This window comes from Molothrus aeneus, chromosome Z (genome assembly GCF_037042795.1).
Source record: "Molothrus aeneus isolate 106 chromosome Z, BPBGC_Maene_1.0, whole genome shotgun sequence".
Classification (NCBI taxonomy): domain Eukaryota; kingdom Metazoa; phylum Chordata; class Aves; order Passeriformes; family Icteridae; genus Molothrus; species Molothrus aeneus.
The window spans coordinates 42,325,024-42,572,275 of NC_089680.1; the positions used below are offsets into that span (position 1 = coordinate 42,325,024).

General features: G+C 40.6%; 7 protein-coding genes across 9 annotated transcripts; 3 read left to right on the forward strand and 4 right to left on the reverse strand.

The window, feature by feature from the left end:
* Positions 1–10,671: 10,671 nt before the first annotated feature.
* On the forward strand, positions 10,672–56,860 carry SHOC1 (shortage in chiasmata 1). The gene is made up of 29 exons (XM_066569638.1): positions 10,672–10,740; positions 14,410–14,539; positions 15,129–15,210; positions 16,798–16,979; positions 19,283–19,445; positions 21,325–21,427; positions 22,130–22,286; positions 23,558–23,665; positions 27,030–27,159; positions 27,982–28,076; positions 29,059–29,301; positions 30,425–30,871; positions 33,223–33,348; positions 34,768–34,944; positions 37,398–37,505; positions 39,100–39,287; positions 42,856–42,928; positions 43,606–43,608; positions 44,358–44,427; positions 45,031–45,215; positions 45,711–45,816; positions 47,488–47,599; positions 48,546–48,667; positions 49,648–49,741; positions 50,798–50,929; positions 52,272–52,421; positions 53,437–53,605; positions 53,825–54,382; positions 56,760–56,860. Exons 1-29 carry the CDS (start codon positions 10,672–10,674, stop codon positions 56,858–56,860), a joined length of 4,383 nt encoding a protein of 1,460 aa, XP_066425735.1.
* A 3,303-nt stretch (positions 56,861–60,163) lies between these two features.
* Positions 60,164–66,350, reverse strand: GNG10 (G protein subunit gamma 10). The gene is made up of 3 exons (XM_066569732.1): positions 66,188–66,350; positions 62,795–62,926; positions 60,164–61,035 (listed from the first exon to the last, which is right to left on the reverse strand). Exons 1-2 carry the CDS (start codon positions 66,266–66,268, stop codon positions 62,801–62,803), a joined length of 207 nt encoding a protein of 68 aa, XP_066425829.1. The 5' UTR covers positions 66,269–66,350; the 3' UTR covers positions 60,164–61,035; positions 62,795–62,800.
* An 11,661-nt stretch (positions 66,351–78,011) lies between these two features.
* On the reverse strand, positions 78,012–88,677 carry DNAJC25 (DnaJ heat shock protein family (Hsp40) member C25). The gene is made up of 5 exons (XM_066569770.1): positions 88,354–88,677; positions 85,418–86,128; positions 84,284–84,436; positions 81,864–82,334; positions 78,012–78,929 (listed from the first exon to the last, which is right to left on the reverse strand). Exons 1-5 carry the CDS (start codon positions 88,675–88,677, stop codon positions 78,807–78,809), a joined length of 1,782 nt encoding a protein of 593 aa, XP_066425867.1. The 3' UTR covers positions 78,012–78,806.
* ECPAS (Ecm29 proteasome adaptor and scaffold) lies at positions 88,629–147,451 on the forward strand. Its single transcript, XM_066569731.1, has 49 exons — positions 88,629–88,697; positions 96,203–96,333; positions 99,853–99,969; positions 101,518–101,636; positions 102,734–102,886; positions 104,938–105,106; positions 105,579–105,718; positions 106,908–106,989; positions 107,234–107,353; positions 107,524–107,609; positions 107,873–107,951; positions 109,035–109,084; positions 109,642–109,708; positions 109,817–109,939; positions 111,024–111,127; positions 112,228–112,351; positions 114,323–114,403; positions 115,111–115,345; positions 115,887–115,978; positions 117,708–117,842; positions 119,820–119,985; positions 120,398–120,570; positions 121,041–121,142; positions 122,924–123,047; positions 123,956–124,101; positions 125,039–125,093; positions 125,809–125,923; positions 126,850–126,915; positions 127,160–127,277; positions 128,999–129,166; positions 130,036–130,115; positions 130,873–130,978; positions 131,601–131,648; positions 132,622–132,743; positions 133,813–133,963; positions 134,745–134,810; positions 136,512–136,601; positions 137,078–137,144; positions 137,779–137,870; positions 137,960–138,026; positions 138,261–138,452; positions 139,448–139,656; positions 140,134–140,177; positions 140,703–140,895; positions 141,454–141,598; positions 142,195–142,300; positions 142,454–142,542; positions 143,748–143,819; positions 144,633–147,451. Exons 1-49 carry the CDS (start codon positions 88,676–88,678, stop codon positions 144,770–144,772), a joined length of 5,541 nt encoding a protein of 1,846 aa, XP_066425828.1. The 5' UTR covers positions 88,629–88,675; the 3' UTR covers positions 144,773–147,451.
* Positions 147,452–151,573: 4,122 nt separating this feature from the next.
* SMC2 (structural maintenance of chromosomes 2) lies at positions 151,574–171,766 on the reverse strand. The gene is made up of 24 exons (XM_066569156.1): positions 171,599–171,766; positions 170,549–170,698; positions 169,516–169,638; positions 168,584–168,622; positions 168,295–168,405; positions 168,058–168,102; positions 167,339–167,572; positions 166,545–166,694; positions 165,658–165,891; positions 164,712–164,871; positions 162,730–162,847; positions 161,948–162,086; positions 161,596–161,715; positions 161,078–161,282; positions 160,378–160,513; positions 159,261–159,385; positions 158,266–158,459; positions 157,821–157,964; positions 157,382–157,576; positions 156,619–156,819; positions 155,708–155,824; positions 154,271–154,431; positions 152,926–153,073; positions 151,574–151,881 (listed from the first exon to the last, which is right to left on the reverse strand). The coding sequence occupies exons 1-24, from the start codon at positions 171,764–171,766 to the stop codon at positions 151,723–151,725; spliced, it is 3,576 nt and encodes a 1,191-aa protein (XP_066425253.1). The 3' UTR covers positions 151,574–151,722.
* Positions 171,767–172,650: 884 nt separating this feature from the next.
* Positions 172,651–195,534, forward strand: PTGR1 (prostaglandin reductase 1). Of its 3 annotated transcripts, none has more exons than XM_066569184.1 (10): positions 172,651–172,725; positions 184,972–185,078; positions 186,917–186,962; positions 187,667–187,726; positions 188,945–189,112; positions 190,892–191,009; positions 191,295–191,450; positions 192,723–192,828; positions 193,847–193,965; positions 194,875–195,534. In XM_066569184.1, the coding sequence occupies exons 2-10, from the start codon at positions 184,973–184,975 to the stop codon at positions 194,983–194,985; spliced, it is 990 nt and encodes a 329-aa protein (XP_066425281.1). In that variant the 5' UTR covers positions 172,651–172,725; position 184,972; the 3' UTR covers positions 194,986–195,534. The 3 variants fall into 3 exon arrangements, with proteins under 3 accessions (XP_066425281.1, XP_066425282.1, XP_066425284.1); XM_066569185.1 differs by lacking the exon at positions 172,651–172,725 and adding an exon at positions 184,282–184,302; XM_066569187.1 differs by lacking the exon at positions 172,651–172,725 and having other exon boundaries at positions 185,038–185,078; positions 186,892–186,962.
* A 7,395-nt stretch (positions 195,535–202,929) lies between these two features.
* On the reverse strand, positions 202,930–212,154 carry LOC136568856 (thioredoxin). The gene is made up of 5 exons (XM_066569063.1): positions 211,996–212,154; positions 206,133–206,237; positions 205,489–205,548; positions 204,609–204,674; positions 202,930–203,152 (listed from the first exon to the last, which is right to left on the reverse strand). Exons 1-5 carry the CDS (start codon positions 212,017–212,019, stop codon positions 203,090–203,092), a joined length of 318 nt encoding a protein of 105 aa, XP_066425160.1. The 5' UTR covers positions 212,020–212,154; the 3' UTR covers positions 202,930–203,089.
* Between the last annotated feature and the right edge of the window lie 35,098 nt (positions 212,155–247,252).

Here is a 247,252-nt window from a genome sequence, read left to right on the forward strand (position 1 = left end):
CCACCAATACTCATTGCATCTGCTGACAAAATAAATAGATAATACATATTGGTCTGGCAACACCTAATGACCGGTGAAAGGTGAAGGGGAAAGAAATAAGTCTGTCATTATTGGTCCACTTGAAGTTTTCTGACCATAATGCTGCCTTTCACCTCCATGAGCTGTTTGAAGGACAGTTTAAAAATTGCAGCAGGAATATTATCAGCACAGTCCCAAGGCAGACATCTTGACATCTCCTGAACTCAGATAAATTCTGAGCTTGATCATTATGTCAAAGATTCTGTCTAGTTCGAAAAACTGAGCTCTCCTTCGAACTACCACTGCTGTTACAAAGCCTTGAAATATTTAATTGCAGACCTGTACTTATTCTAGCTCTTAAAAAACATATATTTTAAAGCCTATTTTTTAGAGGCCCTACCCTATACCAGACATCACGGTTTCTGAGTGCATTCCAAATACCCATTAGTGTGTTATCTGATGTATTACATCACAGCCTTGCAAAAAAACTGCATTTGTTTTGGATTTTAATATCCAAGAATCTGTCAACACCTTAACAGTCTGGAAGTGTTCAGTGAACAGTTAAGCTTATATAAAAAGAATTCACAACCAGCTGTTAGTCCTCGTGAGATCATGATGTCATCCCTGCTCACTGCCCACTGTAGTACAGAGTGGGACACTTACCTCATACACAAAGAATTTTTCATTGCAGGTTCTTACTTCCTTAGACTCTCCTGCTACAAGTATTTATTTAAGGCCTCCATTTTAACAATCACTGGGGGCTGCTGATTCCTTTGGCAGAGAGAAAGACCAATTTAATTTTGTTCTTTTTTCTCATTATCGCCTGAAGTGCTTGACAGAAAGAGCAGGCCATCCTTCCAGCAGCAGAGATTCAATGCTCAGACTTGTTCCCCTGCCCTCCCATTTGTAAGTCCCATTTGTAAGCACTGTAAGCGCAGTAGAAGCTCCTGAGATGGTATCTGAACTATAGTCCTGTCATTAATCTGATAGTTAACTGGCTTTCAGAGCTGGAAAATACTATGACCTGTCAAACTTAGTATGCAGAATGTCAACAACTTGGCTTCATTTCAGCTCAGACCAGAAGATGTTGAGTCTGACTGTGATAAGAAAGCATCTGGAGAAACTCTCAAATATCTCTGAAAACCCCATTTATCCAGGAAAACCACTCCATCATAGTTACAATAGCCAAAACATTCAGATAGTTTCTACACCTGTGCTTTTCACTGTAACATCAGAAATATCTTCCTGCAATTCCTACATGAAAAAATTATTATTTTCTCTGTGATTTAGTGCATATCAATGCCATTAAAGCCATTAAGAACAAACTACAACAATGCATTCTCCCTGTTCAGGAGACTTATGAAAACTCATGGGATGTAACGCTTCCTACCACTGTCAGCATCTCTTTGTTTCTGTTACAGTTTTATATCCTGATTAATGTATTTTGCCAGGTTTAACTGAAGTGCTACTGTAAAAAATTGCTAAACATTAGCCAAAGTCAAGACATTTCAAGACATTTGGAGACACAAATCATATTTCTGTGTATTTACTACAGTTACTCATTTTATGTGCAAAAACGTTCAGTAGAAGAGATCTCCATATTTTAACCCATATGTAAGCCTCCTAAGTAAAAAAGCATATGTCACTCAAGCAAATAGATTTTTACTAAACTTTTACATTAGAATGCAACACTTGATAAGCTGAGCCTCATGGATTTGCTTTAGCATTCTATCAGCTACCTCAGTCTACAAATACATCACAATTATTTGACTTAAAAAATTATTATTTCAACTGTGTTATTCAAAATTTGTTAATTTGCTATTTGTCTCGGTCTCTGCGAGCCTCTCAGGAACCCTGGGCCAGTCCCGAGTCGGCAGACACTGGGGGGAGCAGCCCCAACACGGCCGACAGCGGGGAGACACTGTCTGTGCCCCGAGGGTACTGAGGGCACCTGGGCTGGGCGCCTTTGCAGCACAAGAGACACCAGAGACATCGGTAGAAGATAAAGGGCCGACTCTTAGCAGGGGTTAATCCAAGGTTTTATTAGGATCCCAAAGGAGCTCCTGCACCTCAGGGGCCTCCTGCCCAGAGCCCCGGGAGATGTCCGAAGGTCACATTTCAAGGGAGGAGGAAACCAAAAGTAGATAACATTTTACCAACCAATAGGTATCTCTGAGGGATGGGAACTGGGGGATAGACATATAGGGCAGCGTATGGGACTAGGCCTGGGGGGCTGACCCCTGGCCTCTGGCAAATCACTCGACAACTTGGACCGAAACTTCTGGATGGGGGGGATGGGATGCTGAGTGATTGACAGAGAGCCAGGGTGGGGGTTTAGGGATGATCTCATCCCAGGAGAGGGATAACACAGATAAAGGGAGGGGAGTACAGTCTGGGATAAACCATTTGGGAAAAATATTGGAATACAAAACAAAACTACTTCAAAATATTACAAAATATAAAAACGCACTACAACAGCTATTCATTAAAAAACCCAGTGACAACAGCAATAAATACTGTGACTTTAATGAATAAATACTGTAATGCTGAAGCACTTAGCTTCTCCATGTCCAAATCCCAAGACACTTTGTTCAAGATGACTGCCCAAGATGTTAGGGCAGTTTTGGTCAGCCACAGACCTATCCTGGAGAGAACTATTCAAGCTATTTACAAATACTTACTGAAGTCAAGAGAATAAAAAAGCTGCAGCTTATCACCAACCCCATGTCAGTACTATGAATAGCCTAACTGTTGCCCTTTTTATTAAGAATTTCATTAATACCTAAATTTTCACAATTCTGGATACACAGGAGAAAAACAAATGTAAATGCCTCAGCTCCATCATCAAATGAGCTCAGAGAAACTAACAACCACTACAAATATTTAGCAAGTGCAGAAAATATGCATGAAACAATGTCTGAGAGGCTTAGTTGGTGTAATAACCACACTGAGACTTGGAAAACTGTCTTCAGTAAAGAGAACCACCCAATAACACATGCAAATTTTGTGTTCATCTTTGCTCCTTCTCCAGTTTTCTGTTTGGTTTCCTCCACCTAAACACAATATCTGGTTTCAGATAATTCCTGTTTGATTTGTTATATCACTAAGGACATTGCAGAGGTACCTTCCCTGAGTCTGGACCTCTGTATTTCACAGCATTGTACTCTTACTATTGTGAAATACAAAGCTGTGTTTCGTGTCAGGTACAAACAGGCGACGTGTGTATTTGTGAGTGCGAAATGTGTGGACACCGACAATGGGAGAGCTGTGAATTCTAATAATAACTGAGGAAAATAAAGCATGGAAAAAGGCCTTTGAACCTATCTTTTGTTTGCAATAAACCCTGGTTGATTTAGGAGGATTGGAATTAAAGCGTTAAGGATGTTGCTTTTTGCTTGCAGTTAATCCATAAAGAGTTCTGCAATAATAACCTTTTGAAGTATAATTTTAGAATATAAAATTTTAGAATATTACTTATATCCTTGAAACTATACCTTTAGAATATATATAAAGGAAATATGCTTATCTCATGCCCTATTGAAGCAGAGAAAAACAGCTTGAGAAAGGAAGATGAACATCACCTCAAGGATTTATGGTTTCGACCAAAGGGTAGCTGGATATCACTGTTATTAGATTTATAGTCTCTGCAATTAAAAGGTGGACCCACATCGGGGGAGCTGGACTCCACCAGATGGGATTCGTTTTTCTTCTTTCAGAAACTGGACCGCCACCATCTGGGATCCTCCTTTTGAGAAACATCCTGAGAAACTAAGATCACAATAGTGTATAGAATTGTGATGTAATAATTTGGAATAAAAATTGCTGATGAATAAAAAATTGGAAAAAGAAACTGCTGAAAAAGCTGATGAGTACCCCTATAAATACCTGTAACTCTCAATTATTGGTGTGCAGCTGGAGGGAAAACTTCCCCCTCTGTACCCAGTGCTGTATTGCTCATACTTTACCGTATTAAATAATAAATTGATTGCTGCTTGAATATTGGCATAGTCAAGTTTCTTATTCATAACACTATAATTCACAAATGTTGTAAAACCTCAAAATACAATCCCTGCTTTCCTCCTGTTGCCTTGGCTGTATGTAGTAGTGAGACCTTCCTAAAACACGTAATAGAGGGGTGTATCCTCGACCTCTTCAGCCACTCTGCTGTCAGCATGTTGCCTCCTTTCTCTTTTCAACCCCTCACCTTTCCTCTACTGGCAGCTTGGGTGAAAGATGAGCTGTTTCTCAGAAGGTGTGGATGTCCCATCCCTGTAAGTGTTTAAGGCTATTTTGGATAGGGTCTAGAAGTATTTAAGGCCAGGTTGGATAGGGCTTTGAGCAACCCAGTCTAGTAGAAGACAGATGTGCCCATGGCAGGGAGGCTGGACTAGAGGAACTTTTAAGGTCTCTTCCCACCCAAACCATTCTGTGACTGTATGGTGCAGGTATCACAGAGTCCTGCAACATGAATCCTCCACTCACACATCACAGTGGAGCAAGCTACTATTGAGCTTGTAGAGGAAATGTTAAACATATGGAGTTTCCCAGCAATGATCCAGATGCTGTGAAGGCTTGTGTAATTAAGCATTAAGTGCAGGTAGTCTACTGATCTGGTCTGAGAGCTGCAGCATTTAATGGAGGACAGTATTTCAGATTTGTGTCTCTAAGTGAGATGCTGCCCTTAAGCATTATATATTTGCATTATATATTTCCATTATGCAGAATATATTTTGCCATAATCTGGCAAAAGTTTCAGAAGCTGCTTTGAAGACAGCAGAGACAGGAATGGCAGCATGACAACACAATAAGGAAGACAGGGATGTTGAGCTCTTTTTAATGGCAAATGCTCACTGCAGAATGGTGTTTCTAGGCCAGAAATGCAACCCAGGACTGCTGGGAGTAATCCATCCAACTTCACACTTTGCATGTATCTGAGTTTAGAGACAGGCTTGGTAGCTAAGCCCTTCCCCAGCCTGAGCAATGAAATACACAGCACTCCTCCCATGCACTGAAATACAGAGCACCTATATTGAATGTACAGGGACCCTGACAATAAACTCCTTGAATTAAACAATCTATGTCTCTCCCTGGTGATTAAAAACACACATGGCCACTGAAAGGTCCAGAATTTCATAAGCTTCCTACCTGTGCAGAACAGAAAGGACTGTTCAGATTTAGACTCAAGTCACCACAACTAACTGTCCCATGAATTTTTGGAAATATTGCTGCAGTTATCTCAGACAGGTAAGTGACTTCACTAAGAAACACTGAAACAAGTACACCTATTTTGCCTTGTACTTTCTCTGAGGCAGTGCTTTATGCTTTCACCACATTTCTACAGCTACCATACCTGTGGCAAAGTATTATACTATATCATCCCACTACAAAATGTCTTTAACCAATTTTTTAAATGAACAATAACAAAGCTCTCATCTTACAGGTATCACAGAATAAAAACATTTCACTCATGTTAAATTTTTATGTGTCTCCAGGGTTGTTGGTGGCTAGCACATCTTTAAAAGGTCACTTTCAAATGAGTTTCCTCCACCATGCAAATGGGCTGGAGTCACCTTCTAGTGTCACTCACTCGGATGCCTACTCTGGTTAGTATAAGACAAGGTTTGCAAATGTATTTCAAAAAGCATTCTTAATAATACAATGGTATTACTTATTTACTTGAACTTCCTTCAGGGTTTAGTGAGATACATGTGACCATGTATCTCACTACATACCAAAAAAAAGAAAGAAAAAGAGGCAAAAATATTACCTAATACTTCCTCCTCAACAAACAGGATTTGGAAAAACAAAATCTTTAGTGTTATATGCTAATGACCACATACCATACATACATGGTTTTTCTAGGAAGATGGAATGATAATTTGCAGTATTTGGGAACTGTTAAACAAGTTCACAAAACTTCTGTGTCAGCATAATCATTTAGTTGTCATAAAGTTTTTATTTTCTCTCAAAAATAAAGCAAATAAAGCAGGAAAGAAAATACATCAAAATTTCATGAAAGCATTGTACTTTTATTTCAGGGGCTATCACTAAAGCCAATTTCCCTTATGAGATTTTTCCCTTCTGATAGACTTTGGGCTAATACAAAGACTTCTTGAAAGGAGATACCCGGAGATCTGAAGCCCTTCTTTTTCAATCCCTGTGGGATTTTTCTGCCTACACTCTGCTCTTGCAACAGAAAATTGTTCTCCTAGATGTGTGACAATGACAGCCCCTAGTGGAGCTCAATTATGTCCACAGCAGCCTTTCACAAAACCTCTTCCACAACCACTGCTGGATTTGCAATACATGGATGTACATTTTTCTACAAACAATGAATTAATACGGCAACCTTTCTTCATTTTTCATGCACTCTAGTTAGAAATTAGCTATGTGCCCTGTGTCATCAAGTTTTTTATTCTTCTCTCATCACCATTTTTAGACTTACACTTACTAATTATATTTTCCAGCTACCTTTTTTCTGAAATGAAAGTTAGTATAAGGTTTTATTGCTTTTATCATTACGCTAATTCACAAGTTTAAAAAAATCTATTTGTTCTTTGTTTTCACTTGAAGTGTTATGGCATTACTTACTGGCAGAGGCTTACTCAGATGCTCTGAGATGGCTTCTAGATAACTGAAGGGGAATTATAGCCCTCGACAGCAGGTGTAACTCTTTCCTGGTCTTGGAATTGTACATTTCTCATCCGGCTGAGTCTCCTTGCCCTGCTCCAGTGGTAGGACACACATTGTCTCTCAGACACTCATGGTCTCCTTGAGTCTGTCCCCCAAGAATAGAGCTCAGCAAGCTTGGTCTGCAGTAGGGGCTGCTCCTGAGGAAAAGAACCCAAGCCAGAGGTGGAGTTGGGCAGGTAGAGGAGGGGCTGTGGACGGACTGCTCACACACAGGGTGAGAAGCAGGTGGTGGTCTTTCCAGTGCCTCCTCTCCCTGAGAGCATCCCTGTGTCCCTACGGGCTGCCACATGTGGAGCACATCCCCAGGCTGCATCAGCCTTTTAGGCAGGGCTGCTCCATATCTAGACTCATGTAGCATGGCTGGAGGCCATGAGCATAGCTGGGGCTTCACACCCCTCCTCAAGTCATGAATACTAATCCTGACCCTGAAGGAAAATAAGGGGATGCACCAACATGCCCTGGCACAGGGCAGCAAGAGTCCCTGTCCCCTGCCTCAGCAGCCAATGTCTCGCAGTGCTTTTCCCAGCAAGGGGAGTGAGCCCTGCAGGAAGCATGCAGGGAGGATTGTGAACACCAGGAAGGCTGCAGGCCATGCGGTGGCACTGTAGCAGCTTCTGCACCAGGCAAATACCCCCTCACCTTTCCTCTTTAGCCTGGGCCTCTGTGCCAGGGGCCTGAACCTTCGCCAACAGCTTCTCTTTCTCCCAGGGATGGGGTGGGATCATCTTAGCATGGGTAAAACATGCATTTTTCTATATTCCAACTAGAGAGGATCACTTCTGAATGAAATATTTCAATTAGAAGTTGGTGGGTTCTGTATTGTGCCTACTTGGCCTAACAATTCATCTCCTCATTCTCAGAGAACGGAATAAAAATATAGTATAAATATATAAATACCAAGAAAACTATAAATTACCAGCATTTGCATTTTTCATATGAATATCTGTCTAGGAAACACTAGCAAGATGCCAGTGATTGAGTTAAACCCATCCTCAGAGTTAAAAAAAATATTTTAAAACCCCAATTACCCCCAATAGCAGTAAAGAAACCATCTGTCATATGCTTTTTATTTAACTTTTTCACTCACTGGAATCTATAAACACTGATGGAATTCCTGGAACTAGAGTGAAAAGCATAAATTTTGTTTTCCACAGAGAAACCAACCCTCATGTGGAACTGAACCTGCAAGGAGTTCTTGGAGAAGATGCATTTTTCCAGACTCCCCAAACTATTATACCAAATAGCTGAAGGCACCTGCTGCAGCATTGACAAGGGGTTTTGCACTTCGGATGGGCTCTCTGTGGGTGTCCACATCCATGGTAAAAGGAGAAGGCATGGATGGACAACAAAATGGCTTTGTGTCACCAACAACAGCAAGGTGTCATTTTAGCCAGCAGAAGTGTTGGGCCTATTTACAAGCTAGGATGGTGTGAGGTAGGGGAGGGGAGATGGGGCCTTTGCACAGCTACTCCTGAAATCTTTGTCATTCCAGGGACTAGTCAGAGTCTGGACACTGCAGAAATCTGACACTAAACTGCCTTCTGAGAAACACTATTTGTTCAACAGGCAGCAGCTTGTGGTTTGTAAGAGCAACCTAGGCAACCATTAAAAGAAAAAAAAAAAAAAAACAAACCCACTCTTTTTTTCCCCGTAAGCTGTCACTGACATTTCACTGGCTTTCCGAACATAGAAGAGTAAGTATTTCTGCGTATTAAGTCGTGGCCGCGTTCTATTTCTCTTCCCCAGGTAACAGGCAGCACATCAGCCGATATGATCCCTTTAAAAACTAACTCGGTCCCGTCCTTTTAACTTCTTCTCCCATGCAAGCTGCTACCCGCGGAACAGAAGAAGTTACTTAACTGCTTTTAGTTATGCATTTACTGCTTTAAAAATATTTTCAGCTTCGAAAATCACTGTAAGCTTTTCCATCGGACAACTCCTGAAGATTCCCCTGTGTCCATGCAGCGATTAGGGACGCTCCGCTCCAGAGGGAAGGGCGGGAGGCGGGAGCAGCCGCCCCCAGACAGAGGGGACAAGCTCGGCGAGAGAGCCAATCAGAGGGGAACGCTCGGGAAGACAACCAATCAGAGGGGAACGCTCGGGAGGACAGCCAATCAGAGAGGAACGCTAGGGGAGAACGCCAATCAGAGGGCTGGGTTCGCTGTCCCGAGCGGGCGGGGCGAAGGCGCCGCGGTGCTGAGGGAAGGGCGGTCGTGGCGCTGTGAGGGGTTGAGGTGGGTCACTGTGGTTCGTTCCTGTTCGTAGATTTAAAAATATTTGATGCTGGCCGAAGTTCCTCATCCAGCATATTTCGTTTACGGAACGTGGTGTTCCCTCGAGTCCTTGGAGAATGAAGCAGGGTCATACTCGTTGTTTTTGGTTTAAAAAGTTTGAAGACTTCCTTGTAGGCTCACAGACTGGTATTTCTAGGTCCCAGTTTTAAATTGGAAATTTGGAACGTACCCGGATGCAGTGGTTTCTTTGCTTACTGATTGACACACCCTTAAGGAACTAGTGATACCTGGAGTGAGTACTACTGAGCAGATCACTACTTCTAGTGTATTAATTCAAATTTTATCACTGGGAGCAGTAGTTACAATTCTATAGCTAATACTTGAATTATCCCATGTTTATATTGCTATGAAGAAGTTTTAGTCAGTGATACACATCAGTTATGCTAGGGTGCAGTTCTGTCCACTGCCCTCCAGCACTTAAGGTGTGGATCCATCCCTGCTTACAAACCGATCCCTGCTTGCTCCACTCTCCCACACCAAATCTGTTGGATGTAGATCTGATGGAGGGCCCAGCAGGCTGTCCAAAGGATTTTCTCTACGATCTTGTGATTTTGGCCCACTGCTTCAAGCTATCCACACTTCTTCCCTTAGAAGGTTCCCTTCTTTGTTCTCAATATGATTTTGTATATCTTTTTGCCTTTTTTGTTTCTTTGCCTGAGCCTACCTTTTTACTGCTCCTGCACTACTTTTCTCTGTCCAGACTCCATTCAAGTAACCAACTACCCCCTAGTTACCACCACAGAATTGGTTCAAATTCTATTACATTCATATCTGTAATTGGTATTTTCAAATTTGTTAGGTAGGCAGTTTTTTAGCCTCATGTCATTATACTTACTGGTACATAAAGGAAAATTGCCTTCTGTCACAGGTTTTCTTTATGGCCCTACAGTTCATTTTATTAAAATTAAATTACATCATGCACTTTTTGATATAATTATCTGACTTTGAGTCTTCCACCTATTTTCAATTAAGAAAAAGTACTGTATTACCTTGTGTGGATCCCAGCTACAATATATCCTATTTTGCATTCACACTGTGTCTCGAGCCTTGTATAGTTTTTGCCTTTCTCCTGACTCCCCTCAGAAGCATCAACTCACTTAGAGACCTGGTGTTCCATCAGGGCCTCGTGCTCTCAGCTAGCTTATACAGTATCTCCTTTTTTCTTGTATAACTGGAAGCAGGGGGAAAGCCCCCTCACAAATACATGAGGCAGTGAGAAGTTAATAGTCTAGACAGTTGAATTAGTGCCTTTAAAAACGAATTTATAATCCATTAAAAAAAAATCACTGAATCAGTTAATTTAAGAGTTATTACTTAAGGGATATAATTTGTATTGCCTACATTCTGTTAATGGTGCTAGAGGTTTTCTGAGAAATAAACACCAAGAAGCGTAGCTAAAAAAATTTTTAAAACCCAGTTCTTTCAGAAAGAAATCAAATGTTCATAGTCTGTAGTTGGTCTGTTACATCCTTCCAGAGGAAGAATATTGAATGCTTTGTGTAGCCTTCTGCTACAGCAAATTCAGTCCATTGTGCATGTGCTAGAAATTATGAAGCTATTCATGTTGAAATTTCAACCTGAAATTCAACCTCCTCTTTCAACAATTTGAGGTGATATAAAAAGTTTTTAAGTGATCCATATTCTGTATGTCTTCCAGACAACTGAAATGCTGAGAATGTCACAAAACAAGATGTTTGCAGCTTTGAAGTATCACTCAACAGACTATTTATATGAGGTATGGTTTTATTGTTTCTCTTAATTGTCTGAACAAAATATAGCAAATTTAGTGAAATTGAGAAAAGATTATGCTAAAAGATTGAGTGCACATTAAAAAAGATAACAAGAACTACTTTTTTTCAAATTCTCGTTAAGAGAGGTTTTTGTGCTGCACTTTGTGGGATAAGAGTGAAGTGATTACAGGCTTTTTTAATAAAAAAAAAATAGGTACAATTTTGCACAGACTGTAAAACATCAGTTATTTTTAGTGTCTGTTGCATTTACTTATACTGATTTACTTGCACATACAAGTTTCCTGCTTAGAGCTTTCTTTGGAGAATACACTGTGAAATTAAATTAATTACTTTCTGGAGAAATAATCCAACTTTTTAGCTACTTTGGTGTGTATTAGAATAGTGATACACAATGCTGTGTTCCTTAATGATTGTAGGGAAAAGTTTTTGCCATGTTTTAGATTAAATTCATAGAAAGGAGATTTTTTTTTTTCTCACACAAACAATGACTATTTTACAACCTCTTATCCACAAAGTACCCTGTCATAACTGGTTTTCACTTACTTATATTTTCAAAGAAAGGCCACAGACCAAATACAAGACTTCTCTTGCAGAGGAGCAGAGTGGTGCTTTGCCAGAGGGGGGTATTTGTAGTGTGTGGGCAGAACAATGTAGCAAGGCATGAGGCCTTCGGGAGTTCAGGGAGAGTAAAAGGACAGTCAGAAGCGCTCCTAGCAGGTAACTGGAGAATTGCAGCCTGGGAAGTGGTCCGGCTGTAGTACTTGTGGTTGAGCTGTGATCCGTATTATGAAACATTGCCCACATCCCTTTCTTTAGGGTACAGCAGCTGTTCCGTATAATGCCTGTGTTTGTCCCTGCTGTTTTCTTAGATTGTAGCAACCAGAACTTCTTTTTCTGTTGTAATTCCTGCAGTATGCAGTCTGTCATGCAGTGTTTGTGTGGGTATCTTCTCAATGTAGTTCCATTCAGCTTGATCACCAGTTGTTTCCTTGTTATCTACGAATCAAAAATAGGTGTGTTAGCAAAATATGTCATGGGCTTTATGCAGAAGAGAATTACATGGCTTTTCTTGCCTGAGTTTTGAGGAGGATGGTGCTGACATCAGGATAACTGAAAACTTTTACAAGAGAAATGCTGAGGGATCTGCTGAATGGCTGCTCTGGAGCAGTGTAAATCTTGCTCTGTGGTTCTACCACAAGGGGCCAATGGATGTGATCACACATTTAAAGGTATACAGATCTGACTGTGCAAGGGAGATGCTGTGCTCGAACTGCAGTATCTGGTTCCACTCTCGTGCCTTGTTGCTGCCCTCTAGAAAAAGCTACCTTGATTTTTCCTCTATCAATTGCACTTGACTAAAGCTTCCAGGTTTTAGGAAACACTGGAATTCAATGACCTTATATCAAACTGCTTCCTGCACTTAGCTCACTCAAGTGGATGCAGAATCCTGCTCCTAATATACTTGTTATGCACTTATATCAATTCCAGGTATAGTTTTTCCAGCTTCTCTTTATAAGTATCTTTGAAGAAAGATACTTTCAGTCATCCTAGACACAAGAGTTACATACTTCATGCTCCTGAGTGTTGTAGGTGTGATTGCAAAGTCATCTTGGTAGTGCAAGTTTTTCTAGTGTTATAAGCCAACAATACATGCAAACTGAATGGAACTGGGATAATATCTTTCAGTTGGAAGAAAAATGTGCAGAGACCTTTATATTTTCTTGATAAACAGGGCTAAACATGCACTGATTGAATGCTACAGCTATTAATAATGGCCTTGAAAAATACTATTATATATTTGAGAATGTCAAGAAAAGTTGAGTTTTATCAGACTTTATAAAGTGAACTAATCTAGCTTAAACTTTACACTTTGAACTGTTTCATTTAAAGTATTTTGTAAAATGCACCATTTTCTTGGTTTAAAGCTATTACCTGTGATAATAGCTCTAGGATGTATTTCTTCCACTTCACAAATATCAGCGTCAGAAAACAATTTTAGCTATTAAGCTAAAGTTAGCCTCAGTAAAACTACACAGTGGTGTTTCAAATTTCTTTCTGATCTCTGTTTTATTATTGCATATACTTACTTGTTCAGCAGCTTCTGAAGTAGCAGTAGCATTCTTCTTTATCCTATAAGTCCTTTGACAACTTTTATGTGCCAATTCCGACAGCTTCTTTTAATGAAGGGAAGGCTTATCTGTAGCATTTCCTGTTCCTGTTATCTCTATTAGGAAATTTACTGCTGCCCTTTATTTTATGATAAATGCAGTTGATTCAGCAGTAACTTCGATACAGATTACCTAAACTGATACATGGCCAGTAACATGTAGAAGACATAGGTCCAGCTGCCCCTAGTTGTCTGATTCTCTCTTCTTTATTCAGAATTTGTGAAAGAGATCAGTGAGAAAATGCCATGCTTTGACTTAGGCAAGAAGGACTCCATTGGATCAGATCTGTTTTTTCACAAGGAAAAGATGCTATGATGGCAGGAGTTTTTGGATTTTTAGTTAAAATTAATTAGCATTTACAGAATTGTAACTATCCCACAAAGGATTAAATGGAAATGGAAAAAGGATTTGTATTGATGCAGTGGCAGTATTTGTTTTCATTGCTTCCCATGTGTTTGTTTGTTTGTTTGTCAATGTTGGTTTATTTTGGTTTGTGGTTTTGGGATTTTTTTGCCCCTAAGTTTTCTCTTTTCTTACAGGAAGGTTTGAAAAGTACACCAATAGCATGGTTAGTCTGGTTGCAGTCCAAATCAGTTAAATACTTCAAATATTTCTAGTCTGTCACCTGAGATTTCTAGCTGTACAGGCTATATTTGGCTTGACAGCATATGTTGTAATGGACGGGCAGTTCTGGGAGCCGAAGCAACACAGCTGAAGTGAGGCAATGGGTTTACAGCTAGAGAAAGGTTTCTGGTTTCATTCACTATGTTGTTCCACGTGACTATAGCTAGTTCTCTTTTCCAATATGCCTTTAACTCCACAGACTTTTAAAGAACAACTTCTTTCTTCTTCTTTCTATAAACTCATTAAACACAAATGTGTAAGTATAATTTTTCTTTGCTTCCTGAACTCACTGGTTATTCTTTGGTTCTGTGCTCTATTGCATGCTCTAGGCATGGGTTTCTGTAACAAAAGAACTGTAAGGTAGTTTATTGAACTTGGATTCAGTGAAAAAGTATAAAGTATTTCATTCATAAAGTATTTCATTCCAGAATTCAATTGATTACTGTCCCTGGTTTTAGAGAAAAGGAAAGGCTTTAAAAGGGCTTTCATTAGCTCATAATGACACATGAAAGACAAGAGGCCTTAGAATATTAAAAGCACTTGAAACAGCAGTAGTAGGAATGATACTAAATTGTTTCTGGTCAGCTTATCCATGTGTCCATTCAGGAGACCATTCCAAGTGTTAAGATAGGCACTTGTAATTGCACATTCAAAGCTTAGTTAAAGTTTAGCTAAGCGTATGTTCAATTTTGCGTACTCAGACGTGTAGATTAAAAGTTAAATAGCAAATCAGGTAGATGTTAGTATCTTCTCTTAAGAAGAAGAAAACCCTTGAAAGCAGTGGGAATGTTTGAAGAGGCAGTGCACAAAAAGAATGGAGCTCTCTCTCATGATTTTATCACATGCCTTTTTTTTATTCAGAGCACGGCAAGGCAGAAGCTTTCCATCTGGAAATTATCACTTTGCTTTCCTCCCTGTTTACATCAAGATGAAAAGTATCATCTCAATGGACTCTTTGCTGATGATAAGTATAGGAAGCCATGGACTAGAAGTATGTAATATAATCCTTAAGTTTAGTTTAGATTTACTGTAGATTAAAGAAAAAGCTTGTGTTTATCCATAATAAGATAAATCTGATAAAAAAAAAATTCCAGACATAGCACTATGCCCTTTCTTATAGCTCTTGAAGGTTCAAGAACATCTTCATTGTCCAAATTGAAGCAAATGGGTAATGGATATTTATTTGAGTATATTATTTTATATGAGGCATCATAAATGAGATGATATTTGATTAGTTCTCTGGATAGATTTCTTTCCAGAGAAGTGTTTATGGAAGAAAAGCAACGATCGGAGATAAGTAAAATACCGAATCTGTTTAGTTAGGGGAGGTTTGGAAGATGATGCTGAGCTTATGAGATGTGGCAAAAAATGAGGTCTTCAAATGACAAAGGGAAATACATGCATAAAAATGTTTGTATCTTTCTTGTGCATTTGTATTACCTTTGCTAATGGGAACTAAAGGTGTTGTTTCTTCTATGCATTATGTGTAAAGTTTGATTAACCTCTGCAATGATTTAATCAATATATAAAAATTAATTTTAATATTTTCTGCATGACTTTTTTTTTCCTTTTCATCTTAGTTGGTTCAACACAGAACATGATGGCTATTTCAGTATTGGATCAATGGAAGAAAAGTTTACCTGTGGAGGATTTCCTGGAGAAGTCAGTAACTTTAAGTTAAAAACATTTATGATTTCTTTTATATCACTCAGGTATTTTGTGATTTATGTATTAATGATGAAAACAGAATATGAAGATGTTTCCTGATAGTAGCAAGTGTGCTGGAGCTGTACACTCTTTCAGATACCTTAAAGATGGGTTTTTTCACTAAAAGTAGCATTGTGTTTTTATGGAGTTCACTGGTTCTTTATATAATTTTTAATGGTTGTGTAATCTATTTATAACATTGGAGAAAGTCTCTGAAAACTGCATGAACATGAAAATAAGCTGTTTCTCCTCTCCTCTCTAAGGCAATTATCTTATGTAACTGTACAAGCATAGCTATGTGACTTAAAAATATTTTTCCGTACTTAGAATGGTCTGCATTAAAATATTTGCCATTTTCTAGAAAAGCCTTACTAGTACTTTGACTTTGGAAGAAGTAGTCTGTGTAGTCTCAAAATAAGCAACTCAGTTAGGTTTGTTCTATCTATAAAACTGTAGTGAAACCCAGTGATTTCAGTGAAGTTCTAACTTGGGCAATGTTTTAAGGTTCATGGATTTTCAGAGGCTTATGCCATGTGAAACTTTGGATATTAGTTATTATCAGTACCACATGGTTATTACTTGTGAAGTATACTACTTATAGCTTTAAAATAATTTCTGAATTACTGTCAAAATGTTGTAAAATAGTTGATTTTTTTAAGATGGGTAGCAGAGATTCCCCACTATTGCTGTTTACACATGAAGTCCTGTACTGAATTTCAGACATGTACTTCTATACTGATTGTTTTTATGGGCATTATCTTTGACTAGCAAATAGCAAGATGATATAATGCTAAGTATTATTAAAAATATTAATAAATCAATAGGATGCAAAATTGAGAAATCAGTTGTCTGAAATGAGAATAGTATGTACAATAATTGTAGATGAGCTGATTTGGGTGCTTCAGAAATGTCAGCACTTGTCAGTATTACTATATTGTTGCAGTCAATTTATATAGGTAGCAGAGCATTAACACATATTTTAATAAACTATTGTAACTGTTTTGTCCAGATGCATGCTTAGCTCAGGAAAATCATGGGGTTTTTTTTCCTTTCTGTAGTCAAATGATTTTCCTACTTATTTGGCAAACAGTAGGGAGATTTTCTTAATAAATAACAGTAGTACTGAGGTTAGTGTGAAAAGTTACAGCAAATAGAAGTGGTTTTCTTCACTTACCCTGTCCTTTTCCTATTGCTGTTACTTGCTCTCTCTTCATGGCTTTTGAAACAGAAGTGTACATTTCAGCAGCAATTTTTTATCACAAACCTTACAACATCAATAGGTTTGATTTTTTTTTTATTTTTGTGCAATTTTATGCCAGATGTAAACTTAAAGGACTTTTCTTGCAGAAAGATAGAACATGTAGTTTGACCATGGATCCAGTGAATAAAGAGAACTCTAAATTCAATTCTTCTTCAGTAAATATGGTGATTATCAAATTTCTTAGAGCATCTTAGTGCTGTTGATTCACTGAGGAGTCAGGGAAGTTACAACATTGATTTTGCTACAACTTTAGCATCAGGTATATTCTTTGTGTTTTTTAGGAAACCTATCTCCTCTGTAGAGTTTCATTTAACTGATTTAACTGAAGTTATTCCAAGTTCAAATCCTTGCTCTCAGACTGACACAGAAGAATCTTTTTTACTTATGAAGAATGGTTATAAGGAAGACTCCACCCAAGACAAATATTTGAAGATTTATTATACCACTGAAGAACCACAGCAAGGTAAAATGTTCAATTCGCTGTTTTCTGAGTTTTGGTTGAGTAATCTTGTTAACTTTTGAAATTTTTTGCACATGTTCCAGAAATATTGATGAAATCATTTGAGTGTTCAAAAACTTTGCAGTTGCATAAGGTATAACCACTAAAGACAGATTTATTCCCTGGAGAAGCAGGGCTTGTTTTAATAGCTCAAGAGAGATGCAATCCAAAAGAAGTTTAAGATAGATTTCTTTATGGAGATCTGTTTGAGTTAGCATCATAAAACAGTTTGGTGGGAACATAATCAGTGTCCATCATTTCCAGGCACTAGGAGAGAACAGAGAGTTATTACAGACAGGGAATCATCCAAGAAGTGAAAGGGAGATGTGGGAATAAGGAGACTGCCATATTGGTAAAAAATACGGAAGAAGAACAAAAAACTTCCTTTGCCCTTCTATATGTATTATACATGTGTAAAATATGTGTGTAGATACATATGTATTTCATATATACATAGATACATATGTAGATACTGGAAATGTAAGGGATTGTGTCAAATGTGGTTACTGCATCATTTCTGTCTCAGGAGAGCAGTAATTTAAACTCAAAAGAAATAGAATAATGTGATGGCTTGGGTTGGAAAGGACCTTTTACGGGGATCCAACTCCCCTGTAATTAGCTCAGGTTGGTCAGATCCTCATCCAACCTCATCATGAGCACCTCACCTCTGGGGATGGAACCGCCTCACTTCTGGGGATGGGCTGTCAACCATCTCCCTTGTTGTAAGAAACTGCTTCTTTATATCTAATTTAAATTACTCCTCTTTAAGTTTAAAACTTAAGACCTAAAAAGTCTATCCCCACCTTTCTTATAAGCCTTCTTTAAGTACTGAGAAGCCACAATAGGGTTTTCCTGGAGACATCTTCTCTCCAGGCTGAACATATGTCAATTCTCTCAGACTTTTCTCACAGGAGAGGTGTTCCTTTCCTCTGATTGTTTTTGTGATTCCTCCTCTGGACCTGCTCCAAGAGAGCCATGTTTCTTTTTCTACTGAGGATGCCAGAGCTGGATGCAGGGTTCCAGGTGGGCTCTTGACGCTGGCAAGGGGGTCTATTTACAGACGCGAATGAGGCGGGGCTGCTGTGGAAAGTGCCTCGAGCTGTTTTATTTTTCAGCATCAGTCTCATTACATGATTATGACAATGGGAAGATGCTAACAGCTCACAATCTAGGCAGCAGGCCAAAAAACTTAATGTTGCAAAATACTTTATAAGCTTCTTGACCAATCACACAAAGCAAAAGCATATTGACAGTAGTTCTATCCAATCACCATAAGCACATGTACCTTTGGTTAAAACAATGCTTGCTTATTTCGAATACAATACCTACCTGTAAGCCTTAAAACACAATGCACAGAGCTCTATTATTAAGCTTTAACCTTCCTAATATCTTACTAGATAAACTTTCTGCAGCTTAGAGAGCTATTCAGACAAGCATTAATACACAAGCTTATTGTTCTATTTGCCTTTGCCTTTTCTACAGTTTAAATAATTTTTCTGCTGACCTATTTCATGACTGTTGCTTTAGCTCTACTCACAATTCTGCTGTATCTCGGGCCTGCCTTTTGCAGCTTTCCCAAAACCCTCTAATTTTATGGATTCCCACAGGCTCTCACCAGAGCAGAGCAGAGGGACAGAATCCCCTTCCTCCCCTGCTGCCCACACTGCTCTGGATGCAGCCCAGGACAAGTTTGGGTTTCTGGGCTGGGAGTGCCCATGGCTGGGTAATGTCCAGCCTCTCACCCAGCAGCACCCCCCAGTCCTGCTCACAGGGCTGCTCTTGATTTGTTCATTTCCCAGCCTGTGTTGATACAATGTCATCTTTCTTGAAATCACAGTAATTTGCAACCTTTTTTGTAATTTTTTTTTTTTCTTTGTAGTTAGGGAACTGTAATTAGATTTAGAGGAGCGAGTGCATCATTTCTACATTTAAAATTGCAATGAGATAAGTTTCTTGGCCAGAACCTACTTCAGAAGTTCCTTTATCATACTTGAAAGTGCAAACAAGGGAAAAAAATACCTTTTGTTTTTAACAGGTGTTATACAAGACAAAAGAAAAAGCTAAAGAAAACTAGAGGTTATCATGTGGGCCATAGAAGTCTAGACTTTGTTGCACTTTAAATGCTTTAAGATTTAACTTTAAAGTAAAAAGGTTATTGTTTTGCTGACATTTATAGTATTCCGACAGTTGCTCAACAATTCTCTTTATTCTGATAATTCTTAGTATTTTTATCTTGTTTTATAATGTTTTTTCTTCTATTTTGTCAGATTTATGTTTGGAAGAGGAGTTTGTTTTTATTGACAATCTTGAAAGTTTTCGTAAAAAGTTGCCAAATTTATCAATACTTCTGAGCAGACTACAGTTTTTTTTAGTGAAAGATCCCCTTTTGGATTCTGAAGGACAGTTTTTAACAGCAGAGAATATTTTCAGGTACCTACAAATTTCTCTATAATATTAAACATAAAACATCATCTGTGTTTAATGCCATTAACATTTTTATGTTTGTTGTATTTTACCTTTGTAACTAGTTTATGTTTGCAACAGGTAAAGACTTCAGCTTTTCATCTTAGGATAAAATGAGGAGGGTGAAATTTACATGCATTAAGAACACTGGATTAATGAAATTGTCATTCTTACATTCTGTAGGTGTGAAATGCAATCAGGATATTAGTTTTGGAATACTGAAAAAATGGGCATCTTTAAGGGACTTAGTCCTTCCTCAAACTGACTGATTCCCTATCACGAAAGTATCACTAAATTTAGTAGGGCTAGGATTTTACACATGCTTCAATGTTCCTTTTTTCTCTCCTCTCAGATATGCTGCCAGTAAATCCATGCTTTTACCCTGTTGAATTGTATTTCTTCAAGTTGAAATATTATTTATTCTTATGGTTTTGCTCAGTTTTGTATTGCTAGGTTGATTGAATTTAATAGAATGATACCTATGTCATGAATTTGAACAAACCAGCACATTTAAACAGGTATGCTGTATCAAAAATGGGCTTAGTATTTTGTTAATACACTCATTGTGTATATGCATTTATAAAGCCTGAATATTTGTGCTGATTTACTTCATGTCTGGACTATTTGTATTGGTTCCTTTGCACTTGGAAGGGTTGCATGACTGACAGGCAAGGTAAAACTGGTTCTAACTGAACCAACTGTACCCATACAGTAGAACAAGAAGGAATGGGGTTGTTTGCCTGTTTTTTCAAAGATGAGCCCCAGTCTTGCAGTGAATCTTGGATGTAAGACTGTGTGAATACTGTAAATACCCAGTGAAAGAGGTGGGTATTGGATCATGAAGAAACCATGATCCAAAGTCTATAATGACTTTCAGAAATACCGGTAATGGGAGAAAAAAAAATACTAATGTGAAGCTTTACAGAAATAGCTCTGACCTCCTGACCTGTGGTTGACTAGCAAAACCATGGACCTGTCCAAAGTGGGAGTCCAGATCTCCTAGTGCAGCACACAGGGAGATGCATTTGCTGAAAGGGACTCAATTAGACAGACTTCAGCTTGAGTTCAAATTAATGAGCATCCCAAGGCTGGACACAGAACAGTTTGTACTCTGCGGTCTAAAATATTCCTTTGGAAGATAGTGGTGTCAGGGACTGATGAAGAAGTTATTCTCCTAACAAGTCACTACAGATTTCGTGCCTGTAATTGGCACAAACGCCTAATGAAACGTTTTCTTTCTGCCTGACAAATCTTCATCCATGTGCTGCATGTGTCCGTGCTTTACAAATGCAAGTATTAGCTTCATTCCTGAGTTTTACTTCCAAGTGTTTTAAAGTTTTTCAGTTAAATCAGGAACATACTTTTAGTTTTCACTTTAACTAGTAATGTGCACACTCTGCCTTCTTTCATGCTGAATCTTTCCTGAAAATAGGAACAAAAGGTGGCAAAAGATAAATAAGGCAAATAGATTACAGAGATTTTCTGTCTAGTAAAAAAATTGTACATTGGAATAAATCAGATCTGCAGCTTTTGCAGAAAGGGCTTTTACATGTGGGGACTTTTGTGCTGGGAGGCTGAAGAATTATAATATGAAGGTTTTTTGATGTAACTGTCTAAGGCAAACCCCAATATTAAGCAATTCTACTCTGCATATAATGAAATATTTCTTAAAAATTTTCTTTGGTTGATTACACAGATCAGCACTGGAATTGCCTTCTTAGAAAAGGCATGGATTTAGAAATATGTTTGCCATGTATATGGCTATCAAAACTATTGCCAAGAATTTCAGTTTTAGACATTAGGTAATACAGAGAAGTCACTTACTTGATTTTATGATCTTTTAAAGAGAATGTTTGACTTTCCAAAATGGAATGAAGATGGAAGAGAGTCAAAATGATTTGCCAGGGATTAAAGAGAGCTTCTGTACTGTATCTATAAAAGATGAAGAGGTATCATTCTGTTGTTTCATACTATGTATTACATTAGTGGTTATTCTCTGTTATGCATGTGTGTTTGTTCACCTGCAAGTCATCTTACTGAGTTCTTTTCATATTTGCCAAATGTTTCGAGCTTTCATGTTTCCAATATTAGGAAACACTGATACTATTTGTGGTTTTTTAATTCTTGGATGCTGTTTTTAGGAATCTCTGCTCTGACAAGCTGTTTGTCCTGGTACCTGATGTGTTTGCAGTTTTATGTAGATACTTGTTACGCTAAGAATAAAAATTAATTAGAACGGGAAGCCAAGACATGAGCTTGGGAAAGAGAAGGCTACAAGACATGTTCTGGGATTTGGGGGTCCATATTGGCTTTTTTTTTAAAGAAGTCAAATTTACTTTTTGCTCCATTTTTCAAAATTCTAAAAAACAGACTTTCAGTAAAATAAAGGAGGATTGTACTTGGTTGGGAACTGTAAATTAAGGCCCAATTTTTATGCTCCACTGACTCAATCTGAAGTTGTGTAACATTGTATTTTACCCTGTATTGAGCAAAGCTTCATGTGTGCTGTGTAAATGTCAAATGATTTCTCTCCTAAGAGCTCTTAAATTGGTTTAGGATAAAAGTTATTTGAAGATATTAAGAAGCTTTGACTGTACTGTCATATGAAAGGAAATTTACTGGCCATTCTGTTGTGATTAATATTTTTTCAGTATTTCCTGTTGCCTGTTGATTTAGAATTCAGCAAACCTAACAATGGCAGATCTGATTGTGTTAAGATTCCAACATATTTGGAACTAAAGGAGGTGTTAAATTTAGCTCCAGTCACTGTAGATGATGACGACCTTTGCAAAAAAGTGATCAGAGAAGGTGAGGGCTGGTTTTCTTAAGTGCTTGACATGATTTTCCTTTCATTTGAACTCATTTGACATAATCAAACTCTTTTATATTGAGTTCACTTAAAAATTACTTCACAGTTTATCAGATGAGAAGTTATGCTGATGAACTAGGACCTTTGTTACATCCAAATTTCTGATATTAGAAAGGTCTCCTTTAGGGGTAGTAAACAACTTGCCATTTGACTCAGTCCAGAGCTGTGTTGTAATCTTGAACACAAAAGTAATATGAGCTGTGATTCGTGATATGTAATCAATATAGCTATAATAATTTGCTGCTGTGCTCTCTAATATGTTTTTAAGTTTACTTTCAGAGTCATCTCTAAGAAGATTATATGCAGAACAGTCATACTATAAAAAATGCGTTTGTTGCATTGTAATTGCAAACACAAAAGCAGACTTCTGGGGGAAAATGGTTAAATATTTCCATAACAGGATTATTCTCAATGACAGTAATAGTTTCTTGAAAGGAATTTTCGAAAAATTACTGAATGCTTTTAGACTACTGATAAATATAACTTTGATGACAGTTGTTGGCTAATGGATTGATTTGTATGACAGTATTTTGTTTAGTTAAAAGAAAAAGGCATTGCCTGAGGGTTGGGCTTTTTTAAAGTCAAAATAAATAATTTTCCACATTTTTGGTGGACAGGAAGCAGCTCAAAGAAGGAGGCTTAATGCATCTGAAGATGGAGGATGTGTGCTGAATTCTGTGTCTCATAGGACAACAGTTTGAAGTAAACCAGTCTCTAACTGAAGACAGAAACAATACTTTTATCCACTTTTAAAAGTGGATATTTGACTGAAACAGTTTCATGTGCAGTCCCTGATATATTTAGTATGTGTCATGTTTCAAGCTGAGATTGCAGAGATTTGAGGATTCCGTACATAAAAGTCAACCTATTGTGGGTGGTTTTGTTTTTGTCCTTTTTTGGTAGCAAAAGGATCTACAGACACATACTCCTAGTAAATTATATTTAGGTTACTTAGTTGTTCTGGAAATCATTGTAGTCATAAGATCTTGGGATAATTCAGATAGTGACTGTACAATATTGGGGGGGGATTTTTTTGTCACTTAAGGGACAAGACTGAGCACTGCTCTAGTCAGTTAAAGCATCTGGAGCTACCAAGCATGATTAATTTTTCATAACAATATATCATGGAGGTTCTATAAAAAGACTGAAAGTCTGACTGGAAAAATTAATAAATGGTTCATTTATGGCACCTTTTAAAATCTGTTTTCAGATCTCAAAGGAGAAATTACATGCAAAGTAGAAATTTCCAAGTACTGGGCCATTCCACAAGAGGTTTGCTCCAATATTAGCACAAGTATGTTGGAACTTGGGAAGTCAGGTAGGAAGATCTGTATTAATCAAGGGGGGATATTGAAGATAAATTTTTCAAGTAGTTTCTCTAATATTCTATTTTTGGGAAAACATGTACCACATAGGTAAGAAGATTCACTTTGTGTAATCTATTCTTTTGTACCCACACCATAAGGAGGTAGAAGTGAAATGCTCTTTTGTAGAGCTTTACAGTCTAAACACAAGCAACTTTACAATTCCTTCATGTTGCTTTTGGCTGTAAGCAATGTCTATAACTTTTGCACTTTATTAGATTTTTAGATCTTTTTATATCTAGCAACTCATCTACTGAGAGCGGGTAGATGAAAGTTAAGGCAGATTGATTAAAATTGTGGAGGCAAAGAGCACAGTTTAAAGTTTGTTAAAGTCTGATATAAATGCTTTCAAAAGAGGGTGGTGGAGAACAATTCAGGTAGCAGTGCTGTGTTTATAAATTCTAGAGACTGAAAACTCCTGTGCAGATATCCTGTTTTGCAAATGGTTCAGTAATTATGTATGATTGGGAAATAAAGCCAGAACTGTTTTCTACAGAAATTAACTGCACCTGTTAAGTATGTGCTAATGTGCATTGAATCTTTTCTTCTCCTGCACTAGAATCAGGGAATGCACACTAGGTGTCCACCTTTATTATGTTGAAAACCCAAGTCATGGTGTTTACACCATTGACCAGTGCTGAGCAGCTTTGGTGTCTTACTGCTCAACCTAGTCATCCAACCTTATTTAAAGTTTTTTTGGGTTCCAGGTGTAACCTTTCAAAATAATGTACAGTCTTTGCCAGCGCTACTATATTCACAGCTAAATTCTGGCTGACTAAGCAAGGCAGGAAAATGGCTGTGCTGGTGATATTTTTCACCCTTCGTTTAATGTAGAAGAGCCTGCACAAAGAGCAGCATTTACAAATAAATGTGATCTGAGCATGATGATACATGTACATCTCATCCTCATGTATATCCTATCTATGAAAAGATCTATCCATTGTTGCAGTGGACAGTAGCAGTATTATCCATCAGTGCTTGTTTACTTGATAGTTTTCCATACAGGAGTTATTGAAATACTCAAGAAATGTTGAGTTTTCTCCAGACCAAGACCTTTCTTCTCGTCCTAGTTTCAACAAGTTTTAAATTTAGCTGATAGTTGTCCCCTGCAGGCTAATAGTACTAATAGTACCATGCTTTAGATACTATATTGTAGTGGAATTTTGGTTGGAACAATCATATCGTTCAAAGTGTCTGATATAAAAGCTCAATGCAAACACACCAAGTACCATCAAGATAAAGTGAAGCCTGTTTTAGATCTGGGGATTATTGTCTAGCATGATAAACTGTAATCTGTGTGTAGTCAGCTCTCTGACTGCTCTTTACTTCTAAAGCTTACAAGCAGGAGGGGCTTAAGTATGGTAGATCTGGCTCTTGCCCTGTATGTAGTACTAAAAAATTGACTGTGATCTTCTCTTGGGTATTGTCCATTCTTCTGCAGTAGATGAGTGGTCAGGCCATCTTGAATTGTCTTTTAAAAAAAGTGGCTGCGTTAGTCTTTATTACCAGTTGCTCTCTTAGGTCTGGTTTACCTAATTCTGTTTACCTAATTTACCTAATTCTGGTTTACCAGAATTCTATTGTTAGGCCACAATCAGCTTCCATCCCTCTGTCTCTCTCTCTCTCTCTCTCTCTCTCTCTCTCTCTCTCTCTCTCTCTCTCTCTCTTTTTTTTTCTTTTTTTTTTTTTTTAGGATGGACTCAGGTCTGTAGGCTAGAGACCTACAAATGTGTGCAAGCATAGTATCTCAGCTGAAACCTCACACCCAATACAGAAACTTCTGCTATCAAGCAGTCTTCTCCTTCTAATTAATTTTGCTCTTTATGAGTTACCAGAAGTGAAATATGTTTGCTTGAATTCAGAGAAGAAGCAGTTATAAGACTGAGCATTCTTTCTCTAGTCACTGAGTTTGTTTAAAAAAGGCATTGAGAGACAAGATAGTTCTCTGAGTCAGCAATGTTCTGAGAAGGGAATGTTGCTCGGAGTGTAGGCAGAGTTTAACTAATGTAGCTGATAAAGAATTCCAGTCTCAAAGGCATAAATAACTAGACAAGAACAAATATGAATAGTATTGCTCAAAGAGAAAGAATAGTTCTTTTTAGATACAGCAGGTATTTTTGCTGTCCTGAGACCAGCTTCTGTCCTGTTCAAAGTAAAGTCCTAAAATTGTTGCTCCTCAAAAAAACTGGTTTGTGAGCTGAAGTTCACAGTATGAGTTCATTGAACCTTTTTTGTTCTAAGTGGAAAAGAAGTTATACTGACTGGAAGTGTCTTGTTTTATTTTGTACCCACTTTAATTTCTTACATTTTTTCCCCATTTTTCTGATATGTTTGTGTCCTCTGGCTTTCTATCACTGTCCCTTACTCTTCCTGCCTAACAATCAGCTTGTTAGGTCCTTCAAGGAGAAGCTGTGAACAGCTGGACAGGTGACTGATTCATAGGCTTCTTTGTGCCAATTGTCCAGGCAATGTGGGTATGATGATTGCATCTACTTGCTGCCTGGTGGAATGAACATTATAAGTGTTTTTCCTTGTGGAGGCACTGATTTATTCACAATTTTTCTGCCTTAGTTATCACAGAACATGGAACAACTATGGTTTTTGTGGTTTCTACTTTTGGGTTGGTAGAATGCTGGAGAGACTAATACCAGGTCAATCATGTGAACCACCAAAATCATTGAAGTCGCAAATTTGTAATAAGACTTGAATAAAACCCAGTAATCATTAATATGTCCACATTTAATATAATTGGGAGGAAGAAAAAAAGAATGTTCAAAATTACTTGTAGAGGACTTTTAACATGCCAGGTTTTTTGTATACTGCTTTAACTAAAAACAAAAACTGGTGTAGTAATTCATTTTAGTGATCTCCCTAGAAATTTAAATGAGAACTAATTCTGCTTGAAAGAGTATTTTTTTTCATTAAAATCCTGACTGCTTTTGAAGTTCCTGAGGCTTTTCTTACAGCAACCACAATATTGCCTATAGTCTCTCTCCCACTTAATTAACTTCATTTATGGATAAATATCAAAATCTCAGCTGTGATACCTGATGATTTAATTATAAAAATAATCTTATCTGTGAAGCGTATGTACCCAGAACTACATCAAGGAATGTGATCTACAATTGTTTCCCCAAACTCTCTGGAAATTATATGTGTGTGGCATATAGCTTATTGAATTGTCCCATGAAAATATTATCTATTTTAATCCAGAACTTCACTTGTGTAAGATTCATAAGCATGTATATTTCATTCACAAGTAGCTTTGTGATTTTGATTTTTATTTTTGTTTTGGCTGGGGCTTTATGCAATTTCCAGCTGAATATATTCCATATTTGAAAGATGAAATGGAAGTGCCTTTAACTCCTCCATGCAGACAACAAAGATCATGGGTTAATTTTCTGTGCAGAGGACTTCAAGAAGAACCTAGTTCTCTCTCTGGTAACAGGTAATGAAACCTTGGTAGTGACAAATTCTGTCATGAATCCTCAAAATTAATGAAAAAATAGCTTCGCTGTATTAATGAATTGGTACTTACATTCTTTGAGCTGCAAATATATTGTATTTTGTGTGAAAGAGTGATGGAATGCACAGTCCATATGTGTGGTTTTCTAGAGGTGTCTGAAAAAGGAAAGGAAGTTGCTTCTGTAGTCCTCTTTCTCTGGGAGGATTTTATAGCCTGAAAATCCAGTCTTGTTTTTGCAGTAGACAACAGTAAATATTTAAAGTATTTAGCAAGTATATGTATGGGCATGTATATGCATGTATTTATGCTTATGGCAAGCACATATGTTGCACAAGGATCACTTGCAAAATGTCCAGAAGAGATACAGTAAGAAACTATTGTCTGTTTCAGGGATACCCTCCAACAATAAATTTCAGGCCTTTTCATGCCAATATAGGATTAGGATTGCTCCCTCTTTTCTTTCTCATCTTGTTTGAGACTAGCATTTCTTGCCTTGCTATCTTTCTAACATATGCAGGAAGAATTTCAATATCCCTTTGGGATGGGAGCCATGGTCTAGACAGAGTTTTCACTCAGTGCTGCTTTACTTCATTACCCAACCTTGATGGCTCCTTCTCTTACTCTTTCCTATTGTCCTCCATATGGATAGGAAAAAAAAATTCAGGAATGAGTGAATGAATGAATGAACTAAAAATTTAAAGACAAAGTATATCTTTAAAAGTGTATCTATATAAATCAAAATTCAATGCTAAATTTAATGCTCCTAAATTTCATACCTGCACATTTTTTTTATGTTCTTCATAGTATTTTGATTGCAGAGCCCTCTAGGGAATTCTTAGAATCTTTGGTATGGCAATCAGAGAAGTATCGGGATAATATGAGCTCTCTTTTGCTTGTTGGTAAGGATTTCTAATTGATGATCAATTTCTAACTGATGTTTAAAAGTTACATGTACATGCAGAAATATAGCAGAAAATATAATGTTATATTCCAGAGCACATATTTGAGCCATTGAAGTTTATTCAGTTACTGTAACCCTGTGAAGTTTTTATTATGTGAAGAAGTTAGAGTATGGCAACACAGAAGTTGATATGCCATGTATCCTTCTATGGAGAAAATGTGAATTAAGCAAGAGTTTTATTTTTTTATGACAGTGTTCACTACTATTATATGAAATAAGTTGAAATTTGGTAATCTGTTTAATTCATTCCTGTGTGCTATTTTCCTATAAATAATGTTTCAAAATATGTAGCAACCAATACAGTAGTACTGTTAATGGAAAATAATATTGTAACTTCACAAGAGTAGAAGAGAAGCAGAATACACAAAACCAAAACAAGCTGCAGGCTATTCATGAAAGTGCCAGAGTATATATTACTACTATTCTTTCATTTCACTTTATTTGCCTTCATTTTACAAGTCTCAGGATTAAGTTCTGTATATTGACTTGTTTTGTTGTCCAATTCATTTGTACTTTGATTTATAATTGAAAATAACATATGGTATGCTCATTACTGTTTCAGTTAATTTTTTTTCAGCTAAGGATATGATAAGTCTTTGTAACCATGACAATAACCCACAGATAATTAACAAGATAATTTGTAACTTAAGTTATGCAGCTGCACATTATTAGATTTGGAAAAAAAAAATTGAAACCCTCACCCCTTTTACTCACAGAACTCAGAAAAACACACTTCTTCTGATAAAGTTAACCACTTTGCTCTTAAATCTATTGTTGGATGCAGAGTTACAAATGGAAGTATGAATAACAGATACATGTAATAAGCAGCAGTACTTGGGAGCTTTCATTTCGGAAAGGACATTCTGTTTTCATCTTTCTAGTTTATTGATATTATATGTTAATTTCTGGTTCTTTTGTAGAGCATCCAGCTGTTAACCTTGCACATCAGCATCATTCACTGAGAGAGCTGCAGAAAAAACTGCTACTTGAGGTTGAAGCACCAATGCTTGGCTCACTAGAGGAGGGCTGGTGGCTTCATAGGGGTTTAAATCCAGCAGCTGTAGAAATTTTGGAACAATTCTATATGGATGGAAGTAATGCAGACAGTCTGCTTCCAACAGAAGTAGAAACATTCACACAATTTACAACATATCAATTAGAAAGTAAGTATCTTCTTTTTTAAAAAAAGCGATAAAAAGGCAAAGATTGGTACTTAAACAGAGAATCACACAGGGAGTTACAGATCTCCAAGAACAAAGGAAATTAATTTTTTCTTAAGAACAAAATGTTTTACATTAAAATGAAGGAAGGGCACTACTGCAATTAAGGTGTACTTTCACTAACTTAAAAGAAATTGGAGGAAAAAAGTGTTGAACTACACAAAGTCATTTTTTTCTGTTACTGTGCAGATGAAGAATAGCCTCCACCAGTCATTTTTTAATAAAATAGTTTCATTCAGGATAATTTCTTAAGAAGTAGTAGTTTTGCTTTGGAATATTTTAATAAAGCAGATACTCACATAGTCCTACCTGCACAAGGTCAGTGAGGGGAGTATGTTACAGTGAAAACTTGTTTTGTGAGACTGTAGAGGGTTTTTTTTATGCAGACTATTTCAAATTTGAACAGCTCATCACTTCAGAATTATTCATGGACATTTTTGCATTCTTGTAATCAAACTTCAACACAAAAAGCAAAAACTTATTCAGATTTTGTTGTATAACTATGGCTAGACTGCAAGGCACCAGTTGTGGTTGTAGAACTCCAAGGATTTTCAGTAACATGATATATTGTGAAACACATAGATACTGCTCATGGAGGAACATTTCCAATTAACTGCTTTTTACATTCTTTAATTGTTTACCTACTGTGTTTCAGATGGATGTGAAGCCAGAGTGCAAAAAAGTTGTAGTTCTAGTGAAGCATGTCTTCAGATGGAACTCTTTGCGTTCTTCTTTTTTCCCTCTAGGAAACAAAAATTGACAATTTTTCTTCCTAATGAAATGTATTTCATCTCACTTTCTAGAAATCTAACATCAATAAATTCCATGTAGATGGTGAAAACTTCAAACAATAGCCTCGCCTTCTGTATCTTAATACTGTGCATTTTTACTTAGAACTAGTCAGTGCAAGTTTTCTGAAAAGGGATCCTAGTGATCTGAGAAGGCACAAAGAAGAAGTTTGTAAAAATACCTTCTCTGTAAATCACCCAAAGTCCTTAATTCCAATGAGGAGAAAGAAAAGAAAAAAATCTGTGTTGCAGCACATAAATTAAATTGTATTTTTTAGGATGGCTCGAGGAGAAGAATTGTGTGACAAACCAAGGGCTGCTTTCTGCTGAAAGGCATTCATCAGAGAAAGTAGTTAATCCTGACTTGTCACTGCAGATTCAAAGGCAGAACTTTGCCGTGAGTGCTCTGTTACCTGCCAAAATTCACAGTACAAATACATCTGTGGCAGAGCTTACTGGAGGAAGCATAAGCAAGATTAAGACAGAAGAGGCAATTTTCTTCTTAAACCAAGAAAAGAAAACCCCCAAACCATCTGAATCAGACAGCTGTAAAGATGTGTCTTCTAAACTAGACAAATCATCCTGTAGTGGAAAGCCTGCATCACTTGCACTTGCTTCTAAATGGGCCAACGATGATTCTGATCTGAACAACTTTATTATGATGAGATCTAAATATACAGTCACCCAAAGAGAGGAAAAATATTATGTAGATAGACCTGAAAAAGGTATGTGAACCAGTTTAATCTGCCATTTTATCCAGATTAAATTCTTCTCCATTTCACCAGTTACAACAGATGCTAGTTCATCCTAGTCAATTATTTGAAGTAAATTGGCAACATTTTTATGGTCTTAAACTGAATTTTTAGCTACATATCTTACCTTTTGTTGTTTTCCCTTAGATATATTAGAGGATTTTGATTGGTTGGTTTACTTGGGATGCGCTGGGGGCGGGGGTGCTATTTTTTTTTTGTTGGAAGTGATATTTCATAAAATAAATATTTGAGTTTATTCCTATTCTGACCAAGTAACTGTAAATGGTACTTAATTCAGGAGTTCTCTTCCATCCATATGTTCTAAATTGGATCTCCTGGCCACTTTGAAGAAGTAGTAATCCTCAAATTCATTGTAGTTGTCAGATGGCAAATATCAGTACTCACTTCTGTAGCCTAGGAAATGAACAGGAATTGTTCATTTGAGCTATTGACGTTGGTGCAAACCCCATCAATTCATCAAACAATGCACCAGAACAGATATTAGGGAAAACAGAAAATTGTTGGTAGGCATGTTCTTGTTGATGGCAGTACTTGGAAAAGAATATCAGGTTATGTGCTCAGCATTGAAGGAGTGCAAAATAGCAGAGAGGTAAAAAAAGTAGAAGAACTTTCTTATTTGTTTTGAAAAAGAATTATCAATTATCTGTGACATAAAGTGGCAGGTAACAGTGGCATACCTCCAAATTCACTTTTCAGAATGTAATTATATGTAAAAAAATTTTTGATAAACTTTTTGGATTTTCAAGAGAGAATTTTTACAATAACTTTTATCTGTGTTTTAGTTAAATGTCCTAGCATTAAAAACAAAACAAAACAAAACAGTTGTTACATAAAAGCCTCAGCAATAATTCCTGTAGAGTTGGGATGTTTGTTTAATTGAAAACTTATGTAATCTTTTGGGAGTAATTATTTTTTTGTAAAATTCATGTGTTTCTGACTGTGTCGAAGATGCATAAAACTTTTCATGGCGTCAGAAAGCAATAATCCAAATTTTAGAATTAAGAGACCGAGGTACCTGAAGTTTTATGCTGCCGTCTAGTGGACCCTGGCCAGCACTGCATCGCCTAACGAGGAATCCAAGCGTATTGAAAGACAAGCTGTCGCATTCTCGAGTAGGCTTGGGAGGGTTTAAGAAGATTCAATGCAGATTAGGATATGTGCACAGGTAGACCACAGTGTGCGGATCAGTTACGCCTGACATGTGGAGAAGCCATTAAAATAGAGGGGTCTGTGATGAGCCACATCGATGTAGAAATGATATAAAACATAGCATCCTTTTGCAATAAAGAAAAGTTTTTATCAAGGGTCATTCTAACTCTAACTGAAAAGTAGAAAGGCTAGAGGTGCCTGTAAGGCCTCTTTGTTGTTTGACTTATTTTTTTAAAGATATCATTGTGTGTAATGTTTAGAAAATACGCAGGAAGAAAATAGTAGAAACAACTCAGTGATCCAGTTTTGAACCCCAGATATCTTTTCAAAGTAAGGCAAGTTATCTAAGTTAACTAGAATAAAAATTCAGTTTTTCTTTGCCTTCTGTCTCTGTATTATTAGTTTGTTTGCTGAGGGAAGTGGCATTCTTAAGTAGAAAAGTCAATAATATTTATAAGAATATTCTTATTCAATAAGAACCCCTCTCACAGAAAAATAATCAGAAATAAAGAGAAGAAGCTTTGTGGCCAGAAGTTGAAGCTCATGCATCTGTATGTATCAAGAAGAAGGGAAGGCTACTTAGAAATATTAACAAGTTGCAAAAGATAGCTAGATGAGAGGAGAAAAATTATTTTCAATATGCAATTCTTTTTATCTTTTTTTTTTTCCCATTTGCAACTTCTGTGTTCTTTCCACGTGGCTTAAAGTATCTAAACTTTTCTACTCACATTCACTGATGTATTTTTCGTACTTTGAGCTCCTTATGATCAGCAGCATTTTTCTGTCATGCATGTTTTTTCTCCATATAAAGGCATATGAGGTTTCCTATGGAACTATATTATAGACCAGTAGTACCAGCTCCTTAACTTTCCCAGGTCTGTATTTCTACTCTTAGGAAGAGCAATCTGATAATGCTTAACTTCTTGGGCTGTGAGGGCTGAGAGGGCCTAATCTGCTTTTGCATCTTGTGGATTTTTGTACTGTATAAGCCCAGGAAAACAATAAAGAATTCATAAAGAGAAAATGTATATTTCACAAAAACAATTTCATTTGAAAGGGTTTTTTTGCATGTAGAGTAATTTATAGAGCAGTTTTCTTATTTATTGAGCTGGTTTTGTGATTAGCTAAATATTCACTTGTGGTTTCTTATTTAGTGGTAGAGCCTGAAGATCAGCATATGAGTATTCTCAAAGAGGATGATTCTTTTTGTGAGACTGTAAAAACAGAGGAAAATACCCAAGAGAATAAAGACAGTATCACTATCAATATTCAGCCATCAGGTATACACTGTTTTTGGAACTGCTTTACCTTCTCCCAGGTAATAAGTGACAGGACCAGAGGAAATGGCATCAAGCTGCACCAGATGAGATTTAGATTGGAAATTGGGAAAAACTTCTTTATTGGAAAGGTAGTCAGGCATTGGAACTGGCTTCCCAAGGTAGTGGTAGACTCACCATCCCTGGCAGTGTCAAAAAAACCTGAGTATGTGGCACTTGGGGACATGGGTTAGTGGTGAACATGGGTTAGCAGTTGAGCTCAATGATCTTACTTATTCTATGATTCTATATAGTTTTGCAATAGAATTTTATATAAAATAGTAGTGCTCAGAAAAATACAGAAATTATTAGACTTAGTCTCTTTTCTTTGTGGCTGGAAGTATTACAAGTAGACAGATATTTATTTGGCACAGACATGAGAGCAGGCTATGGAGCTCCATCTTAAGACTAAAGCCAATTGCATGGTAAGAAAAGTAACTGGGACTTAGAGTTATGTCTGATCAAAATTAGCAGACATGAAATCTCTTAATGCCATTTAGTACTTTCCATTTATTATTTTGCACATTTTTGTCTGAGTAGATGGGAAATGGGGATGGAAGAGATAAGTAGTCGTTTTGATAGGAAAGGTCTTTAACACAGTAGAAATCAGCAATGGATTTATCTCAGATATGACTGGGCCTTACCCCTTGAACTCTGGCTGTTGTATGAGGCATTGTATCAAAGAACATAACTGACAACACCTTTCTCATGCAGTAGAAATGGTAGAGGAGAACCTAGAAAATATTTATCCAAGCTATATATATATAACCTCAAATTAAAAATATCCAGCCCTAGGAAGTTGTAGGCCTAGCAGAGATTAGTTTGGTTTTCTGAGAAATGCATTCATTTGAGCCATGTGCTTAATAGGATTTTCTTTCACATAACCAGTGAAAGAGTAGAGTAGTCTTTTCATCTGTTCGCATCTGAGATGGGAATCATAGCTTTAAGCTTATTTTTAAATTATTTTTCTAATAAATTTTGAAGCAAAATTCCTTTAATGCAACAGGAGAGAGAAATTAAAGCATTTCTGCAGTCAAAACAAAAATCAGCATTTTGAAAATGACTGTGATGTAGAAACAGGCTGCTGTAGAACAACTGAATAGTAGAACAATCTTAGTGTAGGTCACAGGAGTAAAAAATTCTAGCTTCTCCTCATGGAGTTTGATCATGTTATCAAATGCAATGTGGTTACCTGCTGTGAGGATGAGCTGATTGCCACACTCAGGAGAGCCTGTGGCAGGTTAACTTTTTTCCATTAATGTTGCAGCTTGCATGAACAAGATAAAGTTGTTAATGTTTTGCTAGGTCTTTTTAATATTCGTGTCCAGTAGTGGCATGTAAAGCCAAACTTCATTATTACGTTTTGTTCGTTGTGTTATCCAGAAAGCCAATGCCAGGCATACTGCCTCTTGGAAGAAGCAGCTATTCCTGTACTAAAAGATTTGACACACCTGGGTGTACTTGCTTCTGTTACTTGGAGCTTTGATGGTGTTAAATTTGATCATACAAGGTTTTTCTTGAAACAACAAGAGAAAGTGATATGTGATAATTTTAAACAAGGTATGTCTTTAAAACATCTGTTCTTCTTTGAAACTAATTCAGATTTAATTGGTGAGACAAGGTTCAAGATGTTTTATAAATGAATGGTAAATCTTTTAACAGTTTATCTTATAGAGTTACAACTGATTTCCTCTTTTATTTCAAAAATGTCTCATTGTTCAACATTACATTTATTAACCTGAATATTGCAATACAGAATTATTCTAATTGGATTTCAGTTTAAAAGATTTTACATGTGCTTCAGAAATATATGGCAAAAATATATATATATAAACAATAGCAAACAATGTTCTTTATTTTTACACCTGCATAATGCCAAACACTATGTCTGTGTTAGAAATTAGGAGGAAAAAAAATCCATAATACTTTGGTTTCCTTCTGACTTCATTTCTTTCATATGAGGCATGTGAAAGCCCTATAAAAACAGAAAAATTAGAAGGAAAGACATCAAAGTTAGTGACCCCTTACAAAGATTTTTGACTGTAAAGAGAGTCAGGAAAACTTCATAACAAAATAGAGACTGAATTTGAGGAACATTAGGAAGTTACTCTGTATTTTGTGCTATTTTTTGACTTGTACAGCTCATAGTTGAGAACTAGTTGTAAGGATAACATAGTAGGCTGTCTACTACATGCCAGGTTTCTATACTATGTCACAAATTATGCAATAGACTCTTGATGTCTCAATTTCATTACTTTCTGTGTTGAATGTATTTTTCTCAAAGAAAACATTAACAACCATGAAACCACAAATGAGAAGGAAAGCAAAAAGAAACTGTAGTTGGCCCTACAGAATGACAGACTGTGATTTATAGAATTATCATATTAAAATTATCAGCAGCAGTGTTCTTTTAATGTGAAGGAGTTTACAAAAAAGCAAACACCATCTTCACAAACATGAGGGATAAACAGATATATGGTATCTATATCTGTATCAGTGAATCACAGAAAGGAAAACATTTGTGAGAAAAGTGTACAGAGAATTACTACTGCTTCTCTGAATCAAGGAAAAGAATATGTCTGCATTTCAATTCAAGATTAATTTAAGAAAACTTATATCCTCTCAAATGCAGTTTACATGCTATAGAAATTGCATTTTTCCTCAACTAAAGCAGCAGAAGAAAGTAAGAACTTTCTTGCTGGAAGGTCCACAGAAGCAAGAGAGAAAATACCTAATTCATTCCTAATGAATATTTCTCTGTCTCTGTACGAGATACAAAAATCTCCCTAGTAATGTAGTTCTTTTATTTCCTTCCTGGTTTTAAATAGTTTCACAATATCCAGTCTTATTCCACTTTCCTCCAGACTATGCTGATGTATTTGTCCCTTAATCCCTGGGTGAACATAGAAAACAATCACTTACTGTAATGGTAGTGATCTGTTAGCAGATTACTATTCCCCTGCTGGTCTTTTATGCATCAAATATCACCAAGTGCTCCAGTCTTTCATCATAAAATGGTTTCTTACTGTGTTCCGTTGTTTCTAAATGACCTGTATTCCTCACTGAGTTGTTATGGTGATTGGTGTAAAGAGTTGGATATAGTCCTTCATTAACAGAGCTGGACATTGACTTTCTATCTTTTGATGCACAGCAGTTGCAAGATCTTTCATGCAGTTCCCAGCTAAGTCCTTCTGTATGCTGTGTCCTTAAGTTGATTTTTCCTTCCCAAATGTGTTGCTTGTATTTTTGAATTAAAAGTTACGTTAATCCCAGTACACAGAAGTAGCTACTATTTTTCTCCTAGAATGCACCTTCAGCTGTAGTAATTTATTCATTAATTATCTTCCTCAACCTTTTTAAGCAATTTGAAGTATGTGTTTTGTTATTAAGCACACTTACTCTGTAGTTGTGTTTTCAAAAATTTTCGGTTTATGATGATGAACTGCACAATTAACTGTGTGCAATTTTCAAAAATACCTTCTGTCTTCAGACTAGAAATTCCTTCCTCTTCAATCAAGTCCACTAATATATATTCAAAATGGATACACAATACAGAATAGAAAGCCCATAAATTTGTTTGATGTTTTGGGGGCTAAGAAGGAGCAAATGTCATTCAGATTTACCTTCTTGAGGGTGAAGATTCTAATAATGGGGTGTTAATTAAGTGCAGAGAATTGCCACACTAAAATCAGTAAAGCAATGTAGTTTTAATGATATGCCCAGGGGACCTGCTACTTCCTCCTCCAGCAAGCACTATCTATCTGTACACACCTTTCAAAAACATTGGCCACTTGCCCTGGGTCACATCGCCTGGGAAATGTTATGCTATATCTTAAGCTGTTTGGCAAAACCACCAGATCTGAAGGTTAAGCTTTGAAGATTATCTATGTTCAAGTGTGTTTAATGAAAATGCTTAGATACCAGGATCTTTTAAGCTGACTACATATATATACATATAAAATGTGAGTTCTGACATCTTTTGTAGACCACACCTCTGTCTTCTATTTGTAAAGGTAAAATAGATGAGAAGGAGATCATGCTGTTCAGACATGCTGCTCTGGTACACCTGCTGGTGACAGTTCGAGATCTGCTACTAACATGTGGCTTGGATACTGCTCTAGGTATGTTTTCAGTCCTGAATAATGATACCCAGAAACCCAAAGCTTTGTGTGCATTCTGCGGACAATCCCTCATGTTTTTAGCTCTGACTCTTTACCATCAGGGTATGTGCTCAGTTCATGACTAATAGAATGCTGTTTGTTATTCCATTTGTTAACAGCTTTCACATATATAATATGTCTTGTATCTCAGAATGACAAATTTTCATTGGAATCTCTATGTGGAAACTGAGGAACATGCAAAAGCCAAGTCCTTTTCTATTTACCATCTATCTTTTGTGAATGTGGAACACATTCCACATAAAATATTGTTAGGCTCCATGGACGTGAGCTACTTAAATCTGAGAGCATATTAAGCAAAATCTTAAATATTATCTAATGTGTCAGGAGGAAAGAGGTTTGAACTTCCAATACTGAACTTATGTAGAAGATTTTTTTTGAGCTTTTCTGGTCTTATTCAAATTTGGAATATGGCAATCCATTGTAACCCAGTTTAATGTCTGAAATGATAATGCTGAGCTTGTCAAATTCCTATAGGTGTGCTTTGAATTTTCAAATACCTCTATCAAGATAAGTCTACAAGATGTTGAAGTGAGTGTTTATGAATGCCCTAGGAAAGTCAGACTCCTTCTGTCTTTATAGGAGATAAAGTTGCTTCAGAGCATCTACCTTCAGTCTGAACTATCCCTTGATGGAAGGTGTTTCCTTAATATTGATGTTAAATGTAAAACATCTGCCATAAACTGAACTGCAGGGGAAAATACTTTGTATTTCCTTAAGTATTTCTAGCAATAAAAGAGTAGGAAGAAGAATACAGAATGAATATATAAGTAGAAGCCTAAGTACAATTCTTTTCCATCATTACTATAAACAATATAGAAGGATGGGAGAAGAAAAATGAGCAGTTCTTCCCCTTCTCTTTATGTAGCAGAAGCACTCCTAGATGATATTTCAGAGTTACAAAAGCACCTTTGTTTCCAAACCTGAGGAACAGCTCTCATAGGAAATTGTACAAGTAAAAAAGATCTGAAAAAAAAAATAGAAAATTGAGCAAGATACTAAGTAGGCCTTGTAGTCTTCACTGTTATGTTGTTGTGCTGTGTGATTCATCATGTAGTTATATTGGATGTATTTTTTCTTTATGCATTTTCAGATAAGCCCAGCATTGTTCACCATTTATACATAGAAGGCACCATTCAGAGTTGAGAGTAGTTGTGATAATATGGAGAGTGGGAAACACACAGGACAAACAAGCTATAGACAACAGTGATAGAAATACTGTTGTTGCTCAGTGTAAACAATACAGATTAGTTAAGTATAAGAGTGTTGCTGCTAGCATCTGCAGCTTTAGGATGCAATCTTACATAATTCTATCTGGAGTTACATAGCAGATACTACATAAAGTACAGCAGTTTTATAAACACCATTTATGTACCAGTGATCATATTCTCCTTCCACATCGGGGAGCCATTAACATTTCATCTGGTTTTGTGCAAGATACCTTCACATAGATTTTAAATTGATGTGCAGATTGAACACAATGCTTGACAATTATCTTTTGTCACTCCATTTACTTCTTTTGTTGCTTTATTAACAGGTTATTTGTCCAAGGCAAAGGATATCTACAAAAACATTTTAGAATCCTGTTTGAATAATATCTGGAGGCAGCTGAAGATTGTACAGTACAGCAGCCAGAAAAAGCACGAAACTCATCCCAAAATAACAGCACTTCAGTGTGAAATGTTGAATTGGATGAAAAGTTGTGGAGAGAAATGCAGTGTTAAGGTTAACAAAGTAATCAATTTCTCTTAACAAACAAAATCATTCTAGATTACATGAGTAATTGCAAGATGGTGTTTGAACAAACATTCATTTATGAAAAAAGTCTAAAAATTACCTCATGGTATCTATTAAATAAGGCTAAATAAATTTTTAGAACTCTGTCACAGCAGTACAAGGTTTTGTTTGATCAAATCTCCTTTTGTTGCATGTATGAAATAACATGCAAAAGAGTTTTAGCATTGCCAGGGCTTTATCTTGTTGCAGGTGGTTTTGTTTTCCTGGTAAGTTTATTGTATCAGTTACATCAGTTACTAAAAATTATAATATAGCGTTTTGTTGAAAGCCTCATTCATCTGGCATAGACAGAATTGTAGTGCAAGTCATGATTGTGTGCTTTCATGGCATGACTTGGAGCACACATACGCCAAGGAGAGCGTGGATGGTGTTATCCGCAGATAACCTCTGCTTAACCAGTGTATCTGGCCAACCTCCTGGCATTTGAATGATAAAAGAAGCAAATATCTGTGAGTGATAGCTTTGGCATGGAAGAGAGAGTTTTGGAGGATATTCAAAATACCCAGAGATTGTCTCTTCTGGACGTGTGAATATTTTGGGTGATATGACACAGTACCAAGTACCACCTTCCTTTGCAGAATATTTATTATTTCTTTACAGAAAACTAATCACATTAAGAAACAGGATGAAGTACATAGTGTTTAAAGTGTTCTAAATGTTTGTCATAGAATTTATGATCCTAAACACAGCCAAAAAAGATCTTTAAGTTCATTTTAGCTTATTTCCATACTTCACTTCCTGAGGATTTATTCTTCTTGTGTTTAAGAGTTGCACTGGGAGCTCTGAATATCTTTTGATTAAATTTTGCTGAGAAGAACAATATAATAACTTATAATACACCCTTTTTGAATTTAAAATTAAAACGAAGCAACAAAAATAAAATGGTGCTAATTGTCTTGTTGTCTGTCCTTCAACAGACACACTAAGATGATTTTGCATCCTTTTTGTCGTCTTAAGAGCAGCACATTTTGCTTTGTGATACTAGGATTATGTTGTAGTAGGAGGTGTATGAGAACTTGATGTCATTTTGAAGTCAGCTAAGTGGCAATTTGGCTTTTCTTCTGAACTCCACTAACCATTATTTTTTAAATTTTTTAGCTATAACTCCTGAGTTTTGACTTGTTTGCTTGACTTAGTCATGCAGAGATATGCATGCAATATAATGCATGCATTATTATTTTATTTATATATGCATATATGATTTTATTCACAATTACTAATTGTTTCCTGTTTCCTAGCATTCAGAGACAGGTTTTAATGAGCCAGACTAGGTAGAAGGAGCATTCCAGTTCAATAGGAAATAAAAGTTGTATTCCATGAACTATTTACTGTTCTATCATATCACATCAATATCCGTTAGTATGGTGTGAAATAGGATAGTTTCATTATCCTTTTATTAGCCAAAGTTGTTATTGATGCAGGATTGTAATAGGACATTTCCTTTGTAAGGAAGAAGTTACTGCTGGTTTAGAAAAAAAAAATTTGCTCTTTGTTTCATTATCTTTTGTACTCATTATTAGATAGAAAATTACTAAAAATTTTGTGTGGCTCACATGAACATATAATGAGTCTGCTGTTGAATTGTGTGTGGAAAAGCAGGTCTACATTTTTAAATGCAGTTGTCCAAAACTGCTTATAAAGATGCCAGTGGATTGTTGAATGCCTCTTCTGTGCACCTGCTTATGGAAATTGAAATCTGCCTCTGCCTGTCAGACCAGGAGTCCTTTTCTGACAAGATCTATCCTGCTTTTAATATTTACACGTACCATTATCTTATGACTGTAAATCTTAAGAATCAAACAATGTTATGTGCCTTCTTTAAAATCTGTACCTTGTGTACAACATGAAAACTATTTGTACAACAGCAAAAAAGTTCAGAGACCATCCTGTCAGAAAGTATGGTGATGTATTTAGGTACATATTCTTCTTTATATACTTAGTGTAGCATGTGTTTAGTTTGTATCAGTTAAAATGATGGGCAAGGTAAACACCTTCTCTGATGGGGATTCTTTTTAAGACTGTGTCAGTTTGGTAGATTCTAATTCTTTTTAACATTTTTGTGTTAAGCAATATTCAATGCATCTCAGATCTCTGGCAGAAACACTTTTGTGACTCCATCTACGTATTGGAAGATCTTTCTAACCAGTTCATAAGTACCTTGCAGGCTGAATTCTAGATATCTTCAGATTAAGTTCTGTCTCCATGAGGATAATTTTTCTAATGTGACAGATCTGTCTAGTACAATAGTCATAATGGGGTATAATATCTTTAGATAAGTGTCTTTAACTAGCATTCTTTTTGAGTTCAGGAGCAAGTCAAGTCAAAAGCCAAGCAAGCAAGGCAGAAGCCTGGCCTGCCTGAGCAGGGATCTTCTAGAATTTAGGTGGAAAAGGAATGTGTATGGACTTGGGATGTCACTTATGAGCAGGTGACTTTAAAGGGGACTGTCCACTCCTGTAGGGAGAAAATTTATATGGCCAAAGCTCAGTTGAAGTTCAAGCTGGCCAACACTGTGAAGAATGACAAAAAGGGCTTTTTAAATAAGTCAAGAGCAAAATAAGAACAGAGACAACATCATCAACTCTCAACACAGTTGGTCACCTCAAAATTGGGACATAGACAAAGCAGAGACATTCAGTGTTTCTTTTGCCTCTGTCTTCAATCCCCAGAGCCCAGTGTTAGAAGACTGTGACTAAGGATAATGTTGAACTCCCAGCCACTCCTGAACTTGTTTGAGACTTGCTGCTCCATCTGGATGTGCACAGACGTATAGAGCCCAGTGAGGTTCATCCCAGGGTACTGAAGGAGCTCAAAAATGTCATTATGGGAACTCTTTCCATTATTTTTCAGCTGTCTTGGGAGTCTGGAGAGATCCCAGCTGACTGAAAGATGTTAAATGTTGTTTCAATTTTCAAGAAGGGAAGGAAGGAAGTCTCTGGTAATTACAGACTTGTCTGTCCCACTTCAGTGCCTGTTAAAATTATAGAAAAGTTTATTCTGGGAGTTACTGAAAAATGCTTGAGAAACAATGCAGTCATTGGCCATGGCCAGCACAGGATCACAAGAGAAAAGTGCCACTTAACCAACTAAATTTCCTTTCTTTTCCCACTTACGACAAAGTGACCCATCTAGTTGACCAAGGGAAGCCACTGAGTGTAGTTTTTAACTTCAGCAAATGTCTCTTACAGTATGCTAGATGAACTGTTCATCACAGAGCTAGTCAAGTCCATAAAGCACTAAGCCTATCTAAGTTCAAGAAGCTCTTGGATATGGTTTAGTTTTAGGTAGTCCTGTGAGAAGCAGGGTTTTGGACTCTATCCTTATGGGTCCCTTCCAACTTGAAATATTCTTTGATTGTCAAACTCCAAAGTTTCCGGGTTTGCCATCTGTTTATTCAATCTTGTGTTTTCTGTGCAGAGGAGAAAGAAAGGTCTATGCAGGCTGAAAGAAAAAAAAATTAACCTTACTTGAGTTTCTTTTAATTGTCTTCATACAGATACTAATCATTACAAGGATGGACTCTGAAAGAGAAAAAGATACCTTCATTCACCCATTATCTAGGATAGAAGGTGAATTATTATTTTATGTGTATTTTTGAAATAAAAAGTGGCTGTTATTCTGTAGATTGCTGCATTCCTGTGTAGATGCTTGGTGCAGGTGTTTCTCCCTTCTCATCAGGACCCTTTCTACATATTTTTCACAGTGTTTAATATTTCATAACTCTTCCATCAGCCTTTTATCTTTTAATTTTGTTTTCTCCCATTTAAGAGTTCTGGTCTAATGTCTTCTATTTCAAGAGAGTAATAATTTATCTGCCAAGTCAAAGATTTTTTTTTAACAGAACATGAAGGGGCTGTGGACAGCCCATTGCCTAATTATATTTTTATCTGTTATCTTGATCAGATTGTCTCATTGTTTTTAGCTGATCATTAGTCACAAGCTTTCTTCCTTGCAAGCATATTCAGAGCAGTTAGATTTTAGAAGTCTTAACTAAGTTCCCCAGCATAAAGCCTTGAATGAGTATTCAGGTACAGATCAAATTTTCCTTTAGCTATATGTTGCTGATCTTGTTTGCAAATTTGTTAAATATGTCAGCATAAGCTGTATCAATCTATAAAGCTCAAGACAAAAATATATTGTTTCCAATATCCCACCTCCCTACTGATACAAGCAACATTTTCATCATTTCAACATTTTACCTTGAGTGATTTCACAAGTACAAGCTTGTTCAACACTGCAAATTCAGCTGGTAAAACAAAATGTTTCAGGAAAATTAGAATTTGAGCCTATAGTTATGTTTAGGATAAGTCACTTACTCCTTTTATATTGCTTTTTTAAAATCCATTTTCATAAATCCTATTTGCTTGAACCTTATCAAGTGTTGTGTATTGTGCTGTTCTTTTGCCTTTAAAAATAAAAATAGATTTCCTGTGCTCTTAAAAGAAGAAAGTCTGTCTTTTAGAATGTTTTGAAAGGGAGGAGGCATGTTCACAGCACTTTTACTAATAATAATATTTAATGAAAAGAGCTTTATTTGTTTTAAGATCTTAAGACTTGTTTGCAAACACAGGTCAATCCAACTACGCTTTTGAAAAAAGGCACTTGTGTAGAACCAACATTCCTTCTTCGATACATCTTCCAGTTAAAATTTCAAACGTACAAAAAGTGTAAAGAAATTTAATTTATAAAAGGGCAAATGTGCTTCCTTTTATATTACCCTTTAATTTTTCATTTTAAGGTAATAGGGTTGTGAGTTTCTGAGATATTAAACTTGTTTGCATTACTTTTTCCTTGGTTTCTGAGAAGGAAGTTTCTAAATCATTACATCCAACAATACAATGCAGAAATTGTAGAGGACTTCAGCAAGATAGACTATGTAATACTTAAAATTTTAATAACCTGTGGTTTTCCACATTTGCTACTTACTGTTGTGTGTTGATTCATAGTCACAGAGGCTTATTTATTTCATCAACTGTTTAATTTTATTTTTTTAAACAGGTTTGAAAGCTGTGGATTTGAATTCTGAGAAAAAAGGAAGCCCTTTAAGTTGTAAAGAGATCATATGCAAGTAAGTTAAATTCTTTATTCATGAGAACAAATTCTTTAGTCTAGACTAAGGTCAGTGAAACTTCAGTTACTTTAGTTCCTTTTCATGGGTCTTTCCAGTCTGGAGTAAAGTTTTCATGGTAGTATTAGTTTGATAACTGTAGTTTTCACCTATAGCTTCATTTTTAGAGTTGAGAATTTTTTCCACTCTAGAAAAATGCTTAGTGAGGCCTAGAGGAACTTTAGGAACAAACAATTGCATATTCTTTATATGTTGTTTTGCCTGTTTAGAAAAAGATAAATATGTAGAGAAGCATGATTTTTGCTTGTTATAGAAAAAGATGGTGAAAGGGCATAACAGAAGAAATTACAAATCATAACATTCTGAAATATATGATATTTTAGGCAGATAATTGTAGGAGGAAGAGTACAGCTTTTGATTTTTAAATTAACTTTTAAAGGAGTTGGAACCTTAGCCAGGAATGGTAAATATATTTTTGTAAATAGACTTTAAGCAGTTAGAATTTGTCAAAGTGAAACTGAGTTTATTTTGTTCTTGTTTATTTTGTTGAGGGTATTTCTACCTGCATTTATTTTTATTCATATTTTGTTGGGTTTTTTTAAGTCTTAGTAGATATTCCTGCATTATTGTACATAATCAGCAAATTGGAGCTGACTTCCCTTGGACACACTTCTCACTAGTAATGGAATATGATTATTCTGAAAATTCTGGCTGGAAAAATCTGTGCAAAAATCTGAATGTTACTTACATGACTTTTAAAACCACCTTCCCTGAAAAAATACAAATGGGTAAGTGTTCTCCAGAATTGTAATAAACAGTTAGACTGACATATGAAAAGAAAATATTTTCTGTTCCATAAAATGCTACATTCTTATGCCTGTGGAAGAGAATGAGTAAAACATTATGAGGGCTAAAGCTCAACAAACAGAGCTAGGTTATCTATGAAGCAAGAAGGTGTTTTTATTAGAGTGTAAGCCTAGTTTTGGCCAGGATGTAGGAGTACATGTGGGTTTATAAGAGACTTGTGCCAAGTTCATAAGTTGTCTACAGCTTCTGCAAGCTGTATCCACCCTTCCTCATTCTAAGGGAACGCTGCAGATCTAAAAAAATCTGAATTTAAGCATAATTTCAAAAAGATTCAAGGGAGTTTCACTTTGGGGGGAAAAAAGGATAGAGTGGAAGTATTTTATTGGAGATTAATAAAAGATGCATTTTTGAATGTCCATTTGATGTATCTATAGTTTTTTGCTTATTAAACTATTATCTTATACAAAATGTTTCAGGGAATCGTGGTGGTTCCTTTCTTCTGCAAGTACAGATTCCATATGTATTTCTGACAACTGAAGGTCTTCTTAATATGCCAGATATTCTTCAGCTTTTTGAATCCAAGTAAGTGAAAAGAAGGGCTTCTGTGGGCTATTTATCTTCAGATTTTCAGCACACATATGTTATCCTACTCTATCATGTATTAGTCATCTACTTCGCTATCACATACATTTTTGCAATTACACTTATTAGCTCTTTAAGAGACAAGAATATAGTTTTTTCTGTTGAAGTTGATAACTTAGTACTAGAGATTCACACACATGCCAACCAGAATGGAATTGGACAAATTTTTAAATTGTAGCTGGTATTTTTAAATCAGAACAACTTTTTTAATTGTCTACTTTTCTCTGAAAATCATGATGTTCACAAACTTTTCTTTTCTTTAGTGCTTCTTGGTCCTTGGAAGACTTTATATTTAATTCGTCATAAAAATTGCTTTTTGTTGTTGTTGTTGTTTTTATCCACTTAAGCTATACTAAATACTCAAACTGAGCAATAGTAAAACATCTTATTTTCTGGTGCATCACAGTGTTTAGGAGAGGCTAAGTTTAAAACAAAAGCTAATTTATTCATAAAGTTCAGATCCACTATTTGCTTTTAATAATAATTTTTAATACTCTATAACCTGTATGAATACTGCAAGAGTTGTAAACCATTGTGCTTCTTTATTATTTCTTTGACATAATTTTCATGAATTTTGCTCTCACAGTAATAAGTACTTGGTAAAGCTACCTTGTATCTCATGAGGGGAAAGAAAAAAAAAAGAATGAAAGAAACAAAGAAACACTGAAACAAAGAAATAGGGAGCAGAGCAGCAATATCTCTCAAACATAGTGACAGAGATACAGATAGTTGATTTCACCATATTGTGGGTCAGACATGCCAGTTTTAATCCTGGGTATATCCTTGAGTCACCTGTGGAGCATTTTTGGTCTGTTTCTAATTACAATTCAGTAGGGAAAAAAAATATATGTCTTTGACATTTAAAATTTGAACACGTAATCTGATATGCTTTTACTCTGACTTGTTCAAGTTCTCTGTTTGGCCTGGCCATAGCGAACAATGTTTTATTACTTTTTCACTAGCTTCTTTTAGCACTGGTGAGGGAGTTAAATAGGTGGGCAAAGAGCTGAACAATTTCAGAAAAGGGAAGAGTTTACTTTTTTAAAATACCTGAATACACTGTCCAAACAAGTTTCTAGAGGACATACTGGCAGATTCAGGTTTAGGTTTCTTGTGTTTCCTAGTAAAACACAACAGGAACTTTTACTGCTGGCAGTTTTAAGTCACTCAGAAATTTTAGGATCATACCAATGGCAATCAGCCAGTTTGCTTTGCTTTATGCTGCACAATCATGAAAGGAAGAAAAGAAATGTAGTATGTAAAGTCAGAAAAAGTTTCTAAGTATCTATCTTAGTTTCTATATTACCACCATATTTTTTGTAAACTCAAAGCCTGGATGTCAAGGTCATACTCAATGCAGTTAGCAATATAATTTAATTACTGCTACATTGATATGTTTTATTCAAATGTGAACATATCTTAAAGTGAACTGAGCATTTGAGAAAGATCAAGACTATATAATTTAAAAACTGTATTAAAGGGTGTCTGTTATCCATTTCCTTTAAGAGAATATTATTATTTTGTGTTTATTTTATTATTTATTTATTTATTTTAATATAGTATTTATTTATAACCTGTCTGAGTTTTAATGAAATAATTTTACTTTTTCAGGTACAGCATTACCTTTGTTGAAAGAAGCAGCAGTTACTCCTTAAGGCTCTTTGGAAGTGCAGATCAATATGTTGTGCTGACAGTAGATGAATGCACTGCTATCTTTCTGCAGGTACAAAATGAAACTACTGTGTCCAAATGCTGTTATGTGTTCAGTCGCTTCTAGGCCATATCTTCAGACTTCTGACACATTTTTCTTCCTCATAATCGTATTTAATTCATGCATTGTTTCACATCACAAATCATTAACCCTAAAAGTCTGTGCCAGTTTGACTACTTTAAAATGTTCTCAGTTTCTTCACTGAAGTAACATTTGACCTGTGATTTGATTTTACAAAATGTAGTTAATGCATACTTGAAAAGAGGGTTATATAAAGAAATTTTGTAGCAACCAATTAAATGTATTTGTGGTTCTGTTCTCTTACTAGTGTGCATATTAATTCCTTCCATTTCAGATGGTTATCTGAATTGATCTATAGAATAATTTGTCCTAGTTTTAATAAAAAATAATAGTTTAAGCAATAGCATACTACTTATATTCTGGTATGCAACAAGATAGATTACAGGTAGAAGAACTGCTTCTGAAAGATAGGTACATAATAATCAATTAGTATTGCAAGTACAGCATAGACATTCTTACTAGCTGTTGCAATTAGTGATGTACTTTATATAGTTAGTGTAGGTATGATATGACTTGTATAGGCCAAGTAAGTACTTCAGAAGTTTATAACAATATCTTGCACTATTAAAGTTCACAAAAATATTGAGAATAGCCTAAAAAGGTATTAACACTGTTTCTTTTTAGAGGAAGGAAGGAAGGAAGGAAGGAAGAAAAGGCATAAAGCTTTGAATCAGCCTTTTGAAGTTCAAAGAAAATAAAAGTTGGGAATACAAACTAGTTCTCCCAACTCTCATATGTGTCCTTAATGCTTACATTATTTAGCTGTATTTATGTTTGATCTAGTTTCTGCATATTATATTGATACTCATTAAAAGCTTGGGGCAGCCATGGTAATGTATTTATTTATTTTTTACTCTTTATTTAAATTCCATGGTAGACTGTCGAAGAACTAAATTATGAGGACTCTTGTGACACTGTAATATCAAGGCTGACGGCATTATCACTCCAATATATGTGCTGTTGGATTATTTTTTATTCCAAAGAAAGACTGAGTTTAGAGTAAGTTACTAAATTCTTTTGTTATCCTGGTATTTTTAAAACAAACTTGTCACTTAAGAAAACTGCTTATTAAAACAAGTTGATACTCATTTATCTTTGAACTTCTCTGTAGGAATACATTTCTCTTAGAACAATACAAATATTGTAAGCTCATATTTCTAATGTGCTTTGGATTTTTCACTTAGTTAAAATGTTGTCATGCTCCTATTGAAAGACTCAGTGGAATTGTAAAAGTAATAGTGATCACTGGAGACCACCAAAAGCTCAGAAAAGTTTTGTATTTGTGAGACTATTTTCAATCTTACACCAATGTTAAAGAAATGGTCGTTATAAATAACAGAGTTTGAGGCAGCCAATATTAACATGAGGTATATTTGAAATCAACAGGTCCAGAAGTTTCACAACTCCAAAGATATGAGATACTGGAACTATTCTAACATCTGTTTGAAGTAAATTAACCCATACGAATGCATGGTTATGAATAACTGTGTTAATACCATTGTATATTATTTGCATTGTATATTATTTGCAACTTGAAATATTCTTCAAGTGTTCTTCTAGTGCATCAGTAGTTCTCCTTTTGCTGTGGAAGCACAACTTCTGTTGATATAGTTCATAAACATTAATTTATTACCTCTTTTGAGAGGTATAAATTTATTACCTCTTTTTTTCTATAAGCAAGTGGTAATTTCCTCTCTGTTTTTCCTCCAGTGTCTCCAGTGACTGACCTTGATCCAGACCTTTTGCTTCAGACCAGACTTGCTTTTCTGTAGACTACTGTTTTCTTTCCTTACAGTCCTTCAGCAGTCAGTCCCTAGAATGAATTCTAGTTTTCTTTCCACAGATATTAATGCTCCAACTGTACCAGTATTCTGAATTCCAGAAAATGAAACAGATATTTATGAAGACGTGGAAAAAATAGTTTGAGATTATTACATGTGCATATTAAATATTAATGATCCAGTGAAACTGTTTTACAGGTACAGTCTCAAGGGAAATACTCTGCTTAACCTTGCCTTAATTTATGCCACTCTAATTGAACTTACACAGAAGACAGAAGACTTTGAAGTGAAGGTAACTTTTTTCTGTATTAATCTTCATGATATGATATTTCTAAAAAGCTCAATCAAATGTGCCTTCTACATCAAAAACATAAAATAGCTCAAAATTGCTTAAATAGGAGAAGGTCTTAATTCAGTGCTGTTAAAGTCAGTGAAAAGACTGTGTTGGCTGCAATACAAGTTGAATCAGAATCAAATAGCAGTTTGAAATCTTTTCATAACTAGGAGTCAAAAAATGGAATCATACCTTTAATAAATTATTAGAATATATATTAATCTTGCTTATGTCTTAATTTGAAGTTTCAGATCAATATTTTGTTGCTGATGTGACAGAAGAAAAAAATAAATAATTTGCTGTCAGCTAGTGTGCTTTTTTAATGTGACAAGATAGGTTAACTTCTTTCTTTAAAAATCAGGAAATCTAGAAAATCTGTTCTAGTATCCAGAATAATCAGCATTAAAAAAATGGGGCAAAAGTTTCATTCAGCTTACCAAATTGTGGGTAACTTATATTTTTGAATGAATTGATATCTTTTTAGGCACTTTTTTCATTTATTTGCAGCCAATATTGAGTGCAGATCTTTATGAAGTCATTATTATTTGCATATTAAAGTTTGTATAAAATTTACCTGATTAAATGAAAGTTACGAGGATGAAGAGAGGACAAAGCTTTTTCATTTCATGTACTCACCAGTGTAGCTTTTATGGAAATTATAGGTTCAAAGTGTTACACATCATCTTTAACTGTAGTAGGCATCTCACAATTGCCTGTTTTATTAGGAGCTCATGTTATGCCCAGAAACTTGATCACATATTAAAGACCTTTAGGATAAATAAGTTAATTTCACCTACATAGGATCTTCATAAATAAGGAGTGTGATTTGCAGCCAGGTCGAAGGTTGGAGTTTTTCTTCATGATAAGCATGGATCAGGTTTGATCAGGTTTAATCACTCACCGGTACTGACTCTTGTGTTCAGGGTGACCTTTAGTTTACATGTCAATGTCTGGAGCAAATTAATACACTCCTTAGAGTAAATTTTAACCAAGAGTATTATGTATCACTTTTAGGTAGTTCTTACGCCAGGGATTGAAGAGACAGCACTGGTAATTCGTCAGATTGCTGACAACGTTTTGATAGCATCTAATATCAGTCCTTATGAGTGGCTGGACAAATCCTGGCTTTCTGTCTTGCCATCTGAGGTTTGCTCATCTTCCTATGAATTGACAGTTTTCTTCCCGTTTCTAAGATTCATAAAGATTTAGGGGGTTTTTTTTGTAGTTCTCTTAAAATATATTTCTAAAATAAGCATTATTATATTTGTGTATATATATATATATATATGCAGATATATATACAAGCATATTTCTAGTACACATGCAAAGACATGTATATACATACATACATATATATATATATGTAATATTTCCATCATCTTTGTCAGTACAATTAGATGCAACTTGGACTTTCCCTGTGCCTTCACAATTAACCTGTAGGGAGGTTTATCCACCACATCTACTTGCCAAATTGTACAGTTCTATAGTTCTAGGCAGTAGGTTTAAAAAACTACCCAAATTGTAAAAGAAAAACATACAGTGGCTCATTTGGGCAGGAAGCCAAGTTCAGCAGTGCTGATCCATTACTTAAGTCAATGGTGTTGCTTGCTGACTTGCTTCAGTAACAGATGGGAAAAGCTTGTTTAACTCCTGCAGTTACTTGTTTAACTCATATTCCAGTAAATGCTGGAACAGACCCATCAATCCCGATCAAATATATTATATCCTTTAACTTGTCTAGTAAGTTTCTCAAATTAAATGTATGGATTTGTTCATTTTATGTGACAGCTTTGAACTGTTGTAAAGCTGAGGGTTTTTTTTCGCTTTGCAAAATTCAGAGGCATTAGAAAGCAAGTATTGGCATGGCCTTTCAAGAGGGGGGTGTATTTGATTGTAAGTTTTCCAATTTAGAGATTAAGGATACTGGTAAAGAATGTAGAGGAGTCATTGTATTGTGTCTGTTAAAGATATTTAATCTTGGCAGTGTTTTATGAAAGTCAGGAACAGGAAGCTGACACTGAAAACAAGCTACTCTCAAACTGCTGCCCTGTTTGTGACATTTATCCTCCCCTTGACGACTCCTGCTTTTGCCACCTGTTTCATTGCCATTAGCAAATACAACTTTTGTAAAACAGAACCAGTTTTGTCCATTTATGTTGATCTAGGTAATTCACTTTAAAATGGAGCATTAGTAAATCTGGCCATGCATTTTAAAATGAAGTTTAAGTTATTCACTTGTTTTAAGGTTTAGAAAATAAACATCTTTAGACTTGCTTTTTGTCAAATGGTTATGCAGAACTTATTCTTTTTCAGAAATGATACTAAAAAAACATTAGTTTTTATTGGACTATAAAAGTGCACTGTTTGAAAGCTGTCTTTCTATGATATACTCTAGGACTTATTCAATAAGATGTGACTTTGTAGAACAGGAAAAAAAAGGATAAAAATTTGTCAAATCTCAGTCTAACAAAATAACTTCCATTTCCAGCCAGAGAAATGCCTGCTTACTTTTCCATGTATCAATCCTTTGGTTGCTCAGTTTATGTTAAAGAAGGGATCGACACTGAACAGGTTATTTCTTGCAAGCTTTGATCAACTCCAGGAACTACTGCCACAGGCTCCAAAAAAGGTTTTAAAGGTTGGTGAAAATTATTTTATGTACGATATTATTTTTTTGCTCTGCTGTAATATGTGGTTGTTTTGTTGGTTTTTTTAAATCTTACTCTAAATGTGCATTTGCCGGTGTAATTTAAAAATTAATTACAGGTTTTAGCATATCATTCATGTCCCAAATGTTGAGTCTGCTGATTCTCAGCAGATTTTGTCAAGTCACCATTTTGTTTGTGGGAAGATAATGAGAGCATTTCCTTAACTGGAAAAATACTCATTAGATCAGCTTCCTCCTCGAGTTTCACAATGTTGAATATTGTGTATTTCTAATGAAAATATGTTCTCCAATTAAGTATTTCCAGGGCTTCCGTCCCTCCTTCCTTCCTTCCTGCCTGCCTCCCTCCCTCATAGCACTAAGTGTTTGACACAGCCGTAGAGATGAAGAATTGTGTGCTCGAACTGTTCCTACTTTTGGGTCAAGTCTGGGAAAATTATATACTGAATATAGTAATCTAATTCAATGAAAAATACACATATTTTATCATTCAAGAAAATGGCTGAGGACACCATTCATTTAAGGTGAAGCATTCCATTAAGGTGAAGGAGCAAGTGAACAGGTATTTGAGCACTGGATGTGAAATTTTGCATACTATTGTTTTAACTGTAAATGTGTAAAGCCATCTTTATTGACAGAAAAAGCTCAGTTAAATTCCTCTGTGATGCATGATAGGTGCCAATCCATTGCAGACTGCTTCCTACAGTCTTGGAGTAATGAAGGAGAATAAATTGTATTATTAAGATATTGCTTCTCCTGTGTTTTGAGACAGAGACTATTAATTAATCTGTTTATAGATGTAAGACAGGTACATTGTGTACTGTACATGCCTCTCCTGCTTTGGTAAGTCCTTTTTTTGGTTCCAGTAAACAAAAATTTATACATCTCAGAATCTTAACAACTGATTTAACTTTTCGTACTTGGAAATGTAGACCAAGTAGTGATGTACCAACAACATTACTAACAAATACTTTCTTCATCATTTCAGCATTTCAGTGACATGATATCTTCATACAGCCTAAATACTGCTGCTCAAGAAAAAACAGTGAAAGGTGCATCACGCCCAGAAAACCAGAATAAAGTCAACACATTGTATCTTGATAATAAACAAAATTGTCAGATTTTAGAGCTGCTTGATAAGGCACAAAACAGCACAGGTAATATCTTGAATTACTAGTAAAATGTGTCTCCTTTGAAACCAAGTGAAAAATTTGAATGTATTAGAATCTTTATCTTCTAGTCATGGTAAGGTCAGTTATTCTGATGAGAGAGACTGCAATCACAATTCTCAATGACATCTTGGTTTTCTCTAAAATGTAGAAGATAAGCTAATCTTTCATTCTCCATACAAAATGGTTCAAATTTTTCTCTACCAGGAACATCTCATATGAATGCTGAAGCCCTAATTCCACCACTGAATCATCGTAAGGGTTTTTTAAAGTCTGATCTTCCAAGTTGTATGCAAAAGAAAGCATGCTCGTCAGATGTAATTACAAGGAGAAAGCTGGATTTCTTTGCTGTATCAAAGGACAATGAAGATTTTGCTCATCTAGAAGTTAAAAATTCTCTCCATGTTCAAAGACAGCCTTTCAGAATGCATAATAGCTCTGATCATTCTTCCAAAGACTCTGAAAAAGAGGATTTCTTTGCAGCTTTCAGTGACTGTGCACCTTGGGAGAGTTCTAAGAGTTTTCTAGACGAATTTAGAGACACAACATTTAAAAGCCCAGAAATTAAGATTGACCAGTCCCTGTGGAATGATTCTTCATCCACAGGCCCACGTAATTCATTTGCTCATGATGGTTTTCTCTCTGATTTCTTTGATGATACGGATGAGCTTCAAAATCTGAATTTTAGCCAAATAGGTGAAACATCTAAAGGAAAGAGAAAAAAAAGGCCTCCATTCTTATGGGCAAAAGAAAAAATTAAAACAGGTAGGTCCAAAGTAAGCTGAAGATTTTGCTGAAATTGTTTTTGTTACTCAACTGTAAAGTTGTAAGACTGTATTTTATCTTTTATTTAAATAGTTCCTAAATCAAATTCAGCCCAACAATTGCATGTTCCCTTTGCTAATATTTACTTGCATATATATCTCTTCTGTGATAAAAGGTTCCTTACATGTTTTGTTTTGAGCATAAAGATGTCTTGGGGTATTAAAAAAAAAAAAAAGCCAAACCAAATGAACTAGAATTGTGTTACTGCCATTATTTTTCCCTGGTAAATATTGAAAAGCGTAGCTCTTCAATAGTATAAGATTCAGCTTCTTTTCTCTTGCCTAAAATATAGATAATGAACATGCCAGAATTAATTTTAAAGTTATGGGAAATATTATTTCGTAAACATAGATTTAGATAAAAGATTGTATTTTCTCCATAGGACCAAAAGGAGATTCAGCAAATCCTGAGAGTGAAATTCAGATTTTACTAATGGCTATATTTTGCTGTTGGCATTAATGGAGTAAAAATGGCACTCTGAAAATCTCTTAAGTTTGTTTCATAAACTTCCTTATTCTTGGAATATTTTTAGCTAGTATCTCCAGGGTTAAACTCTCCACTTGAAATCATTCCAAAGCTTATATTTTCAAAAAGATGGTAAGATGTGTACTTCAAAACTTTGTTTACCCTGAAAGTATGTTCAGTCCTTATACAAAATATTAGGCTTCTCTTTTTTTGTACTTTTCTTATCCATGGTTTACTCCATCAAATATAGTAATCTTAAAATATTTTTTAATAAATCATAATATGTATCCATGGAGTCTTGCAACTAAGACAGTCCTTGTCAGACAACATATTGCTGGATCATTTATTGTAGTATTTCTTTTAATTCTTCTATTTCCCTGCTAGTAAGATGCCACATTAAAAAAAAAAAAATCCAAGATTAAGTTTGTTTTAAAAAGTGCCTAACACCTACTACAGATGACTTAATTTATGATTTGTCTGTTCATAGCTGTCATTAAATCTCTTGGTGGTACAAGGTCAGCACAGTATTAAAATGCTTTCACTAATCAGATCAGACTCATTCATGAAAACCTAAGTAACTAATTTAAATCACTCTTTCACTGACTGCTTAGGGTAATTATGGAAGTAAAGAGAGAAAAAGTTAATTGGATATAGTAAACTTCTTTTAATTTTCAGCCTGTGTAAATTTAAATGTTCATACAAAACAGACCTTTTGCTTCTCTGGAATTAAAATTCAGACCTGCAGTATTGCTGAGTAGAAAACAAATGTTCCAGTAACCTGTAACTGGCACTGATAGCATAAAATTCTACAATATATTTCAGTAGAAATCAGGGCAGATTCTCCTGGTACCACATTTTACAGTTTCTGAAAATACTGTTATCTCCAACTGATAAGCTTTCTCTATTATTCTTGCCTAGTAGGACAAAAGTATGCTTGAATGTGAATCAAAACAAAACAAGGAAAAGTGATTTTTTGTTTAGATTTTGGAAGAACAGGCTTGTTCTACTTTATAATTCACTAACCAGAGGAAAAATAAGTACACTAAATAGTCTTGCATGCTAATGCAAACCCACCGCCCCCACCAAAAAAAAATTTAAAAACCAATCAAACCAAAAAAACCCAATCAACCTATCAAAAAAAACCCATAACTTCACCTTAATACAATAAAAGCCTCAGAGAGCAAAAATTTAAGAAATATGTAGAGAGTCAAGTTAGACAGACACACTGGGAACAAACCCCAAGGATTTCTTCTGGTGTCAGATAAAACTCTCATTAAACCACAGATAATCCATGACACCATGCCAAGCCAGTATTTCCACTGGAACAGATCAAATCCTTAGGTCAGTTTTGGCATTTTCTGACTATACTTTTTGTAAAGGCTAAATATCATTTCCTTAGAGTAACTTGTTTTGAATAAGCAATTTCTCAAATACATTATTGTAAAAGCACTTGAGTCTTAAGAATGTAAGTAGCTTTTTAAAACAACTTAGAAACATGACTGTCTGGTTAAAAAGAACTAAATTTCAATAATTATAGAATAATTCTAAGTGTAGTATTAATGAAATAGAAATAAACAAATATTTTTGAATTGTGGTTAAGTATAGGTTGATTTATTTATTTTTGTATGAGGTCCCATATTCCTATTGCAGGATGATATGCATAAAACAGGCCAGTAGAAGTAAGAAGTAGCAAATATTAATATGTACACATTTTATTTTATGACAGCTGATACTTTTCTTAGGGAGCACACTAGTTAAAGCCAAAGTCTGCTCCTGCTTCTGAGAAGCACACAGTTAAGTCTGCATACATGCTGTACTATCATGGTTTTTCTTTTTTCCACTTCTTTTACAGATTCAGGATTTCCAGAAGTGCAGGCGTTCAAAAAAAGGAGATTGACATATGAAAGAGTCCCTGGAAGAAGAGATGGACAAACACGTCTTAAATTCTTTTGAACAGAATGAAGATTTGCATATTACATACATTTTTCTTTTTCCGTTCTTTAAAGGGAAATAAATGAATTATAGTTATTAGTTTTTAGAAAGTAATTAGGATTTGGAAATACTTACTAGCTCAGGAATCTTCTGTATGTTTTTAAAATGTTGCTAAACAAACTAGTTTCTTGAAGCTGGATAATTATGGCTTCTCTGTTGTCATGGGTGATATACAGCTACTTTATCACTCTTTATATTAAAAAAAAAAAAAAAAGGAAAAAGAAACAGAAACAGAAACCCAAGGCTCACTCTGGGTTTTTAAGGCACCTGTGTTTGCTGCCTGAGTCTACTGCTTTTCCAATGTAAAGATGGGCTAGATCTGCCAGAATCTCAAGGCATCTCAAGGCTTCTCAGAGTCTTAGAGATTTCTTGCAATTACAGCTGTGACTTTTTGCAGCTGTCCCTTGGGCTCTGTTCCACTTCTGTTCTTCTGACAGGTCCTTCAGGAACAATAAGTTCCTGAGCTCCTTTTAATCATAATCAGTCTAGGAAAAAGCTCTTTGTTTTATCGACAACTTATGCTAATAAGACTGTGTTGAAATTTAGCATTCTCATAGATTTAATTCAGGGGACTAAGCTGTGACCCTCACCTTTTGCATAACCTGGAGGCCATTTGTTGGCATCCATGTTTTTCAGCCTTCTGCAGGGCATTGGCAAGTGGGGGGATGAAAGGATCTGGGAGGCAGATCCAGATTTAGGGTACAACTACAAGGAGTGAAAGATTGAATTAAAAAAAAAATCTCAGTTGTAATCTAAAGAACATGATAGAATAGTACCCAAAGCCTCACTTTCCATCGAAAGATTTGGCAACAAAACTGGAAATATGTGTGAGAGCAATGGTAGACAGTAACTCCATTCTGCCACAGGAATGCATAAACAGTTTGCACCAGCATGCCAGCCAGCTCCAGAATGTCTTTCTCTGTTCAGTGGTGTTCAGCTGAGATGATTCAGGTTTCAAACTCACCAATCTTCTTAAGTTTGATGCAGTAACAGAAATGGGGGGGGTGAGGGGGTGAGGTAATAAAAGAAAACCCACCAAGTTTAAGGTTTATGTTTGCACTTAAATACTTACTTGACATAAAGCCTTCATTAAGCACATATTCACTATTTGAGTAAATTAAACCAGCACTTAGGGAAGAAAGATTTGGTCTCTCAGAGAAAACAGAGTGCTGCTTTTTGACTGAATTCTTATAAGCTATGTCTGCACTAACTGCAATTTTAGTTCACAGTAATATTCCTGAATTATTTGTACACTGATAGTTTGCAGGATTTGAGAAAATACCTTTCACAGGTGGTAACATAGAAAGATTTCTAGTAAAATTGAAAAAAGCCACTGTTTCCTAGAATAAGAGAAAGACTGAAATATAAGTTGCAATTTGCTTACTATCCATGTTCCATTTTTGTGGTCACCTGACCTAATCATTTTCCTTCTTTTGCATCGTGGTTTATGTTGTGAAGAAGTACCTCCCAAAAAACCAGGAATCTGGTTTTTTTGAAGTATAGCTCTACAAAGCCTCAGTCACAGATGACCACAGTTTGAGAAAATTATATCTGCCAGTGCCAAGCTGTGTATTTATGTTCTCCTCTTCCAAAGGCAAAGGCTGACACCAGAACTTCCACATGAACAGCTGTGAAAGCATAGCATAGATCATCTGTAGATAACTTTGAAAACAAAGATATATTGTGTACATTAAATAAAAAAATTCAAATGCTGTCTGTGTTAAGTTTTCATTAGGTAGAAAAAATGTTAGTGTACAGTTAAATTACTGGTAATGTACTGGAAAATAAGGGAAAGGGCTTGCAATGACTATTGGTTTTTACTGGTTTTGTTAATGACAAATCTCAGTCTCTCAAAAATATGGACACATTGACAATTTTATAAATTATTACATTCTTCCCCCTCCTTTTGTCTGTTTAATGTGGAATAAAATTACTGCTAAACTACAGTCTCCACTCCCTCCTCCCCTCTACCCCACCCCTACCCTGCCAAATTACCTATTACTATGAATTAGGAAGCAACTAATTCTTAGACAGAAAGGCATAGTACAAAAATCCAATCTCCAGTCTTACATAAGGAGGTAGGGACACTCCATTCTTGGAACAAGTTCATAAACATTTTAGTGACCAGGCAGGAGGCAGCTGTAGATGGAGAAGAGCTGATCAGCTGGGAGAGATGACAGTGAGAAAAGTGGGGCTTTTCTGGCTCCCGTGAGGCACTGAGCATACAAATGTGGACATTCACTCAATCTTCTTAACCCTGGGTGTCCAGTAGGACCTGCTGCCATCAGATGGTATCTGCACAGCAGATAGCCTTCTTGCATAGTCTTTGGTGAAGGAAGCTGAGATGCTGCACACAGCTGCCTGCCTGCAGTTGCTCCAGCTGCAAGAGACCAGATGGAGTTGGGCAGGGCAGCCAAGAGACAGCCATGGTTGACTGGCTGTCTAGCAGTGGTGCCTCTCTGCTGCACACTGTGATTTGGCCACTCCTTGTGCCAGCTCAGCAGCCACTTCAAAACCCAAGCGCCAAGTGACATTGCCAAGCCTGAAAGCATATGCAGCAGAGGTTCTGGGGAGAGAAACAGGTGTGGAGGTGTGGAGATGAGGGGAGGGTTTATTGCAAGAGGGAAAAGAAATATGAAGGGCTTGTCTAGGAGAAAGTAGGCAGCAGCCAAATACTGGCTGTCCAAAGGCTTTTGACTCACCAGTATCTTTGATATTTTGGTCTCAAACCAAGCCTCTGATGGCCTCTGTGCAACAGTATTTTGGTTTTCTCTAGACTTCTGTAACTGTGTCCAGTACTAACAGAAAAACTGCCATACTTAAATAGCCTGCAGTGAAAGGAAGTCTGAGTGAAGAGAAGCTCTGAAGGATGTTCTCTGTTTTTAAAGGCACAATACATGCTGGCAGTATTACAGCTCTCATGTTGATGTCTTTCTGCAGGACAGCAACATGAAAATATTTGACAACTGCCTGGAGGACACTGTTACCCCATTTCAGTTAACATTCATGAGCATTAAGTACTCGGATTGCAGAGTTCTTCCTTACAGCTTCAAAATGTGTGAGCCTTATAACATTGTTAGTATTTACAACTATGATCAACAGATATGAATGGGATTTTTCTACTAATAAGATACAGTTTCTAAAAATCCAACAGCAACCATCTCTTCCCAAAAGAGCAAAGAGCTTGAGACCTTCACTCCCACTGCAAAATCCACATATCTTTTTCTTTACAGTAGCTGCTCTTTGTTACAATTACACAATGAGTTCAAAGCCAAGAGGGATAGGAATTTTATTTCCAAACTTCTAAAAGATTAATACAAACAATAGGAAGTACACAAAATTAAAAACCTATTTAAAAAGTTGTTCTTGTAAAAGTGCTCTATCAAAAAAGTGAAGGCAAATGACCAAGTACATTTTAGTAAATTCTGTGGATTGCAAACCGTGACAACAATGCATGCAGTTATCTTTGGGTATTCACAGATTCTTAGTGTCTGTTTGGTAATTTTAAATACGTCAAGAAAATTCCACTGCAGCAGTACTGTTACAAAGTAGAAGAAGGCTTACAGATGAGAAGTATTGCAAGAAACATGATTTAGGAATCAGGCCTCTGTTACATATTGTGTTCAGCAGGTACTAAAATGTGTCATTATGCATTGAGATGCACTTGAAAAAAAGCTAAAGTTGGTTCCAGGTCTTGCTAATGGAAGCAAAATGTCCCCTGAGGACATTACTTCAGCTCTAACAGCATTTAGCTTTATACTTTAATTATTCACTTTGAGGTTGTTTTATTTTGGAAAAAAAAATCCCCATGGGTAGTTTTTGCTAGTATTCTGGTGTTATGGTTTATCAAGATGAGAGTAAGTAATTTGATTAAAAATTCACGTTTTTCATTTCTAAAATGTAAACTTCTCAAGTAATATTTGTATAGTTAGCATAGTGTAGTAAAAGTGGTGATGATTATGAAGTTAAAAAACTTCAAGAACATTACTAAAATATAGTGGAATACAGATTCACAAGAACACAGAAACAGATATCTAGGATGTTGTTTTAGCCACATAAAAGACAGAGACTTTTCTTGTGAAGGAGAGGCAGTTGTTATTCATGTCAGGCTTGGAGGCAATTTTCCATGACCTTCCCTACAAGAAGAAAAAAAAAGGCTTATTAAATGCTATTTTCTTATGCTGATAGATGTAATTGCTCTTAAAAATTGTAATAGAAAAGCTCCTTTGCACTGAGAAAAAACAAATAATGATTTTCCTTTGCTGAATGTTGATATCTTCACAATATCATAAAGTTTTTAACTGGCTTTTTTACTTTGCTCTGGATTTCTTATAATCCTAAGGTAACAGAAGAATAATAAACTAAATATTTGATCTACCAGCAAAAAGTACCAAACGACATCTTGGGCGGAGCAATGCACTTCTAAAAGTATTATACATTAATCATCAAGTTCTTCTGAGAAAATATTTTGTAATGTATCTGTATGATGTGATCAACTCAGAACATGTAGACACATACACACACACAGACCCCCAGAAAACCAAAAGGTAGAAAGGCTGCTTAAATAACAAAAGAACATATGCAATGGTATTAAGAATTTTATCTTATTTGAAGAATTAATTTGGGTAGCACACAAAATAAGAAAATCTGCTTTTGCTTCACCCTCTCTAAATTTTTCCAGAAGAGCATCTCATGTTCAATTGTTTCATTTCTTTAGGTTCAGTCCTGTTTCGTTAAACCTATGTAGCAACAATCAAGGCCTTGCTATTGATGAGGCAAAAACTCAAGTGCAAGGTCAGGAACAGTTGGCAGCAGCAAGGGGAAGATTTTATAAGTACTTTATGTTTTAGCTTAAATTCTGCCCTTTGAGAAAACATCCATTTTTTCTTTAATAGCACTCTCATCAAATGAACAGACTTCAGTGTTTCTTCCTCTCTCTGTAGATTTTTCAGCTCTTTAGCAGGAACTATTTTTATTCTTTCTTTAAAGGAGGAGAACCCCTTCTGAATATCCTACTTCCGCATTTGTGTGTCAAGCAAAAGAAGTAGATTTTTCAAGTTATGGTGTGGTTCTGCCCAAGACTACTAGCATGCATGGCCTTTATTTCTCCGGCTGCAATCACTGATAACCTTTGTGACAAATGGGAGAGGCCAGACTGCGAATCATGAAACTGGATCCCAAAGGTTTGCAAATGTTGGACAGCCACCCACCCACCTACTCTGCAGGTGTTACAGGGGTACAGGCAATGCAGAGTTCAGGGAGCAGCTCATCCTTTAGATCTGTGCTGAAAAAGGTTGCAAAGGACGTGACTACAGATTGTCTCAGCTCCTCTCTGCTTCCACAGGTTTTGGGGCTGTACCAACAGTAAGAACAGGAAAAGCCTAAGAACAGACACAGCGAAATGAACTGCAATATGACATTAAAGACCAAAATGTATTTTAACATAATTCTTACTTAGGCTGTAAGCTAGTCATCAGAACATATAAAATTGCCACAGCTTTGTCTTACTTCTCCAAGCTGGGTATGTGACTGTCTACTGTCTGCCTATGTCAAACACAGCTGTGTGTCTTAGACAATTTTAATTACTTTGGATGCTGCTAATTACCTTATCGCTGCACAAACACAACTATCCCAACAAAACACAAAGAAACACAACTATCCCAACAAAAAAAACAACTCATAAAGAAAACACCTCTAGAAAGATCTGTAGAAAAGAGACACGCTTCCACTGCACCACCTAAAAAACCCAGAAAACCATTTGCAGAGGCAGCAGAGAAATGATGAACACTCAAGCAAGAACTCAACACCTAAACAAGTATCACCATGTGTCTTTGTCTCTCCAAGGGTTCGAGTTTCAAATTAGAGTGGTTGTCATGGCATCTGTGACTTTATTACCTGATTTCAGAGCAGAGCACAGGATCGGGGTTCACGAAAGGGATTGCTCCCTGCAGGAACCCCAACAAGCAAGGCATCTTTGCAGGCATTTTGCATACAGTACTGCTGGAGTTCTGCAGCTGCCTGAGAGACCTGGAAAGGAAAAAAATCCAGAGAGGAAACTAATTTGTTCACAAGCATCTATTAAGCATTTCCTCTTGAAGAGCTATTGTCAAACAGAGCTGGAGTGCAGCCAAGTCACCTCTCAGATTCTAGAACATCAAGTAAATCAGCACAGAAGCACAATGTACAAAGCTCTCATGAAGCACGTATGAAATACTACACCAGTGATAAGTCAGAAGAGTGTAAAGGACTGAGGTGCCAGTGTGATGCAATTTCTTCCCATTAAAATGCTCAGAGCCCTGACAATTTTACAATCTTCTGTGGTGTTTGGAGGTTTATATTTGAACTCTTATATCCTCTGATAATTTATTAAAAGTATTTTCATTCCAAAGTTCTAAACAACACAGAGTATAACAAGGAGTGAAAGCAAAAAGATGAGGATGAAAAGCTTTTGAAGTCCAAATTGTCGTCTTCCCCCAGCAGTGAAGTCAGAACTTCAAATCCACACTCTGGCCCCCTAGAAGAAGAGTCCAGAGCTGCAGAACAAGCCCAAGATCCCAAAGGCAAAATGTCCTCAGCACTGAACTCCCCTGCTCTCCTCGTGGATGGCAAGTCAGTCATGTGCCTACATTTTTGAAGGAAAATGTAGAGGAATTTCCAGTTTCCCAGACACACATTAGGAACAGCTGCAGGGAACTGTACAAAACTCATGCTGTCTGATACAGATTTTATAAAAGGAAATACTAAATATATTGATGGAACTGTAAGTTCCCCTCTGACCTCACCCTCTGCCTTTGTTACAGGACTCCTGAAATACTGACTTTTCTTCCTACACCACTCTGCAGTGTTGCCAAAACAATAACCAGAAGGACCATCCACATTTCCCAGCCTCCTGTCTAAAGGAACCACCCCAGAGCACCAGTGGAATTTTGGTTCTTGGCCATCCCATCTAACAGCATCTGGAAACACAAGGGAAGTCTGGCCTGGCACACAATTTTGTTTGCTATTTTGCTGCTCTCCTGTTCACTGTCTTCCAATTCTTCCCCAGGCTCTCCTCCAGGACACTCCTCCTAGTAACTGCCTGAATTTAGCCAGGAGCTGATGGCACTTCGGGGAGTTGTTATCAGAAGTTTTTTTCCCCTCAGCCTCCCAGGTTCTCTTGATCAGAGTACAGGGAGAAGTGTCTGCAGCAAGGATTCCTGCTAAGTCAGCAGGCTTTGTCACTCCTTCCTTACCTGAGGAGAAGCCCTTTCTGGAGGCTGCAGAGGTCTCCTGCCCTGCTCAGCCCCTTGGACCCCCTGCAGCATTAGCACGCTTGCCTCAACCACAGCACCTGCCCCTTGTGGTGCCCGACTGTGCACCACGGGGCCATCAGGCAGAGATCCCAAAAGCCAACACTGGCCAGGCCAAGGCCATGTGGAGCTTTTTCCTTTGAGAGTTAGCAGTGCCTACAGCATCTCCGTGCACTTTGCTGCCAAACCCTTCAACACAGACAGAGCTACGTATATCCTGGTATATCCTCAAAAGATACAAACCTACTCTTAGTCCTACCTATGCCCCATAACATTCTTCTTTTCTCCTGCTCACACAGAAAATTTCTGCAGTATTTCATCACATGACAAACACACTCCCTTCAGACTTGCAAGATGTGTATGGGTACTTCTTCCTACTCAGTTTCCTCTTTCTGAAAATATTGTTCCTGTCTGCTTTTTTAGCCAGCAGGGTAAACAAAATTACCATTGGAACTTGGCAGTATGGAATGTATTTTTAAAAATCCTTTCATAACCAGCTTCCGTCTGGAAACACATTGTCTATTCAAAGTAGCTGAAACAATGTTTTCTCCCATTTCAGTGCTTGCAAAAACTGAACCAAGTGGTTTTTATCAGCTGAATATATTTCACATTATTTTTGTACAGTATGTATAGAAACCCAGATGATACAATTTATTTGACACATTTTTATCATGTGTCATTTCAAAGCCATGAACAGGCTCCTAGAACACAGCAGACCTAGAAAGAGGTCTGTGCACAGTGCTGCAAGAAAGATGAGTCTAAGGTCATCAAGGACAAGCCTACCCGGATTACAAGAGCAAACTCATAAAAAAAATAGGCAGCCTTGAAAAGTCCAGCTCCAGAATATGTTATTGCCACAATGTAACACCTGCAAACTACAAACTATGTATTTTATAGCCACTTCGCATCCGCAAAAAAATAGTGGGGAGGAGTATATGAGTATTTTGAGTTTATGACTCAAAATGAGCAGGAACAGAGATCCAGGCACCAACAATAAGTGGTGGGAAACCGTTTCAGTGTTTGGCAATACTCCTCTTTCTACAAGAGTCTACATTTCTACTCTGAAACATATTGTTTCTCACATATTCCCACACCTTACTGTGGCGATAAGCACAGCAATTTTTAGTGAATCAAGCATCTGCTGATTCTGTTTTGCTACTAAAATGTAGTAACAAAACCAAATTGATTAGAATGATATCCAAAAGCCAGAGTGGTTTCACCTCGCAACAAGCACTTCAAATTTTCACCAGCCCAGGTCAGGAGTAGTAGGAACAAGTATTATGAATTATTTTAAAATCAATTAGCTACGTTCCTGCAGCTCAATGTGTTGGCACTGCCGTCAGACTGAGGAAGCTAGTCTTTTGTGACTGGCCAGAGAAAAATGGCGAATGCAAGCAGAGAGATGAGAAAAGTGCAGGATATAAATTAATTTGACCTCCATCACTCCACAGACTATGCTGGGGTTTTTTTGCGTGGTGATGAACCCCCCACATCTGCTGGAAACCAAGAGCTGTCTCGGTCAGGTCACCAAACCTGAGGAGCTGGCAGACGACAGGACCGCCTCATCGTGCTGCCTTTGTCTGGAAATGTGCAAGCAGGACAAGATTCATGCATGCGTAGCAAATCGCCTGCCTTCCCCCAGTGTGCCAGCGGGTACCACCCCGCACCGCCTCCCCCTGCAGATCCTGCCAGCGCTCCGAAGCAGGGGAGAGTTGGGCTGCGAGGAACTACTCTCGGTTATCTGTTTGCTGGTGCAGAACTAACGAGGAGCTGCTGTATTATTTATCACGGCTCCTTCCACCAGGGAACGGCACTGGCTCCATCACTCCCGTGCGGCCGGGGCTCGCAGCCCGCCGTGCACACCTCGCACCCCTCGCACCCCTCCCTTGCCCGGGCGGGCGGCGCCCAGCAGTGCGGAGGGAAAGGCAGCAGCGGCTCCGCTCTCCCGGCCCGCCGCGGGGGTCGCGGCACCCCGCGCCTCAGCCCGGCCCCGGCTCACCTTGATCCGCTCCACGGCCGCCTCCAGCTTCAGCTGCTCCACCAGCCGCTGCATGGTGCTCAGGCTGCCGCCCGACGACATACCGGAGCCGCGGGGAAGACGGAGGGGATGCAGCGGGCAGGCAACACGATTCCGGCGGGCTCGGCTCGGCTCGGCTCGGCTCCCTCCGCCCCGGGGAGGGGCCGGGGCCGGGGCCGCTCCGCCCGCAGCCCCCGCGGACCGCCCCGGCTCTCGGCGGGACCCCGCTGCTCGCGGACGCCTGCAGCGCCTTGCAGCGGCGATCGGTGCGGGCTGGAGCTGCTATGGGGGCCGGAAACCTGCTGGTTGCAGCACGGCCGAAAAAAATAAAAGGGAAGAAAAGGAAACAAAAAATAAAGTGGGACGGGGGGAAGGAGGGGAGAAGAAAAAATAGAGGGGGAAGTGGGAGGAAAAACAGGGAGGTAGAATAAGAGGAAAAAAGAAAAGACAAAAAAGAGGAAAAACGAGGAAAAGGAGAGAAAAAGGAAAAAATAGAGGGGAAAGGCAGAAAAGAAGTGGGGGAAAACCAGGGAGAAGCAGAGGAGAAAGGGGATTCACAGAGTCATAGAATAGTTTCGATCGGAAGGGACTTTTAATATGGTCTAGTTCTAACCCCGCTACTTTGGGGAAGGATGCCACCCACTACATCAGGTTACTCAGAGACCTACCAAACTTAGTCTTGAACACTGACAGAGATTGAGTTCTAAACATGTCTTCTGCCCACAGACAGCTGTGAGGTTCCAACTGCCTAGCAGCTGCTGCCAGTGTTGCTGCATCTCCCCACCCAGAGCTGTTCACCACATTTCAGCAGTGACCTCTCACATAAATAAGTCCTCTCAATTTTGGCAGGGATTTGACAGCTGTTATTTTGCTGGCTTGTTTGAAAGTTGTTGGAATTAAGCTTATAGCCTAAAATGGTTGTTCTGAACATAAGACAGGACAATGAGGAGGTCAGGCCCAGCCAGAATGGGTTTCTGGAAGACAGGTCCTGCCAGACCAACTGAATGTCCTTCTGTAGCAAGGTGTCACCACTAGAGAATGAAGGAAAGGCTGTGGATGTTGTCTACCTAGACTTCAGCAAGGCCTTTGACACCGTCTCCCACAGCATTCTCCGGGAGAAACTGTCAGGTCATGGTGTTTATGAGTGAACTCTTTGCTGGGTAAGAACTGGCTGGATGGCTGGGACCAGAAAGTTGTGGTGAATGGAGTTAAATGCAGCTGGGAGCTGGTCACTAGTGGTGTTCTCCAGGGGTCAGTATTTGGGCCAGCCCTGTTTTATGTCTTCATCACCTATCTCGATGGATGAGAGGACAAAGTCCACAACCAGGGAGTTCACAGATGACACCAAGTTGGATGGGAGTGTTGACCTATAGGGCAGGAAGGCTCTTCAGAGGGATCAGGACAGCCTGGATTGATGGACGGAGGCTAATTGTGTGAGGTTCCACAAGACCAAGTGCTGAGTGATGCCTTTGGGTCACAACACCCCAGGCAGTGCTGCGGGCTGGAACAGAGTGGCTGAAAAGCTGCCTGTCAGAAAAGGATGTGGGAGTGCTGATCAAGAGCAGCTGAACATGGCCCAGCATGTGCCCAGGTGGCCAGGAAGGACAATAACATCCTGGTCCATATCAGCAGTAGTGTGGCCAGCAGGACCAGGGCAGTGATTGTCCCTCTGTACTTGGCAATGGTGAGGCCATGCCTCATGTCATGTGCCCAATTCTGGGTCCCTCACAATAAGAAAAACATTGAGGTGCTGGTATTCCCAAATTTTTGGGACTCTGACATTTTAGGAACACAGACAAACGTTTAGGTCCAGAAAGGTGATATTGCTTATAGTACAGAGGGTGCAAGGTGGAAGTTTTCCTACAAATCAAGTACACCAAGGAGTAAAAACCAAGAGAATTTCTACACAAAATTTTACATAATCCTGCCTATCCAATACCTAGTTACCACCTACCTCATGCATAGTCATTTAGTTTGCACAGCCTTATGACTTGTCATCATAGCTACATGGGCTTCTTCTGGGGTCTCTCGTGGTCGCTCTTGGTCATTTGGGGAGGTGTCCTCTACGAAGTTTCAAGCAAAGTTCATCTCAGGTCCAGCAGAACGATGGTCTTAATGGTCTTTTCCAACTTTAATGATTCTATAATTCTGTAGGGACAACCAGGTATATGCATGCTTGTGCCTCAGTCAGGGCCTCAGCATGGTCATGGAAAAGACACACTGAATCTTCTCCAAGATCCTAATACTTTGCAACCCTTTTCCCCACAATGATCTCACCACTACCCAGTACCAGCAATACTTATTCATGTAGACATTTCTCTCTCAAGTCTATTCAACATACACTGGCTATGCTAGGCCTACTATTGCAACTCTCAGCAGTCTCTGAAAATTTATGCCCAGAAAACTGACATAATTTAGAACTACCATAATAATCTAGAAATGTGTAGTAGCCTCTGCTAATGAGGTGGACCTGCACTGCTGGCAGCTTTCTAAAGACACCTGAGATTTTCCATCCTTTGTTACAGGAAGGTGACTGCAGTGTTTCTGCCCAGCAAATTTTTGCTGCATTCTATGAATTTATGTCTGCATCTGATTATTTTCAAAGGGGTGACATGTCTAGAGAAGACAAAACTCCAAAGTGAACTCAGTAAAATGGTTCATTTCAAGCAGGTTGTATGATATATCTGACTTCTCCAGGCACTTGATATCAGGCCAGAAGTGCTACTGAAACAAAACACCATTGCCACTGAAAGATACAGCTCTGTCCTCTGCCAGGACTGTACCTCCATTGCATTGATTTCCACTGTACTATCAGGTCATGAAATTAATCTTGATTGCAAGGATGGTAGACGTCAAGGGAAAACAGATCCGTGTTTCAGCTTCATATTTGCATAACCCAAATATTTTGCTTGGAAAAGGACAGAGCAAAATGTGGCAGAAGGGCAAGAGCAGCAGAGCTGTTAGCCTGTGAAACTGCACACACAGGTTTAGATCTTCCTGAATACAATTGCCTTGTACATTTCCAGATGTAACTGTCTTTTCTAATAATCAGCACCACTATATTTGTGCTTAGCTTCATTCTCTGTTTCTACCACAGCAACTTATTCTTCCCTCCTTCCACTCTTGCAGGAGACTGATTGTGTTTTGGAGGATGAAGCAGCAGTACACCAAAGCTGTGGTCTCTCACTTCATACACATCTTTGCAGTGTCCCTAAGATTGCTTCATAAAAGCAAGCACAGCTTTTTCTGCATACCTTCTTTAACAAGTTTTAGACTTTAATTGATAATTAGATGCAAAATTAATTAAGTTCATTGCTTCTCTACATTTAACAGAGATTAAGGAACAATCCAGACGTTCCTCTTCAATTTTACTACTGTGTACAGAGATTCAGCATAATATTTTATCATGCTGTTCTGGCATCAGCTGTGATAGAGTTAATTTCTTCTCAGTAGCTGTTACGGTCTTGTGTTTTGGATGAGAATGGTGTTGATAACATACTGATGTTTTGGGTTTTGCTAAGTCCTGTTTATCCAAAGTCAAGAATTTTTTATTCCCTCCTTTCCTTGTGCTCTCCCAAACTAGGAGGGAGCATAGCAGGGACAGGCGACCATAACTGACCAAAGGGATATTCCACACCATAGAATGTCATGCCCAGTACCTAAACTGGGGGGAGTCACCAATCTGGGTTTGAGAAGGGGAGTCTGGCATCAGCCAGCAAGTGGTGAACAAAAAATTGCATTGTACATCACTTGTGGGATCTCAGCACATCATTCCTGATGTTCAGAGATGCCAGGAGAACCCTTGGGGGTCTCGAAAATCCTGGAATGTTGCCAGAAGTGTCTGGTGGCTTGATTTTGATCCATCCACAGAAATAACAAGAGTTTGAGGACAAGAGAATCACTCTAGAGTAAAAGGTGTAAAATAGACACATTTAGAAAGTGAAATATAGATTTTAAGGTTTTTGGGTACAGGGGGGTTATGGAGACAAGATGGAGGGATCAGGGCGTGTCTTGTCCTTCTTCTTCCTTCTTCTTGTCCTCCATCTCCTGTGGTGATGTTGGCATTTGGGGATTGGTTTATGGTGAAGGTGCACTTGCCAACATGGGTGAAAAGCATTGGGAAATAAAGGTAAATATTGTGTACGTAGATATTAGTATAAAAAGACATGACCGCCCCGTGGGTGGTCAGAGAGTGCCTGTGACTGCTTGCAGATCAGACCTCTGTTGGGCAGACAGAAAATTTTGTAGATAAGAAATAATAAACAACCTGAAGACCGAAAAGCTGAAGAGTCCAGACTTGTCCTTTAAAACGCGTGCCACCCAAGAACCACACTACCCGTGTCGGGGCAGAGACAGACAGCCGAACCCGACAATCACTTGCTTTTTTTCCCTTTTTGTTATCATTGTTATATTATTTTACTTTAATTATCAAATTGTTCTTATTTCAACATACAAATTTTAATTCAGCTCTCCTTCCCACCTCTCCAAACTGTCCAGCTTTTGGGCAAACCTCTGGGTATGGTTCTCAGTTATTTATTTGACCTTAAAAAAGACTTGAACCATTTGCAACAACATGCTGGCTCCCAATAAGAAGACCAATTGGGTTTCAAAGGTAGTCAAAGGATATTCAAAATCTTAAAAATTCTTGACTACTGTAATCAGCCTGGAGGGCAAGGAAGGAAAAAAGGAGAGGGACAAAAAATAGGAAGGTGTTTCTCCCATAGGTTGTTCCTCTGAGGAAAAAATTACAAAGATTATGAATTGTTCACAGTAAAGAACGCCCAAAGCACAGATGTTCCTGCAATACTGAGTACATATACCTGATTGGTGTCCTGGCCAGCAGCACCGTCATATCATAGTCCCACCCTACAAAATACACCACAGAGAACAAGTACTGCAAGTAAAGTATCACTAGTACAATACAGACAAAATGTCACAAATATGAGACTAAGTCCACATTGTAGCTAGCAACTGTTAAAGTACTACAATGAATGTTTATAACAATTTTCTTTTAACATACTTTCAGACCTGCCCTTATATCAGCCTTTTGGGTCCATGATCAGGTGCCAAAAAGACTGTTGTGCTTTAAGGCCAGATGGAAATTAAGCACAAAGCAACCACTTGCTCAACTCCACCCTCTCTACCTCCAATCCAGTGCAATGGGGAGAACGATCAGAGTCAAATTCATAGGTTGTGATAAGAACAGTTTAATAATTGAAAATACAATAAAATACAAAAATAAAAATTAAAAAAATAAAAATTAAAAATAGAAGAAGAAGAAGAAGAAGAAAACAAACAAGTGATCTACAATGCAATTGCTCACCACCTGCTGACTGATATAAGACTCCTCCTCCCCAAGCCCAGAGCAGCTGCCATTTCAAGTAACTCTCCCCACTTTATATACCAGGCATTATGTTCTCTGATGTGGAATATCCATTTGGCCATTTCAGGCCACTTGTCCCGGCTATGCTCCCTCCCAGCTTGTTTTGTTTTTTTTTCTGGCAGAGCATGAAATATGGAGGGGGAAAAAAGTCCTTGGCTTTGGATAAGCACAATTTAGCAAAAAGCAAAACATCACTGTGTTATCAACACCATTCTCATTCTCAATCCAAAACACAGCAGTGTAACAGCTACTGAGAAGAAATTAACTCTGCCCTAGCTGTTTCCTGAACAGCTGAATAGTTTGGAGTGACAGGGTGTGTGGGGTTTTTTGAGAAAGTACATAGGGCAGTGGGCAACTTCAAGATGTTTGCATCTTATACCTGAGCAAGTACAGAATCCAGAAACTAGTAAACTACTTTTTAAAAGTGTGCTGTCACCGTCGCAGCCCAAAAAGAACCCAAATCACTGCAACATGTTGTGGCCTGGCCCAGGCTTATTGAGCCACGGTCAACACTGCTCAGTAGTCTCAGGGGGAAAAGAAGGTCTCTGTCAGTGAGATGAAAACAGACCATGCAGCTGATCCAGCTACTGTGAGACACTGCAGCTCTCCAACCCCAGCAACAGGAACTGCCACTGAAACCATTGAAACAGAATCTACAGGTACCAATGTCAGTTACCCCTGTACAAAAGTGGAAGAATTGTACATGAAAGTCAGCCTTTAAAAAACCTTTAGCAAAAACAGTCAAGGAGGACAGGAAGAATAAAGAGGACAAATAAGCAGCACTGTCACAAGGGTGAAATACAGAGCCATCATCAAGGCTGTCACAGGAACTGGAAGAGGAGGCAGAAGAGACAGCCACAACTTGATCCCTTTCCCTGAGTGAGCTGCAGGAGATATGTGAATATTCAGTCATTGTCCAGGTGCCTGTATAATCACCTGGCTGCTCCAGTGCTGGGACAACAGAGCCAACAGTGTGGCTTCAAGAGAGAAAGGAAAGCAGGGAGCTGGGACCATTTGCTGAGAAACCGGGCATTGACAAAGCAATGGGAAAAAAGACACAAGTCCTTTGTCTGTGGACATGACTCTTATCAAGTGTGAGGCCAAGGTATCCCTATAAAGAAGATATTCCATGAAACTTAAGCAAATGGGCTCCAATAGAGAAAGGTATTAAATACCTGAGGGAATTAGCCATATGAGAAGTGATATATTTTGACACAGATGATGTGCAGCTCACCCAGGTCCAGATGATGTCTTATGTCCACAGTTCATGGTGGGAATTTCTACAGAGTGCACCAACAGCACATGCCAACCCCTTGTCAACAATAGTTTGGAAAGATGATGTACAACAAACAGTGGGTGATTTTCCACATCCAGGATTACAAAGACAGTATTCCTTCCCCCATCACTGTAGCTGTGGAAAGGCTATCAGATAAACTGGTAGATAAACTGACTCAGGATTTTCAGGATTTTAGAGGGAATATGTCCTGCTCCTCACCCATAGGGGCCCCTATTTCTACGACTGACAGCAGGTGTCCTCTTGCTCAAGAAAGAGGATATAAAAGGTACACACCTCAGGGTACTCCGTGGTTTTTATCAGCAGGACAATAGAGAGGATAAGAGGAAGTGGGATGAACAATCCACCTTGCTCCTAGATGCACAGGTGCAGGAATTGAAGGGGAAAACAAGCACAGTGCATTTTTTTTCCAGAGAGGTTGCTGCTCTAGTCTCCAGCAGACAGTTTTCCAGGCAGAATGAAGGTCTGGTCATATTACTGGCCCTGTGGAGAGAAGTTTTAGTCCATTTCTACAAGATGTTAGTGGGGAACTTTCAGATCAGTATTAGAGGGGCCCTGCCTCTTAGCCAGGTAGAGAGGGATGACTGGGTTTACTGGACTGCGTGGATTCAATGGCCTGGCACAGCAGCCCCACAGGATTAGAGGCTTTGCTAGATACTGATGCACATTGTACCCTAATGCCATCAAGCTATACAGGGACAGAATCCAGTTGTATCTCTGGAGTGACAGCTAACTCTGTTGGAGGCTGTGATTTGTCCAACTGGGAATTAGAGGCAAAAGCACCCCAGTGTGCCTGGACTGGAGGGTCCATGCATCCTTGGCAGAGACTGTGCCAGGAGATGATATTTCAGAGATCCAAGAGGGTATTGGTGGGCTTTTGGTATAACTTCTCCAGAGACAGAGGAAATTAAACAGTGGTCTACCTTGCCTGGTCTCTCAGAGGAGTCTCCTGTTGTGGGGTTGCTGAAGAACAGCAGATGCCAGCCACCACCACAATGGTGCATGGGAGGTAGTAAGGCTCCAATGGAGACTCTGCAATTCCTAGCCATGAGGTGGTTTGCTGGCTGGAGAGCCAAGGAGTGATCAGCAGGACCTGCTTACCCCTTAACAGCCCCATATGGCAACTGTGAAAGTCTAATGGGGAGGGAGACTAAGAGTAGATTATCATGGCCTGAGTGAATGCTGCCTCTGAGTGCTGCCACACCCAACATTTGGAGCTCCAATACGAACACCAAAGGCAGCCAAGTGGTGCCACCACTGACATTGCTGATGTGATTTCTCAATCCCTCTGGCAGCAGAGAGCAGGCCTCAGTTTGTTTTCACTTGGAGGGATGTCCAGTAGACCTGAAACTGACTGTGCCAGGGATGGAAACACTGCCCTATCTGCCATGGACTGATCCAGACTGCCCTGGAACAGGATAAAGCAGCACACCTGGAATATATTGATGATATCTTTGTTTGGAGGAATAGTGTAGGAGAGATTTTTGAGAAAGGAAAGAAAATCCAAATCCTTCTAAAGTCCATATTTTCCATGAAACAGGGTAAGGTAAAGGGACCTGCATAGGACATGCAATTTTTAGGAATAAAATGGCAAGATGGACATCGCCAGATCCTAATGGACATTACTAATAGGATAACAGTGATGTGCCCACCAACTACCTAGAAATAAACACTAGCTCTTAGGCACTGTGGGATTTTGGAGAATGAACATTTTAAATTAGTCTGATTGTAATCTCCCTCTAGCAGGTGACACAGAAGAAGAATGATTTTGAATGGGGCCTTGGGCAGCAACAAGCCTTTGAATAAATCAAACGGGAGATAATTCATGGTGTATCTCTTGGGCCAGTCTGAATAGGGCAAGATGTAAAAAATGTGCCTTATACTGAAGCTGAAGAGAATGGTTCTTCCTGGAGCCTCTGACAGAAAGCACCAGGTGAGGCTCAAGGTTGAACCCTAGGTTTTTGGAATTGGGCATGCAGAGGATCTGAGGCCTATTATACTCCAACTGAAAAGGAAATACAAGGCAGCTTATGGTGTGCAAGCCACTTTGGAGGTGATTGGTACTGAAGCACAGCTCCTCCTGGTACGCTGGTTGTACAGTGGGCTGGATATTCAAAGGGGGGATCTCCTCTACACACCATGCAACCAATGCTATGTGGAGTAAGTGGGTTGCACTGGTTGCACAATGAGCTTGGATAGGAAACCTCATCATCCAGGAATCTTAGAAAGGATCATGGACTGACCAGAAGGCAAATATATGGGAATGTCACCAGAAGAAAAGGTAATATGTGCTGGAGAGGCTCCACTATGTAATACATTATCAGAAAGGAAGGAGCAATATGCCTATTTTATTTTGGTCCTTGCTGTCCTTGTGGGAAAGCACCAGGGATGGAAAGTGGCTGTATGGAGTCCCCCACAACAAGTTGCAGAAACTGCTGAAGGAGAAGGTGAATCAAGTCAGTTTGCAGAGTTGAAAGCTGTCTAGCTGGCCTTAGACATGGCTGAATGAGAGAAATGGCCAATGCTTTATACTGATTCACAGGCAGTGACAAACGCTCTGTGGGGGCGGTTGCAGTAATGGAAGCAGAATAATTGGCAGTGTAGGGGTAAACCCATCTGAGCTGCTGCATGGTGGCAAGATATTGTTGCCTGGAAGGAGAGCCTGGTTGTGAAGGTGTACCATGTAGCCAAGCGCTGGGCCACTGAAGAACATCAGAATAACCAGCAGGTAGATCAGGCTTCCAGGACTCAGGAGCCTCAGGTGGACCTGGACTGGCAATTCAAGGGTAAATTATTTCTAGCTTGGTAGGCCCATGACACCTTGGGACACCAAGGAAGAGATGCAACATAGAGATGGGTTTGGGATTGACAGGTGGACTTGACCAAGGGCACAGGTTATCCATGAATGTGAAGCATGAGCTGCCAAAAAGCAGGCCAGGTGGGTAAAGCCTCTTTGGTATGGAGGATGATGCCTGAAGTATAAATATGGGGGGCCTGGCAGATTGACCATATCATAGCCCCCTAAGTCTGTGGTGGCGAGTGCCATGTGCTTACAGTGGTGGAAGCAGCTGCTGGATGTCTGGAGTAAGTGTCCTGTGCCTCATGCCACTACCTGGAACACCATCCTGTGCCTGAATAAGCAAGTCCTGTGGCAAAATGGCACCCCAGAAAGATCTGAATCAGACAGTGGAACTTCCTTCCTAAACGTCCTCATTTGGGCCAAAGAACGTGGCATTGAGTGGATGTATCATTCCCTAGCATGCACCAGCCTCTGGAAAGAATGAATTATGTAATGGACTGTTAAAGATACACCGAGAACAATGAGTGGTGGGACATTCAAATGTTGGGATACATATTTAGCAAAGGTCACCTGGTTAGATACCAGAGGATCTGCCAGCCAGGGTGGCCCTGCCCAAAGTTTTTTGTGGTATAGAAGGGGATAAATTTCCTGCAGCGCATTCTAAAAACATGCTGGGGAAAACAGTCTGGGTTATTCCTGCCCCAGGCAAAGGCAAACCCATCTGTGGGATTGCTTTTGCTCAAGGACCCAGGTACACTTGGTGGGTAATGTTGGAGGATGGGGAAGTCCTGTGTGTGCCTCAAGACAATTTGATTTTAGGTGAACATAGCCAATGAGTTAAATTGTATGATGTTTGTCACTATGCAACACTCTATTACACATGCAGCTATTATTACCACTTCTACACACAGAAGTGGTAATAATAGCTGCATGTGTATCACCTCACAGAGCACCTCATAGCATCAATCCTAATCACAACTGTTCTGGGGATCTGAGCCTGACTTCCCTCTGATCTTCGCGCTCACAAAAATGAACTTAGATAAAACCACCAAGTGCAGAGTACCGGGGTCAGAACTGGCTCAAATGTGCAGCATACAACAAACCAACACCTCAGTTCATCTTTTCTGCTTGAAAGATTCTTACCAAGGATGAAGGCCAAAATCATGGATTAAATGAATTCAATTAACTTTTTTTTTTAAATGTGTGTATGTTTTATGAACACTTAACAGAGTGTTCCATTGACTAAGAGAATAATGTTTGTGTATCTAGCAAAACAGATAAATAGGAAAGGTGATGGGATATTGGGGAGTGTGAAATTTGAGATAACACAGATGATATGGAATAAGCAATAGGCATGGTCCTGATTACAGCTAGGGTAATTTCTTCTCAGTAGCTGATACAGTGCTGTGTTTTGGATTCAGAATGAGAATGGTGTTGATAACACAGTGATATTTGGGTTTTGCTAAGTTGTGTTTATCCAAAGTCAAGGACTTTTTCTCTTCTTGTCTCATGCTCTGCCAGTGAGAAGATACAAAAAAAAAAAAAAACCAAAAACCAAACTGGGAGGGAGCATAGCTGGGACAAATGACCTAAACTGACCAAACGGATATTCCACACCAGAGAACAAGAAGTCTGGTATTTAAACTGGGGGGTTACCCAGAAGGCCTGTGGATCTGGGTACAGGAAGGGCTGTCTGGCATCTCAGTGGCTGGTGAGCAATTGCATCCTGCATCACTTGTTTATTATTTCCCATTATTATTGTATTTTACTGTATTTTCAATTATTAAACTGTTCTTATCTCAACATACAAGTTTTACTTTGACTCTTGTCCCCATTCTACAAGGGCAGGGGGCAAAGAGAGGGAAGTTGAACAAGCGGCTATGAGGTGTTTCATCTCCAGCTGGGCATAAAACTACAACACATGTTTTTGAATATGTTATTTTAAACAGAAAACTGAAACTACATTTCAAAAATGTGCAAAAGGTCAGGAGCAGCAAGTTCAAAACCTGTGCTCCCGGAACCAATCTTCACAGAAGGCAGCTAACAAGGCACTATTTTCAGCAGTTTCCTTCTAAGGAACTCACTTTTACAAGTGTGAGGACAGGAGAGAGACTATGCTCCCATCTTTCCTTCCCCAGTAAAATTACTGAAGAGGAATAAGGTAGCAGAATCCCTTTTACCAGCAAATCACAGAAACTCTCTGACCTGGGTTGTTACAGAGCAAACCACAGACTGCTTTTATGCATTATTTATTCTAAGTACTCAGAGGTCTGATCAGAAGAGATAAATGTAATGAATACTTAAGATTTAGAATTTTAAACTAATTAAGTCTGCATATATAAACTTTTATTTACATAAGGCATCAAAACTGCCCTTTTTAACAAAAGGGTCATTTTTCCCTTTAACCAATACTTAGGTGAAAGAAATGTCACATTTAATAAACTAATATTCACTGGTATACTTGTTCTGAACAAGCAGGTATAATCCAATGTACAAGATGAAAAACCACAAAATATCCAAGCATACTGTTTCATTAATTACTCTGTAGAACAAAGAATTAAGGCTTGTTTGCATCACAATGATGATCAATCATGCATCATTTATTCCCACAAAGAATAAAATCCATTTCCAAGTGAAGCAGGAATAGCAGTAGTCTTGTATAATCCCCATATTGTTTACATGAAAACCAACCAATTTGGCATCTTAGAAATTAGATTGAAAAGTAGGGGGAAAGAGAGGAAAACAGAAAATGGCCCTTACTTCAGAATCTTTTATAAGCATTTTCAGTTTCCATTTGCAGAAACCCTTCAGCTTAAAGAGGAAAACTGGGACTTGTCAAGAGTTATGGGTTCATTGATGAATATGAAGTATCTAGCAAAAATACATTGTTTGGAATAATGAATTCCACACTGATATCCCCAAGTAAATGGCATATATATTAGGCTGAGCCTGTTTTAATAGGTCTGATTTATAAAAATGGTAAACCTGTATTATGCTTCTGCCTGATGTAATAGTTCCTGAGTTTTAGATCACTGCTAAGCCACAGCAGACAAAACTCTGAACGATGTAATGAAAAGTTTTGCAAATCACTTTCAGCAATAGCACACATTTTGTTCAGCAACCTTCAATCATCAATGAAAGTCAGCCTTCCAGGTCCTTCATTCTTCATCCACCTCCGGTACCTTTTCCATCGAGGATCCATGGCCATCTTCTTCTTTAACTCCTCCTCTTGTTCTCGTTTATACACCTGGTAAGACAGAGAGAAGCTTTTAATAAGGATGAAGAAACAGCTTAACCGAGCCTCATTGGGGTCGAAGTGTTTATTCTTCAATTGTTTGCCAGCCTATTTTTCTTACAAAAGACTGGATTGCAGTGCAGAAGCAGATCCTGACCAACACGAAGTGTTGGAGCACCTGCAGCCCAAGAGCCTACTACTTACTGCCCAAGATGCTTTGTGTTTTTGCTGAGAGCAGAACAACCTTCCTGAAAGCTCCAAAACATTTCTTTGCTAGAGAAGTAGATGCTCAATGAATTCAACAAAATACACACTAAGCAACTGCTCATGTTCTGAAAAGCTAACCTCACGAGTCCCCTTCAGCACACACTGTTCAATGCAGCTGTTCAGCTCCTCATTTTTAGCTGTTCTCCCTTTTCAAAGTAATCATCTAACAGAATACCACTGTGGAACTTTTTCTTCCCAAGTAAGGTTCTCAACAAAGTTGAGAGTATCTCAAATATCTCTGCATCCAGTATTTACAGTACAAAAAGATAAACAATTATATTCTGTCAAGAAATATTCCCTCACTGCAATGGAATCAACAGTTATCAGCAAAGTCAATAATCTGAAAAAAAATAAAAGGCACAAAAATGCAACAGTATCTGCATTTTTATTCTGGAAGGCAGTTTATGTAGATGCAGCCAGCATAAATCTCAAAACCATCCATGATTTTATCATCTCAGTGTCACATGACTTAGTCTGACTCAAAGGCCTATTAAATTTAGGGTTCCACTATACAAACAAGATTTTAAAAATATATTATAGATGGCTACATGAATACACAAGCTCAATGCTCAGTGATCATAAAGGTTTTAAGAATCATTAGGAAACAGTAAAAATATTGTGGAGGCCTGTGTATTGAATTCCTGGTCTTTCCCATCCTAAAACACCAGAAAACCGAACAATATGTAGATAGACATCTCCAGTGATGAAGGAACAGACAAGCTTTTGGGGAGAAACATGACAGCAATATTTTTCAGCCTAGAAAATACATTGCTACATTTCAAGTAAGGATATGGCAGTGGTACACAAAAGCACAGCTAGCACAAGAACAGAATAAAGCATGATCATTCTCCATTTCCAGTAATACTGGAATGAGCAGGAGGTCCAGGTGGCTTCAAAAATCCTCTTCTACCACCTTCTACAAGTATTGATGAACTCATGACCAGATGGCACAGCAGAGACTGAAAACTTCAATGCATACAACTGACCAGGTAAAACTTACTAAAGCAATTACCTACAAAGACACCATTTCCTTTTCAGAAAGTTACAAAGCGCAAAGTATGTTGGATAACTATTACTATAGAGGTGCAGTTGTCATGTATTTGTCAGGGAAAATGAACTGCTGGCCACCACAGGAGAGAAGTGTGAGCTACAAAGACTTCACCTGTGGCAAATACAGCTCTTTCACATTCAGTGACCAAAACATCCTTAGTTAAAAACTGCATGGATGAGAAACCAGGGCAGTTTTTCTCTACTACAGGACATCCATCCAATCTTTTTCCATATTAATATCTGCTTTAACTAGCAGCATTACTCAGTCTTTGGACTTCCAGACTCTTTCTTCAAAAGCAGGCAGGGTTAAGTTATCTACAAACTTGAAGAGGAAAATGATAAAATAGTTGTTAATGTAAGGAAAGGATTAGCTGCCAGGTATGCATATGTGCTCAGTTAGGATGGGTTCGCGAGAAAACACTCTTTGGTGTCCTGCCATCATCCCATCTCTTTTCTCAGCGTATGCAGAACTGCAGCACCAACTCTTTTTCCCCTGAAGCAGACTAAGTTCACATTCTCATGTTTTTCTTTAGAAACCACTCATCCAAATGGCTCACAGATGCACCTCTGTGGAATAACAGTGTTTTGTCAATGCCCCAGCATCCCAAATAATTCTCGACTGCAGATCCCATGCTGTGGCTCATGTTCTTTCTCTGCTCTCACACAATTTTTAAAAATTGTATAGTAACTATCTACTATTGACTATTAATTTAATGACTATCCACGGCAAGAGCAGAAGTTGTGCCTAATGGTGGTTTTTATGGCATCCCTACTTGAACAGGTATACAGCACTGCAAGAACAGTCTATGACTCAGCACAGGTCAAAGCACTATCAAAGGACAGATGGGAAAACCAAACCAAAACAACAACAACCAACCAATCAAAACAGTCGGAGTTAGAAATTAACAGCTTAGAAGACTTATAAATAGGAGTTTCAGACAATCTGGGTAATTCTTATTAAAAATTATTACTGTTTGGAGAACAGACAGCAGTCTTCAACCTACCATAATAGCACACTGTTATTACTGCGCTGGGACTGCTGGATAACCAACATTAGTTTTTCCACCAGGGCTACTGATAAATAACATAGAGAAGAGAGATCTTCAGTTTCCCTGAAGCTGCTGGACAGACCTTAAAGACTAATTACCAAAAAAAGGTAAAGGTATGTAAAAGTAGCTGGAACCAGTGGATGAACTAATAAGGAAGTAATAAGGAACTAATAAGATAATAAGGAAAACAGTGGCGTTTTTGCATGTAATAAGAAGCAACAGCACACGCTGGAAAAAAAAGTTCAAGGAAAGGACACCTGTAACATTGAAGCACTCAGTCAATACAAGACCCCTTCAGACAAGCCTCTAGAACCATAAATGGACTTCCAGCAGGACTCAGATGCATGCAAATTAGCTCTAGGAAAAGTGATGTTTATGTATAAGCTAGGAAGTATATTGTAATGAGTATGTATGATCATGATGGCATAAATACCCTACTGTAAAGTTTCACGACACACATTTGATTAGAGGATATATGCTTAGGGTGTGTCCAGTGCTGTAATAAAGAATGCCTGCTTTCTAATACTTCAAGTTGTGTTAGAAAGTTTATTTCCTGGCCAATTTCAGTATTGCTACCCACCTCATAGTTTTCTCGTATCCAAAGCTGCCGTTCAAGAAAGGTCTCTTTTTGATGATCTTCCAGGCTGTCAAACTGAGACTGAGACATTTTCATGTACCTTCGTATGATATACAACTTCTCTTCCACACCATACTCTTGCCCTTTAATAGTGAAACAATAAATCCACCAACAGTACCAAACTATGTATTTGCACCAGTAAAAAGGAGCGAGAAGGATCTGAAATAGGAGGATATCGTATATTTTGGGCTTCTGATAACCACCCTTTATATCTATTTTATTTTTAATAATGTCTTTGATAATTTCTTCCTCCTCTTCCCGAATTTCTTCTTTAGACCGCCTGTTCTTGCCTTTTTCTTTAGTCTTGTTGAGTAAACCTTGTTGCCTGGCAATCTCAGTAGCTTGTATACGGTATTTTGGCACAGATGCTAAGTAGTTGATAGCTTCATTGTAACTACTCCACCAGCTGAAGAACTGTAATTTAAGAACAGCAAATGTAAAAACCATGTTTTAATAGACACATTCCTATCTGGGGGTTTGCGAGGAAAAGAAATAAGTAATGCTGTCACACACTTTTAACCACAGTTACATTACAGTAAGGGTAAAAAGTGAAGCTAACAGTACTTCCGTGGTGTCACAGAAGCTATCCCTCCAGACTGAGTGAAGCACCTGGAAAATGGATGAATACAAGTGTATCTCACAGCAATTTATGATGACAAGGAAGGCCAAGCACACACTGCTCTGAACAGTTTTGTTCCTGAGTAGATGTCAATCTCCTGCAAGTTAATACCAGGCTGTGCCAGCCATTCTCAGAAGCCCCTCTTCTTAGATTTATAAATATAGGAGCTAGTATATGAATATTTAAGTATAAAATTGTTACCCAGTAACAATTTAAACTGTTTAATTTAACTGTTGAAAACAGTTCACTGAACATCGACTAAGTATGTGACAATCTCATTAGTCTGGCAGTGTCCACTTTACAAGACTCAACATACCTCTCTGATCTCCAGCTGCCCTCTGGATTTCAAGGGAGTGGGGGAAAAAAGCCCCCAGACAACAAACCAGAAATTTACTGCCTGGATGAACACAGAATCATAGAGCATCCTGAACTGGAAGAGACCCACAAGGATCACCAAGTCCAACTTCTAGCCCTGTGCAGCACAACCCTGAGAATGCTTCCTTCTGAAGACAGAAGAAGCACAAAGACTAGCTGAGAGCTGATGTTATTCCCCTCTAGTGTCTTGTAAATGACCTGACATGAGGCACAGAAAACGCGGAAGAAACTAGATAGGCAAAGAGGGAAAAAGTTAGCAGCTCACTTTCATTCTTGGGACATCCAAGCATGTCTCACTGATGCAACTTTTTTAACCATGATGCATTTCACACTGTTTACCAAGACCAAGCGCAGACATAAACCCATTATTACAACCTTAGCAAAGGCAAAGGAGCTGAAACAACAGAAAGCAAGATGGGCAAACCAGTTTACATAGATGCTTACACAGAATTTGGAAGCATTTCGCAGTTGGGACTCCAGGAAAGTGAAGTGTCTGCATTTACAGACAAGAAATAAGATGTGAAATGAAACATTGCTGCTACTAAATCTGAAGATAAATTAGGTATCTGGCTGAATATGCCATTAGAATTTATTATTCCAAGTTCTCAAATTCTGATCAACATACTTTTTATTCTAACTTCCAATATCCTACTAAACATTGAGCAACCTGCACCACAGCATAAGCTGTATCTTCATCTCTTAAACTTCTTGGGTATTTTTAATGATGTTTTGAACCAGTGATTTTAAAGATTCTAAAGAGAAGTTATGCACTTTTGTTCTCTTGTCAGCAACAACACAAGCTTTTTCACCTAAAACACAGGGGGTTTTCTTGGCCTTGGATCTACCACCTTCAAAGTAAACTCTGCTGAACTGAATTTGCTTCTCTCCTGACTTCATCAATGTGGTGTTTAAAATACACCACAATGTGAGATTCACTCAAGTTTAGTAAACTCCTGATATACAGTTCTATCATCTGAATTGAGTCTTGAATTCAGTTTGCTAGTCTGTTTTTTTTTTTTAAATTTACTTATGCATCTTGACAAACTGACACACGTTACTTGGGGCACTCGTCCTGCATGAGCTACTCTGAGCCTGCCAGGAAGAACTGAGTAAATTCTTCAGAAAAGATGCACCTTGTCTCAACAAAATTAATTTCTACCTTTGTTCAAGGTACCAAGGGCAGTCAAAAATCTGCTAAGTACCTCCTGACTTCAGGATTTTTATGGACACCACACAGACCTGAACCACAGCACAGAGGAACAGCTCCTCACTGACACTTGTTATTAAATGGCACATTATGAGAACTGCCACTAATTCTCTTCTTGTTCAGAAACTCAGAGAGCAGTAGGATGTAAAGGTGAAATTTTACCTGAAACACGGAGATGGCACACACTGTAACTAGGATCACTATTGTAACATCTACTTTAGGTGCCAATCTCCTGCGGTAGTAGTGGTAGTAATGCCTGTAATACTCTTCAGGATGATCCAGCATGTAGTCATAATCTTTACGTGTTTCTTCATCCTGCAGGATGACATGAAAAACTCATTCAGGTTTAAATTCCCGTTTTCACTTGCTCTATTGTACATGTGTTTTACACCTCATTAAGGACCATGCTGCTGTAAAACTGGCAGCAGCCCAAGGGAATATGAAACATAGAGGAAATTCGTTGTTTTCTCATATTCTCTATTAATTTGTTCTCACACTTATCTGCCCATGCACATATGATATGTTTAGTCATAAAATGAATAAGCTGGCACTGTGCAAAGCCATTTAAAACTAGAAAACAGACAAGCAACTAAAATCCACAGTGTAAGTTGTTTAACTTCAGAATGGGAAGTCCAGCTGGACTGGAGTTAATAAGTATTGCTCAGGAAAAGATTTTCAGATGAAGAACCTATTAGGAAATTGTTTTACAAAACTTAAAGGAATTAGTTTTCAGGGCTATGGAAACTGTCCAATGGAAGGCCAATTCAAAACCTCATTGTTCTCATGTCTTCTGAGTTTTTCATCATTTTCCTCCACGTAATTGCAGAATGGGAAATATAATTTTGCCAGGCTCAACTGAATTCCTTTCAAGCTCTGTCCCTCCCTTCACTCCCAAAAAAAAAAAAAAACAAACAACAAAGTTCCCTTTTCTATTCCCTTGTAGCCTTAAAACACTTACACGTCTCCTTCTTCCATTCCTGGGTTCCATCTTTGCCAAGTCACACATGCTTTGCCCTGAGAAGCCTTCCCTTACAGATCCCATATGCTACTCGAGTCACTGCTACTTGCAAAGGTATACCTCCAAGATAAAGCCTAGTCGGTTTGTTATAAATAAATTAAATAAATAAATTTGAAAATAACTCATTCTAGACACAGAAGGTTCTTCAAGAGCACTCCATCCTCCTTCCCGCACTCTCGGGCTGGCTACGGAAGGAGGATTTTTCGGGGTGTTTCTCCTCCCCTCCCTGACTGCTTACCGGAGCGGCTCCGGCCGCGGCGGCGGTCCCGCTCTCTCACCTTGAGGGTCTCGTAGGCGGCGGCGATGAGCAGGAACTTCTCGTGCGCCGCCTGCGCCCCGCTGCCCTCGCCGCCCGCGGGCTCCCCGCGGTAGCGGTCGGGGTGGTACTGCCGGGCGAGCTGCCGGTAGGCGCGGGCGATCTCCGCCTTGCTGGCCTGCCGGCTGACGCCCAGCACCTCGTAGCAGACTCGGCGGCCGCAGTAGAGGCGGTCGGTGAGGCCCCGAGCCGGCCGCGGCAGCAGCGCCGCGCACAGGCATAGACACAGCGCCCACCGCCCGCCCGGACACCACCGCGCCGCCGCCGCGGCCGCCGCCGCCGCCATCGCCATTGCTCCGCCGCCGGGGCCGGGCCGGGCCGCACTCGGCGCCGTGCGCGCGGCTGGCGGCAGGGCCGGCGCGGGAGGGCGGGGGCGCGACAGGGGGCGGGTCGCGACAGAGCCCGCGCTCGGCGGCGGCGCGGGGAGCGAGGGAGCGGGGCCTGCTCGGGGCGCCGAGCGCTGGGACCGCTCCTTTGTCCCCGATTTCTCACAGGCTGTGCCGGCCCGTTCTTCCAGCCGGCGGTGTGCCCTTGCGTTGCACCCACACCAGCGGAATCCTGGGATGCATTCGGAAGAGCACTGCCAGCGGGTCGATGAGGTGATCCTGCCCCCTGTACTCAGCCCTGGTGAGGCCGTATCTGATCTGCCGTGTTCAACTTCTGAGCTCCACAGCTCAAGAAAAACACAGAGATACTGGAAGGGGTCCAGAGGAGGCCACAAAGCTGACTTGAGATCTGAAGCATCTCCCTCATGAGGAGAGACTGCAGGAGCTGGGCCTGTTCAGTCTGGAGAAGAGACGACTGAGAGGGGATTTCATTAATGTATACAAATATCTCAAAGGCAATGCCAAGAAGATGGTGCCAGACTTTTCAGCGGTTCTCAGAGATAGTATGAGGAGCAAAGGCCATAAATACAAGAAGTTTCACCTCAACATGAGGAAGAACGTTACACTGATAGTGGCAGAGCACTGGGACAGGCTGCTCAGGGAAGTCACAGAGTCTTCCTGTCTAGAGGTATTCAAAACCCACCTGAACACGTTCCTGTGCCACGTGCTTTAGGTGACCTTGGCTGGGGGTTGGAGTGGGTGATCTCCAAAGTTCCCTTCCAACCCTAATGATTCTGTGATTCTTCCAGGGAAGAAACTTTTGAAGTACTTCCTGAGCCTGTGCCTGGTTTAGGCTTGCTCCTGGCAGAAGAGCTCAGGCTCTGACCACCTGTCATGTAGGGTCCAACAAAATTTAACTGGCTCCACATTGGGAACTGCCTGGTGCACCGCCTCCATGGCAAGGAATTGTGGAGAACACTCCTCCTGCTGCTGCTGCCCAAAGACACAATTGATAGGTGACCTCATCTATCTAGAAGTGTCTAGAAGTGTCCTAAGGGAGGGTGACAAGGTTCTACATGGATGTGAAGAAGAATTTCTTTACTGGGCAGGTGACTGCACACTGGAACAGATTGCCCAAAGAGGTTGTGGAGTCTCCCTCACCTGAGAGATTCAAGAACTGCCTGGATGCAATCCTGTGCCATGCCTTCTAGGGTAGCCCTGCCTGAGCAGGGAGGTTGTACCAGATATCCTTCCAGCCTGACCCATTCTGTGATACTGAGTGATTCTGTATGCACTGCTCCCTGAAGTGGTGGCTTTGACAGCTGGTCTGCCACCTGTGATGTCCTGTACCCAAAGACTTCTCCTGGAGAGGAGGATTGTATCTCTGCTGTGGTGTAACCAGCAGGAACATCACCTCAGTGTTGGACCTTTCTTAGGAAAGCAGATATGGGCATGATGCTGCAAATATTCACCACAAAAATAGTCAGCTCATTAGAGAGCATGTGCTGTTCTTAAAGCTAGAAATGAGTGTGCTTCCCATGTGGCTGGTTTCCTCCTCTGCCTGTCTCCTTTCTGCAAAAATAAATGCTTATAATTTCCACCAGTTGTGGATGGGTTGCAAAAAAAAAAAAAAAGGCCCACCTCTTTGCATCTCATTACTCATTAGAGCCCAGCCTCTCAGCACCGGAAGCTGTGAGTCAACTCTTCACACCATGACCTTAAAAAATTGTTATGGGTTGACCCTGGGCTAGGTTGCTAGTGCCCATCAAGCTGCTCTATCACTTCCCCTTCTCAGCTGGATGGGAGAGAGAGAATAAGATGGAAAACAGCACATTGGTTGAGATCAAGCAGTTTACTAAAGCAAAAGCGATAATTTATGCACACACAAGCAAAGAGGAGGAAAATAATTTTATTCTTTACTTCCCATCCACAAGCCACATCTGGCCATTTCCTGGGGAGTGGGACTTCAGGATTGTAGAGATTGCTTTGGAATGCAAACACTGTAAAAATGTATGCCCCCTGTTCTTCCTTTCTCCCTCAGCTTTTATATCTGAGCTGACATCAAATGCCATGGGATATAGCTTTGGGAAGTTTGGGTCAGCTGGCCTGGTTGTGTCCCCTCCCAGGATCTTGCCCACCCCCAGCCCCCTTGATGGAGGCAGTGGAATGTTGAAGAGACAGCGCTAATGCTGTGCCAGTGCTGCTCAGCAATAGCCAAAACAGCGGTGTGTTATCAGCACCTTTCCAATTACCAGTGCAAAGTGCAGCAAGGTGAGGGCTGCTGTGGGGGAAATGAACTCCAGCTCAGCCAGAAACATTGCACAGATGAAGCAAAAAATGCTGCACAGAAGCCTTTTTTCCTGACTCGAGAAACAAGCTAGTCCTCTGACACCTGTCGCTTGAAGTCACGTCTGCCTTGCGACTGGCCCTGGAGCTTTCAGGAGGCACCACTGTTTCTCCCCGTGCGCCTGCAGGAAGCAGTGAGGGAGGTGGGAGCGGGCGCCACGCTGTCTGCTTCCAGAGGTACCCCAGCGACGCCTCGGCTGGGGCATGTTGCCAAGGTGCTCCTTACAGAGATCACGAATGACATGGCAGAGTTTGGGAGAAAGACGCTGTGTGGTGATCTCTCTGAGTAACCCCAGAACGGCAGGGGAGGAGGTCTAGGGAGCAGCTTTATCCCTTCAGGAAAAGGCTTTGGAATAGCGGCTCGGCAGCGCCGGCTGTGGTGGGGGGGCGTGGCCCTGCCGCTCGGTGGGCGTGGCATTTCCAAGCTGTGGGCGGGGCTCTCCGCCCTGCTTCTAGCGCACCCACGGCCGCGCGGGGGCGCCCTAGGCCGCTCCCGTCCCGTCCCATCCCTGCGCCGCCGTGCCGAGCGCGGAGCCGGCGCGGCCGCCATGGAGGTCAGCGCGGACTCCGGTCAGTGCTGCCCCCGTAAACCTCCTCCTCGGGGCCTGCCGGGCGGGGCGGCGGTGGCGGCGGGGCCGGGCCGTGTACGCGACGGGGGCGGGCGGTGGCCACGGCAGCTCTCTCTAAATATAAACTGGCGGTGACAGACGAGAGGGAGCTTGCTACTGTCGAGGGGAGCTGCCGTGAGCAGAAGGAGGAGGGGGTGGAAGAGGTGGAGAGGGAGGAGAGGGAGGAGGAGGAGAAGAAGAGACGCCGCCGCCGGCCCGGTGCCGGTGCCGGAGAGGGGTGGGAGGTGCGGAGCGTCTCTCGCCGCCTCCCCTCCCTCCCCAGCCGGCAACATGGCCGCGGCCGCCCAGGACGAGCTCAGTAAGTGCTCGCGGCGCAGGGACTCACAGCGGGGGCTGACGGGCGGGCGGGCGGGCGACCCACCCGGAGTTTCCCCGCAGCTTCCCCGCAGCGGGTCTCCTCTGCAGTGGGGCTCGGCCTCCGGCCCGGCCGGGCGGTGACGGGCGCGGGGCCGGACCGGCGGTGGGAGGCCATCTCGGGAAGCGGAAACCGGGAGCAGCGGCACCTCCCGCATCCCCGGCTCCTCCGCGGACACGCCGGCTGCCTGACCTTGCGGGGAGGTGGCGGCGGCTCCTGGCCGGGACGGAGCTTGGGGTCGCCGGGACCACCGGCTCCGGGGGAGCGGCCTCCGCCCACCGCTCCTGTACGGGCACTGGCGGCAGCGCCTCTGCCCGTCGGTGCTCTCGCCCTGCGCTGTGCGACTGCCGTCTTTGAACCACAGCAGCGGCGTGAGCACAACGCCGGCTGGCCCGTCCAGGGGCGGGTTCGCCCCGAGTGCTGTGCCGGGCGGTGGGTGCGAGAGCGCATCGCGGCCGCCCCTGCGGCGCTCGGCACATGACCGGAGGTGCCGCTGCCGCCGAGCATTCGAGACAGCGGAGCTCGGCCCTGCCTTCTTGTCATCTCCAAAACCCTTTCTCAGGGACTCTGGGAAAGCACCCGATCAGCTGCTCTGTGGAGGAGCTTATGGAACTTCAAAAAAAGCGGTTTCTCTTCCCTTGCTTTTCCTGGCCTGACATAAAGATGGTTCTTATCTGTGAGGAGTTAATAGCTAGATAGCATATGACTCAGCCAAATGAGAGGGCCTTTGGTTGCCCTGAAATAGTACTTGGCAGTCGTCAGAGAGAAAGGGCAGAAGAAATACTTTGAGCATATTTGAGCACTATTGGCTTTCAGTACTAAAGAATTTCTGTGTGCTCTTTCTTCATTTGTTATTTATTTTATTCGTTGTTGCTGTTGGTTGTTTGGTTTTGGTTTGCTTTTTTTTTTTTTTTAATTGTAGCTTCTGTGTAGACAACGTCCTCCTCTTTGTTAGATGTTACTGGAACTAGGCTGAGTGATATGATAATGCTGGCAATATCCCTTATGTAGCCAAGGTCCCGTGGTGGAGTAGAGAAGAATCTTGATCCTGTACTGATCCTAGAACTGGAGGACCCAAATGCCAAGATATTTTTTCCATTGACACCTGGGATAAATTGATATAAGGACACTGAAAGCTCTTACTGCTGCTGTTATCGAAGAAATGGTGTTGTTAGATTTACAATGCTATCATGATTCCCCTTGGTGAAACCAGTCAGTATGAGATCTCTTCCTTGTGACTCCTTGGTTTTTATCTGTGTGTAATCTAACTTTCCAGGCTCCAGATCTAATCCTGCAAAAAATTAGTCCTCAGCCGTGTGCCTGTTGCTACACAGCCCTTTCTCTTAAGCTGGGCTAAAAAGACAAATATCCCTAGACTGAGATTCACATTAATAATTACATTATGTCATTCAGGTTATTTGACCATGACATCCTTCAAAAATGAGAGAGTTTTATTGGTTGGCTTAGAAATCTTTTCTTTGGGTGGGAGGAGGAATCTATTCTTGGAAATGGAAATTTCTTTTTGCTTAGTTTGGGTTTTTTGCGGTACGTCTCTGTCACTGAATAGAAAGTACTGTAATCTTAAATTAAAAATTAATTAAAGCTAATGGAAAAAAGAGTAACTTCATGTAGAGAAAGAGAGGGAAGCTAAGCCTCCATATGGGCTTGCTGTCTTTTGATACATTCAAATAGTTAAATTTCAGCATATTTGGAAAGAAATAATTTCTTTTTCAGGACTAGGACGACTAGTCCTGAAATAACAAAAATAATTACCATTAGTTTTAGATTGGAAAACCAAGTTTCCTTGCTTTATATTCACATGGCTGTAGGAAGTTTTCATCTATAGCCCCTGTCAAACATGGAAACTCTGTGTAAATGCTGTGTAAAGGATGCTTCTCATTTTAGAGGACAGGTTGTTTAAAGGCAGCATAAGATATGGCAGTTTAAAAATTAATGCAAAATCAGTAAATTATCCCTAAAGCTACAAGAGTTCAGATGCAAGAAAGGCAAGATAATCTTGAGTAATACTAGTCATCCATTCAAATGGAGAACTTGTGACTGGAATATTGCAAATTGCAACATGGGTTCTGGTGTACTATTCCAGCTTTTACGTTTAAAGAAGTGAAAGAATAGAATGGGAAAAAAACCATAATATATCCCTCCTCCAACAGGCCCTCCTAGCCTTTTCCAGTCAAATCTTGTAAAACAACCTGCCTGTTCATACAAGTGCTCCCTTAAGTTTTTTGGTTGTAGGCACACAAGGGGTTACTGGTAGAGACAAGAATAGCACCAGCAAATCCTGACTCACTGTTTGCTGCTATAATCATACTAGTTATATTTTCTCCCAGCGTCTAATAACATTTGAACAAGAATTTGACTCCTATTTTAGTAGTTGAGCAGCAGATGGGAACTTTATTCTTCTACATGTGGAATAATGAAGAATTGCTTAGTTCTAGAGAGACAAAAGGGTGTGTTAGAGCTTTTGCTTTAGTAAGAACCTGCCCCTAAAACTACCCCTGCCATCAGGAGCTGAAATTGAAATGCTTTTCCTCCCAAAACACTTTATTTGATGTAGGGCCCTTTGGAGAAAATGTGGGGGGATGCTTGTGCATGTAATGCTTCTGCAGTGTTCAGGTAATAGAGGAGGGTCTCAGGGGTTTTTGTCTGATTTACTGAAACCATTGTAGAAATTATTTATTTTGTCGCAGTTCCACCACTCTGTCAAACTGATAGTTCTTTCTCAGGAAAGTGAAGATAAATTCTGACTTCGTGCACAGATCTGCTCTGTTTTGCAGACAGACACTCTTTTTAGTTCCTCAGATGTTTTGTGGTTAACAGTCAAACTATGAAGTACAGCTAGTTTGACATGTCCTAGCCCCAGCAGTTTCTTGAGTCAGTTTTCATAAAAGGAAGGGTGTGTTTTACTTGATACTCCGCTACACAAATGTGCATGCTGAGGGTTCTGTGTGGAATAACTGGTGTGCTGGATGTAATATCTATAAATGCCAGAGGGAACTGATTTGAAATGGTACTGTGCTTGGCTGAACTGAGAGATTTCTGTGATACAAAAATACAGATATACAGTGGCATAGCCAGACTTTTTTTTTCATTTTCTTTTTGGTAATTAAAATAATGAGGGTAAACTCTTTGAATTCTTGGCTCTGTTGAGGTAGCTATTTTACCGTTTGTCCATATTTTTATCCTTTTTCCCTCCTTGTCTTTCTCTCACTTATCTTTGATGAGCTCCATGTCAGTATTTACCAAATGGAAGGAAAGGGCATGTTTTTCCTGAGAGCAGGCTGTGGGGTTTTACTGTTACCTTGGGTGACCACAAGGTCAGTTCTGAAGTAACAAAACTTAAAGTAACGCTGATTCTTTTATGGATAGTATTGCATGATTTGGAAGTTAGTGTCTCATTGTCAATGTAGTTTTTTGTAGAGTTTTTATGCATTATATGTGTTTTGAAAGTGATTCCTTTCTTTTTTGTCTTTGCAAGGTTGTTAAGTGCTGAAACCAGTGTTCCTCCTTATAGTCATAAATGGAGATTGGAAAGAACCAGAAGTGAAACATGCGTTTCCTCACAGATAGGTAGCTACATTGCCATGGTAACTTGGGAATTGCAGATTCCAAATACACCATGTCAGTTTACACAAATTGAACACTGGTGATGGAAATAGAGATACAAAGATATATCTTGTTTTTCTGCTCCTCGTTTCTTTTGCATACAAGGAAAGGAAATGTTTTCTTCATATGCAATGCCTTTTGTTCAGTTCTCCATATTTATCTTTGTCTTCTTGTAAACACCTTTTTTTCCTCAAAAAAGTGCCACAAAAATGGCGTTTTTTGTGAAAGTACTACACAGCAGCATGAAAAGAAGTGATTGTGCCAAAATATGTGAATAACTGTTTCAAATTCTGCATGGACTTAGTTGTATGTCTTAGTTGTATGTATTTTAAAAGTAAATCTACTTAAATCTACTTACCAATTTTTTTACTCAAGCACCTTATTCTTTGTTGTATTGTGTTTTTTAATCCATAGTAAAATGCTAACTGTCATAGCTGTGGCACACATATGATTTTTCTAAGATTGGTTTCCAGCTGCTAAGGCTTTTTGCAAACAGTTTTTGTCCTTTCTGCTCCCCCCCCCAGTCCCCCAATCCTCCTTGGTATGTAGTAAAGCAAGTTAGACATCTTGCTTTACTACAAACAAGTAGTCTAACTACTACTTATTTTTTACTTATTTTTTACTTATTTTCTACTATCAGATAAGCTCCTAAAATTGCAATAGTGCAGTTTTTCAGTTGGTAGTAGGGGCTGTAAAATCAGATGGAGAAGATTTTAGCTCTATACTTAAAACTTTGGAAATGCATGACATGGGGACTTGAGACCAGTTGCGAGCAAGCTGTATTGTTTGATGTCTGGTCCATAGAGGTCTTTTTGCTGGCTGTGAAGAGACATTCAGGGAAAGGCACTTTCCTCATGTCAGCCAGGAGGTCTGCAGCACACATGAAGACAGGACACAGCATTTGAGATGCAGATACTTATCTACAATTACTTTTCTGGGCCATTGAGTGTGGTGCTTTAAATCACGAATGTTTATGCTTTCTTGTAATGAATGCTATCAGCTTGAGAAATGGTCTTAATTGTTAGTAGAATAAAAACCATGGAGGAAATTTTTGATGTACAATACTTGGGAGGTTTTATAGCTCTTTGTTTTCCTGTCCCACTGCTATGGATACAGCCTCCATCAGCAGCATGAGAGAGTACTCTGACAAACTCCTGGCCAGTTTCTTAACTTCATCCAGGTGACCAGTATCCTTGAATTGGCTGAAGAGTCTTGTTATGATTATGGTTAAAGAAGAATATCTGATGACAGTATGAGGGCTTAACTGACTTTGCAGCAGAGGTATGAGCAAAGTAATAGACTTATTTCACAGACAGGTTTTTTCCCTCCTGATTTCTATTATTTTTGCTCTTGATATTATTATTTCCACAATTCTGGTTGTTGCTTGAAATGAGAATAATGGAGAAAACTGGAAGTGGGGCAGGTGCTTGCAATTCAGTGCATTGCTGCATTTCCTGAGAGCACATGCAAAGTGCACTCGGTCAGTTTCTCTCCCTTTGAGAAGGTCCGTGTGTAGTCCAGTGACTACCAACAAATGGCTTTAGAACTAACTTCAGTTGTGTTTCCTTACACTTCTTTTTGATCTGTTGCAATATTGAAGAACATGTTGAGAAAGTTCCTCAGTTGACTTGCTTGAGAATTATGGATCTACAGTGTTCTCCTGGAGTTCTAGGTCCAAGGAGAAAGATTTTGTAGTTTTTATTAATTGTTAGAGTAATTTTAGCTGCTTGATGTGACTTCTGTAGTCCCTTACTGCCTATGTGGTAGTGAGACACCAAGGAGGTTCTTGAATAGGGGGCTCATTGTGAAGGGAGGGACAGGAGGGGTGGGGGAAGGATGACACAAGAAGGAAGGTGAAAAGAAATCAAATATCATGATTTTTTTAAAAATTGAAACATGAGATAAGTGTTATAAAGCCATTGACTAGGTGACAACCTGAGTGGTCTGTGAAATCTGTCTGAAATGAGATTGACTCATATCTTCAGTTTATTGTAGAGATTCTGCAGAGTTTTGGCAGTAGTTTCCTTGACAGTAAAATTTCATCGTCCTCTGTCTGTTCAGTTGCCTGTTATATTTGCTCAGCAGAAATGAAATTTTGGAAGTGGTATGTTTGTGTTTAATCTGCATCTAGCAGAGGAGGAATGATGCTATGAATGCAGGAATAGCACAGGTTTTAAAAATAGGACAGTAAAAGCTTCTGAAGCCAAATCATCATAGGTTTGCTGGTTAGAGCTGTATTTGCATTTCAACATCCCTTTTTTTCACTTTGGTTCTAACAATATCCATTCACCTCAGTCTTTACTGCTGCCCTGTACCAGTGCTTTATTTTCTTTTTTTTTTCCCCACTGTAGTCCTTTACAGTCAGCTTGATGATCCTCCTCTGCTGAAGGAGGCCTCTCCTTGGTCTCCCTCTAATCTCAGCTTACCATAGGTCACTTTACTTTAGTCTTTGGGGAAATATTTCCTATTGGTAAGATGTCTTAAGACCTTTAGCCCTTCAAAAGCATTGGGTCACCTTGCTCCCTGTGGGTCCGGGCTTCATTGCTGCAGGATGACAAACATGCTCTTGGTCCTGTGCACAAGAACTCTGCTCGGTCCAGCTGTTGGGAATGCTGCTGTTGTTGGGGAAGCTTTACTTTGCTTCTGGCGTAGCTGTTGGGGCAGCTGCATGCTGGCAATTAAAATAAGGACTTTCAACCTTGTTTTTATAAAAACAAATGATCCTCAGCCTTTATGCTTGAGCTATTGATGGAAGATTTTGCTGTCATCTGTTTTTGTGAAATGATTTTTTGTTCATTCCTTTCTGGATTTGGGGAGTATATCAGCTGGCCAGAGGAAGGCAAGTTGAAACACCCCAGCTGCTTTGTAGAGTGATAGTAGGATCACAACAGTGTATCCTACCTTTCATGCTTGTGCTCTTACTCCTATTGATGATAGTGCTGTGTTTTTGAAAACAAATCAGCTACTTATAACAAACAAGTAACTGGCTCAGCCAACATTTGTTCAGATTTTCTGGGAGACCTAAGTGCCCCAGTGGACAGGTTAGCCTGTGTCAAGATGTTGTATGAATACTCCTGTAACCCTAACTTATGCATATCAAATTTACCCTGGTACAGTTGTCTCAAGGTTCAAAAAAACTGATTTTTCACTAAATTGTTTCTTGTGTTTTCTGGTGTGTGGACTGTACATGCAAAGGCAGCCTTAATTGTTTTTGTCTTTGCTAGGAGAGGTCTCTCTGTGCTTGTGAAGGCTAGTACTAGAAGCCATCGGGCTGGATTCTACCATGAATTGTTTTCTTGTGTTAAAAATCTGTGATGAGTGCTTTTGAGATATAAGTACTCTAATGACATTGTACAGCATTTCTTTTAAGTCCATTAGGGGATGTTCAGAAAAAGTTTTCGTGCTACAGAAATGTTGCGTTTCAACCAGTTTCTCTTTTTCTTTTTTCTTTCTTTAATTAATTGCAGATCAGCTGGAGCGCGTGTTCTTACGTCTTGGCCATGCAGAAACAGATGAGCAGTTACAGAACATTATTTCCAAATTCCTACCCCCTGTTCTCCTCAAGCTGTCCAGCACACAGGAAGGAGTTCGCAAAAAGGTAAGGGTTCAATTTACCATAAAGATATATTGTCCTGATCAGGGAGAAGGAAATGCCTATGATGTATCATGATTTGCTATGCTTGGATGTTCTCTGTTGAGAAAATTACTCTTTGAGGAAATTTTATCATTACCGTAATAGAGAATTGGTTCATTACACCTGTTAGAGCTTAAACAAAACAGTTAGTGCTTGTGTCAGCACGGGTTTTGCAGATGTGTGGAGGCTGTATTTTTTTCCACTTGAGGCCAGCTAGCTCCGAGTTAGCTTGGGATCAAGGCTTGCTGCCATAGGGACAGTTGCCTTGGCTTCCAGGGCTGCTGTGCTTCCACCTGACTTAGGGCACATGTGAAGCAAGCTGCCTTCTGTGCACAAAATACCATGAAGCCATACTCATTGATGTCATTCACTTGACTGATAACTGGAATAAGAGCAAGAACCAAGTAATTTTGAAGATGAACTGTCATACCTACCTGAAAAAAATCAGTTCCATGGTGCATAAGATGGCTTTATCACAAAATTTATTCAGATACCTTACTTAATATGTACCAAAACTGTTGGATTTTTGCCTGTAACCAGGCATAAGGAGGAAGGACCAAGCAGTTTTAGAGGTGGAATTTAATATGTAACTATCAGCATTCAGTTTCAGGGGAATTCAGTTTCCTACATTAGGTTTTAGGTCTGGTAATAGGAGTGGAGTGGAATGTTTTAGAGTAGAGTGCAGATGAAGTGTAGGGGTTAGTGGTGGAAAAGAAGTTTTTCATAAGTCCCTCTGTCTTGTAGAAATAGGGAAATGATCATACTGTCACTGCATTTATAAGCAGATTTCAGAACCTGCATGTTACTGAAGCATAGTTTTTTCTCAAAGTTCTGCGCAAAACATGTCTCTAAGAGTGATTACATGAAAGTGGATCTGTCGAAATCCAGGATGTTCCTCTGACTGCCTTGGAGGACTCGAGACCCTGGCAGGGAGCTCAGAGACCTTGGCACGGAGTCAAAGATACCTGTGCCTTTGATTTTAACCATGGAAACAATTACCAATTTTTGTGAAGAGTTATAAGCCACAAGAGTTTGAATAGAATGATAGTGAATTTTTCACCGGGTGAAAATGGACAATTTTGGGGTTTTATAATGGGGGTTCTGGAGGCAAGATGGAGGGATTTGGGCATGTCCTGTCCTTCCTCCGGTTTCTTCTTAGCCTCCATCTTCTGCTTGGTTTAGAGTAGAGACAGACTGTCTAACATAGGTGATAGGTATTGGAAAATTATTGTAAATAAAGTACACGTAGTTTTTAGCATAAAAAGATAACACTGCCATGAGGGCAGTCAGTGTGCCTGAACCTGACCTGCCAGACAGACCTCAGCGGGTCGGAGAAAGAGTGTGTTATATAAGAGAAAGTAAACAACCTTGAGAATGAGAGCCAAGGAACCCTGTCTTCTTCTTCGGTCTTGGGGCTGGGAAAAAGAGACTTTCTAACACCTCGGGTTCATCTCAACACCAGAGACTTTGTCATGGATCCATGGATGTCATACCATTCCACTGTGCTGAAAGACAGATACTCCAACTCAGATGGGGTGTTCTGAATACCTGCTTACCATGTGTACTTGAAACTGTGAAGAAAGGCATTTAACCAGCTGGTGAAATTTCCTAGGGTATTTTTGTATGATCTTTTCTCTCTAACCTGAAATCTATTGTCAGTTATTTGGGAGTGTTGGAAGATTCAGGAAAGGGGGAGGACTAGTCTTTTGAAAATTAAATTTTAAGAGGCCTCTTGAAATCACAAGCGTATTTAAGGCTGTATTGTAGTGGTAGCTGTTAATAGTTTTTACATTAGAGTGAATAATGAAATAGAATGCATTTCTTCTTTCTTTTAGGTGTTTAAACTCTTGATTTTCATTTTCACCAGATGATTATAATACAAGCAATTATAGCTCTTGATCATTTGAACATTTTTCTTGAGTTCTGAGTATAGTTCCAAGTAGTTTATTGAGTTCTACCCTTTCTCAGAGAGATCTGTGTAGACAGGTTTTTTTTCCTCTCTAAAATAGTATGAATTTGTAACTGTTGCAATAAATTTACAGCAGCAAAATTTGGAAGCTGTCAGTGTTACTTAGTCTGTTAGTTTCTCTCTGATAAACAAAGTTTTGATCACATGTTTGCAGTCAGCTCTGCAGTTTCTCTGGATTATAGCTGGACATTATTTTGTTTAAGACCTAGTCATGGAGTGGATGTAAAGATGGTGTCTAAGAGGCTGCTCATATGCAGCTCAGCATCCATATGGTTCTGCAGTTTCCATTATGGGCTTCAGTGACAGCATATTATGACCAAGGCAATGATCCCTTGAAAACACAGGACATCTTGTCTTTTTGGCTTGAATTGTTTGAAGTCAACATGAATCTAGAACTGGCTCTGACTGGTTTTGCCGGAACTGAATTGACTTCATCTAATGTCACTTACATTTTTTTGCACCACCTCTTTTGAGAACCTTATGAAGTTTGTAAGCAACATGCAGATGTTCAGTGTGATTTCTCAGAATGGATAATGGTTCCAGAGTAGAAATTGTAGTTTTTCAATTTTCTTCATTCAGTTACGATACCTCCTTCAGGAGATTTACAATTGGCACTTTGGTGATGCTAAGAAACTACCTAATGGGATTGTAGAATCATGGGATAATTCAGGACTTTAGAAGGTCTCCAGACCAATCTATTTAGAACAGTCCATTACAAGTTCAGTTCAGGATGAAGGTGAAGGTTTTATCAAGATGGGTCTTGGAAAACTTCTGAGAATAAAGACTGTTCAAACCATCTGGGTCCGAACTTCACTGCTTGATAGTCTTCATTGTGAGGGAATACCACAGTGCACCTCCCTTGTTTCTACACACTCTGGCCCCAGTTTTGCTTTGCAGTCTGTCGGAGTCTGGGGTCATTCCCCTCGAGCATCTGCCTGTTCCTATTGGCATTGCTGCTGGAGCTCTCCCTGCCCAGGCAGGAGTGTACATTGCTTCTGCCTGACATTCACAGCACCCCTGTTGGCTTCTCTTCTTGTTTGAAAGATTTCAGTTCTGTAATGTTCTAGTCCAAACAGTTCTCGTACACTTATTTGGTAACTGTATTATGTATGGGTGGGGATATTTTTTTTTGCCTGCTTTGTGAATTGGAGTTATTCTGCAGCTCAGTATAGAGCAGGAGTGCAGATTTCCAAGCTAGAGACAGTTTTGACAGATAGTAACCAAACTGTGGAGAGAACTGGTCATCTTCAGTAATCCTTTCTTTTATTTCTGTTGATGGATGTTATTGATTGTGGTGTGGTTTGGGACTTTTGCGTTCGTCTTAACAGTGGCATGGTTTCAAAATAATATAAATGATGGCTGCTGATTTCTTACAAATTAAATAATCAGTTAGATCAGGCCTGGTTTGCTTATACTAAGCCTGCCTAATGGATTATGGTTGATGATTGGACCCCAAATTAGCAACATTAATGGTGGCTCTTTCAAGTTTGTTTACTTTTTTTCCTTCCTGTCAGGTCATGGAGCTGCTGGTTCATCTGAATAAGCGCATCAAAAGTCGACCAAAAATTCAGCTTCCGGTAGAGACGCTGCTAGTTCAGTATCAAGATCCTTCTGCAGTGTCATTTGTCACTGTAAGTGTTCTTCCAAGACTGTTTGCTGCTTTACTTTAGCAAGCAGAATATTCTTTAAAGCTCCTGTATTTAGCTCTGTCAGTTTTCCTAGCAAATATGTAATTGTTATGAGGTTGATGTTTTAAGAGCTTTTTTAATATTCAGTTTTATAGTCTGGTGTGGGTGAAACTTGGTTTCATAAAGCATTTTGCTGTTCAAATTAGACAGTTACTCTTGATATTTCATGTAAAGGGTCTGTTCATTGGTAAAAGCTGCATTTTGCAAGCAGCTACCAATCCTTATCCTGATATCTGCAGGATCAGAGTTTTACTTAAAACATCTTTATCTCTTTGAACTCATGAAGACCTGTATTTTTATGTGCTTTTAGGGTCAGGACTTTAGCTGAGCAAGATGAAAAAAATGTTATTTTATAGATTGTGAAACTTTCACAGATTATTTCATTCAATCTAATTTAAAAAAGAGAAAATAGTTTTATAATGTTTTTTCCAAAACTATGAGACAGTTTACATTTAAGCTTTGATAGGTCTGTTGCAAATCATCATCGTGAAACAAAAGTGATTAAATCATAGGGAAACTTTGTACTTTGTAACGTTTTACTGTTAAGTCCTGTGTGTAGTATAAATTAAAAATATGACATCTTAGAAATGTATGGAGAAATATTTAGACTTTAAACTCAGTGACATACATAAAAGTAGTCTTAGGTTGTCCTCAGCAAGTAGCATATCTGGAATTCACTTTTTAGAAATGACCAAGACTCCTGGTGTGCATATGTCTTGTAGAGCAAAACAAACCGTCTTGTTAGAGACTTACCTGACAAACTCTGTATTTGGCTGTACTTGTCAAAAGATGTTTTCATTCATATATCTCAGCAATGCATATTCCTTTGCATCATAAGGCTTCATAGCATTTTGACTCAAGTGTCATCTACAAAGTAATGTAGTGTACTACAACACTCCTCTTTGGCACTGCTTTCAGCCAGGTCGTGGAATACAAGTCTTGCCTCTGCGGTTCTTGGCTGGATTTAGATGAACAGCATAGTCCAGTATTCAGTACTGCTCTGCTGTGCTGTCCTGTCATTGGACTCTTTAACTGCATTTGCTGCTTTTAAATGAGGTGATTTAGAAAATGCTTTTAAGAGAAATTTTGTCTATGCTGCTGACTTTTTATTTATTCAATATTTGTATTCTATTTTATTTCAGAAATAGGTAAGAGAGATCATTTCATTTGCTTTATTTTAAGCTGTTGCTTAGTTGCAGCTGCTTTTGGTGAAATTTTACAGTGAAAAAGACAAACCAGAGAGAGCTTTTTTCATTGTTTTTTTTCCACCTTTTAAAGCAGAGGCCCAGCAAGACCTGCTCTGACTAGTCCTTGCTGAGTGTCCACTATAATGGTTGTCAATCTGATAAGTCTTAGACTTAAGAAATTGGTCTTGCAAAACATATGTCGTTTCCAATACCCAATTATGTAACAGAACATACAACAAGAGTTTAAGGAACACATACTTCTTTTCCATTGCTGCAATACTATGTGCTTTTTCTACCCCTTTAGAATTTTACCATAATTTATGTTAAGATGGGATACCCCCGTCTGCCTGTGGAAAAACAATGTGAATTGGCTCCAACCCTTCTCACTGCAATGGAAGGGAAACCTCAGCCACAACAAGACAGGTATGACTTCTTAGTCTTGGAGTGAATTTTGTTGATATTGGTTTACTGAAATAATTTATATTAGTTGTTAAAAGATTTCTTTTCCTTAGTGCTGTCTTCATGACTTAGGATGTTCTTGCCATGTACAATTTGGATCAGTAAATCAGTTATTTGAGTGGTACAAGAAATTGCTACAGTCTAAAGCTGTAATAATACACAGAATCTGCAGCAGCAGACTCCCTATATGATAAGAGGTCTGTGTTATGGTGGAAGTGAAATGTCTGTCCATATCCCCCATGCATCTTCATCAAGTTCTGGTTTCCAGCTTAAGGCCACACCTTCAGTAGATGCCCTCTGACCAGCTGTAGGAGCAGTGCTAGATGTCTCAGATTGGCCATTCTAAATTGAGAGGTAGTGTTTCGAGTAAGTAGGAGTTCTAACTAAGTTGTAATATGTGAAAAAAAGAGCGTTGGGACCTGCTGTATACTTAGAATCTCTATGGGTGGTTCTAGTTCTTACCTACACTCAGATGAGTTTCAACTGTGTGGATATTGCAAAATGTCATTAAAATCATGTCTTCATTCAATCTATATACTGTAATGGTGTAAAAATATGTTTAAATTACATTATTGAAAGGTCTTGAGTAAAATCTTGTTCCATTCATGAGATTAATGTGAAAATACTTGAAGCGTTTTTTTTCTCTGTTGAAAAGGCAAGTACATGAGTGAAGAGAGCTTTGGAAAATCCGGCTGTACTGCTAGACATTTGCCAGTGGGTCTTAAGGATGAGACAGCCCTATACTGTATTTTGTGGCGTAATTGTGAAACTCAAAAATCTGGACAAAGACAGTGACTTTATCTCTCCAGGTGTCTGCATGCATGCAGACACATATATTCCATTTTAAGGACAAATCCTAATTTATCTTCTGCTTTCCATTTTTAAGTACATTAGGTGGTAAATAGAAGCCACTGGGTTGTGAATATATTCAACTTCTGTTAAGATTTTCTTTTTTTTGCTATTAAGGAACGGGTTTGTTGTAAAAGGTTTCTCTCTTGTATGTTATAAGTAAACAGGTGTGGTTTTTTTAAATGGTTGCAGTAAATATAATTGTTTTTCAGCCTAATGCATCTTCTAATACCAACCCTTTTTCACATGAAATACCCTGCTGAACCACTGAAAGCAGCAGCTTCTCCGTTTAATCTTGCTGAAAAACCAAAGACTGTACAGCTGCTTTTGGACTTTATGTTGGATGTTCTTCTTATGCCTTATGGGTGAGTTGATACCAGTCTTCTCTAGCATTGATGTGTTCTTTATGTGTGAAACAGTACAAACTACACCCTTGAAAACACATTTAAAGTGTGCTGTTACTTCCTGGCTCAAATGAAATCAGTAGAAAAGTACAAAAGAAGTTGATAATTGTAAGAACCAGATAGCCAACCATTTCAAAGAGAAGCCTGACAAAAATGTGTGCCCATCTTTCTGCAGCTGAGTTTTAAGGCTTATTGTTCTGAGATCATAAGCAAGAATAATCTCTAAAAATTTGTGCTTTCCAGAGTTGAACCTTTGAACATGATTGGTCTCCTGTCTGTCTTCTGGTGAAAAATGTTCAAACTGCAGTGATGTTGTCTTAGTGTGAACACTGTTTTTGAAAGCAAGAAGAATGTACAGAACAACTTGAATTTACTGATCGCTGCTTGTTAGGAACTTTCTAGTGTCTAAAATCAATACTTTCTCAAAATGTTTTTCCCACTAACTGTTTTTTAGGGATTTTTTGTGTCTTTGTATTGCTAGGGGAACTTTTGCTTTGGAAAAAAAATAGAAATAGTTTTGATGGATGAACGTGTTTCTATTTTTTTCCTGGTAATAAAAGTCTCGTAGGATTGGTGCCAGTATGATCTATTTGAGCTCATATTTCTTGCTCACCTGAGTGGATTAACCTGAAGGAATGAATTTAAAATAGCAAGCACATGGTCTTTCTCCATGTCCATTTGTTGAGGGCCATGCTTTTCATCAGATAATTAGGGGGCCACTTCCCTTTCATTTGAATATACAGAATCTTGCAGCACAGAGTTTCAAATGCCTGTTCTTCTGCTCATGATTCACACTCTTCAGTTGGCTCAGGTTAATTGCCCTTAGCTTCATCCATGGCTGTAGCTTCAGCAGATGAATCATTGGCTTTCCAGTGAGACTTCATTCACTTCCACACTTTAATACTCTGGCCAAGCATGAGTTTTTAAATCACAGAATCATTTAGTTTGAAAGAGACCTCTGACAAAACACTCAGAGACACTCAAAGTAGAAGGTGAAGGTTTTAATTTTCTTTCTAGAAGGTGCTAGAGAGTTTCTTGAGTTAGCTTGTGGCCCTAGTTGTCTGTCTCTTGAAGTCTTGCTCCCTAGGGTCAAGCTGTTTGCAGTGGTTCACAGCTAATTTATGCTTGTTAGAACTTGGTCCATCATTGTCCAGTAGCCTTACCAGTTTGCTGCAGTAAAGCAACCAGAAAGCTTAACTGTAGGGTTTAAAGCTCAGAATAAAGTGTTTAAAGTTTTAACTAATGAGACTTGGAATTAATTCCTATTATTGAGATTGTTCACCTTTTTGTTGCCTGTGTGCTGAATGCAAAATGGGAGGCTGGCTGGGGCAAAAGAATTCTTGCTGGTCTCTGCAGTGCAATTTTGAGGCCATTTGGCTGTCTTCCAAGGATACATGGAGCAGTGGCGTGGCTTTTATAAAAGCATGAAGGTGAGCACAGGGCAACTGGGCTAGCCAGTCTTACGAAAGAACAAGCTTCATAAACTTCTTTTTATTTTTGCTTTCCTTCTCTCCCCAGTATTAAAACTGCCATTTTCCAAGACAGTATCTCATTTATTTATTATTTTACATCAGGATATTTCCTGCCACTTGTGTTGCATATGCTTCACTGTTTCCCTTGTCAGGTTTGCATTTTTTATAGAAATCATACAAATGTTATTGGAGCTTTTAACATGAGTTTCATGTAGTACAGCATGAGTATTTACTTCTAATACAAAATAAATAATTTTTTCTGGTTTGTAAGCTAAGGACTCTTTCTGGAAATGCTGGTGGGCCCTTCCCTTTCCTAAATGAAGTTTTCATTTACAATGACATTGTTATGGCTCTTGCAGAATATGTGGGGATAATTGGCAGCAGAGCCTCAAATTCTATCTTATGTTAGAGTCATGGGATTAATTAGAGAAAAATAATCAAGTTGGACAAGTTATGTGTCTTTCTCAATTCCAGAATCTAATTCAGCTGGTAATGTGGATTGGAAAAGGCTCTAATAAAAATCTTTCCCTGCCTGCTTAGGTTTGTATTGAATGAATCTCAAAGTCGACAAAACATGCCCTCGGCCCAGGGGTCTTCATCAAGTAGCGTGGGAGGTCCTGGAATCCCTCAGCCACCTCCAGGGATGAGCTTTTATGCAGCCAAAAGGGTTATTGGAGATAGTCCATGGACACCAGAGCTGCTAGAACAGGTATTTAGAACTGTGGGGCTGGTCTGTGCTGAATTGTGGGTATGTTAATGGGACAGTTGCAGATGGAGGAATGCAAAGCTGGAGGGAAAATATGTAACTGATTCTGACCAGGTCTTTAGTTGTCCTGAGGGAATTTACTAAGGAAATTTGCATGATGCCTTAAGGAATTTAGCCAGGGAGGAAGGTGATTGGGAAGCAGCCATGACTGCAGCCTACTCTTGTGTTTTACTCGGAAAGGTTGCAACAGTGTCTTCGGAAGGATCCCTTTTCAGCAGTGGTAACAGAGTATCCCATAATGGTGATGCTAGTACTTGGTGCAGATGACTTTGACCGGAGGCAAGCTAAGAGAGGGAGAGCATGTGAACTTCTCCTTAAGCAAGCAGAAGCTGTGATTTGAGACAGCTGAGGTGCTACAGTTATTGTAACATCCGCTTTCTTGTCAGTAACCCTGCTTTTCCCTGGTGTTGAACAGTGTAAGCTGGGGATAGTGAAGTTCATTGAGGCTGAGCAAGTGCCCGAACTTGAAGCTGTTATACACCTGGTTGTAGCCTCCAGTGATACAAGACACAGTGTTGCCACTGCAGCAGACCTTGAACTAAAGAGTAAGCAAAGGTAAGGTCTGGATGGTTGGAAAATATGGTGTTAGTATTCCTGAAACAGCTATTGCAATGAATGTAGTGCTCCAGAGAGACTGTGCTGGAGGTGAGGAAGGCCTGTATATCTGTGAAGCTGCCATGTCTTCCCACTGGGCTGGGAATGATGTGGTTTGCAGTTTTGCAGCTGGAAATGTCGCTTGTCTCCAGAGCTGACAGCTTTAGCTGTGTGGGTTTGATCATTTTTGGTATCACTTCTGAGCCATTTTCTTACCAAATCATAAAAAATAGTGGTGGTTTCCACATTGCCCCCTGTGGATTATCAGTTGTCAATAAGGCTTTAGTAAATGATTCCCAGAAAAGTATACTTGCATTTAATTTATTAGGAGAGTAAAGAGACTAATTGTGAAATGGATCATAGTCCAGAAAGTTTGGCAAACACTGTTGTCAGTTATTAGTGAAGCTTCTGCTCACCTGCAGTTCGCCCCTCCTCATCATCTAAAATAAAATGCTTCTGTCTTTAACTCATCAAGAGGCCAGAGTAATGGCTGTTGATACTGTTTGCTGAGACATTGACAATGGGAGATTTGCTGGCTCATGTAGGAGGCTGGAGCAAGATATGGCCATCTTTGAAATATGTAGGTGGCTTCTGTAGAAGTATTTAACATGGAGTCAGATTTTTCATGTGAAACTTTCTGCAGCTGAAGTCTGTTCAGGTGGCTCAGTCGTGACAGGGGAGATGATTCTATTAAATGATGAAGCATGATTAAGAAAGCTGGTCTCTCCTTCTTGTCTTATCTTTTCTTCTAATGAGAAAGATGTCCAGAGAGAAAAATAACTGTGTGTACAATATGTAATGTTAAATGTCTTTTATAAGCAATGTATGCTGTTTCACAGATTACTGATTGATATTCAATTGGTAGATTACCATGGTCTGTATGTCTTGTTTCAGTAGCAGAGTAGGGAGCATGTAAGTTTCTAACAAATTTCTTGCTATCATGTTGTCAGAAATTGTTAAAGTGTAATTAGTTCGCATTCTTTATGAGTATATATTATGTGGATGTGGGAAAAGAGGTCAGAAGTCAAACTGTGAAGTTCTATGTAAATTTTGGGACTGATATGAATATGATGCAAAATGCTGTATTTTAAGAAGTAGTCAAAGGTCAGAATCATAACGTGTTTTTGTTCAATATGGTTTTTTCCTTCAGTTTAATTGACTGGAACAATCCTGCTATTATCAACAAAATGTATAAAGTATATCTTGGGGATATACCACTGAAAACCAAGGAGGTAAGATTTTCCTCCAGAGTTGTCTATCTTCTTAATTGCTGAAGAAGTAATATTAGTTGTCTTACTTTAAAAGTAAAAAACATATTTGTATTTCTTTAATCTATCACTTCCTTTGATAGCTGCTTTCACTGAATATTTATGCTATTTGAATAATTTTTTTCTCTGTGCCAGTGTGTTCTGATTTGCAGCAGAAAGTAATTTACTATTGTCCAGAGATGCACTGTTTAATCTCTGTTTCTGACAGGGATCTGTGCTGAAACCAGAAATGAAACGAGAGTCAGTCAGCACCCGTGTTAAATTAAAGATAGTTCCTCATCTTCTACGATCCCGTCAAGCTGCAGAAATGTTCCCAGCTAACATTCAGGTGATGCTTATTTTCCAAAGCTACACTTCCTAATAAGTTTGATGATACAGTTCCTCCAATACATAGAGTTAGGAAGCATTGTTACTGATGACAGTGTTTAAATAAGAGGGGGAATGAAAATCTTTGAAAGTGAAGCCAGACACTGTAATCTGCTCCTTCCTTTTTGTCAGGTGGTGTATGATGGACTCTTCGGTGCAAACACAAATGCAAAACTGAGAAGTCTGTCTTTGCAGTTTGTACATCATATTTGTATCATGTAAGTAGTTCAGAGAGCATAGTGTTTCTTAGCATTTGCCTAGAAGCCACTTTGTTCCATAAAGATATAACTGAACCAATGAGTACTAAAACGCAGGGCAAGTAGGGTTTTTTTTTTTACTTAATCTAGAAAGCTCAGTGTGTCTGTGCTTGCACACAGTAAGTTGTAATATCTGATCTTAACATAGTCGAGAGAAGTGATACTAGAGAAGAACCTTTTCAGGGATGCAAAAGATAATATTTTGTTGGTTTCTCTAATTGCAGTTGTCCGGAGAGTAAAATAAAGCCCTTAGGTCCAATGCTTTTAAATGGACTTACAAAGCTGATCAATGAATACAAAGAGGTAAGATGAAAAATTTTTTACTATAATTCTTCATGTGAATACAAGAAAAAGTTAAATTTATTTATGATGGGAACTGATGTATCTTTTTGTGTGTTTGAGAGGTTGCTGGAGAATACCTTTTAAGAATTTTTGTCGCAAGAGAAGCAGATATTTTAAAATGCTATATAGTAAAACTGTTTTATTTATGTAACACTGCAAAATATGTACTTGGGCACCAATTGCAAAATCTATAGAAAATAATAGTGTTAGTAATATAAAGAGAGAAATCAAAGTAGTATCTAGCTGCCCTTACTCTGGAGCACACAAGGACCTCAACTCTGGATGTTAATCCCATTGTGTTAAGCATCTGTATAGGCCTGCTTATTATACATTCCATCTTATTTATCCAGGGATAGTTTTACTGTGAGAAGGGTTTTACCAAAGAGAACTGCAAATACCAGTCTGCCCTGATGAGGTGTTTCCAGGGCCATTTCAAAAGTCAAATTCTCCATGATACCCCTACATGTACCGTAGAAAGGGCAGATGTTGCAGATCACCTTTTCTGCAGCTTTGAGCTTCTTGCTGCTTTGTTTGACCTTTGAATGTGACCTTCTGGCCTGAGTTGGCATTTGAATGCATGGGACACCCTGCCATAGAGAAGGGAATGAAAAAAGAGGAAGTAAGCCCCTGTGTATAAATGTGCTGTATTGGTCATCCACAGGATGCGTTTTGCAAACAGCTTCCTTTGTTTACAGCTGCTGTTCAGAGCCAGTGGTTTCTGCCCCTTTGCTACTGTTTCATATCCTCACTGAATCTCCTTACTTGTTTCTCTTGAACTAAAATGTGGTTAGCTGAGACCAGAAGAGAGATTTGCATTTTGCCACAATTTGCAGTTTCTCTGTTTCTTAGACAAAAGTGTGCTCCCTTTGTTTCTATATGTTTTTATTCTTGGATAGAAATACTTTATATTTTAGGATTCTTTTTCCATGAAAGCTTGCTTGAGCAATTTTAAGACAGGATTTAAAGTAAATGTTTATTTATAAAAGATATACCAGTGTGTATTTCTGGTTTTGCTAAATTCTGTTTATTGTTTTGTTATTCAAGGATTCAAAACTGCTATCAATGGCATATTCAGCAGTTGGAAAGCTCTCCAGGTAACTGAAACATCATTTAAACAATGGAACATTGAACAACTTCTCCAGAGTAACCAGTTAATTTATCAGCAGCAAGTTTTATTCCACCTACCAATTTTGCAGTTGAGTGCACAGTGCAGAGAAGTGTTCTTCTTGTGACAACTTCAGAGATGTAAAAAGAAATATGTTTTCAGCTGATAGCTTCTCTAGCAGTGATTAATGGCAGCTCATGAATTATGCACAGAATTTAAGAAATGATTCTGCATTCTGGATTGCCAGAAATACAAATTTAAGGAATGTACAGCAAAGACTAGAGTGCACGAAGCTAGACAAGTGGTATGTTCAGTCATGTGCTGGTGATCCAAGTGGTTGTCCATAAAATGTCTCACTTTCCAAACTGTGTTAAGGGAGGGAGAATGTGCTGCTTTATGGTGGATATGGCTAAGATAGAGCAAATTGTCTGTGCTGGCTCTAATTATTTGACACTTAAAATTTGGAATGAGGGGAAGACCAATGAAGTGTGAAGCATTTCAATTTAATAAAACAAAAGCTTCATGGATTAAAATGTCTTGTTTCAGCCGAATGCCTCAGCTTTTTACCAAGGATATAGCACTGGTACAGCAGTTTTTTGAAGCCCTATGCAAGGTGGGTGCTGATGGGGCTTTGGGGAAATCATTATTGTTTTCTTCTGATTTTGCTAGATTCTTGACACTATACACTGTAAAGTGAAAACTCTTTGTTTTTTTACTGCAGGAAGATGCTGATACTAGGCTTGCCATTCAAGAGGCGTTGTCTATGATGGTTGGAGCATATAGTAACTTGGAAGGAGCCCAGCGTACCCTGATGGAAGCTCTTGTAGCTTCTTATTTAATAAAGGTATTTTCAGTGGAGTCGAAATCACATACCTTAAAAAAAAAGTGATTAATTGTCTTCCTGTTTCCTGACACTTCCCGTTAGATAATTCTGGATCAGATCTTTCTTTTCTTACTGAATGAACTGGCCTGTCTGGGAGAAGGCAGGGTGTGTATGCTCAGATAAAATATTTTTAACATGGCTCAGTGAGGGCAAGGAAGGTAATACTGCAGTTTTCTATTTGTGTTCTGTTTAGCAAAAAACCAAACCCATTACAATTGCATTGTATGTTTCTCATAGTCTTCTCCGTAGAAAACTTCAAGAAGTAAATGCTTCAGGGACAGTCTTCTGAAACACTGTGGGACATGGAGAGTTTGGTAGAAAGGATCATTCACTGCTAAGTGGGGTTTCAGCAGGCTGTGTGATATGTGACATAAGGCATCTGTGGACCTCTCCAGGAGCTTAGCCTTGAGACACTAAATGAGACTTGACTTACTCATATTTTTAGTACCTTGTTTGTGTTCAGAATACACCAGAAGTCTGGATTTTCAGAAGGAATGAGTGTTGTATACTCTGTGTTTGCATGAGTACCCAGTCTGACTGCGAAGGTTGTATGTATTTCTAGTATAAGAGATAATTTTCATGCTGACATCTCCTTTGCTCAAGGGCTCTAAATTTCCAGGCAGTACCTTTTTGAGACAATGTGTACCTTACAGACACAATCACCACCATAAACTGGTATTTCTTTCCCACCTTTCCTAAGCATAGCTCTGTTTTCTGTGGCAAGATGATATATGTCAGTTTCATTTCAAAACTGCCTGGATGGAGCAGTTCAGTTTTTCAAGAATTAGTATGATTCCCTGAAGCGTCTATGTGTTTAATTAAATATTTAATTCCCCACCTGTGTATATATGAGAAGTTTGCTTTTCTTTGCCCTGTCTTGTGCTAAATGAACTGTAAGCATGAGTAGTGTCTCAAAATCACTAAACTTTGAATCATGTTGGTACCAGAGGTCAAAAAAAAAGACTGATGACGTACAAGTGGTGAGTGAAAGTCATTACTGCTGTCATTTAAGACTCAACCATATGTTTGTATTTTTCCCTTTAAGCCTGAAGTTCAAGTACGTCAAGTGGCCGTAAAATTTGCTAGCACAGTGTTCCCTCCAGATCATATCCCTTCCAGATACTTACTCCTGTTAGCTGCAGGAGACCCGTAAGTTGTTTTCCTTTATAGAGTATTTTCTCACATATATACTTATGTATGTTTGTGTATATGTGTATATATATGTGTCTACATGCATATACGTGTACATACATGTATATACATTCAGTATAATATACATATATTTGCATTAAGTATGAATACATGTATCTGTGTGTTCATAAGTTTACACATAAATAACGTGAAGAAAATTAAATATGGTAATTTGGAAATCAAACTTCTCAGCAGTCTCATGGAGAACTGTTACTCAGTGACTGTCTTGAGATTGTTTTTCTTGTTTCAGATGAACTGCAGTCACTAAAACATTTCATTCTAATGATCAGTTGCAATTGCAAAAGTAAAAATGCATTAACTGAAATCACTTTTACAGTGTCTAGAAGTTATTTTTCCTGTCAAATTCTGTCAGTCTATTTTTAGATTGTATTTGCAGAGAGTTGAGCATGTGGTTTTGAGAGTTGCCACTCTGCTGGAGAGTAGGTGACTCCTTAAATTACAGTAATCATTTCCTCTGCAGTTTTCTGTTACTGCAGTGTAAGTTGTGGGGTTTTTTCCCCAACTTACTTTAATTACTAAAATTTTGATGAAAGCAGCTATTGTGTAACTAAGGAAAGCTAAGCAGATTAGCTGCAACAACCAACTCTGTCATTGCAGTGTCAGCACTGTTTCAGGAGTTTTTATCTATTGTTAAGTAGATAATGATAAACCTAGTAGGTGGCAGCTGAAGCTTGACTATAGGAAATGATAGGGAGAAGTAGCAGATAGGAAAACCAGGATGTGGGAACCAGAAACTGGTGGTGAAACCTAGAAGGATGTAGGAGGGATAGAAGTGAGCTCATCCAGACAGTTTTGCAGAGAGCACTCAGTACTATCCCTTTTTCTTTCCTGTCTCTAAAATAAACAAATATTAAAAGTTGTAGTGGAAGATCTTTCTTTCAAAAAAAAAAAAAAAAAACAAACCAAAAACAAAAAAAACCCCACATCTCATTTAAAAACTGTTCTCTCTCCCCCAGCTTCCCAACATATTGTATTGCTCATTAAAGGCTTTTTGTTCTGTGCAAATAATGTCTGTTTCTCATCTTTTCTTCTGAAAGGCGGGAGGAGGTACATGGAGAAGCCCAGCGAGTACTGAGAACATTTTCTGGAAAAAATGAAAAGGAGAGTTCTGGGAAGCAGATGCCTTCCTTCCCTGAAATGGTCCATTACATTCAAGACAAGGTACAGTGCTTCTGACACAGTATAAATGACAAATAGATATGTGATACTCAGGCATGGGATAGGTGTGGTCTTGCCTTCCCTGTGTCTGCTTCCTACAGCTGCCCCAAGGAATAAAATTAGTGAAAATCAAAGTAAGGACCATGCATAGTATTTCATTGCCAAGATTACCACTCATCATCACTTTCTGCTGGCAGTGATTGCAAGAGATCCAAGTGTTAAGTAGCGAGACAGATCTTTTAATAAAGGGAATGTTTTGCTTTCTTGCAATTTGTGCAGTTGTTATGTGGAATGAGGAATCCAGTTCTCAAGGGTTATAATCCAACATGTTTTACAAACACAGTTCCTGAAGGTGTAAGAAGACTACTTTTTATTTGGCTAAAATATTTTCTATGTTACACACCTCTGTGTATAGTAGCTGTATTAGGCTTATAAGCAGTAAAGGAGATGTGGAGAGTCACTGACAATATTTTTTCTTATGATAGCTTACCTTTTAAAAAATGTCAGAAGTATGTAATTTTGAAGAACATGTGATTTAGCATGAGATCTGTGATAGCAGAATGCTTACACCTGAGAGATTTCTTGTGAAATATGTGCTCTGGTGGTGTTGTACTCTACTAATACTCTGAAGTATTTGAAGCTGTCAGAAAACTTGCTTTTTTGTCCAGAATGCTGATTACTTAAGTAGATATAAAAAAACTAGGAAACCAAGATTCAGTTTTAGATAACACTCTTAAATTCTGTTGTCCTGTAGTTAGTTTTAAAGTTTTCCTTAACATTCATAATGTCACTAAATAATTATGGATCAGTGTAGTTCAATCACTAGTGACAAAAGCAAGAGTCCCTCAATCATGGGGGAATTAAAATGTTTTTGAGCACTTTTCAGATCTTTGTGTCCTGAAGATGTATAAAAAATTCTAGAAGTATAATTATTTGTTTAGTTATCTCAAAGTGTGATTTTTCACATACTATCCATAATCTGTGACGTTTGGAGATGCTTGAGAAGTTTGTATGCATTACTTGACACAATTGGCTGAGATGAAAAATGAATGATTTAGTATGATCCTTCTCTCCTTTTAAAAAAAAAATACACATGAAAGAGTAGGATCCCGTCTGCTGGGTATGGGTGGGAAACCATTCCTCAAGGGAGTCACTGTCTGTTCACTAAATCAGATTTTCTTTAATAATTCTTTATGTCATTAAAATTAGCATTGCAAAAGATCATGGCATGTTAAGGGTCATTCTCTTCTGTGATTGCTTTGTGTGTTTACTCAGGTACAAGGCTGCCTGACTGACATGCACATTGATGTGCACGTTGCCTGTTTAATACATACATACTGCTTTTCTGCAACATTTGCAGTGGCTGTCACTTAAAACCTCCTGCTTGGATGTTTTTCTGCTGGCATATTTCTGCTTGTGAAAGCTAACATTTACATGGATAGGAGTTGCTCGCTTGCTGCTGCAGCCTTCCACATAGCAAGTAGAGAGATCCTCTGAGTCTCTCTCAGTCTGAGAGGCTCCCCAGACTTGGCTGGCACAGCACAGGGCACCCACCTCCCAGTACTGGGGAAGCATGGCTGCTCTGCAGCCTCTCCTGACAGAGCTGCCATTTTAAAGCTTTCTGGCTGCCTCTCAGGGGGGAGGCTCAGAGTTTGGAAGTTTGTGAGGTACTTTACTTTTAAATTCTTAAGTGCTTCTTTGTTTCCTGAAAGGAAGAAAAAATGTTGTACTCCTTCAGCCTCCCCTGATATTCTCTCTTATGCATTCAGAGTTTTCACTTTCTGAATTAGTGTAAAGTAGATGGAACTGGTATTATCAAGTACACTGTGCCCTTTTTATTACAGAGCTGTTACACATTTTTAGTTGTTAAGTGGAGGATTAACACACTCACATCAGCAAAATTTCACTGAGCTTTCCAACATCTCTGTTATTATGGGGCTGAATGGTCCACTCTTAATGTATTCTGTTGTTTAGGCCACTCACCGAATGAAAACTCCAGCTAAATATATGACTGGAACTGCAGCGTTACCTTTTAATCCTGCCACATTTGGAGAGGTAATTGTCTGGTTTTACTTCCTCGGGTATGTGTACCACTATTAATCTAGAGGACAGTGTAAGAAGCTAACAGGTATCATAAGTCACCCTACATTGTAAAATTCTTTGAAACACACGTTGGGATTAACTGTCCATCCTTTGTCCTTAAATGGCAGTCCGAGCAAGATTGTCATGGGGGATTTGGGAAAATGTTCACAAGAGGGTTGCTCCATTGCTTTCTGCAGCGTCTCTAATGGAGGAGCATTAGATACAGACAGAGGCATCTCTGAGTGCAGAGGTCCCATTATGTTCCTTGGGACATTTTTCCTAACAGAATCCCAGGATCCAGTGATCTGTAGAAACAAACTGAGATGGGAAGTGAGATTTCTATTAGCAATGTGTTGGGTTGCATTTGTACACATGCCAAATTGGTATAGAGTACAGAACTCCTGCAAGGAATTACATCAGCTGGTGATAAACCAAAAGTCTGCATATGATTTAATCTTTAGGAAGTGATGTAGGATTGTAAGGCAAGTGATCCTAAGATTTGTTACACTTTATATTTGTTCCTGTCTCTATGCTAACTTTTCTGCCTATATTTGATAAAAGAAAAAAAAATCCATTTTGGCTGCACTGAGTACAGCATATTCTCTGCTCTTTTGTTTCCTGCATGGTTTTTCAAGTGCTTATGCATTCAGGATCCTATGTTTTTTATCTTCTCTACTTAGATAGTTCTCTATCTGCGGATGTGTCTTGCTCACAGTGCCGGTGTGGTGCCAACCTCACAGAGCTTGGCAGATATGCAAGATCATGCTCCAGCCATTGGACGTTACATCAGAAACCTCATGTCTGGCAACCACTTACCTTTCTCTTCCTCCTCCTCCTCCTCTTCAAAAAGTGCAGAAACCAACCCTGTACATATATATATTGGCCTTCTTCAGCAGCTCTTAGCTGGTGTTGGAGGTAAGAAACTGTGTGCAGCAGTATCCTGAAGAAATAAGCGTCTTCTACTAGAAATGAGTTGTCTTGTTTTTTGAACTTGGCTTCAGCAATCATAGAGTTGAAACACAGACTATATACTATTTCATTTAAACTTGTTTTCTTCTGTGCTGTTTTGTAGGTGGGAGAAATCATAACTGTAAAATTGTAGCATCAGTTGACATAATAAAATAAATTGTGTAAAATTGTGAAGCCATTGTATATAACAGCTTCTTCACCAGAGAATGTTGTATCTTCCTCACTCTGATAATAGCCTATCTACCACAAGTGTAGTCTAAAATTTGAATGCATTTTGAACTATTTGCTACTAGACTGTTTGCTTTTATTAGAATCCTAATATGTCTGAGAAATATACCTTATTATTCTGTATTGTTTGTTATTACTAGTGATTTACAAATAAATGCCTGAAATGCCTGATACTTCTTTACCTCTTTTTAGCACTGAATGTTACATTGTTGTAAATACTAGAGCTATTTAATAACCTCATTCTTTAATCATTGTTTAGGTTTGCCAGTCATGTATTGTCTTCTAGAAGTTGTTTCAGTGTATCCAGAAAAACTAGCTGCCAGATTTGTAGACAAAATGGATTGGATTAAGGTATTGTGAAAACCCCTTTTTTGGTGTTTTTCTGGGGGATGGATGGAATTTGGCATTAGTAAAATCTGGCACATTTCCCATGATGAAACAGAGTATTATTTCCAAACATGCATTTGATTTGAAATCTGGTATTTCTACTCATAGTCAGCACCTCATGAAATGTTGATGTGCCAGGATGGGGAAAATTATTTTTTGGTTCTTCTACATTACTGTTTTCGTTCATTCACTTACACGTTCTAGGTAGTCTGTCAGCTAGCCTAGGTATAGTCATCCATTTTTTTCTCTGCAGAAGAGAACTGAAGACAACATTCTGCACATTTTGACAGAGTGAATGTTTTCAGTGGGAAGATGTGAATGACTTCTTGGATTATGAGATTAGTTACATCCCTAGTTGTTTCAGGGACCTTCCTCTGGAGATGTTTTTTTTCTATTTATTAACCCCAGACAAAAAAAAAAACCCTTACATTGGAGTCTGCTTGGGAATAAGCCAAAGGGAAATCTGTATTCTCTGGCTTCTTTCCTCAGGCACCTCTCTGCTTTTTCATTATTTGCCTCAAACACCTAGGAATTTTGAAGGTCTTACAGGTTGCCATTGCTTTCACTGGGGCAATCTGGCAGAAACAAATACTTAGTCAAATATTAAAAAACATTAGAATGTGTTCTAATAGTTTCTCCTCATGATATCTGTGCTGCATTGCGCTGTATGCAGGTTATTACTTCTCATTTACGTGCAGGTATGAATTGCCCAGGAGAACACTTAAAAACATTGCCCTTTTCAGTATTCCTCATCATTTGTAGGAAACTTTTCTTTACCTTGGCCTAGTGTCCATTTGCAGAATTAAGCTTCTAGAGGTAGTTATTGATAGTACTGAGTTTCAGAAATAGTGTTGTAAATCGTATTTCATGTGGTTTTCCCTTGTCAAATGAAACAAACAGTTTGAGGGGTTTGTTAGAAGTCAGATATATGATCTGATGCTATGTTGAAGTTAACAATACATTTCATGACCCTGAAGGATTATTTCTTGTTTGTTTGAGTGGGCTCATTTTGGTTTCTTTGTGGTAGCCCAAAGCACTCAAAGATTTGGGTATGAATTTTTCATGGGAGTGTGTTGCATTATACATCAAATTGCTGGTAGAGGTAAGGTTATGTCTTAACAAATTACCCAAAGCTTCCAAAATTTAAATTTTAATAACTTATTTGGACAATACAAGATCTCAAATTGGGTAATTTTGCTTTTAGAACTGTGATTTCCTGACACTTTTTTTTTGTTGCATTTGAATGGTTAACCCTCTTGAGGCTTTGAAATTCCCTTTGATTAATAAGAAGGGCATGGTAGCCTCCAGCAGCTCAGGGAAAGAGTAGTGATTTAGGGTATGGGTTTTTTTAGCACAGTATGAATGCAAAACCTGGGAGCTCTTAGCTAAAGACAAAACTCAGCCAAGAATTCGATGTGCATGGTTTTGACACAGAACTGGTGGGTGGCCCTGTTATGACTAGCGGTCTTCTTTCACCAAAGCGCTCAGTGTGTAATGAATGCTTTGTTGAATTGAGGACTATGTTTCTTATTAAGTGATAATGCTCTTGGTTTAAAGTGTGCTTTTTGAATTAAGAACTGTTTATGTATCTCCATGACAATTGTCTTTGTATATTGAAGGTCTTTATGAACAGACTGGGTAAGAAGCTGCTTCTATATTTTATGGCTTGCTTTTTTTTTTTAAATTCCCACAGAACTTGATGAACACTAACAAAGAGGAAATGCGTGAGCTTGCAGCCCTGTTTTATTCTGTAGTGCTGTCTACCATGTCTGGAGATGAGCTTAGGGCATCCTTGGAGCAGCTGATCAAGATGACAAAAGACAGCCATGTAACTACCTTCCTTTGTCTGCTTCTTGTTTTTTCTCATGTCATGTAACTGGTAGGATATTTGAATCTCACCATGTGTCCAGGATGTATTAACCTTAATCTGGGTGTAAAATTAACTAACTGGCTTCCAGTTGGATGGTGAGAAAGGATTTTTGTTGTAGGTGAGTGCAATAGATCTTTCAATAAATTAATACCTGAAGCTGTTAAGGTCAGTAGGAGGATTTCATGGAGGCACATCCCAAGCAAAGCACCATCATGTATTTAACCAGTTTTAGCCAGCTAAATAGCCACATCCCATTGAGTGGTAATGGATCACACTACCTACTTCAAACTGTTTACCTGTTCCTTTTTCCTGAGCACTCACAGAGTCAAGAAAATTTTTAATTTGTTAAATGTGCAGCTCTTCCCTCCTGAGCCATAGTCACCTACTGGGTCCTCACCACCTCAGGATCTTGTGCTGTGTTAGGGCTATGCCTTCTTCTCTCTTGCCCCGCATGGACTGCTCAGCAGGCCTCCACAGCTGTGTCTGTATATGCTGGGTTTACCTGTCTTCCCTTCTCCAGCAGCTCCTTTTGCCTCCCTTTATCCTTATTCCTCCATTTTGCCACTGCAAGCATGGAAAAGGAATCCTGAAAACAAATTGGTCTGGTTTCTGTGCTGGTGTGTCTTGAATCCTGCATGGGACGGAAAGCGGTAGTATTTCCAGGTTCTGTTTCCCCAAAATGGTTTTGTATCGGTCTCTCTAATGGACTTAAAGGTAACATTGCAGGTAACAGGCTGACGAGAAGTGCTGATTGCTTGATGTTGTAGTTAGCAAACATAATTTATTTTGAATCTGTGAAAGCTCTGCGTGTGAGCCGAAGCCATCTCATTGCTCAGTTTTGTGTAGGGCACAGCTCCTGCAGTCATGAAGTCAGTGTAGATGGGCCCCAACCCCCCACTGCTTTCAGCCCCACTCACCCATGTGAACCATGAAAGAAAAAAAAAGCAGGGTGTTCCCATGCCTTTGTGAGTCTGAGTCAGGTAGAGCTCTGACTTGCTGCTACTGTACAAAACCACTTGAATTTGTACACCTAGGAGTGGTGGTGATCCTAGTGTCTCAGTAAGGACTGCAGTGGGAATGGATAACTAAAGTGGAGATAGAGGAAGGATCCATCTTCTGCTGGCTTGCTGCAGTGAGACCAGATCAAGGAACAGTTCCTGGTGGCCAGGCTAGGTTGAGGATCCTGTTGTGCACCACAATTGCACTGGTGCAACATTTGTAGTGTTAAGAAACAAGAGGTATGAGCTAATCCAAGCTTAAGCTCCTGCACCCCTCCCTTTGGTTTTTTTTTTTCCAGTTAGGTAGCATTTGAGTCTCACAGCCTTGTTTCTCCACAAAATCCTTTTGCTAGAATTCAGTTACAGGAATAAACATGGTCATTAAACAGTTCCAGCACCAAATCAGCATTGGAGAAACTGGTATTCTTGACATTTACTTGTGTTGATTAGATTTCACGATTTGTGGCCTCCCAAGCTATAGAAGCACTGCCTTCAGCATAGGCCAGGTCCGAACTCATTCTTAGCCATGTAGAGCAGATGTAGAGTGATTACCCTGGACTGCTTTTTACCAGAGTACATTTTGTCCCCTAGTCTGAATACAGTCTGGTTTTTAAGCAGAGACAATGTAGTTTGGGTTTTTTTTTTAAGTCTAGCTACCAAAGGGTGTCTTTAGGAATGTGAGTGCTGGTGATAAATTTCTAATCTGTCTAATCTGCCTCCTAGATCTTTTTTAAGTTTTGTTAACGAATCTTAAAGAACTCCATCCATCAGAGAGCACTAACAATATCAAACTCTCTATTGTTCTATTATGTGTTAGAGCTCTGCATTTTTCAGGGCACTTTCTGGCTTGTCCATATGTGTTTTTAAATCAGTGCTTTGTGCAAAGTGTTACTTACTTTGAAAATGAGATTTTTTGCACTGTTGGTATTGTCTGTAGAGCCCGGAGGTCCAACATGGATCCTTGTTGGCTTTGGGATTTACAGTAGGAAGGTACTTGGCCAAAGGGAAAATCAGAACAATGGAGCTACATGACATAGAACAGCCAAACACTTCAGTCATGCCGGAACAAGAACAACTTATAAAGTCGACAACAGAGACAATAGGTAACTTCCTGCCTAAGACTTTGCTGCATTGTAACAGTTGTTTTTTTTAGTCCACCCCAGGCTGAGTATTTTTCTGAGATGCTCAGCCCATAGACAGAGTAATGTTGAATTCAATTTTTGTGATAGAATTTACAGCTTGTAAGAATATAATCTGATTAGATGTATGGACATTTCAGCAAAACCTAGGTGGACTTTGTAACTTGCAAACCAACAGAGCACAATCAGGAGTGATATTATTGCCTAGATTCCTCTCAATGTCTCCTTTCACTCCCATTTTTTTCTAACATAATCCTTCCTATCAACTGTAGAGGAGATTAATGCTTTGCTTCTTGCATGGGTAAAGTACAAGTGTCTGTCCACTGCTAAATAATAATACAAAATCTGAGTCATCCTGGTTTGCTTTTCCCTGTAGGTTCTTTTTTGGACAGTACCTCTCCCTTCCTTGTGGTGGGTGCTTGTATGGCTCTTGGAGAGATTGGCAGGAATGGCCCCTTGCCAATCCCCAATGAAGGAACAGGATTTACAAAGCTGCAACTTGTTGAAAACTTACTGGCCCGAATCCCTTCCAGCAAGGAAACAAATAAGGCAAGATTTTTGTAGTGTTTGTGTGATTCCTGTTCATTTCTTGAATGCTCACTAGGTATATGTATTACATGCTGAACTCAGCCTTGTTTTTTAAAGGAATTAGGCTTTTTGTTGGCTTTAGTGAGTTGGCTAGGGTCTAGGTCTTTCTAATATTGTTTAGCACTGATCACTTGTGTTTTCTATAGTCATAACTAGGGGCTTAAGAGGTAAAAATATGAATAGTCTTCATTTTAATTCAAGAAAAATGGGAATATCTTCTTCTACCTGCATATAATCCTCAAAGGTAACAGGACATTTGTTCTGATCTACTTTTGAAAAGAGGTGCATTGATTGATCTAATAAGCTGCTTGCATGTACATCTGATACCTTGAGTGAAACTTCAGCAAGGGTGAGAAGTAGTGGGTTTAAAGTGCATCTTATGGACTTACAGGAAGGTTATATGATGGTGTTATTTTTTGTTTATATTTAAGATGAAGGAACGAGCAATACAAACATTAGGTTACTTCCCAGTGGGAGATGAAGATTTTCCCCACCAGAAGCTACTGCTGCAGGGTTTAATGGATTCTGTGGAGGTGAGACACTATCAGTGTATTAGCCTTTATACTACAGTGAATATTTCTCTTTGGGTGCTCTTTATGTACTCTAGAGCCAGATTTACAAAGGGAGTTGACTTTTTGTAAAAGTGCCTCTGGGTTTTTTAAAACTGCCTTGAAATAGAGAGCAGAGATAGACTTGGGGCTGGTACATGGCTTTATGCCACAGTTTAAAAACTTGCTAGTCTAGGTCTCTGCCTCAGTCTGAGGAAATACTCATTCCCCTCCAAGAGGCTTATAGATATTTTTTTTGTACACTGTATGTTTAAAATCTCCAGAGCTTATATTATTGAAGCCTTAGGCCTGTACTTTGGCCTTCAAAAGTACCCTGAAAGTAGGTAATAGGAATACCTCTGAGCTACATTAGCTAATACAACTCACTTGAATTGGAAGTTTATAGAAATATATATATATATCTTGTCCATCTAAATTCATTATTGAAGTACACTGCATTCTTTTACAGTATTCAGAGCTTCTATACTTATTGCAATATGCTAGATAACAAAATTAAATAAAAAAAGCTTTTTTAGTACCCTTCTTCCTTGCTGATACTGACATAGGATTCTGCATTGTAGAAGTGGCTGTTGAGTATCAGACAGGCCTGCTTTGCTGAGTGCTCCAATTCTGGTCTGATCAAACATGCAAGAACCATAGAATTATAGAATAGTTTGAGCTGGAAGGGACCTTAAAGGTGATCTAGTTCCAACCCCTCTACTGTTGACAGGGCAGGGACACTTCACACGAGACCAAGTTGCTCAAAGCCCAATCCAACCTGACATTGAGCACTGCCAGGGTTGGGGCATCTATTTAGAGACCTCTTCCAGTGCCTCACCACCTTCACAGTAAATAATTTCTTCCTAATAGTTCATCTAAGCCTACTCTCAGTTTGAAACCTTTAACCACTTGTCCTATCACTATACTTAGACGACTAAAAATACTGAGAATACTGTGTACCCAAACAACAAAAGATGTTTCTGGGTACCATGTTTTCCCCTGTAACTGCATGGGGACATTACAACTTCCCTTATAAAAGGTGTACTTGAAAAAAAACCTATTTGTCTTAGATTGTAGGAAGCTAAGGGCTTAATTCTCCAAGAGCCCTGAGCATTTTGTACTTCTAGAGCATAAGGAAAACTATCTAGGAGGTACTCAGCAGTTATGGAAACCAATTCTTATAACATAAAATTCATCATAAGTACTGAAAAGAAAGTGGCTTGTCTTGTTCCTGAAGGCTCAGAGGATAGTGTAAGGAGGACAGTGAAGCAAAACAAGTACCATCTGAATTCTTTTAATGTGAAAAAAAGGTTTCTGCATCTTTTAAGACATCAGCTTCTGGATGGAATTACAGGAGATTCTTTCAGTACTCCCTATTATAGTTAAGCCATAGTAATTTTCACTAATCACTATCAGCATAATTTTAACTTTGTTTTATTTTCATTCTATTGAATTCTTTCTTTTCACCAAGTTGAGCTTCTGCAGAGACTAGTAAATACTTTGTCAAAGATATGCTTTAAAAAAACGTGGAAATTTAGCTTTTATCATTCATGTCAGACAGTTTGGCATTGCCTCATTTTTCATCAACTTTAGTGGGTCTGAGGTGCCACATAGTCTCAGAAGCTCACCAGAAGAGTGATCTTGCTGTAAATTGGTGCTGAACATTGGGACTAGGACTGAGAGGCTGTGGTTTTGTGGATTAAGTGCCAGAAGTTCTGGTGTATGCTTCGTTAGTACTGGCAGTGATGCTCTGATGTGTTTTTCAGGCCAAACAGATAGAGCTGCAGTTCACTGTTGGTGAAGCTATTACCAGTGCTGCTGTTGGAACCAGCTCAGTGGCTGCGCGGGATGCATGGACAGTCACAGAGGAGGAATATATCCCTCCGCCAGGTAGGTCTTCCTAATGCAGGGGCTAGGCTGGGAAATGTCTGGGCTAACACTTAGCCCCAAGCTTCATTTCTGTGGTGTTTGGTTTATAACAGAATATGCAAGAGAGGTTTTGTGTTTGTGGTTATATACAGATTGTTTTACCTTGTCATGTCCGTCTGCTCAGAGGGCAGACGACTTCCTTAAAAGGCTGTTTAAATAGCTGCTTATGTACTTCATTGCCACTTGACTCTGTGTTTGTTTTTTTCTTTTTTTTGTTTGCCTTGTTGAGTTAGTTTTGGGGTTTTAATACACAAATCTTTAAAAATACCATTTTAAACCCTGAACAGGAAAACAGGGTTATAAAATCAAATTGCAAGTGTTTTCCAATAACTTCAAGTAATACAATTAAGTGAAATTTACGTGCAGTAAATGCAGAAATTCTGTTAAAGAACTAAGATTCTGTACCCATTGAAATACAAGTGTCACAATAGGCTAGCTTCAAATCAGGCAATTGTAAATATCAGTCTCAGACCTGCAAACACTACGTTTTAATTTTGTGAGAGTGGTCTTAGATGTGCAGTGTACAGAAAGCTGAGCATGTGGTAAAAATTAAACCTTGCCATTGCTCCAGAAATTGTGGGACTTAACAAAAAAATAAGTTTTGCCCTGAGTCTTAGGCAATGTGAATGGTACCTCTTCTTGGCCACAGGCTCTAAAACATATTCATGAAGAGTTAGGAGAATTCTGCATGTCTGTTATTTATTCTACTATTATTACTTTCCCAGTGATTCCAGTGAGTTCCTAAATAAGCAGAGATTAAGATGTCACATGAGTACTCTTGAGTTCATTAGGTTTTTCATTATTTCCATTTAAATGGGTGGAGACAGTTCTCAGAGTTCCTGTCCTCCACCTTTATTTTTTTCATATAGATTTGAAAGTGAATGACGTGGTGCCCTGGGTCCTAGACCTTATTTTGAACAAGTACATCATCAGTCCCAACCCACATGTTAGACAGGCAGCTTGCATCTGGCTTCTGTCATTGGTGAAAAAGCTGAGCACCCACAAAGCAATTAAGGTAAGAACTATGCCTTTTCCTAACACTGGTTCCTCGTCTCTGTTTTTGCTTCTCATCTTGTTTCTGTCCCTTCCTTCCCCTTCACTTCTATTGTCTCTTTTCTCCACGTGCTGGTACAGTCCTTACTGAGGGGTTTTTGAGATGTGGCCTATCTTTTGTTTCTAGAGGAACAAATGATCTGGCAGATGAACAAGGGTGCTTGTCACCTTTGTAAACATCTGACTTGCATCCAAGTCAGAGTAATCTCAATGTAAATAGCTGTTGTAAGATGAAGTACCACTACATCCTCCCTTGGGAAGAAGAGTTTGGTATCTGTATAGTGTTTAGGATTTATATTTGAATAATATTTGAGAGGTCTAGGAGGGAAGCAGAAGGAGAGCAGAACTTAAGTGTTTCACTGTATTTATCTTTGGTATGCAAGAGCAGTTACAATGTGCTTCGTGTGCTGTGTATTTTTGGTGCACTTTATGAACTTTAAATATAAAGTGCTTGTCCATAATGAGAAAATGTGAAAAGTCCTATACAAGGACTACATAAAACATTCCCAACCAAAATGTCCTCTATCTGCATAGAGTTACTATGGACTGTGATGGGATCAAGTAACCATTTTGTACTCTACAGGTATTGATAAAGAGCTTTGGGACAAGCTGCTTTGCAAATGTAAATTTTTATATATAAAACATTGCCTCATATTGTACTCATCTAAACAGTGCACCTTGTTGGGGGGTGGCAAAGCTCACCAATTTGGGGATGGAGAAAGCCCCATCTGGCTGCAATCCAGATTTATGATGTTTGCTGCCTTGTATTAAACAAGGACAATTCCTGTCATAAGTGTAGCTCAAATGGGCAACTCCTTTGATACAGTAGCCTCTGTTAGAAACTTGTCTGGAGACCAAAGGAAGGATTCAAAATAATGTCCTCTTTTCTCATCTTACAGTCTCATCTCAAGGATATTCAAAGTGCATTTGTTTCAATTCTGTCAGATAGTGATGGTAAGTACTGCTGTATCTTAAAAATTGTGTCTTTTCCTTGCCATTCAGCAGACTGGAGGGAATCTATCTACAGGCATATAGTCAGCTGCATATAGTCAGCTACACTCTGTCAGCATTAAAAGATGACTAGAAACTTCCCATTTCTTATGTTGATAGGAATGATTTCTTTTCTAGGCATCATGTGCAGAGATCAGAAGCACAGCTTTTTTGTGTGTTTGGCTAAAAAGCACACTGCATTTGCCCCTTCAGACTGTAGTAACAGAAGTGGTGTTACTTCAGCTCTGTTTTGGGCAGCAGGATGCATATCACAGAGTTCTGCATGAATAGAAACACTGAGACCTCTTCAAGCTAGCACATTCTGGCTTACAGCTCTACCCATGGCAGCTAGTGGAAAGAGTGGCATCCAGCAGCCTATGCAAAGCTCACTGAAGCTGAAGAGAGTATTACCACAGTTGATTTCTGGTGCCACTAGCATATGAGAATACCTATGCCTCTTGGAACTCTTTCTGCTGTCTCAAAACTCGCAGTAACAATAGTTATATGAAGATGTCACCTAATTTGAAGGGGTTTATGCCTTCAGAACAATTTGCAGCTTCAGAATGCAAAGTTTGTGTGCAACACAGCTGTGTTTGCTATGTCGTGATTTTGATTGAACCTTACTTTTGGAATTTGTGTACTGCTTATCTTGAATTTTGCTTGGTAAAATCTCTTGCAGAGCTTAGTCAAGATGTTGCTTCAAAAGGTCTTGGGCTGATATATGAACTAGGAAGTGAACAGGATCAGCAAGAGCTAGTCACTACGCTCGTTGATACCCTTATGACTGGGAAAAGGTACAGTGAATTCAGAACACAGTGGGAGAGTACTCTGAGTTATGTGTCTAGTGGGAATAAAAATGTGCCTCTTTTTTGTGTGGAAAGAGATGTTTTGGAGTTAATGGCAAGCCAATATCCATTCACAGAGAGTCAAATATTTCTTAAATTGGCTTAGGGTATTTGGTGACTGAAGTTGTTTTGGTTTTGTTCCACTCAGCAAAGCTTCAAAATAATGTCAGTCCTGATTCAAGCGGGTTCAAATGGGTTGGGATTTACTTAGATTTGCTACTTGCTGCATTGTGTAATTGCAGAGAGCAATGACCACTTGCAGCAACTCGGCACATTATGATGTTGTGGAAGTGGTGACTTGCTTGTACTGAAACTCACCTTTTGCTAAGTGCTGTTAATGGTCTCTTGTCAGCTTTAGTATGAAAAATGCTGGTCTTACAAGACTTATGGCTAGAGATCATGTTGGTCAGTATTGGAAATGCTCTTTAATAGACTTCTCCTGTCTAACCTGGTGTAGTTTGGCCACTGAATCATAGAAACCTAGGCTTTGAGTGTAGGGACTCATTGGTTGTAGGCAGGAAGAAATAAGATGGATGGAAATGATATTATTTCATTTTTAAGTACAGATTTGCTGTCCATTATATAGCTCATGTCTGGACAGAACTAAAAAGTCATCATTCAGTGTTTTGACTTTCTACCTTTGCACAGCAAAACTCTCACTTCCTGTAATGTCTCCTTAATATTACACATTATATAGGTTAATGACATTCCTTGCAGTGTGTGTAGCTTTGCCCACCTGTATGCTTTTTGTGGGATTGGAACTGAAAAAAATGTGAAGTTGCTGAGTTAATAAAGCAAAATTACCTGTTCTGTAGTTTGCAGTGTATTCAACTGTAGAGTTTGGTAATGCTGATACTGGACTTCTTTTCTATCAGAGCCAAACATGAGATGACTGGAGAAACCGTGGTATTTCAGGGAGGTCTGAGTAAAACCCCAGATGGGTAAGTTTACTGATAGTGTCTGACAGAGACACAGTCAGTGCTGAAACAGAATTCTCTAAAAAATCTGCTTCCTGACATTTTGTTCCTTCTTGTTCTCTAACTTACTGTAACTATTTCTGTGTAATACAGCTGTGCTACTCACCTTTCTCTGCCTGCTTTACAATGTGAATTGAATATAGCTTTAGTGTTGTAGCATTTGTCTAAATAAAAATAGTAACACTGATTTCGCTTCTACTTTTCAAAGTCAAGGTCTTTCTACCTATAAGGAGCTTTGTTCACTGGCTAGTGACCTCAATCAGCCAGACCTGGTGTACAAATTCATGAATCTGGCCAACCATCATGCCATGTGGAATTCTCGTAAGGTAATGCTCTGCTTTCATACAACTTCCATTCCCACTCTGAACTCTGGAAACAACAATCCATTTCTCTATTCCTGGTTATATGTTTTATGAATAACTGCATGTGTTGATGCTTTCGTATAGTCCAAGACAAATTTAGCAGGCTGAGAAAAAAATTTGGGATTGCTTGAAATTCTTAAAACTTTGGTATGAGAGTATTCATAAAATCCTACATTCCCCTCTGAATTATCTGACATCCTGTTATTTTTTTTGAGTGTGCTTAGAAGGACAATCCTTAATGTGTTTGAACAGTGATAATGTTTTGAAAACTGGATGAAATTTTGGATGCCAGGGAAAGTGATCTTTGTTATTTAAGGAGGCAGAGTAAAAAGTAATCAGTAAGTTGCTAAAAAGCATTGTTGTCAAAAATATTCCTTTTTAACTCAAGTTTTGATATTTTAAAACAGCTGGGAGCTTTAACAAAGCCAAAATACTGTTGGATCCACTTCCAGGTGAAAAAAGGAGCATCATAAGCTTGAAGATTTAGGTGTACTATTCACTGGCTTCACAGAAGCATGGAAGAACTTGTTTTGAGTCCCTGACAACACCACTTAGAGCAAAAAACAAGTCCTAGCTTTAACTCTCATCCAGAGTTTGACAATTCATCATGTCTCAAGACCTCCCTCAGCACCGTGACTTCAAAAGCATGGGAGCGTAGTTAGGTTCCTGACCCTTGTGGAATTTCTCTAGCCCAGATGAGTCCAAAAAAATCTATTTAGAAGGTGTGGGTTGAGCTTTGGGATATGAAGAATTTACAAAATCTTTTAATTTGAAGGGGACATCTGGAAATCTGTGCTCTAAATCCCCCTCAAGAGCTAAATAGAGCATGCTGTTCAGGGCCTTGGAGGCCTTGCTTTTCCTTACATTTTCTGCAGCTACTTGCTTTTCATGGCAGTGGTCCTAACTGAAAATGTGTCTTTATTGCTGTTTTCTAGATTAACCCAAGCGATACATCCTGTCCTTTGAAATCCCTAGTGTGGGGTTTGAGTGGCAGCTTTTGACACCGCAAGTCAGAAAACAGGCAGTCATTAGAGGCAGTCACTGCACTGTCTTCATTGAGTAATTTCTTCTTGGGCTATCCTGCCAAATCTCGTGGGACCTCATAGGCAAGCGTCAGTTCCACTGTATTAGAAGTGACAGTGGAACAGACAGTGTTGGAGAAAGAAAAGGTCATAGAAAAATACTGAAGTTTAAAGTAAATATGGACAGATGCAAAATTATAGTCCCCAGAAATTTCAGGTTTTAGAAATAAGGTGAAGTTATTTTGGTTTTAAGTTTTCAGTTTCTGAGTTACTCTAATTTTTCTAAATCAGCCGATTTTTAAGGAAGCAGTGGCCCACCCCCACCAGTTTAGCCAACAAAGAATCTCGTTTTGAAGAACGTATTTAAATCTGTATAAATCTGAGTTTTAATTCACCACTACTATTTCTGCAAATGAGATCAATCAGTATCTTGAATTTAAGGTTGGAAGAAAGTTTTGAAGTAGTATGTTGTCTGCTGAGTGTGAGATTACTGTGTTACTGTAACAGTGAGGATGGGCTAATTCTAGTACCATTCTAGACCTTTTGATCTGGTCTAAATCTGAACTATGTCAGTCAGTTTTGCTTCTGACTGTGATGTGCCCATGAGCAATAACTGGGTGAGTGAAAAATGTTTCAACAGATACTATTTCGTTGTTATTTCAGGGAGCAGCTTTTGGTTTCAATGTGATAGCTGCCAAGGCTGGAGAGCAGCTGGCTCCATTTTTGCCCCAACTTCTTCCCCGGCTCTACCGTTACCAGTTTGACCCCAACCTGGGCATTCGGCAGGCAATGACCAGCATTTGGAATGCCTTGGTCACTGACAAGTCCATGGTGAGTGACCAGCACAGTGTGGCAAGGGGCTTTGTTGCCAGCCAGCAGTGTCTTGGAGATCCTCATGGGACAGACAGATGCATTTTGTGAAAGGAGGGGCAGTGCAGAAAGGGGTGAGGTACTGTGCTGGAAAGGAGGTATTTAATTCCATGGATGAGCTTGGAGCTTGCACAAAGGTTTTGCACTCTCTCTCGTATGTGAAAGGATTTTGCTGACCTTGTTTGTGCAGCCAGCATTAAAATTTATGATTTACTTAAAATGGGGTCTTTCCACTTTGATATTGCTTTGATACTGCTTATGATAAGTTTTTCAGGAATCCTTATGGCCTAAGATGCCTTCCCGAAGTAAGATCATCTAAATATAGTTCCTCAATTTTTAAGTGGGAGGAAGCTCATGGTTGGAGGCTATTCCATCTGTTTGAGGAGCACTCTTCCCAGGTGTATTTCAGGAATAAGTGATTTTCATAAGATACCCTTGCTCTGGTTCTGCAAGGCTTGGAATTGGGTTTGCATTTTTTTCCTCTAGGAAAGCTGATCTTAATGTAAAGTCGTTCACTCTAATCACGCATTAAAGCACAACTGCTTCTTGAGTAAATACATGTGTGGTGTTGCATTTTAACAGTTCAGCTGATAAAGGCCATAGGGGACTTTTCTTGTTGAATCTTTCACAATGTTAAGCACTCAAGCAGTGCAGAGAAAGATGTGTCTAAAGCACAGTCGGAGAAAGTTTGCACAGCACTGGCAAGCATTAGTTCATCTGATGTGTCTGAAAGCAGGTTGTCTTGTGCAAGAGGACTCTTTTTTTACAGAGTACTGGATAAGGATGCATAGCTGTACTTGTCTCATGATTTTTCCTTTTATTAATTATAGGTTGATAAGTACATGAAGGAAATTCTTGAGGATTTGATCAGTAACTTAACCAGCAGTCTTTGGAGGATCAGAGAATCCAGGTATTGCCAGGAAAAGTATTAGGTTTGTCTTTGAACTCGGTTCTTTTCTCTTGTTCACTGTAAACTTGTTAACCTTAAGAGGTTGAGGAGGAAAAGAGGACATATCCTTTCATCAGGATACAGCCCAGCCTTGTACTCATACTTCCAAGCCTGCCCTAGGAAATATGACACAATCTTGAAGCTATTTGCCTGGAATTTTTTATTGCATGTTGCTTTACACTAAACAACATCGTCTGAAGAACTGAGTTTTCTGGTTACTAGTTCTTGCCCATCCTTACATCTGGAATAATGTTTTCTCTTAGAAGCCTTGTCAATCTGACAGTTATGTACTTGGCAGCAGTATACCATACTACTTTTTGTTTTTAATGGTTTGTAGCTATGCTGTATTGAAAACCTCCATTTTAATTTCAGTTCTATACTTCATATCATTTTGATTTCTTCTTATTGTATGCTTAAAGAAGAGAAGACTAAAACAACATTGTCACTGGATTGTTTGCAGTAGCAGTTTTCACCACGGCAGCCTTTTTTACTTCCTGTCAAGTGTTTCAGGTTTTTCCTGAATGACTGAGCATTTTTTTTTCTCTGCCAAAGAAGACATTCTTGTGACAGAGTAGATTTAGTGTATGGGGAAAGTAAGGAGTGTGAAACAGTTCTCATTTTTCTAAACTATTTATTCATATTTATAAGGATATCTGAATATATACACCTATATCAAGTAAGAACACTGTGTGAAAGAAATAAAATTCCCTGTTTGCAGTTGTCTGGCACTAAATGACTTACTAAGAGGAAGACCTTTGGATGATGTCATAGACAAGCTTCCAGAGATTTGGGAAGTCCTTTTCAGAGTGCAAGATGACATTAAGGTAATGGAACTGAGAACTGAATAGAAATCTTCAACAAACAGTACAGTGATCAAGCTCTGAGGTTTAAAGACAAATTTCTCTGACAAGTGAGCTTGAAGCCAGTGGGAGTTTTGAGTATTAAGCATACTAGAAATTCATGCTCCTTGAAAGTAAAATTTCCTTGCCACATTGAAAATTCTCTTTATGTTTGAAGTGTTGGGTTTCATTCTGGCTGGGCTACTTCTAGATGATTTGAGATTTTTTCTTGATATAAAAGAATTCCTGATTAGTTGGTTAACTTTTTGAATATAAAAACATTTATTTTGGACTTCTAGTGTGCTGAACTGATACATGGTGATATATGGTGTGCTGAACTTGGATTTTGGGTCCTTCCGGGTTTCAACTCTGCCAATGTATTGATTGTACCAGATACTCAGATGGACCAAAGCCATCTTTTAACAATGTTCTAATACTTTCTTCTAAAGATATTGCTACTTTCTATTAAGTATTGGCCAAGAAGATAGCCTTGTCTGTTCTAGTGTTAATGCTTATTAATATTAATTATTCTAATAATGAGAATTCGAATTCTTCTAATTCTAGAAGAATAAAAATAACAGAAGTAATTGGTAACTTCTTTTTTTAGGAGACTGTGCGAAAGGCAGCAGAATTAGCCCTAAAAACTTTAAGCAAGGTAAAACTCTACAATTTTGTCATATGTACATGTAGACAAGGCATGTATGGTTTTGATGTCAGGGGTGACTTAGACTGTATTTATTCAGAGGATTTCTAATATAAGATCCAGTTGTGAAAGACTGAACTGTGAAAGACTGCCCAAGAGAGCAATCATAATAAGCATCACCACTCCCCTGTACTTTTATTGATGCTAGTGAAGTCCTGCTGCTTAAGGGTAATGCGATGTTAAGGTCTATACAAGCAAAGGAAGGATATACTAAACTGTGGGTTTTTGCTCCAATGTTGTTTTTTCATTACTTGGGGGTAGGATTTCAGTAAACTTACTGTAACTTCAACAGTTTACCAAGACTGACTGATGTAGTTGACCAAGCCTGCTGGTACGTCACTGGTATGAAGTGGAGTAACTGTGTATGGACTTCTCTGTGATGCTGTTACTGACAAGGTTTTTTGGGTGTAGTACACACTTGATATTTTGTTTGGTGATCCTCTGAAAAAGTCATATGGGTGGCAGGGTATCTAAAGTGCTATGTTTGAAATCACAGTCTTCATAGTGCATGACATTTTAATGCTGCAAGTGAGGATCTGGTTCCAAATGTTGTGAAAGGTTGTGATTGCAGAATCTGTTCTCCTCTGTGACTTGCTGCTCTGCTGTGTGGAGTGGTTGAGTCCCTGTGGCTGAGATAGGCTGTTCTTCAACTGAGAGGCTGTTTGATTAATCTGTTCATCCAGATTCAGGTCAAGGCCTGCTGGGCTCTGAATTTACCTTTTCTGGAAGTAGATTGTAGTTGACTTGACTTAGTTGGCTTAACTACCTTGTGGAGAGAAGACGAAGGTGTAACAGAGCCTGGGCTTGGCCATGAGCAGTTTGTTTAGTTGCTGTTGGCTTCTTCTGTCCGAACATATGGTGCTTTAATATAATCTGTGGGGGAGGTTTGTACATGTTTACAGCACTGATTCTCACCTGTCCCCAGGTCTGTGTGAAAATGTGTGACCCCTCTAAAGGAGCAGCAGGTCAGAAGACAATAGCTGTGTTGCTCCCTTGCCTCCTAGACAAAGGAATAGTAAGCACAGTTGCTGAAGTTCGATCTCTCAGGTTAGTTTTGCCCTATGAAAGTTCCTGGGGGTCGGGTCTTGACCAAAGACACTAAGCTTATTCACCTGAGATGCAGAATGTTCTTTGTGTTTGAAGTGACAAGTTGCTCCCCAAAAGAGCTTTCCTGCTGAGTTCTTTTTTCACAGAGTTTAAACAGCAGCCCAGTCTTTTGGGAGTATTTGGCCTCTCTGCAAATGCCCAGATTCAGTTCCCAGCAGGAAGTTCTTTTCTCCCTGTACAAATGGCAGGCTGATCCAGAAGCAGTGTGCCATGCTTAGGCTGTCCTTTGGGACTGGCATATTTGTTCTGGTTGCAAACAAAAAGTCCCATGGTTCTTCAAACAGCCGTGTCTGATTTCACAAGTTCTTATGAATATTGACAGTTCACATCCCACATGTGGCTGCATTTGATCACACTGTTCAAATACATTTTATGTCATGTAACAGTTCAATGTTCCTTGATGGGTAGGGACTTTATATACTTGTCAATTTATAAACTTGTTTATTCTTTCCTTTGACTGAGGGTCAGAAAAACTGGAAAATTCAGAGTTGAAGAATAGATAGCTGGTCTTCACAAAAATAATTATTAGGAAAGCCTTCTAACAAAAGGGTATTTCCTGAACTTTTTTCATTCATTTTGAATATATAAAACCCCTTTTTCAAAATGCAGCATTAGAGATGTGATCAGTCTGAAACTGACTAGTAAGGTTTGAATAGATTATTGTAACTTATCTTTTCTTGGGCAGAGACAATGAATGTCTCAGGGTGACTTTGCCCAGTGCTTGTTTAAAACACTGGGGGGTGTGTTATTTCTTCCTTATCTCTCTGCAGTAGTACCTCTTTGCCCATTCCCTTTGTGATTCCAGGGCCAAAGTAAACAATTCTGCCCAAAATATACATAACATCCCTTGGAAGCCTAGGGCTAGGGAATAATTTTGTTTAAGCAAAAATTGCACATTTTTGTTTGAAGGAACATGTATGTTAGTATATCTGGATTACAGTAGATGAGAGAGGCTTTTCAGATCATTTTGTGTGTATCTGTGTTGACCTACCCTTTAATCCTTTTCCAGCATTAACACTCTTGTGAAGATCAGTAAAAGTGCTGGGTCTATGCTGAAACCTCATGCACCAAAACTTATCCCAGCCCTGTTGGAATCCTTGAGTGTGCTGGAGCCTCAAGTCCTCAATTATTTGAGTTTTTCTGCAACAGATCAAGAGAAAGTAAGTGCAGCTATAACAGAGGAAATATCAACAGAGCAAAGATGACAAAGATTTAATCTTCATTCATTGAACAGAAAAATAGCAGATTTGGTAGAGAGGTGTTCCAAAAGCAAAGAGAAATAGCTAATAAGTTATTAAAAAGTTTGGTCATGGAATATGACTGGACAAATGTGGAGTTTTTTTGAAGGATTGGGATTATTTTTATTCCTTAGACCACTGTATGTTTTCAAAATAAAGAGCAATTTTAGTAATCTGTTTTTAAATGTCACCACTGTTTTTCCCAAGAGATTACCTTCAGGACTTCATATAACTTCAATTGGAAGGTGTGCTGTAGCACTGTGAGCTGGAGGTGGATGTTGTCAGCACTCTGTTCTTTAATTGTTGTCAAAGAACCATATTAAGCAATCACAGTCTTCTTGAGAAAGTGATTGAAACCCATTGATTAGAAACAAATTTAGCTAATTTCATTGTGATTCAATTAGATTATCCCTTTGCAAATGAAAAAGGAGTAAACAATGTGAACAGTTCAGTGTGAGATTTTATCTCTTTTCTCCCACCTTTATTTTCTCTTCCTCTCTCTCTCCCTCTAGAACATCTGTCTCTCTCTGAAGGGGAAACAATCATAGTCTGTAGGCATAATTTCTTTCTTGATGCAGCTGAAATAGGTTTTAGTGTAAGGTAGTGAGTTACAGCTGATGTTGTTGTTCTTTCTACTGTTTTCATGTTGTGTTTACACTTGGATTTGTTTGGGTTTTTTTTCTGTTTGTTTCTTTGTTTTTAGACTGCAATGGATAGTGCCAGACTTAGTGCTGTCAAGTCATCTCCCATGATGGAAACCATTAACATGGTAAGTATTGATTTCAGAAGGGTTCCAGTGTGAGGTATGTTTTAGAACAAGAGGAATTAAAATGGAAGCTTTACAGAATATCTCTTATCACATCTCCATGTGGCTGTGTGTCCACTTCCTTTTTCATGTACAGACTTCTCATCATGGCACCAGTGCTTTCCCCTCAGATCAGTTGTGAATAACTTAGCTCCACTTGGAGTTAGATGGATTGCTTCCTCATCTAAAGACCTGCCCGCTTTGATGAAAAGGGCATCCTTCAAGTGCTTTTCTTTGGATGGGGCCTCAGCTGATTCTGGGTTATGTTAGCTAGCATGTCTTTTCATCTCTAGCCCACAAGTCCAAAACCAATTTCTCACCGGGGTCTTCAGTTGATGATAGTCACTGTTGGTAAGGCATAAATGCTGTTCAACCATTGCCTTGTGGTGCCTTAGATATTCCTATCTGGGCCTTGCCCATACTTTCATGGTGGAGGTGGTTAGAGAAGATGCTGAAATCACTGGAAGCCCTGTCAGCAAGTGGTGTTTAGCACCAGTGTTTCCTGCTGCTGGAGGAGAAGTTGCTGATAGCTAGATGCTGTGCTGTAGGATCTGTCCTGACAGAACTCCTTGTTCTCTGTAGCAACCTTCCCAAAAAAAGGCACCTTTTTTCTACTCAGGCATTGCATGCCTGGGGCATGTGGGCAGTTGGAGAATGTGAGGGTTGAGCAAGTTTTAGGGGAGTTGTAGCCACCAGAACAATTTATTGTTTCCTTGACTTCTGGAAAAACAGCAACAGCAAGTCCTCCTGTACATAACAACATTGGAGTTGAGTTTTGGGGTCAGGTGAAGTGCTCTCTATAAATAGAGTGTAAAGCAGTTGGGAATGAAAGGCCCCATGTAAAAGTGTACTTGCTGCAACCCTGCAGGCTGCAGCAGCTGCTGCTGTCCCTCCTCCAGGCCATGCCCTACCCTGCCAGCCCTGGGGGAGCAGCTGTGTGCCCTGATCATTGATTTGGCTTCTGTAGGGTAGGGGAGAGATAGTAATGGCTTTCTTGGAGTATTGTGAAGATGTCGTGGCTTATGAGCAACCTCCTCTTATGAGCAAAGCCCTCTTCTGGGGCTGGCTGGGAGTTTATATGGATATTTCCTTTACCATACCAGTGATGGAGGGGGAAGTAACAGTTGATCTGACTTTGGAAACTCATGAAGTTACATTCATTTAGTATGTCTTTGATCCTTGAATTTGCTAGAGAATGGATATCCCCTCTGGAAACAATGTGTTACATAGAGTGCTGGTAACATGAGGCCCAGTTTTGGATATATTTGGCCCTAGTTTGGATATATTGTTGCTTCCTGGTTTCAGGGAGCTGGGAAAATGTTGGGTTTTGTCTTAAGATACAGATGCCTTTGCATCTCGTTCTCACATGTGTGTTAGTTTCAGGCTTCCTGAAGAGTTGGAATGCCAGAGAACATCAGTTAAGCAAATGGTAGTTTTAGCAAGGTCAGCTCAACAGAGAAGTGAGACAGGAGAATCTGTATATGGTGGAATCCACTTCATGTGGGCTTTTTCTCATCATGCAGCAAGCTCTTGTGATTCAGATCAGGACCAGCCAGCAGTGCTGAGGCAGCCTGTGCTAGAAATACACCAACTTCAGTTATCATCATTACCTTTCTCTTTTTTAACTTTTTTTTCTCTCTCTCCCTGTCTCTTGCCTTTCTCTAGAGCTTGCAGTATTTGGACGTGTCTGTCCTCGGTGAGTTGGTCCCTCGGTTGTGTGAACTGATCAAAAGTGGAGTTGGCCTTGGCACAAAGGTATGTCTGTGGTTTTAATAGTTCTTTTGGAAATGAAGAAAGGAGTATAGAGCAGTGTCAATGTAAATATAGTTCCTTTGACCATGTCTTTTAAAGCAACAGCTTGGGTGGATAGATACTGGAGTCATTTGACATCTGAGCCCCACTCCACTACATCACTCTACTGAATGTGTGCTGCCCTAGCCTCCTCTAGGCTACATGGCTGCTGTGCTCTGAGTGCAAAATTGCTGCAATTGCTGCAAATCTTCTAGGATCATCTATCCTGACTGTGATTCCTTTTTCACTTCCTATTTCAATTCTTGTCATTCATGTTTTGCAAACTTTTACTGCTTCTACTCTTAGTGATCTTGGATTATAAGAACAGAGGTCAGCGGATGTAGATCATGACTTACAAGTGCAGGTAGCAAGTATTAACAATAATAACCAGTGGCAAATATTGTTTTATCTTACCTCTGTTTTCCCTTGCAATCTTCCAGGGGGGCTGTGCCAGTGTAATTGTGTCATTAACCACACAGTGCCCTCAAGACTTAACACCTTATTCAGGTAAGGTTTGTCTCTTAGTGTCAGGATTTAAAGGGACTTTTTGTTGCTGTGGTATTTCTTCCCTTGAGTTTAGCACAAGAATGATTGTTACATGTTTATTTTTATCAGAGAGCTGTTTGAAGTTACCTTTTTTGTTTGATATTGGCATGCTTGAAGTAGGTTCGGTACCCCACCAAGCTGGAAGAGGTAGAGGAAGGAGTTGAGGAATTCACTAGCACTGAGTAGGAATAGGCAAAAATATTTCTGGTTTTTCTTGGAGCAGTCTAACAATGCCTATGTTAGTGCAGCACCGTCACTATGCATTGTTCTTTCAACTTGAGCTATGGGTGGACCATGAACAGCAACTTTGCTTCATTGGGTCTCTTGTGATAGTAGAAAGAACCTCACCTTTCTATTGCAAAACAGAAATGAAGCTGAAAGCATGGAGTGCTTGCATATAGAAACATTATCAGTCAAGGTGTGCAAAACACTAGCACTAGTTTAAACAAAAGGACTTAGAGACTTAATAACCCCGCATACATGCAGTGAGGGAAAATGCATAAATTCAGGCAATCTAATGAAATGCAGGTTATTGCAATTCTTGCCAGAGTAACAAAACATAATGTTTCTGATAAAGTAAAGTCTCTTCCAACAGGCAAACTTATGAGTGCTTTACTTAGTGGCCTGACTGATCGCAACAGTGTGGTACAGAAGTCTTTTGCCTTTGCTATGGGGCACCTAGTCAGGGTAAGTTGGGCTTGTAAATTTTATTTTGCTTCTTTATAGGTGGTCTTCTTTGAAGCGTTTGAATAATTTGAGTCTCTTCCTCCTTACAGACTTCCCGAGACAGTAGCACTGAGAAGCTGCTGCACAAACTCAGCAGCTGGTACATGGAGAAGGAAGGTGTGTTGCTTTTGAGGCATTCACTTACAGAATACAGTGCAGAAAAAGTTCCTGGTGACATCAAAAGCTAGTAAAGAAACATTTCTATGTCCTGATGCTTGGTTTCACTGGCTGAATAATTCCTATACAATGTTACATGATACTGTGCATTACTCTGCTTTCCAAGAGGCAAACCAAGCAGTTAAAAGGATAATCCTGCTTCCCAGTCATAAGGTGCTTGTTTTGCTCTTTCAGAGCCAGTTTACAGAGCAGGCTGTGCTTTAACTGTGCATGCTATGGGACGCTACAGCCCAGATGTACTGAAGAACCATGCCAAGCAGGTGCTGCCATTGGCTTTTCTTGGGATGCATGAAGTTCCTGAAGAAGAGAAAGGAGAGAAAGAGAATTCTACTCTGTGGACTGAAGTTTGGCAGGAAAATGTACCTGGTACGTTGTATTAAGAATAGTAAAGCTTTCTGGAAAGCATGGGACAAGGAGTAGCATGCTTTCTGGAATTCCATTTTGAAAATACAGAGTTTTCATGGTAAGAGATTTGGGAAGCTTGTTTCTATTTTCTTCCTTGCTCTAGATTTCTTGTATGAAGTCTGCCTTCTCTGGCTATTTAAAATAATTACAGGAGCATTGATCACAAGGGTGGACAGACACAGTAGAAGTATTTTTAAATTGTGATACACTGAATGCCACTGTAATATGGCCCTGATGGTGCAGATAACTAGACATCTTCAGAAATTTTTATGCCAGCCTTATATGCCCTCTATATATAGGGCTGCTGCGTACTTCAAATTTCAGGGGCTTTGCCCTTTCTCTCTTTAGGAGATCTCTGTGACAATACCTCTGGTTTTAGATTCAATGAATGAATTTATGCTATAGAAGTGCAGTTCTTTCTATAGATGAAGATCTGGATGCATTATAGTATTGTCTTGCTGACTCTTTCAGATTTAAGATTTGGTTCCTCAGTCACCAGATGATTTTTCGGGAGGCTGAGAAAGGAGCTGGAAAAGGTTCTCTAGTGACCTGTTTTTGGAAGAAAAAAAAAAAAGACATTATATTCCTTAGAAACAGGCTAACACAATGTCTAGTGTCTGCTATATGGAAGGACTGACATAAGCTCTGTGTCTAAATACTCAATAAAGACTGTATTTGGAACCCCTAGAAAAGAACCCACCTTCAACCAGACTGGGTGGAATTCTACACGCTTTTGCCTGAAGTAGACCTTTCTGATGTATCTCATAGCGAAAAACCCCAAGAGACAAGAGATCTATAACTGGCTGTTTTTTTCTTTTTTTCCAGGGTAGCACTGGTCTTGTTCACTTGTGGTGGTTTTTGTTGTGTTGTTTTTGGGATTTTTTTTTTTTTTTAGTAAGATCAAAGGTATGTTTGTTTAGTAGCAAAATTATAGTTTTCCTCCATTTGACATGCAGGTACTCAGGGTGGGATCAGACTGTATTTGCAGGAGTTAATATCCATCACCCAGAAGGCTCTGCAGTCCCAGTCCTGGAAGATGAAAGCTCAGGGAGCAGCTGCCATGGCATCAATTGCCAAACAGACCACCTCCCTTGTACCGCCACATCTGGGAATGGTCCTCTCTGCACTGCTGCAAGGCCTGCCAGGGAGAACCTGGACTGGAAAGGTAAAGAGGGAATTGTCACCTCATGGTTGGCTGCCCAGCAGCGTGCAGCCCTTACATCAGGAAATGCAATGTTCTCTGCTGCAGAGCAGCACAATAAGAATGCTGATGCAGGGAGTCTGCCTTTTGTCCTGCATTTAGCAGATACAGAAATGACTGGGAAGATAGGTAGGTGAAATTCAGAATGCTTTGGAGTTGGGTTCCCACTTAGACTAATTCCACTGCACCATTTCTAGCCTGGAGGGATACTAGCTAGCATGTGCACAGCCCCTTTTTGCTGCCAGTTCTGTGCAGATTGAAGGCTAAGTCCTCTCTAGGAGGAGTGGCAAGAGATAGACAGACATTGCTTCTCCAAACTGGTGTCACAGGCATGTGTCCCCACTGCCCCTTGCAGAAGAGCACAAAGGTTTGCCCCATGCAGCAGTACTGTGCATTTTGGCTCTGTGGCACTTCTCAGTGATGTCTCTTCTGTCATTGCAGGAGGAGCTGTTAAAGGCCATTGCCAGTGTTGTTTCTGCGTGCAGGTAAGTGGCTTGAAGGAGGTGGTACCCTCAGGATCTGAGATCTCAAAAGGGAGGCTGTTGTACAGTGTTATTGCAGATAGGGTACTAAGGAGATATTATAGAAGGTTTGTCATCACCATCCTGATGTCTTCTCAGGAGAGAGCAAGTGAGGAGCTCGTCTTTTGTGAGGAGCAAGTGATGCTTCAGCGAGACCTACAGAAGTAAATGGTTAATTTAGAGAGGAAGTGGAGGATGTTGAGAGGCCATGATTGCTAAGAGGAAAGCAGAGACTAAGGGGGAAGATTGAGACCTTAAATGGGAAAAGGAGGAAGAGGTAAAAGAGTAGTGAGGGTGCAAGTGCCTTGGAAGCATATGAGAAAAGAAGAGAATAAAACAGGGAGAGCAGACAAACAGTGAGAAAGATCACCCCTCTTACAATTACTGGTAGGCGACTGAGTGCCTGGACACAGGAATTAATTCCTCTCTGGGAACAGTGGATTTTGGGAAGAGATTAACATGATAGTGTCCATGTGCCTTGCATTTCAGTGCAGAGCTGCAGAAGTCAGTGCCAGGTCAGCCCACCATCACAGATGTTGTCCAGGCTCTCCTGAAAGAATGTCGTAAAGAAAACCTGAAGTATAAGATGGTGGCACTGCGCTGTGCAGCTGGGGTGCTGCAGGCAACAAAGGAAGACCGGTTCCAGGAACTTGCTGATATCATCTTCCCCATGATAAAGAAGGTGACAGTTCAACTTGAGTTTTTTCTCTCTTTCAAAGTAGAACACCCAAGTGGTGATGGTACCAGTGATGCTGACTGCATGCCAGACTTCTGCCCAAAGAGCTGATGATATGAGAGATTCCTCACACAGACAGATCTTTGGTGGGGCTGATACCAGACAGTGGTGAGCCCTGGGGTGGTTCTACCTGTGCTGCCCAAATTCTGAATAAGCCCAACTGTTCTTTAGACAGAGTCCTGCCCCACTATCCTGTTACCACTTGAAAAGTTAATTCCTGACTGCTCTACAGGCAGCAAAAGGCTCCTGGGAAGCTGTGTAGAGTGCTTGTGTTTAGTATCAGCAGAGCCTTGCAGCTCTGGGGGTGGGACTGGTGTAGCACAGGCACTGTGCTGGGTGCCAGGCCACAGAGCCCGCTGTGCCTTCACAGCTGTGCCCCAGCAGCGCCAGAGCTGGGCGCGAGGGCTGGTGTGTGCGGCTGCAGGGAACGGAGCTGCACTGCAGGGTGTGCCTAGCCCGCCCTCATCCTTCTGTCAGTCACACCTTCCCCTGTGGCCTCCGCAGAACTCTCTGGAGAGCATGGGAGCAGCTTTTCCAAAGCATGATGAAGAGGATGAGGACATGAGGGAGAAAGAGGTTCAGATGGAGTCCCTGATCTGTGCCTTCGAGACCCTGGGCAAAGCCTGGCCAAGGAGCCTGGAGACACAGCGTAAGTCAGCTGATGACATGCAGAACAAACTATTTTTTCTTAAAATGAAAAGCAGAAGGGCGGGACCTGGAGATCAGGTGAGAATGAGAAGAGTGCAGGAGAAGATGCAGGATCTCACTGCAGGCAGATTGTGAGGGTCTTCATTGAGATAGCTGCCCCAACTGCTTTCATGCAAAATAACCCATCCTTGGGAAAAATATTTACTGTTGTCTTAAATTCACTTCATGAAAATGTTGTGAGTTTATGGATAAGCAGGATGAGTGAGGTGGCTTGTCTAATGAAAAGAAGCCTAATTCTGCTGCTCACATTTACTTTTGCAACAAAGCTTGTATAAGAATTGGGAATACCTGGAGAGGGTTGGAAAAGGTTGCTTTTGTTAGCATGCCAGAATATGTAATGCAGCTGTTTCATCTGCCAGCATTTGTAATGAATGAGTTGATGTGGTGAAGATTTTCAGGGTCACTTGTTACAGGATGTTGACTTGGTCATATGCAGTGATTAAATGCTTGATGTCACTTGTTGAGGAGCACTTTGGAAACAGTCCTTCTGCTTTTCCATGTGGTAACACAGTGATGTATGTCCTTGTTCTCCTGTAGGTTGTTATCGCCAAGAGTTTTGCAAGTTAATGTGTGACCGTCTGAAACTCAGCACATGGAAAGTGCAGCTTGGAGTGCTACAAGCCATGAATGCCTACTTTCAAGGGTAATTCTTCTTTCTGCAGTCCACTTCAGTGATTTGTCTTCTCTTTCTTGCTTGAAACTGTTCTATGAATTTGATGACACTGAATGAATGGAGAAGTTGAGCAAACTTCTGTCCCAGTGATGCAGGATGCCTGACTGTTTTTGCATTTGACAGGCTAATGCTGTTTGATGAGGAGCACTCTGACCCTGTGGCTTTGACAGAAATACTGTTGGAAACCTGTTCCTCTATCACCCATTCTTTAGGTAAATGGACTTCTCCTGATTTGTGATGGATGATGAATTGCTTGTGATACCATTGTCCTCTGGGGGTTTGTGTGGTAGAGGAAATGCAGAATAAGCAGAGGTTGTCAGGGGTAACATTTAGCCATTCCTTGCACTGTAGTGATTACTGTGAAGTTGCAGTGTTCAAGACAGCAGCATGCAGGGTGCAGTTCAGAGAGAAGTGTGCAAGAGAGCAAGAGAGCTCTCTCTGGTGCAAGAGAGCTCTGCAAGGGCAGGGAGAGGCAGACAGCAGACTGTGCAACCTCTCAGAACACAAGCAAGCAATCCTGATTTAATGAAACACAAGCTTTTCTCCTCCACCATTCAGACTTCTTGGATACATATGCATTATGTATCCAAGATTATAGTATTCAAAAGATACCCCAAATTTTCTCAGATAGCCAGTGCATGAAGCTCCAAGGCTCAGAGGCAGTTTGTGCTCTACTGGAGCTGGGCACCCATATATAAGTGCTGCTTGTGTCGTGCTGACAGTCATGGGCCTCTTTGTTACTTTGGTAATGTTCCCACTTGTCTTGTGACTCTAACAGTGCCTCATATCTTGTACCTGCATGTAGTCTTGTTTCAGATGTGCCTAAAAGACAGCACTTAATTTAGTGCTAGCTACCAATTCAGAGACCCCTTTGGAGAAAGTTTCTTTTAGGTATCAGTCCTCATGGAATGAGGACTAGGGTCCTCACCTTAGTAAGATTTTAGTTCAGAGACCAAGTAACTTTTTGTGACAAGCTTGTGCTTGATGGCTGGCATGGGGTTTATGAACCCTTACTTAATCCTGCTTGTTAACATTTGTATGGTCTCCAACCAGTACAACTCACTAGAACATTCTGTTACACACAGAAGTTGTCTGCCATTGCCCTGCAGCTATGGCAGCATTTTGTTCCCCACTGAAATATGTAAGGAAATTTACCACAAATTTCTCTGTGGTACTGGCAGAGGCAATGTACAATGTTTAGTTGACTTCTCAGCCTCCAGTTGCTGACTTTCTGCCATTCAAATGTGCCTAGTGTTCAAGTGGGAACTGCAGACTGACAGCACAAACGAGAGCTCAGTGAACTGTGTTAGCAAAAGTGGTCTGGAGATCACAGAGGTGACTGCTTTTTGTAAGGTTAATGCATTTGGTTCTCAATGTGGTTTTGGGTTTTCTTGTCTGTTTTCTTTAAATCTTTTAGAAAACAAAAGCTACACATCCATAAGAACAGAAGCTTTGTCTGTGATACAGCTTCTGCTCACCAGACTACAAGGTGAGACTTTCCATGCCACCTGGAAGAGTCACTGCTTGGTAAAGATGGCACCTGGCTGTATGGCCTGGAACTCTGGAGAGATGACTTTACCTTCTGCTTGCAGTACTGGGTGATTCTGGGGAAGCTGGGACTTGGAAGTAGGAAAGGCCTTGAAATTAATATCAAGTTAATATCAAGTTCTAAAGTACCATTGGATATTATCTCTGTTGGTGAGGAGAATGTTCATCAAGGAGAGTCCCACATGGAGCTCACAGAACTGTCTTGTCAGATCTGTCTGTGTTATGTTCAAACACCATAGAGGGGAGAGCTCCTCTTAGTACAGAAGAGTGATTTTTACATTTTCAGTGTCAAGTTTAGTTTCTCATTATTATTTAGTATTCAAGACTTGCAGAATTGTATTCATGGGGTGGGGTCTTCTTAGGTCTCAGGTTCATATGCAGTTGTTATGTAGCAAATTTTTCCTTTGGGTTTCTGGTATGCATTTCCTTTATTCTGGCAAAAACCTTACATGCCTCTTTCATGAGCCATTTGCAACATGGGAAACATGTGGCTCTTCAGGCCCTCGTGGTCCCATGTTGCAGGCTTAGACAATGACACCTGGTCTAGAGAGGTGCAGCTCCCTGTCAGGAGGCAGCACAGGCACCTGAGCAGCCAGGTGACTCTGAGTTCTCCTGGAAGTGCAGTATGAACTGTGAGTGAAAGGTTGAAGCAGTCACTCTTTTAGCCTATCTGGGGAAAGCAATGTCCTTTTGGAAATTTTTGTTTTGTTTTCTGGTGTTCATGTCCAATGTCTGTCTGTCTTTATCTGCACAGAAGCTCAACAGTGGGAAAGCCTGACACAGGAAAGCAGAGAGCACCTCATTCGTTCATTGTCTACGATGGCATCAGATAGCAGACCTGAGCTACAAGAGAGGGCATTTGTGTTGAAGAGAACACTTGAAAATCTTGACTAAGTTTGTAAAACATAAATTTCAAAGTGCCATGTAAAACAAAAACAAAAAAGTGCAGTGGTCTGAAAACTCAAGTGGGGAAATGAAGATTACTCTGTAGGATGCATCAGTACTGGCCAAAATAAAACATGCCTTAAATTCTTTTCCCCATTAATATTATTTTTACTCTTAAGCTGATCATTAGTTGTTTTATCAGCAAATACCTCTCATCTGCCCTATAATGTTTGTAAGTGTGCAGCATAAAAAACACAAGGGCAAGATTTTTTTTTTTTAAATAGGCAGAAGAATGTTACTCAGACCCCCTTTGTCCTTCAGAAAAACTGTTGAAAATCCACCAGCACAGAAAGTAAAACCATATTTCATTTTCACATTTTTTCTATGTAGAGATCTGTTAACTGGTGTCTTCCCCAGTAGTGCTGGTGTTTATCTGTAGAGAACAAAATGCTTCCCTTGATGAGGCCTGTGTTCGACTCCTGTGGTTTCCCAGGGGCAGGGTTTCATCTGACACCCACCTCTGCTTCTGCTTGCTCCTCCCTTGCAGCCTGTTGTCTGTGCATGATGAAAGGCAGAGTACTGTTAACTTCACTCCTTCCTCCTTCTCTGACCTCAGCATGGATTGACCAAGACTATGCCTTCCCCAGCTGGCAACCTTGGCCTCCCAAACTTTAAATGAGAACTTCTTCCCCAAAAGGATGCACAAGAGAGCACTTTACTGAGCTGTGTGGGACAAAGTTGAGCCTAGTTGCTACCCAGGTGGAACACTGCTCTTCTCAAAATTGTTTTGCATGGACACTGCTTAGCTCCAGGAAATAAAAAAAAAAAAAAGGAAAACAATCTTTTTTAGATATGTTTTTGAAGAGCGTTTGAAGTTTGAAATTACACATTTTTTTAATAGTAGTGGTAATGTTTTATTCCCTTCCTGTTCGTAAACCTGTTCTTGCTTTGGAAACCTGTAACAATTTAGACTTGTCAATATTTGTAAGAAATGGAATCATCTGTCATTTATCAGAGCCCAAGTCATGCTGGTTTCTAGCAATTGCACTTATGAAGATTATATCTGCATTAACATGGGAGTAAAATTGCTATATGGTGATGTGGCCCTGCTGCCTGTCTCCTTTTTTTTCCTCCTCCTCTGACAAAAGACAAATCTGACCACTATAACAACAAACTTTAATAGTGTGAAGATAGCACTGCTCCATAATCTGACCAGTATATGTACAACTTTTTGGGGATAAATGCTTTGCTGATGGTGAAATAAAATCATTAGTGTGGGCAATATCATGTTCATGGTTTTCAGCACCAGGAGGCTTGTTTTCTTTTTTTGCAGTCTGCAGCTCCTTTTAGATCTGCTCTCTTAAGGAGAGGATTGCTCAGATGAAATCATGTTTCCTCCATGCCGATTTATTCAGGTTCAGGTATGCAGTACCTACTTTCCCCTCAGGTGCCATTCCCCAGTCAGTGTTTTCTGGTACTGTAACAATCTTGTTGTCTGACTTGCTCTCCATAGGGAAGAATGCAATTTGTGCACACCTGGTAAGAGAATGTCAGGAAGAAATGGGCAGAGCTGTCCCACAGTTGCTCTTGTGTAGCAGAAACCTCAGCAAGCACTATTGCATTGTACATTAGAACTGGTCAGTGGGCAACTCCTTGGTGCTGGGAGCTGGTGCTACAATGTTTTGATTTACACCTTGTTGCAGGGAGCTGCTCTTTGTTTACGTGTAGTTTGAACTATTGAGCACAGTGTACATTTTAAAATTTTACTGGGCAAATCATTTTGCAGTATCTTTAAAAACTTGCTTACTGTGACATGTAGTGTCATGAGTGCTCTTTTTTTTTTTTTTGTATTAGGTGAGTATTACCAGTGATGCTTTGCTGTAGCAGTTCATTGTCTGACTTGGGTTTTTTCATATTGGTGAGTGACAGTAACAGAAAAGCAAGAGCCTCCATGTCTCTGGTAATTTGAGCTTTCACTGTGGACTGGAGTATTCAGAGGCAATGCCTAGTATGGTCAAATGACTGTACATAGAATAACTGTAATCATTGTCAATAGCAACCTGAATTTCTCTATTGGGGATTTACACTAGAGGGAAGAGCGTATTCTAGGAACTCTATAAAACAGCTGGATTAACAACTCTGGCCAAGAGTGTTAGGAAGGTTAGAGATGGTATGACACTTTCTGAATCACAAAGCAATATGTCTTTCTCGTGATTACAGAGCGGATTCAGAGCTCCTCTCTAAAGCATGTGCCTATACACAAAACCTACCTGTACAAAAGTTAATTAAGTCAGAGGTTTGACTTCTACCCCCCTCGCATTTGTAAACTTGATAGAATTAAAAAAATTAATAAATAGATGTGGCCTTCCTAGAGTTTCTCCTCTAAAAGTGATTGCACTATGTAAAACACACTGTACTTTGCCCAGCACGGGCATTTCTTGTGCTGCTGCAATGCTTTGTATACCTGGAGTGCAGTGTGCAGACTTGACTCTAGCACTCCTGCTCTGACTTACAAGCTGTTGCTTAAATGGATGTATATTGAGAAAAGTTTTCTAATGTTGCAAGATCTCCATCAAATTTACTGCAATCTGTACTGTCCAAATATGTGAATGGTCTGACTGAAAGAAAACCCTCCTGCTTACCAAAAAGCTAAAAACTAAATAAAAGCTGCATGACCTGTTCCCTGGAGTAACTGGTAGTGTTTTTTTCTCCTGCAGTGGGTATTTTATAGTGTTCCTGTGCTCCAGATTCAGTGTGTGCTGCTGTTGTGCTCCGTGCTGGCCCACTGCCCTCCCCTCATGGAAACACATGGTGGCTCTGCAGCCCTGGAAGGAAGTGTGTGTTTTTGAACCCATAGCTTGGTCTCCTGAAACCAGGCAGGGTTAGGGTATGTGTCTGTATTACAGACACATTCTTTGCATTTATTATATATACAGTCTTGTAAGTATTACATGTACATGGTAGATGAGGCCTTGAAATTGAAAACTTAGTAAAATAATATTCAGGGACACGAATGAGGTAAGCAGAGGACAGCATGCAAACACAGACCTTGCCTATGCTGGCCACCAAGAGGCTGAAGTATGATCTGGCAAGGGAAATGCTGTCAGACCATGCACCCACCATACACAGAGCATGCATAGGTCCTGGGCTGTGGTGAGCAGAGACCTACTCTGCAGTGCTGTGATAAAGCTGGTTTGGACTTAAGCCCCACAGACATGTCATTTCTGGCCAGTGAAAGTAGCAGGATACGTTCAAGTAAGTTAAAAACTGGGAAACAGTTCAATTCTGTGAAAGCACTGTTCAGTGAAAAACTTTGAGGAAGGAAAGCACATACACAACCAGGCTGTGTTATATAGCATAGTTTATATTTAGTAATAACAGGTTAAAAATTGTAAAAAGAGCTTGGGAGGATTAGTTGTTGAGGATTGCTTTGCTCCTTAAAAACCAATTACATACCAATTACGCTTTTCTGTGGAATTTGACAGGCGAGCATGGAAATTCTCAGTTCAGTCAAAGAGAATTCTCCCAGGCTTCAGGCCTGGGAAACTTAGAGAGGAAGAATAAAAACAATTATGATCTCTCTTTCTGTTCATGTTGTTTATGGCTATGTACCTTCAGAGTGTGTTATTCATTGTTCATTAATAGTGTGAAAGGTTTTTACTTTGAGACCAATCGGATTTCACTGAGCGATCCTGGCTATAAAAGGACGCTACCTCTTAATAAAGGAGCTCTCTTTTTCGCCTTCCGAACCACGGAGTCATTATGTCCATTCCTGACTCAGCAGTGTCATCTGGTGACCCCGATGTGATCACAGCCTCGGCTGAAGGACGGGATCCTGGAGGGTCTGGCCGAGATCGCAGCCGAGGCTGAGCACAGAGGGAGCAGGAGACCCCTCATGACTTGGCCGCTGTTTGCCCTCCTGAGTGAGGTAACGCTGACTGTGCCCCATGTCTTCCTGAGAGGACTGGTCCCGTTCAGACCGTGGGCATCGGCCCCGAGAGGCCGGGAACTGAGTGGGGATGAGTGGTTTTCCCAACACAGCAGAGTGTCTCCTGAAGTGGATGCCTGCCGAGGGACGGGTTTTCCTTAAAAAAGGGGAACCAACTTTCTAGCGACGAACAAGTAGTTCTGATCGCGTGGACAGCTTTTTTCCCGCCCATGAGACTCGCTGTCTCTGATGGAGAGCTCCGCGGTCTGCTGGCCTGGGCCAGAGATGGCGGGTTCGCAGCAGATGTGAGCGCTCCATTCAGTTCGGAGACTTGGGAATCCCTAGGTGATTGTTTGCTAACTGCAGCCACCACCGGCGATGCGGTCGCAAGGTTTTTACTGCCTGCCTGGAGACGCATTTCTAAAGCCCTTCAGCGCAAGGTCTCGGGAAGAGCTGACCCGAGCCGCGCACCGCGACCACCGCCACGCCCGGCGCCGCTGGTTCCGGCCCCGCACGGGGCGGGACGGCCCCGCCCCCGGCTCAAGCAGCTTTCTCCTGTTCCGCCCGAGCATGCGCAGGAGCGGCTGCAGCCACCGCCCTGCCAGCGGCGCCACATGCCCCTGGAGCGGGAGCAGCCGCGCCGCTTTTCCGCGCACCCGCGGCCGGCGCACCGATCGCCCCCCGCGCCAGCGCCCGCCGCCTCTGTAGCTGTGGCGGGGGGCCCGCCCCACAGCCCGCTTTGCGGGGACTGGCGGCGCGCCATGCGGCGCTGGAAGAGCCTTTACGATCCGCCAGGGAACGCTGCTCCCTCCACTGCCCGGCTGCCCCTGCAGCAGCTCCGTGCTCCGCTCCGCCGCCTGCATCGGAGCCTGCAACCAGCCTAGCCTCCTTCAGCCCAGTGTCCCTTTCCCCTTCCTCGGGCGGTCCCGAGCCGTGCTCTCCTGAGGCGAGGACAGGGAGACAGCGGCCTCTGCAGCGGAGGCGCCGCGCAGCTCCTCTCTGCCGGTGCCGAAACACTGAAACCCAGTGCTTTTCTGGGATCAACTCCCTGTTGGAGAGAAGATGCCGTCGCCCTGTGGGGCTGCCCCCAGGGCGCGGGGCACCTCGGCCCCCCCGCTCCTGTCTGCGGGGTGGGAGAAACAGGTGTGCAGGAATGCTGCCGCGGGTCTCCTGTCCCGGGGGATGGGGGTGGGCCGGGAATCAGGGAACTGGGCAACAATCACTTGTATCGGGGGGAAAGGAGGCGCAGGAGGCAGCGCGGATGACCCGCTTGTCCTGGGCAGACGTGGGTGGTGCCAAGAACCCCAACTTCAGGGTGAAATGCTATGTTCCCGGAAAAACCTCTCCATCCCATCTGCATGGACCAGGTGGCAGATGGGAAGGACAGAGTGTGGGGAGGAGGAGGCATTCGACCAGTCCTGCGGCGAGGACACTCGCCGCATGGTGGCGGCGGGCTGTGGAAACAAAGACCTCGCCCCGCGGGCCGGGTTTGGGGTCCTTGGTCTGCCCACCGGGACCGGGGTCCCCGCCCCGCCCCGCGGTCATAAAACCCGCTGTTGCAAACCCCCTGGCCTTTCTGGGAAAAAAAAACAAAACCACCACCTTCCCCCCCCCCCCAAAAAAAAACCAACAAAAAAACCCCAACACATGGACATTTATTCACAGACAGCTCGGATCAGACTGGAACGTCACAACTTAGGCTCAGCCTGGTTGTAGAAAGGGCTGTTGCCATGGCTTTCCAGTATTTTTCTCAAGTGTTTCTGAATTTGGTCAATTGTACTCAATTGTTTTGAAAACTTTGAGGATGCAATTTGGACCCGAGTTCAGTTTTATCACTCTATTCAGGACATGACTGCACAGGCCAAAAGCGTTGCATGATTCTTCTATCAAAGTGCACACATCCTGCAAAAAGCAATTTCTATGAAAGCCAACCAAGGCTTGACCTGCTGCACCTTACTGGCTGGGATAATCCCAGAGGCCTAAAGGTTTGCAGCTGTGGGAAACAGATGTCTCATTTTGCCAAATTTGGCTGATTTGGGTATGTGCGCATGTTTATTAATACCTTCTTTTCTGCCACATGGGCATCTGCTCATACTGGGAAATGGATTTTGACAAGTCAGATTGCCAGTCCTTTGGCAGACTGACAATGGTTTGTTACTATACTGGAGCTGGTAACTGATTTCTTGGAATTTATAATACAATAGAGATTATAATACAATAGAGATCTCTTCGACTGTTCTGATCCAATGTCTGATTAGAGGTTTGATTGACAGTTGACAAACGTCTTGAGCTGTGTTTGTTCTCCTTCCTGCAGGGGGTCCTGCAGAGGACTTACAAACACCAGCTCCCTCTTTAAATGAAAAGAGGGAATTGTGGAGATTCTCAGTTCAGTCAAAGAGAATTCTCCCAGGCTTCAGGCCTGGGAAGCTTAGAGAGGAAGAATGAAAACAATTCTGATCTCTCTTTCTGGTCATGTTGTTTACAGATATGTACCTTCAGAGTGTGCTACTCATAGTTCAGCAATAGTGTGAAAGGGTTTTACTTTGAGACCTGAGCAATCCTGGTTATAAAACCTCTAATAAATACCTCTCAATAAGGGATCTCTTTTTTGCCTTCTGAACCACGGAGTCATTCCGTCCATCCCTGACTCAGCAGCGTCAGGTGAGGAAGACTGGTTACTACACTTTGCAATAGGTCTTCTGAATAGAACTCTGGTAGCTGAATCAGCTCTTCCTCATCTGAAGGCTTTAACTTTACAAAGCTACTACTTATATACATTTATGTGTAAATATTACAGAAAAATGAAAGGAATTACAGCACACCATAAAAATGATATTTTTGATATATCAAAACTTAACAAAACAGGTTGTTACAGGCTATTTCCTATTTATTTCAGTTCTTAATGAAATGCAGATATGAACTAACACATACAAAAACATAACATTATAAAAATAAACATTAGGAAGCAATAGGTAACAGTTGATTTCTACTGCATGTAGAAGACCAATTCTTCCCAGCTCACCATTCACAGTCAATGTTTTATTTTTTGCAAATCTTTTGCAGGCTGATTCGTTTTTTTGTTTTGAGTCTGACTGTATCTTGCAATAGTGGATACACCATCCACAAACCTGGTCTTGTAGAGGACATTTGCATTGTTGAACATTCCGTCCTTCAAGGACACCACAATAAACTAAAACAAACCAGAAACACTTAATGTTGCTATCCCAACAACACTAGAAAAGATTTCCAAAGAGAGGACTCCTTTCTTTCATTTGGCTAATACCTCAGTAATAATCTTTTAAAAATATTCTAAAACTAACCAAGGCACAACAGAATGTGCTACACAGGTCAATGTAAACCCACTTTTTCTGCAGCTAATGACAGTTCTGTCCATATCCCAGCACCTGGCCTGGGATACAGTCCACAATGCAGGATGCCTGTTTGTGGTGGAAGTAAACATGGAAATAACTGTGCCACTAATTATGAAACAATGTAGGATTTTACCTAGTCAGAAGATACTACTCAAATAATTTTGCAATACTGGTTCCCCTCCTCAGTCTCATAATTTAGAATGGTCAAGTCCTTGCATCAAATAGAGATGGGTAGTCTATTTGATGGGATACAGGTCACAGTGATACAGAGATCCTTTCCATAAGGACATAATAAGTAGTGCCTTACTTATTTTAAGAGGGTCAACATGAAATATCTTTAACCTCAAGTTAAAAATCTCTAGGAAAAAAGAATTCAGGATGTTGTCATGCTTGAAATTGAGCGTTTCACAGACACTCCTCCCTATTGCTCCATTTTAACCAGTGCAGCAACAACATTCAAGTTTCACCACTTGCCATATCAGTCTAGCTTTCAGCTGAAACAACTCAGAAATATAACACACATCTGTAGAATAAAAGAGGTAAACAGCTCAGAGTCCTCAGTGCCAGACTGCCTTTGGAAACAATGGATGGAACTCTGAGCAATCTGGCCTGGTGGAATGTTGTATTGCACTGAATAGTTTTTAGTTGTGTTTTGCACAGGGTGCTTGGAGATTTGCACTAAGTAGTCTTTATATTGTACTGAATAGTTCATATGCTAGCTGGATTAGACCCAAACAGCCCTGCCAGGCACGGAATCTTACAGTGGAAGGTGTCTCTGCCCATAGCAGAGGATTACCTAGGTGATCTTTAAGGCCCCTTCCAACCCAGACCGTTCTATTACCACAATAATTTCAAGATCGTACCTGGGAGTGTCTGAAATGAGTTTGAAGCATCTGCCCAATATTCTGGGTATGGGAGAGATCAAGGGCTGCATCCACTTCATCCAAGATGTAAACTGGGGCAGGCCTGAAGAGGAGCATGGCTAATATCAAGGATAAAGCCACCAATGATCTAGTATGGAGACAAGAAAATTAGGATTTAGTCTTGTTTGAAGGACTCTGGCTGAAAACACTTACTGAAAGGCAATGAATGTGTCAAAGGGTCTGGATCACAAGTCTGATGAGGAGCAGGTACTGGTGTTGTTCAGCCTGGAGAGAAGGGGGCCCAGGAGGGACCTTATTGCTATCTACAGAAAGCAGGGTGTGACCAGGTGGGGGTTGGCCTCTTCTCCCAGATAACGAGACAGGCCAAGAGGAAATGATATCAGGAAAAATTTCTTCACTGAACTGGTTATCAAGCATTTGAATGGGTTGCCCAACAGAAGTCAGCACTCATGGAGAGATTTAGAAGACATGTAGATGTGGGGTTTAACGAGATGGTTTAGATGGTGGACCTGGCAGTTAAGTTAATGGTTTAACTTGATGATCTTAAGACAGTTTGTTCAGCCTAAATGATTCTATGATTCTGAAACAGTCCCTCAAAAGCACATTACTGCTACGGTTCTGAAGAGATGGAATGATAGTTTCCTCATTTCAAAACATGAAGTCTTCTCTTAGAAACAGCAACTATTACTTCTTCTTATTGGAAGATCACATTAGTTGGGTGACGATATTTAAAATTATGCTGTTGTTTGATTTACAGTTCTGAGTTTTGCAATTATGTTTTTCCACATCTGGTTCTTCAAGTATTCTGTCCTTAGAAAGTTCTGTATCCCTGTCTCACTTCTTCCCAAATTCTGTTTTTGCTTTTCAGTTTGTAAAGATCTTTTTTCCTTAGAACTTGCAAAGAAGCCCATGCCTACACAGTAGCCTTAGACACTGGAGAAGAAAACTGTTGCCATGATAATACCTTTATACCAGGGAAACACTTGCCTATATAGATTTTTGTGGTTACAATGCAAGGAGAGGAGCATTTAATTCAACATTACGTCAGTACTACCTAGAGTTTAATATGGCTTTCTCACCATTCAATTGGTTTTTTTGCCACTTATGTGTGACAGGAGTAAAATCTTGTTTGTTATCTTATACTAAGTAAAGCATTGTTCTAAGTCAGAATGTATTAATAGTGCTTCCAATATTGAGTCCATTTGGAAGGCAGAGTCCCTGACTTGACAAGGAAAATATTAAGTTTTTGCTTTTCAGAACTTTAATTACTTGGACATATCAATTACATACACAATGACAATGGAAAACAAATTAATTCACCAACCTTTGTCCTCCACTAAGTTCTGTTAAGTTTTCCTTCCAGGTGTTTCCTAAGGCAACTCTGAACTCCATACCAACAAAGCGATTGCCAGTTCTAGAGGCTGATAGCACAGCTCTGGCTCCAGGTAGGAGTGTTGAGAAAATGGAACCAAAGTCTTCATTCACCTAGAAGTCAGACCACAAAAAATGTATAAGTGTGCTTTGGATCAGAGCACAAAGAGTGAAAAACTTAGTGGTGAGCAGCAGGACAACCGAGACCTCTTTCCCAGTTCAACACAGTGACTTCCCATGTCACATACAGGACAGTGAGAAAACACTAGCTTTTACTTTCTCTGTACTGAAGAGAGAAGCAACACCAAAGGATATGTGACACCTCATACTAAGCATTTTATAAGGATCCAATGAAAGATGTATTGGAAGGCTTCTTTATGCTATCAGCCAGGGAAATGGTTATGCCCTAACTCAGATTTATTAACTGGCAAATTGCAATTTCTCCCAATTAATGGACTACTAAAAATACAAGCACCATGTAAGAGATACATGGTGGCATCCTCCCCACTCTTTTTCTTCCCAGGTTTACTTAAGCAATGTCCAGGTATGGGATGGGATGCAACTTTGTAAATGCAGATTAAAATTTCCTAGGTTTAGGAATTATCTGAAAACACACTTATTCCACCATGTGTGATGCTTTTGCATTACAACTCACTAATTTCTGCCAAACACCATTTTTACAATGAAAAGGAACCATTTTATCAGTGATATCCTAAGTACCGGCAGGATAATTAATAATTAAGCAGATACTTCCTCTATGTGCAATTTAATCTTAGTTAAAACCAATTTTCTCAAAGGCCAAAAAACACAAGTTCTGTTGGTACAGCAGAAAAGAAAGAGTCAAAAGATTTCTATCTAGAAAGGCATAATTTTATACTTTTCTTATAATTCATTATATGAGAGACCTGGTAAAAAGGCAGAGTGCTAGGTAACAGAAACACAAATCAGACATTGCTCTACCCCAATATTATGTATCCTGACAGTAACAGGAGCAGTACCCCAGCTCCACAGCCCTGCACTGTAGAGAGCAATATAACAACAGAAAATTTTTATTCTGGTAAAATATTGGTTTAAGAAAAGAAAACAACACACCAAAAAAACCCAGCTATATTTCAATATGCTCTAACCTTCATGAAATGTTTGTGGACACTAAAAGGGAATGAGAAAGTAGTTTTGCAGCTCTAACTGGACCTTTACAATTCTCAGAGAATTCATGTCTTATTCTCCAAAGTGGGAATAAACAGGAGAAATAAAGTATTATTTTTAAATATAGGTCAGGGATATTAGTTCAGAAAACAGACCTTTTTTTCCCAAGGAAATATGCAAAATAGTAATCTAAGATAGATCTGATCCTCTACTAAAACATGAAGATAAATTTCAAGTGTCATACCTTTTTCCAAGCAATATCTAAAGCTTGTTTTTTCTTCCGGTCAAGCTCTTCAATAACTGCAAGAATTTTTATCTTGTCATTCTCTACAATTCTTTTTTTCTTCATTAAGTCATTGTACTGGTGCAAGGAGAAGAAAAGACTGATTTCAATGACCCTTGTGCTCAAATGCACTTTGTGCTAATCTTACAGCTTTACAGTATCATTGTGTAGCTCTGAAATAGTCATTAACCACAAGATTAAAATCCAGTGCATTCATTTAGCTGCATGAGGGATGTAAGCTTTGGGATTCTTTGCAAATTAAAGCATCAGAATTTTCAACAATCAGCAGAGGGGAAGGACATTGCTCTGAAAGTTGCACTTCCAAGTTAATCATGTTTCATTTGCTTTTCCATAGAAGAAAGGTTAGTTCTCGAGGCTGACAGGAGGAAAAGTATTAGAAAAGTTGAAGGATAAAGTCAGTGGGCAGTTTCCAGACAATCCTGGAATAGCCTGAAGATACGGATTAATTCAAGACAATCTTGCTACACTGTCAAGCTATCATGCTTGAAGATGAACATATTTTTGGTCTGCAATTTTTAATTCAGTATATAGTTCTCAAATAATATAATGGATGCCACAAAGCTTGCTGATGCTTCAACTTAGGATGATCTGGGGTAGGAAGGAATAAAAGAGTATTTTTTATCATCAAGGTCAAGATTATGAGTAACCTAAAAACCTGGTGTGCCAATAAAGAGTTCAAAGATGTAAGATTAGTATGAAAAAAACAGAAAAAGGTTTAGTTTTATTTTTGGTATATTGAGAAATAGAGCACATGAAAACATAAAGCTACATTATATATATCTGTATATCTTGTAAATACACCATATGACCAGCCTGCCCAATTTTTATAGATTAAATCATAGAACGTTTACCCTTTCCTCTGCATCAGAAAGCATGTTCATAGCTCTTGTGTTCACATTCCTTCCCAACTTCTCTTTATGCTCCTGCAATTTCTGCAGCTTCTGACTTGCTTCTTTAGGGTTGCAACTTTTGAAATCATAGGCTGTGTTAGGCTGGCCAAAGAGTGGCTTGTCTGAAGCTATCCACTTGTATTCTTTCAGCATTTTGGCCACCTTTAAACAAAAAGTTATGTTGAAGCTTTTTCCTCACCCTTCTCAAATGTGAAATAAAAATTTAAACAAACAAAAGCAAAAAAAACCTCCACCCCACCTACATTCTGAAATTACCACATTAATTCTTCTACCCTAGTGCAGCACAGGTACATTTCTTTACAATACTTTGTGTGATTTCCTTCATTGTGGACAAACAAGGGATTTAAAGATTTAAGGTTATTGCTTTCATGTACATCTTACTTACCTGAAGAACTTTTATGTACATCTGAACTCTACCAATGTCACTGCATCATGGAACTACCTTCTTTAATTAGTTATCTAATTTGTCCAGACAGTCAGAATGTTCTTACTGATCACTTTCTCACTGTGATCTATCCTCTGTTACTCCATACAGATCAGGCCTTTTACAATGTACAATTTCCACTCCCTCTTCCTCAGATAAAAATTTTACATTGAGAGCTGCAAATAGTGCTTAAAGGAAAAAGGCTATTTCCTTTGCATGTGGCAAGGGAATAACCATTCTTGGTCACAAGATGTGAAGAAAAGCACAATTTTGCAATACCTTGGCAGCAGCATCAGCAGCTTCTTGTTGACATTTGGTGATGCTGTGTTCTAATTCTTTAATCTTAAGCTGTAATTCATTATTTTGTTCTCTGTATTTTGCCATCTCTGCAGATTTGTCTTTAATTGCATTATCATGTAATGCAATTACTTCTTTTTGCTTGGCAAACTCCTTCTGTGCTCTCTCTACAGATTCCTGAAAAAGCAAATCAGCAGACATTTATTGGCCTCTTTTAAAGCTGGCATTAAAGCCTTATTAGAACTGACACAGCAAGGAGAAAAAAATTCACATGCCAAAGTGAAGCAAAAAAATAACTACCTAGGCTGATTGAGTATACTAAGCAAATCCGCAGAAAAAAATACACATTATAATGTGAGGTTCAGAGGATCACACAGAGTAACATCAAAATGGATAATAAAACACAGTATTTCAGTTTTACCTCTGTTTTAGCCACTTCAGCCACCAGAGCATCAATTTGATTCTGGTAGGATTTGATTGCTTCCTCTGCAGCTGTTATCTGTTGTTTATAGGAGGTCTGCTCTTGTTTCAGCTCTTCAAGTTCCAGAACTAAAGCTTTGACTTCCTAGAGAGATGTTTTCTAATTTATTAGTAATACTTAAATGCAAAGAATTAAGATTCAGCTGGATGGAAAGAGTTAAGATTCAGTTTGATGTAGTGAATACTGTAGAAGACTAACAGCACCCATTCTTGAGCAAGGGTGTAATCCCACAAAATAAAGAAAGAAAATTACAAAAAAGCTCAGTCAGTGACTACACAGTATATTAAGTCCCAAAACTGAGAGTATTAAAACCTCGGGAGAATCAAACTTTCTGATTTTTGCACTTTTAACATGGAGAGAACTGCCAACAGAAGTAAAGTTTTACCTGCTGCATGTCTTTTATTTTTTTGCTTGAAGTGTCTGCCTTTTTCTTGGCTTTATCTAGATTCTGCTCTGCATTTTTTCGCTCTTTTAGACACTCTGCTTCTGCATTTTTAAGTTTATTCTCTAATTCCTTGTATTTTTTTTCTGCCTTCTTTTTGCTCTCTTCAGTTTTGTTTAATGTCTCTTCACAAGATGCTGAATCAAAAAGTAGAGTACTGAGATTGAGCACTGTTCTCGTCTTCAAATTTACATCCTAAATGCCAACTGAAATAAATCTCTCTTTGCCCCAACAGAAAAAAAGTGGTTGAACACTCACTAGTTGCTGAAGTCTGAATAATCATATATTTCAATGATTACTCTAAGATAGTGTGCTGTTGCTATCAGTTATTGGTAGGGGACCAAACAGCCAATATGAAAAGATGACAATTTTTTTTTGACAGAGGGAAGAATGTCAAATTGCAGGATCAAAAAGCACAGCTCCCTAACAAGATACCATCTCATCCCTAGAATACAACATCTAGATATGTATCACTTCTGTCCATTTTTTAAATACTTTACTTGCTGCTGCATTTTGTGCAAATTTATCTCTCCTTAGCTATACAAAACACTATTTCTTTCCTATGCTTTCTTGTTATGCAAACTATATTACTAACCTTAAGTACAGATGGCTTGAAAAAAGCAAAGATTACTCAAATATGGGATTAAATCCATTTTTGAACTTCCCTGCAAAGATGTATTTTCCTGTATTACAAAGTATATAAAAAACATTCAATAAAAGTATAACCTTTACTATAAGAGAATGGCCACCTTTAAGTGAATCACCTCTATGCAAATATACTGTGATTCTGTGTTTGTTACATGTTCAAAAATATAAAGCTAGTATTTTTAAAGTGAAAAGTACTTCTTAAATAAAGAATGTGTTACTCAAACAGCCTGATATCCATCTCATTCTCAATAATTAGTTTTCAGGTAAAAGAGTAAGAACACATTTGTCACCAATGGTTTTCTTCAGGGCAATCAGCTCTTCCTCTTGTTTGTGGTAAGCACTTTGACAAAGCTTCTTGTGCAGCAGCTCTGCTTCCTCAGACTTCATCTCCCATTGCTGCTTCAGCTGCTGATACCTTTGGAGACAGTAGTGACACACACTGCTATATGGAAGGTTAACCAGCATCTCACTTTCAAAGCTGAAGTAGGTAGATGAATATCTGTATTCCATTTCTCATGTGAGATACAGTGATGACAGTAGGGCAAATAAGCTTAAATGAATGAAAATCCAATATAATTGCTTTAATAATAATTTTGAGGTTTATAGGCATGTAAGTTATTATATATGCAGGTCCTGCTGTTTGGCCCTGATCTAACCTATTAAAGCAAATGCAACTCATGGAATTTTGGCAACAATTCAGACATCACCTTTTTCTCAACTGGCAGCATGATAGATGTTAGGGTGAAGAACTGTAGAAAGGATATCTAGAAGCAAAAGTTCCTTCCTCCTCTTAGCAATATTTCTGGAAGTCTACTGCAGCTCAAAACAATTTGAAAAAATAAATCCAGCTGGTAGGTAGTATGTTATGCAACACTACCGTCCTTATGGCATTTTTGCAGAACTGAATAAATACATTTTTCTGTTCCATCTTTTAATATAGTATTCAGTAACTGAGTAGCTGAAAATCAAATATACTTAATATTATTTAATTTAAATGCTTACAGCGGTATCACTCAGATAATCCTTTTTAACATCTTTTTATTTCCTTGTGAGAACAATAAGACTGACTACAAATTGTAATTCTGTACAGGTGTTAAAATATGTCTGGAACAGATCCATTCTTCAATGGACTTCATGAAAATTCAACCAATTTCAAATACCAATGTGTACCCTTTTTTTCCCCCTGTGTTATCCAAAACAAAGGGGTTTTGCATGTGTTATTTAAAAACTGAATTTGCTTTTTGATTACTGAACTTACTAATTATATTGGGAGGAGAGGGAAGAAGGGAATTACTTTCTGCATATTACATTCTTAAAAGGCCTATGGCCTCCCAAAACAACTTGTTACATTAAATTTACTCGGTCACATTAAGAGAAATTATACACATTGTATAGTGCAAACCTTACCTTTCAGCAACCTTCTTCAAGCTTGCCAACTCATTCTCTACAGCTTCAAGTTCAGATTCCTTTTTCTTGAGTTCTAGTTCAACATCTTTTGCTTCTTGAAGTTGAGACAATATTGGTGCAGCTTGTGAGGATGCACCTGTTCAATGAAAAAATTAAAAAGCCAGGCTAATTGGAATTAAACCAGTGGATTCACCACTGGTAATTGCAAATTCTAAACATTAATAATGAGGCAGGTTAATGATTTATTTTAGCTGAGAAACAGAGAAGGCAGCTAGGCTGAAGCTAGAGTTCTCAGAAGAGAAAGACTACTTCCTCTGTTACAGAACATGGTTCTGCAGACTTCGAATACTACACATGCGTGACTTATGCAAACAGCTAACTTTCCATAATTTATGAAATTATTGCAAACCAATGATGAATTGCTTCAAAAAAGCACTTTTGCTTCCAAGAGGATTATACAGTCTAATAAGATTTAAGTATTGAAAATCTAAATTACCTTATGTGAAGTTTGTCATTAATTTTTTCTTAAACTAATTAATATTATTTCAGCTCAAGACAACTTTAGCTCAAATATATTATTCCCAGTATGTATCTAAGCATAAAGGTTACTGTTAATTTTTAGAAAAAATATGCAAAAGCAGTAAACATATCAACAGACACACAATATTATTAGTATTATATGAATAGAACCAGCAATTGCCTCCATGCAGAGTTCCTTGAGGATCAAACACATCTCCATCAAGAGTAACACTTCTCGTCATTATTCTTTTGTCAAAAGTCACTTTCTTAGCGTTATCCATGTTATTACAGACCAGTGTTGTTCCAAAGACATATTCCATTGCTTTCTGCAGTTCAGATTCATATCCAATTAGAGAAAGGGCTAAATACAAGTTACCATGCCCAGCCTAGAAATCAAACAAAATGCAATTAGTATGCCTTAAGTTTTAATACGTCTCAAATTTGATTTGTTTTTTGATAATAACGCATCCAAAAGTATCATCACATTTTAAAACTATTTCAGTTACAAGTGGAATAATTAATACCCATTTAAACCTCACAAAATTGAAACAATACAAAGGAAAACAAAATCAATATATCCTCAAACTCTGTACAAATTCTTATTATAATAACCATTAAGAATCTCAAGTTTTTAGTATAGAAATAAAATTAAAATGGGACAGAAGCAATATAGTGTAAAGAGTGTATTTATTAACATACCAAGCTTTGGGCCAACTTGACTATGTCTTCTTGAACACACCTGGCTGAAATTTTGTTTAAGGGAATGATGGTGTATCGATGCTTTAGTTCACCCTTCTCTAAAAGCTTTTTGCCAGTAACCTCAAATGAAAAATAGTTACAAAGCATACCTGAGTACACAAGTAATTTTGTAAAGACAATAGGGCATTGGAAGAAAACACATTGTTGCCACCAACTGTGCATGACTTTCTTGAGCCAATTAAAACATGTAGGTGGTTTTAACGCCTCATGCATTCAGGCACATGCTTGCTAACCCCAAATCATATGACCATATCTCAAAATTCAGAGTTGTGTGCTAATGAAATAAACTTACTTCTGTGTCCACAATAATGTTATAGAGTTTCCCTCCAGCCACCGCTTCCAGGGCTTTGGCATTGGATAGATCTTTCACAGTGAAAAGAGACACAACAGGGCCTTTCACATGGTTTGGATTCCAATTTTTTTCTGGATGTCTTAAAATAAATATAAATTATGACTATGAATCATGTTTGTTTTTCTCGCATGCATCCTTAAAAATTTTATATTTAAACCCCATGATAATGGGTTTTCCCATAAGCAATTCTAAATTCTATCAGAAAAAGAACCCCATGAAAAAATGGTTTTATTAAATACTCCACACAAAGAGATTAGACAATAAAGAGTCAGTTACATAGCCATTAAAAGAATGGAATTCCTGATTTATTTCCATATTTTTTCAATGGATTTTTCCAATGGGCTCTGTTATTACCACAGCTATAGGAGTATGTTCAGGCCATTACACAAAAAATTAAACCTGGGGATACAGATATTTGACTGGAGTTGACCTCCCAAGAGCAAGTCTACTTGTGTCCACAGGCAGAAAACAATGATTTCATATTTCCCAGTTTAGACCTTTGCTACTGAAACACCATCAGACAAAAGTTTTAAATTCTAGTGACTTAAATAAGATTATAACATTTCCTCACTTTCCCCTTCACTTTTCAGCATGGGTAAGACAGACATTATTCAGTGGCAGCAAGAAAAGGACAGCAAGAGCTAAGACATTGGTAGAATGATGTGGTAAAATGCCCCCAAAAATCCTTTCAAGTGTCTTTCAGGATCACACTGAGATCTTACTTGTATGTAAACTGTAGATGAGGAAATTTTGCCATTAAATTTTCACTCAGTTCTCTTAGCTGGCTGATATCAGAAATCAATGCCTTCTTTTTTGCTAGGAGGGCTTCTCCTTTTTCTTCTTCAGAGTTGAACGCAAGCAGTAGACATATATCCAGAGAAGAGAAATCTATTAGCTTAAAAATTAGTATCCTACACTGCTTATCTACATATATGTAGAGAGGACTTTTAAAATTCTTTGTAAATTCTCAGACTAAATAAATTAATACCATCATGACACCAAACATGCAAAGAAAAAGTTAAAGAATAATGTTCTTCTCTAAAGGTTGATCTGGAATATCAGCTAACAGTAGTGTCTGAAACAAATGTTACCTGGCATAAGAAACAAACTCTAAGAAGTGTTTTAGGTACAGAAAACTAGGAAGCAATAGTGGTGTTGGTCTCTTTCACCATCAAATTGTAGCTGGAATTCAATTGTGCCATCAAACTTCAAAATGGTCAGCCCAAAGTTGATATAATCAAATTATTTTAAGCTGCTCTCAGTGAAAGTTTAAGAGTTTGCAGAGCTTACATCAGAGGAATTTATGCATGAAAGCAGTGTACTTGATTTTTCATTCCCCTCCTGCACTGGGGCTGGGTGAGATGCCCAACAGCAGCCCCCGTAGTGCTGTTCTTTGTGTTTCTACTGAGAAAGCATAGATGCAACACAGTTTTGGCTACTGCTAAGAATATTGGCACAGCACCAAGGCTGTCCTTCCAGTCCCCTTCCAAAAGCCAGTAGGTTGTGAGGGGGCAACAGGTTGGGAGGGGACATAGACAGGATATAGGGTCCAACAGATATTCCATACTATTATGAAGGTATTCTCATCAGTAAAAGCTAACAGAAAGGATGACGGAAGGAAGCATCCATTATTAAGGCCTTTTTCTTCCAAAACAGCAGACTGAGGTCCTACTTCACAGGAAGCGGCTGAACACTGCCTCCTAATTCCTGATGGGAAGCAGAGCATAAATTATTTTGTTTTCATTTGTTTCTGCATCCTCCAGCCAGCTCCAAGACAGAGCTGCCATTGGCCAAGACCAAGACCATCACTGATGGTAGTGAAGCATCTGGGAAACATATTATAGAAGGGGAAAAAAAGGCCAAACCTATCTGCAGTGGCTGGAAAGAGGAGTGACAATATGTGAGAGGAACAGTCCTGCAGGCACCAAGGCCAGTGAAGGACAGGGAGGAGGTGCTCCAAGCACTGGAAGTGAGATCCTCCTGCAGCCTGTGGTGCAAACCATGCTGAGGTAGCAACATGGGCCGTGTAGCAGATGTCCACCTGTAGCCTGTGGAAACCAACACTGGAGCAGGGTCCTGTCAGAACCTGCAGACCCATGGACGGATGAGCCCATGCTGGAGCAGGTTTGCTGGCAGGATGTGTGACCCCCACAGGGCACCCACACTGGAATAGCCTGTTCCTGAAGGACTGCACCTCCTAAGAGGGACCCTTGCTGGAGTAGCTTGTGAAGAACTGCAGGCCATGAGAAGGATTCACACTGGAGAAGTTCAAGGAGGACTGCCTCCCTTGTGAGAAACCCCATGGTGGAGCAGGGGAAGGGTGTGAGTCCTGACCCTGAGTAGGAAGGAGTGGCAGAGACAACATGTGAGGAACTGACTGCAGCCCCCATTCCCTATCCACCTGCATCACTCATGGAGAGGAGGTACAGAAAATCAGAAATTAAATAGAGCCTGGGAAATTAAGTTAAATTGATTTCCCCAAGTCAAGTCTATTTTGCCCATGACAGTAATTGTCAAGCGATCTCTCCCTGTCCTTATCTCAACCAATGAGATTTTGCAGTATATTGTCTCCTCTGTCTACTTGAGAAGGGGTGTGATAAAACACCTTTGGCAAACACCTGGCATCAAGTCAGGATCAACTCATGACAATTTTATACTCCTTTGCAGATTGATCCAAAATTATGCATTAGAAGTCTATCCAGACCTGAATAGTTCAGCTCCTTTATTTGCTTCTCTAGGGTTATTTTCATTTTTTCGACAGCTTCCAATGCATTTCGGTCTTTCTTGTAGCCTTCATCCATCTTTTTAACTTCAGCTTCTTTTGCCTTTAATTCTTTTTGTGCATAATTCAATTTCATTTGAGCCTATAAGGAATAAGCAAATGTGGAACGAAATCTTCAAAGACAATTTTGCAGGCACAAATTTATAACATTTGCACTATCAAACTGTCCATGTAATTTATGAAGTTTTGCACTGGTTGCAGATATGCCAAAGCCAGCCCTAGCTTTTGAAAATAATGGCACAGGTTATTTGGACACAAAACCACAGATCTTTTATTTAACTGCGGTAACATATTAGAACATTAATAACTCTGAGAAGAAACAAAGTAATTTAAGATGGGATATAGTCCTTGTTACTCTACAGAGCAGAATTTCTCTGTAAGTGAGACAAGGAAAGTGAAGTTTGGAAATACAAGCATTGGTTCTTTCAGTCATGTGATGAGCATACAATTTAACTAAGGAGAAAATAGTTTCTTCTAAGCCCTCCATTTCACAATCCCAGGCATCTTTATTTTGATTTTATTAAGTTTAACTGTCGAAATCTCTTTGACTGTGTATCATGGACAACAGTCCTAATTTTTTCCTATTCAATACTATTGATCACTTGAGTACAGTGAATCCTACTTTATATCTCAAACGGCAGTTTCTAATACTTCCTCACAGCAATGCTACAGCATTTTCCCGTGCAAGGATATTTCGTTTATATTTTATCAAAAAGTTAGTTTAATGCATATGCCAAAATGTAAAATATCTTGAATAGATATTCTGCACCTCTTTTCATTGATCTTTCAAGCATGTGTCAATTGGTTTTCAGGCAATTTTCAAAAGCATGAAGGCAGGTCTGAGACAGGGAGAGGTTTTTTTTCTTACCTGTTTAGCCTCTGTTAATGCTTGGCTAATTTCATTTTTGCAGATCATCATCTGTCCTGAAAGACTAGCTTCTTCACCATCTTTACTGCTGGACAGGCCAGCAGATACAGCATTAAAATGCTGTTGTGCTGCAGCTAAAGCATGTGCATCTTTTTCACTTTCTTCCAGTAAAACATTTAGTTCTTTCTCTAGATTCTTTACTTCTTTCTCCTTTGATAGTAATGCTTTTGAATCCTTCAGCAAAACAAAGAAAAAAAAAGAGAGAGAAAACCTCAGTCTATTACCTTGAAATTCATGTTGTTTAGGTGAGGAGCAACAAGTAGTTTAGTCAACTATATTTCTATGACCCTTTTTCAGATTTTGTGATCTTGTGATATGTCTTTGCATGTTTCCCAATGTGTTACTCGTCCCATGAGTATTCCGAGTATTTACAGAGAGATGAAATACAGGAAGTGGTAACAACTCCCCAAGAACTAGGAGAATTATCTTGCTCTTCCCAATATCTAAAAAATTATCCTCCTGCACAAAAAACCATTAATTGTCAAAAATATGCAAGGCAGAAATTCCTCATTTAATTTTAAGAGTAACATATGTCCAGAGAGCATAATCATTTGAAGCTACAGAGTTTAGCTTCTGTAGCTGAGCTTAAGAGAAAATTTGGAACCTTGAGGAGCTGCACTTTATTTGTAGTTGCATCATGTTTTTTTCTACAGGGAACGTACTACCTATGCTGAATAAATTAAGCAAAGCCCTTAACATTAGTCTCTACTTCCTTAATGCAATTCTTGCCAATCACAGGATTCTTCATACCATAACAGAAAAGAAAAAACAGCTGTTTCCACAATCTGAATTTAGTATGTAAAGAAAAATATATATAAATATCTCACCTTCTGCATACGTGTTACCAATTCATTGTACTTAACCTCTTCAACTTTTAAGTTTTGCTTCTGGAGATCAAGAGCACTTCGTACTTTTGTATTAACTCTTTGATGTGCTGAAAGAGCAGCTTCTAGTTCATGAAGTTTACAACCAGCTTCCTACAACCAGTAATAAAGGAAATTTAATTTAGCCTGTAAAACCAATGCAGTATTTGTAGTACTTCATCTTCTGTTCAGAGCTTTATGTAGAAGGAAATCTGACCAAGCAGGCAGAAGTCTCCAAGATAAACAGGTCAGACCATCTCTCACCTCTGAAATCCAACCTAACTAGAAGGTACTGTTGAAAATCCACATCACTCCATAAGATGGGACACTGTCCCTGTACAGAAGGTGGATTTAGACATTCAAAGACTCTATGGGCCATCCTGCATCTCATTAAATTTGCCCCCAAAATCGAAATCAATACTGATTACTGTCAAACAAAACCTTGCTTACTTTTCTTTTGAGACATCAACAAAAAGGGAGAAAAAAGCCTCTGGCAAAATTTACTGTTGAATGCATAGAGTAAAAACATGAAGTCAAACAGTTTTTTACACTTCAGTTATTTTTCATTTGCATTTCAGACCAAAAAACCCACCCTTTTAAATGGATGTCTTCTAGATAAAACCAAATAACCTAAGCATAACTGCATAACCTAAGCAACACACCAGAAGATAAAAATTCAATAGCATATTATCTATAAAATTCTTTGTATTTCTCCCAGCTTCTAAAGTATTCAGAGGAGCACAACTGTTTTCATTTACCTTATCCTTTTCCTTTTCCATCTCCGCTATGTCTTCATTAAGTTGTTTTACCTTCTGTTCAATTTCAGCCCTTGATTCCTGAATCTTCTCTATATTAGACTGCATTTCCTTTAACATATCACTGGAGGATACCTTTGTTTCTTCAGCCAGAACAAACTGATAAGCTACACAAAAACGGCTTAAATGCTCTATTTCTCGTACTAATTTTTGGTATTCAAGATACGATGCTCGTTCCTGAACAGACAAAAAAAAAAAAAAGAGAGAGAGAAAAAAAAAAGCTGTAAATTTTGATGGAAAACCAGAGTTACATAAGACCACTACAGAAATCTTTTAAGCACCTCTAAACATCAGTATTTGTAAGTAAGAAGATGGATTCTTCATGTTATTCTCAGCTAAAACAACATTCATCTAATTGATTGCACACCAAAAATACCGCTTGACTTAGTTTTTTTAAGAACTAAGACACTTTTAAATCTATTTTTATCTAGTTCTCTTGTTTTCTTCCTTCTCCCTACATCTCTCTCTAGGATTTCCTGGAAGTCTAAAATGTCACATTCTCTGTATTTGGAAATATGACAAAATTCTTTCCCTTACAAGACTTGGCAGCACTTGAAAACATGCTATTGTTTTAGCCAAAACTTACTGGTTCACGGTAGTTGTGAAAGTATTTTTTCAGTACTTGAAGGACCTAACTTACCACCCTTCTAATTTTTCCATACCTCTTTCAGTTTCTGTAAAGTTGGACTGATCTCCTCATTTAAGACCTGAAACATACAACAGAAGATTTATATTCTGATTTTACTGAACTCTAAAATTTTAACATGTCTAGTCATGGATATCTAGTTCCAGGTACAGAAATGAAATATTCTAGAACATTGTACAAAGTCAACATTGAACTACTTGTTCAGTTATCTTTAACAAACATGAATGAAAGTCTACTTTACAACATGTATTACCATTTGAATGTTTTTCAGTTTGGATTCCTTCTTCTCTATGGTTTTCTGTACAGCTATTTTCTTGGACTCATACATCCTAGTTCCAGCTGCTTCCTCAATCATAGCTAAAATCTAAAATAAATGCAAAAAACTTTGATGTTTCTTTTTACGTTAGATTGGTTCAATTAAGCTGAACATCTCATCTCCCTCCAACCTTTATTTTTGTTGTCCCCCTCCCAACATATAGATTCCTATCATTCAAATCAGTTCAGTAAAACTTCAGACAAAAACACTCCCACAACTCTCCTACCTCTGGTGGCTTCATATTTAGAACTTTGGTAATTTGTCCCTGGTGACAGAAAGATAAAACAAGATCAGTGGTTGTGTACCATGAAGTAGTAAAAAGAAAAACCAAAACCCCAAACCCCCACTCACTTTTATACATTGTATTGTAAGTTCAAGCACTTAAAAAATTAATTTGCTACAACAATAATCTAGTTTACTCTTAAAGTTCAAATAAGTAATTCTTTCAGGTAATATACTTGAAATGGCCCATACATTGTATCTTAGGTTAATCCTCCACAGTCCTGATTACATCTTAAAGGAGTAATGCAAATATTTTTCCTACAGTCTTACTGGGTTGCTGATGTTGAATAAGCTCCTAATCATAAACCAGCTGTATGGGTAATGTAGCTCATACATAACAGGTGGAAAGGAAGTATGTACAAAACTGTTCCCACCTCTGCCATCTAAATGGGATAGTTATATTTGAAACAATAAATCCTGCTCTGTTTTATTATTCCTTGCAAATATTTCAGGAATTTGCCTAGCTCCTTTGACAGTCTTCTTTTGATAACTTTGACTTAAGAAGGTACATATCTCAACTTCTTTCAAGATACTGTCTAACATGGAGCACAAATAACAGCAAATAAAATCTGCCATTTTATAATATTTATGAAAGCAATACCTATGTGTTAAGGAGGAAAAAAAAATAGGAAATAAAATGGAAACATATTTTGGAAAAGTTTTGCCAACATGAGAGCCACATGAGGTCTTGTGCTAAAAGATGTGTTTTAGGGTCAAACTATGCTGTACTAGAAATATTAACAACTTAACAGACTTCATTTTTTCTTCATAAGATGCCACTCTAACTAGGAAATTAGTGTTTTCCCATTATCTCCCCTGTCTTAAATTTACTGCAAGTTCTGCTCTTTCTGGATTTTATAAAGATGCGTACAATACCTGCATAATGAGGAAGTGAGGATTATTGACATTGAGTCCAACAGAACAGAAGAGATCCTGCACACGACTGTTGGCAGCATTCACACCATTGATAAGATACTTACTTCTACCTCCAACAACAACCTAGAGAACAAAGACAAAAAAACTGCTTAGTGTTGTGAGAATATAAACTGTAATAAAGAATAAAAAAATCTCAGGAAATCACACCTGCTATATCTTTACATACATATGTATGTGCAAACTGTGCAGAACATCTGTAGGGGGATACAGTATGTATAGGGGGATACAGTATGGGTAAATCTTATCTCCCAACAAGTTGCAGCTGGACCAATTACTAAAGATTAGGAGCAGGCCTGATCTTAAGAGGCCATACCTGTAGCCAATAAGAACAAGTGGTATAAAAGAGTGGATTGGTGGGATCTGGAGTCAGATGACTGCTGCAAGGACCAGGAACAGTCAGTATTTAGAGGAGCTGCCTATGAGAAACATCAAGGAGGTATGAAATGCTGGTGATATGGAATCCTTGCACTATAATGATAATAGAACTTTTGTGCTATATAAGATAACAAACGTCAAAACAGAACTTGTTTGATGTTTAAAATATTTAACTAAATTATAAGAAATATTAGTCATTGAGGACAATATTGTCAAGAAGCTTTCCAAAAGCTCTACTTTAAAAAAAAAACCAAACAATCAAAAACCAAAACCCCAACATCTTCATCAGAACAATAAAGATTCCTTTGTTCTTGGAGACCAAATTTAACACAGAGTCCAGATTTTAAGAGGAAAGATATGAAAGCAGAAAATGCCACAAGATAGAAAAATTTAACTTGCTTTATGAACACTTCTAGCTAGTACACTGGATCTACTCTTACAGTTTGTGTAACTAACTACACTACAAGCAGCACAGAAGCCTCATCTCTACTGCAGAAACTCAGGGACTTTAAAAATCACCCTATTTTTCCTTGACCACTCCTGAGCATGGTAAAAATGTAAATAGGTTATGAAAAAAATACAGATGTTAAAGACTCACCTGCCTAGTCACAGTGATCTCATCATTAGCTTCAAATCCCAGTGGACTTTGACTTTTGTTTGAATTATCAAAGTTAATAGACACAGTTGCCTTTGTAACTCCAGCTTGCCCACTCTTATAAACTAGATCTTGCAAACTGGCAGCTCGCACCTAAATCCAGGGAACAGATAAACAGTTTTTGGAAAGAAATTTACATTTTAATTGTACTACTGCAGGTTTTGGAGAAATTAACCAAAAAAACAAAGATCTAGCTGCATATTTATGAGTTCATGTGAACTGATACATGGGAGCTGCAAGGTGCTATCATTGTAAAACCACAACCATTGTGTGCCAGTCTAGTTTTCATGCAGATAAACTGTTTCTGCATGAGGCTCCTGACAAACACTGACTACATCTTAAAAAAAGCCAGCTGACAGTAAATTTATTTAACAAGCATTTATTTTTCTTAATGCAGTTCACAGGGAAATGATTCAGAACGTGTTCCTTGGAGGCCTGCTGGCTTTGTCTACAACCAGGGGAAGGTAGGGATGGAAAGGAAAGCAAATTGAAAAATCACCTTCAGACAGAGATTAAAGTTGATGTCAAAGCACACGCTTTTTAATGAAAATAAAGCAGATATATTATCTCTTAAATAGCAGGCATTGCATGAAAACCACTTTTAAATGTTTTTTTATGAACCAGGTAGCCAGATTTTAAGACCCAATCCAGAACTGAAAACATTTATTACAAATGAGCAAATTAGTGCCTTTAGATGCAAAAAGGAACTTTTGGCTTGAAGTTGTTAGCTCTTAAGTGGTTAGTTTTAGTCTATTGTTTCAAGTCACATAGTTTGTGTAACTTTGGTACGTGGATAAAGTTGTAACTCGACCTTAATGTAAGATTGAGCAACAAGGACAGACACCCAGATTCATGCAATGAAAAATTGAAATAACGAAACTATTTCTTTCAAAGAAGCACCACTTCAGGTCTTCCATGGGAGATTACTCACTAGAGCAACATGAGAAGTTGCTAATAGAAGAAAGACTTTTCTTAAATGTCCCATCTCTTTACCTGTGACAGATTGTTGATTCCTAGCACGAAACAGATGGAGTCCAAGATATTGGATTTGCCACTACCATTCAAGCCAGTAATGGCATTGAATAACGGGTCAAAGTCATTAATTTCCGTTCTCTGAGCATAGGATTTAAAACCTTCGAGAACAATTGACTTAATGTACATCTTCTCAATATTCCTAAGGGACCAGGCAAAGTATTCTTCTGAGAAGCACTGAGAAAGGTATCCGGATTTTAATCCTATATACTTCAGAGTAAAGAAAAAAGAATAACCAAATGAATCATACCGCTAAACAAACAACTAGATCTGAGAAAATGGAAAGAACGTATGACTTTTACAACAAAAATATCATGCATTTATAAACGAAAAAATCCAAACAGACCGCAGATCCAGGCAGTATTCCAACGGTACTTCAGCGTTTCTAAGGGCCTTGACTTCACACAAAGTTTATCGCGACGCTTGGGCGCAGACTCGCGGCAAAACCACGGTTTGCCGCAAAGCTGGCCGCAAGCAAAGGAGAAGGAAAGCCCTGGAGGTTCCAGAACACGGCAAAGCCTCCCCTTTCCTCTTGCAGAATTGCTGTACCTGCTCAGCCACACCGCCCGGAGGGGTAAATCCCAGGGAAGCGGCAGCCTCGGCTCTGAGGCACCGCGAACAAGGACCCCTCAGAGCCCCTTTCACAACCCTGCCACCTTCATCGCGCTGTCCCCGCCAGTGACCCTCCCCCACCGAGCCCTCCCTGCCGGCTCTGATGCCAAATCGGCCGCGGGCAGCACTCCTGCCCTCCCTGGTCCCGGCGCCTCACTCGCTCACCCCTATCCAGAGCCGCTCCCAGATGCCAGTGCCTCGCTCGCCCGCGCCCGGAGCCGCTCCCCGATGCCAGTGCCTCACTCGCTCGCCCGCGCCCGGAGCCGCTCCCCGATGCCCGCCAGGATCAAATTTTGGCGCCGAGAGCCGCAACCGTTAGGGGCGGTGCCTGATGGCGGCCGCCCCGCGCCGTCAGCCCGGCCTGCCCTCCCCGGCGGGAGAGGGGCGGTGCAGGGCCGCGCCTGGCGCCTCCGGGGAGAGGAGCGGGCGCAGGCGGAGCGCGGGCGCAGGCGGAGCGCGGCCGCAGGCTACGGCAGGCACGGCGGGGAAGGGGCTTCTGCGGCTCTGAGGGGGGCGGGAGCCAGCCCAGGGAGGGAGGGCGGCCGGGGCCTGTGGTCCCCGAGGGAGATGGGCGGGCACGGGAAGGCACTCGGGCATTCCTGGGGAGCTCTCTAGCGGGGCTGAGGAGCTTGAGCGGTAGCTCCAGGCTGCGGCGGGAAGTATCTTTGTACCTCCCTGAAATTACATCAAAATGGAGGAAGTGCTGCTCAATACTTCCTACACGCATTCCTATTTTGCCACTCTGTCCCCCTCAAAAAAAACCCAAAAAACCAAACCCAAGCGCCATTTATGCCTGTTCAGATCTGTTGCTGTAATCTATACATACATGCTTCCATTCAAGCAGAATTAGGGGAACTTGCTCAAAATGTGTGAGTACGTGTCCCTGGAAGAACAGTAGCTGCCTATTGCTGCACTGGTCAAAGCAGGAGAGTAGAGTCGGGTGGATGCATTTACTCATTCCTGTTTTTGTCGAGCTGTGTAAATAGACCAGGACTTTGCAGGAGGGCTCAAGCTGTCAGCTTGACAGTGTTACTGCTGAGATCTGCTGTAAAACTTGATGTTCTGGACTGCTGAGTTTGATGTTATTTCAGTAATTTGAAATAATTCAGACTGCAGGTTAACATTACATTAGGGAAAAAAATATAGTGTATTTGCTTGCTTCAGGATTTATATTGGATGCAGCTGTTTAAGGCATTAGTGTGACAGCACTGCTGCTGGAAGTACTGTAGCCAGAAGTACTTGATGGTCCCTTATCTGCAGTTCACTTGCTTACATCTGCAACCTGTACTGGGAAAAATTATTTTGAATTTGGACAAGAATCAGATTGATACTGTGTAAGTATGCAACCCGCTCTTTATTTGGCAAACTGAAAGTGTTCCCAAATGATTTTTGAATCTCCCTCCTGTGGCAAAGGTGCTTGAGTGTTTCTTGTCTGCAAGAAGGTTCCTGTTATAGGTGGCTGCTTGAACTACACTGAAGGTGGCACCTGGTTGTTCTTCAAATGGCCAAAGTCATTCTTAATGGGTGGTTGATGGAGCTGGCAGCTGGAGAGCTAGTACTGTACCTGCTCCAGCTGCTCCTTTTCCATCCAGATTAACCACAGCCTGAAATAAGGAAATGGAAATAAAGCAGAACCAATTCTGATGAGCGCAGCTTCATCCTATAAAGACAGCCAGGTTTGCTCCCTATTTACATAAGACATGGGAAAGAAAAATAATTACTTAAGTATTAAGAAATAAGTTCTTAAGTAGATCTGTAATAGCTTTGATGCCATAAGGCTTGTGAAAAATGCCAATCACTTGTTTTTAAAATTTTAAAAGTTTAATAGTAATAAAATGGTTATAAAAATAGTAGTACAATTAGACTAATAATAATTTGGACAATCTGAATTAGTACAATATGAGACAATAAATACAAAGAGTTACAGACGTCCGGGTACCTTTTTCTGAGCCCAAAAAAGGACACCCGTTAACAAAGGATTAACCCTTAAAAGCAATAGCCTGTTGCATATTCATACACTTCATACATGATGCATAAATTACATTCAAACAAAGGATTCTGTCTGGTTATCGTCAGCTTCTTCCTCTGAATCCTAACAGTGCCTTCGAGGTGGGAAGAAGTTTGTTTCTTCTGACGAGAGGGCAATAAATTCTTTTTCTCTGAAAGATTTAGGTGTCCTGTGGCTGCTATCTCCCTGTGAGTCTTTTCTTTAAAAAAAGTATCCTACATAGCATAGTTTCTATTTTAACATTTTTTTATAACCTAAAACTATGTTGAACACACTACTTAAGAGAATTAATACAGCATTACTTTCTAACACAACACATATAATATTCATTTTAATATTTGAGAAAAGCCAATCATAAAATACATGCATTTTTCACAAGGCCTAAATTTGAGTGCTTCATTTTAAGAAATATAAAGTCCAGTTGTAGCTATGTAACATGCAGTTAGCACTTTGGAATGAATATAACACATGGTTTGAGGAAGGAAAATATATTTTTAGCAGGTGGCTATCTAGGAGTGATTTTGTTATTGTTATAATAAATTTATTGAACTTCCAAGAAGCAAAATTCCAGCTGTTCAAGGAGCTAGTCATTAGAATCCTCTATGAAACTGTCCTTTTGGACAAGAGGTGACATATTCTTAAGGACACCTTCCATAGAGCATAAGAGCTAGTGATCCCCAGTCACAAGAAATTGGGTAAGGAAGGCAAGGAATCAGCATGGATGAGGCAAACAAAAAGGCAAGAAGGACATGCAGAGGCAGTGGAAGCAGGGGACAGGTATCTGGAAAGAGTAATGGGAGTCTTGATTGTGTAGGAATGGGCTGAGGAAGGCCAGGGGGCATCTGGAGCTGAACTTGACAAGAAGTGTGAAGAATAACAAGAAGGGTGTCTACCGGTACCCTACTTTGATAGGAGAGGTCAAAGAAAGCATACACACACATACCCCTGTGGGAAATGCAAGGCTGGCAAACGGGTAGCAACGGATGAGAAGGCTGAGGTACTCAACAACTTTTTTGCCTCAGTCTTCAATGGCAAACCACCTCTCTTTCCATACCCTTAGCATGGATGGACAGCATCATGGAGACTGGAGTAGCAAAGTGTTTCCCACTATAAATGAAGGCCTGGTGGTAGGATTGCATCTGTGAAAAATGCCATCCTGGGGTCCCAGTGTCATGACAAAGGAGCCATCCTACAGTGACACGTGACACCTAACAGATTTGCCTTTTGTAAATCAACGCTGGTCATGGGTGTGAGCTCTGACAGAAATATTTCCTATGGTCTGTAAATGTGAATGTTCATCTAGCTCTACCTCAGAGACAAATTGGTGACCTAAACTTGTCCCTAAATTGGAGGATTGTCCAGTTGGCAGCCTATTACTAGCCATAGTTTTTGATATCCTTATGAAAGACCTAGACAATCATGACCTGGAAGAGCAGAATCTTTCCCTACTACCCTGAACTTGGATCCAGCTGCATCCAGTGTTCTCAGTTCCTTAGTAGAAGAAAGTCCCTGATACACATGAACAGATCCAGTGTAGAGTCACCAAGATAATGAAGGAAAACCAAGAGAGAAATGGCTTTCTTCAGTATCCAGAAACAAAAGCTATTGTTTCTGCTGCCATCTTTAGCTGCTTATCAGGACAGTGTTAAGAGGATGGAACCCCCCTCATCTGAGGGGAATGCACAGTAAGAGATAACTGTTGTTGCTAAACAGTGTTTTCCAATGGCACGTGGAGAGTCCTGAGATTTCCTCCTGCCAAACCATGTCAAGGTCAGATATTAGAACAGGTTGCCTAAAGACATTGTGAAATCTTTATCTTTCAAAGTAATACAGCTTCACATGTCTGTGTGCAATCTGATCTGTGCTTCCACTCTTAAAATTTCTTTCCTCTCATTGACATCCCTCTTCTTTTTTTCTCATGTCCCTTTAATTTTTCATTTATCAGTCTCCTTAATACTACAAGATAATGGGTAAGAGATACAGGTCAGATGTACATACATGCTAAGCAGGCTTGAGCAGCGAGTTTCCCTCTGGTGGGGGTAGTTGGTTGTGCATGTTGCAAGCAGGAACTTGTTCCACGGTGAAACTACCCTTGTTATAGTACAGAAGTCCAGGAGGGGGCTTCAGAGACATCTCTGGTGCTTGAAAGCACCAGCTTGAAGTTTGTCACTTCTCTTCCAAGTTCACTTAGTCACTATGCTGCAAGACGTGTACACTGCAAGGGGGTGTTTAACATTTGTAGAAATCTATGCTTTTAAATACTCAAAGTTTTATTTGGCAGCTGTAAAATCAAGCAGATTAAACATTTCTCTCTGTGGGGCAGTGACAGGCCTGTTGCTGCAAATCTAAGAAGTGAAACTGGGCTATAGGATATTTCTACAGCAAATCTAAGAAGTGAAATTGGGCTATAGGATATTTCTGCATCAGCAAATGCAAAATTTCTGATGAAATTTTGCATTTACTGATGTTACAGCATGTGTTTGTCCTGTATCAACATTTAAGTAAGGCAGAAGTTTAAAAAGTGCCTTAAAGAAGTTTAGGGTGCTATGCAGTGACTGGGAAAGCACAGCTGGCCCTTTAAGTAGCTTCAGCTTTTTTTTTGTCAGCCCACATCAGCTGCTGTGCCCTATAGAACCACAGAACTGCTAAAGTTGGAAAAAGACCTTTAAGATCATCAAGTCCAACCTAGCACCACCATGTTCACCAGTAAATGAATGTAGTTTGTCCATGTAATAGACATGTCCTCAAGTACCATATATACATGTTTTTTGAACACTTCCAGGTATGGTGATCCCAACAGTTCCCTGGACAGCATGTCCCAATGCTTTACAGCACTTTCTGTGAAGAATATTTTCATAGCACCTACATTAAATCTCCCTTGGCTCAGCCTGAGCTCATTTCCTCTCATCCTTTCACTTATTACTTGGAGACTGACCCCCACCTGGCTACAACCTCCTTTCAGATATTTGTAGAGAGTGATAAGGTCTTACTTTTTGTGCAGTTTCTGAGGGCTAAATGCAGCTGACCTGTTTCTGTGATGGTGTTGACTTCCCTTTTCACTTCCTCATGTAAACTTGCTCCTTTGAACCTCTGTTGGAATTGCAACCTGATAACAAAGTGCAGGGTGGTACAGTCATTTAGCAGACTGAAAACCAGTTGCCTTCAATCTTTGACCTTCTTCCAAGATTTGATAGTATTGCATAAGTGTATTTGCAGCTTTATTGTTTCATAATGCAGTGTCATGCTTGTGTGGATATTTGCAGTATGGTCTCTGCCAAAAGTAGCATGGGAGTGGTTTGCCTTGACTTGTTCTTACCACAGGAGAAAAAAAATACAATTGAAAAATTGTAAGAACTAAGCCAGAGGGCAACAACGGGTAGCTTTTGCTAAAGCTTGTAAGAACATAGGATTTGAGGCCATATTCACTCCCAGGTAATTTGTAACCCTTGTATGTGTATGGGAAGTCCTGAGGTAGCCTCTGGATTGTTACTCCCTTGGCAGTATCTACTGCCAAGAAATCCTTCTATGTTAGTCTGGGGGGCTTTTTGTGGGTTGGTTTCTTTTGTTTGTTTGGGGGTTTTTTTGTGGTTTGTTTTTTGTTTGTTTGTTTGGGTAGGGTTTTTTTTTTTTTGTTTGTTTGCTTGGTTCTTTTCTGGTTTTTGTTTGTTTTTTTGTTTTTAGGGTTTTTGTTGCTTATGCTGGTTACTGACTGGCACTTTGTTTTGAAATGCTGCAGAAGATTAATAAATTAGATCTGGGGGAAGAAAATAGATAAGATGATGATTACCAGAAAAACTTTGCTGTTGTGGTGATGGGTAAATTTCTCCTCAGAACCAATCTACAAACTAATTATGTCTGAGATACACTTTACTTAGCCTCAGAAAAATCACACCCTTCCGATGTGCAACTGCTTCAGAATGGAGATAAAAGAAGTACCACAATCACATCTGCAAATTGTGACTGTCAGGAAGATGAGCTGTTAAGCTAACCCAAAATTTGAATTGAACGAATGTAACTGACAGGTTTCTGAAAGGATTTTGTCCTCAAGGTTAGATTTGGGCAAGTCCAGGCTGGGAAACTATACTACACCAATCAGGAATAACAGCTGAGGTTACTTAAGAAAGGTAAACTTTTCTGATTTGATTCATGCTTTCTTGAAAGCTTTTACTGTTTTTCTGCTTTAATGTGGTGATTCCCTGATTTTGGGTATCACCATTAGCTCTTCAGTCTATTTCAATTTTCTCAGACTTGTCTGCCTCTTCTTTTCTAGTTGCTAGTATGTATTATGGTCTTCCAGTTTTCACCTCTTCCTTCTTCTCTTCCATTTTCCCCTGAGTTATGAACCTCTTTACTCATGCTGATGTTGTGGACTGAGCTATGATTACCTGTGTGAAGGTGCTTTGCTTTCACTTTTCTCTCTGCTGCAGTTTGCAGCAACTGCAGTGTCTGAACACAGGTGAGGTCCTTGCTTTATTACGTATATTGTTAGTGCAAAAAGGCAAGACTTCCCAATCCATGACTTCTTTCCTTGATAGTCTTTATTATTTGATAACTTGGTGGGCTAGACCACAGGGCAAGGAGGGTTTAAAGGACATCAGAATAAATGCTGTCTAGGACTTCAATTTCAGCAAAAGCTTTGATGGTTCTTTTGTAAGAAAAAAAAAGCAGAAATGCATCACCTTATTTTTAAAGGTGTCTTCTTATCACTCTCTGGGCTCAGTTCTTTCTAACTTGAGAAAGTTTGTTCTCAAGTTATCATAGCAGTCTCTTTACTGTAATGATTATAATGGTCTGTGAAACACTTTATACAGAAAACACACAGAAGTGAAACAAAGAGTTTTAAATCTACCAACAAAAAGCTGTTAGAGGAACCTTCTTAATAACAGTTTTGAGTCAAAATTTGGAACATGTTGGCAATTTATTTGCAGAGACATATTCAAAGAAACAACAATTTTCAGGCATTCATATACACTATAACATCCAAGATTTTTTATAGATACTCCAAAAAATCTGCATCTGCATTTATTGCATCATGGTATATGTGTTTTGTTTCTTTTAAGTACTTTCAGAGCATTTAATCTCTGTTTAATGGATAACCCAGGTTTTATCCAGCTAAACAGTCCTTTATTAAATTTACTGTCCTGGTTAGACAATTCCTATTGATTAAGTTTTCTGGGGTATACTCAACTCTGAAGTGGCTCCCTTACTGCAGCTGCAATGTGTTAATCAAGTTTTCCGGGATGTATAGACCTTTGACTCCTTATCTTTCTTGTTCTATGACTTCTAATTAATCTCTAGTTATTTGATAGCCATTCAATAAGTCTTTATTGAATTCTGTTCTTCAACTATTGATTAGGTTCTCTAAGTGGTATGGGTCCATGGAGTTCCTTCCTGCAGTTACAGTGAGGTAATTTCTCAGGGTTTTCTATTGACACTCAGCCAACACAGATCTAAATCAAAACCAGCTAAAATCACAGTCAAACTTTTTTTAACTAATTAAATATAATTCATTACAAAATTTTTTAAAAATCACAAAACTCCTGGTTAACTAAGATATAATTAACTGTCAAAAGAAATGTGTTATTCAAACCTACAGACATTGAAAATTAGAGGAATAGCGGATTTGTTTTACAAACAAGCTGTGGGTATTCTAGTAGATAAAACTAGCTCTGGAAGATAAAAGAAACAATGGGAAGGATTCCACTAATTGATGAATGGAAAAAGATATTTGCTTTTACAAATAAACTTTAGATTAGCTGATAAACGAAATTAGACATTAAGAGATGAAAGAAACAATGGGGAAGAAAAATGCCTAAATTCTGTAAGAATTAAAAATTAAAAGGCAGAGTTATACATTAGAGGGAAATCTTCAGGAAATCTTTGGGATCAGGTGTATCGGGGAGTTTGTACCTCTCAAGTACCTCAGCCAACGGGGAAAGAGAGAAGGAAAATGCAGCTCGGAAATTAGGAAAAAAAGAAGTCTGTGTCCTCCAAAAATTTGAGAGAGATCCCAGGGGAATGCCCCATAGCATAAAATAAAGCTAGAAAGGACTCCTCTGTCTCCTTTTTGGACATGTTATAAACAACGAGAAAGCCAAATTAATAATGATAGCGAAAGATTTTATTTTCATGACCAAAAATGCGGTCCTCGATAGCCACAGCCAAAGAGACAGTGTCGAGCCGGGGATCGGCGCTGGGTGAACCTGGATCCGAACTCTATCACTTCGGATATGCCTCTGTTCACGAATGCTGTCTCCCTTGGGGCTGTTTTATACAGTTTTTCCTGCCTGAGGCAGAGGTGCCCCAATTTCTTTTGTCACCCTGCATATGTGTGAAGTTTCTTTTCACTGTGCAGTGTTGGACAATCGCTGTTTCTTGGGAGGTGGCAGGCCCTGATCATGTCAGGAGAAGTTGGGTATTCAGATGTATGGTCTTGACGACTTCGGTTATCTTGATTGATGATACTTATCAAGTACTGATCGTCCTTGGGTGTTCCCTGATGATACTTATCAAGTACTGATCGTCCTTGGGTGTTCCCGGGTGGTTCCAGGAGAAGCCCATCTCCACACCAGCCATGTCCTTTTGCTTGCAGAGGAGGCATTCTTTCCTGCTGCCACCAGGAGTTTCGCAGCTTCTTTGTGGTAATCTGTCTCTGGGAAGTCCGTTGTCTGAAGCTCATTGGATTTTTGTTACATGTATAATTTATTTTACAATTTTTGCTTTATACATTTTCCACACAAGCATGAATTACTTTACATCACATATTCCAGACACAAACCTCTGGCTTTTGTGGATTAATTTTGCTAACAAAAACAAGGTAGTATTACAGTTTACAAGAGCCGGTTACTGTTCTTGGAACTGATATTGTGGCTATGACATACTTAGTCTAGTAAAATTTAGCTGGAACCCACAAGTGTTGTATCACTGGTGTTTATCCTTTGGAGTTATTTTATATGCTTGCTTGAGCAATGTAGTCCTTACCACTTCTTATGATTTTATATCTATCTTGGTTTGTCAACCTGAAATTAGTTTGTGGATCCATTAATCAAGCATGTGTCTGTATTGTTTTCTGTTTGGTTTGTTTATGGGTTTTTTATGACCTACAGGAAAGTCTCCTAGCCTTGAAGTGGCTATAATGATGTGATTTCAGTAGAATAAAAAGAGAAATAGTAGGCAGAAAATTTGTCCTGTTTCCAAAATTAGGCCTAAATATAAAAAAAAAAATAGGGTTTAGTGAAATTAGTGTTTCAATATATTTCCTAAGCAGAATCATTGCTCTGCAGAAAAAAACCCAGGTATTCCAAAAAGTAGAGATGTTTGATAGGAAGGTGAGGATTTGTGTGAATAGGAGATCTAAGAGTGGAAGCACCTGAAGAAACAACAGAAGAGAGACAGAAATCGCCAGTACTGATGGCACATAGGTTTGCAGATTGTCCTGTACTCAGACGGAAAGATTCATGTTGCAGACATCTTTTCATTAAAAATCCTTAGGATTTTTCCTTCTGAGAAGCTGAGAGGCCTCAGAAACAAAATGTAAACAATGGTTATCTGCTGCTGTGGAATGCAACAGGTGGATCCGTGATTGGTCTCGTGTGGATGTTTGGAATTAGTGACCAGTCACGGCAGAGCTGTCTCTCTCTCTCTGTCCGAGCCACAGACCTTGGTTTTCATTCCATTCTATTCTTAGCTTAGCTAGCCTTCTGAGATGAAACTTTTCGTTCTATTCTTTTTAGTATAGTTTTAATGTAATATATATCATAAAATAATAAATCAAGCCTTCTGAACATGGAGTCAAGATTCTTGTCTCTTCCCTCACCTGAAAACCCCTGTGACCACCATCACAGTCTCAAGCTACTAAGATAGGATAGTAGAAAAGTAAAAAACAGGGCTGGTGCCTTGAAGGCATACAGACAAAAGAGACAAAAAGCAAGGATTCAGTATTGATGATTCACAAACACGTGACAGGATGGAAGACAAAGCATTTCTGAATCACTGTTGGCTCCCCGGGGGTACAAATGGCACATCAGTGAATGGCTGCCAGCCTAGCCATTCCTTTGTCCCTGATCATTTCTGATTGGAGCACTTGGGTAACTATCTGAATACAGGGAACACAGGTGGGACAAATCCCTCTCAGTGCCTGTGAGTGTAAGCTAGTGGGTGGGATCAGTTTTGTGTTTTTCTGAACTCAACTTTTGCTCCTGTAAACATGTTTTCTCGCTTTGCTTTGTTGTTGCTGCAGCATCATGGTATTTTTTGTTACAGCCAAACACTGCTGATACCAAAGCAAATACATAAAGCAGCAGATAAAAATGCTGGCCCACTTACCTGTTGTGGGATGCTCCAATTTTGATACTTGATTTTGTGAAAGGTGATTTCCCCAGCACACACTTCTGGTGCAGGAAACATTCACTGGTGTTTTGTTTCTTTGTCATTGTGGAACAGGGATTATCTCTGTTTCATCACGGAAAGTTGTCGACTGCTGGTTAGTTTCTGGATTTCGTGGCACACTCTTTTATCTAAATAGTGGAGAGCTTGCCCTGTTCTCCCTGGTACTTGCATGTGCATCTTTAAACATGTTTTGCTTTTTTTTTCTCAGATCCTTGGTACTAATTAGCACTTCTGTCTTCATCGGTTTTGTAGTTGAACAGGTCGCTATATATTGGTTTCTTTAGAGTTTTCATCATTCATATTGTTATAGGTAAAAATTGATAAAGCTAAATTTATAATAATAATAATGAAAGATTTTATTTTCATGACTGAAAATGCAGTCTTCAATAGCCACAATCAAAAGGACAGTGTCAAGCCCAGGATCGGTGCCGGGTGAACTTCGGTCTGACTTCCATGGCATCGGACCCCCTCTGCTCACAAATGCTGTTTCTGTCAGGGCTGGCTTTAAACAGTTTTTTCCGCCTGAGGCAGAGGTTCTTCTGTTCTTTTCGTTATTCTGCATATGCATGAAGTCTCCTTTCTCTGTGCAGGGCTGGACAATGCCGTTTCTGGGAAGCAATGAATGTTGATGGAGAACTTGGTATTCAGATGTATGTTCTTGGACTCTGGCAGTCTTGATTGAAGATACTTATCAAGTGTTCATAGCTCTTGGGTGTTCTGGGATAGTCTTGGGAAAGGCTTATCTCTGCACAGGCAATGGCAATGTTCTTTCAATTGCTAATTAGGCTTTCTTTCTTTGCTGCCATCTGGAGTTTTGCAATTTCTGTGTGGCAATCTGCCCCTGACTGTCCGTGGTCTTAGGCTTTTTGGAATTTTTTTACATGCACAATTTTATTTACAACTTTATTTCATATATATCTCATATAAGCACAAATTATCTCATAATACATATTACAATATTGTACTTGTGAGTTTTGACAAAAAGAACAAAAGCTGAAGACAATCCCCTGCACAGAGTTTTCTCCCTTGCTACCTACTTCATTGCAACATAGTTGGGGCAAAATGCCAAAATTTGCTATTGTTTCTTAAGGTGGCTCATAGATAGAGGCTTAGCCATGCAAACTCTCCTTGTGCTGAGAACAGGGAACATGTCAGGGCACACACCATGAGTGGCAAACGGATTTGCTGTGTTAAAGTATGAATTGAGCAATGAAATGGACATTCATTTTTAATTAGGTATTTCTGTACAGAGGTAGAACTCTTTAGAGTTTCAGGGCTGGATGGGAAAAATGTAATTTGAAGAAACTCCTGTGGTAATAGTCTTGTCTCCTGACTGCAGTATTTTGTGAGTTCTAGAACTGCGGGTTTTATGCATTTAGCTTTGTGTTCTTGAAAACGTACCTCTGCAGCTGACTGGGCACTGAACTGGAGGTGTGGTTTGAAGGGTTGATCTCAAATCTTAATGGGAAGAAAGTGAATCACAGTGGGTGTGCCTTATGGTATGTTTACTTCTAGGGAAGTGTACTGAGGGCGGTACAGTAGGCATTTACACCCTTTATAAGTCTGTGTGACTGAAGGAGTCCAGCCTGTGACTGAGCGGATGCAGGAGGTTATTGACTTGTCAGCAGAAGACCCAGTTTTCACCTGCTTGCTCAAAGTATAAGCTTCTCTTTCTTTGTTCTTATTGATTCACATGGGTGTAAGAAGGGAAGAGGACATGTGAGGTTAGAATTAATGCAAGTAATTTGTTTGTTTCTGTCTTGCATGGAAAATATTGGTAGCAATGTGCTTCCAATTCCAAGCTCTAAGCTTTGCAGTTGGAGAAGCATTTTCTTTCAATATGATGAATGTCACAGAAAGAGTTCTTACTTACCTTTGTTTTTCTCATTTGCACTTTGGTTCAAGCTTGTAAAAGTTTAGGATAATGGGTAACCAGGGGCAATAGACATGAGTTTTTAGTTTTGTTTTCTAAAGGGATTTTTTTCATCCTAGAACTAGTAGAGTTTCCTTCTCTAGTATCTTTAGAGTGGGAGTTGTACATTTTGCTGGAATGACTTCCCACATGATGACTTGCTTCCAGAAGTCTCCCTTGCAGAGAGGTCTGACAGGTCAGAGGAAGATCTGGGTTGCTAATGCAATAAGGAGACTTTTCTGATATTTTCTTAATCTGGTGATATTACCACAGATACAAGCAGAGGCTTTCTTGTGTGATAGTACATTATTGAGATAGGTGTTTTGCCTGATGAAATCTAAACCAGCCCCATGAGCAGCCCAGCACTGTTGGGCATTGCTTTGACAGGTGTGCTTTGTCTTTGTTTGTACACAGGATGGTGATTGCCAAGGCATGGGCTCTGAAGAAGCATTTTGATGGTTTTCCCAAAACCAGTGACTTCGACCTGAAAAAGATAGAGCTACCAAATCTAAAGGACGGAGGTGAGCAGAGTGCTACTTGTTATTACTAATTTTTCTGGAGGTTATTTCAAAATATTTCAATTTCAAAAAATGCTGGCTTGTCACAAGCCATGCACCTTAAGGGAGAGGGACAATTGATGAGGAAGTATACTGATGGGGTTGGTGGTTTCAAAGACACCTTGCCTTCTGATAAGTCCCTTAGGAACAATGATTGAATTCTAAGTCCATCACACAGCAATTGGGCCTACCTTTCACAGTTTCTGCTGCCTGATCACACTTGCTGCCTGATGACAAAGGCAGCATTGTTGGAATGTTTTTGCAAATGGAGAAAATCACCATGAAGAAGTGATGTGGCCTCAAAACCAACAAACACAAGAAGACAATTTGTTTAATGCAGAGAGAGAGATGTGGACTGTGACTCAGAACCAGTGAAGTAACTGTATTAAGTTCCTAACATGTTTTACTAGTAAAATGTTTTTATCTACTTTAATTTTCAAAATCCTTTGGAAAAAGATAGAGAACATGATACCCTATAGGAGTTGGTTTTCAGTGGAGGTTTTCACGCTGATGGAGAAAATATTGAGGATAGTGTTAGGGGAGGGCAGAGTGACTACACTGGGAATGAGCCTGCAGCTGAAAGACCTCGGGGCTGGAGTCAGTGAAGGTTGATCTTTTATTTCAAGAAGAAAGATGGAAAGATTTCTGCCCGCATTCAAAATCTTTTTTTTTTTGTTGTTATTCCTTATCTTATTTCCTCTGTTCCTACAAGAAGAGATGTTGAATATAAATAGAAAAAAAAAAGACAGTTTTTATTCCTGTGTTTCTCTGTTTGGAGGAGATTAAGGAATACGATAACTTACCATCATATCAATAGCAAGAGCTGTTGGTAAAAGAACAAACTTTGATTTTTGGTTTCATATGGACATTTGTACAATATTTTTTTGAGACTCATCCCACCATTTGTCAGTTATAAAATTTGCCACACTTTAAAAGGTGTGTAGAAGGAATTGTCCAGAAGGATATTAAAGTACCAATTATGTTTACAACTGAAATATTTGAAAATGGATTTCTTCTTACATTTACAGATACACTTAAAAATTTCATATGTGTGGGTATTTAAGAACATGGAGTACTTTATCCTTCATATTTTAATCCCTAAAGCAAAAAGAGGCATAAGTTCACACTACAGTGACACTTTTAAAGGCGATGTTATGTTACATGGCTTTTCTACTCACTCTCGAGTAATGGGCAGGTACTTAATATCTGAGTACATTTCCAGCTAGACCCCTGCAGCACAGGCAATGAAAAATATTAGCAGGTGGAGATGAACCGCTAAAAGTGCTGTGTAAATTAGAAGTTTAAAACATGTTTAACAACGTCTTTCCCAAGAACTAGTGTTGTTAGAGACAGTAAAGTGGATTAGGCTATTTAGAAAAGAGAAACTAATGCTTTCTCTTTAAGGCAGACAATTAGTTTGTGTTTGACCTGTGCCACCCTCTTCTGGCTGAATCATGGGATGACATTTTATATATATTGAAATTAAATGAGAATTTTGTTTAGGAATTCTGGCTGCTTCACTCTTCTGTAGAGAGAGGAGATACATGCAAAATTGCAAGATTGAAAATAAGATAGTTAGCTAAAGCTACACTGGGGAAATTTTCTTTTTCAGCAGCATACCAATAACCCAAAACTAAAGAATGTCGTAGTTGTTTCTGGTAGGTTTTTCCTAAACAAAGAAGGGATAAGGGGGATTTTGAGCAGTCCAGAGTTCATATCAATTTAGTTGGAAGATTGGCTGGGGGAAACTATGCTCTACTGCACTGATAATATTCAGGAATTTGCTTTGTCTTTCATTGCAGAGTTGCTTCTTGAATCAGTGTTCCTCAGTGTTGATCCTTACATGAGGTATATACCTTTTTGTCTTTTCTGAATTTCTGGCTAAAGCGCCTCATTTGAATTGCAATTTAAACCTCAAAACAGCAGTGGGCAGCACCCACTGCTGTTATCAGTGTCCCGATGTCTTTGTTTGCTTTTTCAAAAATGTATGTGAATTACAAGACTCACTATATGAAGCTGTGCCAGATTTAACTAGACTTGGGGTAACATTTCTGCTGCCGTAGACTTTTCTTAGAATCAGCTGTTGTTCCTTGTCATGTCTTCAACTGGAATGCAATGTACTCAAATGAGACTGCAGCCTCATAGAAGTTCCTGCTTAATTTAATTTAGCAAACTTGTACTTAAGCACACGCATTTTAAGTTGGACATTGCTGATATACCCAATAGGGGGTAGTTGAAGCACAGGGAGACTGGGTCGTTGGAAGAGGCATCGTGGACACTAAATTCAGAGATAGTTCTCTGGGTCTCAGGCTTCTTGTACAGATGGACCATGCTGTGAAGATTATTACTATCATCCCGCCAGCACTCCTGCCCAGGATGCCCAAGTAGCTGGCTCTGAAAAGCATCCGGTCATGCTGTTACAATGGCAAGCTAATTGATACCTGTTAACAACAGATACTCTCTTTCTGGGTCAAACAGCTGCTACTACTTCCTAGTGTGTCTGGAACGTTACTAAAGTTTCACACAGTAAGCTGTGTTTGCCTGTGTTGCAGACCTTACAGTCGAAGGGACATGAAGGAGGGTGACATAATGATAGGCACGCAGGTTGCCAGGTAAGACCTTCAGTTCCTGTTATCAGTGTGCATGGCAGATCAGAACAGGAGTGTGCTCACACTCCAGACATCTGCAGCCTATGTTACCCCTCCTTGACTTGGGTCTGCATACTTCTGCTACTGATGTTCTTACCACTGAGTGGTTGGAATGTGTTTTTCCTCTAAGAATCTCTTTTGCCTTTCTGGAGAGCATATATACCTGTGATAAAATCTGTATGTTGTTTCTGGTGATAATGTCTTCAAAGGCAATTTTTACAAGCATAAAGGACCAGTCATTGTACATGGCGCATTTTGACCTTCACATTTTAAAACCTGATGTGCTAGTAGCTGCATGTCTGCAACCATGCATGCTATCTACTCCAGCTGAAAATATCTCTGCATCACAGCTTGAGCCAAAGGGTTATTTAACCTTAAATCCATCCTTTTCCCAAGCTTGTGGTAATGTAGCTGCAGATGTTTCCCTCTGTCGGTTTGTTCCTGCTGTGCTGCCTGTAAGTTGCTGCCAAGGAACATCTGTGGCCTTTGACTCTTGCATTTCTCTGCAGTAACATTGAGGGCTGGGATAAATTAACAACCAAGGCTGATAAACAGAAGGTCAACTGCTTCTAATAATTCTAAGCTGCTTATCTACCCCTTTCCAACACAGTTTTCTTGTTGAGCTAAGAAAGTGGAATTTTCATTTGACACAGAGATGCTAATATAGATATCTCCCTGATTTTAGATATTGCTTTTTATCTGGTTTCATTACCCCAAGAGGTTCCATCTTCAGGATCTTCAATTTTTAAATGAGGTGCAGGTTGTCTGAGAACAGACAGCCTGTCAGCAACTCCTTGCTGTTCCATGCTTTATCCCAGCATCCTCTTTCCTGCATTCTAACTCACAGAAGCCTGGTCTGATCTCAAACCAAACTGGTGCTAGTCAAAGAAACAGTTGGCACTTGTGTGTGAAAATTTGGTTTATCGTGGGCAGGGCTAAATCTAAAATAATCTTGCCAGTATTTCCCTCATGATAAGAGCTTGTAGACATTTCAGGAAAAACACTTGACACCTACAGCATCAGCAGGTATGGATTAAAAATCATTATGTGAAATATTTCTTTTCTGAATCACAGGAAGAATGGAAGAGCCAGTATTGATTTGTTTCTAACAGGATGTGGTTTTGGTTTTGTTTTTTTTTTTTGTGGTTTGTTTTTTTTTATTTTATTTTACTTTTTAAACAGGGTAGTAGAAAGCAAAAATCCTGCTTTCACAGTGGGGGCCTTTGTCGTGGCTGGCAGTGGCTGGAGAACTCATTTTATCTCTGATGGGAAAGACCTACAACTTCTTCCTTCCAGTTGGCCGGAATCACTCCCCAAATCTCTAGCTCTTGGAACAATTGGCATGCCAGGGTAAGTTTGGAGATGAAAAGGCAACTATCCCCTGGATTTTCGTGTGCAGGAGGTTTCTTCCTTTTTGTATTGACCTTTGTCTTGTTCTACCAGCACACTGCCTATTCATGCTGCTAAAAAAGGCATGCTTCTGGATGCTCTGGGCCTGTATAGGGCATGAAGTTTATCCCATCCTCAACATCAGAGGAGATTTGCTTTGGAGATTATTGTCCCTCTCCTTGAGGAACTGTAATAGATTGGAAAGAGGATCCAGGAAAAGCTGGAAAGAATCTAGTTCAGTCTGTGTTAAACTCAGTGGAAAGTTTCAAATTTCACTGGCACCTGGACTAGTCTGCTTTTACTGAGTGGGCTCTGTAGCTCTCACTGTATTTCCAGAATCAACCCCAAAATGCAAAAGACAGATGCTGTGTCATGCAGCAAAATAGATGTTCTTTAAATTGTACTGCAGCAGACAAAAGTGCTGTGCTTTGGAATCTGTATATACTATTGGAATCTGTCAGTCATCTGCTTGCATTCCTTACTTCATTCTCTGTAATTTTTATGGGAGATCAGGACTTTGGCATTGACTTCCTAATGATCTGGAAGGCTTTCAAAATTATTGTAAAATTGTGTGTGGTGGACAGCTTCTCAGATTTCATTTTAAGATCACTCAAGATGCATGTTTTTTCTAGATGTCTTATAGAGGAATTCACTTAGCTCTTTCAGTTGAGACCATGTGGGAAGCTCTGAGCTTGAATTTAGAAATTAGAAGACTTCTGTGGGATTCTGGGCCAGTCGATGAGCTACTTTAGTAGTTCCTACAGATTACTAATGCACTGGTGAGACCTGGAGTACAGTTTCCAGTTTTGGGCCCCTCACTACAAGAAAGACTTTGAGTTGCTGGAGCATATCCAGAGAAGGGTGACAGAGCTGATGAGAAGCAGCTAAAGGAGCTAGACTTGTTGAGCATGGATAAAAACAGGCTCAAGGAGACCTTACTCTTCTCTACAACTACCTGAATGAGGTTGTAGCCAAATGGGGGTGAGTCTCTTCTTGCAGGTAACAAGTGACAGGACAACAGGAAATGGCCTTAAGCTGCATTAGGGGATGTTCAGGTTGGACATCAGGAAGAATTTCTTCACAGAAGAGATTGACAAGCATTGGAACAGACTGTCCAGGGAAGTGGTGGATTCACTGTCCCTGAAGGTGCTCAAGAAACAACTGGATGTGGCGCTTAGAGCTAAGGTTTAGTTGACAAGGTGGTAATTGGTCAAAGGTTGGACTCAGTGATCTTGGAGGTCTTTTCCAACCTTAATGATTCTGTGTTTCACCCAGTAGCCATAGCACAGTAGTCCTCTGGAGCAGTGAGCCCATTAGCAAGCTTTTTACCTTTTTCTGCCTGCTTTGATTTGTGAGGAGTATAATTTAATCTAGTAGATACCAATTGGCAACTGACCTCTGTCTATGTTGGATTTCCTATCTCTTCCAGTATGTAACTGAGCTGTCACAGAGTTATCTGTGCTTTTCCTTCTGACTAATGAGCACAACGAAATCTGTTTTCACCTTAGAGAGATTTCTGCCTCAACAATCTCTTTCCCAGCAGTGTATCTGTGGGGTTTTTTCTGGGATGGCTGTGAAAAAGGCAAATTAAGAAGGTTGGATTAAGTTTTGTATTTTGCAATGTAGGAAAACTTAATCTTGGACTGGTAGTGACAATATTTTTGATCTGTGTGATCAAGTCATGTCTGTGTGTCTATCATCTTTTATTCCTCACTGAACATTATTTCATATTCTTTGCAGCCTCACTGCATATTTTGGTCTGCTGGAAGTCTGCAAGATGAAGCCAGGAGAGACAGTCCTGGTTAATGCTGCAGCTGGTGCTGTGGGCTCTGTGGTGGGGCAGCTCGCTAAAATTGGGGTGAGTGGCTTGAACTGCTCATACTTGCTGCTGAGAAGATATAAGTGTTAAACAGGGCAACAGGGCCATGAATGATCATGGGACAAGCATTCCTGAAGGCATGCCTACACTAGGGTCTTGAGATGGAAAAGCTCCTGAGTACATAGCAAATCTAGCTGGATGTTTCAGGAGCTCATATACTGATAACAGCCTTACTTAAAGGGTGAGCCCTTCAACTAGCACACTCTGAGTGTCAGCCTCTGTTGTCAGGGGATGTTTATAAATGTTTTTCTCCTTTCCTTGCAGGGTTGCAAAGTGGTTGGCTGCGCTGGCTCAGATGACAAGGTTGCCTATCTGAAAAAAATAGGCTTTGATGAAGCCTTTAATTACAAGAGTGTTAAATCTCTGGATGAAGCACTGCATAAAGCCTCTCCTGATGGCTATGACTGTTTCTTTGACAATGTAAGTTCAGAGAGAAGGCCTTTCCTTAAGCATCTGTCATTTTCTTTAAACTATAGCAGGAACTCAATATTGTAATCATCTAATTGAAGTCTACACTAGGATTTCAATGTGGAGATCCATTTAATCAAGCAATGGTGTCTGTAGGAGCTTACTGCTTTTCTGTTCTCTTCCCACACGTATTTCTGCAGCTGACTTAAGCAGACTTTCTGACTTAACAGAAAGAACAAAACCGAAAAGGCAAAGCTGGATTGTTGACAGTGTTTGTAAATGGAGAGAGAGGTTTTACTTCACTCTGAAAAGTGTGGCACATTTTGGGAAGTGACAGTCACAGTAACATGAAACTGATCCAGTCCATTCCTGGCCCCACCTTCGACCACAGGCAGTTTTCTGCTGTTGCTGAAAGGGGAGTGAGTATGGATGGCTCCACATTATGTGGTCATGGGGGCTGCCTTGGTACCTGAAACAAAACAGTAGCAAGACCCACTTGCAAATCTACTGGAGCAGCCCTCAGAAAGTTTCTGACCTCTTCCAAATATAGCTGGAATTAATGGGAACAATGTGCTGTTCTTGATAGGTGTTTGAATGTGAACATCTTGTTTTGAAGGCTAAGAAAATTTAACAGTATGGATGCAGTTAAGTTGTGTCAGTTCACTTTCAAGGTGTTTAGCCTTTCTCTGGCAATTCAAAGGAATGTTTGGTGTCAGGGCAAAGTGCTTGTCTCTGTAGCAGGAGCTAAGGTCTTAAATAGGTTTTATGGTCTTGTCCATTCCCTTCATTCTCACTTCTAACTTTGTGCAGAGCTCCTCACAGCAGTATATTTTCTCACAGCTTTTCACTATTAAAAGTTTCTTTTCACAGCACATCCCTATTTTGGAGATGAGAACCATAAAGTAAAAAGTTTGCATCAACATGATATAAAGATGTAAAATTGCATACTGGTGTGTGGGGAAAGCAGAGTTGGTGCTTCTTAGCACCCTTAGGAGGAGGGATCTATGTGCTAGTCCTGCCTGATGCTTCCAAACCAAGCATCATGAAGCAGATTTGGAATTAAAACTAATTCCATACATTCATAACTAATTTTTAGAAGAGTGAGATTGAGTCCTCATAGGTCTGTGTAAATCCAAGGGTTTCTGCAGCCACCAAGTCTTTGGGGTAGTGGAAGTTGCTTCCCGATTGAACCTGTTGGTGCAACAATGCAATGTTGGCAGATTTTGGCAGCCAATGCTAAACACTGGATTGTCTCTAATGCTGCACATGCTCTGGTTCTTGTAGGTGGGTGGAGAATTTGCCAGTGTTGCTATCAACCACATGAAGAAATATGGAAGGATTGCAGTCTGTGGTGCCATCTCTCAGTACAATGACTCTGTGCCTCAGAAAGGTGAGGGTCTTTATTGTATCTAAAATGATTTTGTCTTTGGTGATGGCAGAAATACATAACAACAGTCTACTGTTTACTTCCCTGTGCCATTTAAGTGTATGTATGTGTATACATTTGGGTAACTAACTACTGCTGTGGGATATGTGGGACACTGGGACCATGCTCCTTGTGTGTACATGCGCTCATCCACCTTTGCACACACTGGTGAACATCAGCTGATTAGGAATGAAGGAGTGGCTAAGATAATTAAAACAGGACTCCACATGGCCCTATGCAGATATAGATCAGCAAGTGTGGTGTCATGATGCCATTTATACAGCAGTATGTACTTTAAGATGAGATAATGGTTTTCCTTCCGGTTTTTAGCTGATGCAGCTTAAGCTTTCTGGGTTGGTTTTTTTTCCAGTAAGGTTTCAGCTACTAATAAAACTGCTGAGAAATGTGGCTGAATGAATATTCGTTTTCAATAGCATTAAATTTGCCAGATTTGCCTTCCAAAATAAATTGAAGGACTGTATTCTCTTTGGTAGCTGACTGGCTTTGGACTGTCAGATCACTTTAAAAAAATGGAACAGGCTTTTGGTAATGAGGAGGCTATCAGACATTTTTGTGACTGAGGAAACTGTTTTTCTAGAGTTTATAACTCAGATCCTGAGAGTTAGAGAGAGCATGAGAGCCTGTCAGGCTATCAAACAAGCTGTTAAAACAGTATTTTTGAGATTCAGCTTAAGTCTCTCAGGTGAAGCTGAGGCACTTTATTTCTGAATGAAATAAATTCTGTTTTCAGAATTGTTTAGCTCCACAGCTTTAGGGATCAGGCCTTTTTCTCCCTAAGTGACTGTCCATGAATCTTCAGTCTTTTGTGCTGGAAATTCTCTTTGGAAAATATATCTGTTGCTTCTGGCTGAAAGGAAGTGATTCAGTGGTCTTTACTGGCTAAAAGCTCACTTTATGCATCGGGACTTATTCTGAATGAAACTGATATTGCAGGTGGCTTGCTGGTTCTTTTCTCTTGCAGGCCCTTATGTGCAGCTTCCCATGATTTTCAAAGAGCTTCAAATGGAAGGGTTTCTGGTGTCCCGATGGAACAACCGCCGGGAGGAAGGTCTGCAGGCCCTGCTGAAGTGGGTCATGGAGGTAAGGAAGGAAGGGGCAGCTGTTTGTAAGGTGTACTCACACTGCAGAGTCCATCTCTGCAAGAGGTGTCTTGTCATAGCTGTTTAGGTGAGGTCACAGCATGATGCTTTCCTTCTCCCTGCCTTGATCCTTGAGATTCTTTGGGACACAAATAGTAGATATGCCTGGTCCCTTCTGTTTTGTTGAGATGTGTGATATCAGCTTGTAGACTCAGATATAATCCAAAATACATGTAGGCTTTGAAGAAGCATGCTTCCAGAATAATGCAAAAATACTTATCTGATAATGAAGATTTTCATAGTTAGAGTAAATTCCTGTATCTCTCATTCAGTCATTTGTAGTATGGGCCAGGGTTTCCATTGTAGTATTGTGCTGAAGTTACGGGCAAGAATGAATTTATAGTATTAGGAGCTGGGCTTTAAAGGGATTTAATAGGGAATTTCTTGTATTTTATTTTTCTAGGTGGAGGCTGAGTTAGTAACCGAGTTCATGGCTGTGAGAAGTTTGTGAGTGCGACCAGTAAAGGCTAAGAGGCTCTAGCTTTTACAAACATGAGGTTTTGGGATGGGTCAGGTTTTGATCATTGGATTTGCAATTCCATACTTCTGTATGGGTAGGCCTGATTTTGGGTAAAAGATCCCCTACCAGTCAATTGTTTGGGGACCAAGTAGCAATAAATCTGTCCTGGTACATTTTTACAGCAGTGACTTTTACTTCCTGTTATGACTCCAGGTAAAAGGTTTTACAACAAAAGGAGATCTTCACAAGAGCCCACCTGGTTTTGCAGTTATCCTGTGCATGCCAGCTTGCATGTTTCAAATTAAATATATATGCTGGAGAAAATATTGCTGCAGTTTATTCTGTTTTGGTGGATGAAAATTCAGCAATTTTCTTTCTTACTTTTGACAGGGGAAGGTGAAGTGCCATGAACAAGTCACTGAAGGATTTGAGAACATGCCAATGGCTTTTATAAGAATGCTAAAAGGAGAAAATCTTGGAAAAGCTGTTGTAAAAGTGTGAAGATCAGATATTCCTGGGAGACTGGCGGAGCAGAATGTGATTCTGTCAAATGCTTTTAATTCACTTGTCAAATCATGTGATCAGTTTGTTTCAATCATTTTGCTAGATGTTTGTTGATGGTAACTTCTGTTAATAATTTGACTAATAAGTCTAAGTATATTCCAGTTGCTTTGCTTGTGAAGAAATTGAGACTTGCTTCCCAGAGCTACACAAAACAAAGTGCCTTAAAATTGCTGAAAATCAGACCTGTAACAGATTTGATAATAGCTTGAACTTTCCTATGAGCAGGCTTGTAGAAAGGAAAATCAATTAGAAAAGCTTTGCTAACTGATGGCACATTTAATTTTTACCCAGTGATTTGGCCCAGAACTTTGCAAGGGGGATTTTTTTTAACCCATATCAAGGAGCGGAGAGCAAGCTAAGCTAACAACACTTGGGGATTCCAGCTTCACCTCTAGCTGGCTTTTTAAAAATTTTTTTCATTAAACAGTGTAGCTATCTCAGTTATTCTGAGAATATGGAAAGGAAAAATAAATACCTTAATGTATACTTTGCTTATGTTATAGTTCTATTTGTGGAATATTCTCTCTTTCACTTCTTTATGGTTAACACAGAAGAGCTAAAATATTACAAGGACTTGTTCATCCCAGCAGATCTCAATGCAGATGATATGGATAGATTACTAATTTTCTTGAGAAACTTGTCATTGGTGTCCAAGCTTGGAGCTGACCTTGCCATAGTGTTTACCTTGGCTCTCCTGGAAGGTGAGATGGATATGATGGCCCTACTGTGTTAAATTGTTGTTCAGCACACACAGTGTGCCAAACAAAGGAGATACAGAGATTAGCAACTGTAGATATCTTAGATGTTCTGAAAAAGAACAATGGCCTCTTACTATGGGATACATAGAGGCATTGAAGATGATGGTGATCCATTTTCAGTCACTGTGGAGGACTTCTTCATTAGTTTGAAGGTTTCATTACTGATCCGTGAAGAGAGATCCCAAGCAGTCTTATTATCTTTGCAGTGCCGGGATTAGATGCTGTGTATGTCAACAAAAAGAGATCACTTACTTAAGATGTAGATTGACAATACTTGCTGAGTGGACTTAACAAAACACACCCTGAAATGCTGGTCAGCTGGCCACTGGGGAAATAATGAACCTTGACACAAGTGGGTAAGAGGTTCTGGTAGCTTTATCATATTTTCTGAGGAGAATGAATTGACAGTTTGAGTAAGTTCCAGTGCTGTGGTTTTACACTGACCACTGAGGAAGATCTGTGGACTAATACCATTGCACATCACATAAAGTGGTAAACCAAAAAAGGGAACTTCTTGTCAGTAGGCTTCCGATGCACTGACTAGAGGTGTGCTGTTGTGTGGTATCTCTTTGTTGAGGAATTTTGCACAGGCAAGCATAAGCTGTTAAGCAGTTAAACCACGACTCTAGAAATAACTATATGTATAAATGAAGAGCTATTTAGCCAACAAATTATGAAGCCTGCAGCTGTTTACATTTAAGATAAAATAAACTCTTCCTCTTGCTCTCCAAGGGCAAAACCTTGGTAAGAATGAACTAGGTGAGTTTGAGAAACTTGGAAACACCTGAGGAGGTAGTGGAGATGGACATCCACCTGAAATCCACTTTTTCCTCCTACGGTCCAGGTTGGTAGACAGACAAGGTGAGGGAGGCATGGGAGCTGCATGAAGTTCTATTTCTACCTGCAGCTGACAAACACAAGCTTGTGCCAGAGGGCTTGCAATTCCTAAAATACTGAATTAAATCCAGTGAATTAATGATCTCTTGTTTCGAGTAAAGTGATGATTAGGAAATGGACTAAGAACAGCCACATGGAGTTCCTGTCCCTTGGTCAGAGTTGTAGAAAGATTTGTCAGTTAGAACAATCCTGGCTCAGCCTGCTTCCTCCTAAAATACTGATCTGTACATTCCCCTTGCTGTGTGCAGATTTTATGCTTCATAAATAGCAGTTGATTTTGCAAGGCTGTTTAACCATAAAAATATAATTTTTCTATGTAAAACCAACACCACACACCTCTGAGCCTCTGAACTTCTCTGGGGAATATAGCTGTATCCTCCTGAAAATCCAAGTTTTCTGTTACACGTCTGGAACACTGCCACCACATGAATAATGACAATTATAATGACAGTTATCCCTCACTGTCTGGCACTATTTGGAGGTCTTGCAGTAGTTTCTTACTGTAAGCCTTATTGTCCTCAAAGTTCTAGGTTTGTGGAATAATACCTGGATTTTTCCACATGTTGAAAGCAAAATGGAAATATTAAAAATGTTGGGTTTTTTCCTTGTAGCAGTGGCACAAGTCAGGATGAAGGTCTTTCTGTTTCACTCTGCTAGTGAAGCAAGCTAATCCTATGAGTACAGCCATGGTAATGAAGTCAACAAGGTGCCAAGGTCCAGCCTAGCACAAAGACACAGCAGTGTGTTGCTGGGATTGGCTTTTCTGCCAGTACATAGCTCAGTGTGTTTTTAGGGGCAGAGCACAGGTAGTACCTTGCAGGCAGTCCAACCTGTCCTCTGACAGCTGCACAGGCCTGTGAACAGCACTCTGCCAAGCACCCCCTCTTCTAACATTATCACTCTGCAGCTGATTTTAAAGGCTTGCTGGGAAGGGGTGAGCTCCAGTGGTGCCACTGGCTGTCAGAAGGTGTTCCAAGGGCTTGCCTGGGGCTAGGTCAGTTCAGCAGTTCTCCACTGTGTGTATCTGCAAAGGTGGAAAAGGGTGTCAGCTCTTCCCAGGGTGCAGTGGTCATTTTCCCATTACTTTGCAGCTGGGGGTATTTGATACTCTCTGGTCTTTTTCTGCTGCTTTTCTCCAGTCCACATGGTCATGTTTGTGCCACTATAAGTTACAGTTTGCAAGTAGGGTTGTAGTGGAATTTGAGACTCTATTATCCCAGTTAATTGAGGATGTAATATTTGAGAGCAAGAGGAAGAGTTTATTTTATCTTAAATGTAAACAGCTGCAGGCTTCGTAATTTGTTGGCCAAGTAGCTCTTCATTGATACATATAGTTATTTCTGGAGTCATTTCTGGAGTCATGGTTTAAATGCTTAACACCTTATGCTTGCCTGTGCAAAATGAAGCAGTCTCTAGAGTTGTACCAGGCTAATACGTAACTTTTATGTCCTGTTCCTAAGCAACATCAAGCTGGGTCTGGTGGCAATAACTTGTTTGAGCTCAGGACATAATGGGTACCTCCTTGAGGAGTTCACCATGGCCTGCCACACCAAAGATGGCCTCTGGAAGCACTGGGAATTGTTGCAAAGGGCCGTGGGTTGTTGAAACCAGGGAGCTATCCCTGGAATCCATTGCTGCCTCATGAGTTTCTCTCATGGTCCTCCCAGGGTCAGTGCCCACAGGAGGAGTCATGACACACCATGGCCCAGCCACAGCATCCATTTCTATGAGGTGAGATCTATTCCCCAGCTGGATCAAATCCAACCTTAAATCTGCCACCACCTCTGCCTATACTGGAGCAAGCAAGCCATACCTCCGATCCTTTGCTTTTATCTTGCTCCTATGACCCTGACCCCTTACTTTAATTGTTCACCTCCACCATCTGCTCCAGACAGGTTAGCTTGCTGCTGGCCATTACCTACAGTGTAGGGAGAAGTCTCCTGTCCCTATCCTCAACCCATCATCACTAGCTCATTGTGGGCTCAGCTTCCTTTGGAGCAACCCTGCAGAGTGGTGCTACAGCTGCACCCTTATCAGCAGGATTAACAGACACAGTACTATTCATGGTGTGTGTCCTTGCTCTCCCCTAAGTGTCTCACTCAGAGGAGCTAGAAACAAAGAAAGCTGAAATACCAGACTTTATTGTCTCCCTGAGCAAATGTCATGGGCTTATTCAAGTAGAGGAGAGATGACCCAAGTCTAGTCTAAAACTCTTCCTCCTATGCCTTCCAGTGCTTAGCTTCACCACTCCCCAGAGTCTGTTTATACCCCTGTTACATCCATGACAAATGCACTTCAATTCCTGTAAGCCAGGCAGATAGTGCCACCAGATAGTAGGAGCCCACCTTTCCCCATGCCATTCCGTTCTAGCCCATTGCCTCAAGGTACAACCATCACCCCAGCACTGTCAGAGAGGTACAAACATAAGGCATTCACAGAGCCTGCCTGTGTATACGCACTGTATAAAACCCACAGACAGTCGTGGCCACCTTGTGGTGATCTGCACAAGCTTGTGTTTGTCAGCTGCAGGTAGAAATAGAACTTCATGCAGCTCCCATGCCTCCCTCACCTTGTCTGTCTACCAACCTGGACCGTAGGAGGAAAAAGTGGATTTCAGGTGGATGTCCATCTCCACAACCTCCTCAGGTGTTTCCAAGTTTCTCAAACTCACCTAGTTCATTCTTACCAAGGTTTTGTTACTGGGGAGGCTTCAGGGGTGGCTTCTGGTGAGGACCATAAGCTGCCACCTCATCAGATAGACCCAGTGACAGCCAGCTCCAGAGGGGACTTAACCAATGGCCAAAGTCAAGCCCTCTGTGATATGAGTTTAAATAAAAGCTCTAAGCTATAGTTGCAGTGAGAAAGGAACAAGAGCATATGGGAAAAAGCATCTTGCACCTTCACCAGGTCAGACTCTCCCACCCTTCAACAAGGGCCAGGGACTAACACAACAGAGTTAATCCAGCAAGGATTTCAACAGTATGCTCCTCAAGCCAATTCCTTTCGTGGCTGAAAGCTGCATGTCAATAGAGCACAACACAGAGGAGCTGCTCTACCAGTTGGCATTGGTAAAAAAAAATGCAGTTTTTAGCTTGGTAGATCCAACTAGTTTTAATGTATGAACAGTTAAGAAATTAAACATTGAAATTATTACCAGTACTCTTACTAGAATCATTCCAGAGGGGAATTAAAGTCTTCATTCAGGTCAAGAAAAGAAGGGAAAGCAGATGGCTAGCTGTAGTTGCAGTTAGGTTGACTGCTGCAAGAGATTGGAGATGTGGGTGGTTGAGCACCTCACATGTATGACACACACTTCCTCAAGTGCACAACAGTCCTTTCAGAACCCCTGGATGGAGGTAAGGAGTGTCACTATGCCACTGCAATTTGATCAAGCACAGTTCACATGTCCATTCACTGTGACCTCTTGGCCCTTCCTTTCATGTTAGTCCTCTCTTATTAAGCTTAATTATTCCAGCTATGTGTTTTAATTGCTGTACTCAAGGAAGTACTTCTCATCCTGTTGGCCAGCCCATTATAAGCAAGCTATGTAACAGGCCTGCATACAAAAACATCTTGTTTTTCTTGTTTGACAGCAAGGGACACATCCCACCTATTTCATACCCAAATGACACAGACTGTAGTCATTGCTTGAGGGGCAAAACTTCTTCCTGAAACCCTTATTCCCAAAAGAAACCTTTCTATGTTGTTTTTTCTCTGCCACATACATCAAGTCTACCAAACATTCAAGTCAGTTAGCTATCTACCCACTTCCCTCTTACAGGCATCTTTGCACATCATTGGATCAAAGCAGCTAATTCTGTTCATGCAAGACCACAGAGTTTAATGAAGGAGTGAATGCTGTGCTACTGCCTGGCACACAGCAATACTGGCCTCACACCTTCACACAGAAAAACAAACAAAAAAATGCACCTAGCCAGCTCTCTATTACTTAATACTTGTGGGAGGGCATATGCCCTATGCTTTAGCAAGGATATTCATACTCATTCCATTTAGAACAAAACCTTTGTATACCTAGGCTTGTTAAAGACTGAAACACCCACCCTGTCCTTGCCTGCTGAAAGATTCAAGCCAGTTCCCATCCTGAACTAGATTTCTCTCCTCCCAGGGTTCCTAGGACGAGTTCCCAGGCTCCTTATATATAACCAAAACAAAGCATAGGCTTTGCTTTCCATCCTTGGCAAGGATCAACTACAGTCACATTCTGGTATAACTTTGCATTTGAGGACTATGTGTTTCCTTTAGAGAAAGTTTACCTAACATGGAGATCCTCACTGCATATTCCTCAAAGAGCCAAGCCTTAAAGAACACTTTTCAAATTAGGCTATGCAAGTTATTTTCATCACAGTATGCCTACATACCAGTTCTTGGGAGGGGAAGATACTGCAGCACAGGAAGCTGAACTCACTGCTGTTTTAAGAACTGCTTTGCACCCCTTGCTTCAGCACAAGCGGTATTCCAGCTATTCTGGTCTTTCCAATCACAACTTGAATTTCCAGTCACTGTCACCTGGATTGTCCAAGGCTACTGCTGAGTATAATTTTACTAAAAAACTAAACGAAGTATTAAGTTAAATTCAACACACAAGCAGCAAAGCACCACTGACCACACTTTTCCTCTGCAACAACCTGGTCTGGTCTTGCCTCAGCAGAAATACTGTATGTGGTAGCACACTTCAGTATTATTTAAGGATGAAGTGGGATGCCAGGGCCTCTTATTGAACTTCATCTGGAACTTTCAGCAGGAATTTTTTTAACCTTTCTTGTTCACAGTTACTGCCCAAAGAGATTAAGTAGGGCATGCAGAAACTGCTTTCAAAAGCAATGCTTGTTTGCAGATAGCATGTGTTCATAGTGCATTCTTGCTACAGCTTCATTTTATTCTCTCCTCACTAGTCTGTTCATGGCACCCACCACTTGGGGTAGTGGTTTCCCATTTACCTTTGAACAGTTCAAACATGCAGCTGCACTTCTCTTAGTCAAATAGCCAGAACAATATGGAAAATATTTTCCATGTTCTTCTCATTGCATAATCACAACTCAGAACTTACATCCAAGAAGAGCCTTGATGGCTCACTCTCAAGTAAAGGGTGTGGCCACTTCTTGGACTAGAAAAATCTTGTTTCAAATTAGGAACATATACATTAAGCTGTTCAAGGCTCCCAGTCCTCCAGAGCCATCAAGAAATTCATGCATGCCTGTGAAGTGAGTGTAAGGCTGAGTCATGGGTGAGTTTCCTACCACTAAGACAAGAGGCTTATTCATTCCACATTATCTGCATATGCAGCAGGAAGTCTAGGTTTTCCATGAGTGATATTCAGTGAGCAGCACAGCTCACTAAGCTGTACTCACTCATAGCTACAGCCCTGCTCCCTTCTTCACTGAGTTTTTATACAGGACATCCAAGCCAGCAAGGAAGCAATTTTGATACAGTGGAAAAAACACTGTTCCCTTGGTTACAGTGCCAAGAGTAGGTGAATGTCAGGTACAAAAAGGCTGGCAAGTCAGCATTCATCCAGACAGCCTGATTCAAGATTGGAGGACCACAGAGTCCAGTTTACTGTCCAACACAGTGTCAAATATGTTCTGAGAGTGCAACAGTGCAATCAAATGAAAATTACAAGAGTACATAAATCTAAAATTCTCTTGACCATAAGACATTACAAGTTTTACTTTTTCAGTCATTTGTTCCAGACTAATGCCTAGGAACAAAGCAGCCCAACTCAGACTAACACACTTCTTTACTAATAGAACCAGAAAGTACACATACAAATGGCAAGGTAAATTGAAAAGGCAAAAAGACAGCAAGTCCAAGTCCTACCTTGCACTTCCATGGTAGGATTGGTATAATGCTCTGGAAGGACAAGTCTGAGCTCTGAACTCTAAAATGCAGCTTGAAACATTTTAAAAATCTTTTAACTAAAAAGATGTAATGAAAGAAAGAAGTATGCCACCCAGTGACTACTCTCTTTTCTCCAACTCCTCTTTTGGTACTTGTAAACTAGATTATAGCATAGCGACTGCCATCTGAGTAGGGTGGCAGCAGACTCCTCCTAAAGCAACTGTCATGGATCCCAAGCCAACAATAGATGAGGTTGCCTTTGAGAAGTCTTTGTACACAGACAGTACTCTTTTAACACAGCAAAACCTGACACTCACCTGACATTATGAAATTCTTAAGCTTTTTGTTAAACAAACAACAATATCCATAAGTGAAGAGTTTATACTTTATTTTATTCATATACATGGACCAAGAAGATAGTTTGTATCATTTAATCTAGCTAGCTTGTTTATTTTTTTTTAAGTAGAAAAGTTGCAGGCTGTAATTTAGCCAAAGCAGTCACACTTCAATGTCTTCATGGCTGGAGATTAGAGTAGACTTTTAATGGTCTCTTCCAGCTTCTCTTTATTGGCCCCAGAGAACTCCTGCACCTGTAAAGAGAGATTGATTTTTAGAACTGCATTCAATGCTTCTTAACATTAGTTGCAGAGCATCCAGTTCCATACACACCTATTCAACTCTGCTAAAAACTAAAATTTTTCCCACTCTCAAAACACAGAGTATTTTGCAGATGTTCATATATTTATTTCCTACTCAATTCAACTCATGCAAAAGTTGAGACAGAAGACTATCAAACTTCACTTCCAGACTACCATTAATCCTGGGTCAGTATTATGTTAGACTCAAAAAGAGGCTTGAAGGGATTCTGAAGGTCCCCACATATCAAAGGTAGCTCTAAGTCACCTTGAGTTGCTCAGGGCCCTACCAATCAAGTTCTGGAAGGACTATTCCAAATGACCTACCCTTGTGCCTGGCTTCTCCTGTGAGAAATTATCTTCTTGCTACTTATAGAGCAGAAAGATAGAGGCAACATTCATCAGCTGTTTTAATAACTGCAGCTCTGTCCTCCTGCATCTACAGGGATGGAAGGCAGAGAGCAGACTACACTACAGGCCATGAAACTGCTTGCTTGATACAAAAAGCCACACATTGACTGTCACACTGTAATCACAATTCTTCCAATGACATCATGAAGTTGCAGAAGTTCAGTCTAACAGAACTGTCAAAGGTTCATACTGACCCCATACTGAACTGAAAGTCACCCTACCTGTGACACTCAACTACCCAAGGTGCAATTCCATCACCTTCAGTCACAAAACTTACACCCAAAGCACTGTTTTCCTTCAGAAAAGCCTACCTTCAGCTTGCTTAGCAAACTAGAAGCCTAAAGACAACACAATCAGCTCAGCAAGTTCATGCAGAGAGCTACTCAAACTACCCTGCACAGGCAGCACACTGTGCTGTCAGAGCACAATCTGCATCCCATCTCATCCATCTCTTGGCAGAGCAGACAAAAGAGGTCAGCTCAGTCCTTAAAGAGGGACAGGACCTTCACGTCAAAGGTTATACAGCCTCTCTGTGAAATAAACTAAACAGCTGCTTGTTGTATATAACCTCAACCAGGTTAGAGACTTCTGATTGGGCAGGATTCCATAGGCACCTATAGTCATTTCTCTCTTCAAAACAAGCTGCACCCAGATAACAAACACTGGCCAAGTAAAAGGCAGGGTGCTAGGCAGATAGACAGGGTGTTAAACAGTCTTAACACAGACATCTCACCCCATGGTCTCTCATGAAACTGTCTGTAAGATTGACTTGTAACTAACTCAGTTCACTGCCTGTGAACAACAGAGTTTGCATCACCAGTTAACTGCTGGTTACATCTGCTGTGGTACTAAGATGAACTTGCTTGCTCTCAGGAGTGTCTTAATGCTAGTGGTACCATAGAGACATAATCAAGAGAAAGCAGACTAAGTAGTCCAACATTCCCAATCTTCTTTCAAGTGTTTATCTTTCCTGCCCCAGTTCCAAAAAGGCAGAGCCTACCTTCTCTCCATTCTTGTAGAACTGGAACGTTGGCATGCACTTCACATCACAGTGTGAAGCAACATCCTGGAAGAGACAAAAAACCATCTTCAACTGGGCATTCTTAAGTATGTTAAATTTAGAACCCATTCTAGCTGACTTCTGTTTAGGTGATGGAGTAAAGCCATTGCTGTTCAAGACAAAGCAAAAGAACTTCTGCTAGTTCATCACTAGCAAAACCAGTGCAGTGTTAACATCTCCCTGAAGTAAACCTTAAAGATCCCTTCTTCAACACTTAATTCATGCAATAGCAAAAACCTTAACCTGTACTCTGTGCTTGGAAAAAGCCAGACTTCCGCATCAAAACATGTTTGCTTGTAAGACTCAAGAGCCCTGTGGCAACTCTTGGGCTTCCACATGATATTTTTCAAGTACCTATTTGACAATGTTGAAACTGCAATACAGCAGACATTATATTGCACTTAATTCAAGACCTAATTTCATTTTTAATGAAAGAGGAAAAAGTGCCAAGAGCAGTGGAGGGACCAGAAAGATCAGTAGTTGTGAACCATTAGGTTTAAGGAAGATTGCATCAAAGCAGCTTAAGACCTTAGACCAACACTCCTTCCCAAAGTAAAGGGTCATTGCTTCCAAGTTATCCAACACATGCCATAGGACTTCAAGAGTGCTGATAACCAGCAGATAGTTAGTTCTGTTCAGGTGTTCCCTGCAAAAAAACTAATTCTTTCCAGCTAAATCCCTATGTTTCAATTTTAAGTTGAAGTAAACTCTTGTTTTGTTTTAGATTTTGATTCAAAATGTGTGAAGACATTTTGAATTCTTGGCTGTCACTTGCATCAAGTCCTTAGCTGTCCTCCTTCAGGACCACCCCAGACCTTACCTGGGCATCATCCACATCGATTTCTATGAATATCACATCACCATACTTCTCACACAAACTCTAGAAAGAAATAAAAAGAATTATGCAGTTACAGTGTCCCAGGAAAGCTTCCTGAAAAGATGCATTTGTATAAATGGAAAGCCTGGTGCTGCTTAAACTGCTAGTGAAACATGCTTTATCATCTTAAAGCAGCTATTTGACTACCAGAGCAAAAATTTTCTGTTCTGCTGCTGACTGTTTCTGGAGGAGTCTGTGGAAACACATTCTCCCCACAAAGACCCAAAATATGCTAAGACATAGGTGGAAGGCCTTCTCTTGCAGCCTTCAGCTAATCACCCAATGATGCTACAGCTTCTCATACCTTATCAGGAGATAACACGGCCACCTAAACACAGCTGGAGGAGTTACATTAACCGTGTACAGAAGGTTGCAATGCAACTGGCAGGTCTCCATGTACCCAAAATGCATGTAAGCACCAGGACAAAAGCTAAACCTCATATTAGTTCCCAGCTATATCAATGGTCAGTCTATTTCACTTGGTAGACTTAAAATCGCATAAGGCAAAAGAACTTTCCTCCATGTTCAAGCAACACAAACATTTATATACAATTTAATGCAGAAATAAACCCAGAAAAACTACTTACGTGGAAAAAGGGCTTGATCATTTTGCATGGTCCACACCATGTGGCAGAGAAATCAACTACTATAAGCTTCTCACCAGCAGATTGCAGTTCTGCCTGAAATTCAACCTACAAAAAAAAAAAAAACACAACACATTGATGATTTCCCCCTCCTTTCCTAAATGATTTAAGACTAATCCCAGTGCTGGCTTGCTCTCAGACCTAACACACTAATCATTATGGCAAGTCTTAAACACTTAACTGGGTTATTTGTACCATCATTTGTGCTTCAGTATGAATTGTTTTTCTTGGTGCTAGCAGCAGTCAGTGTCCTATGTCTCACTAATTAGAAAACAACCACAATGCTCAAACTCATGGAATTGTGGAAACAAGATAGAAATTCTCTACTCATGATGCTCAACTCTGACAGCTCTGTGTTATCCCCAAAATACGATCCTTAGATTTTATAATCCATTTTCTCATTTCATCTTGGCAGTAAGGCTTTCATCTTCATCTGGAACAGACTTTCATCTGCAGAATTTGGAAAGGACAGACACAAACCTTTGTACAGTTATCCACTCTGGTGACTTTTCCAATCAATGGCTAACATTGAAATTATATTGTGTGTTTTATTCTAAAGCATGTTTTTGAAAGCAACCTCATAGGATAGTTATTTTGCCAAGTGAACCCACATTTGACATCATTAGCCAAAGCAATGCTACACATACTACACAAGTAGCAATGCTACTACTACTACATAGACTACACAAGTAAACACCCAATACTTATTCTGAGTCTTCCAGTCTGTGTTGCACTTAGTCACACAAATCATCTCTGGACAATATTTCTTGGAACTAAACATCTTACATGCCATTACTCATTTTTGCTGGTCAAAAAGTGAATGCTTTAACAGAACTGAAAGACATTAAAAGCAATAAATACTTGCATCCTAGCAAAAGGCAAACAAATATCTCAAGCAGAAGCAGAAAGTGCTGATCACCTACATTCTGATACTGTCTATGTCAAAGAAAGTACAAGCCACTTCAGTAATTTTCAACTTTGTTGTCTTGGCAATCAAGCTTCAGGAGAGCTGTTGGTATAAATTTAAAAAGAGAGCTGCTTTAGTCTCTCCCAGCTTAATGGAGCAAAGCACTGGAATCCTGTCAGCAACAGCTAACTGAAAGCAGTATGGTTACTGCCAGACGTACACAGGTGTTCGTTTTGAAGTGCAGGGGTTAACTAATTCATACCTGGTTCTGCAATCAGCCACAATAAGCTGCAACTTGACTCTAGTAAGCTAAAGAATGCCACGCAGTTGAGGAGCCAAAGTCAAACTGGACATGAATATATTTAACAAGGAAGCAGAGATCCTGCATGAGCATTCTTATGTATGCATAATCCTATGTGAAAGTCTTCACAGCTTCCTGTAACTTCAAATACACTCAGCATTACATCTCCCTGTTAACAGACTTCCCTCTCCACATAGCTCTCTTCAGAGGCACATAGTGGTTTTTCTATCCTTGCATCTTGGACAGTCACAGTCTACTCTGCTACAAGACCAATAGTAACACTCCACCTACTCTCATTCTGAAAGAGACAGGAACAGTCAAGTTTTCCTGTCTCCCTAGGTTCCCCTACTCCTGTACTGACATAGTATGCATTCCTGTGCCCATTCCCACCTACAATGTTTTAGTGTTCCTGCACACAGCAATCCATACTCACTGCTCCCTCCCAGTACTTATAAATTCCTCAATCAAGCTTCACTACTTTTGGCCTTGAAATCCTGCTATTGATTTTTGGTATAGCTTCTCAGACCTCTGCACTGTAAGAACACCACTCTATTGAATCCAATTCCACAGCTGCCAGTTAGACCATCCTATTTTAACCCCTAAGTCTCCTATCCAGCTGCATAATTACTGTATTCTGTCAAAGGAAGCCAGCTTTGGAATGTGTTCATCATATGGTCACACACCTGAGGTTTGTTATTGCACAAAACAAAGGGAAAGTGGGACAGCATCATAATTACAGCTGGTCACATATATCATTCACCACTGGTGACCTGGTCCAGACTACAAATCAGGTGTTACCCTGCAAATCATCTCTACTATCAGCCAAAATTGTTGCAGGACAGTGAAATAAGATGCTGGGTCCAAAGGTGTTACCCCTGCAAGTTAAAAAATATTGAAACAGTGAGAAGTTCTGAAGGTTTTTCTAGTGAGCTTAATTTCCCTGGAGGAAGGAAGACAGTAGTAGCAGGCGCAAAACAAAAAACAAGCTGCTTGACCAGTCCAACTGACTTCACTAGTTGTCTTTAATGTTAACTGTAAAGTGACAAGCTTTTTTTTGAAAAACTAAATCTCTGTTACCAGAAGGGGAACCTGCCATCACAAGCCTATTTCTCATGCTTTGTTAAACAGCATTTTCTCCAGGTAGCAGCTCACTAGGGGAAACCTCAGCTAGCATGCTGGTCAATATCGGTTTGTTCTTTGTGGCGATGTTTTTTCTGGGAGGGGGGGGTTTTGGTTTGTTTTTTTGTTTGTTTGTTTTTCCCTTAAATATTTAACTACAACCTCTCTGAGCACACACAAGACCCCGTTTTACTTGTATTGTCATTCAGCAGAAAAGGGCATGCTACCTTCAACAAACACAAAGTAAGAAGCTCTAACAATGAAAAGTCTCTAGTGGCCCAAAGGTTCCCAGCACCAGGTAGGGCTCCAAAAAGGAGGCTGCTGGCCTCCTTCAGATGGTGCTGAAAGGAGGAGTCTGCTGCCCTCAGCAACAGATAATACAGGTCCATACTATCTGGCTTATTTGATTAAAGCTTGGTTGTAAACATTTTCAACACATATCAAGTCACCCTTGAACTGCCCAATCATCGGCTGACTGCCAATGGTTACTATGTAATTTAGTGAGGCTTTTAAATACAGAAGCTAGCATAAACAAAGCAAAGGTTCAACTGCCTGAAGTCCCTAGCACAGGCCACTTCTAAAATTATCACTTATAGGAAAAGCTGCAATTTTTCAGCATTTTCTTTAACTTAAATAACAAGAGAGGCAGCTAGAATGAAGAGGAAAGCTTTGGCAGCCACAATAAGTGGCTTTTTAAATTTTTACACCTCATTAGCTTTGACTATAAAAGGCAGTATGTCCCATGGTAAAACCCTCTTACAAGTTACACTAGTCACTCATCTCAGGGCCACTAAAAAACGACCAATACAGCTCCCTCTGTACTGCTATAGCAGGTACTACAGAGGGATCAGTCAAGCGCCCTGATAGTAGACATTCTTCAGAAGCTAGTCTGTTTCTGAAGAGGTGTGCAGGGAAAAGGGCCACCTCTATCTAGCTCTCACTCACCGAAGTGCAGACAGTGCAAGAATGGGCTTTCCCCTTTGTATACAAGAAGAATACAAACCTGTTTTACTGAAAACCAGAATTAATCCAGAAATCCCAGCTGCACTGTGCTTGAATACTCTGGGTGTCACTGATGTTAAAATGCTGTTGTCAGCATGACTGTTGAGCTCACACTGTCCATGAACACGTAACCAAAGTTCGCTTTAACTACAGCAGACTATTAAAAAAGGCTCATAGCTAGGACAATAGCAGAAGCCTAGCTAACTTAGAGCAGAGCCAGATTTGACTTGCCATGTTTAACCTGTTCCTGCGTGTAACAAAAACCTTGACCCTTACACCAAAAGTTTGCCCCTTCTGTGCCACCATAAACAGAGAAGGGGGAAGAGATACAAAGCAGAACAACAATTCCAGGTTGCGGAATTCACACACCATTCTCTCTCAAGGACCTGAATGGAAAGGCATTTCGTTCCTCTCAAGGAGCTTCCTGCATTCACCGGTTTTTGAGCCGTGGTCACAAGTGTTAGTTTGTATATTTATGTATCAGATCCCACCACTCGTGCGGTCCAGTGGGAGAGGTCTGACATGCCTTTCATTTTTAAAGTGAAGAAGAGCACAGCCTAGAAAACAAACTTGGATGCGTGAGACACTGGAAAGACAGAGGTCTCGAAATAATTTGAGGTGCAGATGTGTGGGGGAAGGGGCAGGTCAGGCCTGGCTCTCGTGAGGCAGTGCACTGCCCCATACCCCCCATGCCTAGAGCCCGTATCCCAGACACACGGCATCTGCCTGTCATGGGCACACTGGAGGCAAGGGGTTTTTAAGGCCAAACTTGCTGCTAGCGTATGTCTTGACCCTTCCTCCTCTTGGAATTTCTATTAGCTGAACACTGCTGGGACCCAGCAGTTAGTAGCTATATGGGCCCTTTTTAATGTCTTTTCTCTCTTTTCGTCTTCTAATTCTCTCCTCACAGAATTTTTAAGTAACTTGAAATCAAACAGATTTAGAGTTTGCTAAGTTGAAGGGGCCATGTTAATGCTTTGAGAAGTGTTTTATGTTGACCGAATGTTGCATTAAACCTTTTGCCAAAATTCCCTGATTTTCTAAAGTCGCCAGTAAAGTCTTTTTTTGTTGTTTTAACCTCTTGAGAATATCTTTGATGGTATTTCTCCTGTGTCTAAGAGTACAAGAACAACTCTAAGCCCTGTTAAAGACCTTGTTGAGCAACTTTTTGGGGCCTTACAGGATGCCCACACAGCATCACTTGCAGATGCCTCAAAATGAGATCAAACTGATACTTGCAGCAAATTTCAAGTTCAAAAAGGTGAGACTAGCCCAACAGGATTTTTCCTGAAATGAAGAGCTTGCTAAGTTTGCATGGAGAATATTTTTTGAGACTTGGGTTCCTAAGTTACAGCTAACAAAAACTCTATTGTTGTCTATCAACCACATCGGCTGCTGTGCACAAGACCACACGCTATTTCATCACCAGCAGAGTATTCTCCATGTGTCGGTCTAGGCTTTATTACTATTTTGTATCTCAGAGCCACAGATGTGTTTGCATTCACAGAACCATCCAAACAGTGATGTGCTGCATTAGGGTTGTGAATATGTCAGACAGCACCATAACAAGGGAAATACTTCTTATGACAGCAACTTCTGCTGCTTAAGTATGGGGAATCGGGTCTAGCAGCGCCTTTCAAGTCAAGAATGGATGAACTTTTCCATTATGTCCTGCTCCGAAATGCAACAGAACTTAGGCCAAAATCTAAGAAAGCCACTTGGTCCCCTACACGCTATCAGTACATAAGCCAAACAGGACTGCTAAATTAAGGTACTGAATCACAAAATCAGTTAGGTTGGAAAAGACCTCCGAAATCATCGAGCTGCTCCAAGCTGCGACCCAACACCACACTGTCAACCACACCACAGCACTCAGTGCCACGTCCAGTTCTTCTTTAAACATCGGCGAGGATGGTGACTCAACCATCTCCCTGTGAAGCCCATTCTAACGCCTAATCACCTTGACTTTTCAGAAAGTCCTCCTAAATGTCCATCCTACATCTCCCCTGACGCAGCTTGGGACTGCGTCCTCTCCTCCTGTCGCTCTAGTACCCTGCTGTCCGCTTGAGAAACGGAACGTTTTCTTTAAGGCTTTAAAGTGCGATGAGCAACAACCCGTCATAACGTGAAATTGCATCACCCCCCCTGCTCATGCCGACTCCCCGGAGCCTCAGGTCGCGCAGTTTTTTGTTCCCCCCCTCCGCTCTGGCCGAGCCCTCCGCGCGGCTTCCCCCGTTCGCGCCGCATGGGCGAAGCAGGCTCCGCCTGCCCGGGCAGCACACGGGCTCTCACCCGCCATCTCCCGCAGGCCAAGGCCTCCCGAGAGCCCGGGGCAGCCCGAGCACTGATCCCCGCCTGCCTCGCTGCCCCCAGCAGCGCTCCCTCGCCGTTCGCCCGCCCGCCGGGGAGGGATGCTCGTCCCGCCGTCCGTCCCTCGCACGGCGAAAGGACATGGCCGCCTCGCCCATCGGACTCACCAGGTTGCCCACGATCTTCACCATAGCGGCGACGGCTGGGAAAGGAGGGTCAGTGGCGTAAAGGCAAAGAACCAAGGGCTTCGCTCCCGCACTCGGCTCGGATTCCTCCCTCGCCTCCCGCCGTCCCAGCGCGTCTCCCGCGCCGCCCCGGCCGCCCTTTTATGGTCAGCGCCGCGGCGCGCCGCGCATGCGCGGGGCTCGACCCGCCTCCTGCCGCTCCCCGCGCGCCCCCGCCCACGGCGCCGCTGGGGCCCGGGGTCGCCGGGGGCCCCGCTGAGGGGAGTGAGGGGAGGTGAGCTCAGCTGCGCCCGCAGGCCCGGCCGGGCGGGGAGAGTGCGTCCCTGCCGGCTGCCATGGGGACGGGGCAGCAGCAGCGGAAGAAAGGAAAGCCCAGGAAGGTTGGAAAAGTGCTGTGTAACGATGAGCAGGAAGTGCTCTACCCTCCCTCTCCCCCCCCCGCGTCCCCCCGCGGAGCGGCCCTGCCTGACGCGGCGTTTTGCTCGCCTTACGAGAAAGGGAGCTCGTGTTGCCCGTAATGCGGGCAGAGTGGGGCTGCTGCAAAGCTGGAAGGCGGGAATAAATCACGGGAATATTTTTTTTTCCCTTTTTTCCCCTTGTTGTTTTCCTTCCCACCACCAAAAGCACGGAGTGGCGCCGTTTCTCTGTGGGATGTGGGCCCTTCTGCAGCGCAGAAGGCTCAGCCAGGCGAGCGGTGCTTGCCCGGGGTTAAACACTGACCGTCTCCCCTAGCTCCCCTCATGGAGGGACTCAGCCAGGACCAGAAAGACTCCTCATGGGAACAACTTAGCCTTCCCATCCGAGGGGACTCCTTGGTGGAACCTTAAGTTCCCATCTATCTTTATTTCTCTGTGTTTTAGAGACATCCTTTGTTTCACCACGTGCTGCACCACTGCCCACCCCACAGTGCAAAACAGGTCTGCCACAGCCCTGCTCTCCTTCTGTTGCGCCGGTAGGGTTTAATGTTGGACTCTGGACGTTGCTGACTCCAGCGCCCACTGCACGGAACACAGAAAAGGTTAGGCGTTGGGATATTGGTGCCGGGTGTGTTACAAATGCAGGTTTTAGCAGCTGGGTTACCGGCCTGTGAAAGATTTGCTCTGGGATACATCTGAGCAGAGGATGGGAAGAGTTAGTGCGGGTCCTGGATAAAAAAATTACACTTCTTCCTGAAAAATAAAACAAAAGACAGTTTTCCTTGAGTACAGGTACCAACGCATCCCAACAGGATGTGCTCTCATATGTTGCTTTACTTGTGGTGGAAACTGAGTAAGTAATTTTAAGTGTGTGGTCTACTCCTGCAGCAGAACTAGTAAGCTCTTTTCTGGCCCTGTGGTTGCATCCCCTTTGCTCAACTTTAGTTGCACCACAGCAGGCCACCTCCTGTCTAGCTCTTTCTAGACCTGATAGGTTTTGTCTGCTGGAAGCACTTTGAATGCTGCTCTCCCTGCTTCTTCCCCCTCCTGTTAGATGCCATAAGCTTCCGCTTTTTTTCTTTGGTGGCATCGCTAGAGGAGCCAGGAAGCAGCATCGTGAAGGCTTGGTGTTTTCTGTTGGCATTCATATTTTCTTCCTTGCTGCCCTTGTGTCCGTGTGCCTGTGGCTGACAGACACAGCTGGTACATGTACCCTGTGCTGCTTTGGGGAGGTGCAACTGCTGCCAATGGCTCAAGAGAAAGCAGGAATTCCTCATCAGGCAAGGCACCTTGCTCTGCAACTGGCTGCCTGGCAGGATAAAATGAGAAGCCCAGACTACCTTCAAAGTCCAACTCCTGAATGCCCCATCTCAGCCAAGCATTGTGTGGCTGGTGCAGAAGCCAGTGCAAGCAAAGGCAGGGAACAACCCACCCAGATAATAAATTCTTATAAACCAACAGCTTTCTAAAGGCAAGTGTGGGTGGGTAAACCCTATCTAAACTAGAAGGAGAAGTGTTTCCCTTCTCAGGTGCCATATATGGCCACTTGTCTCCTGCTGTGCTCAGTCACTTGACTTGACAGGCTTAGGCATACAGCAGTTTGAAGTCCAACATGTTGCTGTAGGATTGTTGTATGGATGCCTAAAATAACTGGACAGTAATATAATTTATGTGATCTGTGCTTGATTCTTAGACCATAGTAATTACTATCATGACAGAACATAATAAAAATGGTACAGAGGAATGTGTGTCCTCTAAATCGGGAAAAAAAATCTACACCCCCAGAAAACACACCCTGTTTTCTTATTATTTTTGCATTTTGTTTTTTAAACTGTGGAATGTCTCATTGTTTAGCTCAACAATGCTGTAGCTGTCCCATGTACACACTCACTCAACCATAGGGGCCTCAGCTTCTCATGTGCCCTCACTCCCACCCACCTTCCTCACAACCACAAATGCAACATCTCTCCCCCAGGCTGCTGGAGAGTGGATGTTAAAAATATGTGAGTTGACTGTGGAGAAGTTGAAAATCATGTGAATTTCATGCTTCAGCAGACTGCTGTATGATGTGTCATACCCAGGAGTCACTGGATAGGATGGTGGCCAATAGATGGCTCTTTGCAAATGTGGGCTGGCCGAGAACCAGGAAGCACTGAAAACAATCAGGAAGGTGTGTTTGCTTGCTTCTGAAATCAGAAAATGTGGCCTTAGGAGGGACAGAGTGGAAAGGCAATGTAAGCCTCAAAAATCAGTCCCTAGATAGTTTCTCTTGCAGAAGGTCTGGAGACATAGACAAATGCCTGAGCCACCCATGCACTATAAGTATATATTTGCCGTGCTCCTTGGATGTGTGGAAAACATGTGGGAGAGGAAGTCAGAAGGTCTAAATTTAGGTGCCCTCAAGAGAATCAATCAGTACCGCTTAGGTGTAGGCCAGTAAAAAGGACTGTATTTTTGGAGAGCTCTTGCTATGCCACAATCATCACAAACATCCAGGTGGGAATTCAATTTGCCTTGTTTTAGTCACCTTTAAAAAGGCTACCGTGATGGAAGGCATCCTTTATGTTTTTGGGCTTTGCTTGTATTGATTTCTGTTACCTCTTAGGTGAGAGCAACATGGGCAAAAGCAGTAGGGAAGTGCTTCACCCACAGCTGGAGGTGAGCTCAAGGTGTGCTCAGGGTCAGACCTGCAGTAGGGTTTGGGAGGCTGAGCAAATTACAGTTTCAGTTCTTTCGGAGCTGCTGGGAGAGGTGGGCAGCAGTAATCCCTGACAGGATGATCAGTGAGGCAGGTTGTAAATCATGGTGTCCATCTGGATGAACGAGGCAAAGCTGTGACACATGGTCCTGGTGTGATGCTCCCCCCAGCTCCACATGGCTTTCCAAATCTGTTTACCTGTCTGTGGTTTAAAGGCTTTGGAGCCATGAATCTCCTTTACAGGGCTTGCTTTGTATTTTCTTCTTTGTGTGCCAGAGTGTATTGGTGGATGGAGAAAACGCCATGGAGTGGTGAGACCCAGGGTAGGCTGGAGGTCTGCAGCTGGACGTCCTTCCTGAATGTGGTGTTGCAAACCATTAACCAACAAAAAACCTGCTCTTGGCAGGCTTTGGACTCTGGCACACAATAGTCACTGGTGTTCCATTTCCTCATAGGCATGCAATGGAGAGTGAGGAAACACAAAAATAAGAGGGATAAAGAAGAGGAAGAACAAAGGAAATGGAAAAGGAAAGAAAGAGCAGGAAACTAGATCCAGCAGCTTGTGCTAATTTCTTGGAAGTTAACCTCTCCAAGCTCCCATGACCATATCTAAGATAAACTTCTGTCTCCTAAAACCACTCTTAAGTCTCCTGACCACTCAAATGTGTCATTCAGTAAAAGGCACAGCTACAAGGATAACAATACTACAGCCATGGCACAGATGGTCAGTCATGTCCAACATTAAGAAATGGTGCATCCAGTTGCAGAAATTAGGAAGCTGCTAGAGGCAACAAGTCCAGCCATAGCAACATCAGATTTTACCATAGGAAAGCCAGGTTATTTGCCAGTGTCCTAAATGGTAATTGAGAGTGTAACACCTGGCCCTGACACTGCAACAGAGCAGCAGCCTTTAATTGTACTTTCCCTTTCCTTCCAGCCCGCCCTTCTGGAAAATTTTGCTTTTGTAACTGATGTATTAAAGGTGCAATAAATGTTTAATAATTGGATAAGTGTGCTAGGTGTTGTGCCAGCATAAGTCACAGGGGAAACATGCTTCTTTCTCTCTCCCAGGCTGATGTACTGCAGATGTAATTGCCCAGAGTCCTTTGAATGCTTTGTGTAGCATGTCTCATTAAAAATGAGAAGTTGAGTAAAATGTGAAAAAAAAAAGGGAATAAAGATCTTGCCACAGTTCATCTCCCCTTGCAGGAGCTATGGGGATGTTGGTTAACAAAGTGTTTCTGCGAATCAAGAAAACATCCATGTTACTTCCCTCACACTCAGTTTTGCTTCATTTTTAGTAAGTTCTTTGGAAAAAAGAATTTTAAAATGCTCTAGAGCTGATGAAACTGCTACTTTTGAGACTTTTATTAGAAGGTACCCTGACAGGAGGTCTGTGAGCATAGGAATGCTCATCTGCACTCTCTGGTATCGAGGCACTTCAGGTCTCATGTCAAGACTAACACCTGTTGTGTATTTGCCTTGAGTGTCTCAAACTCAGTCATCTCCTCCATGCTCCCAGCCTCTGTTCTTCCTTGGGTAGCAGAGCAGGCTGGAGCAAGCAGACCTGGAATTTTTTCTACAAGACATTTTCCTAGGGAATGATGCTGAATCTGTCTGTGCCAAATGTCCCCTGCTGCTACTCAGGAACAAGAGTCTTTGGGGCACAGGAGGGTATTAAAAGGCTCTTGACCTTTTGACCTTGAGGATAGCAGTGGACAAAGAGAAAAAGAGAATTTCAAGGCTGTGCAAAAGCATGAAGCTGAAATTTAGCACTTTGTGGTTGCTGTGCTTGTGCTGGGTATCTGCAGAATGGAGGACCAGGAAACTCCTGGAGAGGATGTGAGATATTTTTGCTTTTTTGGGACATGTGCATTTTCATAATATTTTGTCTGGGGAACAGTATCTGCTGATTTGGCCTTATAATGGGCAAACACTGGTGTTTCAGGACATGTAGAGATATGCATGTGGAGATGTCTTTGAGGAAGCAGGCCATGCAGAATAAATGTGTATGTGGTGTTTACATAGATGACAAAGTAGTTGATGTGTGTTTTACTTCCAGGTGTGCTGGGTTGACCTTGGCTGGCTGCCAAAGTCACTCTATCACTCCCCCTTCTGAAGTGCACAGGGGAGAGAAATTATACCAAAAGTCTTGTGGGTTGAGTTGAGGACAGACTAGTGTTACTGTAATAGGCAAAATAGCCTCAGCTTTGGGAAATTAATGTATTGCTAGTTAAAATCACAAATAGGATAATGAGAAATAGGAACAAACCTTAAAACATCTTTCCCCACCCCTCCCTTCTTTCCCGTGGGAGACTGGCCTCCATGAGTTTCTTCAGTGTGGGTTCTTCCTGAACTGCTCCAGTGTTGGTCCCTTTTTTGGGGTGCCATTCATCAAGCACAGACTGCTCTAGCTGGGGTTCCCTGGGGGAGTCAGAAGTCCTGCCAACAAACCTGTGCCAGTACAAGCTCCTCTTTCCATGGCTCCACAGGTTCTGCCAGAAGCCTGTTCCAGAATGAGCTTCCCATGGGGTCTCAGCCTCCCCTGGGCATCCCATTGCTCTAGGCATGAAGTCCTCCACAGACTGCTGGTCCTGTAGGTTCTGCTCTACCATGAACTCCCATGGGGTGCAGTGGCAGAGACTGCCACATTGTAGTCTTCACCAAAGACTTCAGAGGAATCTCTGCTCTGATTCCTGGAGCACTTCCTCCCCCTTCTCCTTCACTGACCTTGGTGTTTTCTTAGATCTCTTACGCCAGATGTGCTAGCACCTTTGCTGACAGGCTCACATCTGGCCAGTGGTAGGTCCATCTTGGAGCCAGCTGGCATTGGCTCCATTGGACATGGGGGCAGCTTCTAGGAGCTTCTCACAGAAGCCACCCCTGCAGGCTCCCTATTACAAAAACTTTCACACATAATTCCCGTTCACCAGGGATTTGGTTCGGTGCTTTTCATTTAGAATTTATCTGAAATACAGTTAGTTCCTGGAAATGACTAATGTATATATTTCACCAGAGATGAGTCTGTTCATTGTTGTGTGGGCAGGACCCTTTTCATCAGAGAGTTTCCAGGAAATCTACAGGGCTCAGCCAATCCACTAGCACAATTTGCCAGGTTCTCTTGGTTTTCTTCATCTTAAATGCAAGTTTGTGAATGAAATACACTGAGTTGTTGTGTTACCAGTGAACTAACGCTCACATTTGCGTTAAAAGTATTGACATCACACACAGGTGCTTATGTAATATAGAGAAGTTGCAAGCTGTAATTATCTTTGGCTACCTTCTCAAATCTTGTTCTGTGGTCCTGAAGTGTTTGTTCTGACTGCCACCATTCAGGTGTCCTTGCATCAAGCCTGGCTCTGATCTCTCAGTTGAATGTATAGGAGTCCAGTGCCTTTTGGCAGCTGGCTGTGGCAGACCACGCTGGGCTGCCTGCAAGAAGCAGTGTGTGAGAAGGGGTGTGGGAATAAGGTTCAGTTCTTCATTTTTCTTTGCATTGCATTCAAATTACAAACTAGCGCTAATGACAAACATTGGTTTTGACTGTCTGCTGCCCAGAGCTGTTCTGCTTTATTTCTCTTTCAGTGTCATCCTCTTCCCTGTCTTGTTTTTTTCCTTAATTCCTGACCTCTCCTAGTTTTTTTTCTTCCCACCATGCTCTGCATCTTTTCTTCTGGAAGTCAATTACTACATTTCTATGTAGTTCTGAATCTGCCACACAAACCTCCACATTCCTGCACTACCTGCAGACTGAGGGACCCAGATGCATAAGCCCCACAGACTTTGACCTTCAGCAGTGATGCATTTGACAGGTCTGATTTAAAAACCTGTGGTGTGGTTTGTACACTGAGAGTTGTTCATGGCCCTGTTGGGAAGGTGTGGTGCTCACATACTCCTTTTTTCCTGTTTTGTACATTCCCTGGACCACTGCAGAGACAAATTTGGCACCAGGGTCCCTACACTTAGTGCCTCTATGGTCCTCTGCTCCAAAAACTAAAATGGGTTTGGGGTGCTGGGTCATCTTCACTGGCTTCAGGAGAGCAAGTATATTCCCTCTCTCAGGACTCCATGCAGCTCTTACTTTCATGCTCTGCCTGCAACCCTGAAATGGGTGATGTGGTATCTGGAGATGTAGCAATGCAGTAAAGCTGTTACCAGTGTGAAGGAAAAATGATGGAAAGAGAAAGGAAAACTAGCTTTGGACGTGCATGCCAAGGCCTTAATGTCATCTTAGCTGTGGGACGGCATCACATCCCTCTCACAAGGTGTACCTCAGAACACTGGAGCACTGCTTCAGCATTGTTTTCTGTCCTTGCACCCATGGCTGTCCCTAGGTTGGGGGGCTTGGCTGGTCTCTTAAAATGCAGCTGTACGGTTGCCTCTTGTGGTGGGTCAGCCCTGGCTGACCATGTGCTCCTCAAAGCTGTCATTCTGCTTTCCAGCTGAACAGAGGAGAGAATTCTTGTGCGTTGAAATAAGTACGGGAAGAGGTCACTCACTGATTACCATCATAGGCAAAACAGACTTGACTTGGAGGAGAAATCAATTGGATTTATTACCAATCAAATCAGAGTAGGATAATAACAAATAAAACTAAGTGCTAAAGAATCACCTTCCACCCTATGTCTCCCTTTTTCCTGGCCAATTTCTCTACCTCATCCCCCCAGAATGCAGGGAGCTGGAGAAGACAGCAGTCAGTTTATCACACATTGTCTCTGCTGCTCTTTTCTCTGCAGGGGGAGGGCTCCTCACACTCTTCCCCTTCTCTGGCCTGGATTTCTTCAGGGGCTTTGCTGTGGACTTTTGTGGGCTACAGGAGAACAGCCTCACCATGATCTTCACCCCAGGTCCCTGGAACATCTCTTCATTATCCTTCTTCACTGACCTTAGTGTCTGCAAAGTTGCTTCTCTCACATATTCTCACTCCTCTTCCTGGCTCTCCTTTCCTACACAGTAACTTCTTCCCCTTCTATTACTCCAGAGGAGCTTCCTCCACTGCTGATGGGCTTGGCCTTGACTGGCAGTTGCTCCATTGGACATGGGGGAAGCTTCCAGAAGCTTGTCATAGAAGCCACCCTTGTAGACTACCTCCCCCCCCACCCCTGCCCCGCCCCCATGAAAAGCTTGCCTTGCAAATGCAGTGCATTCATAAACCATCAGTGTCTCATTTTCTTACCCAAAACCAGCAGCACTTAATCTCTTATTGCTGGCTCAGATCAGGGGATGGTTGTGTGTGTGTATGGAGTAAAGTTTAAATAACATGTAATCTGTGATTTCCTAGATACTTGTTTAACAGAACCATGATGTTCACTGGAGAGAGATGTGCCCAAGCTTCAGTTTCTGAAAGTGCACATACAATTACATTTCTGTGCCCAAACAAATAGTGCTGAAGAACCCATGTTTACACCGAGGAAGTTGTCCAGCTGACATTTTTCAAAGCAATTATATTTTTGGATATGCAAATATGCAGGGATGAGTAGGAAGATGGTCACCACATCCCAGAAAAAACTTAGGATCCTTGAAGACATCTCTAATAAAGCATTTGAAAAACAGGGATGAGATGCCCTAGAGCAGACAGGAAGAAACAAAACTAGCTGGCTATCTCATGAGACATGTGCTCTTGCCCCTTCCACAAGCTTGGAGGTGGCTGTGATTCATGCAATGACAGCAAGCTTGAGGAACCGCACAGCCAGAGCTCCAGGACAGAGGAGCCTTCTAGTCTTAGACTTATCCATCAGACATCACTGCCTGTCACATCCAGGCAGAAGCAATGCTGTGAATGTCACATCCATGCTGGTGGGAGGTGTCATCTCTTTCATAAGGATTTCACAGCTGTGGGTCTCTCCATATGACCAGGGTGACCACTGACAGATGGTACCCAAGCTTGTACCTCATGTGACTGGCTACAAGTCACATGAGTGCCAGTGATGCATTTCAGGCATCTGTCAGCACCAGTTTTGTCCATTGGAGCTGAGGACTACAAGGGAACCTTTTTCTAGTCACCAACAGGGCACGAGGAGAAGACCTGGCCTTGGCTTTTCTGTGTGCTACAGAGGAGCAATGGGTCCCTTTCCACCCTCTCTACAGCCAGGCTGAACCTCAGCTCTCCAACCAGAAGAAGTTTTCAAGTTACTTGGCCATGCCACACATGGACCATGGCCCTCCCAGTGAAACTGTGGTCATATGCCTAGTGAAGATGCAGGGGAATGTGTGGATCTTCCTTTCATTTTCATGCTCTGCTGGAAAGGTGAATGCTGCTGTAGCCAGTGCTGTCATACCAAGTTCCTGAACTGCTGTAGGACAAAGGCTATGACAGTGATTAATGATGCAGGGAGGCATAGCTGCTGCTTTTCCTTCCTCTGCTGGACATTAAACTCCCTTTCAGCATGCCATCATATCCTACAAGATCTTGGAGAGAGCCCACCTCCAGAAACCTCCAAATGGAAAAAACCACATCAATGTTGAGCTGATGTTCAGAGAGGAATCTGAACATCTCTATGCATCACATGATACTCAAAGATAGTTAATGTTTACCACCTTTCTGGTTAATTAACAGGAACCAAATAATTCTGCTTTATTACCATGCAATTTCCTCTCATGACAACTTCGGAATGACTTATGAGACATTTCTGAGAAGTGTGATACTCATTAACAGCCTTGGGGCACCCCTGTCCTCATGAAAGATGCTTCTGCATGAGTGCACTACTGCTGCCTGCCACTGGAGACAAATGGGCTGGACACCTGTACCTGGGTGCAGGTGCCCTGCTGCAATGACAGACATCAATTTCTTCCCTGACTACCCTGTGTTTGGGGTCTGTACGTGGTGTTGAAGCAGTGGGGGTTTCTACAGGGGGGCACCTGGACAGTCCACATGGGCTGGAGGGCTTCTTCTTGGCATCTGCTTTCTGATAAAGCCTGGCTTTTCCCACCAGTGTTGCAGCACTGCACCAGGCAAGCACCGCTGTACAGGGATAGATGAGGCATCCTCTCCTCCAGATAGAGTTCCCTCTGACTGTGGTCTGGGGGAAATTCTTGTCTCAATCAGAAGTTTTTTTAAAATTTGGAGATTTTCTTCAGATTTTACTCAAATTTTTGGTGTAAACTTGAACTTTGATGTGTTGCAGGACCCTTCCCTTGAAGTTGTGTTGCACAATGATGTCTATGCCAGACAAGCACTTTCAGTCCTAAGTTTACTCTTTAGCATCATATTCATGTATTTTCCTTCTAAAGCAATTAGAGCCGTAGCTTTTCTTCCCAACAGCTACAAAGCACAGAAACTTAGTAATACAAAAAACAATTAAAATGGAGAAGTATGTTGTTTTTTGTTAAGAACTAAAAGAAAAGAGCCGTCAAGCAGGAAATAGGATATACAATGTAAAGAAAAGAAATTAAATTGTGTGTGTGTGTGTGTGTGGTCCCAAGTTCAGATTTCAATAGTTGAGATAGAGGCTACAATAACAGTGTCCAGACACAGAGCTGGTCCAGACAGGCCAATTAATGTTTCAGAGTCCTCTGAGCTCTTAACAAGATTAAGGTCTCCCTTGACTCATTTCTCCTTTCAGTATTGGAATAAAAGCCCAGATTTTGTCAACAGGCTTTTACGAAAAGCATGCTGCCATTGCAACAAGCTGGTTTATTTTGGGGGGAGGGTTGTGTGCAAAAAGAAAATGTTCCAGTGAGAAGCCTGGACCCACTCCCAAGTGCTGTTACTTGAAAACTTTGCTCCTAATCTGCTGAAAATAAAGTCATAGGGAGACAGTAACCAGGTTTCTACAGCCTTGTGCCTCTCTGGGAGCCACCTTGCACCAAGAGGTTTAGGACACTGTTTTTAGGCTGCAGTTCAGCAAAGCGCTGAAACTGGTCACTGCTAACACACTTCATTTGGCAGCTGGTGGCCAGGAGGGGGAGCGAAGAGAAAACTAGAGTTTGGCTACTGGGTTTTGGTCTGGGCCCAGCCTAGGCTTCCTTCTCTTAAGAGTGAGGCCCGTGGTTGTCTGTCTGGGGGCAGTCAAAGGAAGTTTGTTAAGGCAGGTGAAATGGAGAGGACAAGACTGTGAGGGCACTCTGGGCTGGGCTGTTACTGACAGCTGCTATACCTGGGAGTTATTTCCAGCCTTTGTCCTTGGATCACATCCCCTACTCAATGTCAGTTGACACCAATCACTATTGTTTCTTGACTCCAAACATAGATGGTGTTTCCAAGAGGACCTCTGTCTTAATTTACATTGACTGGGCACTGGCCTTTTGGGTGTTTTTGCTCAGAGCAGAAGAAAAGGCTTCTGAACTGCATGTACCTTGCCTTTTTTGTGTGTGTGTATCTCTTTTATTGTACCTGGTTCACGTTGATTTTGTCTCCCATTGTCATGGTTTGACACTGGCCAAATGCCAGGCATCCAAAAGAGTCATTCATTCACTCTCTCTCGCTAGAGTGGGGCAGAGGGGAGGGAAAAAGATTAACAAAGGTCTCATGAATTGAGATAAGGATTGGGAGAAAAAAAAACACTCTAAGGGCAAAACAGGTTCAAATTTAAAGGTATAAAGTAAATTTATTATTTACTTTAGAGTCAGAGGAGGATAACAAGAAGTGAAAATAAGCCTTTAAAACACCTTTTGTCCTCCCAGCCCCTCTCTCCTTCCCACTGGCAGTGCAGGAAGACAGGGCATGGGGGTTTGGTCAGTTAGTTACTCAAAATCTTTTTCTGTTTGCTCAGGAAGAGGAGTCTTTTTTCTGCTATGCCATGGGGTCTCTCCCACAGGGATACAGTCTTCCCAAAACTGTTGTGGCTTGGGTAACTCATCCATGGGGTGCAGTCTTTTAAGGATGGGCTTTTCTAGTTTGGAAGCAAGACTCTCTCTATCTCTGGAAGTAGGGCCTCTCTCTCTGTTTGGGTCTCCCACTAGACCACAGCTTTCTCTGGCATCCCCCTGCTCCAGCGTGAGCACTTTTCCCACAGGCTGTGAGTGGATCTCTGCAGCCCCGTGGACTTCATGCATTACAGGGTGACAGTTTGTTTTATCACAGTCCTCACCATGGCTTGCAGAGGAATCTCAGCTCCAACGCTTGAAGCACATCCTCCCTCTCTTCCTTTCCCACTGACCTTGGTGTCGCCATGCTGTTTTCTTTCACATGTCCTCTCTTCCTCCTCTTCTCTGACTAGAAGAAAAACTGCTCTTTGTAGGTACCATTGCCAACCAGTTTCACTAATTCAAAGATTCTTGCAGGATCCCACGGTGCTGAGGTTGATCTTGTCTAGGTTCCATGTCAGGGAGTCGCTCACCACGCTTGCCCTGCTGGCCAGGCGGCCCCACCACCATCAAGTGGGCAGTGGTGGCTGCCATGGCGCTGCTGATATTGAACACCTTTCTTCATGCAGGGTGCTGGGAACGGGGAGCTGCTGCCCCTGCCCTGTTCACCTGCAGCATGGTTGGCTGGGGTGGCCAGGCAGGCAAGGCCTGCTGTGGGCCACGCCAAGATGGTGGTGGCTGTGGCAGCACATTGCCTCGCACCACTCTGGGGATGACCCCCGGAGGTGGCGCTTTGCTACCTCTGAAAAAAAACTGTGGATGCCCTGTTTTGATTTTCTTCTTAAATATGTCATCAGAGAAGTGTTACTAACATCTCTAATTGGGCCAGCAACATGTCCATCTTCAGAGTCATCAGAGATCGTCTCTGTCAGACATGGTAGAAGTTTCTAGCAGCTTCTCACAGAAGCCGCTTCTGTGGCCCCATCTGCTACCAAAAACCAGGCTGTGCAGCCAATGTCAGCTGGCTCCAAGATGGACATGCCAAGGCCAAACCCTTCAGTGGCATGGCAGCACCTCTATATGATAGCATATTTAAGAAGGAAAAAAAAGTTATTGCACAGGAACAATTGTAGCCAAAGAAGAGTAGAGTGAGAATATGTAAGAGGAACACACCAAGGCGAGTGGAGGAGGAGGGGCAGGAGGTGCTCCAGGCACCAGAGCTGAGGTTCCTCTGCAGCCTCTGGTGCAGACCATGATGAGGCAGGATGTTCTCCTGCAGCCCATGGAGAACTGCTGTGGAGCAGTGATCCACTTGCAGCCCATGGAGGAGCCCATGCTGGAGAAGGTGGATGCTGAAAATACACCATCCACAGGCCCATGGTGGGAAACCTACTCTGAAGAAGGTTCCTGTCAGGGACGTGCAGACCCATGAAGGGAGGAGCCAATACTGGAGCAGGTTTGCTGGCAGGACTTGTGACTCCATGAGGGAGTCACTGGTGGAGCAGTTCATGAGGTACTGCAGCCCATGGGAAGGTCTCACACTGGAGAAGCTAATGGAGGACTTCTCCCATGGGAGGGATGCCACTGTGCAGCCGGAGAAGGGCTCCTCTCCCTGAGGAGGAAGCAGTGGCAGAAACAGTAAGTGATGAACTGACCATTCCCAGTCTCCCTGCACCAGTGTGGGGTAGGAGATAGAGATTCAGGAATAAAGTTAAGTCTGGGAAGGAGGGAGGGGTGTGGGCAAGCTGTTTTTAAGATTTTTTTTCCTTCTGATTCTCCTACTCTGATTTTTATTAGTAATATATTCAACTAATCTCCCTAAGTCAAATTTGTTTTGCTCGTGGTAGTAACTGATGAGTAATCTCTTCCTGTCTTTTTCTTGACTGATGCAGCTTTCTCCCTGGTTCATTTGAGGAGGGGAGTAATGGAGTGGCTTTGGTGGGCACCTGGTGTCCAGCTAGGGTCAACCCACCACACTCTCTGAGTGGGATGCCTCTTGGAGCTTACCAGCTCTCACATGTGGGACTCTGGAAACTGTTGCCAAAAGTTCCCATGGGACTGGGCTGATACCCCATCCTCCTGGAAGGTCAGTTCTTTGACGATTGAGAAATGCAAAGGCATTTGACATATTTCACTGAACTTGAGGGTTTTTTTTAAACAGGCGCATATAACTTTGTACATACTTCCGTGTGTCTGTGTATGTGCAGATGTGAGTACAGACTAAAGCAGGTGTAGATTAAATGTTGCCATCTCATTTTTACTGCTGTGGTTACAGTACACCCTAATGAATAATTTTGTAAGTATTAAATTAGTAAATGACTAAGGGATATTAAATCCTTTAGCTGTAAACTCTTCTAAGTTTTGGCACAGCCACATCTAGGCTTCATCAAGAGTTTAAAATGAAAGGGAGTCTTCACTGAACCTTGTTATTCAATGGGAGAGTCTCCTTCCTACCCTTTTTTGTCCCCACCCTCTGTACAATTAATTCTAAACTGATTCTAACACAATTTTCCTTCGTGCTTCATCTAGGTAGTAAGTGCTAAAGTAGACCCTGCCATTGAACTTTGTTGTGCTTTTACAAATTTATATTAAACCCACTTTTGCTGATGGTGATTTGTTAAATGACCTAAACCATTCAATCATGACAGTGTAAACTTTGAGTTTCTAGTTCCCATTTCACTCAAAATGCACCTGCCCTTTGTCATCATGGCCTGTCTGTGCTGGCCCCTTAGACTGAAATAGAATCAAAAGAGCAGTGTTTGAGTTGCATGCAATTTTCTCCCAAGAGAGCCAGGTCCAAGAGTTGCATGCAATTTTCTCCCAAGAGAGCCAGGAGAAGCTGAGGCTCCAGTTATTTATTGACACAGATAATAATAAGTGGCCACTAAATACAGTGGCCATGGAGGGTTGCATGAAGAATATTTTTGAGAAAACACATTGCTTTCCTGCAGTTCAAGATGCGTTCGCATTTTGTCCTACAAAGTCTGCTTCTCCCCATTCAGGAGCAGATTTGCTTTTTCCTGATATCTTCTTCCTCATTTTTTTCTTAAGTATTTGTTGCAATTAATAGATTTGCTCATGATAAGAAATAGCCACCTCTCCAAATTGTATACCAAGGTGGAAATTTGAACAGTGATAAAAAGTCAGGGTTTTGAAATAAAAAATGTCCAGCTAATCCTTCTTTATCTTCCTGGCAGATGGCCAGAAACCGTCTCCTATTTTCAGCAATAAAACATGATGTTTTATTTGTCTGTATTTGACTTGGATTGGCTTATCCCTCTTTATCAGCTGGCATGGATTTGGTAGCTTGAGTAGAACAGGATTGTTTCCAGAAACTAAGAATCCTTACCAGAAAACCAAAGGAAAAGGTGTATTTTTATATTTGATATGTTAAAATAACCTGTTTAGCTGCTGTATACTCTGTTAGCACTAAGTAAAGTGGGCAAAGATTGGCAAAATTAGTAGAAATATACATTGGAACTCCCTTTCTTATGGGTATCTCTACTAGGGAAGATGTCTACTGAGTAGGACCTTACCTGATGTGACTTCCATCATGTGAAACGGCATTAGATGCCTGGTATATGTTTCCAACAATCCTGAATAAGTGGATATTTTGGGGTGTTTTGTGCTGGACTCATATTCCAATGTATCTGAGGCTTTGGTTGTGCAAGAATCAAATCCAGGAGCAGTCTGATTCCTTTCTCATTTTAGAGCAAAGCTGGAGTACACACAAGAGACTTTAGGAAGGGGAAGTGTCTATCTTTCCATGCCTTACATCTCCTTTGTACCCAAGCTATCAAATATTACATGCAAATATTGGTTTACTTACTGGTCTGACCCTTGAAAAGGCAGCCTCTTGCAGTCAACAGGACTGCCTTACTTGTATGAGTTGGTGGTGTTTTAAATTCTTGCAGTCTGGGCAGGGGGTCTTAGTAGTTTGGGTTTTGTGCTCAAGATGTAATGTTGACAATGGGTCTTTGTAAATAGAGGTGACTCAGTCTTTGTTTTACAGCCCTTAAGCAATATCAGACTGACATCAAAATTAGAAAACATTATGTTGCTCATTCCTTTTGGAGCAGGTAGAATAAATGAACTTGCCACCATGACAAGTAACAAGCCCAGCACTTTTCAGAACTCTGCAGCACAGAGGCTGTGCTATTTCACCTGAGTACACTGTCTTCAGCACGCACACTCATGGGCAGACAAGAGCTTCAGAATGTCCTTGAATGTTGATACATTTGGACATGCTGCTCTTCTGCAATTAAACCACAGCATTTACAAACCACAGCAGTTACAAACTTACAGCCACTCCTTTGAAATGCATTTTCTTGATTCCTTCGAAGCTAAGAGGTGAACCTTATTTCCTCCCCAGAAAAGATATGATTGCAGCAGTTTATTGCTGAAGCAAGCTACTGAGGAAGAGTCAGGAAGCTTCTTTAGGTTTCCACTGTGCATGCTAAAGACAGAGGATCCTTGCAGGACTATGGCACTGCCAGTAAGTTTTTTTTTTTTTCTTTTGTGAACATTACACCTGAATCCATACAAATACTTGACCTGCTTTTGGGTGGGGGAGGGATTACTGGTGAAGAAGGGAAGAAAGCCAGGCAAAGTATCTTGTACCAAATCTTCCCAAGCATCGGGGAACTTCAGAATTTGATCCTAAATTCAGATGCTGCTTTTCACCCTGCAGTTCTGTTTATCTGATCTTGTAGCCCCAGAGATAGCATGGCTTGAGCTGAGTGCTCAGGGTTTGGGGTTTGTTTCAGGATCAGAGTGGCTGCCTGTGAGTGGGACCTACAGGGTACTGAGGGCTGACCTGCACTGGGGAGGCTTGTTCAGCTGTCACCATGAGCAATAACCCTGGTTGCCTCTGCCAGAATCAAGGACACTACTTCAGGGTCCCCCTGCTGCTGGGATCAGCATTGCAGCACAATGTTGCTCCCTCCACCTGATCCCAACTTTTGTGTGCTTACTGTGCATTAGCAGGTCTCTGCCTGATTCTGAGGCAGCACCAGGAAACAGTGCAACACAGCACACTAGCACCACAAGGTGCTCCCAGGGGTATGGGGTTGTCCCATCAGTGCCCTCCACTTCCTGCAAGGTGAGCAGGCCCCAAACCTCCCTTAGCTATGGGGATGCTTGAAGGGCAGCCTTCTTTTTCATGGGGATGTAGCAGAGCACAGCAATGTTGAGGGACAGAGAGATAAGGATGAAACAGTTTTGTCTGTTTCCTTTGGACAGCCAATTTTAGGTAAGGTCACCTCTCTAGCATGCCATAGCACTGTATTTCCTGAGTTGTCTCTCTTAAGAAGAGCCAGAGGTTGTTTTTGAAAATGTGCATCATTCCCCTTCCCCAAATTTTTGAACCCTATTCACATCCTTTGAACCTTAAGCGTGTGAGGAAAATTTGCAGCCAAAGCACCCAGAAGGACTTGGTTCATATGAGATATTTCCACTCTAGGCATTGTTCTAATCACTCTGTTGAAAGCCCATCATTGTGCTTTGAAGCAGGGCTGGAAAAATATCCATTAATGACATTCTCGTCTAACTGATGGTTGTTTTACTATTTTGTAGCATTACTTGTCTTTATTATAGGTGGTTATTAAGTCCCAAGAGCTGGGATTCTGCTTCACTTTCATCCTAAGCAGCAAGACCACTGTCTGGCTAATGGCCTGAGAATGAGGGGTCAAGGGTCTCTGCTCTCTCAGAGCCCAAGGAGGTGCTCAGCTGGGAGCCTCCCTACTGCAGTTAAGATGCCTGATCCTAAGGCACAAGCCAGCAGGTCATTCTGACCCAGAAACCTTTTTGTTCACTGAGTAATGAGCACTCCCTGTGGAACAAAAAGGATGATAAAAGCCAGTGTAGCTTTTCAGCTAAAAATGGCTGTCAAATTCACACTAGATGAACAAAAGAGTAGTCTGGGACAAAGTGAATAGAACTGCAGTTAGTGACACAGACATCTTCCCTCATCCCTCTCCCTTTCTATACTCGAATACACAAACCCTGCCAGAGCAGATGCAGTTGCCACAGGGAATGCTTTGCTAATGACTTCTGTTGAGGTGACAATGTCACCCTTGTACCTTTGAGGGGCAAAAGAGCCTCTTGGGCACTGGCTGAGAGCATACAGGATGGCTCCCCAGCCTCTACCTGCTCTCCACTCCGCTAACCCAAGAGTTTTGCTAGCCTATACCTGGGCTCTTAGGGACTTGCTGTATTTGTAGGCCGAGTTTGCTCATCCAAGAAGTAACAGATCACTGGGGCAATGCCTCAGATCTGAAAAAGGTGTCCTGGTAGAAAATCTTTTCTGCTATCTGGACTTTGCAAAATCTGAGGCATCTGGCTTTGTTCATACACCATTTTTATACTAGCTCAGCTTTATTCTCAGTGCTGTGGCACTCCTCCTTTGTCAACGAATGAAATCAGAAGGAAAGCTTGTGTAAATCCACAAAACAGGGTGCAGCACACACCCATCCACTAGGTAGTCTGTGTATTCCCAAGAGCTTTCTTGAATTTGGCAATCTGCAAACTACTGAGTATTTTCCATATAAGTCATTCATATCAGCAGAGCTAAGAGATAGTCAAAGGATGTGATTTTATCAGATGACTCAGAAGTGGGAGCGTTTATTCCTCTCAAACACCTTTACTTCATCCTGACTCAGCAAAACAGGTCCAGTTCAACATTTTTTTTTCTTATTTAGCGAACTTCCTAGGGATGTTTTCTTTAATGTGGACTCTATTCTGCACATCCTGATGGTAATGCTCAGGAAAGCTCCTGCTGCAGGCAAGGCATTTTATCCGGGTGTTGACATCAAAAATGGAGTTCCCAGTTTGACAACAAGACCTGGCACAGGGTTTTGTGGAGCATGGAACCTCCTTGGCTCAGCAGCATGTGCCTGTGCACAGGTGTACCTCCACACGTTTCTGTCTGCACACATGGGTTTTCCAGGGTGTAGTGGTGTGTGCCACAAATACCACTGTACCAGCACTGTAGGAAAACCTCAGAGCTGAGACAGTGGAGAGAACAAGGTTTTTGTCAGTGGTCACAGCTGGCATTCATTTATCAGCAGAAAGAATTTTTAATCTGCAGTGAAATTTAATTTTCCTTTAAAAACTCCTTGATAATAATTTGTTCATTATTTTCTTCTTCCCCTGTTAGGTCAATAATAAATAATTCAGATTCTTTTTACATTTTGCCCCACCTGACATGGAAGTCAGGTGAAATAAAATGTGATGAGGTACCAGAGAATTCTGCATCAATCACAGGAAAGCACAGACCTGAAGGGAAGTAAGGTTGATCTTCTTCCCCTTACTCTCATTTTGGTTGCTTTAACAACACTGAAATCTTTTGTGACTGACAGTCTGAGAAGTCAGCTCAGGTATTAAAGAAGCCCTTTTCTGAGGGTTTTAGGGTAAAGTGTTCTTTGTGCTGACACACATGTCCACCAGGGCACCCTTCAGTCACTCTGATTCAGGGGACAGGGCTCAGACTGGGGAGCAGCCTGCTCCATCTGCTGGGAGCTGGCTGCAGCTGGGGTTTGGCAGACAAAACTCTGGGTCTGTTGGATGGACATTTTTCCCTAGACTCCTTGGAACAACAAGAGGACATCCCCTGACAGCCTCTGGGGCTTTGATATCAGTGTTTCTGGGTCATGTGTTTTCATTTGCACCACAGCGAGATGTACTCCCAATAAACCCCACCAGGTTCTTTGGATAACCCCCAACAGGCCTGGGACACGGGGCTGTGATGTCTTCAGGTCTTCCTGCCAAGTTTCAGGCTTAGGAAAACTGGAGCTCCTCAGCTGAGGATCTGCCCACCTCCTCATCTGATCATGCCTACGTGTGTGCATGTGTGTGCATACACATATGTATGAATGGGTGCATATTTGTAATCAACTTTACATGAGGGGAAATGTAAAACTAAGCATAATGATGGCTGGAGAGAGGCCATAAATGGCTTTGTGGACTTATCTCCTCTAGCACTGCATCAGAGCAAGGTGGTTTCCTCACCTGGAAATCCAATTTTATTGTGAAACAGAAGGAAAATGGCATTTGCAAACTGAATCCAGTAGAAGTCAAATGGAAAGCTGGTTTCATTAGCAACCAGTGCAGAGCTCAAGTTAGGCAGGCTTGCTGTTTGATTAAGGCTCTTGAATGTGTGATCATAATCTCTGGCAAGCAGAACATAACAATGAGAAAGGCTCCTTAAATGAAAAATCACATGGTGTGAGTGGAAAAGAGCTCAAGGATGGAAAGTTGCTAACTCTGACTTCAGAAGACAGAGATTATCAGTTAATATTTTTGGTTTTACTTAGGCCTTTGATATGTTCTTCAGCAGGAAACAGGTGTTTTCATGCTGTCATGCACTAAGGATATTAAATAGGAATACTAAATGCAAACAGGGAACAGACATATTATTTTTATTAGAAAACTGTATGTAGCTTCTTCAACCCCAGGAGTTCTGAAAAATGGGGAGGTTTCAAAGGGAGCCATAGGAGTCTGCAGTAATCCTTTACCTGAGACAGGAGCACAGAAAGGGCCATGCTGAGCCAGACCAGAGATCCAGCTACCTCGAGGTCTTATTGTTGCCAGTGGTGCCCAGGGGTGGTTGCAGACAGGGCACATGCAGTGATGCCTCAGCAGGTCAGAGCAGGACTGCGCTGGTGCTAGAGCCAGGAGTAAGGGGCAGGTGTGCCTTTGCAATTACACGTATTTCTTTGGGTTTCTGTAGAACCTTGGGGCTGCTGTTGCAATGAAGAGGCAGCTGTGGAAATAAATTTTTCATTACTAACTGGCTTAGCCATTGATGCTTCAGCTGTCACCCAGGAAAAGGCTGGATTCCTGCTACTGCCTAGCCACCTGCAGTATGAATCACACCCAGGGACCTGTCCCTGCCACTGAGGTGCGGAGGCAGATGAAAAATCAGTCTAAGTTAAGTCCTCTAAGTACAGCATGAGATGAGTTTGCTGCATCAGCCATGCACCTGTCCAGCTTTCCCCTTACCACACAGCTGCAACACCAAAGGTTTTAGGTGAAAGCTAATTTATAGCTCCAAGCCCTGATAATCTAGCTGGTGTGGGTCTGCCTGGGTCTGCAGGAGGAAATCCTGCTGTTGACCACCCAGCTGAAATTCACTTCATTCTGGAGATCTGAAAACCCTATAGCAGAGAGGCAAAACCCATGACAAGCAAAAACCCGCAAGAAAACAAGAAATTAATAATAACAGAGAAGGAATTCATCTGACTGATGGATAAGCTGAGCCCCTCTGACTTTGGTTGCAAAAGTGAAGGCTCTAATCCTTGTGCTGCTGGAGGTGGCTGCACACCACTCTCCTCCCATTGGTTCTCCCACTGCCTGGGTTGGGGCAAAATAAGTCAACCCAAATGTGCAGCTCAGACTGTGGCTTCTTTTTAGGAAACATAAAGCTGCTCTGCTGCATGGAGAGGAGCCCTGTCTTCTGTAGGAGCTTTTGTGCAAGAGGTTTGATAGGCTAGTAACCCCTTACTTGGAAGTGGCATCTCAGCAGCTGATGACAGCTGAGGCCAACTTCTTTCTCATTTTTTAAATTATGCTTAATGCTTTTATACCTGCCAAAGACAGATGATCCCAATAAAGGACAATTCTTTTCATTGCCTTCGGGCCAGATGCTGAGTCTTAATGGCCTTATGCATCAGGGAAGGAGAACAGGGCCACGACAGGTCCTTGTAGATGATCCAATCCACTTGTGTCAGTGGAGCAGTGGTCCACCAGGAATGAGTGCCAGAGTGGTGCTGGAGTTCCCTGTAGTGCTGGGCCTGTTGGTGGGGTCTGACTGGAAGTACCCAGCACCTTTGCTTTTGGTAGAAATTAAATATCCTTCATGGCATTTTATGTTTAAGGGGGCAGGGCTAGCCCTGTTGAATGAGAAGGAGAGGTGCAGGTACCACCCATGATGAAAACTGGCAATCAAAAAAACCTTTTTCATGATAGAGCCACAAAACCTGTGCAGTGTACAAAACTGGACATTGGGTAAACAAGGCACACAACTGAAAGAATAGGTGAAAATCACTGTTTGGGATGCTTTTCATTACCATTCCCTTTTACTCAGTAAGAACTCCCCAAGTTAAAGTCAAGGTGAGAACATTTCTCATCTCCCTTCTCTGAACCATATTCACCTGTATTTGTATTATTTGTATTGTATTTGTCACAAAAAAAAAATTAAGGAAGGCAAATCCCTTCCCCTTCTCTTTTACAAACCCCACTTCATGCTAATGGTGCAAGAGATGGCTACCATCACTCATGGTTACACCATCCCGATGTTTTCATGTAGTTGTCTGAATATGTCTGCCCAATGCAACAACAGGTCTTTATCCTTCAATGACATATTCCTTGTAAACCTTCTTATCCTACTTGTACAGTCATGAGGTAACAAAACAGTGCCTTGTATAAGTAAAACCAAGAGACTCTCTGAGAATCTCTATTATTTTACAGCTGATAGAGTTTTGGACATGTGTTTCTGCTGTGCATACTTCTGAGCAAACCATTTTTTCTGGAAGAGTTGTTTACAGAATTGTAAGTCCTAGGGAGAACTTTTCAGGAAAATGGTCACCTACACAATCCACCTGCATTGTGTAGGTTAAATCCTTGGGGGTTAAATCCTTGTTGCTGGAGTTAAACAACACTGTGTAGTTGATCTGGATGGTAGGGAGTGATTGCTGGCTGGCATCTCAGAAGAATGTGGGATGCACCCTGAGGGGGTGTTGGGAGAGAGTCCTGCCTTCTCAGAAGCCACTCACTGCTCCAACAGGAAGCAAGTGGCTGGACAGTCTGGAGACAATGCTCTAAATGTTTTAAAAGAAACAAGGCTGCTGATTTCTCAGGTGGATGGTCTTGATTGTGCAGCATCTCTCCAAATGCAGGGAGTGTTTTTAGGTAGACTTCAGCAGTGCCCAAGGGTCACAATCAGTCCAAACGTCTGGCTTCAAGTGAGGCCCCAGACAGTCCAGGATGTGAATTTACCTTCTGTTTTCGAACCACTTCCTTTGAAAAATAAGTGGCTCAAAAAAATGCAGTTTCATTGGATAAAGACTTTGTAAATGAGGCACAGAGTTAATTTTTTAAATGTATCACCTCCACTGCTTTGTTACTAACAGCAGCTCAGAAGACCAGTTAACAGCTTCAGGAAGAGTTTTTCCAGGCAAAACATGGAGCTATTTTAAAGTCCAAAGCTTTTCTGTTGCTTTAACATATCACTCCCTTTTCAAAGAAGCACTGAAAAACAAAGTGCGCCAAAGCCTCTTGAAATGTGCAGGTGCCAGGTTCACCACGATGCATCCCAGCCCTCACCTGCAGACTGAACTTTGAGGATAGACCTTGGTGCCTGTGGTGGTGTGGAGGCTGGGGGAAAAGCATCCCCTGAAGGGCTTTTCCATGATGGGCATTTATAGTCCCACAACCTTTCCATACTAGTTCTGCTCTTCGTTAGGAAAGAAAAAAATCTTCCCAGTGTCACAGCCTCCTTTTGGCAACCATCTGCTCTGGCATGGGGTCCTACACAGGCTGCAGGTGAATATGTGCTCCACTGTTGACCTCCATGGGCTGCTGGGAACATCCTGCCTCACCATAGTTTTCACCATGGGCTGCAGGGGGAATCTCTGCTCTGGTTTCTGGAGCATCTCCTTCCTCTTCTTCTACGCTGACCTTGGTCTCTGCAGAACTGTCCTTCTCAAGAATTCTCACTCCTCTCTTCAGCTGCTGTTGTGCAGCAGTTTATCCCCCTTCTACAATTATCCCAGAGCACTACCACCCTTGCTAATGGGCTCAGGCTTGGCCTGAGGCAGCTCTGTCATGGAACTGGCTGGCATTGGCTCCATCAGATGTAGGGGAAACTTCTGGCATTTCCTCACAGAAGTCACACCTTGCTACCAAAGTCTTGCCATGCAAACCCAATACAACTGGTCAGAAGAGAGAGGGGCATATGAACTTTTCTGTCTACTGGCTAAGGAGAAGTCTGATGAATTTGATGGTAGTGGTGACCTGCCAAAAAAAAAGTGCCCATCCCACTTGACTGCTTTGGTGGTATGATGCATTTGAAGTGCTTCTGCCTGTCTGGCAAGTCCCAGAGGTGTCCATTGAGCCTGGCATTCACATCCTGATCTGCTCCATTAAATGCACATTGCACACAGTGCCTTCCTTGCCAGAAGTGCAGCAGTGTAGTGATTATGCTCTTGCCCTGTTTGTGTTGCCAGCTTTATGAGCACCAGTACAGGAAGGCTAATGAATGAAGCTCATGCTTGTAGTTTGTCTGGATGAAAATGTACTAGCAGGGCATTCATGCATTGAGTGAGCATTGTTAATTTATGCCTCTTACCAAACAGACACAAAATTTGTGTTTCACAGCACCCTGTCCTTGCTGTATTGCCAGTGTAAGGCATAAGGTCCAGCACCCTCATTCTCATAAGCAAAGCCACAGAGCTGAACTTCCTGCAAAATTACCTTGTTTGCAGTGGACTGTTTGAATCAAGCAGGAGCCAGCCAGATGAATGGAAATGGGGAGGTAGTGACAGCTGAAACATATCTGGCATTTACCACCTGCACCTTCATGCAAGCAGAGTTTGCAAGTTGAAGTGTATGTTCAGAGAAGATGATCAGGTGGGTAGCACTTCTCCTTTGAGGCTGTTCCATTGGGGACCTCAGGTAGATCCAAATGCCTCAGGTAGATCCAAAACTTACATTTGTGCTTTCTGTGCTACTTGAGGGTTCATGGGCATGCCAAGAAAAAACAAGTTTGCTGTTGATCATTAGAAGTATATTTTCAGTAGACACAGTGAATTTTTAAGAATAGAGTAGAAGCTCTTTCTGTTTAGTTTTTGCCTTTTTCCCCCAGTTTTTATTCCACGCAAGGTTTCAGTGAGACAGCACAAGCAGATATACTGCTAGTTCCCAGTAAATACTTATAGTGGTAGCTGCCTGTGAGACTCAAAGTGGAAGACCAGGCAGCAACTTTTGGCACTGGAAGGGCTAAAATGGTTAATTCTGTATTTGCATCAGTCTTAATTTTGAGGTGCAGGCTTCATTTTGTGCTAGTTGTTAAACTGTAAGAGCAGCCAATGAGATTTCAGCCAAGGAGGGGGGGGAGAAGAAGAACGCACAGCTGTGAGACACTGACAGGTTGTCATGACCTGACAAAATTAGTCTTCAAACAATGCAAGAGTTGGCTCAGTCAATCCCAGAACTATTTGTAATTACCACTGAAAATTTGATGAAGGCAGGAAATGTAACAGAAGACTCAAAATGTTCATCATGACACCTGCACAGCAGATTGTACTATAAAAACCTGATTTCCCCTGAAGGGAGGTAAGAGGTGATGCTGACATGCTGGAGCAGGACACCTGACACATCTCTTGGCACTTCTGAGGCTCTTTATACTTTCTCCTGTGAGGCTTTCCAGAGCATGGTTTAAATGAGATTACTAGAAGGTGGGTACAGATTTTGCTGGACAAATGCATCTGGTGACAATGACTTCTGGGCACAGAGATGAGATACTTCAAGCAAAGCACTCCAGAAGTTCTTGATTTATTTTGATTATTTTTTTTCTCAGTCTGGTCCCAATTACTGTTTTTATTGTTGACCTGAATGCTGGACTGTGATGTGTGCTTCTGACATCTACAGATGATGATTAACTCAGGGGATGCACTGCCCTGAAGCACTGGAATAATGATAATGATCTTGGCAAACTGGAAAAGTGGTTTGGTTAATAAAAGGAATTATTTTGAAAAAGGACAGGTGCAAACAACTTGTTTACATCCCTGCAGTATGTCTGGCAAACTTCTTTCCCTTCTGATAGCTGGAAAGCTGCTTCTGGACACAGAATAGAAAAGGAGAAATATAAATGCCTACATCATCAGCACAAGACATGAAAGATGTTATCTCATACTGCTCATGCATGCTGATCAGAGATGTCTAGGAGGTGGCTGAGGCAGGGGGTGCCACATGAGGGTGCCTGTTGGGAGTCCTCATCCATGAAAAGGGTAAACACAAGAACACCTTTGGATGTTGAGTCATTGGGTGCTAGGTGGCCCTGAGGCCATCTGTCCCTGGAGAGATGGCCTTGGAGATGCCTGGACTTGGAAGCATGCACCGTGGAGGGTAAGAACATATTATTCTCTTCTCCCTGTCTCCTTACCTCTCCCTCCTCCTTCCTTGCACCTTGGTTTTGTACAAATAAAATTAGGACAAGCAGGAACCAAAACACCCTGGGGGACCATGAACAGCTGTGATAAAGGATGTAACAAATACAGATTATTTTGGAAGGCGTGGATTTTCTGCCACCTTCCTTTCCACAGAGACCAATGCACTGGAGGGGAACATGGGATCAGGGATACCCCCATATACAGTACTTCCCGCTGTATTCTGCAGGGGCTTGAGGCATTAAATAAGCAGCCTCTGGGTGCTGCAGAAAAAAAACCAAACCAAAACAAAACAAAAGCAGTAGAAAGTGGAAAAGTGTGTTTACAGACACCTTTAAGAACAGGATCTATGTCCAAACCAGGGCTGGTGGGCTATGGGCATGGAGACACACCAGCATTGCAGTCAACTCACTGTGAAGATGGAAAGGATGGAGCTTCAGGCTGGAATTCAGCCTATAACTGGGGCTGGAAAAGGCTTTTCCCTTGGTGCAAGTCCTTGTGCAACTCATACCTGCATGTGGGCTTGTCTGTGCCTGCCCAGGAAAAGCAGCTCGTGTCCAAGGTGTGCAAGGCAATTGATGGGGATGAGTGGTTGGTTTGGGAGCACACCATGAGCCCACACCAGGGCCGGCAGGAGCCCTGGCCTGGCTCACTGGATTGCATCACTGCTTTGAACAGAGGTTGCTGAAGCACTTAGTGGAGATACACAACTGCTGATACCATATGTATGAAGGCAAAAGGCTCTGGCTGGATATAGTTGCTGCATCTCCAAGAGAAAGAAAAACACAAACTGGGTAAAGGTAGGGGAAAAAAGACAAAAATGCTGTATGAGATGTTACAGAGATGGGAGAAAGATACAGCTGTAGTTACACAGAGCACAGAGAAAGTGAAACTTTGTCTTGGGCAATCACTCTATGCCTGCCAGTTCAACTCTGGCATGGAGAGACTGGGAAGGTGTAGGCGCAAAAAGGTTTCTGCAGAAAGTGGCAGGGCACAGGCAGCTGTTTCAGACTTGCAGGAGATTCACTATCCTATTGTGAGATTTAAGCTAGAGTTCAGAAATGTGGCCAGCTCATATGAGAATTTTATTTGGGCGTATCAATCAGACTGCATCAAATCCTGGCTGAAACATCAGAAAGCTGGCAGGGAAACAGTCATCTTCATCTGACCTTTTTTTTTTTGGCCAGACTGGAGCAGTATGTACTTGCTTTGCTCATATGGTAAAGGCAGTACTTCCTCTTAAAGATGCTTTGGAGGAAGACCAATGAAAACAGCCTGTTTTAGGAAAAAGACAGCAGCTAAATGTTGGTTTTCACCAAGAGCAGAGCAAAATTCCTTTAGAAAAGACTTTCCAGGACTGTTTTATCCATGGTAGCAAAGATTTTCAGGTACTGGGGTGCAAGCATCATTTCAGGGAGAAGGTAAAGGAGCTTCTCATTATGATGCAGTGTAGACCTCTTTTCTACACTGGTGTGGGAGCTGTGCATTACTCAGATGAAGGATCCAATGCCCCAACAAAAATCCCAGTGTGGAGACCCTCTCTTGGGAGGTTGCCAGGATGGTTTGAGGCAGAAGCTGTGTCTGCAGTCAAAATACAGGCTACTGGGACCCCAGATAGACAGATTTTGGGTTGTGTAGCTATGGGAAGTATCACCAGGGCTAGAAGCCTGTTCTCAGGCTTCCACTGTTTCTGTCCTGGGCAAGGATGTTGGAGGCGATGGTGACTGCTACACACTGCCTCCTCCTAGAAGCAGGGATACACCAGGTCTGACCTGAATCCTTCCAGACAAGACGGAACACCATGAAACAACATGTCTGGCTTTCTTTGAGTTTCTCTCTTTTTTGTTCCTCTATTCTAATAGGCACTTTCAGCAGAGAATATGCAGTTGCAGTACTTCAATTCTGGTTGCATCAGTTTTGGTAACTAATCTGGTAGGCAGTGCTGCTGATGCAGTGGCTAGAGCCTGAGGGAAACTGAAATCCTGCCATTTTCTAGAGAAATTTTGTGAGGACTAAGCAGCCCAGAGCCCTGGAGAGCTACAGCAGTCAAGGCTCTGCACACTCTTGCAGAAAGGTAATGGTAAGCCTGAAGGCCCAAACCCATTGCATGCTAAGACTCAGCTTTTTGCCCACTCAGTTCTTTTTTTGTTTCTCAGTGCTTCCAGTTATTTGCTGCTTTTATGGTCCTGATGATCTACTGTGTGATTGGACGTGTGTCTCTCCCAAGTTTTCTTGAATACTCCTCTGTCTGCCTTTGAGGCACCCTGTCAGTGGTGACATGTGGCACTTTTCTTCCTGCATCCTCAGACACCCCACCACATCTCTGAGAGCCCCAGCAGCCACTGCTTACAAGCTTTGCTTTGGAGACATGGGCTGGCAGCAGTACAGCCTAAGGAAGGAACTGAGAAGTCCCAGCTCCAACCCAGACTGTATCTCTCCATCTCCAGTGCATGGTTGGGCAGATTATCTGCTGCCTGTACTTTAGTTTCCCCATCTTCGTAGATGACATCAATACCTGCAAGTCTTGTTATGGAAATTAATTACATGTGGCTGTGGTCTGAAAATTGGCCAAGCTCACACCTGTCTCTGCAGAGGATCTGCCCCCTGACACTGAGAACACCAGCCTGGCATCACACCTAGTGACATCCACACCTCATCTTGTCAGAGAAGAGTGGCAAACCAACCCAGCTGCAGCAATGCGTGGGTGCAGGTAGAAACTGAGGGTGGCAGCAGCACCCATCCCATCAACTCATCCTATCTAGGCAGGGATGGCAGAGGGGCCTGAGCTTCTGGCACCCTTATGTAAAAGCATGGTGTACTGCCCTGGCAGCCAGCTCTGCCTTTGAGTACAGAGGACCAAGGAGTTTCTGTAGCCCTGTTATAGTATAGCAGGATGCCCTACAGGATATAACATTCCTCTTGGAGGCCAAGCCTGGATTTTGACATGACAGCTGCATAGTTCAAGATATAGGGACCATTGCAGCTTCCTGCCAGTCTGCCTTTCTGCCAGAGGGACAACAGCTTTGTTGCCCCGGAGACTGACTTTCCCTCAGGGTCCCTCAAGACCTTCCCACCCCCCTCCCCCCCACCCGAGGTTGTCTGCTCAGGGTCCCATTTTCCCTGCTCCCCGCTGGGTGAAGGCACCCTGCTTCCTGCAGAAGGTGTGGCACTCACTTTTGACCTTAAACCACCCTGCTGCAGGGCTGATTGCACCCGAGCACTGTGCAGCACTCAGCACCCAAGGCAGCTGAGACAACATGCTGGGCATTGCTTCTCCACGTGGCTGCTGTGTGGAGCAGTGCTGCCCCTGAAAGATTGTGCCAGGCTACAGGGCACTGGCTGCTGTGCATCTGGCTCACTGCTTTGTAGTCCTGAAGATGCCTCCCTGCTTGGCTAGACAGGGCACAACTAAATCTCCCACCAACCGGCTTTTGACATTTTTAAATTAGGGGAAGTAATTTTAACCATGGGCAGCTGATCTGCAGCTCATTCTCCATCCATGCCTAGGGAGATGTGGAGCTGGCACAAGAGGCCAGCTACTTCCCCTCAAGTAACAGAAAGTGGCTCCCCTGTGCACATGTGTGTGTATGAGGGAGGTATAGAAATAACTCATCTGTTGGGGAATATTGGCAGTGAAGGTTTTCTGATAGCAGAGATTGTCTGGATTGAGTGATGTCACATTATTTCCCAATGGAATTTTTTGGTGTGGTGGACAATGTGAAAGATCCAGCTGTGGTCTTCTTGTCCTTTTACAGGTGGTCACCCTGGCTGTTACTTCCTGCATTAGCCCACTGATTCCTCATAGAGACCCTGATCATTGACTTGATTTGAATTTCACTGAACTACAAGGGCTGTTGCCCAGTAATGATTGCTGGGGATATTTGCAGCTGCTTTTGATTAAAAAAAATCACTGGTGATGAGGAAAAGACTGAGAGAGACAATGCACCCAGCAATGTGTTGAATGTGACAGGGTCCTGAGCCTTTTTGGGTCTGACAGGGAACCTGGCACCAGTGAAGACAAGTTCTTTTTCAAGCCTACTTCAGGTGTTCTTTGCTTCAGCCTTTAATACTAAGATTGGCTGTCCTCAGGGTAGTTGAGCTGAAAGGCAGGGATATGGAGTAGAATAAAGCCCCTACAATTTCCAGGGAAATGGTTCCTACTGGTGTATCCCAGGACTCAGTGTTGGTGTCAGTTCTGTTTAAAATCTTTATTGAATGATTTGGATGAAGGGATTGACTGCACCTGGAGTCAGTTTGCAAACGACATCAAGCTGGGCGGGAGTGTTGATCTGCTGGAAGGGATTGCAGAGGGATCTGGACAGTCTGGAATGGTGGGCTGAGGCCAATTGTACGAGTTTCAATGAGGATAAGTGCCAGATGCTGCACTTGGGTCACAAGAACCTCATATGATGAAGGGAGGAGTGCCTGGAAAGCTACCCAGAAGAAAAGGACCATGACCACAGGTCAACAGCTGGCTAAACATGAGCCAGCAGGAAGATCGGGTGGCCAAGAAGGACAATGGAATCCTAGCCTGTTTTAGCAATAGTTTTGGACTAGGGCTGTGGGACATGACTGTCCCCTTGTACTGGACACTGGTGAGGCCCCACCTTGAATGCTGTGCCCAGACTTGTACACCTGACATTGCACACCTAATGTAAGAAAGACATTGATGTGCTGGAGCATGTCCAGAAAAGGGCAATGGAGCTGGGGAGGGTTCTGGAGCATAAGTCTCATGAGGAGACTCATAAGGGAGCTGGTATGTTTAGTCTGGAGAAAAGGAAACTACCTGAAAGGAGATTGTAGCCAGGTGAGGGTCATTCTCTGATCCCAGATAACAAGTGACAGGACAAGTGGAAACAAGTTGCACCAGGGAGGTTTAGATTGGATAGTAGTAAATTTTTTTTTCACTGAAAGTGTTGCTAAGCATTGAAAATGGCTGCCCAGAAGTCACCATCCTTGGAGCCATTTAAAGGACATGTAAATGTGGTACTTGGTTTAGTGGTGGTCTTGGTAGTGCAAAGTTAACAGCTGGACTCAATGTTACTAAAGCTATTTTCCAATCTTAACAATTCTATGATTCTGGTTCACTTTTGCTGCATAGCTTTTACCTCTATTGCCCTAAGGCTCAATTACAGATCTTCTGGGAAATGTAAATGGATAGACAGGGCTCCCTTTTCTAATTCTTGGTCCTTAAGTACTTGATGGTTTTCAGAGTGCTGGTGTCTATGTACCAAGTCATTTATGCCCAGCCAAACTGCATTCTATACTACTTTTGCATCTTTTCATGAATAACATGAAAGTCTCAAAACCCCCCAGTAGCTTCTTGAAAGCAGAAACATAAGAAACCTTCTGGATTTAGCTCTCTGACTGTACAGTGTGCTTATCATGCTGTATCATGCCTTGATTTACACTCAACTCATCAAGTCCAGTGCTTCCTTAGAGCCCCACAGATAACCCAGAAAACTCATATGCTTCTTGGTGCAGTGAGATATCAGTTCCACTTACATTCAATCCTTCGTTTTACCTACCATTAGTGATTTCTCCCTGAAGTGTCCTCAAAAGCAGTATTTATACATGGCAGCCACTCATATCTGGTTTATGTAATCTTACCAGGGATGAAATCAGAAGAACCTCATGCTTCTGGAACATGTAGGTTGCAAAATCGCACTCTGGACAGATGCTGTGTAGTGTGATCCTTGGTGGCATGAACAGGGTCTGCTTGCCCCCTGCCCCTGGCTGGCTGTGTTTATCTTCCCTTATTTACCTGCCATTTTAGAGTGTTGCGACTCAAGATTTTGTGACACTCCTCCTCCTCCCACGTGGATACCAGCTGCCAGCGCACACAGGAATGGCAGGAACATTATCTCACTGGTGCTGGCCAGAGAGAAGTCATAGTACCAAAACTAAGACAAAATAAAATTCTTACAAGCTCTGTTGCTGCATCTCCCCAGTGCCATAGGCTCATCTTGGTTTTGCTCTCCTCTCATCTGCCTAGGACTCTGCCAGTGTTGCTTGTTCCCAAGCATGAAATCCAAAGCAAGTGGGGGTGGGACTAGCCAGGTCACCAGCCTGCCTTCACACTTCCCTCTCTCCCCAGGAGCACATTCTTTTTTAATTTCTTTTTCCCTCAGGAAGCACTGACTTGTCATTTCTAATGTTAATTTCACATCATTTCCCTTTATTATGATTATCCTTCCTTCACATAATTTATTCTCACATGCGCTTATAGCACTTCCCTGCAATAAACAAGATTAACTAATGAGCTGTTTATCCCTTACCCTACATTGTTAACCAAGCTATTTAATAAAATCATACCAGACATCTGGCCTAGCAATACCTGACTAGGCAGCCACCTCTTTTATCAACTTTCTACATTCAGCTGATGGCAGATATTCAGTGCCAGGCACTTAGCAGCCATCTCACCAGTGTCTGCAGGGCTGACACAATTTTTCTTATTTATTATAATCTTGCACTGACTAAGGCTGCAGCCCAGAAGAATGCTTAAACATGTTTTTAACTGCATAGGTGCAATTAAGTACCCTTAATGGTTGTACGACATGACCATGTACTTAAATGCTTTCTAAACTGCAGCTTTCTTGAGGTTTCCATTCTTGTCATATACAGAGCCTCCCATTTTGCCACCCCTTCTTTTCCAGCATGGAGAAACCTCCCCTTACCTTTGGGAATTCCCCAAATGCCCCATGCTAGGTGAGATGGGTCTGGAGTTGTGTCCACATTCTCCCTGGTCTCTGTTCAGCATGACCAGTAACCACTGCAGGCATTTCTGCCCCCATCCTACTTGCCAGGGATGGATTGTGGTCCTTCCTGGGCTCTCATGTCGGTTTCCTGGTGTTACTGCATAGCTCCACCTCTCCCTGTCCTGAGCCAGGACAAGGTCCAAATCCAAGGCTTTGGTTTTTGCAGAGCGTGTTGTGAACCTACCTTTTCCTTGAAGAATTTTCTGCCTCCCCAGCTAAGCCAGGGATGGGCATGCAGCCTGGCTTTGGTGCTGTGTGTGGCTTGGATGCTATCAGTTGATATTGCACCCTCCAGAAGCAGCTGAGAGCAGTAATTCCTTAATAACTCCTTTGGCACTGAACAATGTTTGGGACCTGCTTACGGTATCTCATGAGGTATGTACACATGAGGTAGATGGGGGTCTCTGCATATTGCTAGACTCCTGTGTCCTGTGCACAACCTCACCTATGAAACTGTAGCTTCCTGGACAGAGCTGCACAAGGACAGATGCAGAAATCAGTTGTGATTTCCCCACAACAGTGGAGCAGATGTCAGGGAAAAGGGCAACCATAGGCTGCTGCAATGCAGTCAGAGAAGGCAACAGCATCTTCTCCCCAGGTATTGCAAGCTGATCTGGATGTGCCTCTGCTCTGTGCCTTTGGTGTCTGCCTGGAAAATGCAGACACCCCCCCAGCAGCTGCCAGCATAACCTGTATCTGTAAAATGAAAAGCATGGCCAAGGAGTGCAAAAGGAAGGGATGGCAAGGCAAGGCGAGGCAGCAGCAGATGAAGGAGTGCTCAGCTCTGTAGGGCTGCCACTGTGTATTGCAGAGGCCACCAGGCCTGCCTGCGCTGGCAATTGCAGAGCTTCATCACTCTTCACACTGTGCTTCCCTCCTAGCCAGTGAGGCTGTTGGCTTCACATCCAATGAATCCTGGTGACTTCTGAGTTAGCTGCAAAAAATCATGCCACTCCCAACTGAGAAGGAAGTACTACAGCCAGACTATTGAAAACAAAGTGAAATAAATGGACTGTACTGACGAAGCAGCTAGGAGGAGATAGGAACGGAAGGCATGACTAAGAGGCAGCCGGGAAAGTCCTGGATTTGTTTGTGGGGTATAGGTGAGCTGGGATTGGTGACTGCTGTGATTGTTCTCTGCCACTTGGTTGCATAATGACAGACTGATTTCCTGAGGCTGCTGGGATATCGCATGGCAAAATTGTCATCCAGGACAGAAGAGCCTTCAGTGGAGATCCAGGGTCAATCCTCACTGTGCTCTTGGATTGCTATGTGGTTGCAGGCCAGCAGCACCACAGTGGCAATCTGTCCCTGCCCATTAGCCTCCTTTTCTGGCCTTTGCCATGCATGCAGGCTCTGGGTCCAAACAGAACTGGTGCCAGTCTGGACTCAATGACATTGTTATAGCTTCAAAGTTTCAGGAGACAGAGAAGGAACTTGAGTTTTCAGGACAATCTGTTCAGCAGATGTTGGTTGCAAATGAAAATTTGAAGGAGGAAGATTTACATTCAGCAAAGATAGTAGACTGAAAAGATTAAGGTTAGTGCTGGTCCACTGAGCTAGCAATGAGGTATGCAGATGACATCTGCAGAAGGGCTATCATTAGTAAAGATGATAATGATGCTTAAATCTCATCTGTTGTTTTAAAACTGCAGCACCTTGGGGGAGAAGGTGGGGCTCATCTGACCCATACATAAAATAGGAAGATTTGAAGTGACTTCCTTGTGGTGGCACAGTCTGCCACTGGCTGGGAGAAACTCAAGTGCCCTCTTCACCAGGCCATTCATGATACTTCTAACAGCACAGAGAAGTATGTGGTCACGCTGGTCCATCTACAGGAGGGACATCTGGCATGAAGGAAAAGCCTACGCTGAAGAACCATGTCCATCAGCTTGTGAAGAGCACCAGCTTTTGTAGTGCTCCAAGCTCAGCAGGGAGAGGTGGCAAGCCTGCAGAGCTTGACATTGGCAGGCAATAGCAACATGTCAGTCTAGAAAGCAAGGATAATGGAAGTGCAGCCCTGCTCCCGGGAGAGGAGCTCTCTGTAAATGGGATGGATATGTGAAGAAGTGCTCTGCATCATGTGCATGAATAGAAATAACCTTAGAGAAACAGACCAATAATGATACTGTATATTCCACCTGCCTTGCCTCTGGGGACTGCAATTCCTGTCTCTTGGTGGTGGTAATGTATGGTCAGGGTGTGTTCTCCCAGAAAAGAATCTGCAGTGCGGTAAAAGCAGCAGGGATCCTTTCTGCAGTAAGGATCCAAACTGCTCTAAGACATTTCAGAGGTGCACAAACTGTTCCTGCTCTGAGATACAAAAGAGATCTCTGGTCAGACAGTTAAAGTGTAAGGGTGACTCCTCATGTTAACAAGTGCTGGCACACACTAACCCTGTCCAGAGCCCCCCCGAGATCAGTCAACACAAACATTTCCCAGTGTACTTCCAAGCAG

Bases quoted from the DNA above. Each gene is read 5' to 3' on its own strand.
- SMC2 (XM_066569156.1), bottom strand. From the start codon at position 171,766: ATGTACATTAAGTCAATTGTTCTCGAAGGTTTTAAATCCTATGCTCAG. The intron at 168,406-168,583 runs GTAGGAGAGTTG...CATTTATTTTAG, and splicing joins TAAATATGAAGCCACCAGAG to ATTTTAGCTATGATTGAGGA. The intron at 162,087-162,729 runs GTAAGATCTCAG...ATTTATTTTAAG, and splicing joins CATCTACAGTTTACATACAA to ACATCCAGAAAAAAATTGGA.
- ECPAS (XM_066569731.1), top strand. From the start codon at position 88,676: ATGGAGGTCAGCGCGGACTCCG. The intron at 136,602-137,077 runs GTATGTCTGTGG...GCAATCTTCCAG, and splicing joins GAGTTGGCCTTGGCACAAAG to GGGGGCTGTGCCAGTGTAAT. The intron at 143,820-144,632 runs GTGAGACTTTCC...TTATCTGCACAG, and splicing joins TCTGCTCACCAGACTACAAG to AAGCTCAACAGTGGGAAAGC.
- SHOC1 (XM_066569638.1), top strand. From the start codon at position 10,672: ATGCTGAGAATGTCACAAAACAAGATGTTTGCAGCTTTGAAGTATCAC. The intron at 21,428-22,129 runs GTATCATTCTGT...ATATTTTTTCAG, and splicing joins TATCTATAAAAGATGAAGAG to TATTTCCTGTTGCCTGTTGA. The intron at 54,383-56,759 runs GTAGGTCCAAAG...CTTCTTTTACAG, and splicing joins AAAAGAAAAAATTAAAACAG to ATTCAGGATTTCCAGAAGTG.
- LOC136568856 (XM_066569063.1), bottom strand. From the start codon at position 212,019: ATGGTGAAGATCGTGGGCAACCTG. The intron at 206,238-211,995 runs GTGAGTCCGATG...TTTTTTTTGTAG, and splicing joins TGAAGATCGTGGGCAACCTG to GTTGAATTTCAGGCAGAACT. The intron at 204,675-205,488 runs GTAAGGTCTGGG...TGTCTCTTCCAG, and splicing joins TCGATGTGGATGATGCCCAG to GATGTTGCTTCACACTGTGA.
- GNG10 (XM_066569732.1), bottom strand. From the start codon at position 66,268: ATGTCGTCGGGCGGCAGCCTGAGCACCATGCAGCGGCTGGTGGAGCAG. The intron at 62,927-66,187 runs GTGAGCCGGGGC...TTTCCTTTCCAG, and splicing joins CGGCCGTGGAGCGGATCAAG to GTCTCTCAGGCAGCTGCAGA.
- PTGR1 (XM_066569184.1), top strand. From the start codon at position 184,973: ATGGTGATTGCCAAGGCATGGGCTCTGAAGAAGCATTTTGATGGTTTT. The intron at 189,113-190,891 runs GTAAGTTTGGAG...TATTCTTTGCAG, and splicing joins GGAACAATTGGCATGCCAGG to CCTCACTGCATATTTTGGTC. The intron at 191,451-192,722 runs GTAAGTTCAGAG...TGGTTCTTGTAG, and splicing joins ATGACTGTTTCTTTGACAAT to GTGGGTGGAGAATTTGCCAG.
- DNAJC25 (XM_066569770.1), bottom strand. From the start codon at position 88,677: ATGGCGGCCGCGCCGGCTCCGCGCTCGGCACGGCGGCGCAGGGATGGG. The intron at 86,129-88,353 runs GTAAGGAGCACC...GTTTTTCTTGAG, and splicing joins CCATGTCATTCGTGATCTCT to CTGTGGAGCTCAGAAGTTGA. The intron at 78,930-81,863 runs GTGGGTAGCAAT...CTGTCTTACCAG, and splicing joins GGATACGAGAAAACTATGAG to GTGTATAAACGAGAACAAGA.